Source organism: Lissotriton helveticus, chromosome 2_1, assembly GCF_964261635.1.
Source record: "Lissotriton helveticus chromosome 2_1, aLisHel1.1, whole genome shotgun sequence".
Lineage (NCBI taxonomy): Eukaryota > Metazoa > Chordata > Amphibia > Caudata > Salamandridae > Lissotriton > Lissotriton helveticus.
In genome coordinates, this window is record NC_136059.1 from 1,883,165,588 (window position 1) to 1,883,453,945 (window position 288,358).

Here is a 288,358-nt window from a genome sequence, read left to right on the forward strand (position 1 = left end):
TTTTTTTGCCGTCATTTTGTTAGCCTTAGGACTTTGAACGCTATACCATTGCTGACCAGTGCTAAAGTGCATGTGCTTCTCCCCTAAACATGGTAACATTGGTGTATACACAATTGGCATATTTAGTTTACTTGTAAGTCCCTTGTAAATGGTATACCATATACTCAGGGCCTTTAAATTACATGCTACTAGTGGTCCTGCAGTAGTGATTGTGCCACCCACACAAGTAGCCTTTCAAGCCTTTCTCAGGAATGCCACTGCAGGGCCTGTGTATGCAGTTTATGGACACTTCCACTTGGCATTTAAAACCCTTGGCCAAGCCTTACATTCCCTTATTATTACCCAGAAGTCACCCCTAAGTTATGCCTAAGATAGCCCATTGGGCAGGGTGCTGTGTAAGTAAAAGGTAGGACATGTACTGGTAAGTTTTGCATCACCCAAATTCATGTTTCATTACTGTGAAGCCTACTCCTGTCATAGGTTAGCATTGGGAAATCCTCAATACACTGTTTTGCTGTACTGCCTGATTAGAATGGTGTAGCTGCATCATGTTTAATATCTTTGAAATGGTAATGGTAAAGCATGTTTAATGGTAAAGTTGGGTTTCGGATTACTATTTTAGATATGTCCCTTTTAGGAAGTGGGCATTTCTCTGCTCTTACTGGTGTGTGTGCTTGCAGGTGCAACCTGAAATGCCTGTCTCCAATACACGTCTGGGGTGGGGAACCACTACACTTTTTACATTCCTCAAGATAGCCATAAATACAGGAAGAGTAGGTAGGACAGAGAACTCATCTGCATTCATCTGCATTCTGATTAGGGGTGGGTGGAACTGGTAGAGTAGCACAACGCAGAATTCCACGGAGTTGCATAAAACATCTATGAAATTCCGTGGAGTTCCACTCTGCCCTAGTTCTTCATGCCCACATACAACTTTAACAGACACACAAGTTTCCTGCTTGAAGTACACATCTTGACTGGAGTTTCTTTGTGCCCAGTGACCCATTGTATTTCTTTTCAGGGGCTCTGGTTGAAGGTGTCCTAGAGCTAAAGTGCACCTTTATTTGTATCGACTTACATTTTGTTTATTGCCACTCTCTCTATTACGGAGGATGCTGTTCACAGATATGTACGGACCTCACCCACACATCCCCGCTTAGGAGCTGCAGGTGCTGGTGCCAGTGGACAAAGCAGGGTGCCCAGGATGGCCACAGGGCTGCCACTCACCTACTCAGCATGAACAATTGGCACAGTTCTTGGCACCGGGTCCATGCCCCTGATACACTTCAGAACATAGACCCCAGTGGGAACATCAGACACGTTATGTCTCCCAGTAACCAATATGGACAGTTGTTCAACAAACCAGTTTTCAATGACAAACTCAGCCACTTGGGGAAAACTCCAGGATCGTATAGAAAGGGCAGCCAGACTGTCTAAGCGTTATGATGCTGCACACAAGAGCTATACAAATGCTGATGTATATATGTCACAAAACCACACAAATATATGCAACACAGCGGCTGCATTGAGATCCTAAATGCATTGTTCTTTTTTTCTCTCTTTCTCTTGTATGTTGAAACCTAAGACTCTTTGCACTATAGTGACAGCGCTCTGTGCAACCCTAGAACACTCAACACCCTTGCTCCTCACACAACTCTTTTAGGACCAATGAGCTGGGTCAGAAGACCCTGAACCCATGCACAATGATTTTTTGCAAAAACAGGAACTCCGTATCCTAGCCAGGCAGCACCGCCTTACCCCACTTTCCTACAAACACACAAGAAACACACACAGGACCCTCTTGTAAATATGCGGAGTAGAAACCCCTTGTTAAGCTGATCAATAGCAATGTGCAATCCAGGCACTGGGTTTTCAATTATCTTGCTCAAGGACGACTAACAAACCAACCTCCTTCTATTATTGCACCATTAAGTCCCCAGTGGAGCTCGAGTGATCAGGGCTGGAAGGGCCGTTGCTTCACACAAACGCAGGTGCACTCACCAGTACTCCTGCTGGCTCAGGGCAGCCTCAGTCCATTCTCTAGCTAGCAAGGCCCCTTCACCAGAAATAGCTGCTGCATCGCTGTTGGAAATGGGGTTCTCTAGTTGGCAGAGGTAGGTACCTTAGTCCAAATAGGGACCCCTGTGTTAAGTCAGGGTAAGGGGAAAACACACATTAGATAAGCCCTGCTCACCTCCTGGGTAGCTCCGCATGATCAGACAGACTTATCTCAAAGGCAATATGTAAAGTATTTGTACTCAAAACACACATTAATACAGTAATAACACAACAAATGGACACCACAGTAGTTTAGAAAAATAAAGTATCTTTATATAAACTCAACAAGACCAAAACAACAAAAATTCAACATACATTTAATTAGAATATGACTTTAAAAAGGTTTCAAACAACTGGGTCCATTGAAAACTACGGATGCATAATTTCTCACAAAGTACCTGTAGATGCACCGAAATTCATAAGGCCAAGCAGCCGCAGAGATGGGAAGTATAAATAAAAAAGGGATGCGTCAGTCCATGAGACCATGGGGGCACGAAGCAACAGTTCTGCTGCACGCAGAAAAAGTGATGCATCAGATCTGGTCTGTAAGGGGAAGTGATGCATCGATTCTGAAATGGTTCTGGTCCGCGGATGATGCATCTGCAAAACTTGCTGAACATGCATGATGCATGGAAATAAAGGATGCGTCGGCGATGGCGTTGAGTGGTGCTGCATCGATTTCTTCAGCCGCGATCCCTCAATGTGTCGGTTCAGCAGCAGCGCGACAATACATGGAGATTCTTCCTGCATAACGGTGCTGCATCGGAAAAACAGCTGCAAGAAGAGGGATGCGTTGATTTTCTTAGTTTTTCAGGTTTCTTCCAGCTCCCAACAGCAGGAACAACCTCCAGAGGCCCAGAACTGAAACAGGCACCTCCTGGTAGGTGAGAATTCACAGCAGCAGAGTTCAGGGGAGCCGGAGGTGAAGTCTTTGTGTCCCTGAGACTTCAGAACAGGATGCCAGCACACACAGGCCCTTGGAGATCTTCTTCAGGTAGGCTCAAAGCAAAGTTCCAGTCCTTTTCCTTTCCTTGGCAGAAACAGCAACTGCAGGCCAAGCCCACACAGCACACAGCTAAGGGGCAGTACTCCTCCTCACAGTTCTTCAGCTCTTCTCCTTGACAAAGGTTCCTCTTGAGTTCAGAAGTGATCTAAAGTTCTGGGTTTTTAGGTCTAATTCCTATACTCCAAAATATCTTTGTTCTCTTTGTGCAAGTGTCTCTGAGCCCCGGCCAAACCAGTTCTGTCCTCACTGCAAGGGGCGGAGACAGCATTGTGCAAGGGAGAGAGGCCCTATTTAGATGCAAGGAAATCTCCTCCCGCTACTATAAATTCAGCCAAACTCCATTCAGCTCAGATCAGACTCATCCAGGAAGGGCCAGACACAAATCCCCCCATGGCTGTCTACAGTGAATGGACATTCCCAACCCCTGTCACTCCAAAACTAGACAGTCAATACACAAACAGGCAAGGCATACAGAATGGTTAAACAAGAAAACGCATACTTTCTAAAGTGGCATTTTCAAACACACAATTGAAAAAACATCTTTACTAAAAGATGTCCCATTAAATTCTGAGTTCAGAGAGCCTAAACTTTATTCTCTATCTTGTCCCAATGGGACAATATACTTATAAGATGTTATAAAGCATTTCCTGTACTATCTTATAGGGCAAGATAGCCTTTTAGCCTCTTAATAGTGAAACACGAAATTGGCAGTATTTCACTATCAGGACATGTCACACACACCAGTACTTGTCCTACCTTTCTCATACACTGCACCGTGCCCAGGGGGGTATCTTGGGCCTACCATAGGGGTGCCTTACATGTAAGAAAGGGAAGGTGTGGGCCCGGCACGTGGGTGCACTTGCCAAGTCGACATGGCAGTTAACACCTGCGCACAGACACTGCAGTGGTAGGTCTGAGTTACCTTTTCAGGGCTACTCATGTGGGTGGCACAATCAGTGCTGCAGGCCTACTAGTAGCATTTGACTTACAGGCCCTGGCACACTTCAGTGCACTTTATTAGGGACTTATCAGTAAATCAAATGTGCTAATCAGGAAGAACCAATTGTAACAACAATTTACACAGGGAGTACTTGCACATTGACACTGATCAGCAGTGGCAAAGTGCCCAAATCATCTAAGCCAGCAAAAACGAAATTCAGCACAGCATCAAAAATACAGGGGGTAGAGGCAAAAAGTCAGGGGATACCATGCCAAAGATACCATGTCTAACAGTCACCCAATTCCTGACTCTGCATTGACGTCAATGCGCCTCACTCGCAACCTTAAAGGGGAAGCGTCTGGCCAACCTTTAGCCATGCTACAATTACATCCAGCTATGTAACCAACAAGAAGGCATTTTAAAAAGAAAAGCTTATAGCTCAATTCCTACTCCAAGGTCAGTATAAAAGAGTTTCACATGGTGCACAAGTGAGTTTAATGGATGTTAGTTGCATAACTCACACCAACCTACTGCTTCATACTAGTGGTGGCCAGGCACCGATAAACTCCACTGCACTGCTGCAGGAGGCAGAGTTTTTTGTGACCTCTGCGCTCCAGGTGGAGCACAGAGTGGAAATAAATTTGCAGGCTCCGCCGGTGGATCGGAGTCACGAACCACCACTAATTCTGATAGCTGTTCATGGAAAGGAAGAGAGGGGGGCTGACACCTACTCCTGAATAGGCAGTGTCCTCTTTCCCACAAAAAGGGTTGATTACCCCAACTGATAGCCTGGAGCCAGGCCTAGGAAGAAAGGTCCTGGGTGCACTTCAAAGACCCTTCTTTAAAGTCACCCCCACTTCAAAGGCATATTCGGGTGTAAGTGCTGGGTCTCTGACACTAATCACAAATTGACCCAGTCCTAAAAGCAAATAATCCATGTGGAACTGTGAACAACTATGGATTGTCGAGTGATCATTCCAATCATAACTATAATTTATAGAGATTATTACCCTGTTCCAGTCTATTGCCATAAATAAAAGATAGCCAGTCTCTGATAAACATATAACCAGACAACACAGTACAAGCATCCACTAGAAGGACAACATTTGAAAAAAGTGTTAATAGCTAGATGACACCTCACGGGCGCACCACCAATGGGACCCCTGGTTGGTACTCACCAGGATGGCCCTGTTCTCAACATCGGTGTCAAATAGCTTAACGTAAACGTGTCCAAAACCCAAAGGAAAAAGGAAGACAGTGAATGGTGCAGTGTACGCAAAAAACTTATATGAGACAAGGACTAACAACGTTCAACATATAACACACAAACTACTGTGCAACAAGATACAAAAACATTTTTACTCATATTTTCTTGTTGCCAACAGTAAACATATATATATAAAAAGGAGAGGTACGAATACTACCTATCGATTCGTACTCAGCTCACAGCCGACATGTTTCATTGCCTTAGGTATTTTATCAGGCAATTTCTTCAGGGCAAGCGAAATTTAGGGTGCCACTGCCAGCGGTACTGTGTTTTAAATGCTGTAAATCAAAATAAACATATGTGTATATGTAAAAGGCTGCCGGTAGTTTTACTGCGGGGTTAGCACTACATTGGATCCATGCATTGCACCTTGTAATAGACAATAATTATAATTACCTGGGAGGCACCTTTAGCTTTCATACCGTTACCAATATGGCTATGTAAAAATCCTGGACCCACTTCCAAGCGGTAAGTATGGTCTTTCCTCCCTTCTATTTTTATCTAGTAGAGACAAAGCGAAAAAAGAGGGGGGGGGCGCCGTACGGACGCACGTTAAAAACGGACATTCTAGTCTCACCGTATCTGAGTTCTACTCTCTGTGTATACCGCGTTTACCAGTGGAGGGAATTCGTTCGGCGTCTTCTCGGCACCGGAGCGCCGAGCAAGTGACGCGCGGTCTATTTACTTTTACCGGCGTCGACACCGGTCGGCTCTAATTGGCCCAAACAATCATGTGCTTTGCTCACCTCTGATCGGTCCAGCCAATCACGTAGCCAGTATAGCCATCGAATGCGGACTTGTACTCGTATTAACAAGTCGCATACTGTTTACTTTACAGACCAACAATTGTCACGTTTTTCTGTGTTGGGAGGGGCTCGTCTGGATCAGGCATACTCCTAATGACTAGAGACGTGCACGAAGTGTAACGGGCGTTCTCTTGAATAGGGAGGCGGCCATCTTGGAACAGTCTGGCAAAGCGTTTAGAGGGCACAAAACTATACTCTGTGTGAATGCAAACATGATGTCCCTTAATTATAATAGATGTTATATCATATTAATTGTCACACACCCAGCCCATTATATATTTCCAGATAACTCAATCAACAATTGTTTTCATGAGGTGAGCAAATTTATTAAGGGTTCAGGACATTCACAACTTTCACCACTCATGTCAGTTACTTCCAGCTGGTAGTATAGGGTGTATTAGTTCACATGGACGCCTTACAGCCTCTGGGGTAAAGGAAAACGTCAACTGAGTATATTTCATATGGTCAGTGTGTACTATCGGACCTTAGATCGCTAAGCCAGGGAACACCTATATCAGCGTAACTTGTTCCATTCCAGCAATTCATTTAATCCTTGCTGTTCGCTACGTTCCTGGTATATCCAGCGTGCTTCTTTTGTTACCAGGCGCTTTTCCATAGACTGAGCCTCACCCACCACTCTTTCCAGAACCACCCACGTAAAGGAATGTTTATTGCGATGACAATGTTGCACTAACTTTGTAGTCAATCTGCCCTGTCGTATTGTACTCAGGTGCTCTTGGATCCGGAGCTTGATTTTGCGTGTCGTTAGGCCGATGTACTCAAGGCCACACTCACAGCTCAATCTATATACTACATTCGTAGTGTTACAATTGCTGAAATGATTCAACGTCCATGTCTTTCCGGATTTTAGCACAACTGTGGTGCATTTGTTCGTGAGATGACACACCGAACAATTCCCACAGGGGTAGTGACCATTTGGTACCGTCGTTGTTTCTAATGGTTTTTTCTCTATCATCCTGGTATGGACCAATTTGTCCTTTAGGTTGGGGGCCCTTCGGAAAGCAAACCGGGGTGGGGGCATCTTGTGGTCTTGCGTATTCAGGATAGGCCAATGCTTTCTGATGGCTTGTCGAATCTTCGAGGCCAGCGGGTCAAAGGTCATGACCACTGGCAAGCATTCTGATTTTTCTTTCGTGTGTGATTCTAAGAGTGCTGTCCGAGGTGTATTCAAGGCTCTCTTGTTCGCTTGGTGAATTACTTTGCATGGATAGTCCCGGGCTTGTAACCTGCTGCTTAGATCTTTGGCTTGTTCTTTGTAGACTTCAGTCGTGGAGCAGTTCCTCCTGTACCGCATGAATTGGCCCACTGGGAGATTGTCCCTGAGTGCCCTGGGGTGATAAGATTGGTAGGTCAGTAGCGAGTTTCTATCTGTCGGTTTTTGGTGCACACTGGTAGCAAATTTTCCTTCGGATGCCTCGATATCCAAATCAAGGTAAACAGCACTTGTATGATGGTATTTCCACGTGAAACGCAGACTCGTGTCCTGTGTATTTAACCAGTTTAGAAACTGGAGAAGCGAATCCTCTTCTCCTGACCAGATGAGGAGCACGTCATCGATATAACGTCTCCACAGGCGTAGATGGTCTTTAAAGGGATTGTTGTCTGCTTCGATGACGTGCTCATCAAACTGACCCACATAAATACATGCCACACTCGGTGCCATCGTGGCCCCCATTGATGTTCCCGTCACTTGGAGGAAGAGTTCGTTTTTGTAGCCAAAGAAATTTCGTGTGAGAGCCAATTCGACACATTGTAGGACGAAACTTTGTGGCGCATCATAAAACCATTCTTGTTTTCTTAGCGCTTTAGCTGTTGCTACTAGGGCCGCTTCTTGTGGGATACATGAGTATAATGACTCGATGTCTATAGTTACAATATACTCAGTAGCCGGGTTATAAGTCATGGAATCAAGGACATTCAAAATATCCGTGGTGTCTTTCACGTAAGAGGCTTGGGTTATTACCGATTCGCGAAGATAATAATCAGCGAATTGGGACAAGGGTTCCAGAATCGACTGGATACCCAACACAATAGGCCTGCCAGGCGGAGGCCTGGCAAGCTTATGTATTTTTGGGAGGATATAAAAGGCCGGAGTCCTCGAGTTGGTGTTAATGAGGAACTCCGCCTCTTTTGCACTTATCCATTTCTTTTAAAGTCACCCCCACTTCAAAGGCATATTCGGGTGTAAGTGCTGGGTCTCTGACAACCAATCAGACACTTCTGTACCTATAACTGCACTGTGTCAGAAGGACTGCTGTACTGCTTAAAGGACTCAGTGCTGGACTGCTGACCTGGAAAGCCTGTTTTTCTCCTGTGTTGCCCAGCTGCTCCCTGATTCTGCTAAAAAGGATCTGGACCCTGCCTTTTTCTCCAATTTTGTTCGAGGGCTTGTTTGCTTGCCTCCTATTATTTGGGACTCAGGGATATCATAGTCTCTACCCCTGCTCCTGTGCCTTGCTCACTAGAAGTGGACCCAGATATTTGCAACACAAACATCGACGCATTTCATGTCTGCGTGTAGCAGAACTGGCTCATCAACCCAGTTGCAAGAGTAAAATCAGCGCTTTCCTCTCAGAATCTAAGCAGGGCCTCGAAAGCATGAGACACATGAACCGTGCATCACTGCTGTAGCACTACAGAAAGATCGATGCACCCCTCTACTGTGCAGAGAAACGTGGCATATCACTCTACAGAAAAAGTGCATCTCAGCCCAGCCGCTCACCTGCAGAACCGACGCATCACCATCACTGCATGGGATCGGCATCACGACCAGGACAGGTACTTTGTTCACTGGGGTCAGTGCTGCCTTGCCTCACTCTGTATCTATGAGGCCATCTAAAGCTGGGCATAGTGGCTTTGTGTTCCCTCATAGATATGATTTTGTAATCTGCGCTGCTGTAGCATCTCAAAAATGATCCTCCCGCAGGGAAGGGGGCTCCTAAATAAGCCCCATACCTTACAAGCCAAAATACTTTGTAAAATTGGCCAAAAGAACTTAAAATACAGCCTAATCTCCTAGCCAATGAAAACTCTATTTGACATATGAGGGGTTTCCTTACAAATTTCGCTCAGTAGACCTTTGCATGAATAACAGTGTTTCTAGATAAACGGGGCTTCCTTCTGCTTGATAGTATTAGAAGTACAGATTTGGTTATCCTAAATGGGAGGATGCCAGTTGATGAACCAGCTCAATTTACTTTTCTTTCTTCTCGTACACAAAGTTTACTGGATTACGTAGCCATTTCGTATCAAATGTTTGGGGCCTGTGAAAATCTAGAGGTTATCCCATCAGTATGGAGTGATCATAGTGTAATAGGCTTGACTTTGGCCTTCAACTTACCTGCACTGAATCAAGGGCACTTGTGCCAGGGCTCGATTGATTTTAATAAGTCTAATGGCAGTTTATTTTGGACACAAAAAAATACAGTCGAGGTAGGTGCGATAGTGAAAAAAACTTTCCAAGAACAGCACGGAAACTCTTACGCTAATATTATGCAATTTTTTGAGGCACAAATGAGGAAGATAAAAAACGTAAGCTCAGTATCCTCTGGCCGATGCAGAGTAAATCAGGTTTCCCCTATCCTGAAGGCCTTAAACCTTGAAATCAACAATTTAGTGCAGAAGCAATACAAACATTTTTCCACAGCCATGCAACAGGAAATTAATCGCCTAAAGCGAGTTAGAGGCCGCTATAAATTAAGAATAAGGAGAGATGAGATGGACGCTAAATGGATCGGGTTGAGAGAAGCAGCAAAAGCCAAAGATTCAAAAAGTATTGGCACCTGATCGCAGAGTATTGTGACTCCAGACAGAGGGCACTCCTGATCCCAGAAAGTGAGTGGGTGGACTATATTTCTTTATTATATAAACTGAATAGCTCAGTCCCATTTCAGATGCCTGTAATAGAGGAGGCTGGTTGTGGCGATTATGGTCCCCCATCAAGGGCTGAAGTGATGGGTTACATAAAGAACGCTAGAACCTCCGGTGCTCAAGGCCCTGATGGTATACCGATCATGCTATTTAAATGGGATCCAGTCGCATGGGGAGCTTTCCTGGTGCCACTGTTTAACTTTTGTTTTCAATCGATTAGCATTCCCTCATCTTGGAAAGGGAGTATCATAGTCCCGCTGTATATAAAAAGCGCTCAAAAAGGTCACCTACTAGCTTCAGACAGATCACGCTGCTGGACGCTGCGGGCAAATTATTTGCAAAAAGTATACTTCAGCATTTGCAGCAGTGGTCCCAAGACCAGAACATCTTACCGGCAGGACAGGCAGGCTTCAGAAAGAACCACGAAACGCTGGATAACATCGCGGTTGTTCAGACTATTGTGGAGAAATATGTTTTTTCAAAAGGCATGTTGGTCTACACAGCTTTTATTGATTTCTCCACGGCGTTTGACAAAGTGGATCGTCAGACGCTGTGGAGAAAGCTCTCTCATCTTGGTATGCCACACCATCTCCTGGGCCTCATAATAGAATTACACACAGACACTTGGTGTCAAGTGATGATGGGTGGCTCACAGGGGCTTTCCCGCAGGATTAATACACATAATGGCCTCAAGCAGGGTTGCCTGTTGGCCCCTCTTTTGTTCTCTTTCTATATCTATGACCTCCCCGAGAAAGTAAACTCAGCGAAGGGGGATGCCCCTAGAATTGGTACAATGTCTATTGGCACTCTACTATATGCAGATGACGTCGCAATTTTTGATCTAACCCCCATTGGTTTGCAACGTCGTCTGGATGCCTTGACTAATTATGTGGAGGAGCATTGTTTGAAAATCAACATTGCCAAAAGTAAAATTTTAGTCTTTCGCAAGAAAGGTCTTAGAATAAAGAAAGGGTATAAATGGCTGATGGGGCAGGAAGAACTTGAATTGGTCAATGCGTACCTGTATTTGGGGAAGGTTTTTTCAAAAAACGGGCGTGACTCAGAGCACATCAACCGGTGTGTTGGTAAGGCCGCCTCCCAGGCTGGAGCTCTAAATAGATTTTATAAGACCTGTGGGAGACGTCATTTTAATCATGTTCTGTCAGTGTTTAAGGTTAAAATTCCCCCGACTTTAACCTATGCTGCAGAAGTTTTGGATAGGAATTACTGGCTCTCTTTCGATAAGGCTGAAGGCCGGTTTTTCCGTCAAATTTGTAATTTAAATTCCATGGCAGCCCCACATGTTCTTCGTTTGGAATTCCATTTAGTTTCTTCTTACACTTCTTCCCTGGCAGCGGTTCTGAGGTGGGGGAACTCTCTCTACTGGGGGGTTGAGGGCACTTTAAGGGCCGCTCTGAAGCTGGAAATTTTTGTAAAATTAAAAGAGAAATCAGCTTTTTTTAGATCTTTTGCCCATGCAAATCATCTATTTGGGCTCATTTTAAATAGTGACTCACCCATGCCAAAGTCTGTACTGAAGTCGTTTTTAAAGAGGTCTGTAAGCACGATTAGTACAACAAGAGATATAGCTTTAAGTCATCCTAAAGTTCGTAACAAGGTGATCCGTGTGAGTGCGACGGGGAGCGGACCCCAGCCCTTTCTCTCATGGAATGTTCCACATGGTATCAGAAGATTAATACTTCTTTTAAGAAGTAACCTATTGCCCTTGAGAGACGTAATGGGCATTTGGGAAAAAACTCCTAGAGATGAGAGAATCTGTGAATTATGCCGATCCCAAATACAGGATCTCAATCATGTGCTATTTGTGTGTCCAGAACTTTTAAGGGCAAGGCGTATGTTTTTGAGACCCTCTTTTATTAAATTTAATGTTCGTTCCGATGAGGAGGCCCGATCTTTTGTGTTGTCACCTCCTAATGAAATGATCTGCCATAGAATATTTCAATTTTTTAAAACATTTCTGGATATTTATTAGAATTTCTGAATTGTAGTTTAGTTTGGATGTGCAATGTTTTGCTGATTGCTTAAGGTAGATTTTTGTATTTGTTATGAAGCATGCTTTTTTTTTTATTGTATTGGTGTATTTTTGTGGACCTCCGTTGGAGTTCCGTAACAAATAAACTAATTGAATTGAATTGAATTGTGTTTCTAAATGCAACATTTAGAAATAACCGTATGGAGGCCTTTTGGAACCAGTGATAGCTTACATAATGGTCTCCACCTTGGATTAGGAAACAGAATGGGAAATAGGATTTTCAAAAAGCACTGTAAGGGCCTAGTCACATTTTAATATGCTGCTGGGCTGGCAGAGAGGCATTAATATTTACTCTCAGGTTGTCATTTAGGTTCGTTCCAAATATGTGGTAATACCGCTGAAAATTTCATTCGTATAGTCAGGATTACCACAGGTTTAGCTTTTTCACACAGAAATGGGAATGACTTGTGACATATCATTTACAAGGGCATTTCCACATTTATTTTTGTTGTTTTATCACCAGTTTTTTACTCTGTTAAATGGGGATATTAAACCTGTGACCTGATGTAGCATCGAAGGGTTGGATACACGGCTTGAACCTGCAAAAAATGTGTTCATTATACACTCGGACTTTGGATTGTTTTCACAAGACTGTCTCTAGATATATATCCATGTGTTTCCAGAAAACGCAAATTACACAACCTGGGCTATATGTTTCAACATGTTGTTTTGCGATTATCAAATTGTGATTTTCAGCAAATCGCAATTTGAGGATCGCAAAATGCACTGTATGTGGGATTTGTTAATAATTTTGCGAATCACACATATGCCTCATTTGCGAATCGCAAATTGAGATTCACAAATAAGGAATACCTTCCCATTCATTCATATGGGTTAGGAGGCCCATAGGAATGAATGGGAAGGCATTCTCAATTTGCTATAAGCAATTAGAGAATCGCAAATTGAGAACGCAATTTCAAGGGTGGTAGGGTGTCAAAAGGACACCCTGTTGCACCCCTGAAATGTACATGTGTGCACAGGTTGCACACATACATGCCCTAGGGGCATGTATGTGCGCCGAATGGCACTTAAAAAAAATAGAAAATAGTGCATTTTTAAGTGAAATCACAATTTACCACCAACTTGAAGTTGGTGGTAATTTGCGAATCCTTAAGGCCAAATGGCACTTTCTTTTGTGCTTCTTACATTGCATTTAAGGAATCGCAATTTGCGATTCCTTAAATGCAATCGCAAAATAAGGAATTGCAAATTTTGCGATTCCTTATTTTGCGGGGGGGGGTTTGTGTACTACATTGCACACTGCTAATTTGCGATTGCAAACACTGAAATTCTGCGAAAGTCAACGTTTGCGATCGCAAATTGGCTTCATACACATGGCCCATGGTTCTTTCTAGATATGAAACTTTCTTTATGAAATATACGCTAAATGAATCCAGTATTATTATCAAAATTAATCTTTTGGCAACTACTGTATCGGTTTATGAAGCATGGAAGAGGCATATTGAGAACAGTAGGACAGCATTTATTATAGTGATACTAAAACTATAATATTTGTATTATGGGCCCTTTCTTAGACAGTGGAATATCCTGAATCCTTTTTTCAGCACAATAGAGCGATGCTGTATCTAAAGTCAACAAGCTCATTGTGCAGCTCAGTGACTTGACTCATGCTAGTTTTCTGAAGAAGCAAACCCGCTTTGGAATTTTTTTTTTCAAATGTTATTCTATTGTGCATCTATTATCGGAATACCGCAGTTCAGTAAAAGTCTCTCCCGCAGAAAGTACAGAACATTCATAAATTATGGAAAGCAAGCCCATTTGGAAAACCGACAACCTCGGCTCTTGGAAAATAAAGACTACTCGGGGACGCAGAGGTGGGTTGGAGCCAAATCCTCGGCAATGCTCTGGAAGCAAATTCTTCCACGCAGAGGGCGTTGAGAGACAACAGTCTCTGCTTGTTTGAAGCTTGGTTTTTGTGGGTTGCTGACATGTGGAAAACTTCGAAAATTCCAGACACTAGGTAGCTGGTCCAAATGGTGAGGTTTTCCTTTAGTATGTAACAGGTAGACTCTGCTACATAGAAATGTTAGACGGAGAATGAAAGTTACTGTTCTCCAGTGAAAAATGGTATCAAGCAGAGCTCTTCTGAAGGGGGACAATGCTTTATTATAATTACCATGTGTTGGAGCAAAGATGTCAGATTATCAAATAGGCCCACACCCCAATTTAACCCACGCATTTGAGACGGTCAACAAGCTCAAGCGGTACCATCAAAGTAGAACATCGATATTTTAAAGTTTAAAAACGCTTTGAGGAGAAAAAGAAACTGCAAAAGATCCAGCATCTTATGTCTTATAGCTGCCTTGTTTTTTTTAAAAAAAATGGTCGGGCGTGCTTTAAAATATGTTAATGTTGTAACACAAGCGTGGGGCCCACTTCTGACGGGCCTAGTACAGCTATAAATGGACGTGAAATGCGCGTGCTGTGAGCTGACCGGACCGAGCATGTTATTCTCAAAAGACCAATGTTTTCTACACGTGCTAACTGGATCAGCCGGCGCGTGAACAGCACACACAGCAGCGGTTCTTTAGCCATCCATGCCTGTGTGAATCCATCTTCTCCTAACCTTTGGCAGAGTCCTGACAACTGCCAAATGAGTTGATGCTCTTCAGTATGCCCTTCCCAGTCCCCTCAATGACAAGGACACACCGTGTCAATGCATCGGCTCCATTTTTAGCTCCTTCATAAAGGCTGGAGTCCGAGAACTCTCCTGAGTGGGTGACGGGTGAAAAATCTGACTTGAGGCTGGTCATACCCCCTCCTGGCCCCCCCCCCATGTCTTCTCTGAAATTGAAATTTCCAAGGAGAATTCCATAAATGTTTTCTTCCACCAGATGAATGCGTGTGCTTTATACCCCCACATCCTTAGGGACTTTTTGGGGCAGATTTACAAGCCCCTTGTGACATTTTTACGACACTGTTGCATCACTTCTGTGACGCAGCGGTGTGGTAAACAATGCGCCACTATGTGACATATTTACAACATGACACATCTAGTGAGATGCATCACGTTGTAAAGCCCTGCACTACATTATACCTGGTCAGGTATAATGAATGCAGGTTGGGCGTTACGACGTGGGAAAGCCTCGTAAAAGTGACGCAGTGAAATCTACAAGATTTCGCGGAGTCACTTTTATGATGCCACTGCGTCAAAACCCTATGCCTGCTTGAAGCAGGCGTAAGGAGTGATGCAGCATGTTAGGAATAGGCATTCCTAACCGTTGCCGGAGTTGCATCGTGCTTGCGACACAACTCCAGCAATGCGCTTCCTTTACGTCAGAAGATGCGTCACTCATCTTTCCATCCTTGTGGCGCATCCATGGTAGCGCAAGGCTATTTTTCTGTTGCTCAAAATAACTGGTGCATCTCTGCTATCATGCAGAGATGCGCCAGTTATTGTAAATCTGCCCCTTTGTACTCAAGCTCTGGTGATACGGAAGAAAGGCATGATCAAAGGGATTTGCCTTATTTCCATATCTTCCAAGAAATGAGAGAACACCCCATCTGAATACATATATGCTGTAAGTGTCACACATATTCCGTATGCGTCTTCTTCCCTTGAAGCAAAACGTGTAAAATCATTATTTCTCTATTTATTGATGATCTCAGATATGGTGACATGGTAGAAGAAGACTGGGGGTAGATTTACAAGAAAGTGACTCAGTGCGGAACGCAAGCCATGACGGTGCGCCGCACTGTGTCACTTTCAAAGCACAGGGATGCAACATATTTACAACAATATGTCGCATCTCTGTGCTTCCCCCTGCATTGGCGTACAAACTGCTTCCATTCGCCTGTGCAGACACCCTTGCACCATGGTGCAAAGATGCCTGCATTGTGGGGAGGTTGTTTATGTTCAGGAAGGGTCCCCTTCCTGCACACAAACAATCTGAAATGCAGTTTTTCAACTTCTATGGGTGCTGCATTAGCACACATAGAAGTTGAAAAACGTCATTGTTGCAATTATTGTTTATGTGCAGGAAGGGAACCCTTCCTGTACATTATCAGTCATTAGAGGTGATTTCCCCTTTCTATGTGTGCTGCAGAATGCAGCAGGCATAGAAAAAGAAAACAAGGAGAAATTCATAAATTTTTCCTCCCTACGCCTCCCCTGGGGAGGGTGGCTTTTCCTGTCCTTGTAAATATGGAGCAGTATAATGTGCCACCCCTATAACACTTAAAGTGACGCACCAGTGGCGCAAGGGGCTTGTAAATCTGCCTTGGGATTTGCTAGAGCTTCAACGCATTCAGTTTTGATATATGGTGTGTAGACACAGGACCACAATAAAGTTGCTGGGGAAAACTGGGACAAAAACCATGAGGGAAATAAAGTTACTGCATGGTATCAGGTCAGTTTTTATTATGCCTGGGCGGAGTTTGTGGCAGAAAGTTGCCACACTATTGGGAGTTCCGCAAGCGGCGGAATGCGTTAGCTAGCAGTGTTCGCACCTTTTGTGCTGATTTTTAGCTCCAAGTGTTTGTCCCATGCTGGAAAATAAGTGTGAATGGTACCATGAACAGCATAAGAGAGCACTGCTTCTTTCTGAAGCTCGAGAAGATTTTCTACTCGAGTGGCAGCTTCCTCAACGCTAACGGATGGTTTCTCAAAGCAAGCATTTGTGACAATCCGTGACTGCCTGCACTGAGAAATCTCGCTGGGAGATGGTCTACTGTTGGATTTTTCTCGCTCGCCAACTTAACATTGATGAGCGTGAGCAAGGTAAAAACTCCACTTCGTTGAGTAGAGTTTTTAGGAACTCTGCATGCTCCGTGGAGCACAGACTGTAGAAAACTCTGCAATCGCAGATGGAGCGAAGTTCACTGTCAAGGCTTAGTTTTTAAAGCAGATTATTAGATTGCCCCATGAAACTGAAATTAACAAGTAGGAATGGATTTTGTGGCCACAGTTACTGCATACAATTAATTTTACTGCACTGTTTTCGTCACAAAAGTTACTTCAGGTATGGGCAACATCGATGGCCTTTTTCACCACCTTTCTCCCACACTCATCCTGACAAATGAATGCACTGCTCACAGTAAAGTCTTGCAGAATAGTTTGCAGTATCTCTCATACTCTGAGGCACTAAAAAGGCACACATGTAAGGCACAGTTTGCTGTCTTTCTTCACTGTACCATCCCTAGATTACAGTTCGAAAATCCTATACCAACTCTCAGTGCACAAAACACGCAGAATGAGGTATGATGTCAAATCCTTTCCCTTTTCTCTTTAACCTATTACTCTCACACCATGGCCTTTGGCATGGATTCCTATTTAACCGTAGTTCTAAAACACCTAACCTTACAATGCACACTTTTTTCTTGTTTAGTAAAATGTATGCTCATACCTAATGGTTAAAGTCACAAAGCACTGCCTGTGAGCATTCACTGAACACTACCTTTAACCCTGTCATCCTCTTTCATTATCTGGTAGGAATTACAATCCAATTTGAATTACATCCTTATCATGCTGAGCCAGTCCCTGCATCATGTACAAACAAGCACCATTCCAGACTATGTGTACATTATGAAAATAAGATACCTTTCAAGGGAACGCTGTGGTCTCATCCCATCTATCCATTACATTCCTTACATAGCACACAGCAATGTTCAGACTTTTAGAGTGTGCTCCCACACCACAACCGGTGCTATCTTCTGCTATACTCACTGTGAATCACATATTATTCATGTTGAAACAATGAAGTCATCAATGATGTCATGGGTGACGTCAAAAGGTACATAGTGATGTTAATAGCGATGCCATTTATTACGTCATTTGAGATGCCATCAGTGATGTCATGTATGACGTTATGGGTAGCACATGCTGTGCAAGTTAATTATGGATTCTGCAATTTACCATGACTAGAGAACTGCAGTGGGTTTAGGTTAGCATTAAACAATAAGTTGACTTTACCTGTGGTGGTTTTTGAACTACTTTAGCAGTAAGGATGTGCTCAGCATGTCCTCAGTATTACTTCTGTGGTGCTAAACCCATAATGGTAATGTCCTAGTACCAGGGAGCAGAAAAGCCATTCCCCTTCTTTGTTTACCCACTTGTTAACCCACCAGGGGCTGGCACAGAAGTGCTTTTATGACAGTTCCGTTACTCTCCATCAATGGATTTGTGACATCTGTGGACCTTGATGCTCCAGTATCAATAATGGCTTTTGAAAATGCTGATGCTGAAGAATAACATCATTCTACAAGAAAGATGGGAGGGGGAATCATTCTATACGAACTTGAGCCAATTAAACATAACAAGAGAAAGGTGCTCTATAGGGATTGTTCATGTATACCTATATGGGGTTCAACAATAGTGGCATTGCTCATTATTGGAATGAACATTATTAATTCAATTTAATTCGCTTTTATTTGCCAGTACATGGTATCACCCCATTCCAAGTTATATGCAATGCATCAATAGAAAACATTGAAAAAGACACACAACACCAATTTCTCTATAAACAATGTTCGGCACTGCAAGCAATTGGATTAATGTTTTAGGAGGTGAAACCCTACTCAAGCAGCAACCACATTTCTTGAAAGGCTGACACATAAGCACACCCCTAATTAACCACTGCTTAACCCACTGGTAGCTTGGCAAAAAGGAAAAAAGAAGTAACTTAAAGGCAATGTGTGAAGTATTAATGCAGGATACAAACAATAATAAAGTGAGAACACAACAAAAGAAAAATCCCACAAAAACTGAGTAAAGTTTATAAAATAATTTGACACCAAAGCAACAAAAATCCAATTAGTGAACCAGAATGCAGATTTAGGTAAAAATAGAGCTTAAAAGCACATGCAAAAAGAACAATTGATGGACAGAATGCTGAACTATGTCAACCATTCACCCCAATACAGATATCTGGGCCTAAATCCATAGTGTTTTTGCTCCCCATGCTATTCCAGTTTAAACCCAGCCATATGTAAATCAGCCTTGACCCTGCTTGCTATGGGAACAGTCCAGCCTGAACTGCCAAGCCAGGTCCTTCCTGGATCGGAAACAAGCATCCTGGGACTAGTTTCTGGGTTTTACCCCTCATCAGCCAGACTAGCTTGACTCCAGTGGCATGAAAAGCACAGGACCCAAGTATGGGCATACCCGTCCCATGTGAATGTATAAAGTATTCATGCAGGATACAAACAATAGTTTTTTTTTATATTGTATTTATTGGCATTTCATAAGAAACAACAAGGACATATTATGTCCAACATTTTGGTACACATACTTCATACAACTGAACTGTATTACAACACTCCATAACCATTAGAATATTACATGGTAGACATACCACGCCAAAGTTATCACAATGCGACATCGCTTTCACTCTGATTGTTCATCTGAGCTCAGTAAATAGTCTGCCAAATAAGTCCAATAGTCTTTAGGTCGTGCACGTGGTGGCAGCTCCTCTTCGTACAACTTAAAATTATCTTTACAATATATCATATCCCTGATCGAAGTCTTAGTACGTGGCGTTTTCCTACCCCCCCAACAGATTGCTACAGTCCGTTTATCCAAAAGCAGTGCTAGTACACAGAATTTGCGTTTTCTTGCTTTAACATTTTGTAGTATATTCAGTAGGCAGGTCCGTACGTTACATTGAATCTCAATCCCCACCATCTTACTTAGCATTTCTGTAACCTCCAGCCAGAATTGAGCCACCACCCTGCAGTACCATGCCATGTGTATGAAATTTGCATCGTCTGTTCCACACCTTCGGCATCGTGAATCCTCACGCAATCCATATTTGTGTAGTCGATATGGCGTGTGGTATGTTTGGTGCAAGTATCTAACGTGTATCAATTTGAGGTTACCATTAGGTGGTAATATTCCAGTAATCATGCCAGCTGAGGCCCACTCTTCTTCTGACAGCGGCAGCTCTAAACATTCATTCCATTTTCGAAGTGCTTGTCCACAGTAGCACCTATTTCAGCCTGCAATGTAGCGTACAGTCTAGAAACCAAGTGTTTCGGATTAGGCGATGTTACTAGTAGTTGCAGTGTCAGTAGCGCATCAGGTTCAGCAGGGTAAGTCGGGTAGTGTCTTCTCAATGCTTGTTGCAGCCTATAGTACGTAAATTTAAATAACAATGTCTGGTTCTGTATATATGCCAGCTCTTCCATTTTCTTAATTGTCCCCGCCTGATATAGGTCACCTAATGTGTCGAAACCCACCTGTCTTAGCAAGTCCATTCCCACTGCTTCCTGCGTTACTGAGAGAGCCGAATGATAGTTAAGTGGCAGTTCTGGTGCATATAACGGTTGTTTACCGACCTTTTGCGCTATTGCTTGCCACGCCTGTGTCATAGCATCTACCGTATTGATATCTTGTTTATGCAATGCCGGCCGTTTGTGTGTTAGCACTGCAGTCAGTGGTATTGGGAGGGCGTCTCCCTCTTCCACAGCCACATGTGTGATGTATGGAGTGGGGTGAAACCAGTAGTGCGCATACTGTGCTTGCGCACATAAGTAATATAGTAGAAAATCAGGCACTTTAAATCCCCCCTTTGCATACGGTAGCGTCAGCGTATGAAGGTTTTTTCTCGCTATTTTACCCACCCATATCAATTTTAATGTGATCGCTTTAATCTCCTGGAACACAGGGGTAGGTGGCTTTATCGGAATGTTATTAAAGAGATAGAGAAGTTTTGGTAGTAGTACCATTTTCACTACAGCTATTCTGTCCACCATAGATAGTGGCAGATGTATCCACCGATCTATTTTTTGATCCAGCCCACTTATCACTCTGCCGTAATTCGTGCGGATCACCACTTCCGGGTACCTGTGGAACCAGACTCCCAGATAGCGCACTGGATCTGTCTGCCAGTCCAGGGGGTAATCTAGCTGGAAGGATGTAGTACTATCCGTGAGGGGTATAATCGTTGATTTCGCCCAGTTAATGTGCAGGCCAGAATGGTAACCAAATTTAACGAATTCTCTTAACAGCGGATTTAAATTCTCTTTTGGGTCTCTGACATACAGTAACACATCATCCGCATAGAGCGAGATGTGCAGTGGTCTTTGGGGGAACTGTAATGCTGAGTTTTTATATTCCTGTCGTATTTTACATGCTAAGGGCTCTATAGCTATGGCGAATAACAGGGGCGATAGCGGGCACCCTTGACGCGTGCCTCTTCCTATTTTTATTGGGTCCGATATATATTTGTTAACTTTAATCCTCGCTATTAGCTTAGTATAGAGGAGTGACACCCACTGCAGGAACATTGGGGGGAAACCCATTCCTCTCAATATGGTGTGTAAGTAAGTCCAAGCAATGGTGTCAAACGCTTTGGCTGCGTCCAGTAGCACCGCCGCTGCTTTTGTTTCTGGAGATAAGTAGGTTGCTAGTTCAAACAGGGTCCTCGTGTTGTGATGGGTCGATCTAGTGGGAATAAACCATGCCTGGTCAGGTAGTATCAGTCTTGTCATCAATACCTGCAGTCTCGCCGCCAATAGTTTAGACAGTATTTTTGAATCCACGTTTATGAGAGACAGTGGCCTATAGGAGTCGCACGTCTCTGGGTCCTTCTCCGGTTTCAACAACGCAATAATCATTGCTTCTCTCAAGGAGCCCAGTAGAACCCCTTTTTCATGTGCATCACCAAACATTTCCACTATATGTGGGGCCAGTAAATCCACAAAGGCTTTATAGAATTCCCCCGTGAATCCGTCTGGGCCCGGCGCCTTCCCGTTCGGCAGGGATTTTATTATTTCCGACACCTCTTCCACTGTCACCGGTTGAGCTAGGAATTGACATTGTGCATCCGACAACCATGCCAGCGCTATTGTGTCGCAGTATGTATGTATTTCCTCTGACTGGGCAGTGTTGTCAGTTTGGTACAGTGTGCCATATGCATGTCGGAACGCTTCCAGTATGCCTTTAGTGTCCTGTCTCATTTCCCCGTTATGATTCATTATCACCTCAACCATTTGTTGTGGTTTCTGCCCGCAAATTTTAGCAGCTTGTGTCGCCCCCGGTCTCCCTGCCTCACCATATTGCCTTGCTACTCTCCGTTTATGCACATATGTCAGCTCTATGTCTGCTTGTTTTTGAAACTCTGTGATTTCAATCCTAATTTGGCCCAGTATAGTTGGGTTTTGTGATCTAGTGTATTCCAACTCTAGCTTCCTGATCTCCGCTTCCTTGATTTCTAGTTGCTGGCGTAAGTCCTTGAGAATGCCTGCGGTGGTGAATATACAAACCCCTGTATTGTGGCTTTGAAGGCCTCCCATAATAACCCCGCATCTTTCGTTGTGGGCTTGTTATTCTCAAAGTATTCCGCTATGGCTGTGCCTATCGTAGTACGATAGACCTCGTCATGTAGGGCTTTACCATTAAAGCGCCAGCTGAAAGGAGGAGGCACTTAGTTGGGTAGTTTTATCGTTAGTAACACTGGGTTATGATCAGATAGTGTTCTCGGGAGGTGTTCTACGTCATCTAGCCATTGTATCACTTCCCGTGACTCAATCCAGTAATCTATTCTAGACCAGCTGTTATAGGCCACAGTGGTGTGGGTAGCTTCTCGTGATGCAGGATGTTGTGTGCGCCATAAATCTACTAGCTGCCTATCAGTCAGTACGTCACGTAGTGCATGTAATGCTCGTTTGTGTGTCTCCGTTGAGGTGTCAGATCTGTCCATCTCGCCATTCAGTGCCATGTTAAAATCACCCCCCCCACAGTAGTGGTACGTCTGGTAGGTCGGATATCTTCGTCCAGAGGGTCGTGAAGAATTGGGGGTCGTTAATATTGGGAGCGTAGATGTTCAGAAGGTTGATTCTGTGTCCCCTAAGCACCCCTGATGTATTGACATATCTCCCTTCACTATCAGTGTGTGTTTGTTCCACTTTGAAATGTAACCCTCGTCTCAGTAAGATCGTTACACCTCTGGAGTAGGAAGAGTAGGCAGCACTATATGAGGCTTCCGCCCATCTGTGTCCAACACGTGTGTGTGTGCGTGGGTCTAGGTGTGTCTCCTGGAGACATGCCACGTCTATCCGTAATCTAGTTAGGTATGCTAACACTTGTCTTATTTTTTTGGGGTTGTTTAAACCACGTACATTCCAGGAAATCAGTTTTAATGTCTGCACAGCCTCAACCATTAGTATACCTTGGCAGCTCTATTGTGAATCGCAGGTGACCAAGAGCAGTCTCGGTCCTATAGCGTCTCACACAGTGTCTACTCAGCACATATCGCACATTATGTGTCTCGCGGTATCTGGCAGTGTTTCTTAAATACAGTTTTGCTAACCAACCTTCCCCAACATTCCCCATCCTCCCCCCACCCACTTCAGCACCCCAATCATGCCAAAGACATACCCCGAGTACAACAAAAACTAACAATGCACCAATGTGGGGGGACACCCCGTGGGGGGGTCCGCTCGGGTCACACGTCTCCATCCAACATAGTGGATGTGGCCAGAGTGGCTATAAAATACAGGTGTTGCAGCACACATTATACATACAGTCCCCATTTTCGGAGATGTGCCCTCCCAGCATATATTCAGAGCAACATGGTGGTTATATAGCTAGTATTTTTTGCATATATACTGTGTCTGATGGCAGTTCGGCCGCATTCTATCTTCTACTACAGGCGCAGTCCTGGTCTATACCACTCCAGTGTTCCGACTGTAATCTGTAAAGTGGGTACTCTTACCTGTCCCCTCCAAACAAACAAGTTTTGCAGCGAGCTCCGCAGTCCGCATTACAGTCGACTCTAGCACTGCATATCAAGACATATATTAACAGGTATATAATGAACCATTCCATGGTCTTGTACCGACTTAACCCCAGGCTCTATCTCCGGTACACCATAACATGTTTGATCACATGTTATTTGTAGATTGTCCTGAGTAGTGACCGTGGCTGAATATGGCAACGTGCGTGGAAGTCCCCGGTCCGGTCGTTCTCCAGGTTTTGCTCTCTCCGTTTTCGTTTCCGACATCTTGGCCTAGTCAATGGCCGCGTATCTAATCCGAATCTTGGTTCTGCTCCAGTCTCCGCCGCTCCCGCCTTTGTTGATTTAGTTTTTTAATATACAAGTGTGCCTCCTGAGGAGTGTGACAGATTGTTGACTTGCCATCCTGAGTTATTTTTTATTGTGCCGGGTACAACATCGCATATGATATGTTCATTTCTCTCAGTTTCTGTTTCGCTGATGTGAACTCTTTTCGTGCCAGCTGTGCATTAACGGTAAAATCTGGGTAAAATTGAATCCTATTACCTTGATGTTCAATCTCTTGTTTTTCCCTCGCCAGCCTGAGGATCACATCGCGATCTCTGTAATTGAGTAGTCTCGCCACTATCGGCCGCGGAGGAGCTCCTGGCTTCGGTTTTGGTGCAAGGGTTCTATGTGCTCGCTCAATGATAAACACGGTGGATAGTTGGTCTTTTCCGAAGATCGACGTCAGCAGGTCTTCCACATATGTCTCCATCTTCCCAGTGTTGGTCGATTCAGGAACCCCCGCTATGCGTATGTTGTTTCTTCTGGACCTCGCTTCCAATTCTTCCGACTTGTTTTTGATAACTTCTAGGATCTTGTCCATTTCTGTGCACTTCTGCGTCGTCGCGTGCGATTCATCCTCCACCGCCGACAGTCGCGTCTCCGCTTCCTCCAGTCGCTCTCCGTGTTTATCAAGCTTCGCCGCCATGTTGTCAACACGTTGCGTGATGGAATCGAGTTTATTGTGGACATCTTGTAGGCTTTTATGTATGGCTCTGAGCGTCACTTACATGGTATTTTGTGGCTCAGCATCAGTTTCCATTTCCACATCAGGCAGTGCAGTGGCTCCTCTAGTGCCTTTCTTGTTGTCAAAGGGTAGTTTCGACTGCACCTTCTCCGGCTTACCCATTGTTCTCTTAGTAGTAGCCACAATCTTTTCTGCGTCTCCTTTGCCGTTCGTGGGGGGTACGCCCAGCCTGTATGAATATCCTCAGTTTACAAGTCTCTGTGCCAGTACTGTAGAGCCCCACCGCGTAGCCTCCTCGACCAGCCTACACAGGTGTGTGGAGGTGTTTTATCTTGATGTCGCGTGCATGGCTCGCATATCCAGAGTCTGCTAGGCACGCTCTTGCCAACACCGTTTTAGGTTCCCTTCTCTAGTATTGGCCTCGTCTGGAACGGTCTTTGCACCGGATTTGGCTCTGTAGTCACTGTTGCCAAGCCAGGCGCCGAGTACAGGCGCCTGCCCGTGGTCCCGTTGTTCCTGTGTGTGTTCGCGCCGATGCACCAACTCTCCTCCACAGCCTGCAGTCACACCAAGAGCGCCGAGGTACCACTGGAGCCAGTTCGCTAGTGGTGTATCTTGACACAGACCAAGAGAGTCCTCTGCTACGAGGTCTCGGGACTCGCGATATGTGCCGCGATTCAACTGCTTATGGGCGCCGCCATCTTGCGCGCTTTGCCAGACATTAGCAGTGTTGAGTTTCGCGCCCGTTATTTTTCCAATACGAATATTAGGGCACAGTGGCACTCAACGCACGTCGCATCAAATTTGACTGCTAGCGCTACACCAACGCTATTAGAGCCGGGCTTTTGCAGACCTTACTTGCCCTATAATGTCACACCACGCAGTTATCTCCATACGAGTTTGCTCAGTCCGCGCTACTGTGACAAATCAGCAGCCCGACATCTCCACGATCGTTGTCATCCCCTCCAGCGCTAAACTTTCCGCTTACCACCATTCACGTTGCTTTGTGGCACTTAATGGACAACTGGGCTCCTCGGCCGTAGACAGTGCGAGTCCGCTTTTCTTCCCGTCCTTCACGGAGCCGCCATCTTAACCTCCGCTGGACATTCACGCCGCTCCCTGGCAAAGCCTTTTTCGGAGGGATGATCGCGTCTAGAAGTAATCTGCTTAGTGTAGAATGCTCCTCACATCTTCCGATTCATTGCAGATATAGTCAATGCCTTGTGCGCACCATATACCCGCCGTTTAAGACCGTTATCGTCTCTGGCCGGCGGAGCTGTCTTAGCAGGCAGCCATTCCGCACTGCGCCCTCTAGCGCCCCCTCAGGATACAAACAATAGTTAAGTAGAAACACGAAAAATGAAAAATCCAACAAACAAATTGAATAAAATCTAAAAAATAATTTGACAGCAAAATAACAAAAACCCAATTAGTAGCACCGGATTACAGATTTAGGTAAAAATAGTGCTTAAAAGCACATAGCGTCAACAGTGGTTATCTGTTTATGTCAGACGGGGAAAAAGTCACAAGTTCAGGCTGACTATGATGGAGCATAGGTCAGATACAGGGATCATAAGGGCCTTCACAATTTAGGCCCAGCATACATCAGCTCACGCCTGACTATCCACCAAACAACCAGACACATTCAATCAGCCTCCATCTCCCTAACGGACACCCTGCGGATACGCCGAGCCAACAGCGGAGGATGGTCCTTCTCACACCTGGCAGCCAAGGCTTGGAACAACCTCCCCCTGCACCTCAGGACTGCTCCATCACTCCAGCAATTCAGAAGAAATTCAAAAACCTGTCTGTTTGACTGATCAGACTGCCATGCAGCAGAAAACAGCTCCAGTGCCTCGAGACCCTTGCAGTTATTTTGATGCGCTCTATAAAAAATGATTTGGTTTGGACTAAGTCAGTCCCACTGAAAATGCACCTTAAATCTTAGTTGTAGAGTGGTGCCTTCCGCAGGAGGGCAGTCCCTGGAAGCAGTGAGCTTCAAGAGCTGAGGGGAGTGCTTGCATTGAGGCTGCATCACACTGCGTTGATTCAAATGAGAAGCTGTGAGGTCCGCATCGAAGATACATCTCACAGCAGAGGTCCGGATGAAGTGGGCAGGCTGTGATGTGGGCTTGCATCTAAGCTACCCTGCACGGAATCTGTTCTGATGAGGCACTGCGAAGAATTGCATGGGGTTTGCATCACACTGTGTCAGTTCTGATGGAACACATAGATGGGACAGCCGAGCAACTTTATCCCCAGGACCAGGGTCTAGGACTGGAGGGTGACCATTTGAGGGGTTAGGATTCAGGGCAGGCAAAGTCTAGGTGCAGGATTCAAGATGAGGAGAGGCTTTTCTGCCCCTGAGGATCTGATCAGGAGGCCAGTCATCTAGCCCTCGCTTTGACTCTGGTGGTCCTGGATTCAAGGTGCCGGTCCAGTCCTTCTCACTCAGGCAGCAGACCAGCAGAGTAGCAGGACAGCAAAGCAGTTCTTCTTGCAGTACAGCAATACTTCTTCTGAGTCTTTCACAGGTGCAAAACTGTACTTAAGAGTTGGAACTCAGGGTGCACTATTTATAGCTTGTGCACACTTTGAATAGTGAGAAAATTCCTGAGTCATCCCCCTACATAGGTGTCTGTAAATTATTACAATCATGCTCTGGCCCCAGCTTTTCTGGGGGCACAGAATACTAGTGGGAAAATCTTTGTGAGTGTCTTGAGGGAGAACCTCTGTGATGTGCTAGTGTAAACAGGACCTAATGGAACTTAGTGCTTTCAGTCACTATGAGCGGTTGATCCTCAGCACAAAGAGGTTACTTTGTGGTTGCATGGAGCCCAAAGCTACAAGACTTTCATCTTTACTTCTGGAAAAGCTCTCACAGGATGGCTCTGGGAGGTGATGGTCTGCTGGTCAGTTGCAGGGAGGTATTTGGACGTTTGTTGTGTGCCTGTAGCTCACACACAGTGTCAGCCAACTGATCATTGGAGTCACTGTGGTTATCCTGGGATCAAGGTAAGCTTCTCCAATCCTCCTTTAGCAAAGCAGTCTTTTCGGCAAGAGAGCAGTCTTTCTGGCAGCAGAGGATTCCTTCTTCTTAATCTTCCACAGGCCCAGGAGTGTTCTAATGAGTGGTTTTGAAGGTCCTATCTTTTTACCTGGTACCAGCCTTTGTGTTTGAGAATTTCCTGACCTACCCCCAAATCTAGTTCTGGTCAGTTCTTCCCCTTTCCCTGGTCTCTGCTCCAAATAGTCTAGGGTGACAAATAGCATGGCAAGCCTGGTGGTGGTTTCCCTTGTGTGTGCTGCAGGCAGGTTCATTTGAAATGCAATCAGAGCAGTGGCAGCTCCTTTCCATCCTGTCAGGAATACAGCCTCATCTAACTTTCCATTGTCTCATGGTCTGGAAGCAATACACAACCCACAACAGCAGAACCATCTACTGGCATCTGACCCAGGACACTGGCAGAAAAGCACATTTGGTTAACATTTTAAGCTAAAATACCACTTTGCCATTAAGGAGTATTTAAAATTGCAATTCATTTGAGTGTAAACATCACTTCTCTACCTGCTCCCAGTGGTGAAGTTAGCACTTTTTATGTGTAATAAGGTAACCATTTGTTAGTTTGAGGGAGAGATAGGCCTTACAACATTGAAAAATGACTTTTGGAGATCTTCACTGCCAGGACATGTAAATTGTAAACACGCAAGTTCTACTTTATAAGAACCATACTCCCGGCCCTAGGGATGATTAGGACCTACCTTAGGGGTGACTTATACATTTTCAGAAGGAAGGTTCAGGCCGTGTTTTGACACCAAGTGGCCCCGACCAAAGGTCCTGTTCCATAGTCCCACTAGGAGAAAATAGCAAAAAGGACCAGCCACTAACAGTCCTCAGAGGGGCATGAAGTCACTCTGTCATGTGAACTGATCCAGAGGACACAGCATACCCTTAATTCTTAATACCAAGTCACTCCAACTGAAGCCTCCATCCTTCAGACTCGTTAAGAACAATGAGTAAAAAACATCGGCCAATGTCATTCCTTGGAGAAGCAAGGAGTCACCATGTAACGCCATCTAGCCCCGAGGATAATAATGGAAAAGTGGGCACTCCAATCCAGTGCAAAGCATATTCAGTGCATCCTCGAACCTGCTTCGATCAAAGGCCCCTTCCAACACCTTCACTCAGAACACTAAGTAAAAAATAAACTATGGGTCTGATCAAGGAGCTATTCAGTGATGCTGTTAAATGTCAAGGAAAACCACAGTGACAACAACAGAGTCGGCTCCCAGAAGCTAAGCCAAGTTCCGACTGATTGGGCAGGGCTACAGAGCATGCTGTGCTGCAGTCACAACCTAACAGTAATGAGAAATACTGGGAAACACAACAACCACGTGCTGTATCGCCAGGCACACTTCTAGCTATGTGCTCCTGGAACACTGAGGCCCTGCAAAGTATAATCGAGGAAGCACACTACTTAGCTCCTTTTATGTGAGAATACTCCAAGGGCCAGATGTTCGACCGTTTTTTGCTGTCGCAAATGGGATACCGGCCCGTTTGCGACCTCAACATTTGTCTGCCCCATGTACAAACCATATTTCGCTAGTTGGTTCCCATTACAGACTCCCAAAGTAATATTTACAACTTGCTATTAGGAAGGGTGTCCCTTCCTAATCGTGACTCGCAATTTAATATACGATTGTTTTGTGACCACATTTGTAGTTGCAAAACACTCGCAGTTTACCACCTACTTCAAGTAGGTGGTAAGCCACTCGCAAATGGGAAGGGGTCCCTATGGAACCCCATTGTGAGTGTGTGTGAAAATATTTTTTAAGAGCAGGCAGTGGTCTCAGGGACCAATGCCTACTCTTAAAAAATGAACAAAAACGTTTTATTTTTATTTTTTTAAATGCATCTCGTTTTCCTTCAAGGAAAATGGGCTGCATTTTAAAAAACTAAACTGCTTTATTTAAAAAGCAGTCACAGACACAGTGGTCTGCTGACCCCAGAAGGCCACCATCTCTGGGAGTGCTAGCCATTCGTAATGGGCTCGCAAACAACACCTGCCTCATGAATATTACTGAGGCAGACATTTTGCGACCCTATTAGGAATTACTAACAGATGCAATTTGTGAGTCGCAAAATGTAAGGGTAGTTCATCTGGCCCTAAGAAACTTGGGCATTGCTCCCCCTGGAAATTCCGGCTTCTGGAGCTTCATTAGGGGCCAGATGTACGACCATTTTTGCATGTGCAAACGGGCTTGCGAACCAGTTTGCGCATGGAAAAACAGCATGGGGAACGTACAAACCCTATTTTGCGACTCACAATTTTTTGTGACTCGCAGATAGGATTTTGCGACTTTCTGTTAGGAAGGGTAATTCCCTTCCTAATAGGTAACGCAACTCTATGTAAGATGTATATTTTGCGTCCTCAATTGCGGGCGCAAAAAGGAAGGGGTCCTCAGGGAACCCCTTCCCCTTTGCAAATGCAGGGGAAAATATTTTTTAAGGGCAGGCAGTAGTAACAAGGACTACTGCCTACCCTTAAAAAAATGAAACAAAAACGTTTCAAATATATATTTTTTTAAATGCATTCCATTTTCCTTTAAGGAAAACAGGCTGCATTAAAAAAAAAAAAGCTTCATTTAAAATCAGTCTCAGACATAGTGGTCTGCTGAGCCACCATACCTGGGAGGGACTGCCATTCCCAATGGGGTCGCAAATTGCGAGAGGCTCATTACTATTCATGAGTCTCTCAATTTGCAACCCCATTGGGAATCGCTAAAAGTTTAAATACACTGCAGTACATTGGAAATAGCGCCTTGTAAATTGTGAGTCACAAAAAACTCTCACATTACGAGGGGCTAATTGCACGGTCCTACGTCTGGCACTTACTCTGCTGAAAAACACACATGGTTGGGCACCCTGTTGAGGGCCTAACAATCTATGTATTTGCAGAAAATAAATGCAAAATTAGAAGAGCTCCAAAAGGATCACACCAATCTGCAAGCTGTGAAACTACAGAATGTCTCCACTGCTCTGCACAGACATTGTTAATAGTCAATACATACCAATCAATCAATCAATCAATCAAGCAATCAAAGACATTTGTACAGCGCACATATGCCTCAGCCACAGCATCCCGGTGCTCGAAAGTAAGACTGGCAGACTCTGCCACTCATATCTACACCTGATCAAATAGCCAGGTTTTTTAAATCCCTTCTGAAACAGTGTTCAGACTCAGCTATATGAAGATGGATAGGCAAGGTGTTCCAAAGCTTGGCCGTCAGTCCAGAGAAAGACCTCCCAACTTAGTGAGCCTTGGCAAACCTTGGGATACGCCAAAGTCGCAGGTGATTAGATCTCAAGACTCTCACCTGCTGGTAATGCCTGGTATGACCCTGAACTGCCTCCTGTTGCTCAGGTATCTTGGCTGTTTGCCTATTATGCCTCTAGATGCCAATGTCAGGGCTTTAAACTCAACTCTCTTAGCCACCAAAAGCCAATGAAGCTTCTTCAGAAGGGGGAGATATGATGATGAAAGGGTACCAGTCAAATCAACCTGGCTGCTGCTTTCTATATTATTTGGAGTTTATGAGTCAGGAATGCCAGAAGTTCCAAATATAAACTATTGGCGTAATCCAAGCACGATGTCACAAGCGCATGAACTACGATCCCTCATGTCTCTACCAGCAGCAGATGTAGTAGTCTCCTGACTGATCTTAACTTCAACCAGCATGACAATGAGATCTGCTGAGTTTGGGTATCGATAGAGAGGTCACAATCAAGCATAATCCCTAAGTTTCTAGCTGAAGAGGCCGATATAGGTGGAGGATTCAATTCAGTAGGTCCACCAGAGACTAGATGGAGGGGGTGTCATCTGACTGAAGAAAATCACCTCCACTTTGTCTGTATTCAATTTCAGAGGATTGATGCCCATCCATTTGGCAATGCTCATTAAGCACTCTTTGAAATTGAAAAAAGCAGCTTCAGACTATTCTTTAATTAAGAATACAAGGTGTGTATCATCTGCAGATGAAACAACCTTCACTCCCATGTCTCAATAAGGGTGGCCAAAGGGGCCAAGTAAAGGTTGAATAGCATGCGACTGAGGGAAGAGCCCTGTGGTACCTCACAAACCAAAGGTTTAAGCGAAGATGAGAAAAGGCGAAGGAAGTCCCAGTTGAGTTTGAGCTTCTAAAAAAGATCGAATCCATGACAGTACAGTGCCTTGAAAGCCAATATCAATCCCAAGCCAGCCAGGAAGAAGATAACACAAAATCTCCCACTATCATTTATTGCTGATCAAATGACTTCCAATCCAACACCACTTGCTTTGGTGAAAAGCGATTTCAAGCATGTTTCAGCCAGTCATGCACAACCACCAAACGGTTGACATTCAAAATCACAACTGGCAGATTTCATTGTTTCATCCATGGCTGCAAAAGAGAGATCACAGGGGTCTGGCCTTTGTCAAAGATCTGGAGCACCTGTCGCTGAATGTCTTAAATAGGCATCTAAATCCAGATGTACCTGCTCAGCCTACATTCCACTCGGCAACAGGGAACTCGATCTTAGGCTACACACTGGTACCCCTCCCTCTTTTCCATAGGACCCATCGCTATAAGATTGAAATTCACTTTAAAAGTGACCACCAACGCCAAAGGAGCCTATTAAATCTACATTGTAGGACCCACGATGATCTCAACAAAACTTGGACACAATCTCCACTACCAAATACAGGAGTTTAAACTGGACAACAAGATCTATTGCCCGTCTGGAAACCAAAAGCAAGACCTCAATGGGAGGCCATATTGGAGGCACCAAACCACTTGCTGGAGCTATGGTCTCAACTGCTGGCCCTCATCTGGGCTGACCAAGGACTTCGAGAAAATCAAATCTTTCACACGGTATTGTCCTAGGAGGCCTAACGACCTTCTTATTATACATATATTTTTTAATCATGCTCTCAGGTTCCTTTGAAACACCCGTAACTCCACAACTTGGAGGTTAGCATTACCCAAGCCAACATCTCTCTACAGAAAAACAACATGGGAGTCCACTAAATCTGATACAGGCCAATTTTGGCATAAGCTCCTTATAGCCGCAAAAGGAAAGGATGCCAGGGATCCATTCTACAGGAGCTAGGCCTCCCCCTGCATCCTCTAACATCTCAGACGATGCATGGATTTTTTCCCTTCAGGACCTGTTTGGTGGCAGTACCACCAGTTCGGCAAACCCTGAAAGCAACCCTATACTCTTGATGGAAAACAACTCCCATAGTTTCCATCCTGTTAGAGGACGTTATGAAAGCAATTACCTCAGGCCGGCATAATGGAGCCCCCAGCCCCAATGGCCTGCCATAGGCTATCTTCAAAGAATACCCCCTTTATTGGGCAAGTCATCTGTGCCACCTTTATAACTATTTCCTTATTCACCAGGCTTTACCTGACAGTTGCGAGGCTTGATTATCATCCATCTCTACAAAACAGGAAAGAAGTAACTGCCACCAAATTATTGGCTAGTTGTATTGTTCGAAGGAGAGGCAAAATACTTCGCCATAATGTTGTTCGTTGATGTGGTTTAATGGGCAGCTCCTGACTCGCTGGTCCTTGTGAAATTAACTGACTTTGTTAAAAACACGGGGACAGCTACAAATATCCTAAGGCTTTGCTTATTAATCGAAAAAGCCCGGTCACGCCGTCAAAATCTTCATCTCTACTGTGTGGATTTTCACTCCGCCTTTGATGCGGTCCAGCACAGCATTCTCTGGGAGAAGCTCTCGGGCTAGAGAATCCTCTGACTCTCCTCAGAGCCATTCAACCACTATATACCAACACATGCACATGGGTAAGACTGGGCACAGGGTAAACTGTCTCTAGGACAATGTACACAAACAATGGCTTGAAGCAAGGATGTGACCTTACCCTATTTTGTTTAACTTGTATCTGGCTGAGGTGACTTCAATTCTCAACAAAGTCAACTCAAATGCACCTACACTGGCTGGATTTAATATCTCACATATACTGTACCCCGCTTAAGTAGTTTGATCAGTGACAAGAAGGTTGGCCTGCAGAGGCTAATTAAAGCCATGGCAATTCATGTGCCAAAGCATGGGCTCCAAGTTAATCTTAATAAAAGAAAAACTTTGACAGTTACTACAAGAAGAATCCCTCCACCAACATTTCAACTAGTATATTCACCCTTGGAATCAGTGACAGAGTGCAGGTACTTGCGGGTCATCTTTGATTCAAGTGGCACATTTGCCAGCCACCGGAAAGGCAGTTCCCTAATGTTGGCCTTCTTCTCCCTGAGGAACATATTGAACGGCTTGTCTCTGCTACCTTTGCCGCAAGTCATGGCCGCAAAATATGTACCCTCAATAGCATATGAAGTGGAAACTCTGTGGTGGAGCACAGACCAAGTGATTAAAAATTAAACCTCTGGCACTTATCAGCGAGTGTTCAACCTCCACGGCATACCTCCCCAGCTCAAGTAATGCTTGACTTCAGACTACGGAGGCAGAATATAAACAGCCTTGGCCTGGTGAACAGCAATTTACAACTTTCCCACGTTGTGCCCACTTAGTGCCTTTACCATTCCTTTTGTTATCACACATGGTTTTACCACATATATGCCTTTATAACGCATGCATTTAAGGTGAGTCGGGAGGGTGGGTGGCCTCACTCCACAAATAATTATTTTTATATATAAAAATAATTATGAACAATGCATGGTAATGGCATGCATTGTAAAAGCATATGCATTCTAAAAACACTAGGGGGAAATAATGCATTGTGAAGGCATGCAAAGTATTTTCTTGAGTAGTTCCATCATACAACCGCCTTGGCTCATACTTAAAAACTTGCTTTAAACTGAAAAATGAGATGGGAGACACATTAGGCAGCTGTATGGAGAGCCATTAACGATCTTAACAACACCCAGGCACATAATTACATGACTTTTGCCTTAACAATATTACAGGCCAAGTCACTCTGGGCCTTATCCCTCAACCAAGCTGCTTTCAACAGAACAATCAACTCAGCAACTAAGGAATTGTACTCTCTCACTGACAAAGCCTTGTTGTCAAAAAGATCAAATGCATGCATGACAATTGGCTCAGACGGCCTCTCTACATCACAGACCTATCTAGGTGAACTGCTTGGATGGACGGTAAAGTTAAAGCTTTTATGCTACTGGCTGGGTTGCTTTACCACCTTATGTTACTCCACTGCTTGGCTGAGACAACCCATAGAGACCGCATACAGATTATGCCAATATCTAAAGACATCTTTCACATTGTTTGTCTCTGCCCGGTACTGAAGGCCGAGCAAAAGAGGCTTCTGAAACCACACTTCTTGAGGATCAGAATCCGTACATGTCGATCGGCAGTATTTGGCTACTTACAAGAAGAAGACAGGGGCTTATTTACAAGCCCCTTGCGCCACCGGTGCGTCACTTTTTCCCATATCAAAAAAGGGGCTTGTAAATATACCCATTAGTGCTTTGCTGGATATTTCTGAGGTTCATGCCATATGCAGAAAGAAAACTGACATTGCAAGCCTTACAGAGACAGGATATACGCTATTTTGTTAATATGCTGCCTGCCCGATGCTTTCTTTGGCCATTTCACCTGAGCTGTGGGGAAACAATAAGGGGCAGATTTATGAAGGCCTTGCGCCGCCGGTGCGTCACTTTTTCCCATGTTAAAAATGACGCACCGGCGGCGCAAGGCCTTCATAAATCTGCCCCTTAGTATTTTACCATCAATTCACTGATTCCACCTTGCACTTCTTAAGCTAATGCACTGACTGCACTTTGTTCATTTTCATCCATCTACTATTCAATCTGCAATAACAAATTAGTTCGTTCTCATATCACATGCATACTGACAGCATTTAGTGTAATTGCCTTTCTTTGTACGTAGGTGTAATTGTAATCTACACTTTATTTAGTTAGCCTCTGAGAAAGTGAGTGCAATAACACACTGTTAGTGCTAGCTCCCTGTCCACATTTGTCTTCTATTATTCTAGACATACACTAGGTACTTGTATGTAACAAATGGAAGGGCATCTTAAGACAAACATTGTTGGCGGGGCTACGAGGTCGGCCTGATGAGACAAAAGCCAACGGAAATTAGGGCCCACATGCATCATTGAGACATTTTGCACTTCTTAATTTGCGAAAAATAAGGAATCGCAAATTAAGAATTGCAAAATGCTATGCATCATTATTTTCGGTATTCATTTGTGATTCGGTAAAAATCGCAATTTTTACCGAATCCCAAATAAATACCGAATTCTTAAGTTAATTTTCGCAATTCCCATTGATTCCTATGGGCCAAAAGGCCCATAGGAGTCAATGGGAAGGCATTAGCAAATTGCGAGTGGCACTTTGAAAATTTCATGGGTGCAGGGGGGGGTCCAAAGGACCCCCCATGCACCCCTGAAATGTATTTTTCGCATCATGTTTCACACACACATGTCCTAAGGACATGTGTGTGTGAAACATGAATGTTGAAAAAAACCATTTTCAGCATTTTAAACACTTTTTCCAAATTTACCGAGTGGTTCAACCACTCGGTAAATTTGACACCCTAATTGCGATTTTGCACTTTTAAAAGTAATGATGCATTGCTTTTAAGAAATCGCACATCTGCGACTTCTTAAAAGCAATCGCAATTTTAGAACTCGCAAAAATGTTACGAATTCTAAAATTGCTTCATGCATCCCAAAAAGCACTTTTGGAATCGCAAACGGCCGATTTTAAGGAATCGCACCGTTTGCGACTCCAAAAATGCAAAATGCATGTGGGCCTTGGTTCTTTCTATCATGGTTTGCTTAACAATATAATTATAGTGTGCTTCCTTCCTTTTAAAGTGTTTTATTGCACGTTTTTGATCGAGGGTAGGTGAGGGGTCGATTCCTTATGACCATAGGGGAGGCGAGGCATCGGTTCCTTACGACCACAGGGGAGGTGAGGCGTTGGTTCCTTATTGTGATGAAGGGGAGGTGAGGCGTTGATTCCTTACTGATGCTGGGAAGGTGAGGCGTTGGTTACTTACTGTTTCTAGGGAGATGACATCGCGATGGCGACAAAGCATCAGTTCCTTACGACGGTGGGGTTCGATGTATTCGAAGGTCACCTATGTCAGGTATCGGCTACACGAGGGTGAAGCACCGATGTCGGTGAGGTTGGGGCTGCGGTCAGAGTTGGGGTGGTGCGTACCATTGAGTTGGGTAACAATAAACATCTGTTGTTCAGCGCCAAGATGCCTCTGGGTGAACGTGCGCTTTACAAATACACATGCTATGTTATGTTATGCATCGTGAGTGTCACTAGCGGTGCCCCCTTTTCCCGTGCCGGCAGCGGCCTCAGTGTCGGTGTCAGATGCGATATGTGCGGCAGCACCAGGTGACACGGGCTGCGGGACAAGATGGGGAGGTGTGTTGTGCACTTCACGAGCAGTGCCCATGACTTCGTCGTTGTTGCTTTTTCCCTCTGTGGCAGCTGAAACAGAAGTTCCAGTTGCAGGGTTACAGAGGAAGTGAAGTTGTTGTTTCCCTGAGACTTCAGAACAGGAGGCAAGCTCTACACAAAGCCCTTGGAAATCTTCTTCAAGCAGTATACACAGCACAGTATGGCCTTTATCCTCTCCTTAGCAGAAGCAGCCACTGTAGGCCAACCCAGCAAAGTATCCACACTGGGGCAATACTCCTCCTTACAACTTCTACAGCTCTTCTCCTTGGCAGTGGTTCCTCCTGAGTCCAGAAGTATTCTAAAGTTCTGAGGTCTGGGCCCAATATTTATACCACATTTTCCATTGTTCTCTTGTGGCAAAAAGTCTCTCAGCTCAGTCCAAACTAGTTCTGTCTTCTCTGGTCCAGCTTCTTGGTAAGAGGTGGAGACAGCATTGTGTACAGGAGACAGGGCCTATTCAGGTGCAAGGAAAACTCCTCCCCCTACTCTAAATGCAACCCAGCTCTGAGTCACCCAGGAAAGGCAGGACACACCTCAACCCCCCCAAGTGGCTGTCTGCAGTGAATGCACATCTCCTGCCCCTGTCACTCCAAAACCAGATAGTCAATACACAACTCAGCAGAGGAACAGAGGATGGCTAAACAAAAAAATGCCTTCTTTCTATAAGTGGCATTTTCCAACACTCATTTTAAAAACCATCTTTACTAAAAAGATGTGTTACTAAATTCTGTGTTCAGAGAACCAAAACTCAATTTGTTCATCTTGTCTCCATGGGAAGTTATAATTGTAAGATGTTACATAGCATCTCCCATGCTATCCTATGGGACAAATAGCCTTTCAATAGTAAAAAACGAAATACACAGTATGTCACTATCAGGACATGTCACACATCCAGTACATGTCATACCTTCATACACATTGCACCCTGCCCATGGGGTACCCTGTGCCTACCTTAGGGGTGACTCACATGTAAGAAAAGGGAAGTTTGGGGCATGGCAAGCGGGTGCCAGTTTGACATGGTAGTAGAAACTGAGCGCAGATACTGCAGTGGCAGGTCAGAGACACCTTTGAAAAGGTGCTGTGTGGGTGGCACAATCAGTACTTGAGGCCCACTAGCAGCATTTGATTTACAGGCTATGGGCACACACAGTGCCCTGTGATAGGGTTTAGCAGTAAATCAAATGAGCCAATCATGAAAATACCAATCCATAAACACAATCTCTATGGAGAGCATATGCACTCTAGCACTGAATAGCAGTGGTAAAGGGCACAGAGTGCTAAAACCATCAAAAACAAGGTCAAAAACAGGATGCCAAAAAGCAAAAAGTCTATGGGTGAACCCATTGAAAAAGCCAGGTCTAACAGGTTTCAATTCCAATCCACAAATGCAGTGCAACCCATTTGGATACTGTTAGAAATGGGATTTATGGTTGACTAGGGCATGCGCCAAAGCCAGCAGAAACCACCAGTCTAGTCAGGGCAAGGGAGTTACACGCTGAAGATAACCACTGCTCACCCCCTTGGTAGCTTGGCACGAGCAGTCAGGCTTATCCCAGAGGTAATGTATAAAGCGTTTGTGCAGCACACTCACAAAGAGGCAACACACTAGGCTCAGCACGAAAGAGACTCCACACCAGGTTATATAAAAAATATCCTTTGTATTACTCAAAACACATTAGAATCATAATCACACAATATACACTGTGCCAACTGACACTAGATAATATTCACAGGGGATTATATACATGACAGGGCCAATCAGGCCACTGACCATCAAGCACAAGTGGTAAACATATCACAACCAGTAACTACTGGCAAAATACTGTACTTAGCATTATCACATTAGCATTTGGGCACAATCATCAGCATAACCACCTTATGCAATCTCTGTAGGCAGCGCACTAAGTTTAAAATCTTGTGCACCATTCATAAATGCCTGATAGGTAAGGGCCCCAAATACCTTACAACTGCCTTTCAACCCTATGTCCCAGTTCGATCTCTACGGTCCAGTAATCTCCATCTACTACAGGTCCCCAAAATAAAAAGGTCCCGCCAGGGAGGGCGTGCCCTGGCACACTCTGGACCCGCTCTCTGGAATTCACTTCCCCCTACATTAAAATGTATTTCAAACCATCTAGCTTTCCGCAAAACGCTTAAGACCTTCCTATTCACCAGCGGCTAATTTTTCCATCTGCCTGAGTTACCTCTGGAATGACCTGGATAATTTTATGTTCCTTTCAGCTAGCAAAAGCGCGGAGATACCCCTTCGGGGGTCTATTCAGGTGCTATACAAGCACATAAAATAAAATAAATAAAATAAATAAACACATTATACACAAACATCCTAAGCATAAACACATTATGTCATAGGCATCACAGTAGGCATAAACACATTAGAAATAAACCACATTAGGAATAAACACATTATGCCTAAAACATGAGGACTGAACCCCAGTACCACAGATAAAGTGCACACAGCACCTTAGTATACACACTGAAATGACCTCAGGCCAACTGGCCTTCTGTGAGGCTCAAATGCCCTCTGTCTAAAATGTCAGGGTGCGATCCTAGGGTTTTCCAAGTGCCCTTTTGCTGCCAATGCCACCAAAGCACGGAGTGCAATGCACTAGGGGCCTGGTGTGCAACTCATCCCTTCCTTAGAGTGAAGCAACAAACAATATGCCCCCATGTTGCAGCTGTCCACTTTCTCTCGCGTTGCAGCTGGAAATTAGGCCTTGGCACCACTGTGCCTGGGGGAGCCCTACTCTGGGACTCTCAAAAACTATAGGGCCCCCGTTGCAGCTGCCAGCGCTTGTACTGGGAAGGGATCCGATCAGCACTCTCACCACTGTGCCTGGGGAGCCCTACTCTGGGACTCCAAACACACAATTGCCCCCAAAAGAACTCAGCCCAAGTGAGTTCTGTTCATGGGACTCCTCCCAGTGCACCTCTCTGTGCACCAACTGTGCTGCGCATGGATCCCTCGTGGCTCCAGGCGAACCCCTCCTCAGCAGGCTCACTCACCGAGAACTCGCCAGACTCCTCTGGTCTCCTCCTGTCACCAGCGATCTTTACGGGGCCTGCCTCCCCTTCTGCCAGGTATGGGGGAGGCTGGAATGTGGCAGATGGAGCCCGCGAGGCTCCATCGCCTCTCGCTCCTCTTTGGGCTCTGTCACCACTGGCAGGCACACAGGAGGATCCCTCAACACAGAGGTGTGTCTCCGTTGATCCCCGCCCTCTTCACGGCCATGGGTGCACAGGGCTTTCCCTTCTCCACACAGGGAGGTCCTGCCTCCAAACATGCCGTGGTTGGGCACGTCGAAGCTCCTTGGCCCCGCCTACAACCAGGCAGCAGCCTGTCTTCTGGTTCTTGCCGTGCTCCTCTTCTCTGTAAGGCACCGATGCGGGGTGGGCTGCCACTCGGTTTTTAAGCATACATGCAGGGTGGGCTCCCGCCATTAAACATAAAATGCGGGGTGGGCACCCGATCCACAAACAATGGCACCAGAATGCGGGGTGGGATCCCGCCTCTCCTGCAGACATGGGGGAATCCTCCCCACATTGCAGCCTCGCGCTGCAGGCCACCAGCCCTCCTCCAGCAGGGCAGCAGATCAGCCCTGCGCAAGCCCTCTCCTTGGGGCCCAGATTTCAGTAGCCCCAATATTTATATACCATTTGCTTTGTCTGGCACAGGGCTTGAGGGAACCAGCCTGAACTGGTTCAGGGGGATTTTGGCGCACTTTGTTGACAAGGCTCGTCTTCCCCTTTGTCAGGAGGGAGCTCGGGGATGAGACAAACCACAGGGGGGTGGAGCCAGGGTTCACCCAGGCAGGCACAGACCTATTCAGGGTCAGGGGACTACTCCTCCCTCTACTCCAAATGCACATCCCCTATTCAGCCTAGCACAGACTCACCCTGCCCTCCCTGGAGCCACACACACCTCACCAGCCCCTGTCACTCCAAAGCCAGACATGCAATACACATCAGGCAGGCACATAGCACAAAGAAATGCCAACTTCTAGAAGTGGCACTTCTAAAAAAGGAATAATAAATCTGCGCACACCATTGCGTAGTATTTATTATCACTATTCCAAAAATACCAAACTTGACCACACTGTTCCTCTCATTTCAGGAATTACCACTGAAACACTTATCAGGGAATCCCCAATGCATTCCTATGGGAGGGTAGCCTCAGCAGTGAGAAAACAAAATGGCTGTTTGTCACTACCAGGACATGTCACACACTTAAGGTACATGTCCTATCTTTCACCTACAATGCACCCTGCCCATAGGGCTAGCTAGAGCCTACCTTAGGGGTGACTGACATGCAGTAAAAGGGGGGGTCACAGACAGGGCACACATTTTAGGTGCCAAGTCACAGTGGCAGTAACACTGCGCGCACAGGCCCTGCAATGGCAGAGGCCTGAGACAGGTTTGAAAGGCTACTTTGGTGGGTAGCGCAATCAGCACTGCAAGCCCATCAGTAGCATTTAATTTACCAGCCCCGGGTATATGAGATACCACTTTACAAGGGACTGACAGGTGATTTAAATATTCCAAACAGGTGTAGACCAATCTTTACCATATTTACCACAGAGAGCACACGCACTTTACACTGGACAGCAGTGCTAAAGTGCTCAGAGTCCTAGACCCACCAACACCATGTCAGACAAAGGCTAGGAGGAAGGCAAAAAGTTCAGGGATGACCCTGCAAAAAGGGTCAAGTCCAACAGTGACACAGTGAAGCTTCATGTCGGGAAATCAGAGTAAACATAGATGTATTATAAATTCAAAACCAATGCAATATAAATAAATCTCAGAAACATTGCATAGCAATACAGAATTATCAAAGAACCTCCAACTCTGTGAACATTTTTTTATTCTCAATAACAAATAACCTATGAGAACCTCAGTAGCAATGGTACATAGTAAAAGGAGGGCTGTGGAATCAGCTTCACTGGGGTTTGAGTTACACTGAAAGTTTGAACTCACGATCTACAAGTTTATCTCCCAAATTCAGAAAATCAATTGTGAATGATGCACGATTGCTTCGACTCCTTGTTACTTGAACATAACCTTCACTAGGCACTTCTCTTGAAGGTAAATTCTTAACACATGTTCAACCATCTCTCGGAGGAGGCAGTCCTGGGCTTTTCTTCTTTGACCATCTCACTTCTCACTACTCCAATGTTCCCCAAATTTGAATACTTTGAATTAGTTCCCTAATTAGCATTTTCAAGCCTATCATCCTCATTTTCCCAAGTCCTGATAGAAAAACCAAAGTGATGACTTTTGTGTATAGCTTTAGGTCTTTCTAAATCTATTTTGTATTTCTGTGCCTATTTTGACAATTTCTCATGAGCCTGTCTCACCTTTTGAATAACATTATTGCTCATAATCAAAAGCTCATTTGTTTCAATCCGATTTAACTCCAAACTTCCACTTATAATTTCACCCAATTCAAGTTTTAATTTGCATACAACTACCAAATTCACCTTTGAAGCTGACTGAATCCCCTGACTTATTTCTGTACTCTGAGTCTCATTTGATGGACCATTACATTCCCTTAAAGAACCTTTGCGTTCCCTTAACTACTCATCTATATTCTCATTTGTCAGTAAGCATGTCATCTCAAGTGGCATGGATACTACCTTAACATTTGGCGTGCTTTTGGGTACATTCATGTGCTTCCCATACAAGGGAACCCAGTTCTGGCAATCCCACAAATGACCGTGAAGGTCTAAATCTCCCCTTACTCATATATGAAACTGTATTCGCAGCACAAGGAGAATCCTCATTTATGGGAACTAAGGGAACAAACTCTGCATTCGATCTAGTCAAAGCCTTTTCTGGGGCTCTTGTCTCACTTGGAATGGAAACATCACACATAACACTCTCTGTAGTAGTAGGGTTATATATCGGGATGACGGGAGAAATGATGACTGGAACTGTGAGGGTATCCAGTATATTTGGGACAGTAGAATTCGTCGGGGCTATCAGGGAACTAAGAATACAATTCTCTGAATTAGCTTGTCTCATATTCTCGTTCCAATTTGTGAAGGTATCTCCCACTGCTTGTATTGCATTAAGTGGCTCGAACTGTGCAGGTCTGGGCTTTGGCTTCATTCCATAGAAAAGTAATCTCAAATTTTCAATGATTCGTATATTAAATGTACATAGCAAGGAAATGCTAACGCCCCCTTCTTTTCAGTGATATTGTGCCTTTGCTTAAGCCAAACACAAGTAAGGAGCCCTATATTTATCACCACATAATGACCTGCTGTGTCCTCAGGCAGTGCCTCGTCTCCCTCTCTTATGGGAATAGATTCATCACCTCTACTTAAGTTCCGTGTCACTTTAAAACATTTAAATTTTATTACAATATATCAAAAACCACAATCAATATTATCCAATTGAACAGAAAAACAATGATTTTTGCACCATGTATTTTCGGAATCAGCAACCCATACCAGCGCGGCACAGTGTGACATCATCAACCAATAACAGCACAATTTAACACCAATTGACCAATGCCAGCGTGGCCCAGCGTGACGCTGATCTCACTCCTTACAGTGTTCACCCTCCTTTATAATTTTTCATGAATGCACTCTTTCAACCTCACACACATCCAAATGCAATACAACAATTGTCTGCTTTGCTAAAGAAATCAACAAAATTCTGTCACACTAGAAAATCTCCTCAAGCACACATTCAAGCGAAACCTCAACCTGCGAAGAATCACATTGATCAATACAGCATTCCCCTGAGCAAAGGGTCCACTGTACTAATCGTACTACTCAATTACACAAAAGAAAAGTCCCTATCCTAATTAGGCTTTCGCCGATGTCTCATGACAAATCCCACAAAATTCTAGCAGGCAATGCAATACAGTGTCTTCTACACCTTTTAATACTGTCCCGAGATTTTGCAAGATCTTAGGCCATGTCGGACCCATTAACAAATTTATCACATTAAACACCACATTCACACAACATACCCAACACATCTGCCAAACATCACACATCCATTACAACACTGTAAGCTAAGCCATACGCACGCAACCCTATTGATACTCATTCCTTCTGCTGCTGTTATACCAACTCCTGACACTAAAACTGCACTGATCTACCAAATCGAATCATGAACTTCAGGGCTGAAACTGACTTAACCTGGGGCAATAACTGTCTTCACCACAACCCACGTACTCCCTATTTCTAGACCATACCCATCCTTCTTCTGCTATCATCTGCTCCAGCGGATAGGATTTGGGCCCTTTTTGTCCCCTCCAACTCCGATCTTTTTAGGGAGCTTGAGGAATAAAAGAGTTAGGTTTCAATTCAAATTCACAAATACAGTACAACCCATTTGGCTGCACAGTAAAGTTCCAAGTTGGAAAGTCAGGTTAAACATATATTTATTACAAATTCATAGCCAACGTAATATAAATCAGCCTCAGAAACATTGCATATGAATACAGAAGTATCAAAGGACTTCCAACTCTGCAAAACAAATTAATTCTCAGTTGTAAATAACAAATGAGGGCCTCGGTAGCAATGGTACATAGTAAAAGGAACATGGCAGAATGAGAAGACTAAAATGTCCAATCCTCCTGTCTATGATGCATTCAGATTTCTAAAAGATTAAACTACACTAAAAATGCTAAACTAATTTTCAATTAGATCCATAAAATAAAGAGAAAGGTGTTACTGTGAAACTTCATTGCATAGCACAAAGCCACAGAATGAGAACAAAGTGTAGAATGTAAGGCACAGAGGTCTTAACCTCTCCTGTCTTAACCTCTCCTATCCTAAACAAATCTCAGCATGGTGTGCGTTCAAAGCTACAGAACATTGAATTGTTATGCCCTCATAGACCCTCCAAAATTATTGTCATGGACCCAATTAAAGACCACCTTCAAATAATACTCTCTTTAGCAAAACAGCCATGATTCCTTCTTCTTTGATGTATGTTTCGAAAACAATACCATAACTCTTTCTTCTTTGATCCACATATTACGAGACGACCATGAGTTTCTGCCTTCATTCCACACAGGTGGTAAGCCTCCCCTCTGGCTGTAATTTCTTTCACCATTGACTCCCTTCTCCTTCATTATCTGTTTCCCACAAAAGAGCCTTCTTTCCATACATTAGGTGATTATACCAGGCATCTGGAGAGGGGAGAAAAAAAGCTTCATCCAAGAAAACAACCACATTGAAATTCAGATGCTGCGAAACCCAAATGCTTAAGGCCTGTGGCTAAGTTAACAAACTCTAGACTTTAATACACGTTATAACTAAATAAATGCTAATACATGAACAGTCATGAATGCACATACCATTATATAGCAAACAGCAAAACATCTTCTTATAAATGCATATAAGCTATAACTTATTACTGAAAATAAAGCATTAGCAAGACATATTTTTATAAATGTCAAGATTACATAGCACATGCACCTCCTATGTGGCTTTAAGTGCACTTTTCTCTTGCGAGTTACCGTATATCTCATGAATACATAAGGCCTCAATATACATATGTGGCCTAATCAATAATAATTAGCGCAGAGCCAATTGTGGGCTGCTCCACATTCTTACCCCTCTCCTTGGGGGAAACCTATGGAGATTTTCCCTACAATCTGCTGAGGAAAGCCCACCGAACATCCTACATCTCAATAGCTTCTCTTTTTTGCCTAGCGGTAGAACAGAAATTTACACTGATTTGCCCACTTACGGAAAGGGAAAGTCCACTTGGTGCTATGGATTGTAAAATTAGGGATTCAAGATCCACCCTAGGCCAGGTCTGTGGCCAGGTCCCAGCATTGTGGTGGGCGGTGCTCTCAGCACCGTCCGCCACAATGCTGGGAATGCACTGCGTGCATTGTCATGCACAAGGTAACAGGCACCACGAGGTGCCTGCCACCATGTCCATGACCATGCAGTAGGGTACACCCCCCCAATACCATGGGGGCCCGGAAAGGGGCCCAAAAGCAGAATCTGCATGCCTTTCCGTGGCAGCGTTAGGCATGTTTCCGCACCCATACTAATATGGATGGTCTAGCAGACACCGCCACCATATTAAACCCTTTTCCGCCCAGTCGACTTGTTGACTGGGTGGAAAAGCGGCGGGCAGTCTTCCTGTCCGCCGTGGCAACCCTAGTCCTACTAATATGGCGGGGGGTAAATGGGTGGTGGGTGGGGATGGATGTAGGGTGGATCACCACCACCATGCGGTCGTGGTGTTCCGCCCTACATCCTAATGACCTCCTCAATGTCCCCTTGGTGCTGGAAATTATTTAATATCTAATATCTAATGGAAAAAAAAACACAGAATTATATTGGCACCTTGAAACAAGGTGTGTTTTGCTCTGTCCTCTACACACCACTTGCAGCCCATATCCCATAAGGAAAGAGATCAGAGGCATACCCGATCTGCTTCCTTTGCCCCTGGAAACATTAAATTATTATTTTTTTAAACTGAGAAGGAGCTGGGGCTACATTCCAAGGGTGTTCCTTTTTATGTCCTCTAACCTTTATCTGCACTTTATGCACCCCAATAACTCTGATCTGCTCCTATAGGAACAGATTCGAGTGTTTCTTTGGATGTGACCTCCTCGGGTTTATTTTTTATGTGCAGAGGGCCAAACATCTGGGCAAAAAACGTATCTCTCTCCAATCTCTATAAAATACCTATATTTCAGATTATTATTTTCGGTATGGGTTATTTAAGGGATATGTAATGGCCCCTAGGCACCGGAAATCAACTTCTGTACAATAAAATAAAAAAAGCGGAGCAGGGAGTCTAGTACCCTGCTACAATTAGATGTGATTACATTTCTTTCACAAATAGTGGAAATGCTTCATGAAAATGTCTTCTTTCACTTAACACACATTTTCCATAAAAGACAAAATAAAACATTGTTATTGCTCCCCATTTTAATATGGTCTGCTGAATGTGAATAGTATAAGAAACCTGTGTATTCCTACACATTTATATAAATGTGTTATAGCTTTCAAAATAGCTATAAAATGGCACTGTATATAATCCTACATAATTAGTATTTATCTGTGCAATACATCACATACTTTACCCCTCCTTGCCACTTTTTTCCTACTGCATAATTTAGTCAACCCTGCTGCTTAACTTCTGCCACCTTGGCACATAATTCAAGTGCCCCTGACATACCTGCCAACATTTTAGAAAAGGAAAGTGGGAGATTTAAAGAAATAGTCGAGATAACGTATTTCTCCCATTGATTTAAATTGAGGCCTGAATAGGGTCTTTTGGCATGTATGGGACTAGCAAGTGTGCTGCTTCAGGTTCGGCTAACTGATATGCAAACATACGTTTTTTGCCCGACCTGTCAGGAGCACAGGGTAAGCGCTATGGCAGGGAGAGAGAGTATATATAGTTTATTGTTTGATTTATTAAATCATTACAATCCACATGTAAAATGACGAAACGTAGTAAAACATTAAAAGATTTTTTTTCACTCGAGTGCACCTGTCACTCTCCATTGAAATAAAGCAATAAAATAGTTGAAATAAAATTTCTTCTAATAAAAGGTAACCATCGCTTACGTAAAATCACGTTTCAACAAAGTATTGTTAAAAACAATTAATGATAATAAAAAAGGAAAATAGAGGTTACTTCTAAAAACTACAGATGAAGCACCAAGTTGTACAAAAAGTGTTCCAAAGTTAATGTACAGGTCAGAGTGACAACAGTCAATTATCAGTAGTCGATGACAGGTCATTGAGTTCGACTTCCATATTATGGCAGGGGCAGAGTACGCAGATTTTGCTAGGATGCTGCTTTGTAGATATACCGTTATTTTAGTCACCTGTGCATGTTCCTTGGTTTTAGTACTGGGCAGGGAGAGAGAAGTTGACAAAAATGTTGTAGCACTGGCCTGTGCAGGAGGAGGTTACTGGCACTGCAGACTGCAAATAACACCAGTCCCTATGGGCAGAAGCCTGCAGAGGAATCCGGATTTTGCATGTAGGAATCGGGAGGCAGGAGACTAGCCTTGTAATCGGTAATCTCTCACCTGAATTTGGAGGATTGGCATGTATGTCCTGCATAAAAGGCACAACACCCAGAGGTTTAATATGGTGTTCATATGGTGAAAACATGAAAGTGTCTAGTCGTCTAAGTGTATGCCGGAGTAAGGAATCCATTCCTTCAGGAAAGTGTTAGCGCTCTTCTTCATGCAAATTTCAGAGCACATACAGGACTATGAGATGGAAATAATTTCACAACTGAGCTAGGCCAATAATACAATACATTCAATGAATGTGAAGCACATTAGGCTCCACAGAAATGACAGAGAGTACTTTAGTTTTTAAACCATGAAGGTTTACTAAAGATTAAGGAAAGCAAAAATCTGATGTGTATCGATTGTGATCAAAATATGAATACATCAAATAACATGAAGTTCAAATCAATTCAAATTCTTATAAAGTAGAGGACGAACAAATATGGGTTTGCCTCAAAGGGAAGGACAAAAGGAAGTCAGTTTTCTCACTTGCCAGAGCACTCTAACATTTCCTGCTTTTCTCTTTTCTAAGTCTAAGTCTGAATTCAAATCTGCACTATATTAAAAGCACCACTGTAACAGTTTTCACACCTACACACACAGGCACAAACACACACCCACACACAGTTCTCACAAGGCTGAGCGATCAGGTTATAGCAAGATGATACAATTACATGCTTGTTAATTGCTCAGGACACGTCACAATAAAGGCTTCTATCAGCCTCCTTCAGACTTACACTTATCTGTATCAGAATGAGGCACATGTACCATTCATTAAGACATTCCATGATTTCCACAAAGAACATTGCATTTGTTATTAGGACTCCAGCTTCACCAAGAAATAAAATGTTTACATGCCACGAACCAAGATGGCCACCAGTTATAACCATTTTAGATTTCAGGCATGCATTAACTACAGTCAATCTAAATGTGAATGAAACTGATGGAGCAGGGTTTTGGTGAAAGAAACCTGCTCGGATTGACACCCCCGTAATACATACTAACAGTGTGCAGTGGAAACTAACATCCAAATAACATGAAATACATGGGAAACCGCTTTGCGCATGCATGCACTAATGTGAACTAATGCATGAAAGAACTAAGCTGCATTTTACACCGCGCTTCGAAAGAAACAAGAAATAATTTATGACTAGGCTGCAGTTTGCATCTTGCATCTTGCTTTAAAAATAATAATAAATAATGCCGCTTTTGCTTAAAGCTTTGCTAAGAAAAATACTAATATGGGATAGTGCAAAGATGGGTGGTAAACTGTGAAAAGTGCATTTCTATGTAATGAATGAAAACGTATGTTTTATTTGTCATAGTGAGCCGAATGGGCCTGTATTTTCCTAAAATTGACATGATAGATGGGGGCTGAAGAGAGCATAAATAACCCGACAAATAGACAGAAAAGCTGGGTGCTGCAAAAGTGCCTGAAAAGTCAAGGTTGTTCAGCTACAGAGAACATTGTTTGTCTGCCAAAAGATGAGACTGGCCATTGGAACCAAGACTTCCTCCGCGGATGTAGCTGAGAGACACCGGTGAAATAATGAAAAAGTTACAAGTATTAAAATAAATGAACAAGTCAAGAATTATGTCCTCTGAAAGTATGTAAAACAAAAGACTGTAGTATATTGAATGTGATCATGGTGGTGTGACAGACCACCTCCCAACCTATCCAATAAAATGCCGAATTTTATGAATTGTTTCAACTAAAGTGTATTGGACATGTAGATTTTAGGGTTTAACTGAGGTGCCTTAAGGGGTGTGGTTTGGAGAGAGGGAGCTGATAGGAGAGGTTGGTCGTCTGGAGAGGAGAGTGGGGTGATTCGTCGTTGTCCATCAGTTTGTAGAGAGGCCTAGCTGTTCCTGTCCCAATCCTGAGTTATGAAATCTTTGTTCCCTGACTCTATTTCTATATGGCCAGGGGGTGGTATTTCACTGATCTTTGTGTTAGTATCATCCTTCTGACTCAAACTATGCATAATCATTTGCAAATGTATTTTTGTCTCTGAAACGTATGTCTCTTCATCTGTCTCCTCCGTCATATGTATATTGTTTCACATTATTTTGCTGAAACTTATGTCTCTTCATCTATCCCCTCCTTCATATGCATATAGTTCATTTGATGATGAGTATGACACTTTTTGCATTTTGCTGATGTTTTTCTCTCCCTCTTGTGTGATTCTTTGTTTGCATTTGTAACATGTGTGTGATGAGCATTAATTATTCACATTTATTTGAGATAAACTTCATTAATCTTACCAAGAGTCTGTGATTATTAAGCTAACTAGATAGATACATAGATAGATAATACTATTATTACCATCAACTACTCAACCAATTGGTCCATCGACCAGAGGAAAGAGAGTAGAAATACAGGCTTAGTTATGTATTTAGAAATGTTAAACATGAACCTGTGAAGAGCTATGGTGTCTGGTGGGCTGGTGGAAGTGGAGGAGAGAGTTGAATTAGGCTGGTCCAATGTTGTGCAGAGCCTTCATTGCAAGTGTGAGGATTTTGAATTTGCAATGTTTGTTTGTCTGTAGCCTTTGGAGACCTCAGAAGTCGAGTGTGATGTGGGTGATGATCCCCAGGTTGCATGCGTGGTTGGTGAGTAAGGAGTAGAGCCAAGCTCTGATGGCCACCAGGTGGAGTCCCAGGGAGAGTTTTTGTTCCCAAAGACCTGCACTTCTGTCTTATCCGTGTTGAGTTTCATGCAGTTGGTTCTCATCCATTTTGCTACCTGAATCATGCATTTGAGGAAGTAGGACCTGGTTGTGGGGAATTTTTCTGACATAGAAAGGATGAATTGTGGTCATCGGCATAGAAGATGATGGCGATGCCATGGGATCTAATGACGTCCATGAGTGATGTTATGTAAATATTCAACAGGGTGAGGCCGAGGGATGATCCTCAAGGGACTCCTCAGATCAGGTCCTTGGGCACTGATCTGTGAGGGGGATTTGACTTGCTGAGTTTTCTTTGTGAGGAAGGAGTGTATCCAGTTGAGGACTGGGCCTTGGATGCCTTTGTCGTGTTATCGTTTGATGAGGTTGGAGTGTGACATGGTGCCGAATGCTGCAGAGAGGTCTAGCAATATGAGGGCTGTGGTTTCTCCTTGGTGTAGGAAGTGCAGCAATAATGCTGTCTCTGTGCTGTGATTGCTGCACAATCTCGATTGGCAGTGGTCGAGAAGATTGTGGAGACTCAGGTGGTTGGTGAGTTGCTGATTGATTGCTTTCTCTATCACCTATGCTGGGTATGGTAGGAGGGAGATGGGCCTGAAGTTGCTTAGTTAGTTGGGGGTCAACCAATGTTTTTTTTAAGAGGGCTGTAACTGCAGCCTGCTTCCCCTCCTCTGGGAAAGTTGCAGACTCAGTGGAGGAGTTGATGATGTGGGTGAGGAATTTGCTGATCACAGGTCCTCCTAGGTTATAGAGATGGTGTGGACATGGGTTTGTGGAGGCCTGTAGTGAATGATCTTCATGATTGCTGTGGTGCCTTCCTCAGTGAGTGTTCTACAGTTGGTTAGGTGTCTGTCCGAGTGGTAGGTGTGCAGTTTTTTGATGACGTCCTCTGGGTTTGGTTGCTTATCAAAGTTATTGGAAATCTTCTCTATTTTATTGTTGAAATTATGTAATTGATCATGTCAAAGTGGTGGGGCTGTTGGGAAAGGGTTTCTTCTAGAGAAAAGAAATCTCTGCGGAGAAAAAAAAGAACTTAAAAAGTGCAATTGCACTTATGAAAGACAAGCTTCCAACTGTAAATATACATTTTCACTTACGCATGTGTAAATATCTTTTTATTGCATGAAATTGTAATTCACAGAAATGTCTCAAGAACTCTGCTGGGAACCTGTGTACACCCAGCTTTTGGAAAGCTTTTTATTTGCTATTAAAATTGAGTGTTTGGTCTAAAACTACGCCTGAATGTGTTTGGGAGGTGGGGTAGATTTGTACTTTTTATGTTATGCAGGTCATTGTATTCTGGTTGGCCTGATTTCATTTACGCAGAAGGATGAGCTGCTCCAGAAACAGAATGATCAGGGTTTATTCGACCCATTTCTGTTTGCAGGGCCAGTTCTAGGGGGTGGTGCAACGGTGCAGTGCTGACTGTGGATGGGGCCCTCGTGTTTGAAGCACCTGCTGACAAGTTCCTGGCCTCCAGCAATTCAAGCAACATTAAAAATGTCAAGATAACCCCTGATTAATGTTCTTCCAGGAGAGAGATCAGAGTTTTGCCTAGTGGAAGTTTTGACTCATCTTAAGGTTAATGTGCCTGCTGTAAAGAACACGTACCATTCAGATCACAAAGTACATATAATGTAAATACTGCTTTTGTCTGGGATGCTTTTGTCACTTGCAGTTTATAAGTTATAATCCTAACATAGAACAGTGAGCTATTTATTAACTGTCATCAAAAAGCTGCATGCAAATAGCAAAATATACATTAGACCCTTATGATTTTTTTCTCCAGTCTTACACTATCCTAATTTTGGGAAAGGGTTCATTTCGATAGAAATCAGTTCTGATTATTAAAGAGAACCACGAACCATGGTGTCACGTTTAAAATTATGAGTTTGTGTTTTTCCAGACCAAGACCTGATTAACTATAGTACCTACCTGTTTGGATGACATGTCGCTCCTATACCTTGTTGTCTTATATAACATTTCCTATACTCTGATTTACACACGTGTGATTGATTGTCTCTGTGTGGTGTGTGTGATGGAAAGTGCTCTGCTTACACCCTACAGTGGTATGAGTGGTGGCGCCGCTATAAAACGAATTAAATGCATCCGAGAGAGAGTGGGTATGGAGACTTGGGGGGCACTGTTAAAGGGTGGTAGTGAGGGAATCCGTGGCGGAGGTTGTCATTGGGGGGCACCAACAAACATTGTCGCACTGGGAGCCACCAACGCTAAAGCCAACCCTGTCTGTTTGTTATTGTCCAGGCACTGTGAATGTGAGGGCTGACTGCTTCTACCAGAGAATCTTCTGCCAGGAAATGAACGCATTCAGCCACTGGTGTTTTCATTTCCGCAATTAATGATGTTTAAGCGCCAGACAACAACCAGCTATGATCAACGTCGTTTAATTCAATAGTAACAAAGCCATGCCAAGTGTGATAAGGATCAAGAGATGCTGCTTGCACTCTTGAATAAACTGGATTTGAGTGAATCTTTCAACTTCCAATTTTTTTAACAAACTATTAGGGAATTATTCTCTAGCTGTAAGCAAAAGCTTAAGAAATTACAGGATCTTCCTTTCAGAAATGTCCCTTTTAATGTAACCCTCTGAACAATAACGTATGTTCTTGGACCAGGCCTTTATCCAAAATACTGCGGCTTGGCAAATAGCACGTCTCAGATTTCAACCACATGTATTTGGGGGAAAAAAACTAAAGATTTTTTATTTGGCAGGTTAGTCGCATATCTTTAAATGCACTGTTTGTGCGTGAGACGCAAAAATAATTCAAACCAGGACAGCAAGATGATTTCTTCTTTCAGGATGTTTCGACTTCGATCGATTCCAAAACACATCAAGACAAGACACGGAGAAGAAAAAATAACTAGAGCACACAACCCTATACTTGGGTTCTTATCTAAAGGTCACGGTTATGTACTGGCGCCCAGAGTGAAAAACAAATGCCGTTGCCTAAATGTATCCTTTAGTGTACAATTATTGCATTGCTGCGCATTTCTGCTTTTGTGGACTTAAACAGCAGCGACATGTGAATCATGTCTAAATCCTCTCTGTCTCCCGAATTCCCATAAACTACTTTTTTTCACACCTGCAGATCAAGAGCCAAGACTGTGCCGATAAAATGTAGGGCCATATTATAAAGAACAACGTTAAAATTATCGCCGCTTTAGCGGAAGGAAACTGCCGCTAAAGCGGCAATAATGGGCTTGATAATATGCCCTTGTGAATTCCCATAGAAGCCCAGGTTCACACCAGAACCTGGGCTTCTATGGGAATTCACAAGGGCGTATATGGTCAAGCACATTATCGCCGCTTTAGTGGCAATTTCCTGCCGCTAAAGCAGCGATAATTTTAACACCGTTCTTGATAATATGCCCGTAGGTTTTAGGGGCTATTGAGGTCAAGGTGCCTTTAGAAAGCACTACATGTAAGTTGTTTCCAGTATGTTGGTTCATTATCTCGGTGTCCAACGGGACATTTGCCACAGAAATTAAGTCAGTAGGTCTAGCCTGGGATGCTCTTGCAATGGTTATGTTTTTTAAACATTTTATTTATTGTAAACATATGTCGCAAAAACATTTTTAAAAGAGAAAAGACGATGGCATCCAAATATGGCCGACATATGGGCACACAAAATTTGTTTATAGAAAAAAAATCAGTGAGGTAGATTTTTTTAACGTTGCTGTAAAAAAATAAATACCGTTGCACTTGTGCCTTGATTGTTCTGTTATTTTAGCGAAGGTGCAAGAAGAAATTATCGCCCAAACAACCACTCAACTTGCAAGCTACTAAAATATCAAAATGTCAAGTAAACCGTATATAGCAATCATTTTTAGAAGGCAGAAGGACGTAATTTGCCATCAAACTGGACATCCACAGTACAGACAAAATAAATAGGTAGAGGCTGTAGCCTTACGGCTAGAGCGGTCGCCCTCAGAGCTGGGGAACTGGGTTCGAGTCTCTGCAACGATGCTCAACATCCTGTGATTCTCGGCAAATCATTTAAGGCCATATGTATCAAAAAGTCATTTTGTGATTCTCAAATAGCGATTTTTAGCATATCGCTATTTGAGAATCGCAAAATGCTATGTATGTAGGATTAGCAAATAATTTTGCGAATCCTACATATTCCTTAAATGCAAACCGCAAATTGCGATTCGCAATTAAGGAATACCTCCCCATTCATTCCTATGGGCCTAGAGAGTAAAAGTGTAATTTTACCCGTTTGCTGCTTCTGGCAGCTAATGGCCGTCGCGAGCACTGCCTTCGTAGTGCTGCGCACGTCCATTGGCCGACGCGGCCCCTGCCCGCTTAATAGAAAGCTCCGTACTGGGGCTGAATGTTCGAAGCAGCAAATGGGTAAAAGATAAAACACTAAAATAAAGGATTTGTCACTGAAAATAATAAACTATTTAAACGCATTTGAACAATATAATCAAGTCCTATGTAGCTACTCAAAGTGAAAGTAGCCAATAGATAAAGTGGGCTGTCCCACTACCACATACTGTATGTTGTGCTAAGGAGAAGCAGAAGCAAACTGTAAATGACAATTCAACAGACCAATGAATGAAACTTGCTGACCCTCTCTATGTAAGTGCATTATGTATGGATATTTTGGAAAACATTCATCTGGGGACACAACTAAAGCTGTTTCAAAGACCAGACTTAAACACGGGTCTCTCCCACTTCCACTGTTTTAAGCATAAAAGGCTAGAGGACTCACATAGTTACCTAGCTGCATCTGCTAAAATTCCCAGGCTACCAGAAGGTGTTGCTTCGTCATACTAATGGCACAGTGTGTGCTTTAAAAGTTTCAATCAACAATAAAATTAACCTACAACTGAGGATGCACATGACAAAAAACTTTTAGTGTGCATTATAACATGATCATTGAGTGAGGAGCACTTTGTGTTTTTTGCTGCTATTTATGAAATTCACAAAACACCAGCACACACTCAAAATGGTAATAAACAGCTTTGCATAGGACTTACCCCATGCAAACCATGATGTTCCCAGGTTCTCATAAAGCTACATACAATGAACTATACCATCACTGGAAAATATTGACCTGTCAGCAGCTGGGGACATTAAACGGGCCAAGGGACATTAAAATAGGTCCAAGGAGCCTCAAGGTCTCCTTCTTGGGAGGTGAGAGGGTTTATGCCATGCAGCAGAGGCTCCTCTACTATGGCGGAGGAGTGTCACCACCCCCCTGCTGAGAGCAAGCTGAGGTAAATGGGAAACATTTTATAATAATAAATTAGTATTATTATCATTTTATTTTCCCTGTTTCCTTCTAGAGCCAACTAAGTCTGGGCGGGGAGGGATAGGCTGTTGCCACAGCCAGCAGGGGGAGGAGTAGTGCACACTGTAAGTGCACATGATGGTTTGGTCGGCCGTCTTAACCTGGTCAAACCGTCATACGCCCTTAGGTTTCTCCAACCCAGATGTGTTTCACAACTGGGTTGGAGAAACAGCATAAATTCTGAGGCACTATCTGAGTGGCAAACTAAGATGCTCAGACCAATCCTGGCGCTGCTCTCATATTATTGAGAGCAGCACCGGGATTGGGTGAGGAGCCTGTGCTGGTGTCCCAGAGACTGCTGGGAAATCATCAGGAGAGAAGAGGAGAACAAAGGCGGCTGGTAGCGTAGGAACAGGAACTTAAAAACAATTATAAGTATTTCTCTAATCCCTGTCCCGTCCTCCTCCTCTGCTCCCCTACTTCAACTTTGCAGTGGCCGCCACTGATAACATGCAACTCAGAGGCCATGGTACCCTTGCAAGTTGTGCTAGAGGTTTCCTGCATAAAGTCAGGCAGATCAATCAGGAACATGAAAATGTATTCTAGTCAAATGAATTCTTGATTTGACCTTTGAAGGCCCGAAGGCAAAAGGCCCTCATAATGTTGGATTTACTTAGTTACCTCATGCATATTCATAGACTCTGTCAAAGAGAAAGGTTGTGGTCTGCACGCATTGAAAGAGTGTCTGAAAGGTGACTGCCTCTGCCACCCATCAAGTAGAGATGCATCGGTATGCCATTTGGGTGGTGAAGGCAGTAGGATATGCTTGCCTTGATCAGCATGTAGCGTCTTGATGGTTAGAGATGATGGGCCCTTTTGGTTCCTGACAGACTTCATCGAACAATGACTTAAGTGCTTGTGTGTGGTTGATAGTATTCATGAGGTAGAATGTTCCGTTAATGGTTGCACGCAGAGAACAAAACACGTGTAGCACCAAGCTACACATGTGTGGCTTAATCATTTAAATGCTCTGAGGCTGGGGAGGTTGGTACAATTGATGACAAGATAGGGCATGTGTAACCCAGAGAACTGACAGTGCTCTCCCAGAAGGTTTTCTGTGGTCCAGCAAACTGCTTCTGCATGCCACTCGCACCTCAATCAAAGCGAAGATTGACAGTTGGAGTATGTGGAGTAATCACTGCTCCAGCCAGTGCTAGGCTTTTGAAGAAGACAAAGGCCTTACAAAGGAATTTGCATACTATTGACCAGGAACCTGCTGTTGAGACCATGAAAGAGGTACTGCACCACAACGCAACTTGGGAATCATAGAACTAAAGGCAGCGACAACCTGATACAGAGAAGCACTAAAGGCAGCAATAGCAGGTACAAGGAAGCACTAAAAGAGAAATAACAGCTTCAGAGTAACATGAAAGACAGTGGAAAACAGAAGAAATGCAGAAGACCGAAAATGGGGATAGACACAAGCAAGAGACAAAACGAGTACTTACTGTATAAAAAGAAGAAGGTGCTGCACGTCTGATGAGTGGGCCAGATGACCAGAGTTCCAGTACAGAGCTAATACTTCCAGAAGGTGCAGAAGTAGGTGCTCATCAAGCACTGTCTGAACAGAACATACTCTTCACGTCAGTAAGTTCCACAGCTGGTCAAAGCACTGGTGCTTTCCTGAAACCACTGCTTCCATTATACAGCCAAAAAGCAGAGTATTGGTGCCAGATTGACTGCCTGGATGGAAACTTTTGATGATTTGATTGATGCATTGGAAGAAGCAGATAACATAAAGCTCATCAAATATCTCAAGGATCTTGCAGGTGAAGGAGTAAAGGAAGTAATTAAGAAAATACTACATGCTGATGAAGTTTTATTTCATCAAATCAAAGAGGTGCTAAATATCAAGTTCAATCCAATGCTGAATGTCGATTATGAAAGATACATTTTAAACCAAGAAAGGCCAATAATTGGTGAAATGATTGACGAGTTTTGTCGAAAGACTTGATACGCTCAACAAACATTGTATGATTAGTGAATTCAGTGATAAAGAAGCTGTTGGACTTTGGCCCTTAGGGCAGGTTCACCCCTAGACTTTTTGCGTGAAATGGTGACCTGGCAATGGTGATTTTTGGGATTCTGCGCACTTTCACTGTGTCCCAGTGGAAAGTGCGTGCGCACTCTGAGTGCATGTGCTGAGCTAGGCCTGCCCGCCCATAGGAATGCATGGGGAATGTATGTGTCCCTGGTAGTTCCTGATGCGTGGGGTGTACAGGCTTGAGTCTGGTATGTGTGAACTCGTGAGAGTGAATGCTGCGAGATGGTGTATGCAGCATGTATGTGTCTAGTAGGGAAGCGCCATTTCTAGACATGGCTGTATGTGTGCTGTGAGGGTGCTGGCGCGTGATTGGCTGGAGCTGGCTGGCATGCCAGGCTCCAGGAAGTCTGGATGGGTCTGCCCGGTGGTGAGTGTGAGATTAGCATGAGTGATGTGTGGGAGGAGTGTACCTGTGTCCTGGATGGGCTGGGTTTTCCCCACACAATGCTGGCTCCGCCCCCCTGTGGTGTGTCTAATGACCCAAGCCCTGCCAGTGAATAGAGAGGGTGGTTGAGGTAAACAGAGTACTCAAGAACCAGCTGTGACTGGTTCCGCCCCCACTCTGCACCCTCAGACAAAGGAAAAAACTGTATAAAAATGGGGCTGTGTCCCCACAGAAGTTGTTCTCTTCCAGGATCCTGAGGGGGGCTGCTGTTGCTGCTGCTGGGCCAGAGGACCGCCACTTGGGGTGTCTCCCTGCCTGGAGACCCAGTGAGCTGGCTCTGGGCTCAGCCTTGCCCCTCTGCCTACTTCCCTGAACTTTTGCTGGACTTTGGGCTGTCCTCTAGCACTGGGAGCGCTGGAATTGCCTCTTAGCGCTTGGAAGCGCTTTTGTTCTGCTATAGCGCTTTGGAGCGCTTTCTTGTGGCTTGTAGCGCTGGGGAGCGCTTTATTTGAAGAGGCCGGTGCCCACCCGGCATTGGCCGCCCCAAGCGAGTGCCACCTCGCCTTATTTTCGAGCGTTTTGTCGCCTGGCAGGTGCCCACCCTGCCAGGGACCTTGCCACCCGTTTTTCGTATTTTCCTTGAGGGTGCCGACCCCTCGGTTTATTGAGCCCCCGCCTAGAAGTGCCGGAGACGGGCCGCCGCGCTGCCCGCGACGACCCGGAAGTGTTCCTACCGGCCGGCCAATCCGAGAGCGGGCCGACTGGAAGTCCCGCCCCCGCAGCCGCGACCTGGAAGTCAGGCAGGCCGGGGGCAGGAGAGAGGCAGGCGGAAGCTGCTGCCTACAGGGAGAGCCCCGGGGAGAGAGGAGCCCCCGGACCTTCACCAGAGCCGGTGAGTGTTGCCCCACGGAAGCGAAGGGAGGGGCGCCGGGACACGTTGTCGGTGTCCGCCCCCCCCCCGCCCCCTCAGCAGCGCGACCTCGCGCCCTTGTGTGTAGAGCCTGAGAGGCTCGGGGGACATGGGTATTTGATTCCCTGCCCGCATCTTGGTTTGTTGGAGCCACGAGGCTCCAGGGGCAGCATCCAATTGTTTCAGAGCCCCGAGAGGCTCGTAAAGGCGGCATTTGTTTGTTGGAGCCTGCGAGGCTCAGGGGCAAGTTGTATTCACGAGCCCCAGAGGCTCAGAGGGCATTTGGTGTCTGTGGGGGAGTGGCCCCAGAAGGCCCCACCTTGCCCCCACCTGGTTGTGAGCCCGGAGAGAAGGCTCGAGGCGCCAGATTGTTTTGCGAGCCAGAGAGGCTCAGGGGCCATTTGTTTCACGAGCCCAGAGAGGCTCAGGAGACAGTCAGTTGGGCAGAGCCTAGAGAGGCTCCCACGTGGCCCCCTCAATTGCACCAGTTGCCCAGCACTTTGTGGGCAACTGCCACGTTTAGGACCCTGGACACTTTGGACACAGGGCGTCCTAGCCCCAACAAGGCCAGAGGGCCTAGGGACAGTCACAGGTGGTGACTTACGTGAGTTTGGCGCAATTGTACTTTCTATGCACCTCTGAATGTATTGTTTATGCGTCATGTGCCTTTACACCTCTGAATGAATGTTATGCATTGCATCATGTGTTTTCCTCTTACACCCCTACAGGTATTGTAATACATAGGTGGTTGTTTTCTCCCTAGTACAGGTGGTGCTAGTGAGGTCCTGTTACCAGTAGTGACTGGTTGTGTGCTCTATTTTTATTGTGTGCTACAGTGATTTTACATGCAAAAGTATTATTTCTGAAAGTGTTACTTCTGATTCCTGACAGTGGTCCAGGTGGCCCTGTCTTGTACATATCCCCTGTAAATTCTGCCCGTGCCCATGGCACATTGTAAAGTGTGTGTTTTATCTAATGTGTTTTGGTGTAATACAAAGGCTATTTTTATATAACCTTGTGTGGAGTTTCCTTTGTGGTGGGCCTTTGGTTGTTGTTGCTGGGGTGCATGCGCAAATACTTAACTTACATCGCCTCCAAGTTTAGCCTTGCTGCTCGCGCCACGTTACCTAGAGGGTGAGTAGGGGTTATCTTGGCGTGTAACTCCCTTGCCCTGACTTGGGGGTGGTGGTCTCTGACTGACTTTGGCGAAAGCCCTGGCCAGCCGGGGATCCCATTTCCAACATTGGTGGCAGCGGTGGGATAAAGATTTGTGTTTGCGTTGTACCACAGTGGTAACTGGCCACACCACAAAGCTCTGCATTTTAGATGACCACATTTTAGGGGATTGTTTTTTTTGGAAGTTTCATATTTTCTTCTCCTGAAGGTATCATTGTGCAATTGTGTCAGTACATTTGTCCCCCACCCCCCACCCCGCGCCCAGAGTCTGGTACCTGTGTCACATGTGGTCAGGTTGAGAAGTCAGGGGTGGTAGAAACTGCCTTACTAGTCCGAGGGGGGGGTTGTGTGTGGATGAATGGTGTGTGGCACTAGGCAAGTGAGTGTGAGTTCTCTGGGGTAGAGAGCTTGCTGATACCTTGTGTAATTGTGTACTCCTGTGTAAGCTCAGACCCCTAGGTTCCCTGTGTGATCTCTTCTCTAGAACGTCCGCCAGAATGGAGCCTGCTTTTGATTTCTGTGTTCTGTTTAGATACAGTATGGGAGAGTTGGTAAGGTTCTGTGAAGAGAGAGACATAGGGGTGGATGAGTCAGACACTCAGTCCGAACTTAGGAGCAGCCTGATCCTGTGGCAAAAGGGTCAGTGGGATCTTGAGCACAGTGAGGAAAGGGCCCGGGCTTCACACCAGGAGGGTGGTGGGTCTGTGGGGAGCCCTGAAGATTCAGAAGAGGAGGAAGAAGATGATAGCACAGGGACGCTAGTAGAGAGTAGAGACCCCATAGATAGGGAGTCCCTTGCTGGGTCCAGCGTAGGAGGCAGCGCCTCATCCCTTTACCTGTCCCCAGAGGAGCTGGAAGATAGGAGGAGAGAAAGGGAGCACCAGCTGGCTTTAGAAAAGCTCAAGTTCGAGCATGCCCAGGCTATGGCACAGCTGGGCATTAGAAAGCAACAGCTGGAGGTTAAGAAGCAACAGCTGGAGACCGAGAGGGTCTTAGCGCAGGACAGGATAGAGGAGGCTGAGAGGGCCGCCACCAGAGGCAAAGTAGCTCTGGAGGGTAGACTATCCCCTGAGCGCAGTGTTGAGTGTCTGGATCCCCCAGGGAGGGTTGGGTCCAGTGGTGGCAGCTATTTAAATCACAGTGTAGAAAGTCCCAGTTCCCAGAGTATGGTTCCTGTTTCCCCAGAGGAGGAGAATAGGTTGAGGTTTAGGAACCTTAGGAAACCGTCTCATCAGTCTTGGGAAGATTTTGTGGATGACTGTTGTGTAGCCCTGTGTGATTGGGTACGGGAGCCCACGAAATGTGATTGGGACATATTGTTCGACATGGTTCTCAGAGAGCAGTTCCTTGGTGTTTGTTGTCTAGAGTTGCGCCAGCACCTGTTGAGTTTGGAATGCGCTGATCCTGATGAGCTGGCGGAGGAAGCAGACCGCTGGGAAAGGGCCAGAGGTTCTGCAGAATCATTGGTGAGGGATTCCGAAAGTAGTGGTTCAGGGATCTTCCAGCCCAGCGTGGTGGAAGAGGCTCAGCGTAGCCCAGCTAGGTCCCAGTATAGTGAGAAGGGTGTAGGGGCTGACTACCTGGCTCAGTGGAGCAGGAGTCAGTGGGTGGCTGAGAGCCCCCAGAGGCCTGAATCCCTGTCTCAGAACCCGGGTGGTTTCTTGAGGGAACCCCAGGTTGGGGACCTAGGCTGTCCTGTTAGTCCATTTGAGGAGGATCTCCCAGTGAGTAGAGGACCTGGAGCGTCTGTAACCAGAGCTCCTATGGTTCTAGAGGCTGGCAGTACCGCTCCGGTAGGGAGGGTACAGGAGTCCAGAGTGAGGAGTGATTGGGGGAGTTCCCCAGTGGAAGGACCAGTGGGTCAGGGACTACCCAGTTGGGCTAGGTTCCCGTGTAGTGACCATGGTAACAACACTTCTGGTCTGGGGGATCGTCACGCACTGTCAGGTGGACAGAGGGCGGGAGATCTGCGCCAGACAGACAGTCACACAACAGATGTGTCATTTGTTAGCCTCAGGGGGATTGTGTGTGAATCCCCAGAAGTCCTGGAGTGCCAGGCAATTGTTCCACCAAAGGTTTTAGACCAGAGGTTGGAAGGCCAGGTTCAGGATCAGCCTGACCTGAAGGGTAGGACGACTGTAACCAGTGTCCTGACCGGTTCTTCTTCCAGAGGAACTTCTCCAGTTGGGAGAGGGCCGACCTCTGGAAGGGGGTGCAGAGGGTGGGAGAGCCCACCTCTGACCCCGGTGCAACCTGAGGGGTTAAACCCTGGGTTGGAGTGGCGTTGTAAGGGTACCCCTCGCAGAGGGAGGAGGAACCCTAGAAGAAGAGGTAGGGGAGGAGAGCCTTCCCCGAGACTCCTGGTCCGCCTGAGGGTGTAGACCCTAGGCTGGAGAACCAGTGGCAGTCTAGTCCTGTCTTGCAGACAGGAAGAGTGGAAAATGGCCGCTATGTGCCAGGGGTTACTACCCCCCGCTCTGCGAATTGGCAAGGACCAGTGGCACCTGGGTGGCCCAGGGCCTGTTCCTGGCCGCGGACAGCTCGGGAGTACCAGTGGGGTAGCCCAGTTGGTCCGGATTGTGGTTCTAGAAGGAATCCCATGGGTTCACCGTGGCGTAGAACAGGAGGGTGTCCCTGCAGTTGCGGGCCCGCGTCCGTGTTCTATCGCCCCAAGCAGGGAAGTCCATCACGGTGGTGATTGTTCTCCCCTGCGTTTTGGCTGGAAGGGGGTTGTGTTGGACTTTGGCCCGTAGGGCAGGTTCACCCCTAGACTTTTTGCGTGAAATGGTGACCTGGCAATGGTGATTTTTGGGATTCTGCGCACTTTCACTGTGTCCCAGTGGAAAGTGCGTGCGCACTCTGAGTGCATGTGCTGAGCTAGGCCTGCCCGCCCATAGGAATGCATGGGGAATGTATGTGTCCCTGGTAGTTCCTGATGCGTGGGGTGTACAGGCTTGAGTCTGGTATGTGTGAACTCGTGAGAGTGAATGCTGCGAAATGGTGTATGCAGCATGTATGTGTCTAGTAGGGAAGCGCCATTTCTAGACATGGCTGTATGTGTGCTGTGAGGGTGCTGGCGCGTGATTGGCTGGAGCTGGCTGGCATGCCAGGCTCCAGGAAGTCTGGATGGGTCTGCCCGGTGGTGAGTGTGAGATTAGCATGAGTGATGTGTGGGAGGAGTGTACCTGTGTCCTGGATGGGCTGGGTTTTCCCCACACAATGCTGGCTCCGCCCCCCTGTGGTGTGTCTAATGACCCAAGCCCTGCCAGTGAATAGAGAGGGTGGTTGAGGTAAACAGAGTACTCAAGAACCAGCTGCGACTGGTTCCGCCCCCACTCTGCACCCTCAGACAAAGGAAAATACTGTATAAAAATGGGGATGTGTCCCCACAGAAGTTGTTCTCTTCCAGGATCCTGAGGGGGGCTGCTGTTGCTGCTGCTGGGCCAGAGGACCGCTACTTGGGGTGTCTCCCTGCCTGGAGACCCAGTGAGCTGGCTCTGGGCCCAGCCTTGCCCCTCTGCCTACTTCCCTGAACTTTTGCTGGACTTTGGGCTGTCCTCTAGCACTGGGAGCGCTGGAATTGCCTCTTAGCGCTTGGAAGCCCTTTTGTTCTGCTATAGCGCTTTGGAGCGCTTTCTTGTGGCTTGTAGCGCTGGGGAGCGCTTTATTTGAAGAGGCCGGTGCCCACCCGGCATTGGCCGCCCCAAGCGAGTGCCACCTCGCTTATTTTCGAGAGTTTTGTCGCCTGGCAGGTGCCCACCCTGCCAGGGACCTTGCCACCCGTTTTTCGTATTTTCCTTGAGGGTGCCGACCCCTCGGTTTATTGAGCCCCCGCCTAGAAGTGCCGGAGACGGGCCGCCGCGCTGCCCGCGACGACCCGGAAGTGTTCCTACCGGCCGGCCAATCCGAGAGCGGGCCGACCGGAAGTCCCGCCCCCGCAGCCGCGACCTGGAAGTCAGGCAGGCCGGGGGCAGGAGAGAGGCAGGCGGAAGCTGCTGCCTACAGGGAGAGCCCCGGGGAGAGAGGAGCCCCCGGACCTTCACCAGAGCCGGTGAGTGTTGCCCCACGGAAGCGAAGGGAGGGGCGCCGGGACACGTTGTCGGTGTCCGCCCCCTCAGCAGCGCGACCTCGCGCCCTTGTGTGTAGAGCCTGAGAGGCTCGGGGGACATGGGTATTTGATTCCCTGCCCGCATCTTGGTTTGTTGGAGCCACGAGGCTCCAGGGGCAGCATCCAATTGTTTCAGAGCCCCGAGAGGCTCGTAAAGGCGGCATTTGTTTGTTGGAGCCTGCGAGGCTCAGGGGCAAGTTGTATTCACGAGCCCCAGAGGCTCAGAGGGCATTTGGTGTCTGTGGGGGAGTGGCCCCAGAAGGCCCCACCTTGCCCCCACCTGGTTGTGAGCCCGGAGAGAAGGCTCGAGGCGCCAGATTGTTTTGCGAGCCAGAGAGGCTCAGGGGCCATTTGTTTCACGAGCCCAGAGAGGCTCAGGAGACAGTCAGTTGGGCAGAGCCTAGAGAGGCTCCCACGTGGCCCCCTCAATTGCACCAGTTGCCCAGCACTTTGTGGGCAACTGCCACGTTTAGGACCCTGGACACTTTGGACACAGGGCGTCCTAGCCCCAACAAGGCCAGAGGGCCTAGGGACAGTCACAGGTGGTGACTTACGTGAGTTTGGCGCAATTGTACTTTCTATGCACCTCTGAATGTATTGTTTATGCGTCATGTGCCTTTACACCTCTGAATGAATGTTATGCATTGCATCATGTGTTTTCCTCTTACACCCCTACAGGTATTGTAATACATAGGTGGTTGTTTTCTCCCTAGTACATGTGGTGCTAGTGAGGTCCTGTTACCAGTAGTGACTGGTTGTGTGCTCTATTTTTATTGTGTGCTACAGTGATTTTACATGCAAAAGTATTATTTCTGAAAGTGTTACTTCTGATTCCTGACAGTGGTCCAGGTGGCCCTGTCTTGTACATATCCCCTGTAAATTCTGCCCGTGCCCATGGCACATTGTAAAGTGTGTGTTTTATCTAATGTGTTTTGGTGTAATACAAAGGCTATTTTTATATAACCTTGTGTGGAGTTTCCTTTGTGGTGGGCCTTTGGTTGTTGTTGCTGGGGTGCATGCGCAAATACTTAACTTACATCGCCTCCAAGTTTAGCCTTGCTGCTCGCGCCACGTTACCTAGAGGGTGAGTAGGGGTTATCTTGGCGTGTAACTCCCTTGCCCTGACTTGGGGGTGGTGGTCTCTGACTGACTTTGGTGAAAGACCTGGCCAGCCGGGGATCCCATTTCCAACAGAAGCCATCCATGTCAGAGTCATAGATGGTTGCCTTTCCAATTCATTCAGACGCGAATGCTGAGAAAAAGCCCAGGTTAACACCAGAACCTGGGCTTCTATGGGAATTCACAAGGGCATACTATCAAGTCCATTATCACCACTTTAGCGGCAGTTTCCTGCCGATAAAAGCGGTGATAATGTATCGCCCTTTCTTGATAATATGGCCCCATGTTTCAGATGCAACTTTTCTTTTAACATGAAGGTAAACGTCCCACCATTGGACACATAAGTAAGGTCTGACAGAAAGACTACCATTTTGTAATGGTAAAGCGAAGGAAAAACTAAATGCGTCACATCGAGAAAACAAAATGGACTACTCAACATTCGAGAAGCGACGTTCTACTCACACTCACAAGGCCAAGTGGCCACATCAATTGATGCAAATGGAAATTGAACGAAGTTGATTGTTGTCTAAATCTGACAGTAAAGAATATAGATGTGCGCTGTTGATGTTAACTAAAGAGAAATGTGCATCTGTTGGATTGGCAGCATTCAAAGAATAATGTTAGGTGAAGAAAGATTGAAATAAAGATTGAAGGCAACCTAGATGCACTCAGTTTAAACGAATAATCTATGTTGATACCAACGTAGAATCAAATACTTGACTTTGTGCATCAATTGCGTGCAACAAGGAAAAAGGTCCTGCCAACCCTTTGTCATGAAATATTTAAATATACTAGACGTGTGTCAAAGTAGCCTCATGCACAGCGTGAATCACTCCTGGGAGTGTGAACCAAAAATATTTAGTCAATTATTGTTTGTTACTTCTCTTCATGCATGCATGATGATAGCGATGCACCACTGTCTATGATAAAATGTATGGAAAAACCATTTACCTTTAGAGGGATTTTAGGACAGTGTCTAAATGAATTTTGTGACTTCACATGTCAATCTTTCTTCAACTATTTAAATATACTAGACGTGTGTCAAAGTAGCCTCGCGCACAGCGTGAATCACTCCTGGGAGTGTGAACCAAAAATATTTAGTCAATATCAATGTGTGTAGACCAATTTTTCGAAAAAAGTACACTCAGTATTCCATCAGAGAAACAAAACTGAATGAATGAGACATATTGCACTTGTTCTGTTCGGTGATTTCTTTTATGTTGTAACAAATTGTTTTATCCGTGGAAAATGTTCAAAGTCACAAAATCCAGGTTTTTTAGTGTACACTTCTTGAAGTACAAATCCCAATGCATTTCGGGCTTACCAATTAGCCCATCATCAGGGGAATCTAGAATGACAATAATACAATTTTAGTACTAAAAGGGGTTAAGCTGCAGGCTTTCTACCGCCCAAACGCGGAGGTGAGGAGGAGCGAGCTCAAACTGAGAAACATAATCAAAAAGAGTAGAAAGAAAGGAATGGAAGTTAATCCTAGGGCTGTGCAAAGAAATGGGTGCTACGGGTGATTGTGCAATGGTGAAAGTGCGATTTAGACAGGCAAAAATGTAGAGGTCAAGGGATAGTTTAAACACCCACACGAAGTGCAGGATGCGATGTGCGCAACGATGATTAGGAAAGAGGTGACAGTGACTGAAGACTCCACTAATTTGAAGATACCACTAGCGAACATGCAAAACAAACTGACATGCACTATCGGACACTTGCGATGTTGGAAAATTTATACTGCAGTGTGTCCCGTTAATGTCAAAGAACTGTGCTGTTGAAAATTAATCACAATGAGTGCGAGCGTGTGAAACATTGCTTACCGATGATATGGTAAATGCCATATTCAAAAGCGCGACAATGGCTGTAAAGCAATTGTATGAAAAAGAGAATCAGTTACTAAACATGCAGTTACATCATTAAACTCGTGCAGTGCTCGTGGGAGCGAGTAAAGTTTCTACCGGTGTTTGTGAAACCGCCGGCGTATCGGGTGCCCGGTGTAAACAAACAGGAAACGCTAGCATCGTAAAAGCGCCCGAAGTATACGTGTTAATTAGGAGCCGAGAGATGATAAAAATGGAAGTAGGACCAGCGTTAAAGTACGGGATTTATCAGCCATGTTGGAGTGTGGAGGTGTTCAATAAGTGGAAACCAGAAAGTAAATAGAAGCGAAGTTAAAGTGATCCAATGCGCAACGAAAGTAATATGTTTAAGAGAAATAGAGGTTGAAGAAACAATTATGGTTCCATGAGAAAAAAAGACAAAGAAAGTAAATAGTAAATGAAAACGAAGTTAAAGTGATGCAACAGGTCAATATCAGTGTGTTATGAGAAATTCAATTCAATATAGAAGTTATGGTTAAAGAACCACGACTCTATATAGGTTCAACAGATATCACAATAATACAATGTGAAGAACACAGCAGCAAATATATACACAAATCGTGTTTGTCAGGTGCAGAAGAGACTAAACCTGTTAAAGGAAACATGCCAGTTCTAACTTGTCATTAAGACCTAATGGGGTCAATGTCTGCATAAACCAAATCCAGTATGTTTCACGCTGAGACAGATACTTATTTGGATCTCTGTCCGGTCGTATGTCTATTGATTCAAGTACCCCACATTTCAGTTGCACTATGTTGCGTTTCATGTTGCGCCAATGTTCAGCGATAGGGGAACTGGTTGTTTGAGTCCTGATTCGACTTTTGTGTTCGGTAATTCGAATTTTTAGTGGTCTTTCAGTTTTGCCTATGTAAAATAAGCCACATGGGCATTTGATGAAATACACTACATGATGACTGTTGCATGTTGCATTGATCTTAAGATGAATAGGTTTGCCTGATCTTGGGTAGTTGATAGTGTGACCTTTGATCATATTACCACAGTTCGAACAATTTATGCAAGTTGACAATCCTTTGTATGTGACTTGAGGAGTTGGTTGTTTGTTAAGTATCTCTTTCAAATTGCGTGCTCTTTTATAAGCAAACATGGGTGTTTGATGAAACAAATCTTTAAAATCTGCTTCTGATTGCAGTAAAGACCATCTGTTGGTGATAATGCTTTTGAGCATTTTGGATTGAGTTGAATAAGTGGAGACGAAAACTTCTCTTTTAGAGGTATCTGCCTTTGCGGTTTTGATCAATAGTTGTTCTCTTCTCAGAGCATAAGTTCTGGTTTCTGCTTGTTGAATGACTGAGGGTGGGTACCCTCTTGCTCTGTATTTGTCTTTGAATCTCTCTATGGTCTGCATGCCAGTCTGTTCATCTGAGTGTATTCGCTTGATGCGTAAAAATTGACTGAATGGTAAGTGGCGTTTGAGTGACCAAGGGTGAAAGCTCTGGTAGGCCAGAGCGTTGTTGCGGTCAGTCTTTTTGGTGTACAGGGAAGTGATGATTTTCTGTTCTTGAAGCGTGATTAGTACATCTAGAAACGCTATGCTCTTTGCTTCAATTTGAGAGGTGAACTGTATACGTGGATGAATGTTATTCAATTGGAGAATGTTGTTTTCAAGTGTGGTGCGTGAGCCTCGCCAAATGATTAGAATGTCATCTATGTACCGTTTAAATAATAGTAGATGTTCTGCCCATTTTACCTGCGACAAGATGTGTTCAGTTTCAAATTTCATCATGAAGATGTTAGCGTAGCTGGGTGGTCCTGGAAAACCCATTGAGGTTCCATTAGACTGCAAAAAGAAAAGATCTTTCCATTGGAAATAACTGTTAAAGAGGCAAAATTGTAAAATTTCAAGTAAAAACACTCGATTAGCTCTAAGTTCATCTGTTTGCAATAGTGCCCACTCAATGGCCTCTATACCTTCTGAATGAGGGATGGAGGTGTACAGGGAAACGACATCTACTGTACTTAACCAAATTTCTTCATCAGGTGGAATGTTGATGGAACCAAGAATGTTGAGTAAATGTGTTGAGTCTTGTACATAGGTTTCACAAGCTTTCACAATGGGTTGAAGAAAAGTGTCTAAATATCTGCCAGGAGTGTCATGTATCGAATCGCATCCTGAGACGATTGGTCTCAGTGGGGGGTCAAGTAAAGATTTGTGAATTTTCTGGAGCATGTACAGGCGAGGTCTGCGTGGGTATCGGTTGAATAAGTAGTCTTTGGTTTTTGACGTGATCCATTTCATTTCTAGAGCCTTGTTGAGAATAATATCAAACACTTTCAGGAATTCATTGGTAGGGTCAGCAGTCAAGGGAAGATAAGTGGTTGCGTCATTAAGCATAGACTCAATTCTTTGTTCATATTGCTCTTGATCCATGACCACTAATGCACCACCTTTATCAGCCTGAGTAAAATGTAAATCCTTGTCATTTTGTAATGAACGCAGTGAATCCTTTTCTCTTTTTGAAAGATTTTGTTGAGAACGAGAAGTTGCAGGTAATTTCGAGATGTCTTGTTTCACTAGAGTCTCAAAGAGATCAATGGCCTTATGTGAAACTGGTGAAATGAAGGAGCTTTTAGGTTTGAATTCTTGTAACTCTGTGGGTTCTGGAGTGGATCCAGAGGAATCAAAAGTAGAGAAGAAGTAGCGTAGTCTTAATTTTCTGGTGAATCTAAACAGTTCAATCTGGGCATCTAGATTTCTTGCTTGATTAGCCGGTACGAAGGAGCAGCCTCTACTTAGAACCGCCATTTGAGTTTGAGTGAGCTGTTTAGACGAGATGTTGACTACTAGTGTTTCTTCTTTCTGGACGGTTTTCCCGAATCTGTGACCTCTACAAGTTTTTGAGGTGCAGTTTCTATGGGCGGTGCGTTGGCCGCTGGGCTGGTGGATAAAAAAGACTTTGATGTTGACGAAACACCTTTGGCTGGATCACTTGTAGATGCTGTCGAGACAGGTGGTCTGGACATTTGAGTGTCGGTGATGGAAACTACACTTTCATCTGATGACGCTGTGTCTGATTTCTTTTGCCATGTTCTTTTTCGTGCATACACTTCTGCCCAGGAGTAAACTTCGTCAAGTTTGTAGTCGATTGTGTCACGATGAAACTTTCTGATTTTTCTCTCGTGGAGATCTTTGGCATAAGAATCTAGCCTTTTGTTGATGTCTTCTAAAGTGGACTTTAAAGATTTGGTTTCCGAGCGTTGAGTGAGAGTGGCCTGTAGCTCTTTGATTTCGGTCTCTAGACCCACAAGAACTTGTGAGAGTTCTTCAACGATCAGTAGGATTAGGTCGAGGGAGCATTTGTTTAGGACGGCGTACCATCTTTCCATAAATTTCTTGTTTAATTTGAACAACATGGGTTTGATTGCTAGACGTAATCCACGAGGAATTCTACTAACTCGATGGTATTGGATGAGCGTTGTGGCATGCAAACGCTGATTGGTTTCACGTCGCATGAGGTATTCAAGTTGTTTGATCTGTTGTTGAATTTGACCTGAGGAAACATCAAACTTCCTCACTTCTTTGATGAGTTCGTAAATCTCTGCAGCTTCAGCTGAAGTATATGCTTTAGTTAGTGCTTTGTTGTCCGTGAGATGAGCTATGTCGTCAAGAGATGCCATTGTTCAAAATTGGAAAAATGCGGTTTTACAAAGGTGGTGCAAGTTGGTTGCAATGCAGAATATATTGAAATAAAGATTGAAGGCAACCTAGATACACTCAGTTTAAACGAATAATCTATGTTGATACCAACGTAGAATCAAATACTTGACTTTGTGCGTCAATTGCGTGCAACAAGGAAAAAGGTCCTGCAAACCATTTGTCATGAAATATTTAAATATACTAGACGTGTGTCAAAGTAGCCTCGTGCACAGCGTGAATCACTCCTGGGAGTGTGAACCAAAAATATTTAGTCAATATCAATGTGTGTAGACCAATTTTTCGAAAAAAGTACACTCAGTATTCCATCAGAGAAACAAAACTGAATGAATGAGACATATTGCACTTGTTCTGTTCGGTGATTTCTTTTATGTTGTAACAAATTGTTTTATCCGTGGAAAATGTTCAAAGTCACAAAATCCAGGTTTTTTAGTGTACACTTTTTGAAGTACAAATCACAATGCATTTGGGCTTACCAATTAACCCTTCATCAGGGGAATCTAGAATGACAATATTACAATTTTAGTACTTAAAGGGGTTAAGCTGCAGGATTTCTACCGCCCAAACGTGGAGGTGAGGAGGAGTGAGCTCAAACTGAGAAACATAATCAAAAAGAGTAGAAAGAAAGGAATGGAAGTTAATCCTAGGGCTGTGCAAAGAAATGGGTGCTGAACATTGGCGCAACATGAAACACAACATAGCTCAACTGAAATGTGGGGTACTTGAATCAATAGACATACGACCGGACAGAGATCCAAATAAGTATCTGTCTCAGCGTGAAACATACTGAATTTGGTTTATGCAGACATTGACCCCATTAGGTCTTAATGACAAGTTCGAACTGGCATGTTTCCTTTAACAGGTTTAGGGGCCAGATGTAGGAAGCCCTTTACCGGTCGGTAACGGCCGATTTCGGCCGTTACCGACCGGTAAATGGGTATTTGGTATGTAGGGGGACATTTTTACAGATTCGGTAAATTTACCGAATCGGTAAATTTACCGATTCTGTAAAATACCGAATCAGTATTTTTACCGATTCGGTAATAGCCAGATGTAGGTGGGACTCTTCCGAGTCCCTAAGGCCTTACAGATTCGGTATTTTACCACCCAATCCAATTGGGTGGTAAAATACCGAATCCAGGTGTGCATGCATATGTGTGCATGCACACCTAGCCATGTGACAGACAGACATGCCCTTAGGGCATGTCTGTGTGCCACATGGCACACATGCCCGTCTTTGGGGTGCTAGAGGGTGTCAAAGTGACACCCCCTGCACCCTTGCAAAAATCCGTATTTACCGAATAGGTAAATACCGATTCGGTATTGCCCATTGATTCCTATGGGCTTCAGGGCCTATAGGAATCAATGGGCATTACCGAATTGGTATTTACAGAATCGGTAAATACCGAATCTTAACGATTCGGTATTTACCGATTCTGAAATACCTACATCCCCCCCCCTCTATTTTACCACTTCTTAAATACCGAATCGGTAAAATTCGGTATTTAAGAAGTGGTAAATAAGAATTACCTACATCTAGCCCTTAGTCTCTTCTGCACCTGACAAACACGATTTGTGTATATATTTGCTGCTGTGTTCTTCACATTGTATTATTGTGATATCTGTTGAACCTATATAGAGTCGTGGTTCTTTAACCATAACTTTTATATTGAATTGAATTTCTCATAACACACTGATATTGACCTGTTGCATCACTTTAACTTCGTTTTCATTTACTATTTACTTTCTTTGTCTTTTTTTCTCATGGAACCATAATTGTTTCTTCAACCTCTATTTCTCTTAAACATATTACTTTCGTTGCGCATTGGATCACTTTAACTTCGCTTCTATTTACTTTCTGGTTTCCACTTATTGAACACCTCCACACTCCAAAATGGCTGATAAATCCCGCACTTTAACGCTGGTCCTACTTTCATTTTTATCATCTCTCGGCTCCTAATTAACACGTATACTTTGGGCGCTTTTACGATGCTAGCGTTTCCTGTTTGTTTACACCGGGCACCCGATACGCCGGCGCTTTCACAAACACCGATAAGAAACTTTACTCGCTCCCACGAGCACTGCACGAGTTTAATGATGTAACTGCATGTTTAGGAACTGATTCTCTTTTTCATACAATTGTTTTACAGCCATTGTCGCGCTTTTGAATATGGCATTTACCATATCATCGGTAAACAATGTTTCACACGCTCGCACTCATTGTGATTCATTTTCAACAGCAAAGTTCTTTGACATTAACGGGACACACTGCAGTATAAATTTTCCAACATCGCAAGTGTCCGATAGTGCATGTCAGTTTGTTTTGCACGTTTGCTAGTGGAATCTTCAAATTAGTGGAGTCTTCAGTCACTGTCACCTCTTTCCTAATCATCGTTGCGCACATCGCATCCTGCACTTCGTGTGGGTGTTTAAACTATCCCTTGACCTCTACATTTTTGCCTGTCTAAATCGCACTTTCACCATTGCACAATCACCCGTAGCACCCATTTCTTTGCACAGCCCTAGGATTAACTTCCATTCCTTTCTGTCTACTCTTTTTGATTATGTTTCTCAGTTTGAGCTCGCTTCTCCTCACCTCCGCGTTTGGGCAGTAGAAAGCCTGCAGCTTAACCCCTTTTAGTACTAAAATTGTATTATTGTCATTCTAGATTCCCCTGATGAAGGGCTAATTGGTAAGCCCGAAATGCATTGGGATTTGTACTTCAAGAAGTGTACACTAAAAAACCTGGATTTTGTGACTTTGAACATTTTCCACGGATAAAACAATTTGTTACAACATAAAAGAAATCACCGAACAGAACAAGTGTAATATGTCTCATTCATTCAGTTTTGTTTCTCTGATGGAATACTGAGTGTACTTTTTTCGAAAAATTGGTCTACACACATTGATATTGACTAAATATTTTTGGTTCACACTCCCAGGAGTGATTCACGCTGTGCACGAGGCTACTTTGACACACGTCTAGTATATTTGAATAGTTGAAGAAAGATTGACATGTGAAGTCACAAAATTCATTTAGACACTGTCCTAAAATCCCTCTAAAGGTAAATGGTTTTTCCATACATTTTATCATAGACAGTGGTGCATCGCTATCATCATGCATGAAGAGAAGTAACAAACTGTCTCCAGTCCCCCGCCTCTCACTGTTGAAGAATAAAGTGCAAACATGGGCTGCATTGATGCCATTAAAAAGTCAAGGTTCATTTGTGACCTTCATGAGGCACAAAAACGGAAATATAAACATCAATTCAAGTACTTCAAGGTACTTCATCAAGTCAATGTTTACTCAGTGTCAGTACTCTTGCTGAAATGGGACTGATATCTGTAAATTGCAACATAAATGTTCATCACAAAATAGTGAGTCAGTTTCCTTCATTATTTGTGGACTAGGAAAACTGAAGACAATGAAAGTGCAACTACATATTAATGAGGACATTCGTCTTATTGCTCAGCGACATCGTAAAATTGCATTTCTTTTACAGGAAGCTGTTGAAAAAGCACTTGAGACATTACTAAACCATGATATCATTGAGCGATCTACTGGTCCAAAACCATGGGTTTCACCCGTAGTGGTAGTGCCTAAAAAGGACAGTGAAGGATCAGTGTGCATCTGGGTTGATATGCATCACACCAACAAGGCAATTGAAAGAAAATAACATTCAGGTTTCCACATTGCAGATATGATCACACAGCTGAATGGTGCCAAAGTCTTCTCTTGCCTTGATTCGAACAAAGAAAATCATCAGTTGAAACTAGAAGAAAATTCCAGGTACATTACTACCTTTTCTACCCATATAGGTTTGTTCAGATATAAAAGGTTAAGTTTCAGCATGTTATCAGTTACAGAACAGTTTGAAGATGTCATGCTCTGCCTGAAACAGCCTGTCAGGCATGCTTTCCATTACGGTGATCATGTATTGGTCTTTGGGGCGACACAAAAGGAACATGATAAAGCTCCTACACAAGTGTGCTGCTTACTTGCTGATGCAGGTCTCACTTTGAGTGCAGCGAAGAGTAGTTCCACAAAACACAACTCAAGCTCTTTAGCCATATTATCTCTGATGGGGGAATGACTCTAGATCTGGCTAAAGTGCAGGCTTTGTCAGTCACCTGTACCCCATAAGATGTTACCATGTTACACTCTTTCTTGGCATGGCCAGCTACTATTCTAGGCAAATCTGTGATTTTGCCAGAATAAATGCCCCATTAAGAGAAATGCTTCATTTAAATGGTCACTTGAATGTAAACAAAGCTTCAAGAAAATCAAACATGCAATTGAGAATGCCACTGAAATGGACTACTTTGATTCAAAGCTAACTACAGAAGTGATTGTTGACACAATCCCAAAAAATGGTTAGGCGCAATTCTTGCCCAACACAATGGACATCCAAATGCTAAAAGGAATATTGTGGCTCATGTTTTCGTATATGGAAAGCAATTCACTCTTGTCTTAGATCACCAAGCATTGTTTACCATCTTTGGCAATCTCAAAACCAAGATGCCCCCTCTCATTAAAAGGTGAGGTTTGTGGCTGTAGGACTATGACTACACTATTGTGCACCCACCCAGGAAAGAACAAAACTCAGCTGACTAATTTTCATGAGTGCCAGTACAATGTCATACTATCACTTCCAAAACGGCTGGAGTTTACACTAACTCAATCATAAAATTCAGTACACCTGCTGCTGTATCAGTGGAACAAATCATTGCTGCCCGGCAAAAACAGTGAAATGCTAATACTCAAAGACATTATTACCCATCAATCCTAGAAACAGCACACTTGACCTCTTACAAATTACAGCGAAGATCAGAGGTTCACAAATGTGAACGATGAAGTTTCTGTTACCCAGGAAGATATCGTCTTATGAGGCTTGAGATTTGTCATACCAGAGAGTCTAAGACAGCAAGTCATTGAAGTGGCACATGAGGGACATTGTGGAATTGTCTCCACTAAGCAAGCTCTCTGAGCCCGAGTTTGGTGTCCTCATCTTGATGAAAGGGTTGAAAGGGAAATAAAGGCCTGTCATTTGTGCAACTGTTTTTCTCTCAAAACAACCCAGCGTCCACTGAAAATGTCTGATCTTTCATAGCATGTGTGGGAGAAAATCACTATTATCTTCTTAGGGGCCCTTAACAATGGACATCATTTAATGGTAGTCCTTGATGAGTATTCTTGTTTTCCCTTGGTTGGAGACCTCTTACCAATCACTCCGGAAAAATTAATCGAGAACTGAGATGGTATTTTTGCTACATGGGTTGTTCCTTCAATTCTGAAGTGTGACAATGACCCACCTTTTAATAGTTGAAAATTCAAAGACGTTCTTACTCATTTGAACGTTAAGCATCAGAAAAGCACAACTCTTTGGCCACAAGCAAACAGCGTTGTTGAGCATTTTATAAGCAACATAAAAAGACTATTCAGATTGCTATACTAGAAAAGCTGGAAATCAAAGCAGCTCTTAATTCTGCTCTCCATTCATATCGTTCAAATACCCAATAAACCACATGTGAAAGTCGTGTAAAGTTGATGTTTGGGAGAGCAATGAAGACCAAGTTGTCACAATGAATCACTACAAGATTGATTGGTGATGGTGAATGTTGACAATCAGATTAATGTCATTAACACAAAATGTAGACCTACGCAGACAAATGCTGATTTGTGAGGAACAGTGTCTTTACAGAAGGAGACCACATACTTGCCAGACAGAAACAAAAATACACTTCTGATTCTCCTTTTGATGCTAACCCACTGAGGGTTATGACTACTAAAGGACGAATGGTGGCTGCTCAACGTCCTGGAAAGTCATTAGGCCAAATTCTTTGCATTTCAAGCACCTGTCTTGACATTCGCCAACTCCAGATGTCAGAAGTGAGACTTTCCACCTGAGAGCCCAATGACTGCGCTTGTGTTTCTGTCACCAGTGCCATTCATTGATTCTTCTCCTCTATCTCTGCAGCCTCACATAACAAGATCTGGGAGATTGATCTGAGCACCAAAATGACTTATTGAAGAGTTGTGATGAATATATGTATTATTTGTACTTTCTATTTAACAAAAGAGGAGATGCAGTGTCTTGTGGATTAGAGATGAGGGGATCCATTTGGTTCTTGATGGCCTCTGTATAACAGTGACGTTAGTGCTTGGTTCTGGTTGATAGAATTCATGATGTAGAATGTTCAGTAAATGGTTACAAACTGAGGAATAGAGACATGTAGTACCAAGCTCTGTGTGTTGTTTTTTTTTTTAAACAAAGTTTTATTAGCATTTTTCCAGAACTTACAATGCATCACAATATCATCCAACATAGACTTACATACTGGATGAATCCTCAATCCCGTGGCCGTAGCAATTACACATATACAGGCAAGGTAGAATGCCATATCCCACATACTAGCATACACAACAATATTATGCAGGCCTATCAGTACGGGCATGTATATGGATGGATGGATGGATGGATGCAGATTTATAAAGCGTGTGGTTACCCTGGAGCGTCCCAGCGCTGCAGAACCCAGACTATTGAAAACAGAAAGTGAAGTTAAAGGCCCTGAGGGAACAGAAAAGTTTTTAGGAGCTTTCGAAAATGAAGAAGGCTAGGTTTAGCTCAGAGCTTAAGCGGTAAAGAATTCCACAAGGTTGCTGCATTGATGGAAAACCGCCGTCCACCTGATCGCACCCTTTTCGCTCTGTGGACTTTGGCTCTACACTCATGGTCTGAGCGAAGGGGCCTATTAGCTTTGTAGGGGAGCACTAAGTCCTTCAAAATAGGAGGACCCTTGCCTTGTAATGATTTGTGAGCAATACAGAGAGATTTAAACTTTATCCTTTCGCGGACAGGCAGCCAGTGCAGCATTCTAAGGGCTGGTTTGGCTGATGACCTTGCTCGAGTACCTGTTAGCAGCCTGGCTGCTGAATTCTGTATGTATTGTAGCTTATTGATAGTCACTTCAGGAGCGCCCAGATATAAGGCGTTGCTGAAGTCCAACCTTGAAAGGATCAGTCCCTGAATCAAAAGTTTCTTTGAGGGGGAGGGAAGAAGGGGGAGAACCTAACGAGCTGAACGAAGCAAGCCAAAGCAGATGCCAGCAGTTTTCTTGGCTTGAACTTTAAATGAGAGGTCCTGATCAATCCACACTCCCAAACTTTTGATTTCACTTTTAGGAAGCGGGCGGTCACCCATACAGGCCGGCCAAATGGCATTAGGCAATGTTGTCATCTTATGCCCCAAGAGCATTAGCTCGGTTTTTGAGCCATTAAGTTTGAGTGCGGACTTACTCATCCACGTATGTATTTTGGCAAGGCATGAGTGAAGGGTTCCAGAACTTTGGTCCCGTTGGGTAAGTGAGACGACAAGTTGAGTGTCGTCAGCGTAACTCACTATTTCTATCCCGAATGGAGCGACCACCTCCTCCAGTGGGGACATGTACACGTTGAATAAGGTAGGGCTCAATGAGGAGCCCTGCGGTACACCACACTGGAGGGGGATCAGACTAGATCGTGCATTTCCTTCCCAGACTTGATAGGTCCAATTGTTAAGGAAGGAAGTTAACCATGCCAATGCCATGCCTGAGCCTCCGATGTTAGATAGGCGCTGAATTAAGATACGGTGGTTAACCGTATCAGAGGCTGCACTCAGATCAAGAGGATCACCGCCACTGATCCTCCTGAGTCCAGAATGCACCTCGCCTCTTCTATAACTGCAATCAGGGCCGTTTCTGCTCCCTGACCAGGTCGGAAGCCTGTCTGCGAGCTCCCAAGTAGCTCGTTAGATTCCAGAAAAGAGGATATGGTAACATATATTGACTTTGTCCGTATTAAGAAAAAACAAAACTTCCCCAACAATACTAACATTTCCTCCCCCCACCCACCAGTCCTTTTAGTATATGTAAAGAGCCCAGTAAAGTAGTCTTCTGCACTGAGGCAACAGATGTATACAGCCTTATACCAACAGTACCATAAGCCATCTAAGATAAATATCCCTTGCAGTGTTTAGTAGCATACTGATTAGGCAATGAGACAAGAGACACACATATTGATCTGTAACGTGTACTATATAGGTTTATGGAGTCCGTGGGTTTTACTGTGAGTCGTTACGAGGTTCAACCACATCCACCTCTTGTGTTTTTAAGGCTTCTAGGATTGTGTCCCACTTCAATGCTATCGGGGTTTTACGTAGGCCTCTGGCTTCCTCGCACCTAAACGCTGCACTTTCTGCGCCTCCCCATCTGATCACTTCACCATGCCACATATGTAGAAGGGGTGGTTTTGTGGACTTCCAGCGCATGGTAATGGCCCTTTTTGCTAGGATCAATGACAGGTTGGCAAATCGGTACTGTACTTTGTACTTCGAGGGAGATTTATGTAAGCCTAGAATACATTCCTCTATAGTATTTGTGAGTTCCCTTTGTATCGCTGCAGAAATGAACCTTCTCACTGAGTCCCAGAACCACCGCAGGTGAGGGCAAGACCACAACATGTGTGTTATTCCCACCCCTTCCGCATAGCATCTAGGGCAGTGGTGCTGAGCTTGTGGGAACATTTTGTCCAAGCGTTGTGGGGTGAGATAGGCCCTGTGGAGGACCATGGCCTGGATAAATTTAAATTTTGCATTTCTAGTGCTTTTTTTCAGGTGTTCTATGATTTTTCCCCACTCCTTCTCTCGCAGGACCCGTCCTATGTCATTTGACCAAGCTTCACACAATCGGGTAAGGGGAACACAAGCATGTGTGTGAATCCCCCTGTACAGCCATCTCACCAAGTGTCTGCCCCGACCCATGTAGTGTAGCATTTTGACCAGTTCATGTGTATCCGGTTCCCGTCTCAGAGGGGCCCAGTGTGTTTTCACATACCGCATTACGGCCGCTTGCAGGCAGTATAAATGGTCTGGTACCCCTGTGTTCCTGACAGAGTGCTCTGTGTGTGGTTAATCATTTACATTCTATGGCGCAGGGAAGGATGTTACACAGTATTGTTCTGGTAGGGCAGTAGTTTACCATTGGTTTTGAGCCTCTCCCTGGAATGTGCAGGATTCCACTTTGGCTGCTACTACATTACTCTTCTACTCTTCACACAGACACTCACACACACACAAACATTAAACACCCACACATACACAATAGACAGGGCCGAACATATAAGTGCAGAGCAGTAGCGATCTGACAGAAGCTTGCATGTGACTCTCCAGGCAATAGCACCTTTCAATAGGAAACAATATACAATAACCAAAACAAGACTGTAAATAGAGCACTGAGGACACCTCCAGCAGAGCTCAAATACTTTATATAGCTGACTATTACTGGGCTCACAATAGTGCCAACTACAATAAATAAACAGTCACAATATCCAACAGTATGCATTAGTCAAAGCAACTCATACATATCCAACACAGCTAGAAGTCACCGTATGGTTGTACAACATACTGCTTCTGAAAAAACTTGACACACTGAATGCACAACAACTCAATACCGCACATGTATTCTGGTATGAAAGGGAATTGTGAACCCTAACAAGATACCATATGTACTATTACCTCAGACACATACTTAAAAGTGGGCAATGAATATACAAATCTTCCATGGTAGAAGGTACTGAAATTTATGAAGATCTCTGTTGGACTTGGCCCTTTTGGCAGGTTCACCCCTAAACGTTTTGCTTTTAATTTTGACCTGATACTAGTTGTTTTTGGCTTCTGCGCACTTTAGCACTGTGTCCCAGTGTAAAATGCGTGCGCAGTCTGAGTGCGTGTTGTGAGATTGGCCTGCCCTCCCAAAGGAATCCATGGGGAATGTGTGTGTCCATGGTAGATCCTGATGTGTAGGGAGTGCAGGGGCGAGTTTGGCATGTGCAAACTCGTGAGATTAAATGTGTGCGCAGATTTAATGTGTCTGGTGTGGAGAGTGCCACTTCTAGAAGTTGGCATGTCTGTGCAGTGAATATGCATTGACTGTCTGGCTTGTGATTGGCTGGAGCTGGCTGGTGTGCCTGGCTCCAGGAGTCAGGATGGGTTTGCCCCAGTGGTGAATGGGGGGATCTGCATGTTGATGGCACGGAGGAGTGCACCTGGGACCTGAATAGGGCTGGGCCTTCCCTACAGAATGCTGGCTCCACCCCTTGTGGTGCGACTGATGTCCCTAGCCTGTCCTCTGAATGGGGAGAGGGGCTGAGCACAACAAAGTGCTCCAGAACCTGTTGCGTCTGGTTTTCCCCTGCCCTGCACCCTTGAGACAAAAGGGGCTGTGACCCCATGTTTCTGTTCTCTCTTTGGATCCTATCTTGAGGGGGGGCCTGCTGCTGCTGGGCACCAGGAAGAACCACCACTGGGGACTGCCTCCCTGCTGGAGGGCCCTGTGAGCTGGCCCCTGGGCCTAGCCTTTGCCCCCCTTACCTTCCTAAAGGACTTTCCCTGGATCTGGTGACTGCAGTACCTGAAAGCGCTTTATGCACTTGAGGAGCACTTCTATTTTCCAGTTCTTAAGGAGCGCTTTGGCTCCCAGAAGAAGCGGAGCGTGTGAGGCCTTCGCAGCGCTGAGCTGCAGAAGGGAATCCCTGGCGTAGGGATTCCCCTGTGCTTAATTGCCTGGGGGTTGCCCCGTGTTCCGCGCGATAGCGGGTGCCCACCCCGCGTCTCAGCCTTGGTGGAGTGTTATTGACTTAGCGGTGCTCACCCTGCGTTATGGCCACAAACACTTTCATTTAATTTGCGCGGGTGCCCACCCCGCGACTTTGCCCATATTTCTATTTTGTAATTACGCGGGTGCCCACCCCGCTTTCTATTTTCAATTCAGAGGGAGCCTACCCCTCACCTGGCCCGTTTTCACCGCCACGGCCCGGGAGAAAAGCGGAAGTCAGGCCTGTCCGTCTGACTCAGGTCAGAGCTAACCCCGGAAGAGGAGCGCCGGTCGGAACACCAGCGGAGCCGTGCCGGTGTCCCAGGGGGCTAAGTAGCCGTCCCGTGCCTTGCTTTGACAGACTGAGCCAACCTTTTTTAATGAGCTGTGAAGTGGCCTGGGCTGAGACGAAGAGACCATCTGGTGGGAGGAGATCTACAGCTGCAGATGCCTGGACAGGAAGGGGGCTGGGTAGTCAAATTGGTTTTCAAAGAGAGAAAGTTAGGACCGGAACCAGGTCCACCTCCACTTCCTGCACCCCCAGCTAAATTAGGAGAGAGGCTGGAAAGGGAGTGTGAGGGAAAAGTTAGCCACACCTATGTGTTGGGTTAGCCAGACCAGAACCTCCAGGATTTTCTCAATTTTTTTTTTTGAGAAATGCTTTCTGGGACAAAAGTATGCCATACGTCTAAGGAAGTTGTCATCATAGAGGGTGGCACCCTGCACCCCATTGGTCAGGGGTGCCCCCCTCTTGCCAGCCCAGAAACTGGAATAAATATATTTCAAGAATTTCCATTCTCATTTGTAGTGTTGACTAAGAATATCTATGCATAGACTTGGGTGCTCCACAAATGTACCCATTTAGTTAAGAGGACTTGACAATTGTGCAGTGACTACGAATTCTGACTCACCTGACAATCAGACAACAAATTAGTATACAATAGCCGGATTATCACTTATCTAATGGTTATTCACTGACATCACAATTTTTCTGCCTTTCTGGATATGTTTTCACATCTTTTAAAGTTGCGCAAAACTATTGCAATTCTTATCTCATGTATCAATCAATTTAAGAATGAGCAGCGCACTGTCAAAGGGGAAGAGACCTGTTTCTGATGGCAGCTGTTCGATAATTGTCCATCTTAGGTCATTGACACAGTGTTGGGCATTGAGGTAATCTGTCGCCATCTTAGTTGTGCTCTTTTTGCAACGTACATTACTCTTGTGCTCGTTCATGCGTGTTTTCATAGCTCTAGTGGTCATCCCCACGTATTCGAGCCCGCACGGACAAGTAATTAGATATACCACGTTCTTGGTGTTACAATTCGTCATTTTACGTTGTTCCCACGTTGTGCCATTCCTGAATGTTAAAGTGGTACTTTTTTGTGTCAAATGGCAACTGCTGCAGTTACCACATGGGAAATGGCCTTGTATTCCCAGGGTGGTTTGTCTTGTCTCTTGGGTGGGTTTGGGACGTGTGTGTACCAAAATGTCCTTAAGGTTTCTTCCTCTACGATGTGCGTACATCGGTTTCTCCAGCTTGAGAGTGCCACATGAGAGGATACCCCAATGTTTATTAATGATCTTGGAGATCTCATTGGACATGGTATTCTAGGTAGTGACGCATATTGGTCGTCTGGCTTCTGGTGTCTCCTGTGGTCTATCCTCCAATAGTGCTTCTCTGTGGTTGTTCCTTGCTCGTTTCATAGCTTTGTCGATGATTTTAACAGGGTACTGCCTCTGTTTTAATTTCTCTTTCAGGTCACGGGCCTGTGTTTTGAATTGTGAAATCTCAGTGCAGTTACGCCTCAGGCGTAAAAATTGACCATAAGGTAGGTTCTCTCTGAGGTGTAACGGGTGGAAGCTGTCATATCTCAGCAGATAGTTCCTTGCTGTAGGTTTAAAGTAGGTTGTTGTTTTGAGCCCACCACCTTCTGTATAGATGTTTAGATCAAGGAACACCAGGGATTCGTTGGAGACTGTGCTGGTGAATTTCAGGAATGTATTCTGGTTGTTTAACCAGATAAGGAAGTTGTCTGCCGATTGTTGGTCTCCGTCCCAGATGACTAGGACGTCATCAATGTACCTTTTCCAGGTGTTGATGTTCTGTCTGAAGGGGTTCTGTGTGTGAAGGATTTTTGTCGCTTCTAAATGATGCACATATAGCCCAGCCAGACTTGGAGCAAAAGTACTGTCCATGCTGGTACCGTGGCTCTGAAGGTAGATGTTTGATTTGTATTGGAAGAAGTTCTTCTGTAATGCCAGTGAGATACATTCCAGGACCCGACCCCTGGGTGTTTTGTATTCCCACTGTGTCGTGAAAAGGACCTCCTCGATGATTAGCAGTGTCTCATCATGTGGTAAGCTTGTGTACAAGCTTTCCACATCCAAACTCATTAATAGTTGGTTCGTGGGATCGAAGGGTCTGTCCTGTAGTAGTTGGAGGACTGATTTTGTGTCCTTTAGATAAGTATCGGTGGACTGTACCAATGGGCGTAAAAAGGCGTCAGCGACCTTTGATAGAGGCTCAAGGATTGAGCCGATGCCCAATACTATTGGTCTTCCTGGTGGGTTTGTGATGTTTTTGTGGATTTTTGGAATGCAGTAGAAATAGGGGATGCGTGGTGCTGTCTGTGTTAAGAACTCGGCTTCCTTTTTGCTTAGCCAGTCATGAGCAAGCCCTTCTTCAATCATACCTCCTATTTTGATACAGAGGTTCTCAGTGGGGTCTTCCTGTAGGATAGTATAATTGCGTCTGTCTGCCAACAATCTCATACACTCTGTGTCACAATGCTACCGAAATTCGACCTCCTCCCCTCAACGTGGCTCCGATGATACTGTATCATCGGAGCCACGTTGAGGGGAGGAGGTCGAATTTCGGTAGCATACGACACTGAAACTGATACTGTATCATCGGAGCCACGTTGAGGGGAGGAGGTTGAATTTCGTCCAAATAACCATCGTCCAATTGTGCCTGATGGAATCCTCCAAAAACGTAAAAGGCTCATGAGGCACTCTACCCTTGTACATTGAGTCTTCACTACTCGCCGATTTGGCTAAGAAAGACTACGTTAATGATTCAGTGACTAGGTACATTACACCTATAGTTCACTCTTTTCTATTTTTTGTATAATACACTTTGATACATAAATACATGTGAGTAAGGTGGGTCTATGTGCAATTCCCGTCCAGAAGAAGGAAGCTTTGAACTCCGAAACATGTCCATGTAGACGCAAAAAACGAGGTTGGTGTACTTAACTATACACTCACAAACCTCTCTCTGCACCCCTCTTAACAATACCAGCCGGGAGATTAATAAAGATTTTTATTTTTCTACCCCACGAGTCAGGTATTTTGTAACTCTCACTCATTTTAAACTCACCACTCACATACGTCCTTTACCCCACACACATTTACACATAGTCCAATAGAAAGTGCTCCCACGTAGTTGTCGGTCGCAGCACGCTGCATCCCGTAGAGGGGTGCGAAGACCCCGATGATGAAACATGACACCAAGGGGCCTGTTGGTGTGTGAGGGGTATTTAAACAACACTGAGTGTTCCCCACCACAATAGGGACCATCTCAAACTGTCCGAGTGGATTCCACTTTGTTTTTGTACTATACCTTGAGATGTACCACATGAGGGTGCAGATTGTGCCCCGTTGCACCATGCACGTCTTACTAACAGTTTACAATTGGACACACACCACATTTTTAATCATTTTAGAAGTGCAAATATCTCTGTGGAGACATTACATTATGGCGATATACAATGAAGTTTCTGAGGACTTCCCTAACAGATGTATTTTACCATTGTTAACCCTTTAACAATATGAAATACATTTCTTTACGGCATGTTGCTATGCAGCCGTAAAGACTTTACGGCCTTGCCACGTGTGTTCCTTGTTACAGAACCTTAGAATGCCAGCTAGCAGTCCTCAGCGGAATAGTAAGACCACATAGGCTTAATTCTTTTCAAGTCTCCCCTCCCTCGGTGACCTGGGTTCACTGCTGCTTTTAGCTAGAAATAGGATGCAAGCTGTGATGTGGTGTAGTGCCTTAATTCTGAATTCAGAACAGAGTCAGATTTCTAATTCTTGACCCCTTCTTCACTAAAACTTGGCAATTCTGGGCTAAACACCTCATCACGCTTGCTTCTAGTTCCTTTGCTGCAAAACTTGAAAAGGTTTCTTAAAAGCAGCTTGATTCTGTTTGACAAGTTGGTCCAAAATATGCTTCCTTTTTTAATCATTCATAAAAAAGCAGTAAGAAAAACTAGACTTCCCAACACTTACAGATCCCACAGAATGAAGAGTACCCATGGGTAACAATACGCTAGCACAAATTCGCAGTTAGAAGAACCCATGGTAGACTTGTATCCTTTCATTTTCAGTTAGTACATATTACATATTTTCTCCTATATACTAATATTTTAAAGACTTCCATCTTTTCCTTGTTCTCCCCATTTTCTTGATCAGTGGATTTGGTCATTTTTCTCCTCTGAAGTGGCTGAGTTTGCTCTTTAGGCCAGCTACATGAGCTCTGTTTTAAAGATAGGCGGTCTTATTTACAAATTGCCATAACTGTTACTCCCATAAGACGTTTGCTGCGGAGACGGTAGTCCCTGTTGTCCCTGCAGTGCAGGGAGGCCTCCATCATCATTTTGCGTCACACCACTGATGTGCAGGTGCTCTGGATATCTACACATATTAAGAAAGTATGAGCGAATGATAGGCCTGATTCACAAAGGTAAACTGAGATGAAAGTCTTATTTTATGACTTTCGGTATTCACATAGGGCATTTACAAGTAGTTAAGTTAGACTTTTGTCTCGGTTTTGGTCTCAGTTAAAGTTAAGACCACAACTGAAGTTCGACTGAAACAAAAGTCTAACTTCACTAATTTCTGTATTCACAAAGGGCATTTACTACTCGTAAGTGCTGTTTGTGAATACCTAAACTAGTCAAGTTCGACTTTTGGTATTTACAAAGGGGGATCAAGTTCAAGATTAGCTGTGTATAATTGCTGCTATCGGACAGGCTACTTTCAATTGCTAGATATTTTTTTTATCTTTTGTATCATGTATGTATCTCAGGCCTATTTGAGAATTCATTTTTAACTCTATGGCCTATCATTGTGCTGACACCTGTTGTTTTTACACTTGCTATACGCTATACTTCTAGTTTGAACTTATGGTTTTTAATCATCGCTCCACGTCTCCTCTTTCCTGCGCTGCACCCACATAGCTATCGCTTTCCGGTCTGCCGCAGATTGTGCTGATTGTTCAGAGAAAGCTCTTGGACTCACTTCCGGAGGGACCGTAGTTAGCATTCAAGGGCTCTACTGCACGCAGCCATAAAACAGATGTTAGCCGGACGCATGCAGCAAACGCGCCATTGGTGCACCGCTGGTGCTCCAAAGGCAAGCCTGTCTACACCCGTCCACGCCTGGACTACGCCAGGATCCCAGGCTCCTATAGGGTAAGAAAGAACAGCCCCCACCACTATTATTAGTACTCATTGGATGCCTTGCACCCACTGAGACCACCTAATACTATCAGGGTCTCTCAACAACTATTATGCATTAACGGCTTCCCCACACCCTTAAGGGCCCTATGGCTTGTTCCAAATGCCACCTACGATGCAACGTCAAATCAGGGAGCCTTAAGGAGAATTATTCCAGTCCCTTACTCATGAAGAACAGCATAAAAAGCCTCCTTTGCACTGTAATGTCTCTAGCTAAACACGCAACAGAGATTTGGGATCTAATCACTTCTCAGTCTCCGGATATCTGTTTTATGATGGAATCCCTCCAACCTCCCAGCCATTGTGTAGACTTTTCAGGACAACTATAAACTAACTAATCTTGAAAGAGGATTAAAAAGGGGGGAGGCATAGCCATGGTTTTTAGAAAATACAATCAATGTCACATGGATCACGACTTTCCTTTCTGAATGTATGGAACTTGATTTATTTAGGATAATGTGACAAATAGTTGGAATGGAGCCCTAATCCATAGCCCCTGAGGATATATGGCCAATTTCAATCATCAGCTGGTGGAAGAAATTGCCACCCATGTCCTAGCCTCAAATATATTCCTTCTTCTAGGCGACTTCAATTACCACAGGGAAGACCACACTAACCCCGAAGTGATGAAGCTATTAACGGACCTGGAGCCTCTAGGATTCTTCCAAAAAGTCTTAGGCCCTTGGCATATAGTGGGCCACTCACTTGACCTGCTGTTTTCTAATACCAAATTGCTTGAATGATAAGAACCAATTTTTCTCACATGGACAGACCATTTCTTAATTTACTATTGGTTTCAGTCTTCTTACCTTTCCACCACAAAAAGAAACAGCAGAATACAGCTAGCGACAAAGTAATCCTGAGTTCATTAAGCTACTGAAGTCCTTCAAAGCTGCCCTAACTGCAGCGTTGGATGCAATAGTACCCTATAAAAACTTCTGTCCCATTAATCATCAAACTTCGTCCCCCTGGTTTTTTCCCCAGCTAAAACTAGAAAAATCAAAATGCAGGAACCTAGAGAGGCGCTGGCTTAGAAGTAAAAAGCCTCAAGACAAATATTGGTACAAAGAAGTCCTGTCCTGCTCCCATCACAATATCAAAACCGCCAGGCATAGTATTATCATCACCTAAATTGAACTGGCATGCAACTCCATAAAAACTCGTTTTAATACAGTCCATGAGTTTACCGCCTCTCAGGCATATATTCAGTCTCTCCCTGAAACCCAGAACTTCTGTGATTCACAAGCCAACTTTTATCAGGAGAAAATTTTCCTCATCTATGCAAAACTTAACTTCTTCCCCTCTTCCGGAGCAGCGACTACTCCTTCCAATTCAGATCAGCCAAAGGACACTCCCTACACCTTAGATAGCTTAGTACCCCTTTCTATGGAGGATATTCGTAGCTCCTTGGCATCCACTACGTCAAGCTCGCTGTTGGACATCTTCCCTCTCAAACCAATGTCTTTGTTGGCCAGCTATGGTGCACTGGTAATTTTATAGATTTCTAATTGCTTGATTAAAACAGGTACCATCCTGCCCCAATGGAAGGCGGCATGTGTACGGCCAATCCTAAAAGATAACACCCTGGACCAAACATCTTTGGCTAATTATCTCCCAATATTGTTACTTCCACTCCTTGGCAATCAGATCGAAAGTCTAATTAATAAACAACTAGTTTCCTAGCTTGAATCCAATCAAATCTTGGATCCCTTCCAATCCGGCTTCCATCTGGGTCAAAGCACAGAAACGGCTCCCCCGGCTGTAACAGATTCCCTGTGCCTATGCCTGGACGCAGGCAATTTAGTTGTGCTTGTGTTTTATTAGATCTCTCTTCAGCCTTTGATACAATCTCTCACTCAAGGATGTTGGAAAGACTGCAAGAGAAAAGTATACAAGGCATTGCCCTTAAATGGCTACAATACTTTCTGACTGATAGACATCAAACTGTCATTCTTGGCCCTCATTCCTCCTGTAAGGCAATCCTAGACAAGGGTGCTCCACAGAGCTCGTGTCTGAGCCCCACCTTGTTCAAAATGTATCTGGCTTCCCTTGCCGGGATTGCAGAACATTTTGGTTTCAAACTAATCACATACACAGATGACACCCAGCTGATAATTACTTTTGGCCCTGATTTAACAGCATCAAAAAAGCAGTTTGCCCTTGGCATGTTAGCCAACACCAATTGGATGAATAAGAACTATCTAAAACTGAATGGAGATAAGATGGGGATCATGCTGTTTGGAAAAGCCTCCTCTATCTGGACCGACAATTGGTGGTCCCATCAACTGGACCACACTCCTGTGTCCAAAACAAGCGGTAAATAATCTTGGCATGGAAATAGATCTAGCCTTAATGATGAAAGAGCACATCTTGGCTACCATTGGAATATGCTACCACAATATGCACCTTCTGCACAGGATATTCCCTTACCTTCCAATGCCTGCCCAAAGAACTTTTGTCCAAGCCGTAGTAATTAGCTGGATAGACTATGGCAAAGCTCTTTTGGCAGATGCCAATAAAAATGTAGTTGCCAAACTCCAGGTTGTTCAAAATTGCAGCCAGGCTTGTTCTCAATTGTAGGAGAGTAGGATCTGCTTCCTATGGTTACCCCCACTTTTTGCTGTGTTTCACTGGTTTATCGACTTCGGACTGGCTGTGGCCCTGTTAATCAGGACCACAGACTAGCTGTTCTCTCTCTAAATTGGTTACCTGTACATTAGGTACACTCTAGATTGGTTACTGGGTTACCCTTGTGAGTCCCTAGTATATGGTACCTTAGGTACAAAGGGCATAGGTGCTCCAGAGGCCTACCAGGGGTTGAAGCATGTATTATGCCACCCCTGGGAAGCCTTCCAAAATGGCACCACAGGTCTGCACTTGCAGCCTGGGCAAGGTGGTGTAAGCACCCCTTACTTAGATATGGTATACCTATATCTACCTTTTAAAATAGACACATATAAACCTATAAGTCACTCCTATGGCAGGCCTTGACAATCCTGAAAGCAGAGTGTTTGTTTTTGTGTGAGAGGGTGCCCTAGCATGAGCTGAGCCCCTCTGCAGCTTTCGAAATCCCTTCCTTATAGCTGTTCTATGATATAGCCATACCATATACTCTTAAGTGCATTACATTATAATCCTTGCGGTTAATGCTAACAATGGAATGGCTATATTAAAACATGTCGTGTTTGGTGTCAAACACTTTGGAATACTACCCCCCCCGCCAGTTCTGGCGGTGGGGGTAGCATTCCACCCTTCTAGAAGGAGAAGACATGTACACACTGGTAAACCTGGTAGAAGTTAAACAGAGCCCCAGCATCACAAAATGGATGCTGCTGCCACAGACACGAGACTGACCTCCTGCTGCTGGACCTATTTTCCAGGCCTCCCGGCAGGGGAGGCCTGGAAAATAGGTTCCTGTCCAGGGAGGTGTCAGGACCTCCCCAGCTAGGCTTTAGTGTATTGGGGCAGGGTGGGTTGCATTCAGTGAATGCTTTTCAGACACTGCCTGGGGCACACAAGGTGTCCCCATGCATTTCCCAGTTCAAACCGTTTGCTGGGGCACTCAGCCCAGCTCTGGCACGAAACTGGACAAAGGGGAAGGGGTGTAACCAGCCCCTCTCCAGGTCTTCCCAAAGGTGGGACCTTTAAGTTAGTCCAGCCCCTAAATTTAGAATAAGTATAGGAACCCAGTCACTAGGACTTTAGATTACCCTGGACGAAACTCTGAAACAAAAATCTTGGACCTTCGACATTCCATATCGACTGGAAGATGGAAAAAATCTCCCTTGGGGTCAAGGAGTGACTCCCCTGTTCAAACAGGCACCAAAGAAGCATCTTGCTGGTCTGCATTTTCGAGGCTCCCGCCGGATCCCAAAGAATCTGTGACACAGAGCATGGACTTCCAGACATCTCCGAGGCTGACACGAGCCCCCAGCAGAGCTGAGACCTGTAGCTATCACGAGAGACGTGGGAACAAAACTTCTGGACATCCTGCACATTTGCTAGTGCATCAACTTCCCGAGCTTTCCCAAAGTTGTGCATTGGGCGACTCGTAGTCCAAGCCCTGAGCACCTTTTGCACTGAAGCTTAGAGGCCTACACTCCTCGAGTGTTCCGTGGGCCCGCTTCTTGCTTTCCTCTTCGAGGCCCCTTTGCGATCCCTGGTCCGTCAACTGGTGGGTCCCCATGAAGGAATTTACTTTGTTTCTTGGGCTTTCCTGGTTGCTTCAGACATGCCCTGACTCCCCTCCAAAGGGTGAGTCCCTCAGACCTTGCTGGTCTGCACCAAAGCCAATCTTGTCATCTTGGGTTGCTGTTGACAAGGCTTGTTGGGTCCAATCCGGATACCGACGCTGCAGCACTCGACATCCGACGTGGGACAGCTCGAATCCAGCTCCTGGTTGTCATCGATGCCTCCTGGACCTCGTGGCTAAAGAGTCAAGCTTCACCTACATAAACTTAAAGCGCCTGACATCGGCTAGCATCTTCTTGTCACCTTCCTGGTCACTGGCTAGTGAGCCAGACTCTGTCTCCTCTGCTTTCAGCTTCTTCAGATCTCCGATCCACCCTTGGATCCATCCGGACACTTTTCTCCTGGTCGCCTGCAGCACTTCTTTGCAGCTCTCCATTGGAAGCGACAACGAAAACCGACACGAAAAGACCCTTATGCACCCGGCTTCCCTGGGTGAGGTAAGACGAGTACTTCGGTGCTCCCGTGGGTCTTGACTCTCGAAGTGTCTAGTTCTACAGGGGTTTTACCGTAGTCCACTCCTAAGTGTCCTTAAACTCTAAAACTGTAACTTTAACTTTCTCCATGAAAGTCAATGGTGATTCGCGTCTGTGTTTAGGCACTGCACGCGTCCCCCGTGGGTCTTCATCGTCCCTACCTTGGGTGGTTCCTGGTTGCCCCAGCGGTTCTACAGGCCCTAGGCCTTGTCTCTATGTTCACAGTGGTACTTATACCACTTTCTTAGTATATGGTTTGTAAGGCCCCTAGGGCAAAACGTATACTGTGCTAATTTACTGTGTGCGATTTAAGTTCCTGTATTGTACTTTTGCCTCTAGCCTCATAAAGAGACTAGAGGGGTGTGTTTAGAATAAATACATATATTTTATATATACCTGGTGTGGTTCTGCTTTCATTTGGTCATTCAGGAGATTATAGACTGGTAAAACAAGCTGCTTTACATTCCTTCAAGACTTAGCCAGAAGGCTGCTCTCCACAGCTACCACTAGGATAGCTTTCTATAAAGCTTGTCTAAACCTACCATCAATAAGGGTAATTTGGACTAGTGCAAGGTGCCCACTAGAATAGTGGACATCACATGCCAGGCCAACTTCTCACAGCAATTGCCCATCCGGCACCCCTTCGGCCCCTTTGCTGAAGGAAGTACACTGGTTGCGGGAAGAAATGCTCTAAAAGGGAATGGCCCAATTTATCTACATAAATAAAAATAAAAGCATACTTACCAGATCGTAACCTAAAGATCTGCGGATAAAGCCCTACTGTGAATCCCTTGCATTCGCCTGACCCGCAGCAGGGCAAAGGCCTTCTCGTACCTCTCCCCCTTTTACTGGAACAAGCTCCCGCTTTATGTTTGCACCTGTGCAAATTACGGAAAATTCAGAAAGCAACTTAAAGCTTATCTTTTCTGAATCCTTTCCCCTCCCTTCTGTACCTGTTTCCATAACAGCACCAAAATGCCCCCTGGTGATTTGTGCCCCTTATCAAGTATCCAAAACATAACATACCATAACATTTATGAGTAGTAAATGACCTTTGTGAATACCAAAAGTCATAAAGTTGGACTTTCGTCTCAGTTTACCTTTGTGAATCGGGCCCACTGTGATTCCAGATAGAATGCATTCCCATAAGACTCTGCTGCAAGGCATACTCTTGCTTTGTAAAGCATAATGGTGTATTCAATTAGTAGGTTTTGATTGTAAAGTGCTCTCAAAAACAAATTTACAGAGTACAGATAACCAACCCTAAAACAGTGGTGAACCTAAATTACTGCTATCTATCAAATATTAGCAGAGTTGAAAAATGAAAAGTTATGTGTTTGAGCTCAGCTGTAGTGCATTTACTTCTCTATGGGAGTGAACCACATTTGCACCTTTTAATGGCTCTACTACCCTGTTTCAACAGTTTGGGAGGGAGGACAACTCTGAAGCTCTCTCCTGAAGTCCATCAGGTTTTTCTTATATTTGTATAGGTCGCAAAATCTGTGAGCGATACATGTAGCAAATACAAAAAATAATGGTTTCTCAAAGTTCGTAAAGGTAGACTTAGCTTGATTTACTCCAACATAAAATGTAATTTCATTTCACCACATTGAATAGGCGACCCATAAAATGTTGTCATTTTGAGGACACTAACAAATATGCTAAGCAACCTCCAGCCATCTGCAGTCATCAACCTACACGTCTTCAATACCATTCTGTGATGGTAACAAATTTCACATTGTTTTCATGCCAAATGTGCCATATTAAAAAAATGTCATTATTTATTAGCTATCATGATTTGCAATTGAGTTGTGAACGTAATGGCACGATTTTCCTAAAAGATTTAGGGCCAGATATTAGTAATTCTAGTTTACCGACTCTTAAATACCGATCCATACCGAATTGGTATTTCAGAATCGGAAAACGGGATGTAGGAAAAAAATCGGTAAAATGTACCCATTTACCCATTCGGTAACAGTTGGAATTTCACATAGGTATTTACTGAATCAGTAAATACCAAATCGGTAAAATCCGAATCGGTAATACCCATTCAATCCTATGGGCCTCTAGGCCCATAGGAATGAATGGGAATTACCGATTCGGTATTTACCGATTCGGTATTTACTGAATCGGTAAATACCGAATCGGTAAATTCAAAAAGACCCATGTGAGCCTGTCAACCTATCAGGAACACCCACCACACCCCATAGCAAAGCAACAGAGGAACCAACCAATCAGAAGCAACCACCCCACCCCAGTACCTGGAAGTGGCCACACCCATTCAGGTGCAGAGCAACTGAACTGTTTGGAGAGCTGGAGGAAACACAGAGGAGCAGACAGTCCTGAGCATATCTGAGCAGCAGAATGGAGTCCCAGGATGTCCAGAAGGATGCAGCTGAGCGCAAGAGAAAAGTGAAATTCAGCCCAGCAGAACTGCAGCAGCTGGTTGAGGAGGTCGTCAAACACCACACCCAGCTCTTTGGCAAGCATTCTCTGCATGTAGCAGAGTCAGTCAAAAGGAACACCAGGCTGGAGATCCAGTTCAAGGTCAATGCCATTGGGGTCATACACAGGGACATAGATGACCTCAAAAGAAGGTGGTATGATCTGCGGATCATTACCAAAAAAAAATTGCAGCACAGAGGAAAGAAGCCGGAGCCACAGGTGGAGGGAGGAACAGAGCACCAAGACTGACAGACCTGGAGCAGCTGGTGGAACCTACCCTGGAGCCTGAAAGTATCCATGGGATCGGGATGCTGACAGCTCAGCCAGAGCTGGGAAAAAAAGGTAAGATGCATGGACTTGAATCCCCACCCTTTTCCCTGATTCCCTTCCCCAATGTGGTTGTCTGCATCACACTCCAGAACTGGTATTAGACATTTCCAGCAATGCATCATGGGAGACGTAGTCATAGGAACATACATCAATGCAGTCAACATAGAAATCAGCAAGGCATGCCACACACTACATTCAAAAGCTGTTGAGGACTAGGCAATTGTGTGATAGGTATGTGATTTAATAATGACACACAGGTGAACAACACCACTGACCCAATTTTCATATCTGTCCACAGGAGAGTCATCGCGCAGTACAGCGCTGGAAAGGGAGGAGAGGGCACCGGCAACGGAGAGGAGTGATAAAACAACCAATAGAGCTGGTCCAAGCACTGTTCTGCAAAACACACCCACAGCACAGGCAGCCACTACACCGGAGCGACCCACCACACCACAGCCTCTGTCACCTCTGATGTTTAGGTCACACCAGTTTGAACCACCAGCACTCTCCCCCACACCAACCTCAGAGTCATCTGTGCTGAGATGGCCAAGGAGGCATGATGTGCCCCCTCTCAGGATTCTTGAGACATCAGATGAGGAAGATGTTGAGGGTGGCACACTAACAAATCCACCTCAGGCTGACAACGCTGGGCAGCAGACTTCATCTGGAGCAGTGCGGGCCGGTGTCCGGGGCTGAAGGGCAAGGGAGAGGGCGAAGGCGAGGATGGAGAGGGGGTCTTCTGTGGTCTTGAGGCCACCATGGTTAAAGTCCAGCGCCTACAAGCAAAGGGCATTTTAGCTGTTCATAGAAAGGTGCGCACTTTAAATAGCAGGATGTCCAACATAGACCGGGGGATTGGCACAATGAGTCCATGGCAAAGGGAATGAGGGACATGACACAGACCATGAGTGCTCTCTGCGACAAACTAGACAGTGACCACTCCGAGAGGCGCAGGGATCTTCAGTGCATGCAGCAACAGACCAAAGCCATGAACCGGCTTTCTGCAGCAACCTCCCTGCTATACCTGCACTCCATCAACATGCAGGATGGCATTGTGCACTGCTGCACTGATTTGTCGAGGGGGATGGGGAGAGTCACCTCTGCCATGGAGCTTTTGCTCACACATCAGGCAGCCACTGCTGGAGACACAGGTGTCGGGGACACAGAAGACTCCACCAGCAGGAGTGGCTCTAGCACTCCTGTTCCTGACATTCGAAGAAGCAGCAGGCGGCAATCTGCTGATCCAGGCACCACTGCTACCGGTTTTGGAAAAAAGGGGTGCTGATGGGCAGAGTTTCTGAATGATGCAGAATACTCTTACCAAGTCAAGAGATCATGGTTTTAATCCATCACCTGTTTTTTAGCTCATTGCACCATCCCAGCTCAGAACCTGGGTATATGCAAATTAGTCTGTTCCTGTCCCAGTGCATGATGGGAACACGGCAAACCAAACTACCAAGCCAATTCTTATACTGGGAAGGAAACAAGCTCCCGGGGACCGGTTTCTGGCATCACAGCCTTCGTCGGCCCGGTTTGCTTGAATCCTAATGGTGCAATGAGCAAGGGACTCACGTCTGAGTATACCCTCCCACACATAGCTACCGGTGGCACCCAGCCTCGTGCATCCTGCACTGTAGTGCGTGTGCGCAAACATTGATGATGCCCTCAACCCACAGGACAGGTCACGGTGAGGGAAACTGTGACCACCCAGTGTGGAATACAGACATTGTAGTACCATGTTGTGGTATAAGTGAAGTGCGGAAGTGACTATTAAACTACGTACTTCAAATACTAAGCCTGTCTGTGTCTATTTACTTACTTAGAAATATCTGCGTGTGATCTCTGCCCGTCTCAGTCTCCCATCTGTTGCTGGTGCTGCTCCTGTTGCATAGGGCTCTGCCTGTTCTGTGTCATCATCAATGACCTCATGATGTGTGATCTCCACCTCTGTGCGTTCCTTGGTGGCAAGATTGTGCAGCATGTCATAGGTCGCTATCATTTTACAGCAGATGATTGGAGTGTACTGCCATGCACCTCCGCTCTTGTGGAGGCAGCGGTACCTGCTTTTCAGGAGTCCAAATGTGCATTCTACGACGTTGCGAGTTGCTCTGTGTGCCACATTGTAACGCCGCTCTCTCCTGGTAGATGGATTGAGGTAGGGGGTAAGCACAAAGGACCGCAGGGCATAAGCGCTATCGCCTAGGTGGAAAAGAGAGTGTCATTAGTTACATACTCATGATACATTCATCTGCTACAACTATCAGGGTGTGTCACAGTTATTTACCTAGCAGGTATCCGTCCCCAAAATCTCCAGCAACAAGGCTTGTGTATATCCCACTGTTCTGGAATATGTACGAGTTGTGGGTACCCCCAGGGAATTAGGCCACAATGTCTGTTATGATGTTGCCAGCGTTGCATATCACCTGCACATTGATTGAGTGCGTTGATTTCCGGTCCCTGTAAATGTGTTCTGTGGCTGCATGTGGGCAGAGTCGAATGTGGGTGCCATCTATGCAGCCTATGACGTGAGGGAAGTGTGCCAGTTGATATAAATCTGTTTTGGTCTTCGCAAGTTCCGCAGGTGTGTCAGGGAACCTAATATAATGATGTATTCTCTGCATTATGGCCTCAAGGAACTTCCTAAAGAAACAGGATAGGCAGCTCTGGGACAAACTACCTACTGCGGCAATCACAATCTGGTAACTCCCAGAGGCAAGCAGGTGTAGGCTACACAGCACCTGCACATGGGGTGGGATGGCATGCACCCTTGGTGTTGGGTGCTCCAGGAGTGGGTGCAGGTCCCTTATCAAGTCCAGGATGGTGTGGGGGGTATAGCCTGTACCTTTGCAATATCTCTGGCTCAGGAAGTTGGAAGAGTGTTATCCTCTGCCCGTAGACTTGCTCCTCCCTTCTCCATACCCTCTCTCCTGCTGCCTGTAGCCGTAGCCGCCTTGCTATGACGTAGAATGCCGCCATTCTGGTTACACTGTTGCATTTTGGGGCCTTATTTTATAGCCTGCACCTGGTTACCACAGGAAATTCGGTATTTTTTAGGTTTCCTACATCTCGATAGACATTTTTTACCATTTCTTATTTACCGAATCGGTAAATAAGAATTTGGTAAATAAGGATTCGGTAAATTCCGAATCGGTAGAATACCGACTCATATTTACCGAATCGGTAGATTTTTGACTCCTACATCTAATTTTCAAAATACCGGTCGGTAACGACCGAAATTACCGAATTTCGGCCGTTACCGACTGGTATTTGGCTACCTACATCCGGCCCTTAGACTCTTATGAGTGATGTATTGTACAAATTCCTTGTTAAAGTGGCTCCAAATTCTCAAAAACAACATAGCCAAACCGCAGTGAATGGGTGAGTTTCAGCTATGCTAATCATATTTTGAAGAGTCTTCACTGAATGCTAGTTTAACTGGGGGTTGTTCAAAGTTCTGTATATAGTACAAGAATCCCTCTTCAGCCAATACCTCCAAATTTCTGCAAAAATGTGTCACCTGGCAAATCCTACCCCCACTTTAGTATTGACCCAATGACTTTTTGATGATGATTCCTCACTTTAAAAATGCAGAACTAGGTGGTGATATTTTTCAGTGTTGCCTTACCTTTGAGGAAATCAGTTGTTCTTCATTGTAGGAAAAAGCCCACCTACTTCCTTCAGAAAACAATTAAGCACAGCTGTTTTATTTATTACTAAGCATTAACTAAGGGCCTGTGTTTCATTCCATCAAGAAACACTAACGGTGGGTGAACACGCTGTAAATATTGTTTACCATAACATCTAAAATCGATCTTCGTTCACCAGCACATGCTTGAACACTATCAGTGTGGTAATGAGTAAGGTACATGAAAGCCCAAAAATATGTGCACTATAAAGCATTATATCCATTCCGGAAGCATTTGTTGTATAATGTAAAGATTCTCATACTGCTGACACACACAACACTTGTGTACAGATTTACTAATGCTTTGCACCAAGGTTGCATTACTTTTGTAATGCAAATCTACACAAAGTGTCATGCTGGGATTTCACTATCCAAAGAAAAAGAGGATTTGGGTTAGGCAGTTTCACACATAACACAAAGTAGCACTATGCGATGCTTTGCATTATTTTCCATCAGGGAATGGCCCATTGGTGGAACATTGGTGTCCCCATATAACCACTCAATGTTTCTGATGCAACTCTCTGTCTTCAACATTCATGATCGTCAAAACGTACACCTCCTCGAAGCAAGAATAGTGAAATTAGGGGCCAGATGTAGGTCGGTCGGTAACGGCCGAAAATCGGTATTTTCGGCCGTTACCAAGCGGTATGTAAGAATTGGTATGTAGGGGCATTATTTTACAGAAGCGGTAAATTTACCGATTCGGTAAATTTACCGATTCTGTAAAATACCGAATCGGTATTTTTACCGATTCGGTAAATCCCAGATGTAGGTTGGACTCTTCTGAGTCCCAAAGGCCCTCCAAATTCGGTATTTTACCACCCAGTCCAATTGGGTGTTAAAATACCGAATTCAGGTGTGCATGCACATGTGTGCATGCACACCTAGCCATGTGACAGACAGACATGCCCTTAGGGCATGTCTGTGTGCCACATGGCGCACATGCCTATTTTTGGGGTGTCAGAGGGTGTCAAAGTGACACCCCCTGCACCTTTGCAAAATTCGGTATTTACCGATTCGGTAATTACCGAATCGGTATTTCCCATTGATTCCTATGGGCTTCACAGCCCATAGGAATCAATAGGGAATACCGATTCGGTATTTACCGAATCGGTAAATACCGAATTCTAAAGATTCGGTATTTCAACATCTGGAAATACCTACATCTCCCCCCTTCATATTTACCGACTCTTAAATACCGAATCGGTAAAATTCGGTATTTAAGAGTCGGTAAATATGAATTACCTACATCTGGCCCTAAATCTTTTAATTTGTCCTTGTTTTTACCACTTCACATGTGTGCTGCTGTATACAGCTTACATACAAAGCTGGAAAGTGTTAAAGGATAGTTTGTGTGCTGGAAGAGTCCTCTTCATGTACAAACACTAGTCCGCACACCATTGTACAATGGCACAATGATGTGTGCATTGGCAGATGGCAGCCTAAAGGGTGCCAGCATTGGGAGAGAAGAAAACAGCACCATATGTTAGTAAATATGGCACTGTTCTCCTTGCTCCCTTTCATGCATCACAGCATTGAACTTCATTACGTTAGTTTTCTGTAAATATGGGCCTTGGGTTCTACTTCTGACCAGTCAATGTTATTCTATACCCAGTGCAGATATGTTTGGGAAAAAGAGGGAATGCCAGACACTAATCACAGACTTCCAAAAACAAACTATTAAACAGTGGCGGCTGTTGACATCTGAAAGTGGTGATGCGGAAACTGATAATCATACAGCACCGTAGCGAGCAAGCGTAGCGAGCGATCCCGAACCCTCTATGGAGGGTTCGGGGTGATTTCCCTCCAAGAAAATTTTGAAAAAATAGTGGAAAAAATGTGCATTTTCAAGCAAATTTGAGAAAGCAGGAAGATTAATAAAGCAATTGTGAAAGTGCAGGTGTTACATTATTAAAGAGCTGTCATATAACATAGGCGTGAGTCAGCCAAGCTTTAGCTCGTTAGGATTGGCTGATGAGTGGATCCCTCTTTATGGGTATTCTTGCAAGCATGTGTCAGCCAGCTTTAGCTCATTGGGATTGGCTGATGAGCGGATCCCTCCTTATTGGTATTCATGCAAGCGTGAGTAAGCAATGCTTTGCTCATACTATAGGGATTGGCTGAAGGTGTTTAGACATTGCCAGCATTGCATGTCAGCTCCTGATCCCAAGTAAACAGCCACTCCTTGTGGTGAACGGTGTAGACATTGAGCCGCAGTGTACAACATAAATTAAGGAGAGCCAGATACATGACATGGTTAGGTTAGCCAATAGCCATGTGATCTAAACATGCATTTCCTGGATTGAAATGGAAATAACTGATTACGTCTGGGGCTATTCAGAAAATCTAGCATGGATCCGGCCCTCCTGGACCGACGCTGGACAGGCCTGAGCTGGAGGCTGTGCCCACCAGCAATATTTACATGAAGCTGGCAGAGACAACAATTTACCAGAGATCAGGAATGACAAACACGGTATATAGAATGTCAAACAAATGCAGCGACCCTCTCAGGGTGTAAGTTTGCAAGTAGATGAGTGTCCTAGGGAACATACTACAGCACAGCCATCCACTCTGTAACCATCACAGCTCTAGCGCCTGGTAGAACTGGTGGCGCTTACACACAGATCACTTGATTAGGACCCAGCACAAGACTAATCCGAGAAAATTAAACGTACACAGGGTGAAACCTCCTCAGAAACCACAGCACAGCTGTGCAAACACCCACAGACCACTGTACCGCTGCACTAGTGAACATCTGAAAACACGTGCCTGAAAACGGGCACAAGTTTATCACTCCGAAACACGCTACACTAAACTATGGCACACGTGCGTAAATCATCCGAGACTAGTGAACGCAATGGCACTCTTTACCCATGCCAGACAAGTTAAATGCACAACTGACCAAATATCCGGTCACCCCGTGAAGAGCCAATACAAATCATACCAGAGCTCACCGCAGACCAGCTCTTGCCATCACAAACCAGTGCAGAGCAAAATTATTCTGTAACATTATTACACAGCATTGCAGACTATTATGTGGAAATCCCAAACACAGCACATTACTGTAAAGCATTACACACAGCACAAGTATTATTAGTGCAGCAGTGCAAAAAAAACACATAGCAGCACAAAACATGCTGCATAATTTCCAGCTATTATGTTTGTACACCAGAAGAAACCATTATATGCCTGTGCAAACAATTGCACACCTTTATAAACCATTACACTCAGCATACCACCATACAGCAGTGCAAACCACAGCACACCAGTGCAATTCCTAATAAGCAGATTATTAGACGTCATGCTTTTATTTCATAATTGTGTTGGCTAGGGTTTAAAAGTTTGATCTAATTATTTTGTAGCATGACATACTTGATGCATGTTTAAATCGTGGTGTGTTATAACTAATACATATATGGACAGTTAAAGCATGCATTGACTCGTCACGAGATAGGAGCATATTGTGTAACTGGCGAATATGCATGTTATTAGGAGTTGTGTATTAATGTGTATTATTAGGTTAGTCAGTCTACACCATGCCAGTTTCCTGGGAGGTGTAGAATCCAGAGTGATTGGTCATAGCGGCAGGGGAGCAGCTACTTTAAGGCAGTTGACTTCAGTGCAGCCGGCTCTTTCGCAGGGGCGACTGGGGTTTGCCCACATACATTAGAGTAGCAGATGAGGAGGACTTTAGCAGATTGGTCTACTCCACTCCTATTCTCGACCATCACCCCATCCTCCCCAGTCTTACACATACATACCTGCACGTGCAACTACAATCACGCACAAATACATGCAAAAAGAAACTACTCCTGACCACACCCCTCTACACCCCTCTTCGGCACTTAATAATGTACAGCTTCCCGATACTGTGCAGTCGGGCTCGCGGGCGCGGCTCGGGATAAGTAGTATGCCCGAGGTAGGTTTTCAAACTGTACCAATCATCCGCCCGCTTCCGCTTCCTCCCTTGGGTATTTACATGCATTGACCCAGTTTGAATCTTCCATATAGCCCACGTCTCACTCATACCTATCTTTAACGTTACTAAATGGGCCTCTACAGTGCGACAGGAGGGTGTAAAGAATAAAGAGCATAACAACATAACGTTAAGTCCATCTCAATCAGGGCACCCAAACTTCCTATGATCCCTCTTTCAAAGCGCAGCCTGATACAATTATATCTGTGGATTTACACCCCGGCATGGTGATTACATTAAACGTAGGCCCGCCGGTAAATATTCATGATCGGCGTGGTTCGAGAAAGATTATTGCCAGAAAAGACAGCGTGAACCGCGTTTATTAACACAGAAAAGACGGGGGAGGCGGGAGGGGTTTGGAAACAAAACAAATATATGTATATAAAATAAAATAAAGTAAACTAAACTTACTGTGCGGAGACTCCGTCCCGACTCCCGCCGTCCTCGTTTTCAAGTCCTGCAGCACGTGATCAGGAAGGCGGCGCGGCAGGCAGCCTCCCTCTCCACCGCCGCGTTTTTGATTGGTGCGGCCGGCTGCCCCACCTACGTCATTTTCTCTCTGTATGCTGCTGCTGCAGCATACAGAGAGAACAGGGAGAGTGAGTGGGTGGTGTTACTCGAGGGCAGGGGGAGTGGCTTTCCCACTGTTGTTAATAGTGTCTGTTGGGGAGGCCTCAAGCTGCCCAAACAGTCAGTATTAGCAACGGTGGGCAAGCCACTCCCCCAAGACACTCCCCCTGCCCTGAAGTAACACACCGCCCACTCTAAACCAGGAAGTTCTGCTTTCTTGCGTTGCAAGAAGGCAGAAACAAATCACAAATGGTAGTTATATTACGGCAATAACTACCATTTGTTTCTGCCTTCTCGCACGGCGAGAAAGCAGGGGAGGCGGCGCCCAAACGCCCCCATGGAGGAACCGCCACTGCTATTAAACATTCATATGATCCAATGAAATGTTGATTCTCCATTGATATGCAGAGAGATTCTTGATTTCATTAAAGACATCAGAAGCTAACATTATGCAAAGGACTTTATTGCCGCTTCCAACTGCAGCCCTTTTAACAACGTTAACACATCACATAGATAAGAATGTTCAGGGAGAGTATAAGTATCTGGTGCACAATTACATCTTCCTCTTTTAGCTGCTAACACAAGAAGATGACGATCCACTTTGAAAGTTATTGTATCATCCTAGAAGGCGGTATCTAAAAAGGGAAAAAAGAGTCCTTAAGTAAATGTAATTAACATCATTTAAAATCTTAAACGTTTTGTTAAGACAATTTATTTAAGTTTTAAATACAGACTTAAGGTAAATCTCACACATATATGTATACCACTCCTCAAAGGAGAGGAGGGTGGGATAATGTTAGCCTTCGCTGTCTTTAATGAATTTGAGATTCTCTCTGCATATCAGTTGGAGAATCGACATTTCATTACAAGACCGGAGGCTACCATTATGCATGTTTAAACGCCCCTCAAGGCGACATTACTAACATGTTCTATTGGTTTCCGATAAAACTTAACAAACAGGTTTGTGTTTGACCAATCAGCTGTTTTGCTAATTTCTTGCAGATATCCACCTGACCAAAAGATCTTACTAGACGCTTCTCCTCTTGAAGAGGGAGCTCTAAACCTTGAAATGTCATCTCCTGCCTCACTCATAACTCTACGTACCCATCTGGCAGGTGTTGCTGTAGAAACAGGCTTATGAGGTTTCACATAAGACAAAAGAAGTTGGTCAACTCCATGCTCTCGAAAATCTAAAATCTTACTTTCATACTCTTTCATACAACTTACCACACATAACTTTTTGCAATCATGAAAGAAAAGGGTGAAAAACAGAATCAGACATGGTCTTGATTCTTTTCCAGACATCGAAGTATACACCTTCACTCAAAAAAAATCTGTTGGATATTTCTAGAGATTGATGTTGGATACTGTCACAAAAGATATCAAACAAAGTAAGGTAGCAAGTTTAATAGAAATGTGTTTAAGGGAGAGATGTGTATAGTTTGGCCAAGAACTACAGAGTTTAAAAATCAAGTTGACATCCGACATGGATTCATAGCATGTCTTTGGTGGTCTTTTTAGTTTCACACCCTTTATTACCCTTTTAATTAATGCACTACTCCCAATTGCCAAATTATTGAGTAAAGCATGACCTGAGGAGATAGCAGATCTATAGCAGTTGATCGTTCTATAGGAAAGTCCAGATTCAAAAAGACTTGCTAAGAAATTGGCTATGAGTGGTAATGGGGCATCCACAGGATCCAAATTACTTTCCATTCACCAACTGCACCATTTACTCCATACCCTTTATATCTTGTTCTTGTTCCTCTGGCTCAAGATTCAGCCAAAAGGCTTTTAGCTTCCTATGAAAGATTTGGGTATTTATTTGATCTCCTGAAATCTTTCAAACAAGAAGGTTAATTTTCCACCCTAAGGGGCCGATTCCGATCCAGAAAAAAAATCCGCCATACGATTCGTATTCGTAGCCGAATCCGTACGAATGGGAAACTACCGTCCGACCCCCGAATTCCGATCCATTTGCGTCGATTTCCGTACGATTATCAGTGAACCGTACGAACCACAGTCGTTGACCCGTACGAATAAGCCTCGTCAATACTACCGTACGATTCGTTACCAGGCCGTACAAATTCACAATTACGATTCGGTACGAAAAGCCTGACCGACATTCGTACGGCCCAAAGTATTTGCGCATTAACATTGATTCGTACGGAACATTCGCCTCACAGCAAGCGCCATCAATACATACTACACGTATACCACTCGCCCTAGCCTACGCGACCCTCCCACCCGCCAACGGCCCGTCCAAATCAATCGCACGCACAAGTACCGCACGCACACCACACCCAACAAGCCTACGTGACCCCCCCACCCGCCAACGGCCCGTCCAAATCAATCCCACGCACAAGTACCGCACACACACCCCCCCACCAAGCCTACGCGAACCCCCCCACCCGCCAACGGCCCGTACAAGTCAATCGCACGCACAAGAACCGCACGCACACCCCCCCACCAAGCGTACGCGAACCCCCCCACCCGCCAACGGCCCGTACAAGTCAATCGCATGCAGAAATACCGCACGCACAGCCCCCCACCAAGCCTACGCGAACCTCCCCACCCACCAACGACCCGTACAAGTCAATCGCACGCACAAGTACCGCACGCACACCCCCCCACCAAGCCTACGCGAACCCCCCCACCTGCCAACAGCCCATACAAGTCAATCGCACGCACAAGTACCGCACGCACACCCCCCAACAAGCCTACGCGAACCCCCGTACCCGCCAACGGCCCGTACAAGTCAATCGCACGCACAAGTACCGCACGCACCCCCCCCCACCAAGCGTACGCGAATCCCCCCACCCGCCAACGGCCCATACAAGTCAATCGCACGCACAAGTACCGCACGCACCCCCCCAACAAGCCTACGCGAACCCCCCCACCCGCCAACGGCCCGTCCAAATCAATCGCACGCACAAGTACCGCACGCACACCCCCCCACCAAGCGTACGCGAACCCCCCCACCCGCCACTGGCCCGTACAAGTCAATCGCACGCACAAGTACCGCACGCACACCCCCCCAACAAGCCTACGCGAACCCCCCCACCCGCCAACGGCCCATCCAAATCTATCGCACGCACAAGTACCGCACGCACACCACACCCAACAAGCCAACGCGACCCCCCACCCGCCAACTGCCCGTCCAAATCAATCGCACGCACAAGTACCGCACGCACCCCCATCCACCAAGCCTACGCGAACCCCCCCACCCGCCAACGGCCCGTACAAGTCAATCGCACGCACAAGTACCACACGCACACCCCCCCACCAAGCCTACGCGAACCCCCCCACCCGCCAACGGCCCGTACAAGTCAATCGCACGCACAAGTACCGCACGCACACCGCCCCAACAAGCCTACGCAAACCCCCCTACCCGCCAAAGGCCCGTACAAGTCAATCGCACGCACAAGTACCGCACGCACACCCCCCCACCAAGCGTACGCGAACCCCCCCACCTGCCAATGGCCCGTACAAGTCAATCGCACGCACAAGTACCGCACGCACACCCCCCCACCAAGCCTACGCGAACCCCCCCACCCGCCAACGGCCCGTACAAGTCAATCGCACGCACAAGTACCGTACGCACACATAACGCCAACACCCAAACGACAACAAGGACCTTGCTAACGAGTCGCACTACAACACTGAACATGTCTCCTGTGTACACACCTTTGACAATCAATGTCCTGGTCACAGCCAAACAGCCAAACAGAGGTCAACACCAACACCCACCCCATATAACACACATACCACCAATTCAAAATAAGCCACACCCACCATTTGACCAATAAAAGGGTCCACACATACAACCCATCATCCCTTGCAACATACCCATTCTTGTGATGAAACAGAGAGCACACAAACAATTGCAGCCACATACCTTCACACATACACCCTATCTCATCTACACCCACACCACCCCTTCACAATCAGACCCACACACCCTCATTCATACACACCATCAACCCCTCAATCACATACACCCCACACCATGAACACACCGAAGAATCCAAAGTTCACTAACCCGGAGAATGAGATACTTACAGATGAAGTAATCAGAGTCAAGCCGCAGCTGTTTGGCGCATTGGTCAGACAGACCAGCATGGCAGAAAGAACACGCCTGTGGGAGAGGATCGTAGACCGGGTCAATGCTGTTGCACCCATCAGGCACACCAGGGAGGAATGCCAGTCCAGGTGGTACGGTCTGCGGAGGATGGTCAAGAAGAAAATGGACCAGGACTACGCCTCTGCACACCACACTGGAGGCGGTGGTCCCCGCAGACCTCCTGTATACCATCCCTGGGAGGAGAAGGTCATGGCCCTGCTGCCACCGGTGGGAGTACATGGAATAGAAGGAGCCGTTGAGTCTGGTGAGTGTACAAAAAACACAAGTTACATGGGTAGACTAACAACAGTGCCCAGCAGCATGGGGTGGGTGGGCATGAGTCCCAGCAGTACACAACCAAATGGGGGTAGTTGCAAGGGGGAGGCACAAAGGGTGGAATGTGTAGGGTAGGAGGCTGCTCTCATCCCATATGTCCCAGGGACACACACAAGCATAATGCCCAATGCACAGGGATAGGGAAATATCACACAAGATAGTAGACCACAGCTTCTAAACATTTAAATTTAGCTGACAAACCTTTCAGAGATGCATCATTTTGTGACACAGTAAGGCAGGGTAGGAAGAGAGCAAGCACAAACTACCTGTCTCCATCCCTGTCTCGCCCTCTCCCACAGTCGTCCTCTCCCACAGTCACCCTCTCCCTCTGTCTCCCTCTCCCTCTGTCTCCCTCTCCCTCTGTCTCCCTCTCTCTCTGTCTACCTCTCCCTCTGTCTCCCTCTCCCTCTGTCTCCCTCTGTCTCTGTCTCTGTCTCTGTCTCTGTCTCTGTCTCCCTCTCCCTCTGTCTCCCTCTCCCTCTCTCTCCCTCTCTCTCCCTCTGTCTCCCTCTGTCTCTGTCTCTGTCTCCCTCTCCCTCTGTCTCCCTCTCCCACAGTCTCCCTCTCCCTCTGTCTCCCTCTGTATCCATCAGTCAGTGTTCCTCCCTCTGTCACCTCAATGCACCTCTCTGGGGCACACACACAGTTGCACACAAGCACTGCACAGGCCTCACAAACACCATAGAGCAGAATGTTAAGGGATGTCTCACAAGTACTAGCAGTCATCTGGTATGTGCCTGCAAGACACCCACCACTTGCAGTCAACACTGTACTGTGTCAGGACACACATCTCGGAAAGATCTGTAGTACACAATGGGCACAGGTGTAGGCAGCACAAGTCCCTCCTGTGATCATTGCCAACACAAAGACCAGGACAAGGTCACGCATCCTGTGCGCCAACACAAATCCACGAATATGGCAGCATGCCACATGAAGGGACAGCCAAATCATGAACGATGGACGCATGCAATTCACAAGCAAAGTAATAGCATGGCCTGTTGTACACACCCCTTACAGAAACTCATCCCCTGGGGACAGGCATTGGATTGCAACACTGTCCCAATTGTCATGTACCACAACAAAACACTCACTCATATGAATATGCATACAACTCATACATGCACATAGCAGAAGCTCCAGTCCATTGTGCCTCTCAAACAATGCACGTGCCCCATCTCATGAACTTTGTGGATGCACTTAAGTACCAACATGGACATGGGTATTGAGAAGGTGATGCGTCTTACAGAAGCGGCAAGTTCTAAAGCCATGATCTAGAAGTGTGTGTACAGGTCCAGGGGTGTTGGCATTGTTTGGCCAGCATGGAACAGCAAAGGACATCCAAAGTAGTAGATGACATGCTAAATAATGATGCTCTGTCTCTTACATCAACATGCTGCATCTAAACTCTGTGCATGCTTGACGCACACATAAGGATTTACACCGTATCCTGGATGTAGCGTGAAACTGAGCAATGCTTTACACGTGTGGTGCCGGCAACACAAGACACAGCAATGGCTGTGTCAGTCATTGTCAAGAGATTTGAAGAATGTAAATATCACATCGTACATTTCATTTTTCTACCACTACATACACAACTGAACAATGTCAACAATGTCAAGCTTGTGGAACTGTGATGCTGATAATGGATAACTAAACAAGATGTCACTTGATAGTGCCTTAACAGTGTCTGTCTCTCCCACACACAGGGGAACGTGCGGAGCGCCCCCCCCAGCCAGGGGGGAGAAGGATCCCAGTCCCAGGCTCAGCAGGACCCAGACCCCACCGCCAGCGCCGTCCCTCAACGCACTGTGGATGACCCCAACCAACCTGGCTCCTCTGGATCCCAAACCCCTGCAGCAACTGTACCAGCTACATCTCAGCCAACCACCGGACCCATTCCCACCACATCCCAGCAGACAGGTCAGAGCCCTGCCCATGATTCACAAGAGAGCCAGTCTGAAAATGAGGGACACCCTTTGTCGGGCGCCCCTGAGGTTGGTGACAACCTCCACCCTGCCAGCACTCGGGGGGCCCGTTGATCGGATGTGCCCACAAGCGCAGGCCGTGCTCATGTGGGTCAGCGTGGTGGGAGTGGCGGAAGGCGGAGGCGAGAATCTGGACAGTCAGCTGCAGCACCCGGTATGCTTGAACTCGCTAACATCCTGGAGGCATACCGGCGGGACACCAGTGAGGTAAGCCAGCTTGCGGAGGCCCTCAACCAGGTCAGACAACAGCAGGCAGAGCAAATAGCCAGGCAAGACCTGCATTATGTACGGGTGGAGGCACACCAGGCTCAGCTCTTGATGGTGAATCGGGACATTTGCCATATGCTACGTCAGATGGCTGCCAACATGCAGCCCCCTCCCTTTTTCACAAGGCCAGCAACATCACGGCAAAGTGCAACACCAGCCACAGGGAGGGAGGAGGAGGAGGAGGAGGAGGAACCCTCTGAATTAGCGTCCCATGCACCGTCCATGCCTGCACCTGCACATGAGGGTCCCCTAAGGAAGGTGGGTCGTTCACGGCGAAGAAGTTGAGGGCCAGTGGGCCATGGACATCTCCCAGGACACTGGACCTGGCATATTGCCCCTGGGTGCAACAGCATCCCCTATGAGACTCTCCCACGTGGACTTGCTGGTCACAGTCTGCCCAATGATGTCAGGCACTGTGGCCTGGACTCTGTTTACTGAAACTGTAAGGCATCTCATCTCCAGCAGTGAACTTTGGATTCCACCCCTTTCTATACAGCACCTATTCACGTTTCCTGCACAAGATCACCCAATAAATATTCTAAACCTCATACGCATTTGGTGAGTAATCTTTGAAACAGCATAAATTGATATGTGTGTGCATATGTAAAAAATGCAAGGGTATACAACAAACAGCAGTCATCCACACACTTGGATCAGAATCTGAGTGAGGACACACATTGGTCAGAAATTACCAAAACCACATACATGGATGGTAAGACACACCTGTGTGGGACAGTAAATGCTGAAGGGGGGTTTGAATCACAAAATTACTATCACTGGCAGGCCCAGGAGAGTCACTTTGAGGTGTACATATCAGTGTCACAAAAGTAGTAGTCCACGTAGGGAGTACCTACAACTGTGTCCTCAGGTATGTGAGCTACCATCAGCATGATGCATTACTGTGTATGTGATGAATGGCGCACAGGATAAGGGTGGCAGGACAGACTGTGGGCAATGGGCTGGAGCACTCTACACAAGCACACCTGATTAGGTGACCTACGCCTATGGAGCTACAAGTACTATACTACTGTAATGGGAGCAACGCATACAGAACAACTACACATGTCTGACAAATACCTACACCAGAACGGGGAAATCACACCACACCCAAGAGACAGGGTCATGGTGTGTGTCACATGTGGCAACTTGACTGACTGTGACTGCAATGTTGAAGTGGTGTGAGCAGGTTGTGTACTGGCACGTGACTGTAAGCTAGCAGTTTTTTGCTCTAGTGGTGTTGACAAGGTAACACTGTACAATATTGTGCCTATGGAAGGTGTGTGTGTGGTGGACACGGCACATGACCTGGTGGTACGTAGACCCAATGTCATGTGAATCTGCATAGTCGTGCCAGTATGTGTTGCACACACAGGCATAGCAGCAGCAATGGCTGAGTTCCAAGCATTGTGATAGCAGGAGGGTGATTGTCTGGTGTTGTTTGTGTGTAGGGTGGCAGGAGCCTGCTCTATTAATGGATGGAAGGAGTGTCATCCTGTAGGTGTCTGTGTTCCTGGATAGTGTGCGCTGCATGGTGGCTGTGTATGCAGCAGCAGCAATGAGTGAAGACATGACGGCAGGAGGGGTGTGACAAATTGCTAAACAAACACATAACACAAGGGCATTGGCAAGGCACAAAGTGACATGTGGATGTGAAGGCAGGAGTGTCTGCCTCACTCAGGGTCACTGACAATAAAATGGCACAGTAATCACCACAGATCACAGTCACTGGATCAGGGCCCTTAAGGACAAGTGGGGCACAAGACACACAGCGTCAGCAGGTGTAGACAACAGCCACTGTGTTCAAAGCCAAACAGCAGCGACAAAGCCTCACCTCACACACACAACATAGTATTCTAGCCTTCCCAAACCCCATGCGTGTGGTCACTATACAGGTAAACACATAACAAGCATGAGCTAACTTCATGCCAAATAGTATAGATGCACATTAGAAGGACATGTGTGTTGACCCCAAGGCGGCACTAAATTCTGTAGGAGTCAGACGTCATGCACAACATGATTATTTACATTGTGAGCCCATGGAGCATTAACAAACATACATGTGCATTGTCAAGGAGTCCAAATTACACTATTCATGATGTCACCTGTAATGCCGAATTACTATTACCTACAAGGCTGTCAAGGACTGGCCGTACCTTTCTTCATCAGAGTGGTGTGATGCTGAAAGGGTTCCACCTCCAAATAGCCCCTTGGTCTGAGTACAAACGACAGACACAAAAGGGTGATCAGGCGAGGGAAGGAGAGGATGGGAACTGCTGGGAGGGAGACCTGAAACAGAGGCAAATAACCATTAGGAGTACATTCTCATGTCACTGACACTTCAAAAACCTCATTTGCTACACTGTACCAGTCACACCTGTGAAGTGTACTGACTGGAGAAAATTCATGATGAGAAATCATGCCATCACATGAGATCCGATGCTGTGACACGGACGCATAAAAACTAGGACAGTCTGTCATACATTAGAGTCATGTATAACGCTCACAAGTGAGCTACCATACTAATAGATCAATGTTGTTAAAACTCATTCACTGGCTCAGATGAGGTGGACCTTACAAACAAATGGAAACATATGGAAATGCAACTTACGCTAACTGTGATGTCTGTATCTGAAATTGGTTACCCATAAGGGCCATGTAGGCAAACTTGACCTCATCCACAACAGCTGTAATTATCACATATGATGAGGAAGCTAATGACCGACATGCAATGAAGGCACTCTGTAGCCAGTCTTTTGATCTGTCAAGTATGCATTACTATGCCAAACATGATATGCAGGTAGAAGAAATATTAAGTGCAAGTGATGACCATCCAAGCTACATAATCAGACCCTACCATTGCACAGTAATGCTGCAGGGGACCAGAGATTCATGTGAATGACCGCACTCCACTGGTGCAACACAATAAATCACATATGCATCATCCCAACATTTTATTTTGTCATGCTAAACATACATGGCATCATGTGAATCAAAACAGAACTGCTACTCACTGTGAAGGCTGGCGTAGCAGTATTCTCAACCTGCACTGAGGTAACGACATGACAGTGACATGATATATTGCTACAAGGGGCAATGCATCCATGTAAACTGATTCACAGGACAGTTGTCTTAACATGTGGGACATACACTGGGCCACACCCACACCACATGGTTTCATGGTAATCAAACTGGACTGGCCCACAAGCTGGAGGTGAGGATCCAGTCACATTCTAATGCACACAGTGAGGCTGCAATCCCCCACAGAGTCCGTGGTTGTGACCTCTGACACAATGTCAAGCCATGGTATGTGCAATGTTGCAGTGGCAATGTCTACACACATTGATGCATTCACCAAAGTCTCAAAGTACAACAGATGACAGTCAGATGGGGTGACTCTCCTGTCATGGGAGTGGCCATACATGTCATAAGTAACATAATGGAGTTGCATGTATGCAAGGTCTCACTACATGCACATGAACATGTACCACACATTTCTACACATACCAACGCTAAACAACCTCATATGAGTCCTTACCTAAATTGACTTCTCCACCTGTCCAAGCATGCTCCGTTGACGTTGATGTGGCTGACGTTGCAATCATAATGAGCAATAGCAGGATGACCACGATGACCCCAACGGACAACAGGCAGGGCGAGCTGTGGATGAGAGTGGCACACGAGGGGTCAAGTTCTGTATAATGTAATTTTGGCAATGTCTGTTGAATAGCCAGATGTGGTATGACACCTGTACATTCCAAGTGCACACATAGCACGCATGTGTGTTGCATTACAACTGCACATGTGTGACACTGCAAAACACACATCCAAGTGACCTTGCATACAGTCTGTTGCATACACAGCATGCTACCCATGCAACTCTATAGTCCATCTTTTACATAAAAGATGATATGACTCACCATCATGAAAAGAAGTTGTGGATGAGGTGACCGCGGATATCATCTTCACCCTCCTCGTCACTGGCATCCTGGCCAAGGCCTTCATCCTCAACGGGCGGATGTTCCAGCTCATCAGGATCAAGGTAGAGTGGCACGGCCTTCTCCACTGCCATGTTGTGTAGCATGCAGCACACGGTGAAGATGTCACACACCTTGCGTGGGCTGTATTGGAGGGCTCCGCCTGTCTTGTCCAGGCACCTGAACCGGCTCTTCAGGAGTCCAAATGTTCGTTCGATCACCCGCCTGGTCTTCCCATGAGCATTGTTGTAACGCTGGTCTGCAGCTGTCCTGGGGTTGCGTAGCGGAGTCATTAGCCATGGCATGTTTGGATATCCAGCGTCTCCTGCAAATTGACATCATGTACAAGAGTGATTCATATGATGCAGATCATGAAGTTGTGACATACTGACATACATAGCTGACAGTGTATACTCACCAACTAGACATGCCCGGTGGTTGTGCAGCTGCAGCATCATCTGTGGTACCCTGCTACGCCTCATGATGAAAGCATCGTGGCACGATCCTGGAAAACGTGCACAAACATGTGAGATAATCATGTTGGCAAGACACACCACCAGGGCATTTATCGAGTGGTAGTGTTTCCTGTTGCGATACGCTTGCTCCTGAGCCTGTGGTGGCACCAGAGTAACATGTGTACCATCAATTGCACCAATTACATGTGGCATGCGGCCCAGGGCATAGAATTCCCCCTTGACATCTGTCAACTCTTCTGGAGTAGGGAATGTAATGAATTCATCAAGGTGGAGCAACATTGCTCCCAAAACATCACCCAATACCCGGCTAAACATAGTCTGAGACATCCCTCCCACATCAGCTATGGTAAATTGGAACGTACCTGTGACAAAGAAATGGAGGGCTGCCATCACCTTTACCTTGGGTGTCAATGCAGTTGGATACCTGTGGCGTGGTTGTAGGTGAGCCTCAAGCCTGCCCGTCAGGTCCTTGATCAACTGTCTGGTGAAGGGATATCGACGAATGCAATTGCGCTCCCTCATGGCTTCCAAGTCAGGCAACGGCCTATCCAGAGGGGGTGCCCTGCAAAACACAAGTAATCCAAAATGTCTTAAACTGTCTGACTAAGACAATAACAATGTACATGGCACAAGCAACACTGCCTCAAATAATCTAGACAATTTGGAGTGTGGCGTGGGATACACACTGATGTAACGTGTGCCAGCTCCCAGCCACTCCTCCGTGGAAAATAAAATACCTGTGGTGTGTGGAATGGATATGACATGCATACAAACGATCTGATGGAAAGGTCTTAGTGAGCATGACAATGTATCATGTCAGTGACACACGTCATGTCAATGTCAGTCGGAGGTTGTCTGCACATCCAGACGGATGACTGCAATACACACACACACACCACATGTGCCATCATTTGCACTGTTCTGCCTTAGTCATGTTGCGGTGTGTACATTCAGTTACAATTACATAACCATCATCATACAGCATAAATGTTTGATTTGTCACTAATGGTCTGTGATGCCATCACACATATGAACGGGTCAGTAACACACGTGGCATGGTGTGCGAACATTAGTAACCCTGCCATCACAGCAAGGACACAACATAGATGCTCCTACAGCAGATGTACAGAACTGTATGGACTAGTTACTAACCTTTTCTAACCAAATATCTGTAAGGAACAGTAGTCAGTAGAATATTGCCAACTTTCAATACATACCAAGCTATGGACAAATTAGCCTCCCTGGGTGCCATCGATCTGACCAGTGAGTCGGGGCTATCCAGGCCACACCGGAACAAAACCAGTGTCGCGGATTGGCATCCGACAAGGGTGTGGCCAAATATTGCCCGTACCTACAATGCACACTCTGGCAGCAGTTACACAACCATATCCCACAGAGAGTGTGGGTAGCGGGCAAAGATGCATGTGATGTTGGAAGACATCACTCCCAGACTCAGGGAGGATGATGACATCTTTGCGTAGTGCTTGTACCTCTTGGATACCCTCTACAGCGGAGCAAACGGGAATGTGGTCTGTGATTTTGAGGCCTGGATGCACATGCTCTCTGGGGTGGGGTGGGAGGACAGGGAACATGGTCAGTCCAGGGAGGGGTGTGGGGGTCTGACAACGTGCCTATCTACAGCCAAACATGCTGCATGGCCGTACATGCTTGCCAATATACATACAGTACATTCATCAAGATAGGCCTGCAGAGGCTCAGCGTAGCGTTAGTGTAGTTTAAGGACCTCAGTGACGAGTTGGTCCTCACGGCAGCAACGGGGAGATGAAGGGCCAAGGTTCCGGCCGCCCACATAAACACAACACTGTACGTTGCCCACTCATCCAAAAACACGTTTGGAGTAGAGACATCACCAGTGTCTGGCTAGGTGTCCAGACCACTCGCATCCCCCAGTCCACCTGTCCTGTTGTCTTGGGACTGACACTCACGTGCCAGTGGGTCTTCATGACCCTCCCAATACTCATTAACACCCATTGTAATGAGGTGTGCCCGGATCATTGAATTTTAACTTCCCATGCAGCATTAACAGCGGTGTTCTGCCACACAGTTACCACGGCGGAGCCGTACAGTCTGTGGTATCGGGGCCAGCACCACCCGAGAACGGCGCCACGGCTGACACCTGGGGTATATTTGCCAGTGAGGTTGTGAGTTGAACCAGCGGGGACCAGGATGAACATTCCGATCCTGTCTGTCACAGCGGTTCTGGGACGTATGCGCCGCCTGCGTCCGTGACTCAGCGAGTGATGGCGTCAGGGGCAAATCAACAGAGGCGCTACTGCCCCCAGACGGGTACGCTGGGCCAGAAGCTGACGCTTAGTCCGTTGGTGGGGTGAGGGACATCATGGACATGAGGAAGTGCACTTACTCCCCCTGTGTCACATGCAGGGCAGGGACCGGAGGTCGTGGTGCTGGCTACGACGGCTGTAATTCTGACGGAGCCGTGTGGTCGGGGTCACCCTAATCCCATGCAGCATTGCACTTGCATCGTGGTGATTTGTTATTGCAATTACATATCTCTGACTTCTTTGGGTTACCTGACGAGTTTGCCCTGGAGGACTGATGTCAAAATAAGGGGCTCTGATGTCTCCACAACCACGCACATGCACTCGTCCTACGTCCGGACCATGAGCTCTTGTGGTGCAGTGCCAACTGCTGGAGTCTGAGTGGCTTGTGGGACCAATCACACCTGGATTCATACGTCTGGTCCCGCCAGTCGGAGCAGCTCTTGTTGTTGTGCCTGACGTGAAAACCGTGGAGACACAGACGGTGTGGGTCAGTCACCAACATGAGTTGTTTGCATTCCTCACAGGCTTTGAAAATGACATCCCTATTGGCACCGTCCTGAGTCTGACAATCAAAGCTAAATGGTCAGAAGTGTTTGTACTATGATTTTGGGTACAAAATGTGTAAGCTTACACTTTTACCGGACCTGCGCTGGTGTTGTGAAACAAGAGGACCTGACGTGTGCACGCAGAGGTGACGTATGACTTCTCAGACAACGTCATCACGGCACACACAACGCCAATGACACTTGCAGAGCCGCAGGATATGCCTACCAACACACAAGTGTACAGCATAACGGAAATTGCCATATCCAGGATGACATGTGGGGATATTCTGAGGTGAGTAATACGTTACTGACCTGTTCATTGCATATGCAAACAGCATGCACAATGACGCACATGGCACACACATGACGTGGTCACACAGGGTCATGCTGTGCGGCTATGACACCTCTGTGACAGTGGGCATGTTGCTATCATCATGTGCCAGTTCCCTGTACTGAATTGTGGGCCATTCCAGTGTTCATGTGCCTCGCAACATGTTGCTGACGTTACTCCGGTGGAAATTGTTGAATGCATGTGATGCACATGTGCAGTATGATTGATGACATGTTGCGCAAGCTCTTCACACATCAACTGAGGCACAAGGTCACAATCCCTGTGCTTCTTCAATGTCTGCCACACCTGGGGCATCCTGATGTATGTATGCCATGCTGATGTATGCATCCACATCGTTGATATGAGTGTAGACTACATCCCTGCTATGTGATTTCCTGGTGTAACTCTCCCAATGGTGACATGAAGGTGGACAGGGACGCAGCCTACACAAACGTTCACTTGACCATGTCTGACGCACTGTACCCCAATGGTACGTGCGTGTGTACGCCCCGTTCCCCTATTGCATTTCAGCTATACGCGAGCGAAGTGTACCCCAATGGTACGTGCGTGTGTCGGCCTCGTTTCCCTATTGCATTTCAGCTATACGCAAGCGAAGTGTACCCCAATGGTACGTGCGTGTGTACGCCCCGTTCCCCTATTGCATTTCAGCTATACGCGAGCGAAGTGTACCCCAATTGTACGTGCGTGTGTACGCCCCGTTTCCCTGTTGCATTTCAGCTATACGCGAGCAAAGCGTACCCCAATGCTACGTGCGTGTGTACGCCTCGTTACACCATTAAATGGGTTGCATTGGCAACGGCAATGTCACCATACTTGGGTGAGTATTTGAATAAATACATAGGGAACAACTAGGGGAACAGTGTACTGTTCAAAATGCAACCAGGTTGTCATGGATACAGAGTTTTTTTAAGCTCCTACAGGTGTTCTAGAAAATTCAGTTTGGAAAAAGTATACAATGTTGCTAAAGTTGTTGTTCAGCTCAGGCTCTATTTTCAAACCATATATATTTGTGTCATGGGCTTATGTGTGATGTGATTGGATGGAACATAGGATGCTAAAAATGGTGGCCTATCACACACTACTCCTTGGACTCACAGACCCTCTGCAGCACAGATATAAGGCAGCATGTGGCTGTGGGAGGGCACTTGCCTGCACAACATTGGTGTGGTAACCACAGCTGCTGTCTCTGAATCCTCTGGACCCTGATTAGCTGAGCATGGAGAGGGCACCTGCATTCACTGATGGTGAGAACAAGGCCCTGCTGGTGATGTGTGCAATACCTTGGACTGTGCACCTGTTGTGTGTGTGACATTATAGCCACTGTGTATGTATAGTGGATAGATGCAATGTTGTTGTGAGTGAGTGCCAGGGTGTACAGTGTTGTTACAAGAGAGTTCTTTGTTGTAGTGTGGTGTGTGACAGCATGTCACGTGCTTCAGTGCACCCAGATGTAGCATATATTGCTCAGTGAGTGCCATGCTCAAAGAGTGTTTTGCACCCCTCATGTCATCTGTAGACTTTTAATGTGATGCAATGCAGTTGTGTTTGCACACAGGCCACATACTCCTGGACAATGATGCAAATGTGTGTGGCATACGATGCCCTGTTGTCCTCATGTATTTTGTGCACATATGTGTGTCTTTGGAACATGGACCAAGTGTACTGATGTTCTTTTACTTTACATTTGTGACAGGTATCTACCTATGAGAAGGGTGAAATTTGGCTGTCAGGAGAGAGGGGGGGCCTCGCAGGAGGCTCCGAAACATCAAGAAGAGGTGGCAGGACATCCGGTGCTAGACCCGCCGCATCGCCAGAGTCCAGCTGAAGCTGGAAGCTCCACGCCGGCATGGCGGCACCCGCCACCTCACCCCCCACATGCTCCGGGTCCTGGAAGTGGTGTTCCCAGACCTCCATAGGCAGTTGCAGGAGGGACAGCAGCAAGAAGGGGGTAGGTACATGTCTGTTTGTTGTCATGTGTGTGTTAAATGCTACCTGAAGTGCTCCAAGGCATGGTAACACTCCCATAGTTTGAGTGGTGTGGTCAGACAGCACTTCATGCATTGGCATTTGAATGTCCCAGTGTCGGCAGCTGCTTCTTTACATGCCTTGCCCTACTCCATATTTGAGCTTTGCTTTGGCTAATGCTTGTTTTTTACATGTACTCCTATGGTGCAATGTCTCAGTATGCATCTTCCTTTGCACATCATCATGTTGTAGGGGGGTCTGTGACACCTGTTGGTACCTTACATGTAGCACCACATGTGCACTGTGTCTGCCCTTCTTCATATTTTGGCACTGTTCTTGAGTCTCAACATGTGTTTTCTGCACAAGTCAGCCTCAGTGGCCTTTGTCCATGGTACACTTTCTAATTGTCATGTGTTAGCTACAGGTGCACAATGTACATGTGCAATATTTTGGGCTTATGCATACTCACACTGGGCAGTGCGTGTGTGCATATTCTCAAAATATGTTGCATGTTGTTTGTAAATAGTATTGATGGTCAGCCACACAATGTGACTTTGGGTGTAGACAGCTGTGATGCCAGTGTGAGGTGATGGAACACTTGTTTCAGGTCCCAGGATGGCATCACATGGCAGTTCGGCCAGGACTTTTCCCATGTGGCACAGAGTCAAAGCAATTCAAACATGACCAGGTCTTGATTTGGGTGGCAGGATTGGCAAATGAACTGTGATGCATCATCAGCTATCCTGTTGTCAGGCAGTGGATCATGATTGTGTCTCTCATACAAGTATTTGCCTTGCCTGTACCTTGTATCCTACCATACATTGAGCGTTGTGTCTCTGACAATTGTCCACAAGTAGACTTGTCATTGTGCAGAGTTCAGTGTCATGTGACTCATGATGCATGCCATGTTGAGAAATGAGGCCAAATGATTTGTAGCTGATATGTCTGAAGTGTACAGGTGACTGATATGTTTTCATTCTTCTCCTTGCTCACAGCATCATCATCTGAATCTGGAGGAGACACAGGCGCGGACCAGGCAGAGGGACACACCGACAGTGCCACCGGCTTTGAGGTGTCAGAGGGAGGCAGTGGCACAGAGTGTGAGGAGAGTCTGTAGGCCGGACGACATGTGACTGACACATCTTACCATGCAGACGACTCCGAGTCAGACTCTCAGGAGGGGGGGAATATGCATTAATGGTCACTTCTTCATCTTTGGCTGCCCTCCCCTCCTCCAGTCCCATCTCCACACTCCCAGTCCTTGGTGTGCCTAGGGTCCGTGCTAGCCCCCGTGTCTCCTTTGTTCCCGGCACCGCAGCCCCTGCCCCTGTGTCCCCTGCTGCCCTCAGTGCTGAGACTGTGGACCTACTCCGGCAGATTGCAGTAGGTCAGACACCCATGCTGACTGTCCTCCATGGACATACACAACTGATTACACAGGTGGTGTCGTTCATGGAGGGCATGTCATCAGCCATGTCTGATCTGCGTCGGAGTGTGGCTGCTATAGAGTCAACACTGACGGCAGCTATGTACACCCAGCAGCATCTGCCCCCCCATCCTTCAGAGCCATCCACCTCTGCCTCTCACATACCTACACAGCATACACGCACACGCCACAGGTCAGACACACCCAGCGCACGCACACACACAGCATAAGAAGCTCAAAGCTCCACGCACCCAATCTCAAGGGGAAGTAGGCACACCCACAGGGAGAGGGGAGACAACTCACACACGCATCCACACACCCAGTAGAACAGACTCACAGCCCTGTACCTCCACCCCCAATGTGTCCCCGGGTTTAGGTGGTAGTTTTTCCGCACTGGCTGAGGTGTGCAGCCAGGTTTTTGAATCTACTTTCGGCGATGCCCCAACCAGTGTGGATGAATCCACTTCACCTGCACCCATTCCACCTGTCCTTCCCTCTCCTGTCCATTCGGTGCCGTAGGATTCCACAGATGGTACCCCCGTAGTCACCACAGCAGATTAAACGCCATGTGCAGGCAGGTTTGGGTGTGATGACACCCATGGAGGCACAAACTGTTGCAGAGACTTTTTTGGACTGGCCATTGGCCTTTAATGAGCGAGGACTCTCATTTGCTTTTCTATTTGGAATCAGCTGAATAAAGCTAATATTTTGCTTTTCTGATTTGTTGTTAGTCTGTGACTGCTGTGTGCCTGGGAGCTGGTGTGATGTTCACATTTAGGTATGCTAGCCTAAAATGTGTCTATCTCCTGAGGGTAATGAGGTTAACAATGGTATGTTTTTGATGTAACAGCTGGGCAGTGGTGGGGGTGTTAGCCACACACACACACACACTCTGATGCTGGGCAGTGGTGGGCACTCTGATGCTGGGTAGTGGTGGGCAGTGGTGGGTACTCTGATGCTGGGTAGTGGTGGGCAGTGGTGGGCACTCTGATGCTGGGTAGTGGTGGGCAGTGGTGGGCACTCTGATGCTGGGTAGTGGTGGGCAGTGGTGGGCAGTGGTGGGGGTGTTAGCCACACACACACACACTCTGATGCTGGCCAGTGGTGGGCACTCTGATGCTGGGCAGTGGTGGGCAGTGGTGGGCAGTGGTGGGGGTGTTAGCCACACACACACTCTGATGCTGGGCAGTGGTGGGCAGTGGTGGGGGTGTTAGCCACACACACACACACTCTGATGCTGGCCAGTGGTGGGCACTCTGATGCTGGGTAGTGGTGGGCAGTGGTGGGCACTCTGATGCTGGGTAGTGGTGGGCAGTGGTGGGCAGTGGTGGGGGTGTTAGCCACACACACACACACACTGATGCTGGCCAGTGATGGGCACTCTGATGCTGGGTAGTGGTGGGCAGTGGTGGGCAGTGGTGGGCAGTGGTGGGGGTGTTTGACACACACACACACACTCTAATGCTGGGCAGTGGTGGGCAGTGGTGGGCAGTGGTGGGAGTGTTTGTCACACACACACACACTCTGATGCTGGGCGGTGGTGGGCACTCTGATGCTGGGTAGTGGTGGGCAGTGGTGGGGGTGTTAGCCACACACAAACACACACTCTGATGCTGGGCAGTGGTGGGCAGTGGTGGGGGTGTTAGCCACACACACACTCTGATGCTGGGCAGTGGTGGGCAGTGGTGGGCAGTGGTGGGGGTGTTAGCCACACACACACACTCTGATGCTGGGCAGTGGTGGGCACTCTGATGCTGGGTAGTGGTGGGCAGTGGTGGGCAGTGGTGGGCAGTGGTGGGGGTGTTTGCCACACACACACACACACTATGATGCTGGGCGGTGGTGGGCACTCTGATGCTGGGTAGTGGTGGGCAGTGGTGGGGGTGTTAGCCACACACACACACACACACTCTGATGCTGGGCAGTGGTGGGCAGTGGTGGGGGTGTTAGCCACACACACACACACACACTCTGATGCTGGGCAGTGGTGGGCACTCTGATGCTGGGTAGTGGTGGGCAGTGGTGGGCAGTGGTGGGCAGTGGTGGATGTGTTTACTATACACCACTTAGACTTACGTTGACATAGTAGACGTATGTCCCACACGTCTATTGCACTGGTGATGTGCAATGATGTTCCGTACCACGTGGTCGATTACGTAGGTGCGCCCTGTCACCGTATTACACTAGTGATGTGCGGTGACGTACCGTACCCCGTGGTCGTTGACGTAGGTGCAGCCTGTCACCGTATTACTCTACTGATGTGCGGTGACGTTCCGTACCACGTGGTCGATTACGTAGGTGCGCCCTGTCACCGTATTACACTAGTGATGTGCGGTGACGTACCGTACCCCGTGGTCGATGACGTAGGTGCGGCTTGTCACCGTATTACTCTACTGATGTGCGGTGACATTCCGTACCATGTGGTCGATGACGTAGGTGCGCCCTGTCACCGTATTACACTAGTGATGTGCGGTGACGTACCGTACCCCGTGGTCGTTGACGTATGTGCGGCCTGTCACCGTATTACTCTACTGATGTGCGGTGACGTTCCGTACCACGTGGTCGATTACGTAGGTGCGCCCTGTCACCGTATTACACTAGTGATGTGCGGTGACGTACCGTACCCCGTGGTCGATGACGTAGGTGCGGCCTGTCACCGTATTACTCTACTGATGTGCGGTGACGTTCCGTACCACGTGGTCGATGACGTAGGTGCGCCCTGTCACCGTATTACACTAGTGATGTGCGGTGACGTACCGTACCCCGTGGTCGTTGACGTAGGTGCGGCCTGTCACCGTATTACTCTACTGATGTGCGGTGACGTTTCGTACCACGTGGTCGATTACGTAGGTGGGCCCGTCCACGTATTACAATGTTGTTGTGCGGTGATGTACCGTACCCCGTGGTCGATGACGAAGATACGGCCTCTCTCCGTATTACACTAGTGATGTGCGGGAGTGTGTGGCGCTACATACCCAGACATTACAATCGTGCAATGGCGATGTGCCCGTCTGGCAACACGTACAGGTATGTTGGACTTCGTTGTGCTCACCTTCTGCGCCGTCGTCGGTTTCTAAGTACAAGGTGGTGGCCGTACAGGATAGGGATGAGACGGACGATGGCGTTCATGTCCTGCTTGTCGTGTACCGGGTGCGGGTCTTGCCGGAGCGTGGTTTTACGGTAGTTTTGAGCTCTCGTAGAAAAAGAGCCGTACGGAGTGTGTTCAACACGGATCGTACTTCCTGGTTCGGAAGGTGCGGTCTATTTACGTACGGACGTGGCGTGGTGCGTCAGCCGACTGCAATTCGTATGGACTTTCGAGTTGTACGGCCTTTTTTACGAGTCGTACGGAGTGACGCTTTACATTGTGATCGTACTTGCAGATTCATACGGGGACGCCTACAGGTACGATTCGTACGGGGAAAAACGCTCCGAACCGCAATTCGGAGCGCTTTTTACCAGATCGGAATCGATCCTAAAGTGTTCCTCTCCGTCCTGGTCTTGTAAAAGGCCGAAGGACACTGGGACCAGGCGTGGATTATCCATGGCCAGTTCCATCACCCCTGGAAACCAGACTTTGGACTTCCAGAAGGGGTCACTAGAATAATACTGCTACAGTCTTGTCTCACTTTCCACAGGACCCTTTGAATCATGGAGAAGGGGGGAAGGCACAACCTTTGCTCTTGTCCCATGATTGAAGAAAGGCATCTATAGCAGTTGCTTTTGGGTCTGGTCTCCAACCGAAGTAAGTTGGAACTTGGAAGGTTAGTCTGCTTGCAAATAAGTCTATTTGGATTAGTCCCCATAGATCTTGTATCCATGCAAAAACATCAGAATGTAACCTCCAATCGCTGGAATCTCTGAGGAACCAGGAGTTCTATTCTGCCCTTGTGTTCTGAAGCCCTGGAATGAATTCTGCTCTTAGCACTATCTTGTGTTCCCAGCAGAAACACCAATTTTGTTTAGCTAGAGTCGAAAGCATTTGTGAATTTGTACCCCCCCCCAGTCAATTTACATATGATACTGCTGAGAAGCTGTCTAGTTGAATCAGTGTGAGGAATTTTGCAGTAAAGTCTTGAAGCTCATGAGAGCATTCAGGCCAGCTAACATTTCTAAAGTATTTATGTGGAGTGATTGTTTCTCTATGGACCATCTTCCCCCTGTTTCCTGATTGCCTATCCGAGCTCCCCAATCCCAGTTGCTCGCGTCTGATTCCGGGACAAAGTCTAAGACTTTTCCGAGGATGGCTTTGCCATTCCATGCTTCCAGATTCTTCAGCCACCAGATTAAGTCCTCCTAAGCCTCTGGAGATAGGGAAATGGAATCTCCATACCACAAATCTTTTAGACTCTGAGCTTTTAGTCTCCATAACACCCTGTAGTGGAAGGGGCCTGGAGAGATTGCTTGAATAGAAAATGATAGTAGACCCAAGACTCTTGCAAGGTTTCTCAATAGTACTGAACCTCTGTTTAGGACTGTGCTCACGTCATTTTTTATTTTTAACACTTTCTTTTGTGGTAGCACTAACTGGGATAGAATGGAATCAAATTGAAAACCCAGGAACTCTAATTTCTGTGCTGGGACCATGACAGACTTTTCCGTATTCACTATGAAACCTAGGCTTTCTAAGAGTTCTGTTGTCCTTGATAGATGTTTTAAAAATTGTGATCTGTGCTACAGCATGATGAGAATGTTGTCTAGCTATGTAATGAGGCAACCCCATCTTTCTCTGAGATGGCTGACTATTGGGCAAAGTACTTTGGTGAAGCACCATGGGGCCAAGGATAGCCCGAAGGGTAGGCAGCGCAATTTGCAATTTACGCCTCTCCATGTAAATTGTAGGTACTTCTGACTGTACTCGTCCTTGGGTATTGTGAAATAGGCATCCTTGAGGTCTAGTTTTACCAGCCAATCTTTGGCTTGTAAAATGTCTCTCAAGAGGTGGATCCCTTCCATTTTGAAGTGTCTGTAGATTAAGACCTTGTATATTTCCTTCAGGTTTATGACACGTTGCCAACACTTGTCTTACTTTTTGACCCCATACAAAGTGTTTACAAAACAACTTATTTGTTTCTGTTCTGATTTCACTCGAATTAAAGCACCTTTTCCTAACAGCTGGGTCCCTTCCTTGTCTATTAGACTTATATTTTCCTTGTCTAAGGACAATTCCTTGGGTCTTATCGATTGTACAGGGTACTTCCAAAAGTCTATTTTGAAACCTACAACAGTCTGCAGCACCCAATGGCAGCGGTGGATTGTAGTGGGAGTGCTGCAGGGTGGTGGGGTGGGGCAGGGGAGGGGCAGGGTGGGAGGGCAGTGCAGCTGGACATGCGACGTCCACGAGTAAAGCAAGTACATAAATAAATAAAAGTATCTACCTTGCGCTCAATACATCGCCGAGTTGGCGAAAAGGGATATCTTGAATTGTGTGTAATTTTCTCCCATTCTTTCTTATATTTTAATATTACTACTATATATATTATATTGTTAAGAAGGTATCAGGGGAGACCGAAATGCGTAGATGCTGCTTTCCTCTTGGAAATGAATTTGTTAAAATAAACAAGGACTTTGCTTCATAACCTTCCGTGAGTGCGCCCTTATTTCTCTTGTGAGAGGACGTATGGATATATATATAAATATAGCTGTGTAACTTTACTTTACTCACGGTTTTCTTTGCTCTATATATGTTACTCATGGTTTTCTAAGTTAACATATATATTTTTGGGTGAACGAGTCACACAGGCCTTTTTGCTCTTTTCAATGTAATTCCTTAATAAGAAAAAATCATATACCTGTTGTTTTTACGCTTTCTGCCCATTGGGTGGTAACCGCATACTGTTTAATTATTCCTTTTTAGGTTTTGCTGGCAATGCGTACGAAGTACGCATGCGCTAGCAAAATCCTTATGTTTCTCTGTTTGGGTCGGGTATCCCGCCCCCTCCTCGCCCCCTCCTCCCATTGGCTAGCTCCATAAATGGAGGCTAGCCATTGGGAGCCGGATCTGTCCGTCAAAGGCCGGACCAGATTCGGGGGCGTTCCCGTGATTTTTTCCCTCTCCGCCCCTCTGTGCGCTCATCTCGGCGGTGGGCGTGTTCTTTTTTTTTTTTTGTTGTCAGGGCGTGTTCTCTCATTCCGCCGAAGATGGCGCCGGGGGCCCGTCGACTTCTCTTTGCTCCACGAAGTCCAGGTCAGTGCTCTGCATTTTTATTTGATATCCCGCCCCCCTCCCGCTGCCCGTGTGTGCCCCGTTCCTGCCCCTCCCCCCCGTGTTTCCGGCCGTAAATGCTTCAGCTGCCCGTGGCCAGGTCCCGCTGTATGCACTCGTCACTCCTCTACCCGTTTTTGTTGCTTTTTACCGCTGCCTCGGCTCCCGTTCCCGCCCCCCTACCACTGCCTCGCTCTCTGTGTCTCCCCGTTCCCGCCCCCCTACCGCTGCCTCGCTCTCTGTCTCCCGGCCCCGTTCCCGCCCCCCTACCGCTGCCTCGGCTCCCGTTCCCGCCCCCGTACCGCTAAGGCTAGAGGACCCACCATTCGAGGTGCCTTCTCTCTAATCTCATATCTGTAGAACATTTGTAAATCAACATTCAAACTTTTGGTTAAATGTGTTACCAGTGACACGTCAATTCATCACCATTCTGCCCCAGCCTCTCTTCAAATTAAAGCCATCCTATACTACAAGAAGCTCCAAGACTCATCTCTTCTGAGCAACTGTCGAACCAAGAAGATTAATTACCACATATCGAAGTCTCAAGTTCAGAAGAAGCTTGAAAAATGTTGCTGATTATTCATTCCTTTGCGTGCTCGGTAATGGGTCGCACGGTCAACGGGAGGAGGGGGGGCGAGGACACGGACGGCGGGAGGGAGGCGGAAAACGTGTACAGGACAGCGAGGGGTGCAATGATGCACCATATTGCCACTACGCATGTTCAGGTTGAAAGTGTTACACTGAGCATGCGCTCTAGAGCATCATCTCTGCTCCGAAAGTGCCCTGTTAATTCCAGACTGAATGAGGTGCAGGAGATGCACAATAGGTCGGAGCTGGCAGGTGTAAGAGCCCGTTACATTCCGGATAATTATAGAGGCGGAGTTTTTCGAGTTTGTCTGCCTAGCCTAGTTGTTTACTTTCTCCGTGTTCGTTCTAGGTGATTTCTCCTCCTAATCCGTTATACGGTTTCAGGGGACGCTCTGAAATTCGTCTTGAAAATTCCAATAAACAGAGAAATGAACGGCCAAGATTCAGATGAGGTAAGTGTGATTGATGTGCGTAGAAGCTTTAACATAATAACTTCAGAAACGACGTGCCAAGCGCTGTCCTCTGTACTCCTAAAACACCGGGGAAGGCGATGGGCTAGTGAGTCGATATTTATGTAACGCAAAACAAGCAAATAAAACGCCTTCCAGACGACTGCCAAAAATGCTGAAAAGCAGAAAAAAAGATCCTAACTGTAACTATTTTCGTCTCTTTTTAAAAAAAAAAAAACAAGGACTTTTATACGTATGGCCACATCTCGTTGTGTTACAACCACGGTAGTGCATTGCATACATATATGATTGTAGCGTGCTTTCCACTGGTCGCGTACCTTTGGTTTGTAGCTGTCTGTCCTTCTTCATGAATTAAATAATCTAATTTCGGGGGGGGGGGGGGGGGAATAAAACTTGCTTTACACATATATCAAATAAACATCAGAAAGTCTGCAAAAAAACTATTTCGAGTCGCTCTCTGTGTCTCCCGGCCCCGTTCCCGCCCCCCTACCGCTGCCTCGGCTCCCGTTCCCGCCCCAGTACCGCTAAGGCTAGAGGACCCACCATTCGAGGTGCCTTCTCTGTGGACTCTCAACTATTGAACTTTTTTTGTTAGCACTTTGCTCCTTAATAGCGTGCTTGGAGCCAGCGTTTCTTTCAGTCATTTGTCTCCCGCCGTCCGTGTCCTCTCACGCCCCCCTCCCCCTGTCCGTGTCCTCTCACGCCCCCCTCCCCCCGTCCGTGTCCTCTCCCGCCCCCCCTCCCCCCATTCGTGTCCTCGTAATTTAAGTACACAATGATTGACAGCAAAGCCACAGCAAGTGGATAGTTGAAGCAATACAGTCCCATCTGCACAGAAACCCACCCCCATAAAAATACACAGCAAGATTGGTAATTAACATGCCTACAGTGAGTGAACTATTAGACAGCAGGTCCCACCCCTCCAATTACATACACATCAGCCCCATCACTCAATGCCGCAACCAAAGGACTAGAAGGAAGGGCAACCTCGGAGGACCAGAGAAAGAGGGACGGTGCTCCCCAGATGCATCCGCCACTGAATCAATAGCATAATTCCCCATACACCACTGAATCAACAGCATCATCCCCCATAGAGTAAACTAACTTGCTGTCCCTGGGGTATGCTGATGTAACATTGTGTCCCTTAGACGTAAGTGTTCCCACTGAAGGGCACAAGTCCTAAAAAAAAAAAAGAAGCAAGTTCGGCAGTTTAAAAGTGACATCATGGCGTGTGACATAGCACATGGCTTCGCAGGATGTGACATCACAGGAAGTGGCATCACAACTCATGACCTCACAGTCAGTGACCTCACAAGTGGCATCAGATCTTGAGCCCTCACACATATGTTTAGCAGATCTCAGTTTTATCTAGTCCCAGTTTTGAATGAAAGTAGCAAAGAGGGACGATTGGTGGCATACCACACAGGATGACGCAGCATACGCGGGAAGATAAGAAATTCCCTTCCCCTCACGTGCCCCACCAGTATCCATCGCTGCCGGCCTCCATCTGTGCAGCTTCCAGTGAGGGACCGCGTGCAGACACCCTAAGGAAGTGTTTCCAAACTGGAGATCCATGCAGGAGGCTCTCTGCAGGGGCGGTGGGAAGGGATACCTTGCAGGGGGTAGTGTGAGAGCACTTTGTGAGAGGGCATAGCCATATTGCACTTGTGTGAGAGGACATGTTGCATTGGCTCTGCATCGAGGCCTGTTGATGAGGCATTGTTGTGTTCTTTTTGTATAAAACCATTGGGCTGAAGATTAATGTACAGGGCAGTGTTATGTAGAGCAGCACTGTACGAGTTCGACGTCCTAGGGACATTTACAGATCTATCGTGCACAGGGCTATTATGCATGGGTGTGGTGTAAAAGGTCTAATGAAGGAGTAATGTACATAAGACTTTTTGTATAGGCATAGACAGCAGCATCGATCCACGAGTTTTGTGCAGTGGTCATTGTGAAGAAGCGCCAAATAGTAAACTTAGCGCAGCTGCAATGTGTTGGTTTCTTGCAATGAAGCATGATGCAGGAGCATCATGCAGGGGTATTTTTATGGATTTTTGATGTGCAACATGATGAATGGGCAATTTGTTTCCTTTGAAAACTGAATTGTTTGCAAGAAATATTTTCACATTCGACATATGCCTCCATGCATTCCACAAATGTAAAAAGTAGTTTACGACTCATGTTCATCCTGAGCTCCGAGTTTATGGCCTGACAAATGGCTTTGGGGAAAGCAGCCTTTCCAGCCCCTCCCAAATGTAAGCAATACATTGAAGTAATTTTTTGGGGCATGAACACGGGGCCTGGTAAGGTGGACAACAGAGCAGATTGGCAATGGAATGAAGCATGTCTAGCCTTAGGTTGCAGTCTGTGTAAGTGTCAACATTTGGAAAGGAAAATCCCCCAAGAGGGCCTAGCCTAGTGTTTGATGCAACCCTTGTGACCAGGCCAGGGAGTTTGCAGTTGTCATCTGAACTGTATACTATAATTTATGCGTTACCATTATAAGATGCAGAACTGAAGTGGCTTTTTACTTGCAGGAAGTCATAGAATATCTTCGGAAAAATAGTTGTACATTTTATTTTTGTTGGACTGGAATGAATGGCAGCGACTGTGTTGCATGTCATTATGTGTTAATTAGTACTTACTGCAATATATCTAAAGGCTTTACATATTGCAATAACATGTTTATTTTTCAGTTTTATATAGTGATTTATTAACCTACTTGCTTCCTCAAATTTGCTTGAAAACTCACCATTTGCCGACTCTTTTTTCAAACTTTTCGCAAGGGGCATCCCCCCGAATACCCCTTATGACGGTTGAGATCGCTCGCTACCAGCAACTCATCCGCCACACCACTTTCAAATGTCACCAGCCGCCACTGCCGGCCATAATAATTTGAATTATAACTAAAGCCCCTGCCTGCCTTGCTAGCCTTGACCTGCCCCTGCCTGTCTCGCGCATGCCTCTGAAGCTGCAGGTCAGGCCTCAGCCCTTCAGGTGAGTCAGAGTCTGTCCGAGTTCTAGGTGCTTCCATTATCTTTTTGCTGCACTATTCACTTTGGTCTGGTAGATTTAATGTTTCTTACCTCGCTGTGTTTTTTCCCTTGTTATGCCGTCTTATATTTCTTGTTTCCCTCAGTGTTGGCTTTTTGGTCCTGTACTCCGAGCGTTCAAGTACCTTTGCAGCAGATTACTTTCGGCCAACTTAGATTGATTTCCAGAATTAGCCATCGAGAAATTTTGATCTGGGATTTAGGAAGCATGGATTAACAAACTAGGCCTTGTTGAATTTCCTACCTTATTTTTTTTTCTCTAAAGTTCTTCTGTTGGGTTAATTGTAAAGTCGACAGTCAGGCATGTTTGTTTCTGTTACATCCCCTCCACCCCCCCAACGTTCCATGTTATTTTGCTGGCCTTACCACAAGAGATCTCCTGGTTATCTGCAGTGAAATAATGGAGTTCTGATAGGCAGAGCTCTTGACGGTGTGCCTGAAAAGCATCTGAATAGTCCATTATTTTCATCTCCATTGAATAACCTACCGATTGTGACAAAGAGACGATTACTGCATTAGTAGTGACCACGTGTCGAGTCTACTAGCTACACCGAATGTTAAAAAAGAAAAAAATCTTATTTTAAAAGTGCGAGACAGAGTTTAACATTTGCTTTGTGTGTTGTCTTAAATTACCTGTGAGCGTTGCTCAAAGCGTTCACAAATGTAATATTGCTATGTATTTGCTTGGTGGTGTTTGGGTGTCATGCCCTCTGATCACCTGTCGAGTTAATTCCAATAGAATACATTAGACTAAGACCAGGTCGCGCCTGCATTAGCCTAGCCGGAGCTCTCTGATGGCTGCAGAAATCAGCCAAGGAAAGCGTTTTCCTTTAGAGCCACGGTCCCTGGTTCGATCCGGGGTATTTGCTAACAGATAACACCTCCGTGGCATCTTTCTGGAAGGGGGGGGGGAGTTGGTGTTGTTTACTCATTGCACAGGCCCTATGTATTTTACTCTCTAGGGGCTCGCAGTGTGTGGATGGGGGCTCGCAGTGTGTGGATGGGGGCTCGCAGTGTGTGGATGGGGGCTCGCAGTGTGAGGGGGTGCTCTGTGTGTGGGGGGGGGCTCCCAGTGTGTGGGGGGGCTCCCAGTGTGGGGGGGGGGGCTCCCAGTGTGTGGGGGGGCTCTGTGTGGGTGTGTGTGGGGGGGGCCCTGTGTGGGTGTGTGTGGGGGGGGCCCTGTGTGTGTGTGTGTGTGTGGGGAGGCTCTGTGTGGAGGGGCTCTGTGTGGGGGGGGCTCTCTGTGGGTGGGTGTGTGTGGCATTTGCGAGAGATTAGGCTATTGCCATTGTAAATGACAATGCCATTTATTTATCTGTTTTCAAAACGAACACATAAATAAAAAATTTGTCATTTACAATGCCAATAGCTCTAACTTTTACAAAGGCAAAACCGTTGCATTGTAAATGCTTGTTTATATTCTTTCAGGTAATCGTGCAGTAATCGTGCCCCGTGCGTTATCCTCCGATCCAGACGGTCATTGCAGCTCACAGAAGGGAGCTGTTGCTGGGGTTACGTGGGTACGCCCTGGGTGTCAATAAAAAGGAAGGACTACCGCCATTCCACTGTTGACGCCCAAGGCGGAGTAGGCGTCTGGCAGCATGAGACAATGAGAGACATGCTACTCACCACCTCTGCCCGCCTGCGATGCACTCTCTTACGGGTGATTTGAGAGATGCGCCAAGGGGAGACCGTTCCTCCGTGCTCTTTCGTGCCCCTATGGACACAAGTATGCAATCAGCAGTATCGGCAGAAAAACCTAGAGTCAGCGGTATGCATTTGCGCTTGTTCTTTCTTTTGGTTTTAAACTTAATTTGCACCACAAATGGCATAAACCTTCCCCCTTGAGGGGGGAAGGTTGCTCGAGTTGTGTCGCTGACAATGACCTTGTAGCTGGGGACGGATTACAGGGCATACACGTTGCGACTAACTGCTGTTATCTTAGTTTGAGTATTGGTTCTTTGTCTACAACTTGATGCTCGTCTGTTTGTATATTTCTGCATAGTGAATCAACCCAAAAGGCAGTGTACGTCAAATGTATTTTAAACTGATATATGGAAAAAACAAAATCCATCTTTTAAAGGTAGTCAATCACCTAACCATTTTAAGAGAACTCGGTAAAAAAACACCACAACCATTTTTGCGTGAGAGATTCTGAATATTTAATAAGTCACTAGACAAACACAGCAGAATTGTAAGGGTAACTCCTTAGGTGAGCTCGCATTTTGATTATGGCTTGCTTTTGTGACCATCGTTTTCACTTTCTTGGCTTGGCAGGCAGCATTGGAGAGAGCCGTCCGGCCTCTGTAATAACATTTTGCACTTCGGGCCGGGCACGGCCTGAGGTGAAAAATAAAGGGTAGTACAACCATACGGGGTCTTCACCAGCTTTGTGCACACTATGCGTGCAAGCAGGGGCACAACTAGGTCTTAAGTTCGGGGGGGGGGGCTAACATGGCATAAAAAGGGGCGTGGTTAACATGTTAATGGGGCGGGGCTAAAATGACAGACAATCAGGATTACATAATGCTCAGGCCAAGCTAAGAAAAAGAAGTGGCAAATTCTGCATTCAAAACTGGACAACAATCAGTTTTATGAGAAGTAAATTGGAGAACAGAGGGTAATGTGAACCATTTATATAACAGACAAGGGGTTTGTTCATCTTGCAATAAAGTGTCACTCAAATACATTATATTGTCTCAAAACGATATTATGTAGAAGGTTAAATTTACACCCTTTTTTCTAATGGAATGCCCATGAAACTGGGTCAAAAGAGCCCAGAACAACATGCTACTCTCTGAAAAACCTAGACTGTTCACAGATATAATTCACACAAAAAAGGGGACTCTGTCCACCCCCCAAAGACAAAGAAGGAATTTGAGATTTTGCTCTGTGTCCATTTGCAGTGTTGTTACAAACTATAGCCCCAACAAACATTAATGTATTGGCAGTACAGACATTAAAGCATGGTGCTTTAATGTATAGGCAGTGGAAGTAGGGGCGGGTGGGGTGCTGTGCAGCAGCACCCCCATAATAACCATGCTGGAATTCAGAGGGTGCATGAGAAATAATAAAGCATTTACATTTTGATAATACCATGTTACATTTGCTTTAGAAAGGCTTGTTTGGGCGATCTGAATACTAAAAGAGGTATGAGATGATGGAAGGAGGGGTGGAGGAGTATGGGGTTTAGGATGAATGAAAGAGTGTAGGTAGAGAATATACAGATAGAGGTATAGGGTTAGAAATAGGGCAGTGCATTGGAGAGAGTAGTAGAGTGAGGTTTGAGATGAGTCGGGTGGAGGTAGGGAATATATTGGGAGAGATATATGGTGAGATCTAGGGTAGTGCAAAGTAATAAATATAAAGATACTTAAGTACATGAAAGGTATCTAAATGCATAAGGAAGGGAATCTATGTAGAATAAAGTTGCATTTAATAAACTAAGACTTTCAAATGTTGTTGTACTTGTGTGTTTGTGTAAGGTGTTAGATCAATCTATACCATTACAGACCACTATCCCGCCTGAAATAAAGTACAAAGCTAAAAACCTGTATTTTCACGGTATAGTTCCTTCCACCAAGCTGAATCTGTTATGCGTTTCATATCTATAGCACCAAGAGGCTCCTAGCGTACATGTTTAACAAATGGCCAAATAATACTAAAGAATGAAGAAAATAACAAAATGAGACCACACACAAGCCAATTTATCTAGTAAACAAAATATGAAATGAAACTAAGAAAAAGTAATTATCCTAGTCTAGACTCATGGCCTGGGAACAAGCCTGGTGTTATATATCAGCTTAACACATTGGGCCTGGCTTCAGATGGAGGAAATTCTTACAAAGAACCAGTAGCGGTCGGTGGTGGGAGTGCTGCCGGGCGGTGATGTGGGGTGGGGGAGGGGCAGGGTGAGGGGTAGAAAACTATGGAATACGGCCAAATACAGGTAAGTAAACATAAAAATAAATACAACGAATTTCGTTGCATGCACTGCATCGCCAAATGCGATGCAGTGCGCGCAACGTAATTTGTTTTATTTATTTGTATGTTCTTAAAATGTGTATTTTGATGATGTAACAATTGAATTACTGCACAGTGAATGTTTAAGATTGGCAGGTATTATCGGTCTTTTTTGAGATAGAGGGTGAATCGAAGAAAAACATGAAAATAAACTAAAAATCCACAAATAAACTTACGAACCTGTCTACAATACACATACTCCCAATCCAAACCTAGGACATGGTAGACATTTTCCGCCATCATCTATTGTTACAGTACTGCAGACTACTTTAGAAAGGCCAACCTACTCCTTGATTGGATGTATTAGAAATGGGCCCCATACGCTTCAAACAACAGCCCAGACAGGGGCCCCCCGCCTGTGGCACCACTAGCCGGGGCCACTCAGCAGATAAGGGGGAGTGTTCTGCTTCACATCGGCATCTCATCTTTTGCATGGACATGCCAGGGGCACCACTGCCTCAAGGCCACTTGCTGAAAATGCGGCCACAATCTTCTTGGCAACAGCATCACCTGCAAGTACCACCCATCCATAGTACCACTGTCCAGCCCACTTAGCAGACATGGGGGCAGGTATCTTAGGCATCACTGCCCCAATCCCACACAGCTGAACTGAGGCCTAGCACGCGCCCCTGACCACCACCTCCATCACACTTGTGGTGTAAGGTGAGGACACACCAGGTGTCGCACAACTTCACAGCCATCATTCTCAATGCAGGATCTCTGCTCTCACTTCGCCATGTTACCCTACAGCGCACACAGGAGTGCAGAAACCGAATCCAAGCACCTACATCCATCGATGCACAAGTATTGTGCGGAACCAGGGCCTAACATGTTATTTCCAACCAAGTAACACCCTTCAGTGGCAGGATTTGTTAAAAATAATCAAATCGGATTGATCATAGAACGGACCAGTCAAGCATTAAATTAAAGAGTTGCTTTCCCCTCAGCTGCTAGCGCCTTCCTATTAGAAGTTGGGCCAATGTTGACAGCCTTGGTGACAGCTCCACCCCAGGCACCAACTGTAGGTGCTTCCATTCTCCCTACCTCAATGTGCCGCTTTCATAGCCAGCACGAGCACTGAAACCAGTGCCAAAACCCACTAGGTGCTATATCCGTGCTTACACACATTCACAGCTCCTCTCCACCCCAACAATCCCTTCCAACCAATGAAGGGGCCATAGGACGCAATGAGCAGCACTATCGTGCACTCCTATTCACAGTGTTCAGTCAGGAAACTGATAATGCGTGTAAACCTGGGATGTACTGTGCGCACAGCGGCGGGTCACATGAAGTATGCCCGTACAGTACCCACAGGACGCGAGTGTGGGGCTCTTCACACAGCCCTCTAACATTTACCATTACAATGTGTCTCCCTTCTCATGTAGATCTGCGTTTTGAGCAACGCTCCAAGTACAGACTGGACACAAGTAAAGACAGCTCCTGAGAAAAAAAAATCAGTTGAGGTGTTCCTCGAAAAGCTGTGTCCAAAATGCCCAGGGCAGACGGGCCTCACTTGAGAGGTATGTCATGACACTCAAGCTCACATGACAGGAATCTTGGAGCAGAGAGTGGGAAGATGTGCACAGCAGGGGTAAAGGGATGGCCAGTGTAGGTGACGCTTTTCCTTTGTAAAAGAATTCCTGCTGGTGTCATATCCCCCTGCTGTGCACATCTTCACACTCCATGCTGCACCGCACATCAAACGTGCTTAGGTGAAATCCTTGCTTAAGGCAAGGAAATCACCTCGGTAGCACCCCTCTGAAAGAAAGCAAAAGGTAGGAAGCTGGGAGGGTTGCTGAAACTGTCAGAGGACGGCTGTCTCCAGCTGGTTCTGGGCCTCTCTGAAGGGGTCACTGAAATCACAATCTTGGATTCTAGACCATCCGAGAGTAAGATTGGAGCCTTAATACAAATGAAAGTAGGAAAACGGTTTTTATACTTTCAATATTTTACATCATTGTAAATCAGGAAAGTATGTTGTGCTGTCATTGTTCTGCATTCTGTCCATCAATTGTTGTTTTTGCATTTGACACCCCGAGTGGGATGGGTATGCTCAGACGTGAGTCCCATGCTCTCCACACCACTGGAGTCAAGCTATCCAGGCTGATGAAGGCTGATAGCCAGAAACCGGTCCTTGGATGCTTGATTCCGGTCCAGGAAAGACATGGCTTGGCAGTTCGGGATGGACTGTTCACATGAGGCACAGGGTCAAGGCTGATTTGCATATGGCCATGTCTGACCTGGGGTGGTGTGGAGTGCAAAAAAACAATGGATTTAGGCCCAGATCTCTGTACTGGGGTTAATGTATTACATTGGTCTGCATTCTGTCCCTCAATTGATGTTTTTGCATTTGTCACCCCGAGAGGGATTGGGTATGCTCAGACGTGAGTCCCATGCTCTCCACACCACTGGAGTCAAGCTATCCAGGCTGATGAAGGCTGATAGCCAGAAACCGGTCCTTGGATGCTTGATTCCGGTCCAGGAAAGGCATGGCTTGGCAGTTCGGGCTAGACTGTTCCCATGAGGCACAGGGTCAAGGCTGATTTGCATATGGCCATGTCTGACCTGGGGTGGTGTGGAGAGCAAAAAACGATGGATTTAGGCCCAGATCTCTGTACTGGGGTGAATGTATGACATTGTTCTGCATTCTGTCCATCAATTGTTGTTTTTGCGTTTGTCACCCCGAGTGGGATGGGTATGCTCAGACGTGAGTCCCATGCTCTCCACACCACTGGGGTCAAGCTATCCAGGCTGATGAAGGCTGATAGCCAGAAACCGGTCCTTGGATGCTTGATTCCGGTCCAGGAAAGACATGGCTTGGCAGTTCGGGCTGGACTGTTCCCATGAGGCACAGGGTCAAGGCAGATTTGCATATGGCCATGTCTGACCTGGGGTGGTGTGGAGTACAAAAAACGATGGATTTAGGCCCAGATCTCTGTACTGGGGTGAATATATGACATTGTTCTGTATTCTGTCCATCAATTGTTGTTTTTGCATTTGTCACCCCGAGTGGGATGGGTATGCTCAGACGTGAGTCCCATGCTCTCCACACCACTGGAGTCAAGCTATCCAGGCTGATGAAGGCTGATAGACAGAAACCGGTCCTTGGATGCTTTATTCCGGTCCAGGGAAGCCATGGCTTGGCAGTTCGGGCTGGACGGTTCCCATGAGGCACAGGGTCAAGGCTGATTTGCATATGGCCATGTCCGACCTGGGGTGGTGTGGAGTGCAAAAAAACGATGGATTTAGGCCTAGATCTCTGTACTGGGGTGAATGTATGACATTGTTCTGCATTCTGTCCATCAATTGTTGTTTTTGCATTTCTCACCCCGAGTGGGATGGGTATGCTCAGACGTGAGTCCCATGCTCTCCACACCACTGGAGTCAAGCTATCCAGGCTGATGAAGGCTGATAGCCAGAAACCGGTCCTTGGATGCGTGATTCCGATCCAGGAAGGACATGGCTTGGCAGTTCGGGCTGGACTGTTCCCATGAGGCACAGGGTCAAGGCTGATTTGCATATTGCCATGTCTGACCTGGGGTGGTGTGGAGTGCAAAATAACGATGGATTTAGGCCCAGATCTCTGTACTGGGGTGAATGTATGACATTGTTCTGCATTCTGTCCATCAATTGTTTTTGCATTTGTCACCCCGAGTGGGATGGGTATGCTCAGACCTGAGTCCCATGCTCTCCACACCACTGGAGTCAAGCTATCCAGGCTGATGAAGGCTGATAGCCAGAAACCGGTCCTTGGATGCTTGATTCCGGTCCAGGAACGCCATGGCTTGGCAGTTCAGGCTGGACTGTTCCCATGAGGCACAGGGTCAAGGCTGATTTGCATATTGCCATGTCTGACCTGGGGTGGTGTGGAGTGCAAAAAAACGATGGATTTAGGCCCAGATCTCTGTACTGGGGTGAATGTATGGCATTGTTCTGCATTCTGTCCATCAATTGTTGTTTTTGCATTCATCTGAACCTTGGCAGCCTGCGCTGAAGATGACGACGGGGGGGCTGAAGCCCGTTCAGCCCAATGGGTGTTGCGCGCCTGCGTGCAAGTAATATATTCAGCACCACTGCTAGTGATCGCCTGAGCGGGAGCAGAGTACCACCTCCCCCATCACACTGGCGACGAGACTGATACCATCCCATGCCACCTCAGTGACAGTTCCCATGTCCAGGGCAGGGTGACCCGGCTCATCCGGCACAACCTCCATGCTCACCTGACATCCCACAGCCCGCATGGTTTCCTGCATTAGGTCCTGCAGCCTCGTGGACATCAGCAGCTGAGGTAGAAGGCGTCTGAAAGCCTGCCCAACATCACAGTCTATCACCTCCCTGGGCACACAGCCTACTTGCCCCCCACAGCTGCAAGCCTAGCGGCTGAGCGGCAGCCTGGCATGCACGTCTACATCCTCTTGCCTACGGAGGTAAGTGGAGCACCAGAAGGCCAGAGGAAAGAATCTCCGTCACGAGGCCCGCCCACATGGGTGCTCCTGACTCTGCACTGACCGGGTAAACGGCAGTCACTCCTCGATGGAGCATGAAGGTTAGCAGATGGGTGCTGTGCATGCATGCACAGAAAGTGGACTACTCAAATTACCCAAAGAAAAGAAAAGAAAGAGGGTTAAAGTGTAAATCTGAAAGGTAATAAAACAAAGTCACCGCTCACATACAGATGAGGGGAATGTCCATAGAAGTCACTGTACATACTGTAAAAGTGTCACGCCATGAGCATTCAGCAGCAGGGTGGAGCAGCTGGTCCCCCGAGAGATGCACCACATGTTCTGCAACACCATAACTACGCAGCAGTTTCACCACTCCCTCGATTCAGTGAACTAACAGATCGCCCAACTGCTGCACCGTGGTTGCGGTCATGAATAGGACACTTCAATTAACATTTCAAAGGCACAAGGGAGACAGATGGTGCCATGAAGAGGTTCCTGGCCATGCATTATGGGGTGCTGAAATATTTGAACTGTTCAAAACGCTACCAGACACGGGTGAAGAGGACGACTTCAAAGCAGCAGTAAGAGCCCTCAATGAACAATTTGATCTCAAAATTCCCCTGGATTTTGAGCACTTCAAGCTGCACCAAGCAAAGCAGTCTGTCAGAGAGTCCATGGACATGTTATATGTGTGGCTGAGTAAGGGGGCAAGCACATGGACCTTCCACAATCAATGGGAGGAAACCCAAGTGCAGGTGATCCAAGGGTGTCATCTGCAGTGCTCCACCAGCTAATTTTAAGACATAAGACAACCAGCAATATCCCTAGATGACATTCTCATACTGGCCTCGTCCCATGATCTGTCAAACTCCAGTGCAGATGAAATGGAAGTAGCCCTCAATAAGCACTCATCCATCCCGTGTCCCTCCAGGCCCATCGCCCTTAAAGCTGTAAGGGTCAAGGCCATACAGAGACGACCAGGACCAATGCGCCCCCTAATGGAAACAGCCCCCGTGCACCCTGCAGCTACTATGGGCTGGAAAATTCCAAGCCAGGTGTATGGTTCGGCAAACATCCTTCACAACGCGGTCAAAACACCGCGGTGCCATTACGATGCACCTTTTACAACGCAAGTCGTTACCCCGACTTGCGCTGGAGGGCGCTCTAGACTAAGGAATAGTAGATTTACTATTCCAACACCTCCCCTACTGTACGTAGGCTGGAGTTGGAATAGTAAATCTTACTATTCCTAAGTCCAGCACCCTACAGCGCAAGTCGTGGTAGATCACTCGAGTTACTGTTAGTAAAAGCACATAGGAAAGCTTCCCCTAGATACTAGAAATGTCGTGTGGTGCATTATTAGTAATACAAAACATGTTTATTAATGCATTATGTGTTATTTTGAAAGGATTGAATCCGAGCAAGTCTCTTTACGTGCGAAACCTTGCTCCATCACAGGCGAAACTCCCAGAACCCCCCAGAATCCCCCAACCCAAGCCTGCTTCTTGCCTGACCAGAGTAGTTGTTTTTGTTTGCTCCCACCAAGCAAGAGCAGTGTGTGTTCTCTGCTCGCAGGATCACAGGTAGGGAAACAGAAGTTTGTTCCCACCTGGCAGGAACAATTGTAAAGCTCTCACTGAGTGAGAGTGGACATGCCTTCTCTGCCAATGCTCCTGCAGGCAGGTATGGCATCTCTGCACCCACCCACGAGATCTTTAAAAATGCCCCAGCAGCATGGGAGCAAACGTATGTTTACCTGCCCATGCTAATGGGGACCCCAACCAACATAAACCAGGTCTTGGGCTGCTTGGGTTTTGGATTAGAGAGTACCTGGCTTGGCAGTTTGGGGTGAACTGTTCCTATTGGAGTAGGACCAAGACTGAGTTGCATATAGCTGTGCCAAGTCTGAGCATAAAATGATGGACTTGGACGCAGCCCTTAGAAAGTAATAATTCAAGCATTTCACCCATTGTTCTTTTGTATACTGCAGTGCAATGCCCTAAGTGCAATGGGTAGCTCAGACAGGGGTCCTATTCTCGCTGTGCAATTGGAGACAAGCTGCTCTCGACTGACGAGTCCCAATCAGAGCAAAAATGGTTTTGGGTTGCTTGTGTTTCTGGCTTGGTAATTTGGGCTGCACTGTTCCTATTGGAGCAGGACCAAGGCTGGTTTTCATACAGCTGGATCCAATCTGAGGCTGCAGGGTGAGCAAAATAATGATAGATTGGGATGCAGCTCCAAGTTATTACCAGTGACTGAGATTAATTTGAGCGTTCTACCCATCGCTGTTTTGTTTATTTTAAAGTGTTGACTATGGCACCAGTATTATTGGTGCTGAGAAGGCTGATCAGATAAACCATTCCCAGAAGCTACATGAAATAGAATGATCTTGACAGTGGAATCTTACTGGGCACTCATGAATTGTGTCTCATCAATGTAGAAAACCACACTTTTTACTTTATGTTTTGCTGGTGACTACTTGATCAAAGAGACAGTTCAAGAAGTAGTGTATTAGGCCTGGCTCTGACACTAGTAAGTACTGTCATGGCCTTTCCAACTTTATGCTGGAGCCAACTGTGACTCATCCTCAACTCAATGTTCTTGAAGTATGCCAAAAAGGAATCACAGAATCTGGCATGTTTGCATATCTTTACCACAAGCCTTGTTTCATTGGCATTATACTAAAAAAGAGCTTTAATTTTCTGATGAGATCTATAATTGGATTTAGACAGACATTAAACAAGTCAGTAAACAGGGAAGATCTTCAATTGGCCCCACAAATGAGGTCAGGAGAGCTACAAAAGAATTGACCTTTGTTAGTTTCTCTGACAATGTTAATGGGGAAAAGTGGCATAACAGTCAAGGAAATGCTAAAGGCACCTGCCACAGTGCTCACCTGGTGGATAAGTAGTGAATTATTCACCATTTCAAACATTATTTAGAGGTCCAGCAGGACCGCCATCCCAAAATGTTGCTGTCTTAAATGATACAGGGCAGATTGTACTGTACAGCCAGAAGTAAGATCTCCATACCATGCCTGGCCAACAGTCTGATGCCTGAAAGCAGTAGTACTAAAACAGTTTTTGGAGTTGGGACTGTCATCAATGTTACATCACTGAAGTAATGGGGATTGTGAAAAATCAAAGTGTCACCCAAAGAAAAAGTGTAGTAAATAAGCCACGCCATTCAGCAGGAGAATGATAAACTTGTGGTTGATAGCCGATAATGCACTTTGCAGGACACTATCAAAAATATTTTACTAAAGCATGGTGTGGTGGTACACTAATTTACCGACAGCTCATTTTCCATTGCAATAGCAACAAAATTCACACTGACATGCACTAATATGGAATGTGGGAAGTGACAAATCGTGGGCCTTATAAAAACAGTCAGCTTTAAGTTCCTTTTTAAATTGGGTCTAATAAGTAATTGATTTTATAGCTAAGGGCAACGCGGTAGAGAGGGTGAGGCGAAGTACAGAAAAAAAGGGACCTCCAGGTTGTGCTCTACAATATTTGCGTTTGAGATCAGGAACTCTTCAGCAGAGCAAATAGTTTGATTATGAGAGTGCTTGCTAGGTGAGAGGCAATAATACCAGTAGAAGAAAACATACTTTCTTCATAACAAAGCTGCATGACAAAACAACAAAGTAGACCTGATAGTGTATTTGAAGAAAATTGCCAACCATGACACCCAACCTCGTCACAGAATATGGGCCTGATTATGAGTCAGTCATTTTTTCCAAGCCGTGCATAACGTGCATAAACCACTATTTATGCACAAGTCAGATTACGAGTTGCCACTATGCAACACCGAGATATAAATCATACAAAATGATAACGCTAACGGCTGGAACAACCAGGTACCGAAAAGAAGGGCTGAAGGATCTGATAGTCAAACCATAGAAGTGCTAGCTAACATAAGACTAAAAAATAAAACATATCAATGGACTTACCGCAACCTGAGTAAAGAGAGTCATCAGACCACCGCTGTGAGGCAAGTGACCCAAGTGAAATCTTGCAGGGTTGTTGTTACAGACCTGTTGCTCCTGGAAGAAACCACAATGAAAGGCTTCAATGGCCACACGACATCAAAGCAGTTGCGATGACCCAAAGGTTAGTGCTCAGCTAGGGCTAGACAAAAATGTCGATTCATGTGGACAGTGAACAGCACTGGAGAAAACTCCACTCTCAAGGTCAGTAGGTTCCATTAAAGGGTATACAGCAGCTGCCTGAAACCACTACTTCCATTCGATACTGCTAAAAAGCTAAATATTTGTGACAGATGGACTGCCTGGATAGTAACGTTTATTGGTTTTATTGATGCACTGAAAGAAACATATAGCAAAAGAATTATCAAATTTATCAAAAATCTTGCCAGTGAAGGAATAAAAGAGGTAATAAAGAAACTACCAGGAAACTGAAAAAGTCACATAGCACCAAATCAAAGAAGCGTTAAATCTCAGGTTCAATCCAATTCCGAATGTCGATAACGAAATATGTATTTTTAGGCAGGAAAGACAGAAAGCCAGTAAAACAATTGAAAAATGTGTTGAGAGACTTGATAGGCCCATCAAATACTGTAAATTTAATGAATACGTTGATGAAGAGGCTACACATCTCCGAGTTATCGAAGTATGTCTGTCAGATTCATTCAGACAGTGAATGCTGGGAGAAACCCTTAGTCTCAAGCAAGTTATCATGGCTGCCAGAGTTGAGGAACATGCTGATCGACAAGCTAATCACATGGAACCCAGAGGTGCCCAGAATGAGTCAGTCATGAACATGAAAAATAAGCCAAAACACAAATCTGAAGAATGCAAAGTGATGTCTTCAAAGAAAAAGAAACTGTGCTTTAGATGTGGATTTTCATTTCCTCACAAAGGTAAATGTCCTGTCATTGGACAAGCTTGCAAAGGCTGTGGGAAGGAGAACCACTTTGTAATGGTTTGCAAGGAAAAGCTAAGTGTGGCATGACGAGAAAACAAAATGTTCCAGAAGCGACATCATACGTGTGAGCACAAGGCCAAGACGCAACATAAACTGAGGCAAAGCGACACTAAATGAAGTTCATCATCGTCTAAATCTTCGTCCAAGAAAACTTTCACTTATCGTCAATTGACAGTGAGGAATACCGGTGTGTGATGTTGATGTCTACCTCAGAAAAATGTGCGTGTGTCAAACTAGCCGCATACAAAGAAGAATACGAGTCAAAGAAAAGTTGACGAGTAAAATAAAAAAAGTCCTACAAACTTTGTACAAAGATTACACTAAAGATAAACGGTTGCTCCATACCTCTTATTTTTAACTATGGTTTAACTGCATTGCCCCGTCTCACACCATCAAAGGCTAAAGAGCCCGATTCACAAAAGTAATCTGAGACAAAATCCTAACTTTACGACTTTCAGTATTCACAAAAGGCATTTAGGAATAGTAAAGTTAGGATTCCTAACTATACTACTCCTAAACTGAGACAAAATCCTAACTTTATGACTTTCGGTATTCACAGAAGGCATTTGGGAGTATTAAAGTAAGGATTCCTAACTTTACTACTCCTAAACTGAGACAACATCCTAACTTTATCACTTTCGGTATTCACAAAAGGCATTTAGAAGTAGTAAAGTTAGAAATACCTAAAAGGAACATGATAAAGCTCTTATACAAGTGTGTTATTTACTTGCTGATGCAGGTTTAACTTTGAATGCTGAAAAATGTAAATTCCACAAAACAAAACTCAACTTCTTTGGCCACATCTCTTCCTATGGTGGTATGATGCCAGATCTAGCTAAAGTACAAGCTTTGTCAGCCAACAATCCCCCACAAGATGTTACCATGTTATGTTAGTTCCTTGGCATGGGCAGTTGCTGTTCCAGATACATATGTGACTTTGCCACAGCAAGTGCTGCCTTAAGGGAATTTACCCAAACAAATCTTAATTTTACTGGTCACACAAATGTGAATAAAGTTATAAAAAAGTTAAACATGCAATTAGGAACGCTACAAAAAAATGGCCTAATTTGATCTGAAACTTCATACCGAGTTTGTTTTTGATGCAAGCCCGGTCAGGTTGGGCGCAATCCTTGCCCAACATAATGGACACACAAATGCTCAAAGGCATATTGTGGCATATGCAAGCAATAGTTTGTCACAAACTGAAAGTGCATATTCACAATGTGAGATCGAATGTTTAGCAGTGGTGAGGTTTGTGAACATTTCCACATATTCAGACATAGGAAACCTTTCATTCTTCTAACAGATCATCAAGCATTGCTTACCATCTTTGGCAACCCAAAAGCCAAGATGCCGTCTAGAATCGAACATTGGGGTTTGCGACCCCAGGAATATGAATACACTAGTGTACACTGCCCAGGAAAAGATCAAAACCCTGCTGACTACTTTTCATGAGTGCCAGTACAGTGATATGGTATTTATTTATTTATAAGTTTTATATAGCGCTTGAATCACCCCCGAAGGGGTCTCCTAGCGCTTTGGACTCTGAGACTAGACAGGTTTGATGGCAAATATTAGAACAGAACGATCTTAAGAAGTTTCCTGAAGTGCACATAGTCGGAGCATTGATTAAGGTGAATGGAGAGCTGGTTTCAGTGGAGGGGAGCAAGGTAGGAAAATGATTTCCCACCTAGCCTAGTTTTTCTAATCCAGGGTACGAAGACGAGCTCTTCATTTCCTGACCTAAGGGTCCTGGATGGAGCATAAGGCTCGAGTTTTGAAGAGATGTAAATCGGGCCTTTGTTATGCAAATCCTTGTGTACGATACAGCAAACTTTGAAAATCACATGTTTGCAGACAGGAAGCCAATTAAGATGTTGAAGAAGTGGGAGGGAGGCAGTTCTCAGATGGGGATTCTTGACGAGACATGCTGCAGTGTTCTGGACCACCTGCAATCTGCTGAATGAGGACTCATTGGCGGAGACTAGGAGAGCATTGCAGTAGTCCAGCCGACTTATAACCATAGCGTGAATAAGGGTTTTATGAGTAGAATCTAGGAGAAGGCCGAAAACTCGTTGTAACAGGCCCAGCATATAGAAGCAGGTCCCGGAGGTTCAAGCCGCATGCTCCTTCAAGGACAGGGTGCAATCAAAGTGGATGCCCAGGTTTTAACTAGGGCTTTAGGGCCAGGGGGAGTACCAAGAGAAGCCGGCCACCAATCTGGTGACCAGAGCGATGGTGCATCTCCGAATAGCATAAGCTCTGTCTTTCCTGCGTACAGCTGGAGAAAATTGCTCTTCATCCAATTCACGATGGCTGTCATTCCCGTAGAGAATGTGGACTGGACCGATAAATTGATTTGTTAAATGAAAAGAGGAGATGGGTGTCATCAGCATATGAAATGGGCATAACGCCACAGGATCTATGGAGGTTAGCCAAGGGAAAAATGTAGATATTAAACAGAGTGGGGCTCAAACATGAGTCCTGGGGGTCTCCCTTACTCCAACGGGAGGATGGAAAGCTCGTCATCCACTGGAGTTCAGGCCCTCTTAGTCCAATCTCTTCCTATCTCCTGAGCTAGATCAGGACAGATAACATGTCAAAAGCGGCAGCGAGGTCCCCCTTCCAAAGCGGCTGAACCTTACATTATTGTCATCATAAAGCCTAGTACACCTGCCCTTATTTCATTGGAACAAATCATTGCTGAAACGAAGCAATATGTCAATCCTGGACACAGCACACTCTACATACCACACGTGACAGCAAATATCAGAACTTAAAAAATGTGAAAGATGAACTGTCCATTACTCAAGAAAGTATCATCTTACAAGAATCAAGAATTGTCATACCAGAGAGTCTGCAACAACAAGTAATTGAAGTGCCCATGAAGGACATTGTGGAATCGTTGCCACTAAGCAAGCTCTCCCATACTTAGTATAGTTTCCTCATCTTGAGGGAGCTGAAAGAGAGTTGATGGCCTGTAATTTGTGCAATTGCTTATCGCCCAAAACCATTCATCCTACCTTGAACATGTCTGATTTACCAAAACCTGTATGGGAGAAAACTGCTGTTAATTTATTTGGTCCTCTTGACAATGGACAGCACCTGGTGGTTATCAGTGAATGCTTCCGTTTCCATTGGTACAAGATCTCACAACGATCACTCAAGAAAGTGTCATTGAGAGGTTAGATAGCATTTTTGCAACATGCAATTCAGAGACTTTCTTAATCATCTCTATGCGAAGCATTAAACAAGCACACCTCTTTGGCCACAAGCAAATAGTGTTGTTGAACACTTTATGGGCACACGTAAAAAGAGTTAGAGCATGCTACTTTGGAGATGCTTGATCTGAAGTCAGCTCTCCAATCTCCATGCTGTTTTTCGAGCTTACTGGTTGACTCCTCATTCAACGACAGGTGAAAGTCCTGCCACCCTGATGTTCAGAAGAGCCATGATGACCAAGTTACCACAATGGACCAACAGAATATCTACAACAGATGGTGAACTTTGTCAAACAGACTTATGTTGTGAACAAAAGATGAACATATATACACTGACAAGTGTTGATGTGCCAAGAACACTACTTTTAATGAAGGATACCGAGCATTGGTACAACAACAAAGAAAATGCAAATCTCATGCTCCCTTTGATGCTGTACCCTTCAAAGTTGTGACTTGTGAAGGACTCATGATGACTGCTCACAGTCCTGGAAAATTCATTACACAAGATTCTTTGTACTTCAAGCATCTGCCTCATCATTCACAAGTTGCTGATGCCAGAGATAAGACTAGTTTGATTGATATTGCAGAGAGCCCCCTGACTGCAAATGTCCCTACATCACCAGTGCCAGTCATGGATGCTTCTCTTTTCTGTTCCAAGCCTCAGAAGGCATGATCAGTGCATTTGGTCAGAGCACCATTATGACTTATAGAAGAGTTGTAATGTATATATCGTGCATCATGGATGCACCCGGACCGGGTGGAGAGGTCAACGCAAACCCCACAAGCCACACAGAAGACCAGCATGGAACCTCGGGGTCGGGGAAGGCCAAGGAGAAGAGGAAGAGGAAGACTGGGTGCAGTCTGCAGGAAAACTGGATCAGTGTCTCGGAGGTGACAGTACACTACCATCAACTGAACTTCAATTTGACAAACGTTTATGCAGTCGGAGTGTGGAGGAGGTCAATGGAGGAGGCCAAGAGGCGCTGGCATGATGTGAAAAACGTAACCATGCACAAACCCACTGCCAACAGGAAGGCAGCAAGGGTGACTGGAGGTGGGAGTCCTGCGCCACAGGAGGAGCTGGAGGAAATGGTGGCCACAGTCATCAGTGTGGAGACGGAGTTGGGAGTCCGGACACAGCTCGATAGGACCTGACACAACATCAATAGGGTGAGTAATGGCCAGAGACTGGTGGGACGGCGGGAAATGGGCACAATGGCAGACATGCACAATGATGTGTAGCACACTGCACACCCACAATGGCCCTGGATCATGTCCATGATCCCCGTGGCACACTGCAGCACACATAAAAACACCAAGTCAGCCCCTGTCCACCAAGTGCCCAAAAGGGTCCCACCCCACATATCAACAATTCCACAACCAACACATGCACATGTGCGAAACTCTGCACAGATGCGTATTTGTGACCCACACTGACAATGCAACTGACACTATATGACGATCAGCATGACTGCAGTACAATTATCATGACATCATGAGTGTAGACCACATCCGGAAAGGAGCAGGTCACACTCTGACACATCCATGCGCACAAATAACCCCTGACGTCAACAGCACATCTGCAGACAAACAATGCACAAGAGTACAATAACCGTCCAAGAGCACAAATGACCCAAGTATCCAACATCTCAGCACTGTAAAAGCACATAAGTCAAAAGCACACTGCCTCAAAGGGATAAGGGACAGCAAAATCACAGGTGCAGGGGTGACTCCCCTCCAATGCTGGACAGTCACATAGCAATCACAGCACATCCACATTGATGACAATGTGATACAAAGTGCAACACTTACACTGCAGAACAGCGGACACAACTGGTTCCGTTCATGCGTAGAAACTGGCCAATCAGATCTGACATAGCAGGAAACTGTCAGATGAAAATGTATGTGTACAACCTCACATCCGTCATGTGGTCCAAATGTCCCATGTCACTCATTAAACATTCTGCACCTCCCAAACTGTCACAATGTACATTGTCATACAGTCTGCAAGTAAACTTGAACAATGCGCCACCATACATGTCAACACAATGTCAAAATGCATCTCCCCTTCACGTTGCAGAGGGACAAACGACACCTCCAGCGCAGAGCAGACCAGACAACTCATCACTGATGCTGAAGAGGACCTCCACATCTTCGACACCGACACCCTACAACATCTCATGGACATCTTAGGCTAACTAGCCCCAGGAGCAGGGCAGCCCAGCTACATATAAGAGACTCCATCCCCTGCACAGACCACCATGGATGGCTCCCAACACTTCACCAAAGCACACATTGCATTCCAATGCCAGGTGTCAGAATGCCAGAAGGAGGTGGCCACACAGGTGCGGGTGGTGTCCGACCTCATGAAGGCTGAACTAGATCACATATGTGGGTGTCTAAGTCCCATCAGGGACCACCTACACTCCCCAATGGAGACCCCCACTGTGACAGAGACACATCAGTTGCACATTTCCAGTACTGAACCACGCCTAGAGCCCCGGAATAATCATTCACAACCCCACGCTGGACCTTCATACAATGGACCACTCCACTCCTCTTACATATTGAATGGGTGACGGCAAAGCTACATGTCCAAGGCCTTATGCGCTGCTCGCAGTGACATGGTTGCGTCCAATATACACAGTACCATATAATGTTTTAAGGCCCGGGACCCCCATGCATACATTATGACCACATGGACACACTCAGATAGTATGTTGAACTGGCTACGGGCACATGCACCCAGCACCCTTATTGCCAGGGGCACATGTACAATGACGCCTGTGTTGGATGTGTGTGGGGTGAGTGTAAACCAGAGCTCATAGAGATGTTGGTGCTGGCAACAACTTGAACAGTAATCACTATTGAAACGGAAACAGAATACAACAGCATGATAGAAACAACTGCGTAGCATCATGGTGGTAGCCGGAGCAAGAACAGGACTCACCCAATATGCTAACAGAAGTGTCTGTGAGTTGCAGTGCACTGAGGTTTGGGCACTAGAGTTGAGCGTGCTCATGTAAAGAGATTGTCTAGGATTGTGTCCCTTCGGGATAGTCCTGGTGCAGCTGCTGTGGGGTGTGTTACACCTGCATCATCTTCCTCATCATCGTCCCCGCTCTCCCACACTGCGTGGGGTGACATTGCTGCATGAGCTCTCCACAGCACAAAACTCCATCAGAAATGGCCCATGAGTTGTGGTGCACTGTTAGTGGCACGCGGAGAGCTGAGCAGCGTATCAAGCATATGATGGCATCCACGTCAGGTGTGAGCAACTTTGATAGTCTGGCAGTAAAACTGTTTCGACTTAGGTAGTTGTTGGTTGGAGCTGGTCCTGGCTGCGGTGGCGTGTGCCTCCTGTGGTGATGCGGTGTCTGGGAAGGTCAGGACTCGATTTGATGTGTGAGACCTGGTGGACCGCAGTTGAGGTCGGAGGCAGTGGACAGCGCAGGGCCACAGACACATGGCGTTGATTACCCCAAGGACATCGACCCAGAGGCCATCCAATATTCTATCAGACATGGCCCCTGCCTGAAGTTGCACAGAGTTAGTGGCCCCGGATGCACTGGAGCCGGCACAGGCACAACGTCACAGGATGGTAACTTGTGGTGCACTGAGGTAGGGCCATGCGAACTGAGCGGGTCCTCGCCAATGTCGAAGGTGAATATAGCGGAGGGTTGCGGGGGACAGTGGAAGGAGTCCTCCAGGGCATGTTGCAGAGTGTAGAAGCCGGCAGGAAGCAGCAAATGGAGGGGTGGAATGCTACAGCCTCGTTTTTACTACCAAGTCAGTATCAGCTACATGATGATGAAGACAACCCTCAGGTCATAGACTCATACGCCACCAAAGTTCAACCAGAGAGTGTCTATGAATGTCGGGGAACAGACTTAGTGGCACAGGAGCTGAAAGGGTATGCAGTCTGTGATGAGGCCTATACAGTGATATAAACTCTACCATAAATAAATCAAGGCTCAGTTCCAAATGTGTGACCTACTCGACCGCAGTGTAGGATGAAGGCAGCGGTAAGCAGGGGCCCACAGCCATGTAACGTTGGCTTGCGATGCAAAGAGTTAGTAACACCAGAGCAGTTGTTGGTAGTGTTCGATCACCTCCGTAACGATGATCTTTTTTCCCTCCGGACTGAACTACGTCTTCCTCTTACACCTCTCCTTGCGTGCAATGATATGAACTCTGCCATTGGCAAATCAAGACTCAGTTCCAAATGTGTGGCCTACTCACCGCAGTGTGGGCCGAAGGCAGTAGTCAACGAGGGACCACAGACATGTGTGGTCGGAATGCTATACACAGACTTGGTGGCACCACATCAAAGGGAGTACAGTGACATCAAACGTCCCATGAACATATGAACTCGGCCATCAGGATATCAAGACTCAGTTCCAAATGTGTGACCTACTTGACCGTAGTGTAGGCCGGAGGCAGCGATGGAGTACATCAACGAGAAAGGAGTACTGCGGGCCTGTGTTCCGGAGGCCGTGATGGTCATAGGAGGCTGCCAAGGTCGTGGGCCTCAGGCTTGGAGCTTGCACCGCCACATGGTGGGCCCTCTTTGACACACTCCGGTGTCAGCAGCTGAGCAGTGAGGCCTGGATGTGCACGGGCGTGCAGGGCGGGTTCGGGGACCAGCAGCCTGGGAAGCAGCAGGCGCACAGGATCACAGACAACACCGCTCACAGCGACGGCCTCGTGGCAGGGTGAGAGGCTCCACCCTAGCAGAGACGTTGGACATTCCAGAAGAGAACCACGCCCAGAACTACATGCTTTTTATCCACACCCCTACGCTGGCCTGGCATACGCCGGGCCAGCCCACTCCGCTTACGCTTACAAGTGGGTGATGTCACAAGCTACATTTCCACGATCTTTCCCACTGGCTGGGGTGACATGGTTGCGTCCACTGTCCACTACACTCCAAACACCAGCAATATATGTCGACATGGATATGTGTGTGGTCTGCATATTGCCATTTGGCCAGCACATCCACGCCAAGTTTGGCATTGTACATTCTCCTTCATGGGTCAGTTGTCTCCTTCGCACATGCCTGGTACCCAACTCTCCCCACATTCTGCTATTGTGTGACTGCGGTGCCATGCCATTGATGGCTCATGTACATGGCTAGCCCAGGTTACCACAGTAAGTTGTGCTGTTGTGTCTGGTGGGTGGTCGTGTTGTTTGGCATGTTGTATGGGAGTTCGTAACTTGTGCATTCCCAGAGTTGTGAGTTGCATGTTTGTGGAGTTGTGGTGTGTGGTGTGGTCATTTGATACTCAACAGTCAGCGCATTTCCATCGGTGCCATCCTGGAAGTGCCGGTTGATGATGGACTGTTGGAAGATGTAGGAATCATTAAGCATGGGCCAAAAATCCGTTCCGCTCGTGAAATGTGCGGATTTACGGCAATTTCGCGATCCGCTAATCTCGCCAAATTGCCGCAAAATTCGCTCGCGGGCGGATTTTTTTTTTTTTGATGGCCAGCTCACTCAAGGGACCAAAGTTACAGGCACACACGGTCAATGGAGGCAAATCTCTGGCCCTTTACGCAGCTGCAGTGTAGGAAAAGCACTATACATTTACCCAACGAGGTAGCACTTACTGATTAGCCAGTAGAAAGTACTCCAGTTGAGTAGAGGTATTGCACAAAACGGTGGCATCTTCGTGGATAACTATGCAGGGCAGGATTCATTCTGGCACGAGGCTCCTGTCACAAAAATTAAACATTAACCGGAAGCACTTACAGATATAAATAAAGCAGGTGCCCGAGTTGAAGCTCAAATTCAGTAACGTTTTAATCATCCCAAAACATTAGTGAGCACGGTCGAGGCTGGGCAAGTGTGCTTTAACCCCATATCTGCCGTTGAAAATTTGCTGTAATACTCGAGGGAGGTCTTTGCATCCATGAGTTTCTCGAGCGCAATCCCCATGTAGTTCCTGTGACCAAGAGGCTGCTTTCTCCTCACCTGCTGCCCTGCTCGTTCTCTGACCCTTTATACACAAGAGGCATGTTGACACGCATAGAAGTCCCTCTCTTTTGGCCCCGCACCACACTCTAGCGGTATCAAACGTCTTCCCGCCATTTCCCAACTATGATGGACAGCTCACTCAAGGGACCTCGGCGCCTTTTGGTGCGTGGCAAAGTTACAGGGACACATGGCCAGTGAAGACAAATCTTGTGGCCCTTTACGCAGCTGCAGTGTAGGAAAAGCACTATACATTTACCCAACGAGGTAGCACTTACTGGATTTGCCAGTAGAAAGTACTCCAGTGCAAATCGCAAACAAATCAGCGAGTTCGCGGGAAAATCCACTAATTCACAGATTGTTTTGCGATTTCGCATGAATTCGCGGACCGCAGATCTACAAAATTCACCCATAGTTAGGAATCATGCACACTGCCTGGGTAGTTGGCGACGACAATGGTGAAGAGTCACCGGTCCATTGCTGCCTGCACATTGATGGAATGCGTGTGCTTTCTGTTGCGGTAATTGTGTGCAGTGTCGGCAGGGGGCACAATTAGGACATGTGTGCAGTCAATGGCCCCCAACACGTGCGGGAAGCCAGCTATGGCGTAGAAGCCTTGATTAGTCTCCAGCTGTTTCGGCACAGTGTTGGGGGAGTGAAGGTACTGGGCTACAATGCTGATGATGGCATCCAAGACAGTTGTGATGAACTTTGATAGGGCTGGCTGGAGACTCCTCCGACTCTGTCAGTTGTTGGTTGGAAGGTACCAGAGGTCAACAGATGCAACACAACCAGCAGCTTTGTCTGCGGAGGGATGTTGGCTGTCAGCTGTGTGGGTACCATCAGCCTCTGGGCAATGATGTTCAGGATGTGGAGGATGGTTGTACGTCTGAGCCTGTGTTGGGCAATGACATCCTCTGGTGTTAGGTCTGTGAGGCTGTTGCGTTTTCCGAAGGTTCGCTGTCTTTGTCTTTACTGCCTCTGTAGTATTCCGGAGGGGGTGCGGAGGGTTTGGGGGGTATTGCGGGCCTGGGTGTAGTGGTGGTGGGTGTTGTGGCCCTCTTGGGTCTCCCAGCTGCATGATCATTAGCTCCATGCCATCTGTTGTTATTCAGGTGTAGCTCTTAGATGGGTTCCCTTTTCTGGTGCAGGTTGTTGTCTGGCTTTACACCAGGTTGGAGCAGGTGTTAGATTCCTGCTACTAACGCGCATTATCGCCAGTTTTGTGTTCTTATCGCCATTCTGGCTGGTTGTCGAGAATGTTGCAGAGTGGTGTTGTCTCAGCTTTTTGCACTGGAATGCCTACACTGCATCTCATTAGCGTCAGTTGCCGGGGTCATCGGTGGCGGTTTTTTGGTGGCTGCTATTGAAAGTAAACTGGTGATATGGGCTGTTAGCACCAGCTTGTGAATGGGGCGAGAAATTTATCGGCAATTTGGCTGTGATAAAGTGCTGATAGCTCGGTGATGAGTCCTTGAGAATATGCCTCGAAGTGTATTGTGAGTTAGAGATGATGAGGCCCTTTTGATTTCTGGTGGACTTCATAGAACTGTGACGTAAGTGTTCGGTGTGGTGAATAGAGTTCAAGTGTAGAATGTTGAGTTCACAGTTACACACAGAGGAATAAATACATGTAATATCTAGCTCAGTGTGTGGTGTATTCACTTATGAATGCCCAGGCTGGAGAAGACACTACAGATAGACATCTAATAGAAATTGTGCCAGAGCAAGATTCCAAATTAGAAGTGAGTATGGCATGGAGTCCTGTGGTTTAACATGGTTTGAGCTCAAATCCTATAGCAACCAGAGGCGTCAGAGGTGCCAGAAAGTTTGATGCCAAATTCCCTCCGCTGCGGTGTCACTAATAGCACTGGTATGTATTAAAAATAAATTTGCTAACTGTTCACTGAAGAACTGAAAGACATTGTTGGAACTGATGGCGGCTTCACTGGACAGTTAGTAGTACAACAAATAAAATTAAAAAATTATGAATATTAAAAACAATATAAAATATATATTATATTTCTTCTGAAAACATGTACACATGCAAAATCAAATAACAGTTATATCTTTAAGAAACAATACACATTAGTTTAACAAATAATACTATTGGAATAATTAAAGGAAAAATCATTCAAATAAATTAAATAATTAATAAAATTCTAATTGCAATCAACAAAATAAAAATTACACCAATTAATTATTATTTTATTTCAAATTATCTAGTAAGTAATTTACAACTAAAATAATGTACATAATTGTTAGACCTGGCATCCTTGGCGTGGGTTTCCCATGCATTTTGCCTTTGCCTCCTGTTATTTTGCTGTGTGTTGGACTTTGTTTTTGCTGGTCTAGATGCTTTGGGCACTCTGCCACTGCGGTTCAGTGCCAAAGTGCAAGTGCTCCCTCCGTAAATTGCAGTTATGGAATGGTGTTCCAGGATTGGCAAATTTGATTTACTGGCAAGTCCCTAGTACAGTGCACTGTATGTGCCCAGGGCCTGTAAATCAAATGCTGATTTTGGCCTGCAGCAATGATTGTGCCACCCGCATAATCAGCCTGTAAATGAAAGTCAGACCTGCCACTGCAGTGTCTGTGCGCAGTTTGGTACTGCCATGTCGACTTGGCAAGTGCACCCACTTGCCAGGCCCTAACCTTCCCTTGTCTTACATGTGAGTCACCCCTAAGGTAGGCCCAAGGTACCCCTTTGGGTAGGGTTTGGTGTATGTGAAAGGTAGGACATGCCCTGATGTATGTGCCATGTCCTGATATTGAAATACTGCCAATTTCGTTTTTCACTAGTGAAAGGATATCTGTCCCATAGGATAGAACAGGAGTTTATGTATAACATCTTATAAATGTAACTTCCGAGTGGGACAAGATTGGGAAATTAAGTTTAGTATGCCTGAACTCACAATATGAGGATGCAGCTTTTAGGAAGGATGATATTTGTATTCTTGGTTTATAAATAGCACTTTTAGAAAGTAGATATTTTCTTGTTTAGCCATCTATGGTGCCTCTGCTAGGTTTGTGTATTGACTGTCTGGCATTGGAGTGACAGGGGCTGGGATATGCATGTGGTTCAGACATCCACTTGGGGGGCGAGGTGTGTCCTGCCTTTCCAGGGTCAGGGCTTGGCTGAAAAGACCTGGGCTGCATTCAGAGTAGTGGTAGGAGATTTCTTTCACACCTGAATGGGCCTGGCCTGCCTTAGACAATGCTGTCGCCACCCACCTTCTGCCGGGCAGCTGCACCAGAGAGGACAGAACTGGTTTTGGCTGGGCAAAGAGCTTCTCTGCCACCAGAGAACAAAGGAATTTGTGCTATAAAAAGTGGGGCCCAGACTCCAGACTTTTAGATCACTTTTGTACTTCAAGAATGAACCACTGCCAAGGAGGAGAGCTGTAAGTAACTGGAGGAGGAGTACTGCCCCTTTTCTGTGTGCTGTCAGGGGTTGGAATCGAGCAGCTATTTCTGGCAGAGAGAGGAACTGTGTGTGTATCCTGCTTGAGAAAGTATCACCGAGGGCTTGAAAGTGGAGCTTGACCCCTGTTCAAGAGGTCTCAGGAACACCAAAGACCTCACCATCCTTCTGGGCAACATTTCTAAAACCGCTGGTTTCAGCTGCTGCAGAAGAAAGGAGCAGCTGACTCTGTCACTGAGTCCATTGCAGGGTTCCATGTCCTGAAGGAACCACTGAAGGCCCGCCACACTTCGCACCACATCCTTGGTCTCACTGACGCCATCTGGACGATCGTCACCGAGCCGTTGCTTGCACTAGTGCCCTGTGGGCATCGTACTCTGCACCACCTCGCCTCACCCTCCCTGGACATCACTGACACCATTGGTGCAGTACCAAAAGATCGACCAGCTCCATCCCCTGTACCGCAACCTGCAAGTACTGCATCGAGCACCGCCTCATCCTGCACCATAAGCCTTAGTCTCACTAACGCTGCCTCGATGATCACCACTGAGCCACTGCCTGCACTGCGTCATAAGGGCACCGCACCCTGCACCGCTTCCATTTTGCAACGCAACCGCAATGGTTGCCCCCGACCAACTTGCACTAATGTGTCAGCCGCAATGAGAAAGATACTTTTCATGAGTATGTCAAGACTTTAGCTGGCCCGTACTTTGTGGTAGCCCCGGACAGAGCTACTGACGCAGAGGAACTGTGATTTTCAGCTATTTCATGCAAGGGCACAACACGTTTTGAGGCAACATCAACATTGCCTATCAAAAAATGTTTTGGGCCCTTGCCTGTCGCAGGTACTTGCGCCTTCCACACAAGTGAGGCACCATTTTAATCGGGAGACGTGGGGGAATGCTGGGTGTTAGGAAATGTGTGTGAGCTCGGTGATGCCACACTTTCCCACATAAAAATGTGTGAAAAAACAGATTTTTCCAGCTAAAATTGAGGTTTGCAAGGTACTCTGGGTAAGGAAACGTTGGGGGATCCACGCAAGCCATACCTCCTTGGAAGCCCCCGGGTGTCTTGTTTTCAGAAATGTGTGGTTTTGGTAGGTTTCCCTAGATGGCCGCTGAGCAGGGGGCCAAAACGCCAGGTGACCCCCCTTGCAAAAGCCGGTGGTTTTGAGATGGGCAACTTTGATGTCGCCTCACTACGTTTGAGACCCTTGCCTGTCGCGGGTACTTGCACCTCCCACACAAGTGAACAGCAAAACACACAAGATGATGGACAGAATGTTGCACAATGGCAAAACATTCACCTCCAGTCACAGATCTGGGTTTAATCCATCGTTATTTTGCTCACCAAGCCACCCCAGTTCAGACATGGCCATATGCAAATCAGTCTTGACCCTGTGACTCATGGGAACCGTCCAGACCGAACTGCCAAGCCATGCCTTCCCTGGACCAGAATCAAGCATCCTAGGACTGGTTTCTGGCTATCAGCCGTCTTCAGCCAGGATAGCTTGACTCCAGTGGCGTAGTGAGCACAGGACCCACGTCTGGGCATACTCTTCCCACATAGGGTGAACAGCAAAACACACAAGATGATGGACAGAATGTTGCACAATGGCAAAACATTCACCCCCAGTCACAGATCTGGGTTTAATCCATTGTTATTTTGCTCACCAAGCCACCCCAGTTCAGATATGGCCATATGCAAATAGGTCTTGACCCTGTGCCTCATGGGAACAGTCCAGTTCGAACTGCCAAGCCATGTCTTCCCTGGACCAGAATCAGGCATCCTAGGACCGGTTTCTGGCTATCAGCCGTCTTCTGCCAGGATAGCTTGATTCCAGTGGCGTAGTGAGCACGGGACCCACGTCTGGGCATACCCTTTCCACATAGGGTGAACAGAAAAACACACAAGATGATGGAAAGAATGTTGCACAATGGCAAAACATTCACCCCCAGTCACAGATCTGGGTCTAATCATCATTATTGCTCACCAAGCCACCCCAGTTCAGACATGGCCATATGCAAAACAGTCTTGACCCTGTGCCTCATGGCAACAGTCCAGACCGAACTGCCAAGCCATGTCTTCCCTGGACCGGAAACAAGCATCCTAGGATCGGTTTCTGGCTATCAGCCGTCTTCAGACAGGATAGCTTGACTCCAGGGGCGTAGTGAGCATGGGATCCACGTCTGGGCATACCCTTCCCACATAGGGTGAACAGCAAAACACACAAGATGATGGACAGAATGTTGCACAATGGCAAAACATTCAGCCCCAGTCACAGATCTGGGTTTAATCCATCGTTATTTTGCTCACCAAGCCACCCCAGTTCAGACATGGCCATATGCAAATCAGTCTTGACCCGGTGCCTCATGGGAACAGCCCAGACCGAACTGCCAAGCAATGTCTTCCCTGGACCAGAATCAAGCATCCTAGGACCGGTACTGGCTATCAGCCGTCTTCAGCCAGGATAGCTTGACTCCAGTGGCGTAGTGAGCACGGGACCCACGTCTGGGCATACCCTTCCCACAGAGGGTGAACAGCAAAACACACAAGATGATGGACAGAATGTTGCACAATGGCAAAACATTCAGCCCCAATCACAGATCTGGGTTTAATCCTTTGTTATTTTGCTCACCAAGCCACCCCAGTTCAGACATGGCCATATGCAAATCAGTCTTGACCCTGTGCCTCATGGGAACAGTCCAGACCGAACTGCCAAGCCATGTCTTCCCTGGACCAGAATCAAGCATCCAAGGACTGGTTTCTGGCTATCAGCCGTCTTCAGCCAGGATTGCTTGACTCCAGTGGCTTAGTGAGCACGGGACCCACGTCTGGGCATACCCTTCCCAAATAGGGTGAACAGCAAAACACACAAGATGATGGACGGAATGTTGCACAATGGCAAAACATTCACCCCAGTCACAGATCTGGGTTTAATCCATCATTATTTTGCTCACCAAGCCACCCCAGTTCAATAGCCAGAAACTGGTCCTAGGATGCTTATTTCCAGTCCAGGGAGGACAGGGTCTGGTGGTTTGTGCTGGACTGTTCCCATTGGGCGCAGGGTCAAGACAGATTTGCATATGGCTGGTTCCAAACTCGAATGGCATGGGGAGTGTTAGACCTGGCACCATTGGCGTGGGTCTTGCTTCCATTTTTGCTGTTGCTTAATGTGTTTTTGCTGGTGTTAGATGCTTTGGACACTGTGCCACTGCTGTCCAGTGCCACAGTGGAAGTGCTCCCTACTGTAAATTAATATGTTAATCTGTGGTTCCATGATTGTCTGTTTTGGTTTACCGGTCAGATCCTAGTAGAGTGCACCAGGAGTGCCCAGGGCTTGTAAACAAAATACTGCTGGTGGGCTTCCAGCACTGGTTGTGCCACCCACAGAAGCAGCCTGTAAAAGTGTGTCTAAAGTCTGCCATTGCAGAGCCTGCGTGCAGTCTGGTACTGTCATGCTGACTGGGCAAGTGTTCCCACTTGCCAGTCCCTAAACCTTCCCTTTTCTTCATATCTGACACCCCTATGGCAAGCCCAAGGGCAGGGTGCATTGTAAGTATAAGGTAGGACATACCCTGGTGTGTGTGGCATGTCCTAATAGTGAATTACAGTCATTTTCATTTTTTCACTATGGCAAGGCTTCCTGTTCCCCATAGGCCAGAATGGGCAGTTAGATTATTACATTCTCAAAATCCCTATTGGCTCAAGGAACATGGTAGAAAATCGAGTTTAGTATGCCTGAACTCAAAATGATAAAATACATCTTTTAGTTAAGTTGGTTTTAACATTCTTTGTTTGGAAATACCACTTTTAGAATGTTGGAATTTTCTTGTCTAACCTTCCTGCCTGCCTCTGCTAGGTTGTGTATTCCTTGTCTGGAGTTTGTGAGTGACAGGGCTGGGGGTTTCCAGGAGACAGAATGAGTCAGCCCAGTGGTGAATAGAGAGACCTGCATCTAGATGGGTGGGAGGAGTAGTACCTGGGACCTGAATAGGGCTGTGCCTGCCTTCCATAATGCTGGCTCCAGCTCCTGTGGTGCGTCTGATGTCTCTGCCCTGCACAGTGAAAGAAGGGAAGAAATCCTGTCAACAAAGTGCTCCAAGGCTGTGCTTTCCCTCCACAATGCTGGCTCCACCTCCTGGGGGGCGTCTGATGTTTCTGCCCTGTACTGTGAAAAGAAAGAAGAAGTCATGTAAACAGAGTGCTCCAGAACTGGTTTGGACTGGGCAAAGGCCCCTCTGCACTCAGAGGACAAAGGATTTTGGGGTATAAATATTGGGATCCTGATCCCTAGAAATTAGATCACTTTTGGACTACAGGAAGAAACCTTTGCTGAGGAGAGGAACCTGACGAAACTGAGGAGAGACTATCCCTAAGCTGAAGTGCTGCTTGGGGGATAGGCTTGCAGTGGTTGCCTGACTGCCAAAGGAAGGAGAAAGGAACTTTGTGTACCTTATTTTCAACTTGTGAAGGATCTCGAAGGGCTTGGTAAAGAGCTTTCCTCCTGCTGAAGTCTCAAGGACAACAGACTTCAAACCCCAGCTCCCCAGAGTTCTTTTGGAAGTGGCTGCTGCTGTTTTGGGCCTTCTGAGGGACTGCGTGTTGCAAGGAGCTGAAAGGGCGATGCAAGGAAAGGAAGTGTGTCACCATCGCTGCTGCTGCCGTCCCAACTCTGAAGGAGGGTGACGCCGCTGTAGCTGTCGTATTGCTCCACATTGAGAGAAGCGTCTCGCAACGAAGATGAAGTGTGTTGCTGTCGCTGCTGCTGCCATCGCATCGTGAATGCCGGCGTTGTAGCTGTCATATTGCACCGTATCAGGAGAAGAGTCTTGCAACGAAGGAAAAGCATGTCGCCGTCGCTTCTGCTGCTGTTGCATTGTGAATGTCGGCGCTGTAGCTGTCGTTTTGCACCGCATCAGGAGAAGAGTCTCGCAACGAAAGAGAAGTGTTTTGCCGTCGCTGTTGCTGCCATCGCATCGTGGATGTCGGCGCTGTAGCTGTCGTATTGCACCGCATCGAGAAAAGTGCCTCAAATCCCTGGAGAAGCGCGCCGCAGTTGAAGCTGCTGCCCTCGCATCTTGGTTGTCGCCGCTGTAGTTGTAGTATTGTGCGGTAGTCTCTCACAACGTCGGAGAAGAGTGCCGTAGCCAAGGCTGTTGCCGCCGCATCGCTGAACAAGGGTGTCGCCGCTGCAGCCAACGCATCGAACCGAGACTTCTCGCTTCCTCGGAGAGGCGTGCCGCATCTGGAAGATCTTCATGTCTTTATTTCTTTGCACCGGAGCTTTGCTGCATTTCCATCGCTGCAACATTACTTGTTGTGGAAGCGCAACGCATCGTAATGTACATTGACGCAAGTGTTGCATCTTAAGAACTGAACTGAACTAAGCTAAAATTACCATTCTTAAGTATAGTATTGTACGATGCATTTGAATGCATTTGAATGCATTGGGATAGGATTCGGTTGGACTCCCATTGATTTCAATGGGAGCCTTGTACCGAACGCGTACACATGCTCCCATTGACAAAAGGGGTGGTTGGAGATCATCTTGCACCCTGTGGCCGGCACCCCTTGGTGCCTGTCACACTGTGCATGGTCTGAAAGGGGGAGCCATGGGGGACCCCACGGGCACAAGTCGGAGGGCCCCTGGTGTAGGGGGCCTGCTATCGGCCGCTAAAGACCGATTCCGGTGGCCTTTACGATCCGGGCAAAAGGAATTGTAAAGGCTGTCCAAATCGTTCTTCGTACTTTCTCGCTTGGAAAACCTACTCCATAGAGCTGTACAATTTGCTCCGGAGGGCTCTATCTCTCTATATGCCTTCCAGAAAATATTTGGTCAGTGCTAAGGTTTCCAGGCATCATACTTGGTTGTCGGAAATTTGAATGAGTCAGTCGGATACAAGGGCTCGATATCAGCTTAGCTAAAACCAAATCCGATTTGGCACCCTTCCGACTGAGATCGGAATCGGGCCCTAAGAGTTACACTTTCTTGTGATCAAAACTAATCAGTGAAGTCCATTGCACATCCTCCGCACATCATAGCACCTGATTTTACACCTCCTTTGACCACTACAGCTAAGCTGCTTGCAGTACCATGGGCATTTTATAACATTCATTGGTTTTTCCGAACAGACACTTTAAAATTGCCAGGCCATTGTAACTTTCCCACATAAACACCTTTAATCACAATTTAGAAGTTAGAAATCTAACTTCTGTCCTTTATCTATAAAGTACTACCACTTTTGAAGCTATCAATCTCAAACAGCACAATGACAGACTTCACTGACTCACTCTCTCAGGGCCAGCATTAGCGGTGCCTGGTGCCACAATTACCACCTTTTCCACAGATTCCCTTACTATCACGCTCCACCAGTGCCCCATATCTGTCCACATCCCCTCTCTCACATTCATTGAATTTGTTTTATAGCCTTAATCAAACCAGTGTTGGGTGTCAGAGAACTTTACTTCACACAGAGATTATGCAGAGATAATGAATCATATATGTGTAACTCAGTCTAGGAAACAAAACATAACACGAAGAGGATTATAAGGTTTAGGAATCACATCGTCCATACTAGTAGGCCATATATTAAGTGTTTGACTAGAGAAGCACAAATGCAGGATTTAATACCAACCACAACTGGTTGGGATTGGCTTTGCTAATAGGAATGCATTTCTACCCACACATACCCCTTTTAGCAACATTAGGATAATGAAAAACTGGGGAAAAACATAACATTCTAATCTATACCATGCAGTTTACCTGCAGCTGAACTCTTTGATGATAGTTTAAAGGTCACTGTTTTATTAGGTGACTGCAACTAATGAACTGTAAGAATCAAAAGGATCTCTGTGACAGAAGCGGTAACCCATTGCCATTAACCACATAAAACACAGTTCTATCTATATGGTGCACATTCTGCAGCAGGCATTTAATAAACTTGTCTGTGCTAATTTATCGTGAATCAAAACTGCCACTAAAACTAGGACCAGTAGAAACATTAATCACAACAGTTATCTCCGGCCACAAAGTTTGAAAGTGTGTTGCTTGTAGTGAAATCGGTAACCAGTGAAAACATAACTATTACTGTCTAGCACCAATTAGAACCAACTTTCCAATTTAAGACATCATCATTCTTTCAGATGCACTGGGTTCACAAGGCACTCACCACGGGCTGCTCCTGGCTGAGTCATCTGGTGGCTCACAGTGACCTGTCCGATCCTGCTATCCTAAGGGTCCCTTGCTGGCAGGGGTGCAGAAGGTCATAGTCCAACACCCTCAATTAGCAGTCACACTTGCGCTGGAAGATCCAGCAGCCACAAGTGGGTCTCAGAAAGGCTGGGCCGGCAAGGCTGACAGGGGGGAGCAGGGGTTATTTTAAACGTGTATCCCCCCTACCCTGACTAGGGAGAAGGGTCCCTACTTGGGCAATGGTGCAAAACCTTTTGCCATCTCGAGACCCCCATTTCTAGCAATCAGCATTGATAAGGAGTAGCCCAATACAGGCGATATATCTGGAACATTTGAGTAGAAAAGAAATAGCACATTGTCTGTGTCAGATTAGATCAAATAGGCCCCTGGCCCTAATGGACTACTAGTGCTATATTTCTAGACAATCCTGCTATGTGGGTCGAAGTCCTGACCCCTTTGTATAACGAGGTTTTAACAATGAACATGGCTCCTGTGTCCTGGCAAGGAAGCATAGTGCAGCCAATTCATAAAAGCATCCCAGCAGATAATCCCTCAAATGATCGGTTAATTGGTCTAGCTGATGTAGTGGCAAAGGTCTTTGTCTCCTTTTTATTGACGGATCTGGAAGAATGGGCAACATCACAGGGAATAATCCCAACTAATCAACCTGGATTTCGTAAAGGTCAATCTACAATCACTAACCTATAATCACTTATCATACTGACTAAGTGTGCTGTTTTAAAAAACTAAATATACATTTGTTTTATTGACCTAAAAGCTGCATTCGACTCTGTTTCAATATCCATACTATGGCGAAAACTTGCTGAATGGGGTATTCCTCAAAAGCTACTTAATGCTATCATACTCTTGTAAACAAACACTTGGATTTGTCGTGTAGGTCCACTAATCTGTAGGATTTGCACGTTTGTTGGACAACATAAACTAGGGGCCTGGTGCCTACAGTGTTTCTGGACACCCTTGCAGGATATGTTGGCCTAGAGACCAGATAGCTCACAGTGCCATCGTAAGTCCTCCTAGAGTTACTAGGGAGCAAATGGTTTCTGGCAACCAATGAACATGACAACCCTGACCCCTCTGGGATCATGGAAACAGTACAGAGTATTTTGCTCAATCACTCGTGCTCACTTATCCTAAGATAGGTATACAGAGAATACAGTGGGATGTTTTCAATATATTTATTGGACCAATGTTATTCTTGTATAAAATATGTGTGCTGCAATGATTAATGGACAGAAACAGATAAAGGTGATTACAAACTTCAAAATCGTAAATAGTAGATATAGTTTTACCATGGTGCTAAAACAGTGTATGTATGCAGGAATGTACAACAAGGCAGTAATCAAGCAATCTCCTACTATGCAAACCCTACTCTGAGTGCACCTAGGGTGTGTGTAGGTGTAGAGCCAAGAATACCCCCAAGGGATGATCCAACTGTATTACATGATGGAAGAGAATGAAGGACCCAGTCACGATCATGAACTGGACACCCCTCCTGAGATGTCACACCGCTGTGTGGTGAATTCTCAGCATGAAAGGACACTTGGTGTCAGCTGAAGGGCCTCCTCGACTAATCTATTGGGATGCTCATCTTTTAAATTAGCAAGCAGCCTGTCGATGTGCCTATAGATTAGTGATGCTATGGATATGTAGATAGCCCTGTCACCCCATGGATGAAGATAGAGATGATATTTGCACATGGTGCGAAAAGAGTCCTTGTACATGATGTTTAGGGCATTGTGATAACATTGAATCTAATCCAACATTGTTACGCATGCAAATATGTGCCAAAGGTCACTGCTGAAAAGTAGGACAATGTAAGAAATAAACTGCTTCGCTACATGGGCCTAACCTGGGACATAACAGGCTCAGGTTAAGTTAGGTGATGAATCCAGGCTGTCTCGGAAAATTAAAACCCACAATGGCCCCAAACAAGACTGAGTATTGGCTCCATGCCTTTTTAACCTTTTTATGTCAAATCTGCTACAGCATTTTGAAATTATTAATGCCCACCCTCCCAAAAGAACACCTTAAATATCTCCAGAAGGCGGATGATACGATTTTACTTAGCCAATCCCTGATAGCCCTACAACGACTATTCACTGCTTTTGATGAATACAATACAGTCAACTGTTTGGAAATAATTGTCAAGAAAACTAAGATTATGAAAATTGTCTCAGTGAATTCTATGACTCGACCCTGGAAAGCGAGAGGAGGGCCAATTGAGGTTGTGATGACTTACAAGTACCTGGGCATTTTATTTGATAATAAAGTTTTGTTTGAAAGTCATTTTAATGTCTTAAGAGCAAAAACATTGTAGTGTAGTTCCTCTATTCCCAATAGGCTCTGCGCATTGGAATAATATATCCTGCAGCTTAGACGTAGGGCTTAAGTCAACTAGGTCTCTGCCGAATATATTAGACTTAATTGTGAGTGCCAGCTAGCTCAGAGGTCACTAGAAGCTTTCTCGAAAGTACAAGAAGGGATTAGTCTCTGACAACCATATAATATGACAACTTTGTTTCCCCAGAATAAAACGTATCTCTAGAGTCTCGGAAACAATAGATGGCTATTTCACTCAGTCAGATGTGCATGCTTCGTTTCACCAGAGTTGCTCAGAAATAGAGAGACGGGTGTTTTCAATAAAAAGTATTTATTGAATAGTCTTATTTCTTAAGCATAAGAAATGTACTGCTACAATTGAAATGCTAGTTAAGAAGTACAATGCGTATAATACGAATAGTATTATAAAATAGTACTGTCAGAGCATGATATGGTTTCTAAGCCATAAACATAGAATACATAAAATGTATTAAAAACATACAGTGATAAAATAGTGGCTAAAAGTACTCAACTTGTGCTTCTAAAATACGCCTACCCCAGTGCACCTAACCTAAATCTAGTACGAGGGAGGAGTACGTGTGGTGTAGCTTAAGTCTAGTAATTTTCTGCCAAGAATCTGTTCTAAGAATTCTCTAAGGCTCTGTATCTTGGTTTTAGAATGATAGATGTCTTCTATCTCTCTCTCTCTCAGGACTTGATCTCCCAGCAACCCGCAAGGGTAGCTTGGAAACACCGGAGCTGGATTTCTCGGCAAGAGAAAAGACAGCGTCTTCTCAGTGCATCAGTTGGGGGGTCGGCTTCCTTCGGCACTTGCAGGAACAGGGCGTCGGGCAAGTAGTTAGTCGATCTGCTCCTAAACCACTGTGTGTTTGACTGAGCAAATGTAGGCATATTTATACTTTGAAGGTGCCCAGTTTGACGTAAGATAGGACATAACATGGTCACTAGTGCCTCAGTTCCTTGAAAACTCCTGAAGTTCTTGGATAAATTAGTATTCAAGCAGGGGGAAGTCCCTGACTGCTGAAGGCTGGTTTTTCCAAGAAATCGTTGTGGATTCTCGGAGTTTAGTTGAAGTAGCCATCCCGTATTTGGGCTGCACAGGCTAAGACTAAATACGGTAATGATTCCTATGCCTATATAAGGATTGGGTGAATTATACCTGTATATGGGCATGGATCGGGAAATTTACACTAGGGTCCTAGATTCCTACATAACAACATGATCTCTAATATAAGCTTTTAAGTCATTACGTAATTCATTAACATGTCAGTCATATGATCATCTTCTTAAATCATAAGTGCCAAGTTACTACCAACTATTACATATGGCTTCACCAACACCAGGAGGAAAGTCTCTAAATTATTAGATCTATTGGTAATTAAGGCTTGCAAGGCTGTCTTTGGAATTCCTAAATAAATCAGCCAAGCAGATATCCACTTGGAGTTTGGACTTCAAAGATAGTCCTTGGTAGCACAAGGGCAATTTTTTGAATGCATACATTTACTGTCCCTATCTGAGCCTGGCTCCTTAGCAAATAACTATTGATACGAAACAAATCACTCTGAATATACTGGAGCTTGAAGATCCTACATGTTAACATTATTTCAAAGCTTTGATCTGCATTCAGGGTCTCTGGAAATGAATAAGCTCAGTTTTAAACAGCTTTTGAACAAAATGATAAAAATAATTAATTTATTGCGGATAAAGTGGCTTTATCTCTGCAAAGAAACACGCCTGGACGGTGATCGACTCACATCGGAGCATGGGAATTCAGCCTTATTTCACTACTCTCTTTTCATCACGTATAATGGACAAATAGTTAAAGGTACAACTTGGAAGGTATCCCACTAAAAATGGCACGCCAAAATGGATTCAGAAATGGACAACTAGTGATTGTAGACTGTGTGGGCTTTCGCAAGAAACTCTATTGTACATTGTTTGTGTCTACCCAATACTGCTTAATGCACAACATATTCTTTTAAAACGCTCCTTTCCTAATGTATGGGTGAACCCACTCGTCAGACTCTTATTTTAGGTTTATTTGGTGCTTCAATCTCATTAACTTGGCAATTGATAACGTTTTTGACTATTGCGGAAAGAGTGCTTGCATCAGCATTTTAAACACTGGTATGTTTCTTGTTTTTATAACATTGAGTGATTATTGTCTTACTATGTGACATAAATGTCTTTTCACATATAAGTTTATGCACTTGGCACTTTCCTGGCTATAGCCTGAATAAATTATATATCTGGATAGTTACAGTGCTATATTGTACCGAGGAACATGGCACTTTTTTATCAGTACTAAAGTATTCTTAGGTCTAAAGTTGTAGTATTATGTTTATTGCATAAGTTCTTTTGTTTGTAGTGTAAAACATCAACTTGATGTGGGGGTTTTTGACTCAAGATTAAGTAGACTATTTGTTCTTAAGCACGTGGCACTTTAGAATATTTTAAAACATTATTATGTGGTGTTTACATTGGCAGCACTTTAAAGTTTGTACGGTTTAATGCTGGTAGCATTCACTTTAATGTGGTTGAATGTCTATAAATAGGGAATTTATGACTAATAGTGTGCTCTCTGTTTCAAGCTCTTGCCATTTTTTTGAATCCTGTTTGATTTTTTTCAAAAGGATAAATTAATTCATGTTTAATTGAGTTATTTTACTTATTTAAGTTTGTGATTAGTTTTTTATGTGTATTGTAAAACATCATTTTGTGAGGATTGTTATTAATCAGACAATAAATACATATTTACAATCAGATACAGCACATTCCTGTCCTTTCCTCCTGCGCTGACGCACCAATGCAGGCACCCTTTAGCCATGGTGCAAGGTTGTCTTCGTTTATGGGGTGATTGTTTTTGTGCAGGAAGGGGTATCTTCCTGCACAAAAACAATCAATGGTGGTGATTTCTTCTTTCTATGTGTGCTGCAGAATGCAACACACATAGAAAGAGGAAAAAACAAGGAGAAATAATATTACTTCTCCTCCTTTCTCTCCCCTTATGCCACCCCTAGTGAGGCTTAGGCTTTTGATGCATTCTCAGCTTTACAAATCTTGTAAATCTGTGAATGTGTCAAATGCCATGGGTACTTCACGGGAACAGCCACCGTAATGCCCATGGCACACTTCCCTATTGCAGGGTGAGGCAATGCAGCTACTTGCTCTGCGTTGCCACAGCGTGGCTTTACGTGGCCTTATAGATATTGCCCGGCAGCGTGCGCCAGCGGACTGGCACTAAAAGTGACATCACCTGCAGCGCACAGGACTTGTAAATAAGGCCCTCAGTGTTCATGCACGTTTTGGTGCATTAAATACCAACACCTGCATGTTATTACCCACCAACTTGTAATAGGTGTTATTTATAGTGGTCAATAAATAACATTGCCTGTGGTATCGTCAGCTGCGTTAAATAACACCTAAACTCATAATCAGGCCTGATTAATTCATCTATAAATATGAATAAGTCACTACATTGGAGCATTGATACGATAGAATCTTATCTTTTCACAGTTAGATGATCTGCTATCACAATATGCCAACGCTTTGTGTACTGCTTTTCAATGGATTTCCCTGACGATTGGGTTCAATATATTAACAAAAGCAGTGTGAAGACAGCACTAGGAGCTAGATTGTGACAAATTCTTGGTATCATGAACCAGATGGATAGGGATGCAGCCTATGTTACTGTAAAAGGGTCACAAAACAGATATTTAGACCGGGCAAGAAAGACCAGTTGTAAATAAAAGGGAAAACTGATGTTTGGAAAAGTACCTTTACTCAAGAGGAGAGTAACTAATGAATTACTTTATCAATGGTATTTTGTTTTATGGACTGCTATTGCATAACAAAGGTCCTAACAGATAAGCAGGACACATCCCTGTAGTTCAGTGCTAGATTAATCCGGTTTTGGGGATATAGTCGGAAGAATTGTGCAGGAGAGATAATTAACTTCCATTCTTGCTTCGCAGAATCCCTGTTGATACAGTCTCATTATAAACATGTCTCTCTTAATATAAACCATTTTGCCTGGATGCAAACATCTCTGTTTCTTGATTGCTGGGCTGAGGCAGAGCACAATACATACTTCCTTGTGGCAGGCGTCAGTTTTGTTGTGGTAGCATTCTGCATTCAAAAAAGTAAATTGAGACTGCCGTAGGCAATGTTCCTCTTGTTTAGAATTCGGAAATATATTGACTACAGTACTATATTTTATGAAAACCGTGCCTTGGTGACTGATGCAATTTTTGGAGAGTATTCATTATTTGCCAGGAGGTTAACCGCAGACTTAAAAAAAATCATGAAAACTCACAGCTCCAACATATGTCTGGAAATATATTTTACAGTCCCATTATAACAATTTTTTATGATTTCTCAAACACAACTTAAAAGATCTAAATGTCCCTTTCGGGTATGCTTATCGATTTTTCTAAAATAATTGATCCATCCCCGGTAGCAATTGCAACTTTATATTTGTTCTTTACACTTGCCCTGGTCCTACAGTCTCTAGAGAATGTAGATTCATCATATGATTAACTCTTGTCACGGAAAATGTATTCTCCTGCTTAACCACTCAGTTTCAAGAAGGAAGCATTGAAATGTAAATGCTGGGTTGCCGCATTCACAGAAGCTGACATGATGACATCCCACGTGTAAACTACTGCAGCCCCTCCACGGAGATTGCTGTGGTTAGCATTTATTTTGAGATTACCTACTCCAATGCTGACCACTTGAAAGAGTGCTGATGTGCAAAACTACTAGCTTTCAGAGCAAATCGTCGAGTACCCTGATCACATAGTTATTATGTTTTCAAGAGAATGCAAAGGATGTCAATTATGAATGAATGTATTGCTCTGAAGTGCTCCCTGGATTCAATGTATGCAGGACTTGACATCAACTATGGGGAACATTAATGGGATTTGTGGTGCAGGGCTGCACAGCAAGTTACCTTGCTGCACTGCCCTGCATCACAGGGAAAGGGCAGGAATGTACAGTATTTATCCAATATGGTACATGCCTGTGCTTTCCCCCAGCGCTGGTACAGTTTTGGGGGCCTAGCGCCAACGCAGGCACCCTTGCACCATGGTGCTAAGGTGCCTGTGTTGTAGGCAGGATTGTTTTTGTTCAAGAAGGAACACCTTCCTGTATAAAAACAATCCATTGTGCTCCCCTTTGTATGTGTGCTGCAGAATTCAGCACACATAGCGAGAGGAAAAAATGAGGAGAAATAAAGATATTTGTCCTCACTACACCTCACCTGGGGAGGTATATCTTTTTGGCACTTTCCCAGGTTGATCAGGTTTGGTAAATCTGGGAATGTGTCTAAAACCATGGGATTTGCGTGGTAACACCAACTGCAATGCCCATAGGACGCCTTCCTTGCACAAAGGAATGCAATCAACAATTTGCACTGCGCTGCACTGGTCCATATTTATGAAGCCATTCAAAGCAATGCAAAGTGACTTTGCGTGACTTTATAAATATTACTTGGAGCTTTGCATTGTACATGTCCCAAATTGCGCGGTGCAAACATGATGCACGGCCCTCATACATATACCCCTATGTGTGCATTCTGTGCAGAGGTGCCACAATTCAAGTGGATTGTACAGTTGTACATCTGTCAGATATTTGGAGAGGGAAACATCCTTTACCGTGCAACTTTTACCACGCAGTGCTTTTACAACGCAGGATTTACAACGAAAACCATTACAACGCATTGCACTGGGGGGCGCTCTAGGATAGGGAATAGTTTTAATTTACTATCCAACACCTTCCCTACTATCCACGGGGACTGGAGTTGGAAGAGTAAATTAAACTGTTCGCTATCCAGCACCCCTAAGCGCTATGCGTTGTAACAGCATGCATTGTAAAAACTGCGATGTAAAGGCATGCGTGGTAAAAGCATGCGTTGTAATGTCATACATCCATTTGGAGAAGCATTGGAGGGAGGAGGTGGTGAAACAACAACTGGCTAAAAAGGAGTAGGAGGTAGGATAAGAAGTTTTAGCCTTTTACTAAATGTAGAACTGTGTTTATTTGTCACGAGTGACTACCTACCTCCATCAATAATGTCAGGGTTAACTCTCAAAGGGGCCGATTCACAGAACTAGTCTGAGATAAAATCCTAAACTTACTACTTTTGGTATTCACAGAAGGCATTTAGTAGTAGTAAAGTTAGGATTCTTAACTTTACTACTACTAAATGCCTTTTGTGAATACTGAAAGTCATGAAGTTAGGACTTTGTCTCAGTTTAGTAGTAGTAAAGTTAGGAACCCTAACTTTACTAGTACTAAATGCCTTCTATGAATACCAAAAGTAGTACGTTTAGGATTTTATCTCAGATTAGTTCTGTGAATCGGCCCCATGGTCACTACATTAACCTGAGCTCAACCTCGTGGTAGCTATGGCATGAAGCAGACAGGCTTAACTTAAGGCAATTTGTAAAGTATTGATGCAGTACTAAAACAGTAAAAATGTAGAAATGCAAAACAATAAAAATCCCAAACTGAATTCGAAAAATAGAGTACATTTTAATAAACAAAAGGGCATGGCAAGCCCAACCAAGATGCTGGATGCACGTTGAAAGTGCTCCTGGACCATCTCCAAAAATCCTTCGGCTCCCTGCTTGTTTAACACCCCTCACGCAATGACTGCTGGAGGAGGTACCCAGGTGGTGGCTGCACTACCGCCGGAGTCAGGAGTTGATTTCTTTTGCCCTGAAGTTGTGGCCGGCCCAGCGACCTTGCGGTGTCTAATCCCTAGGGCAAGTGACATGGCTTACCCTGGGGGAGCCTGCTGCTCCTCCTGCATGACAAAGCAAGAAGTGGAAGCTGCCTCATGTCCACTTACCTCAGAGGGATAACAAGGAGAGGCTAGCAGAGGGCAGGAGTGGCTATGCTGCCTCTGTGCTGCAACCCAGAAGATCCTGTGGCCCCTCCCCCACGGCAGACCCACATTTAGGAGAAGGTGCTGGGTGGGTACATCCAAGGGAATCACCCCGGTGTAAGGCAGGGGCAAAGAAAACCAGAGAGGAATGCAGCCCCACTTACAATGCTGGCCTGTGCTTCTGGCCAGGGATGAAAAATGTTCAGCAAGGCCTCTTGAAAGGAAGGGACACCCGGGACAGCTACACAGGTGAATGCCTCTCGTGGACCGTACGGTTGACTCTCCATGGAAAACTAGGCCCTCAACTCTCAACTGCATCTGCTGCTACCATTGGGCCAATGGGGCAAGCGGGCTGAGGCACCAATCAACGCCTTGGGCCTTTTCCAAGGGTCACCTTTCTGGGGTCGAATGGGCAGTAGATAGTGGCAGAGGGAGGCTCAGAAATTCACCCTTAGGAGGGAAGCACCTGGAAGGGAACAAACCCCCATCACCCCGACACCATCACAAGAACACAGGAATGTTCCTGTGGCTCCCTGGCCAGGGTCTCCTGGTCCATTCTTGGCTGCTCGTGCCACTCCCTCCTTGCTTTGGGGGTAGGAGGGCTGGGAGATGGTGGATATCCATGAACCACTAAGACTTTGATGCATAGACTGTATCCCCACCTCGCTCACCTGTGCCAAGAAATGTGAAACAAGAATAGGCTGCTGCTAGAAATGGTGTTTCTGGTTGGCTAGGGTATGCAACTAAGCCAGGCAGAACCCGCCACTCTAGTCAGGGAAAGGCAGTTACACACTAAGGATAACCTGTGCTCACCCTTGGCTAGCTTGGCGCAGAGCAGGAAGGCTCAGAGACTATGTGTAATTAATTTGTGCAACACACTCACATAGCAACACAATGAAAACACCACAAAAGAGACTCCATACAAGATTATGTAAAAATAGACTTCTATATTATACATCCAATCAGACAAAAACTGACATGAATCATACGTTCTGGCAATAAATGTAGGATTAAAACGCCACATTAGGTGCAGAGAGCAAACACTGCATATCCATCACTTTACGTGTATGTAAAACACAGATACTTTCCAAAGGAATGCAGTATGTTTAGAGACAGTCCCCTATATTGAAAGATCACGAATCACAGTAGGCAAACATAGGCACAGAAACACCAGGGCACCTTCTCGCATCATTGTGTTAATATCAGTGAGCCCTATTACATTGATTACATTCAGGCACAAAATGTAGGCAACAGAGGCACCCATATGGTAATTTCTGTGAAATGTCCCGGAGGCACCTTAGGAATTACCCCAGAAAAAGCAAACCGGGGCCTCAAAATCACCTTCAAGGTAATCACATGAATTAATGCCCATCCCGGGGGCAATCTCTGGCTCCTCTCATGGTTTATCCCATTATGTGGAGCTGGCACAGTGCCCAGTGGTCTGGCGAGCCCAGCCCCCTTCACTGAGCTTCACTGGTCACCACCAATGTCCCCAAGAGACGGATTGATTAGGGCACCACTCCTGAAAAAGAACGGAGGAGTGCAGGGCGGATTCACGGCTTTCCCTGACACCACTCACCCTCAGTATGCTTCGGGGCATGAGAGTAGCTGAGCAGGCCACTAGGCACTCCTGCTTGGCCGCTCAGTGTTTGGCGGGCCTCAGGATCAGAGTGCAAACAGGACTCCTCTGGCCACAGGAGACCTCCTGAACAGCGCTGCTGGAGTGACAGCCTCAAAGTGAGGGTCAGTGCCCAGAGACTTACTACCACCGGAGCCCTCACTCACAGGGCTTTTGCTCCTGGGGACTGCGGGTTAGGGACCCGTGTCCCTCGAGGTTTCCCCAGTAGGGAGAAGTAGCAGTGATGGCCGTGCTACTCTGTCTTGGGCTGGATGGGGTCTCAAATGCCGGGGTCTCCTTTCGAGACTGCGGCGGCCTCTCGCAGGCAACGCTGGGGGTCGGGCTAGCTATTACCAAGGCAACACACTATGCTCTTTCCTCTGGCAGAGTGCTCTGTAGGCATGCAAAGCACTTTTACTATTGCAGCGTGAAGTGCTGCTTGTTCACCCACGACTTTCGACTTCCGTGTAGAAGGGAGCACTGGCGTCCTTCTCCTCTTCGGAAGGTTCGCACTGCCCCGGGGACAAATTAAATACTCCGTCCACACATCAGGAAGCATAGGGGTGCCTGACTCAGAATCCCACGTCAAGGGATTGATGAGGCAGAGTCTTTTGTGTTCTTGAAACTCTGGGAAAACAGAGGGAAAGCCAACAAGTCTTTGAAGAGCACTTGGGGGCACAAAGGGTGCGGCAGGCAGGCCATCACATAAAGTCACTTTGCAAAGTGACATCCCTCCAGCAGCCCAGCAGGCAGCAGGCCAGTACAACAAAGCAAGTGGTCCAAATGGTGGTTTCTACTGTGAGCACAGCATTCTTCATGGCAATGTGCAGAATGTAGAGCCAGCAGCATCTGATTACAAGTCCCACGCAGTGTATAAAAACATGGGATCAGTGCCCCAGTAACTCCTTAGGACTCTGTGACATATGACGAACCTGGCACCCACGGCATAATGTATAAAAACACACCTCACCCTCACATAAAACACTCTCTCATCTAGGTCACCCTTTGGCCCCCACCACTGATGTTCAGCAAGTATGCATTGCTGATATACTTCCCTGGGGCATCTCGAACCACGCACCAATTGAAGTTAATTTCAGGAGCCATGGAACAACAGTGTGACCTCACTGGCAATTTAACTCCTTTTTAGTTCAAGATGACAGTTGCATGGATCTCTTGGCTGTCTAGTTACAGGCCTATTTCGAAACCAATATAGGGACAGTACACTCAGCAGGCATGTTTAGTGCCATGGGCATAGCCACCATACATGGAGTGGCCATACATTGCAGACAACGGGCCAAAAAAGACCGTCTGTGAGTGGTGACATACCTGGAAGCCCATATTCCTACACTGGATCATCAATATACCTGCTATGCCACTGAGGCCAGAGAGCACCACTTTGCGCTCACCAGGTCTACCCTTAAATGGACAGTTTTGGAAGAGGAATGCCAATGTTGAAGGGCCTCCACACAGAGAGTGTAGGAATACAAGGATACATCTAGTACACTTCTCTACTGGCTTGCCACCAGAGATACAGCCTCTAGGTCAAATTCCTGAAATCCTGGACTCAACTGTCTCTCTTAAATATACTTCCTGTGAGATAGCAGCAGTGTTTGCTGAATATTACCGCAATCTATAATCGACCAGACCACTGCCCAGTCGCAAACAATAGAACCTATTCTGGCAGACATACCACTCCCGCGACTAAGCCTTGTGGAGAAGAAGAAATCCCCAAAGCAATATCACACCTGAACTCGGAATGGCATCCGGAGAGGACCAATACCCTCTAGCATATTATCATAAGTTCTGCATTGTCCTCTCCAATCACTTCTTTAACCTATACACAGAAGTGGCCCAGTAAGTTCTACCGGAATTAGATATGGCCCGATAGTGGTTCTTCCCAATGCCAGACAGCCCGCCACACTGCAGCTCCTAAAGACCTATATCCCTTATCAACACAGAGGTCAAAATCTTTGTGAAGATTATCGCCACTAGACTCCAACAAGTTCTACTCAGCCTGGTCCACCCTGAACAGTGTGTGTTTATACCCAACCGGCATATCGAACTGTCCCGAGCCCATTAACAGACCGATCGTTGAGCAATCTTACTCCTCGACTTCGAGAAGTTCTTTGACTCGGTGGTATAAAAATGTCTTAGAGTGGTTCGGATGCAAATAGGTCTGTGCCCTCACATACAAGGGTATATTGACCAGTTGCACTAAAGCCCATGGGCTGAGATGTTGGTCAATGGAGAACTGGAATACTTTTGGATCCCTTCCCCATCGGTATGGGAACCAAACAGGCCTCTCTCCCTCCTCCCTCCTCTTTGATTATAACCACTTGCCCATCTGTTGAGATGTGATTTCCAAAAACCAGGGTGGAAATGAGTGAGCGGTATGGAAGAAAGAATGTTGCCTTATGCGAACAACATCCTGCTCTTACTAGCAAACCTAAGCCTTATGGGGCTGTGATTCCTCAAACTCTGGCCCCTATGGCCATGAAAGGGGCCTTCCTGTGGGTGGATCATCCAGCCTGCATAGCCTGGGCCTAATGCCGACTGTCAGTATGTGACGGGGTTGGGGATGGAGGACCTTCAACTGTATTATTGACCAACTCAACTACTGGTGGTCAACAAATGGCTGACAGGGGGTTGGACGACCCCACATACCAGGTGGAACTCTCCCTTCTTGGACTCAACATAGCAATGGGGCTATTATATGGATCCCTTGCACCTCCCTGAAGTCACCTAGGTAATTTTCCTGTACATGGAAGGGGCACTAAGATGTATGTGTTGGCAACACACTCACTTAACAGACCTCATTGTGGAGAGGAAGCCTGCTCCATTATACCTCCAGCCTTCAAGGCTTCCAGGCATGGACAAAATATGCATGATGGCCCTGGGAGATATCTAGGCCATTCCAGGACCTTTAGGTCCAACTGCATTCTCTCAGACCCAGTAACATAAATACCTGCAACTCAGACACACACTTGAAATGTATGAAGATAGTCTTGAAGACCTGCATGAAAAAGGTCTTTGAAAGCCAATATGCTAGTGGGTAAACTGGGCAGGAGTAGAGTCTCATGCATATACCATTTCCTGATTGACAATGCCCCTGATGTCTTTACCCTCCGTAATGCAGAAAAGGGAGGGTTGGTTGTCCCCCTGGATGACCTTGACTGGCAACTTACTCACATGGTTCCACATGAAATTACCATATCCTCCCAACTAAGACTAATTCAACTGAGTTAATTACACAGCACCTACCTCACTCCCCAGAAACTATGGCACTGGAAGAAACAACCAAGCCACACCTGCTTCCGCTTCTCTATCACAGAAAACAATTTTGCCCGAATGACATAGCACTGCCACATGATCGAGAAGTATTGGTGGCATATAGCTTACTCCCTGACTCCAGTCCTGGACTACCTCCTTGAGCTGACACCTAAACACACTCTCCTGGGAATACCGGATGGCCTAGGACATACCGTTTGGGAAAGATACTTCACTGGCATGGCCATTATGATAGCTAAAAGAGACATAGCTTGTAAATGTAACACACTTGGCCTGGCTACAATAGCTGAATGGGTATCAGGCATGGACTGGTAAATGAAACTGGAAGGACCCATTTACAAAGCAAGATGGCAGCCTTCCCCACAAACACAAATGGATTTGGGGGAATTGTTGAGATATTTACAGATTGGGGTCTCTGTCACTTGATGTTTGATTATATGACCCTTTAGTGAAACTGGGGCGATCCCTCGAGCGTCTCAGTAAGAAGTGTTCCTTGTATTTGCAAAACCCATTAAAAATAGCCTATTACAAAATATTGCTAAACAAAATGACACCAAAATGACAAAGTCCTATACAGGGAGTTGGAAATATGAATTTTAAATGTTATAAGTAGGAATAGCTCCATGAAACATGAAGTTCCAATGATAGTCAATGGCCATGGTAGACAGAAACCTAGGTGTAATCTGAAGCTCACCACACTGGAGCATGCGTTAGATGCACAAATCAGATTCATTCTTGTCAAAGATTTTACCTTCTGACTTCAGTTCTTCAAGTCACAATCCACCATAGGAGTACACATCTAAAGCCTCCCCACCTCCAGGCAGAGGCCAACAGTATGGTCCAGTCAAGGTCCAGCTGCCCCTGATCAGCTGGGCAGTTACAGGAAAGATCTCCTATAGCTTGTTTTATCCCTGTAGCTTGAACAGGAGGTACGTCATGTGACCACTGGAGGCTACTTCTTTGTCCTGGTTGCAAGAGAAAGCAAGTGAAGTCTTTCAGGGATCTTCTCACATTACACACAGCAAGTCCAGGCCTCGTCTAGTCTTCCTCAGGTCTAGCAGTGTTCAGAAGCAGATGCCTAGAGATGGCTAATTTATGTCTGGCATTAACTACTGGGTGAGAATGACTCATGGACATAATGGGGTAACAGCTCCCAGGGTCCACCTTACCCTCTTTGGCATTTTTAAGATGGCAAAAAACTGTGCCCACCCTAAACCTGGGCTCTGAGGACTATGGGGATGTGGGGGGTGTACTATGATAATTCTAGTGTCCTCCCACATCTATCACTAAAATCCAGTGTGGTATAGTACTCAGAGACAGAAGACTTGTAGAACAAAATTAGGGTTTTCAAGCAACCAGATGGTGGATAAACATGTTTTTGGCATCCTATTTCCTTTCCTTTCAAGTGCACCCCCAGTGTTATTTCTAAAACTCAGAAACAGAAGTCTGGTAGAACGAAATTGGGTTTTCAGCAATGAGACAGTGGATACATAAGAGTTTTTGTGGCATCCATACCCCAAAGTATTTTTTGTAAATGTAGCAGACATGTCATGCAGGAAATGACATTCACATATGATTTTACATTGTATGTAAAAAAGGATGCTTATAGCCCCACAAACAATCTGTCAGGTTCAGAAAAGTCATCTCTGCCCATTCAAGTCAACCTATTGTTTGCTTCTGGTAGGCAATTCGCACCTTTTTCACACCTGTTCAAATGCTAATTACTGGCTGGCAGAAGTGAGAGAACAAATGCAAATTTAGACTCCAGGAACTTCAGCCAAAGAAAAGGTAACTTTTTAAATGTTAGTTTTCCTTAAAATTAATTAAAAAATCAACTTCAGTATTGAATTGGATTTTTAATAACTATTAAAAATAGTTGTATAATAATTGCTTTACCTAGTCCTAAAATACAGTATTAGGATTTTTTATCTGCACTATGATCTGCAACATAGGACAGAATAGGTAAGCATGCAACAGCGAAGAACAGATTTTGGATGCTGTGAGGGGGCAGGGTCAGGGGACGCAGTGGTTGGTGAGCCAGATACAGGGGGAACAGTATCCAAAGAAACAGAGTCAGGAAATAATGCTCTAAGTGAAGGTTTTATTTTTAGATAAGCTTTCCTTCGTTTGGTAGTCACTCTCAGTTTTGCAAATTCAGAGGGTTCCGTCCTGACGCCTCTTGTGAATGCTGAGCTAGCCAGAATGAAGCAGGTGCGTAGAACAGCGGATCCGCTCTCTCAGGTCGGGAGGGGAGAGGTTGGTAGGACGCCGGTGCCCTGGCTCGAGTCTCCGTCCGGAGGTTCCCGGGAAGGAAAGGAAAGAAAAGGACACAGTCACTGGGGCGTCCGTGACGGACTTGCAAGGGCCCGGGGTGTGTGGGAAACCAAGTGCTCAATTTTATACAATCGTCCGATGTGCTCGTGAGGGGAAGGGTTCTCAGACTATACAAATTTACACTGGTTCTCTGGGGTTCGACTGGCCGCTCCGTCCCACCCAGCCCGCAACTGCACCCCGTACCTTGTCCAGCCACGCTCCTCCCGTGGGACCGTGGCAGGGCGAAGCGCCGAACCGTTGGCCTCCTGGCTTGACGAACTCAGCTGGGCTCTCCTCGTACCCTTCTCCTCCGCTGCACTGCTTCACCGCTCTCCGTCTCCACTCCAAAACACCTTCCGCCTCCAGGGAAACGCCGTCCGTCGTCTCTCTCGTTCTTCCTGCTTTTGGCTCCCCCTCGCTCTCAGGGGGCGGGGCCTCGTCGTCTTGCAGACCCGGGTTAAAGGGACCCTGTACATTTACCGGAGGGTTGTTCCATGCACTGTTGACGTTCGCTGAGAACCAGTCCCCTTGTTCGGACGCCTCAGTCTGTGCAGGGACGATAGAAAGGGGGGTCAGTGGCACAGCGGACCACCAGTCCGCGGAAACATCAGCATCGACATCCCCAGGGCCCAGCACCCCGTCACAGATGCTAATAACTTTTACAAAATGTTATTATTACATTTCTACTTGCCCTACTTTTATATACCATGCAACCATGCTGTGTAATCGACAAGACTACATAGGGGTCACTTATTACCAGATATGTTTTGACACTGCTACAGTCAGGCTACACTAGTAGGCCTGAAACCATATTTTACTCTGTCACTGTAGTGAGTTGCACATTAGGTTCTGCAGTCCTTTAAAGACATTTAGGGGCAGATTTATGAGTTCTGGCGCATCTCTGCAAATCAGAAGGGATGCGCCAGAACTGATGCGCCACGCAATTCCCTCCTTGCGGCACCACAGATGCGCCGCATTTACAATGAGGCGCACCATGGTGCAAGGAAGGGCAGATGCGTGACGCATCTTGTGGTGTACGGGCGGCGCATTGCTGGAGTAGCGTCGCAAGTGCGACGCAACTCCTGCAATGTACAGAGGCCACCCATACATAACGTGGTGCATCACTCCTTACCCCTGCTTCAAGCAGGCGTAAGGATTTGACCCAGCAGCGTCGTAAAACTGACTCAGTGAAATCTTGTAGATTTCACTGCGTCAGTTTTACGGGGCTTTCCTACGAGGGAACGCCCACCCTGCGACAGAACGCCCACATGAAACCTGACGCAGGTTTCATGTGGCGCAGGGCTTTACAACGTGACGCATCTGCCTAGATGCGTCACGTTGTAAATAGGTCGCAGGGATGCGCCACGTTTCCGCGCTGTTGCGTGACGCAACGGCGGCGTAAACGTGGCGCAAGTCCGACATAAATCTGCCCTTTAATGTATAGACTTTGGGGACATTTTGTATCACATACTAAGGACTTATCTGTAAGTTAAATATACAAATGTTACAGTGGCAGCATAGGGCACCTACCACTGGATAGCAAGAGTAAAGTGTTCAGAGTTCTAAAACCATCAAAAATATAAGGTCCTGCACAAGGCCAAAAATCAATCCAGCATGATGATGCAAAAAAAGGCATATTTCCAACAGTAAACAAATTATTCTACAAATCGAGATTACACAATGCATTTTCAGAACTTTAACTGTCCCAAAGGAATATTTGGGAACGTTGTTTGCTAATGGCGCTTCTTACAAATAAAATCGGACTGAAGCATTGAGTACAAATTGTATACTACCAGAATATTGACTCCTTCTCAGGCCTTGGGGCCCACATCCTCCGTGGCCATCTATATTTTTGACTGGAGAGGGGGGGGCACATGCCCCCCCCCAACAGCCTGTTTTGGCCCTGGGGACCCCACCCCACAGGACCAACCATTTTAAATAGGTGAGTGCCCCGTGCCCACCAACGGTGCCACCAAGCACTCTGGGGGGAATGTGTTGGGAGCCCCAGCAGGCTCCTCACATGGTGTGTGTTATTTATGCTGCTACGTCCAGGCTGGGGTAATATGTTGTTGTATTTCCCTGCCTGCACAAGTATGCTCCTGGCTACCGGGAGCAGACTTTGTGTTTGCTCCTGTTTGGCGGGAGGTTTGAAAATGCTTCCAAAAGATGGGAGCAAACACATGTTTCCCTGCCCCTGCCGAAGCTGGCATGAGTTCTCCAGGACACAGCAAGTGAGCCGGCCCCAGGGGCTAGGGTCTCCAGGGCCATTAATGGCTCAGGGTGGGGGTTCGTGCAGCACCGCTCCCTTTTGTATAAAATGACAGCCTTGGAGATGGGGTCCCTAGGGCCTTTTTAAAAGACTCAGGAAGGAGGACAGCGTGGTCTTCAGCCAGGGATTCAGCTACTTGAGGAATTCAAGAAATGAGAAGGAAGACCTAATGTGTTGGGGAGGTTGTTCCATGATTTAACGGCTTGGTAAGAGAATGATTGAACTGTTGTTCTGCTTCTGTGGAAGTGACGTGTGTGTGCGAGTAAGAGTGATGCTGAGTGAAGTGGTCTGGTGGGTTGGAGGAAGTGAATGCAGTGATTGAGGTATGCAGGTCCTGTTTGTGCAGTGATTTGAATGTGTGTGTGAGACGTTTTAGCTGGCAGGGCTTCTGAATGGGGAGCCAATGGAGCTCTCTGAGGATGGGGGGTTGGTGCAGGAGGTAAAGGACTAGTCTTGGGGTGGAATTGTGGATGGTTTGAAGTCTGTGAAGGAGATGGGTTGGTATGCCATCCAGAGTTTGCTGTTATAGTCCAATCAGCTAGTAATTAAGGTGTGCATGATGGTATGTCTGGTGTCCAATTGGAGCCACTTGAAGATTTGTCATATCATGTGGAGGATGTGGAAGCATGAGAAATTGATAGTGTTGACCTGGGACTTCATAGTGAGGTTGGTGTCTATAATTAGGCCTAGGTTCATAGCCGGGTTGGTTGGGATTGGAGCGGGCACAAGATCAACGGGCCACCTTTTGCTGTCCCAAAGTGGCTTTTATTCCTGAAGTTCACAATTTGTTCGAGTGTTGAGTTTGTGGCAGATTTCGATCATCCAACTGGCCATGCTGGTTATGCATTCTTTGAAGTTTGTCTTGGTAGTAACGGTGTCATCGGAGAGGGAAAACATTAGCTGGGTTACATGGTGTAGGAGATGATGTGGATTCCATGGGATCAGATGATGTTTGCCAGAGGAGTCATGTATATGGTGAACAGTGTGGGGCGTAGCGATGGTCCCTGTAGGACTTCACAGAGGAGGTCTTTGGGTTCTGATGTGAACGAAAAGAGCCGGACTCATTGTGTTATTCCAGAGAGGAAGGAAGCTATCCATTTGAGTGCTGGTGTTTGTATCCCCACTGTGTGTAGTCTGGTCATGAGTGTGTGATGGGAGATTGTGTCAAAAGCTGTGTAGAGGTTAAAGGGGATGACGGTGGTGGTCTGTTTGTGGATGAAGATAGTGTGTATTTCATTTGTGGAAGAAATGTTGGCTGTTTCGATGCAGTGGTTGTTTCAGAATCCTGTTTGCAAGTAGTCCAGGAGTTTTTGACATTCTAGGTGATCTGAGAGTTTTCTGTGGATGGTCTTCTCAATTACTTTGGCCAGGAAGGGAAGCAGCTAGATGGTTCTGTAGTAGCTGAGTACTTCAGATTGGCTGAGGGTTTTTTGAGGAGGGCAGTGATTTCAGCTATAACCTTGTCTTTAGCGGAGAAGTTGTGGTCAAGGGTGTCTGACGATGTGGGTAGTCCCTTGTATGAGCTGAGTGAGGTAAATGTTCTGGAAACTTTTGAACATGTCTGCAGAGTTGGAGTCCTTGGGGTTGTCGAGATGATATTTGAGATCGTCTAGGTATGAAATCTTTGGTGCCCATGGGAAAGCATGTGGTGAAAAAACATATATGGGGTAGGGAGGGTAGGGATACCCTGCCCCCTAGCCCTAGTGGCACCCCAGTGCCAATAAAGTATATATTTTTTTACCGGCACCATGGATCTATGGAAGATCTGCGATCTGCGGTGCCAATTAAAACTAATGGGCAGTATATTAATAAATTGAGAGGGGGCATAGGACCTCCCTCCAGAGCGACTGGAGGCCCTAGGGACCCCATCCCCTGTGTCTAGTATAATTAGTTATGGGGAGAGGGTGTACAGCCTCCCTCCCCAAGCCATTGGAGGCTGATGGGATCCCATTCCTTGGGGCTGGTGTAATTTGTGATGGGGAGGTGGGGGTGCATCCCCCTCCCTGAGCCTGGGAGATTCCTCAGAAACTCCTTCCCAGGGGACACATTTTTGATTTAGTATAAAAGTCATGTGGTTCCCCTTGTATTATTCTGGACGGGTCGGGGGAGTCGGGACTGGAACCTTTCCCCAAGCCATTGATCGGCACCAGGGACCCCATCCTGGGCCCATCCCCCTGGGAATTGCTTTGTTTTCTGCACAAGAGAGTGTTGGAAGGAAATCAAATCTTAATTCCCTGCTTCCACTCTTCCAGGCAGGTAGCAAAACATTACTCCAGCCTGGAGGGAGCAGAGAAAGAAGCTGTTACTGCCCGGGTGAGAGCAAAGTCAGAGAGCTGGCTCCTGCCAACACCGCAATGGGTGCTGGCTGGGTGCTGGCTGGCAAACCAGCTGGAGCCACGGGACTCCACCTGTGCCCCCATGATTTGGAATGCCGTGGGTCCCCTGGATGGGAACTTTCTCAGAAATATAAATAGTCACTCATGCTGGCTCCACCATGGGTGCTGGATGGGTATCCTACTGAGGCTGCTAGGACATGGTGCTCCTTTTGCAGTTCCCAATGATTTGATTTGCCATGAGTGCCCTTGGTGGGTACATGGACACCCACTTTGAAAAAAGTATCCAGGTACCGGTAGCAGCACCATAGCCATCTTCCACATATATAATATACACATCCCCGACTGGATAAAGGACAACTGTTTCAAACTCAACACAGACAAGACAGGAGTGATCATCTTTAGAAAGAATACCTCGCCTTTGAATGACATATAGTGGCCTGCTGAACTCAGCCCATCCCCCACCCTGACAGACCGAGCCTGCATTCTCGGCATCAAATTGGACAGCAACTATCTATGAAGGAACAGATAAACGCTGTTGCATCCGCCTGTTTCCACACTGGGTGCATGCTCCACAATATCTTTAGATGGCTCCCATCAAACACCAGAAGGAGCTTCACACAGGCCCTCTTCACCATTAGGCTAGACTACTGTAACACACTCTATGAAGGAATGACCTCAGACAATACAAAACTCTTCAGCAAGACACGTCCTTGACCTCCCTTGATGGATTCACATCACACTGCACCTCAAGAAGCTACATTGGCTTCCAATTCAGGAGAGGTGCCAGTTTAAGATGTTGTCCCACGCATACAAAGCCCTACATGACGAAGGACCAGAATACATCGACAGACGCATGACCTTCCACCAACTTACCAGACACCTACAATCTGCCTCCCTGTCCATCGCAGTCATCTCCAGATCTGCTGAGGTAGCACGATCTAACCCTGCACCTCAGGACAGCCTCATCACTCTGGGAATTCAGGAAAAGACTCAAGACATGGCTGTTCAAAGGAGCACCATGAAGCAGTTAGCAACTCCAGTGCCTTGAGACCGTCAGGTGTGCTTTGCAGTGCTTTATAAGTCCTTGATTGATTGAAAGTGAAGGTCAAAAGTTTAATGTACACAGGATGAGGTGCTGAGGATTAAATCGTAAAAATTAGCTAAGCCTAAGAATGACAAGGAAATGGTAAACAAGAAGAATGGCGATACGGGTTGGTAGAAATAAAAAGTAGGTGAGTACTTAATAAGTATCAATTTAAAGGACTGAGCAATGCTTTTAAAAGTATTGTCAGCCATCTCCAAAGCTGAGGAGACCGGGCACTAATAAATATCTCTGCAAGACACAGTCTTGCTTCAAGTGGTAGGAAAAGCTCGGGTGAAAAAAATTACCTGGTGAAATACTATTACTGCATGGTATTGGGCTGTTTTTGTGCAGGATTTAAAATGACCTAGCAAAATACTTTCACTGTATGATGTTGGTCTGTTTTTGTGCAGGAATTTAGGTTTTCCCTATGAAAAGGGTCCTTGTTTGTAACTGATATTACCCCAGAGTACACTGTTCTCTGGGCATTGCTCTGGGCACTGCCCGGTCCACGTGATGTCCTCCAGGTGTTGCCTGGATGAATATGCGCTAGTAAAAAATGCAGAACAAATTCAATTTTAACAAAATCCTCAATTTAACATTTGGCACAAACACGTTTAGCGCCCTTTTTCAAAGAAATGACAACATTCATAATGAGATTGTCAACAGCTCGTTTTGGAGGCTGACTGTGAAGGGACGTTACTGAGCAGTGAGGGTGATGTTGGTTTTGGAAAGCACGTAAGCGTTATCACATGAGTAACACACAATAAAAGGGAATGTCATGCCAGAGCTATGCATTTGAAAAAGAATGCCTTTATTTACAGCATGGATTATTAGATAAGCAAAAATTAAGGGCAATGCAAAATTAAACAGAATTGATTAATTTCTTCTCGAACCACAATATAACCTCAACCAATATTCATAAAGCCAATCCCTTCTGTTTTTTAAAAATAATTATTTATTTGTATATTTGTCCAGACGAAGTGCAATTGCAGCAAAAAGCCAAAATACACATGAGTACATTTCGAAAAACAAATTTCACTTAAATGTATCATTATTATACAACCAATGTAATTCACTGACCGATGAATGCGGTAGTGAAAAGGTTAACAGGTTATAAAGTTATACAGACTATAAACAGAGAGCTGACTTCATTTGGGTTGCATCAATCATTAAATCCAATACATCTAGAAAAACAACAGCAGCATACCAATGGTCATAAATACAATACAGAGGATGGCAGATGTATCAACAATTTGTCATAAAAAAAATCATTGGTCGATACCTCAACCTTCATTCTGCCTAGGTGAGTAGGTTAGCCCAAGCAGTTAATGCCCCCAGATCCTTGTCCCTGTAATCCTTCTCTTTCTGCCTCTTCGTTCATAAAGTGCTCTTTCTGAACTATATATATGCAAAATTCGACCTTTCCACTGCTGGAAAGTCGTGGTGAAGGATCTAGCCAGGCTGAGGCTACACAGAGTCTGAGGACTGACATTACTATAAAAATAAGCTCTTCTCCAGTATTTCTATCATGTTCAGTTTCGCCTAGTAACATAAGCCGAGGTGATAAAGGGACATCCTCTTTCAATACGAGCAGCAGAAAGCCAGATATTTCTCAGCCGATCAGTTCTATACTAGAGCATGTGGAGAAGATAAGGCAATCCCTTCTGACTGGCAAATAAACCCTAGATTGAAAACATTTGGTTGTATTTTTCTATTGCTTGGGCCTTAAGGGTATCAGTGATACTCAGTCAAGGATCCTTATAGCAGTGTCTTTCAATCCAGTCAAGGAATCTATACCTGCCCATGTTAATGAAGCAAGGGCCACACATTGTCTGGCCGACCCACTTATTTTTCTCATGTATCGCCAAGTTGGGTCGAATCAGCTTTGCAGCTGATAGGACCATTTTAGGTTCTTCAGATAGTACCAAAGCCAGCAGTCATGATGCAGACCCCTGGAATTTTGAGCTCAAAATCTTTAAATTAAAAGCATCACAAAATGAAGTCAATAAAATCGAAGTCTCAGTGTACATACAAATGTAGATAAACCATGTAGAGCGGGCATGAATCCCAATATAAATATTTCCAATTTTATATTTCAGTTGCCATTGTTTTGGAACAGTTGTGCTGTATTACAGCATGTATATAGCACTTACTACCCCTATTTGATGTGCTTAAGCGCTTGCCTACATGATACACCATGGAGGGTGTGTGGTTGGAATAATGCTGCTTATTTCTGATCCTGTGTGGGAAGTGTTTCCATGTTGTGCAGAATGGCCTCGAGGTGTGGTTATCGTGTTATGAGAAACAGCATATCGTAGTTTGTTGAATGATAAAGTGTGGGAGACAGATATCCAGTTTCATGGTTTTCAGTATGCTGTTAGCTTAGAACAGCCCTGCAGGCCCCTTAGTGATATTTCATGTGATATAGTAAGCTTAGCTGGTTACTACATTGGGTTGCCCAACCTGAGATTTTCTGTATAATTGTAGTCCTGAGCTACCATGGGTAGAGGGAGAGAGAAGTGGAGAGATCTGTCGGGATGGACATTTTTATTATCATCCCATATCTGAGTTTCTTTATGAGATGTAAAGAAGTGGACAGATTGTATAGATATTTTTGGGGCCTGAGTGGTGGCCTATATAAATGTTGTCCAAATTATCCAACACTGTGTTACAGATCTCTTCAGTTATTCCATGCCTGTTAATTTGGTGATGGATTTTGGTGCTGGTGATGGACACCCATCAAAGCAGCTATGTATTGTGTGTTGTCATTCCCAGTAGAGATAATAAAGAGGGTTGAGGATAGTCCTCTGCATCTTGGCCCCAACAGGATAGAAGAAGAGGGCTGCTCATTAATCTTTTATTTGGTCTCGGGTAATTATGACATCCTGTATCAAGTGTGACTGTCTTGATAAGCTCTCCTAGCCTTGACAGGGGCATATTAGGCAAAGGTTCCCACACGAGTAGTGGTCTGTTAAGGTAAACTACACCAAGGTTCATCAACCTACCAGTAATCATGTCAGGGCAGTGTGTGGGGTCTGCTCTGCAGTCCTAAGGCCAGGCCCATGCCTTTGCACAAAATCTATTCATGATTCTGTTCTTACTCTGGCAGGGCACATAGCTACTTTGAAAACATTTAACTGAAAGTATTAAACCAAGGAAGGTGTGGATATTATTACATATTCTGAGCTGTTTGTTGGAATCAACTGTCACCCCTGCACCTGTGTGGCAGTCTGCTTACTTAGTTGTTAGAAAGTTCCACTTTGACAGAGACAAAACAGGCTTTTGTTCAGAAGAGCTGCCTATTACTCTTCACAGAGTTTCTCATCTGCGACATTTTAACATGATATGGCTGCACAAAAAGCAGGAAAGCACCACCTTTTTGAGTCCTGGGAGACTGTCAAACCAATCATCATCATAAATAACTGAGATTATGGCTTCAAGTTTCAGATCCGTGATAGGAAGGGACACATTCCTGCAAATATACAATCATTCATGGTGTTTTGCTGTTTCTAGGTGTGCAAAATGCACCATATATAGATACAGCAAAAATTAGAAGAAATAAAGTATTTCCAGCCGCGGTTCGTGCATGTAACAGCGGTGGGGCGGTTTGGCCGAGTACGGGGGATTTGAAGGGACGATGCAGAGGGAAAATTAAATAAATAAATAATTCTTCTACTGCATCATTCCTCAAAATCCCCACTAATCCGTATCCACCGCTGTTACCTGCACGGACCACAGCTGAATATTTCGCTATGTTGAGACCACCGCAACACCCACTGTCCACCCCTTTCATACAAAGTATAGTGTGGCGGTGCCCTATTTACAAGGCGCCATTAAGTCACGTTAATTGGATTAACGCTGCCCTGTAAATAATGCAAAGTCTCTAATGCCACAGGAACGTCCTAAAACTGACATTCCTGTGGCGATAGGGACTTGTAAATACGCCCCTAAGTTTTCTCCTGCAGCTCGACCAAGCTGAAATATCTTGCATTTTATAAAGACTGAAAAATTTAGAAATTTTGTAAACCTTGATAGTGGAAAAAAATCAGTAAAAAAGACTTTTAGCACAGATTTTTCCACAAAAATATTTCCCGTTTAAAGTGAGTTTTGTTGGGGTTGTTTCCCACAAAATCTAATTTTGAGGAATTGGATGAAAACCAATGATTTTTTTAAATATTTGCATCCATGGAAAGCTCTCTGCTTTTGGAATAAGAATAAATCCACTGCCTTGGACTGGTGGCCCAAACATTTCGTCAACCCCCTTCTGCAAACTGACATAGCAAGGAGTCTTGGAATCAATTTTGACCATGATTTATCTTTCTGTCAACAAGTTAACACTGCCTTATGGGTCTGTTTCTCTTTGATAAAGTCCTTGAAAAAGTTCTTTGATTTCCTTTCCCAGTCAGCAAGAATAACAGTTGTTCATGCCCTGATCACGGCCTTGATTCATTTATCAATTTTTACCTGGGTTTGCCAAAGTACCTGATCTAGAAGCTTCAGGTAGTTCAAAATGCGGCAGTTAGACTGCCCATTAAACGTCCTTGCAAAAGTTCCACTGCTGAGGGCCTACAAGAAGTCCACTGGCTTCCTGTTGAAAAATGGATTTTATTGAAATCCTTAACTATATTTTACAGGACTTTCTATCAAATTGGTTGCAAATTTCTCTCAGTCCGACTTGCCCCTTACTCTCCTCAGAGAGTTTGAAGATCTTCCAACAACAAACTACTACTGATCCTTAAATTTCTACTGCAAACCATGGGAGGCAGACTCATATCTGTACTCGGGGTTAAGGCATGAAAACTATCCATCAATATTTTTACTTTCAGGAAACTTCTCAAAACCTGGCTTTTTTCCAGTCTTAAAGTGTTACTTTTTCTTATTAGACAGAGGGTGACAAGTTCTTAGTTCACTGATTTCAGCACCGAGATGCCCATCCAAAGTTACTTTTGCACTTTGCAAATGTTTATTTCATTCATTCATTTGCAAAACATTCAGAATTTTGAAAAAGCCTGCAGACTTTGCAGGCAGAAACTTTATACATCCAGGAATCATGTCAACATAGAAGTTGCAGAAACACACTGTCACCTCATCATTGAGTGTTTCTCTAAAGATGAACCTTCATAATAACTGAAACCTCAGCTGAACATGGAGAAAAACCTGATCTTGTACGAGAATGACAATGAGAGAAGGAGATCACATTTGCATCTGCCGCAGGCTGTACTAATCTTTTTGACAGTGTCCTCTGTTCCTTGTTTTACTCCTGTTGAAAGCATAATGCTGGATTCCAATGCTGCAAATATGTAGCTTTTTGGATAGCACTAAGGACCTAATTTAGGTATCAGTGGAAAAGTTAATCCAACACAAACGTGACGGATATCCTGTCCACCTTATTACAAGTGCATTATAACACATGGAAATTATCATGAGGCAGATGGGACATCTGTCACATTTGTGATGGAGTATTAGTCAGCCAAAGTCTAAGACAAGCCCTAAGGTTTCATTTAGTTTTAGGCTCTAATGCTAATTCCGCAGATTTCTCAACATAACCTTTGTATGCGGGGACTCCACTGGTAGAATATCCACCCAATACTATCCCTGCAATAGGGCAAATCAGCTAGTGGATTAGTATCCCTAACAAGCACTCCCTCAAGAAAATTAGGGACTAAATTTGCATTTGGGGCGTGACTGCCTCATGTACAATATTCTTCCGTGATTTTTGAGGAAGCACTGTGTTTGACCCGCTGGTTGATTCTTTGCAATCAAAGGGTTAGTTTTTGGTTGCTGGCACTTCTGCACTTACTTACCAGTGTGGGTCCATGCTTCTACTGCTCAATTCTTTGAGAAGTTGAGAATGCCAAGGCAAGATGGCCTCCTTGCAGCATGCTGGAATACAGTGTATGGGTCCAACTTCACTGTAGTGGATGCTCTAGTACTCCTTCCTGGTTCAGGAGAAGGTGTTTATCTGCAGATCAGACGTTATAAATATATGTCTTCCCAATCCATAGTTGCTACACATCACTTCGGTGTCATGTCTTAAAAAAGTAATGCAGTAACACTACATAAAGCTTAAATCTGTTTTCATTCACTGCAGAGTAAAGCTTCAGGGTGTTCAGTTTTTGTCATGTTCTAGCCCCACCTACCTTTGCATTCACCTTTTCTTCTTTTATGTAGTTGGATTTTTTTATTCTTGTTTTATTCGCTCTTATTTTGCCTTACGTTTTTAAGCATGGGTGCCTGCTGTGACTTTGTGTTGAAAGACGAGCTTCTAGCACCTTCCCTTGTCCTCATCTGTCAATCCTCTGTTTAAAGGTGGTCTCTCTGTGAGGTTCTCCAGCACTACTTCACAACTCTCCTAGTTCTGTTGCCTCTTGGCTGTCATGTGCCCAACTTGTCCCCATGGTCCATGTTGAGGGCTCCTGTTTAGGTGTGGTCCCCTCTACTGTCTATTGGTTGGCACTTTTCTTGGTCGGTATCCTCTTGTTAGGGTTTGTGGCAGCATCTCTCTTGCTAACGGCCTGATAGCAATACATTTGATGTGCTTCTCTTTCTTAGCAACCTGCTGGTTTGCTGCTTACCCTGGATTGTTTGCTGGGTCTGGTGCCCTTATCCCTTGTGAATTTTTTCCCATCTGTGGGAAAATTAGTGTTGTTCAGTCTGTCCCTTCCTGAAGTTCTTTTCGATCCCTTTTAGATCGATCTTCAGTTCATGTTGCATTTTGGGATGATCTGCTTCTGTTCTTCCCTGTCTTAGGCTTGGCTTATTTCTTGGGCAGCTTTCCCTGTTGGTCTTCAGCTCCTTTTTGGCCGTGGGTGGTTGTGGGTCTATGACCTATCACTTCCTTGGTCGTGTATCTGTTCTGTCTGGGTCTGTTGCCTCCAATGCTACTCTTTATTCTCAGGGTATCTCTCATGTTTTGGGGGTTTTGTTTCCTTTTTGGGTGATTGGGTAATGGGTAATGGGTTCTCTGCTCAGGTGTAATCTCATATCGTAAGGACTAGGAAAAGGAAGGATTGCGTAGGAAAGGAGCCGATTACTTACCAATATTCTTCAGTTTTCTGATTACCTTTCCTTGTCTGAGTACATACATCCCAACCTCCTTTCACTGGCACAGCCTCATTTTGTGGTGCTTGATGATCACTGCCAGTGCTTAAGTTGAGCTGGTGGTTACAGGCAGGTCTCACAGGCACTCATTATTAGGGACAGGCACTTATTTGTAGTTGCCCAAAGCAAGCAAGAGAGGTTTAAACACACAGGGGATTAATAAGGAGAAAGGTGTAAAATAGGGGACAAAGGTAGAAAGCAGGAACCTGCCAGAGTGAGATAAAAAGGCAGGGAGTGTCTGTTGTTGAATTAGAGGCATGAAGTGGAATCATGGCTATGTAGCCTTGGTATGCGGCATGTCGACATTCAATATCAGCAGATTGTTGCTGAATTCAATATGCGATATGGAGGCTCTTTATGACCATAGGTTTTATATACTTTTTGCCGAATGGTATTTTTCCAGCTACTGAGACAAGGCTTCCTCAATTGCATTAAACAACAATTTGTTCTGTAAAGAGCACATTTACGATTTGGAAGAACTGTGAATAACAGGCATCAATTCGAACAATTTACCTGGTTTACTAACTTTGGAAAGATGGAACACAGAGTAGGCCTTGGCTTGTTTCAAACTTCTTACCTGATGATCACTGCTTTTATTTTTTTAGTACCATGAGATACCACCAAATATAGCATTAAGGAGGATAAACATTGAATGTGATTGATTTGTGCTAGGTCTATTCTGTTGTTAATGAGAAGAAAGCTATCCTTATATTGCAATGTTTAAATTTGTCTTGTACACTATATCATCGGAGGTAGATTAGCTGGCTACCTTTGAAACTAGGGGTCCAGGGTTCCAATTCTCCTCGAGGCAGTCCGCTTAAAATAGTGGACCTCATTTGCAATTTTTGACGTAGGGCAGCACTGCAACCCTTCCTGCTGCACTAACCTACGTCAAAAGAAAAGGTAGGAATCTGCCATATCTATAAGATACTACGCATTTCAGTCCTCTTTTACTGCACTGGCGCTCAAAGGGCTGCCATGCTCCATTGCAGGCACCCTTGCACCATGGTGCAGACACATAGCTGAATGCAGCACACATTGAAAGATGAAAAAACAAGGAGAAATAATACAATTTTGCCTCGTTGTGCCTCCGCTCGGCTTTTGATGCATTCCCAGGTTTACAGCATGTTGTAAATCAAGGAATGTGGCAAATGCCATTGGTGTTACATGGGAACAGCCACAGTCTCCCCATCGCAGTGTGAGACAATGCAGCGACTTGCACTGTGTTTTATCACACCATATCTACGAGGCTATGTAAAGCCACACAGGGTGGCTTTACGTGGCCTCATAGATATGGGTAAGCCAAGTGTGCCGCCGGAACACAGTGACATTCCGGTGGCGTACTGGGCTTGTAAATAAGCTGCAGTGTGATTAACACGCCCGATCATCTAAATCTGTGGATAAGAGAAATCTAATTGCCCAGTTCAAAGATGCAAATGCTCACTTGAATGTACTGAACTTTGTTGCTCCCCAGTGAGTGCTATATAAACATCAACATATTCAATACAGTCTGTGAAAACTCCACATACAGAGCAATGATTGGATGTGTATATAGGACTTGACTTCAGAATTTAGTTAAGCTACTGTAGGCTGAATAAACTTACACTGAGTGAGCTGTGACGTATAGGCTATACCTTATCCACTCATCCATATGTCCTTGATAGGTCAATGGCCAGTTTTCCTTTGGAATGTACCTATAGATTTTTCATACAAAGAGGTCTAAGAGCTGGAAAGCAAGTTGACTGCACATAGGGGGTCAAAGTTCCTCTAATGAAAAAATAGTAAACCACATTTTGGGTTACACAAGAGAGAGGTGATAGAAAGGTCAGTTTGCTCATTAGTCAGAACCTTGGTTGGTTGGTATCTAGAAGTGTGTTGTAGGCACTTGTCCTTTGGTATCTAGTGCCCTCAGACACCCTTGTGAATGTCCTTTGTCATCATAGGGCGTTGCTCCTCGTGTGGGTGGCACTGCAGTCCCTCATGGGCCCCTAAGGGGGCTTTTTGGCGGAGTTGTTTTGTAGGAGTAGCTGCAGTTGTGCATGAGGGTGTGAGGGCCTAAGTAAAAAGGTGTAGGTGAAAAGATAAAATGACCAAACAGTGCCCAGAATACATTTTATTCGAGGGTAGGGGTGCTCAGTTAAAAGGGGTGTGGATCCTGGAGCGTCCCTGCAAAGCAAATATAAGAGGCGGTTGAATAACTAGCTGCTGCTCCCAGGATAAAAAATAGGGTCAACATGTTTCGCGCTCACGGTGGTCCCTAGAGGATCCAATAGCGCTTCGTCAGGACCAATTGTACATCTGTAGAAAAAATAAGGAAGGCTACCAGGTACCGGGCCTAGAGCCGGTGGACCTGTGGTACCTTGTTCTTCAAGGTGTAGCGTGTTTTGGCGTAACAGGTACTTCTGTTGTAGTACCTATCCCCAACCTGTTAAGACATAAAGGTGTAACACAAGAGACAAACTGAAAATTAAAAACACACTTGTCTAGAAAGGTGTAGTTCTTTATACATGGAACGCATTTTCTTTCACATCCTTTAACTCATGTGTGTAAAAATTATTGATCAGCTCAACATAACCAGTCTTATGCCACACTTCTGTTATTAGTGTGTGCTGGAGGTGCACTTGTTGTGTCAACAAGTTGTCAGAGTAGTTAACTTAAAAAAGGCAACTAGCATGCTGAGTGACCTGAAAGCTCAAAGACAGTCCTTTCTAATCATCCCCTGTTAAAAGCCGTGTTGAGTAAAAGAAGTTACCGCCAAAGTACATTAACAATATACCGTGCCCCAAGGCATGGACCATATTGGTGAGTTACGCAGTGGACCCACGCCACCCCCTACTCTATTTTATTTATCAAAAACGGAGTGCCAGTACCATGCTCTCCCCTCGTGTTCACAATGAGCCGGGGATGTGTTGTACACCTAGGTTACATGAGACAAAACAAAAGTTCTCACCCCAAATTTTGAAGGATCGGGCTCCGTCGACTTCCGCTTAGTAGGAGCAGCAGTACTAGGTAAATTAAAACAAAAAGGTGCTGGCTGTTATCACGGAGTTGTGTGCTCACTAGCGGGTGCCAAGAAGCAGCTGTTAACAAGGAATAATAACAAAGGGTCTGTGCTCAGTAACGGGTGTCAAGAGGCAGATTTAGAAAAAGGGGGATTATTTGTACTCACGGATGTCTGTCTCCTCGGTGGTCGGTAACCTACCCCAACTGATGCGGAGGTCGGAATAGTGAGGGGGGCTACCTTACGGCTCTTTAAATCCAGACTAGCGGGAAAAAGTGAACAGGAACACCTGGGAAGACCGACCATGTCATGGTGTGATGTGTCGGTTTGTCGTCAGTACGTGGCGCGTAGGTCTCGTGCCACCCCCAGATCACGTGAAAACTTGGCTTAACGAGGCGGCCATTTTACAAAGCGTTTTGGGTGCATAAGGACCTCTAGTAATTCTTGACAAATAGTGCCACCACTGAATCTAGCTTGTGATAGTAAAATTATACAATCAATTACACTGACATTGGACGTAAATATTGCTTATAGTTCGCTTGGCCCTGATGTTAAACAGGACTCTGCGCGAACAAATGACAAAGTGGCTGCCATATTGCATTAGGTAGAGCGATAATAGAACTTACATGGACTGGTAGGGAGAGATGGATACTCGAGAACTATTTTAAGAAGAGGAGTTAAAAAAATATATATAGATATAGAGGTGGGGCAATTAGTTGCAAAGGTCGTTGCCTAGGAATGCTGGATGTCTCTCAAAAGTTTGTATGTATTGTAACCGACAAATGGTCCCAGATCACAGGTTCAATATGATTCCCTGATGTGGTGAGTTGAATCTGGTTACAAGGGGCACTGTCTAGGAATGCAGAGTGTCTCTCAAAAGTATAATTCCACCCACGGTATCTCATCATTAAGGCCTTCCATGTCACATTTCAATCTGTGGACCCATCTTTGTTAATGCCTAAACAGGGTTTTAGTAGTCCAATCCGGATTGGAGTCGATCACTGACCATCTCATACTCGTGGCTGCATGTTGCATCTCTGCGAAATGATCCAGCATCTTGGTGTTTGTTTTACCTCTCCTAATCATGCTCTTGTGCTCTCCTATCATGATTTTAACCTGTCGTGTCATCATTCCTATATATCTTTTGGCAGATGGACAAAGAATGGTGTAAATGCAGTTTTTAGTGTTGCAGTTGGTATGGCGCCATGGTGTATTAAGTCCTAGGTCTATCTCCTTAGATGCCGTCGTCTCTGGACAGGTGGGACACGAGCCGCAGGGATAGTGTCCTATGACCGGAGGTAATGCCCAAAGGGTTGGTCTTTTCTCCTGGGTAGGTTTGGGTCGGGTGTGAACGAGGAGGGCCCTCATGGTTTGTGTGCGCTTAAATGCAAATAACGGGGGGGGCTGGTGTGAATGTCCCAGTCTTTAATATGTCCCAATGTTTTCTCACAATCATTTGTATTGAATTGGAGTTGGGTGTAAATGTGGTAACACAAGTGATGGTATCTGTTCTGGGGTTTTCATTCACTTCCGGGAAGGCCATCCGTGGGGTTTTCCTGGCTCTCTTTCGTGCCTGATGTACTTAGTTGTTGTGATAAGTGCATATGTTCAGGTTAGCTGTTAGAATCTCCGCTTGCTTCTCAAATTCTTTAATGGTGTTGCAATTTCTTCTTAGGCGTAAGTTGCCCCACCTCTTTATATATATATATTTTTTTTAACTCCTCTTCTTAAAAAAGTTCTCGAGTATCCATCTCTCCTTACCAGTCCATGTAAGTTCTATTTTCCCTCTACCCAATGCAATATGGCAGCCACATTGTCATTTGTTCGCGCAGAGTCCCGTTTAACATCAGGGACAAGCGAAATATATGCAATATTTACATCCAATGTCAGTGTAATTGATTGTATAATTTTACTATCACAAGCTAGATTCAGTGGTGGCACTATTCGTCACGAATTACTGGAGGTCCTTATGCACCCAAAACCCTTTGTAAAATGGCTGCCACGTTTAGCCGTGTTTTCACGTGATCTGGGGGTGGTGCGAAACCTACGTGCCACATACTGACGACAAACCGACACATCACACCATGACGTGGTCGGTCTTCCCAGGTGTTCCTGATCACTTTTTCCCGCGAGTCTGGATTTAAAGAGCCGTAAGGTAGCCCCCCTTCACCATTCCGATCTCCGCATCGGTTGGGGTAGGTTACGGACCACCGAGGAGACAGATACCTGTGAGTACAAATAATCCCCCCTTTTTCTAAATCGGCCTCTTGACACCAGTTACGGAGCACAGTCCTTTTGTTCTTATTCCTTGTTAACAGCTGCTTCTGGGCACCCGCTAGGGAGCACCCAACTCCGTGATAACAGCCAGCACCTTTTTGTTTTAATTTACCTGGTACTGCTTCTCCTACTAAGCGGAAGTCGACAGCGCTCTCTCCTTCAAAATCTGGGGTAAGCTCGTTTGTTTTGCCTCATGTAACATAGGTGTACAACACAGTCCCGGCTCATTGTGAACACGACGGGAGAGCCCGGTACTGGCACACCGTTTTTGATCAATAAAATAGAGTAGGGGATGGCGTGGGTCCACTGCGTAACTCACCAATATGGCCCATGCCTTGGGGCACGATATATTGTTAATGTACTTTGGTGGTAACTTCTTTTACTCAACACGGCTTTTTACAGGGGATGATTAGCAAGGACTGTCTTTGAGCTTTCAGGTCACTCAGCATGCGAGTTGACTTTTTTAAGTTACCTACTCTGACAACTTGTAGACACAACAAGTGCACCTCCAGCACACACTCATTTCAGAAATGTAGCATAAGAATGGTTATGTTGAGCTGATCAATAATTTTCACACACATGAGTTAAAGGATGTGAAAGAAAATGCGTTCCATGTATAAAGAACTACACCTTTCTAGACAAGTGTGTTTTTAATTTTCAGTTTGTCTCTTGTGTTACACCTTTATGTCTTAACAGGTTGGGGATAGGTACAACAACAGAAAGTACCTGTCAGCGCCAAGACACTCTACACCTTGAAGAACAAGGTACCACAGGTCCACGGGCTCTACACCTGGTACCAGGTAGCCTTCCTTATTTTCTCTACACATGTACAATTAGTCCTGACGAAGAGCTGTTGGATCCTCTAGGGACCACCGTGAGCGTGAAACATGTTGACCTTATTTTTCCCTCACTAGAATACTTATCCTGAGAGCAGCGGCCAGTCATTCAACCGCCCCTTATATTTGCTTTTCAGTGACGCTCCAGGATCCACACCCCTTTTAACTGACCACCCGGATCCTCGAATAAAGTGTATTCTTGGCACTGTTTGCTCATTTTATCTTTTCACCTACACCTTTTTACTTAGGCCCTCAGACCCTCATGCACAACTGCGGCTACTCCTACAAAAGAACTCCGACAAAGAGCCCCCTTAGGGGCCCGTGAGGGACTGCAGCACCCCCCACACGAGGAGCAAAACTCTATGATGACAAAGGACACTCGCAAGGGTGTCTGAGGGCACTAGATACCAAAGGAGAAATGCCTACACCACACTTCTAGATACCAACCAACCAAGGTTCTGACTAACGAGCAAACTGACCTTTCTATCACCTCTCTCTTGTGTAACCCAAAATTAGGTTTACTATTTTTTCATTAGAGGAACTCTTACCCCCTATGTGCAGTCAATTTGATTTGTGGGAGCATGGATACTGGACCTCGCTTTTGCTAGAATTTAGCTCCCTGTCCCCCCTCTTTGTCTTGTGTTAAGCTGGAAAGCAAGTTGCCTGCGCTGACTGACTTGGGGTTTGTAGTTGCTAATGTTTGAGGCGCCAGGAAAGATGTGTTACGCAAGTTTACCCTTGCGCCACCACAGATGCACCGCATTTACAATGCAGCGCATCATGGCGCAAAGCTAAATAGATGCGTGTCGCATCTGCCAGCGTAAGGTTGGTTCAGTGCTCGAGTTGTGGCGCGGGGGCGACGCAACTCCTGCACTGTTCCAACCTGGCCTATACTCAACATGGTGCGTCACGCCTTATGCCTGCTTCAAGCAGGCGCAAGGTTTTGGCGGAGCAGCGTCGGAAAAGTGACTGAGTGAAACCTTGAAGATTTCACTCAGGCACTTTTCCGAGGTGTTCCTGTGACAGAAGGCCCCCCCCTCCCCCGCGCCGGAACGCCCACATGAAACCTAATGCAGGTTTCATGTGGCACAGGGCTGTACAACGTGACGCATCTCCCTAGATGTGTCACGTAGCAAATAGGGCGTGGCGCATTGTTTACGCCGCCGCTGCATCAGAGAAGTGACGCAACGGCAGCGCAAAAGTGCCCCTTGGTTTTCTGTAAGATGGGAAGAACCCGCTGTTGAAACCACTCATACTGTTATCGAAGATGTCATACACAATGACACAGATGATGTGATGTGTTATCAGTTCATATGTGTCAGTGATAGCAAGTGGCAACATCATCACATTCATCACTAACACAGCTCCAGGCGTCCTCTCCATGGAGTGGTTCTTCTTATTCCATGTTTACTTAATGGAGAGTGCTGGGTGATAGCTGCGGGGCAGAAGGACACATTATCCACATACTCTTTTTATTTCAAGGAGTGTCTTAGTACCCTTTTACCTGTACAGTCAAATATTATCAAGTCTCTATTTTAGACTAATTCCCCTATCCCGTTGATTGTTCCTGCGCTTATATACTAACAGAACATTTAATCTGAGTTTACTGTTCAAACAATTTTCTCTTGTTAACAATATGATGCATATGCGTCATCATATGCTGTTCTAGTTTCATAATATCCTGTTAATTACTTCTTATTTACCATTGTATAAATGTAGTTTGGTCATTTTAAACTGCTATTTTACATTTTACCATTTTTTAAGTGTCGTTATGTTCATTCTGAAATAGAAGTTATGTAATTTTACTGATTATATGCATGAGGTAACACTATAGTAAATGTGTTGTATAATAAAACAAATAAATGATCAAAAAGATTTATGTGAAATGCAACAGATGAAAACATCATGTCACAAGACATAAAAAATGGAAATGTTTGACATCAGAACATCAGCATGGATAAAATAATGGTAATCGTTATAGTACATATTATATAAATCAACATTTAATGCACAATACATATTGAGCATGGATTGGATGATGAATTCAGCCCCAGAAAAATACAAGCAAATTAAATCATGATTTACACAGCACATAGAGGTCACAAGTATAAAGAGTATATATTACCAATAATAAACATGGACATAATTAAATTAGGTATATCATTGAATCACTTGTCAAGGATGAATATGTAGTAACCTTCAGATATTGTTATCCCAGATCAAAGTCTGCCATGGGGTGTTTCATGAGAGTACAGATCTCACAGCCTTCCATCTTGTGGGCCCATCAGCTCTTTTACTCAGGTCCAAGTCATTTATTTTTACGGACATAGTATAATACATTTCAATTATGCAACAGACATTACTTTGAAATACACAATCTAGAGATCAAAAAATAATTTTCAGTAAGTGAGAAGTGTAATGTAATTCTTTATTGCTTGATTATCAAAAAGCATTGCAATAAAAAAAATCATGAATAAAAACAAATCCCTTATTCACCAATTAATATACAACTGTACACACATAAAAAGAAGGTTGTTTCTATTGTTACATGCCGCACTAAAACATTGATACCACAATTGCACTCCTTTTATAACAGCTGTTAAAAATTCATAAATCAAATAAGTGAGAGGTGTTAGACATGTATTCAATAAATTAGAATAAAAATCTAAAACAGCAGCATCAGGAATCACAGCAGGGATTAATTTGAGGGGGTGGCGCGGGACAGAACTTAATTGCCAACACTGGCGCTTTTGACAGTCTGCCACTAGGAGGTGATGTCTGAATAATTCAGAGATGACTACAATAACATTGAATTATTACCTAATTATACATTAAAAATGACTGTTACCTGCAGCCCAAGCCATTCTTGTAGCTTTGGGGACCTGGAATAGTCCGAATTGTCACATTTGTAGGAGTGTGATGGTTAGTAGTTGGGTTGCTACTACCATTGGCAGCATGGCAGGGGAAGCTGCAGTGGCCTCCTGACGAGAGCCCTGGCACTTAATTTTTCACAAATTAAGCACTGAATCACAGGAACTAAAAATCACACTTGATAATTTACTCACAGGCAGGGTTCCCTCAGAAAAGGGACGGATACGTCAAAATGATTGTTTAGTGATAAGACAACATCAACTAGCGCCAAATCACAGAGCACATACAATATGGTGCATATCAGGTTGGGCACATCACATAAAGGGAGCACTGTAAGCCCTAAGTTAAGACCCATGGCCTGATTTAGAGTTTGATGGACAGGATACTCGATCGCAAATGTGACTGAGAGCCCTCTCTGCATATTACACATGCATTAAATCCTATGTCATATGCAATATGGTGGACTCGATGTCCCTCAAGTTTTGATGGAGTGTCCTGTCTGCCAAACTCTAAATGTGGCCCTCAGTCTCTGCCACAGTTGTGAATGAAATGAATTCGTACTTGTATAGCGCACTTATACCCTGAGGTGTCTTGGCGCTGTACGCATACCGCTGTGGAACGCTTCCTGGATTTTCCCTGGGAAATGCCCACTCCTGGGAACCCCCAAGGTGAAGCCAGGCATCCCAGCACTGTGGGAGACGTTGTGGAGATTAAGCAAGCTATTTCCCAAAGTTGCACCCATGATTAGAATAGGCACCGAGGCGAGAATTACTGCAGCATTTGTTGAAATATCTGAAGTAAACAACAGAACATAATAACTACACAAAGCAACATAACATAACAGTACGCATAAAACAAACAGAATTCAAACAATAAAATAGTCAACACATAATGCAAGTCAGCAGCAGCAGTATATCACAATAAAATCACATGGCAATAATGCAGCTCAAAAACCATTCGAATACATTACTACCTCAACAAAATTCCCCACAATAAACAAGCAAAAACATTTTGTCTCACAGGCCTATGGTAAAGGCTGTTAGGACTAAGAACTGACTTAACCTACCACCAAGGACATGAAGTAGGGCCAAGCAGAATTGTTTTGTGATACAGAACTGGGCGTGGGTCTGTTCCATTTACCGTTAAACGGGTACTTTGGCTTTAAAAACACAATTTGCTGCGATCCACTCACACCAAGGAGTGCTTAACTAGTTCAACAAGCACATTCACTGGATGGAGCTAAGGAAAAAGCAAAATAACATATATTCTTGGAAAATGTTTGTGTTCAGTCCTACAGAAACATATTAAAACACTGCACGCAAATATAAAGCTGCAAATATATTATTGTGTAATAATTAAATGCATGCTGACAGGTAAGATAAAATACGGTACTCTTAAAACACTCTACTCATACCTAACATTACATCTGCTTTGCGCTTTAGGCTGGATGTCTGACAATGTGATGTGCGTGAAAGCATATTGAAAGTGCACTCAGAGGTTCACATAAGGTACTGGAATGGATCACTCTTTAAATCATTGTGTACATGAACACTAGACATGCGAGAGGCTGGAGGCAATATAACGTGCATCCTGAAAAATACGTGAAGTCAGCCAATGGGTAGCACTGGGCTGGAACAGCATGTTTTCACTCTGCGGCTAGGATGCTTACAGAAGGAGCTGTTTCCCTTCAAGGCTCCATTTTGCTTCCGCATAGGAGCAAGGAGGAATGGCCACAGAAGCACACATGGGCCCTGATTCAGAAACAGTGGCGTCACTGGGGTTGGTGTCACCCGGTGCGGGTAACTCATGGTGTCACCCCCTCACGACTTACCGCATGGACCACCTCTGTCGGAAATGTACCGCGCTAGGTACTGTCTTACTCCCTCTAGCTCCCTCTCTCTGTCTAGCTCCCTCTAGCTCCCTCTCTCTGTTTTACTCCCTCTAGCTCCCTCTGTCTCACTCGCTCTCTGTCTTACCCCCTCTAGCTCCCTCTCTCTCTCGCTTACTCCCTCTAGCTCCCTCTCCCTCTGTCTTACTCCCTCAAGCTCCCTCTCTCTGTCTTGCTCCCTCTAGCTCCCTCTCTCGCTCTCTTACTGCTTCTAGCTCCCTCTCTCTCTGTCTTACTCCCTCTAACTCCTCTCTCTCTGTCTTACTCCCTCTAGCTCCCTCTCTCTGTCTTACTCCCTCTAGCTCCCGCTCTCTCTCTCTTACCCCCTCTAGCTCCCGCTCTTTCTCTTACTCACTCTAGCTCCTACTCTCTCTCTTACTCCCTCTAGCTCCCTCTCTCTCAGTCTTACTCCCTCTAACACCCTCTCTCTGTTTTATTCCCTCTAGCTCCCTCTCTCTCTCTGTCTTGCTCCCTCTAGCTCCCCCTCTCTGTCTTACTCCTTCTAGCTTCCTCTCTCTCTGTCTTACTCCTTCTAGCCCCCTCTCTCTTACTCCCTCTAGCCCCCTCTCTCTTACTCCCTCTAGCTCCCTCTCTCTCTCTTACTCCCTCTAGCCCCTCTCACTCTGTCTTGCTCCCTCTATCTCTCTCTCTCTGTCTTACTCCCTCTAGCTCCCTCTCACTCTGTCTTGCTCCGTCTAGCTCCCCCTCTCTCTCTTACTCCCTCTAGCTCCCTCTCTCTGTCTAGCTCCCTCTCTCTCTGTCTTGCTCTCTCTAGCCCCCTCTGTCTCCCTCTCTCTGTCTTACTCGCTCTAGCTCCCTCTCTCTCTGTCTTACTCCCTCTAGCTCTCTCTCTCTCTGTCTTACTCCCTCTAGCTCCCTCTCACTCTGTCTTGCTCCGTCTAGCTCCCCCTCTCTCTCTTACTCCCTCTAGCTCCCTCTCTCTGTCTAGCTCCCTCTCTCTCTGTCTTGCCCTCTCTAGCCCCCTCTGTCTCCCTCTCTCTGTCTTACTCCCTCTAGCTCCCTCTCTCTCTGTCTTACTCCCTCTAGCTCCCTCTCTCTCTGTCTTGCTCCCTCTAGCTCCCTCTCTCTGTCTAGCACGTTCCAGCTCCCTCTCTCTCTCTCTTACTCCCTCTCCCTCTGTCTTGCTCCCTCTAGCTCCCTCTCTATCTTAATCCCTTTAGCTCGATCTCTCTCTCTCTCTAGCTCCCTCTCTCCCTGTCGTACTCCCTCTAGCTCCCTCTCTCTCTGTCTTACTCCCTGCACCGTCTCTCTCTGTCTGTCAATTCCCTCTAGCTCCCTCTAGCTCCCTCTCTCTAGCTCCCTCTAGCTCCCTCTCAGTCTTGCTCCCTCTAGCTCCCTCTCTCTCTGTCTTTCTCCGCCTAGCTCCCTCTCTCTCTGTCTTACTCCCTCTAGCTCCCTCTCTCTCTCCGTCTTAGTCCCTGTAGCTCCCTCTCACTGTCTTGCTCCCTCTAGCTCCCTCTCTCTCTTACTCCCTCTAGCTCCCTCTCCCTCTGTCTTGCTCGCTCTATCTCCCTCTAGCTCCCTCTCTCTCTATCTTACTCCCTCTAGCTCCCTCTCTCTGTCTAGCTCCCTCTCTCGCTGTCTTACTCCCTCTAGCTCCCTCTGTCTCCCTCTCTCTCTGTCTTACTCTCTCTAGCTCCCTCTCTCTCTGTCTTACTCCCTCTAGCTCCCTCTCTCTGTCTAGCTCCCTCTAGCTCCCTCTCTCTTGCTCCCTCTAGCACCCTCTGTCTCCCTCTCTCTCTGTCTTACTCCCTCTAGCTCCCTCCCTCTCTGTCTTGCTCCCTCTAGCTCCCTCTCACTCTGTCTTGCTCCCTCTAGCTCCCTCTCTCTCTCTTACTCCCTCTAGCTCCATCTCTCTGTCTAGCTCCCTCTCTCTCTGTCTTGCTCCCTCTATCCCCCTCTGTATCCCTCTCTCTGTCTTACTCCCTCTAGCTCCCTCTCTCTCTGTCTTACTCCCTCTAGCTCCCTCTCTCTTTGTCTTACTCCCTCTAGCTCCCTCTCTCTGTCTAGCTCCCTCTAGCTCCCTCTCTCTCTCTTACTCCCTCTAGCTCCCTCTCCCTCTGGCTTGCTCCCTCTAGCTCCCTCTCTATCTTAATCCTCTAGCTCCCTCTCTCTGTCTAGCTCCCTCTCTCCCTGCCTTACTCCCTCTAGCTCCCTCTCTCTCTGTCTTACTCCCTCTAGCTCCCTCTCTCTCTGTCTTACTCCCTCTAGCTCCCTCTCTCTTACTCCCTCTAGCTCCCTCTCTGTCTTGCTCCCTCTAGCTCCCTCTCTCTGTCTTTCTCCGTCTAGCTCCCTCTCTCTCTGTCTTACTCCCTCTAGCTCCCTCTCTCTCTCCGTCTTAGTCCCTGTAGCTCCCTCTCACTGTCTTGCTCCCTCTAGCTCCCTCTCTCTCTTACTCCCTCTAGCTCCCTCTCCCTCTGTCTTGCTCGCTCTATCTCCCTCTAGCTCCCTCTCTCTCTATCTTACTCCCTCTAGCTCCCTCTCTCTGTCTGGCTCCCTCTCTCGCTGTCTTACTCCAGCTGGCTCCCTCTGTCTCCCTCTCTCTCTGTCTTACTCTCTCTAGCTCCCTCGCTCTCTGTCTTACTCCCTCTAGCTCCCTCTCTCTGTCTAGCTCCCTCTAGCTCCCTCTCTCTTGCTCCCTCTAGCACCCTCTGTCTCCCTCTCTCTCTGTCTTACTCCCTCTAGCTCCCTCTCTCTCTGTCTTGCTCCCTCTAGCTCCCTCTCACTCTGTCTTGCTCCCTCTAGCTCCCTCTCTCTCTCTTACTCCCTCTAGCTCCATCTCTCTGTCTAGCTCCCTCTCTCTCTGTCTTGCTCCCTCTAGCCCCCTCTGTCTCCCTCTCTCTGTCTTACTCCCTCTAGCTCCCTCTCTCTCTGTCTTACTCCCTCTAGCTCCCTCTCTCTTTGTCTTACTCCCTCTAGCTCCCTCTCTCTGTCTAGCTCCCTCTAGCTCCCTCTAGCTCCCTCTCTCTCTCTTACTCCCTCTAGCTCCCTCTCCCTCTGTCTTGCTCCCTCTAGCTCCCTCTCTATCTTAATCCTCTAGCTCCCTCTCTCTGTCTAGCTCCCTCTCTCCCTGCCTTACTCCCTCTAGCTCCCTCTCTCTCTGTCTTACTCCCTCTAGCTCCCTCTCTCTCTGTCTTACTCCCTCTAGCTCCCTCTCTCTTACTCCCTCTAGCTCCCTCTCTGTCTTGCTCCCTCTAGCTCCCTCTCTCTCTGTCTTGCTCCGTCTAGCACCCTCTCTCTCTGTCTTACTCCCTCTAGCTCCGTCTCCCTCCGTCTTAGTCCCTCTAGCTCCCTCTCTCTGTCTTGCTCCCTCTAACACCCTCTCTTTCTCTTACTCCCTCTAGCTCCCTCTCTCTCTGTCTTGCTCGCTCTAGCTCCCTCTAGCTCCCTCTAGCTCCCTCTATCTCTATCTTACTCTCTCTCGCTCCCTCTCTCTGTCTAGCTCCCTCTCTCACTGTCTTACTCCCTCTTGCTCCCTCTGTCTCCCTCTCTCTCTGTCTTACTCTCTCTAGCTCCCACTCTCTCTGTCTTACTCCCTCGAGCTCCCTCTCTCTGTCTAGCTCCCTCCAGCACCCTCTGTCTCCCTCTCTCTCTGTCTTACTCCCTCTAGCTCCCTCTCTCTGTGTCTTACTCCCTCTAGCTCCCTCTCTCTCTGTCGTACTCCCTATAGCTACCTGTCTCTCTGTCTTCCTCCCTCTAGCTCCCTCTCTCTCTCTTACTCCCTCTAGCTCCCTCTCTCTCTGTCTTCCTCCCTCTAGCTCCCCCTCTCTTTATCTTACTCCCTCTAGCTCCCTCTCTCTGTCTAGCTCCTTCTCTCTCTGGCTTGCTCCCTTTAGCTCCCTCCCTCTGTCTCCCTCTCTCTCTGTCTTACTCCCTCTAGCTCCCTCTCTCTCTGTCTAGCTCCCTCTCACTCTCTGTCTTACTCCCTCTAGCTCCCTCTGTCTCCCTCTCTCTCTGTCTTACTCCCTCTAGCTCCCTCTCTCTGTGTCTTACTCTCTCCAGCTCCCTCTCTCTCTATCTTGTTCCCTCTAGCTCCCTCTCTCGTATTCCCTCTAGCTCCCTCTCTCTCTGTCTTGCTCCCTCTAGCCCCCTTTCTCTCTATCTTACTCCCTCTAGCTCCCTCCCTCTGTCCAGCTCCCTCTCTCTCTGTCTTACTGCCTCTAGCTCCCTCTGTCTCCCTCTCTCTGTCTTACTCCCTCTAGCTCCTTCTCTCTCTGTCTTTCTCACTCTAGCTCCCTCTCTCTCCGTCTTTCTCACTCTAGCTCTCTCTCTCTCTCTGTCTTACTCCCTAGCTCCCTCTCTCTCTCTGTCTTACTCTCTCTAGCTCCCTCTCTCTCTTTGTTACTCCCTCTTGCTCCCTCTCTCTCTGTCTTGCTCTCTCTAGCTCCCTCTCTCTGTCTTACTCCCTCTAGCTCCCTCTCTCTGTGTCTTACTTCCTCTAGCTCCCTCTCTCTATGTCTTGCTCCCTTTAGCTCCCTCTCTCTCTGTCTTACTCCCTCTAGCCCCCACTCTCTGTCTAGCTCCCTCTCTCTCTGTCTTACTCCCTCTAGCTCCCTCTGTCTCCCTCTCTCTCTGTCTTACTCCCTCTGTCTCCCTCTCTCTCTGTATTACTCCCTCTAGCTCCCTCTGTCTCCCTCTCTCTCTTACTCCATCTGTCTTCCCTGGATTTGTATAAACAAGAGTGCGAGCAACAGGTGGCACTGCAGTGAAGAGCAAGCTGAAATTTGGAACTGGTTCACTGGAAAACTGAAGACTGTGCAAGATACTGAAAAATAGGAAACCATGCACCCTCCGATGAGCTAGGCTGCTATAGAGTTGCCTTGTGAGCAAAGAAAATTGCAGTCAAGCATTGCAGATCTCCTGCGAGACGCTGGCGAGGGTGAACAGCATGAGGAACAAGCTTGCACAGGGAGCGACAGTAAAGGTGAGAGCAGAGGCGAGGCTGCAGTGCAGATTGGTGTCACCCCATGTGTTGGTGTCACCCGGTGCGGTCCGCACCCCCGCACCCCCTAGTGACGCCACTGTTCAGAAAGAACCTCCGGACACGGGGGGATTCTCCACAGTCATGGCGGGATCTACGCAGTCGTGGTGGGAATCTCTGCAATGGGAAACTGCAGTGCGGAGATCCCGCCATGAGTGTGGGGATGCCGCCATGAGTGCGGAGCCCCCACCCCGAGCGCAGAGGCTCTTTCTGAATCAGGGACATGATGTTCTGGCTCACTCATTGGTACCAGTGATGGAGGGAGTTCCATTGGTGGTGCATGGGGATTCCCATGCAACCCTCATGTGTTTTGACGCAAGTCCATAGATAGGGATCTGCAACAAAATTCTGTGTCTCCCTAAAGCAGAATTATTTTTCTCGTTGCATGTGTTCTGTGTTCTGGAACACACACACAAAGACCAAAATAGCTCAAAGCATAGCTTTTGTGCAGGACGGGACCACTTCCTGCACAAAAACTGTGCTGACTACAACGCAGATAACTTTGCACTATGGTACATTGGCACATGGCAGCCCCATGTGAGCTGACGCTGGGAGAAAGTAGAATTGCACAGTGGTGGCAGCCAGGCAATGGGAGTGGCGAGAAGCTCGGAGGGGGTGGGTAAAAAAAACTTATTTTAAAAAAACACCTTTTGATGGCCACCAACTCTTCTCTTCCTCGTAAGTCCCGGAAGGAGGAAGGACACAGCCTCCCAGAATCCCCTAAGCCAATCACTATGCTGCAATGCAGTGTTGTAAATTCTCCGAGCGCCATGGTTCTGCGCTCAGACAGGGGCTGGGAGTCTGTGCATCTTCCCCGTCAGGCTGTGCATTACAACCTGGTTGGTAACATGCAAAGTCGCATGACTGTTTGGCCTGCCCAAGATGGCCGGCCAAACAGTCATGCACACTTAGAGTGCACCACCACTCCTCTCCCAGTGACCCAAGCCCTGCCACGCCCTAACACAGCCCTTCAGCCACAAAAAAATCACTTTATAACTTTATTATTATCATTTTTTTTCTTCATTTTTTCACTGTTCTTAAAGCAGTGGAGAGACGCTCCTCCGCCTTAGTGGAGGAGCTGCCCCTGGAATTGCCCCATTTCTAAGTAGATATGCTACAGTTCTGTTCTCTCCCGTTCACTCAAGGCAACTCAGTAACTTGATGTGCTGCGTTGCAGGAACTCTTCGTGAATATGCCCCTTGGCATGTCTGAAATATGTACTTGCTTACTTCAGGGGTGTACCACAGGTGCCTGAAGCCTGTGTGCTAAGGGGGGCAACTTTCCTGTAGGCCCCAACCACTCAATGGAGCCCCATTCAGCCCCAGACCAATAAATATATGTGCAATGGGGGACACCTCAGGACCAGTCATCATGTACTGCAGGGGGCATAATTTTGCATTATGCCACTGTCTTCTCTTGTGATACACCACTGTCTTTCCTTAGCTGAGATATAAAGTGACCTTATTTCTGAACATCATCTACATGCATTCATAGACCCAGAAATAGTCACTTGCACTATATACTTATCATCATATCTTTCAAACCGCTGCAAATTACAGATGTCACTATAAAACAATGCTATGGTGCTCAGTTTGTCAACTTGGAAGACTAAGACCTCCCTGACAGAATTCAAACCTAATACACACAGGCCAAGCAGAATATCAGCAGCGAGCATGAAAATCACCGAGCAAACTGGCTGGATGTTCTCTCTTTCACCGTTGCCCCAGGGCAGCATACTAGTGAGGGAGAGAGGAGCCGCACCCCGTCATCTGTGGTCTTCACAGTGGAGATGAACAGCTGAGAAAACTTGAATGAATTAAATAATATTGTAAAGCACACAATACCTGCGGGCATGTTAGCGCTAAGCGAATCAAGACCCGGGAGGAGGAACATCAGCCGTGGGGATCTAAGGTGTCACACAGTGGAGTAAATATACCAGGGACCATGATCATGTGCACATAGCTTGATCTAAGGTTCCTGCTGGGCGAGTACCAGGAGAATTGAGCTTGAAAAAAGATGGACGGGCTCTATAAAGGGCCTTATGGATTAGGCACAGAGCCTTGAAGGAGATCCTTCTCTCTACCGGGAACCAGTGAATGCCATACATTAGGTGAGAAATTGGTTGGAACTTGGGGACCAGCAGTAGTATTCTTGTTACAGCATTCTGTAAGGACTGCAGTGTTTTTATCCAAAATTTGGAGGTACCTAAATAGAGGGCATTACAATACTTCATTTTAGAGGCGATGAGTGCCATCATCTGCATTCATTTGAGCAGAGAAACATAGTTTGGTGTCAAAAATAACTCCCAAGTATCTTGCCTTTTCCATGGCTAAGGTAATGAGCCCAACTCTGAGGGCCACCAGGATGCATCCCAAAAAGAGGTCTCTTTCCCAAAAAGCAGAACCTCTGTTTTGTCCGAGTTTAGCTTCAGACAGTTTCTCTGCATCCAACCTACGACTGTGGCCATGCACCTGCAAAAGTTGTTTGCATCTTTTTCCACCTGTGATGAGATGGATACTACTATCTGTGTGTCATCCGCATTGGATAATTTGGCGAGGCCAAAACTATGAATGAGCTTTGCCAAGGGAGTGACATACTCATTAAAAAGGGTGGGACTGAGCGTAGAGCCCTGAGGCACCCCACAGGGGAGATAGAATGGTTTAGACTTTGCATCTCCCACCTCGCACCCTCTGTTGTCTACCTTCAAGGAACAAGCTCAACAATGTTAATGCAGTATTCTTAAAGCCAAGAGAATGAAGAAGTTTGATAAGAAGTGTGTGGTGAACCGTGTCAAAGGCAGCGGAGAGATCGAATAGGATTGATGCAGCTCTGCCGCCCTTATCCACTATGGGCCAGTTGTAGGAAGGCAAATACCGGTCGGTAACGGCCGATTTCGGCTGTTACCGACCGGTATTTGCAGATGGAGATGTAGGGGCCTGAATATGTGACAAATCGGTATATTTACCGATTCTGTAAATTTACAGATTCGGTAAAATACCAAATCGGTATATTTACCGAATCGGTAAATCTACATGTAGGTGGCACTGTAATCAGTGCCACAGGCCCTTACCGATTCGTTATTGACCACCAAATACTATTTGGTGGTAAATACCGAATTCCTGTGTACATGCACATCTGTGCATGTACACCTGTGCCATGTGGCACACATACATGCCCTAAGGGCATGTATGTGTGTCACATGGCACACAAGCCAGAATCAGGGGTGCAACAGGGTGTCAAAGTGACACCCTGTCCCCCTTGAAAATTCGGTATTTTTACTGTAATTGACATTGATTCCTATGGGCCTCACGGCCCATAGGAATCAATGACAATTACAGAATCGGTAAATACCGATTCGGTAATTCCCGAATCCTACAGATTCGGTAAAAAATACAGATTGTTTAACTACATCTCATTTACCGGGTCCAGAATACCGAATCGGTAAAATTTGGTAATCTAGAGTCGGTAAATTACCTACATCTAGCCCTATGTCTTTTATTTCCTGAGATGCAGCCATCAGTGCTGACTCCGTACAATGGCTTGCTCTAAAACCGTATTGAGAGGGGTCGAGCAAATGATTGGCGTCCAGAAAGGTTAGTATTTCTTCATTCATTGCCTACTCAAAAATATTGCCAGGAAACGGAAGATGGGAAATGGGTCTGTAGCTTTCCACCAGCTTGGGGGTCCAGGGAAGGTTTTTTCACCAAGGGCAAAATTGAGGCTTTTTTCCAAATATTTGTGTAAAACCCTGAGCTCAGAGCCACATTTAGACGGAAGTCCTCATCCTGGGATCCTCACCCTCCGCCTGGGACGACTCCTGGTGGCCCCCCGCCCTAGGCAGCGCATCCAAACCAACAGACCACGCACGTAACCTGGGCTTCATCCTGGACTCCTCCCTCTCCATGACCAGACAAGTCAACGCCGTCTCCTCGTCGTGCTTCAACATCCTACGCATGCTACGCAAGATCTTCCGGTGGATCCCCACCGAGACCAGGAAGACGGTCACCCAGGCCCTCGTCACCAGCCGACTGGACTACGGCAACGCCCTCTACGCCGGAACCACCGCCAAACTCCAGAAGAGACTCCAGCGGATCCAGAACGCCTCAGCACGACTCATCCTGGACATCCCCCGTCGCAACCACATCTCCGGACACCTGAGAGACCTACACTGGCTCCCGGTCAACAAGAGAATCACCTTCCGTCTCCTCACCCACGCACACAAAGCCCTGCACAACCAAGGCCCAGGATACCTCAACAGCCGCCTCAACTTCTACGCTCCCAAACGCCAGCTTCGATCGACCGGCCACGCCCTCGCCGCCGTCCCCCGCATCCGAAGAGCCACCACAGGGGGAAGGTCCTTCTCCTACCTCGCCGCCAAGACTTGGAACTCCCTCCTGACCCACCTCCGCCTGACCCAGGACCACCTCGCCTTCAGGAAGCAGCTCAAGACCTGGCTGTTCGAGCAGTAGCGGACACCCCCTCCCCTAGCGCCTTGAGACCCTCCGGGTGAGTAGTGCGCTATACAAATGCTTTGATTGATTGATTGATTGATTTAGTAGTTTCTTGAGAGGGCCAGCCACCTGGTTCCTGGTTGGCCACCAAATTGATGACCAGTGGAGGACAGGGGTCCGAGGGGGCTCCGGATTTGATGGAGTTCATGAGATTGAGTATTTTTTCCCACGTGAGAGGTGAGAACTTCTCAAAAATGGGAGATTCACAGGGCCCCGGGACTAATCTGGGGTACAGAGCCTCTGCCTGATATGGGGTGGGGTCAATGCTCAGTGTATTCAGAGAGAACACTTGACAAATAGAGTTGACCTTGAATTGGAAAAAATCTACCAATTTATTACTGAAGGATTCATCAGGAACAAAGATGTTATTGTTGTTCCATTTAGACAAATCTTTGACTATTTTAAAAAGTTCCCTAGTAGAGTTTGCAGCTAGATTGATTTTCCCCGAGAAATATTTGGTCTTTTCTGCTTTGATTAGCTATTTATACTCAAAAAGACCTTTTTCATATTTAATTTTTTCATCTGGAAGATAATCTTTACTCCATTTGAGCTCCTGATGTCTGCACTTAAACTGCGCAGCTTTTAGAACCTGCGAACACCAAGGGGCTGATGGACTTTTCCTGTGGCTCTTCAGTGTTTTCTGTGGTACCACTTTGTGACATACTAGCAAGTGTAGATAATTGCTACATTATCAATATTATTGTCGGGTGCAGGAGCTGATATAGAGAGAGCATCCTGCAAAGCCTCTGCTTCAAGAGTTCAGCGGCAGAAGATAACAGTACAGGAAGGCATATGTATATGAGTAGCACTTCTTAGCAATCACTTGAACAGCTCCTCCCTTTCCCCCATATTCTACCCCTAAATCTCCACACTGAATTCGTCCTTCTTTCCATTGTTTCCTCCTTTATTGCCTGGTCTCTACAGCCTCTTTTCTTCATCAGCCCACACGAGGTGCTATCTTCATTGTTTTATTGCCTTTTCTTTCCGAGTGCGTATTTTTAACTTTTTATCTCCATTCTTATACATTTCTTTTCTTTCTTTTGTCTGTTCTGTGCGGCACATCTGTACAGAGGAGTTTCCAATATGTCTTCCCCTGGAGCTAACTCATCCACCCAGATTTGCAGTACAGCCGCAGCCCATTAACTCCTATTGTTTAGATCACCGGTGTACGGCAGCTATAGCATAAGATGCAATAGGAGACCGTGTTTTAAATAGTTCCACTGATGTCAGCTCTGCAGTTGAATGATGTGAAGACTGACAGTCAAAATACGGATTGCACCATCTGAACTGAAAGTGAGCCCTGTTCTTCTTGGGAATGGCAGAAGTCAACGAAGCCACCGTGGATGCTGCATCTACTCAAGTCAGTAAACCATTCAAAGCGATACAAAAGGGGATGATGGACGGAGCGTTTGAGCAAATCGAACACTCACCCCCAGTCAACTGATCTGGGTTTAATCCATCACCATTCTTTAGCCCACTCAGCCACCCCAGTTCAGACATGGCTATATGCAAATCAGTCTGACCCTGTGCCTCATGGGAACAGTCCAGCCCGAACTGCCAAGCCATGTCTTCCCTGGACCGGAAACAAGCATCCTGGGACCGGTTTCGGATTCATAATCCTCATCAGCCAGGCTATCTTGAATCCAGTGGCCAAGTGAGCAAGGGACTCACATCTGTGCATACCCTGCCACACTTAGGGCGAACAAAGCGATACAAAAGGGGATGATGGACGGAGCGTTTGAGCAAATCAAACACTCACCCCCAGTCAACTGATCTGCGTTTAATCCATCACCATTCTTTAGCCCACTCAGCCACCCCAGTTCAGACATGGCTATATGCAAATCAGTCTGACCCTGTGCCTCATGGGAACAGTCCAGCCCGAACTGCCATGCCATGTCTTCCCTGGACCGGAAACAAGCATCCTGGGACCGGTTTCTGATTCATAATCCTCATCAGCCAGGCTATCTTGAATCCAGTGGCCAAGTAAGCAAGGGACTCATGTCTGAGCATACCCTGCCACACTTAGGGCGAACAAAGCGATACAAAAGGGGATGATGGACGGAGCGTTTGAGCAAATCAAATACTCACCCCCAGTCAAATGATCTGGGTTTAATCGATCACCATTCTTTAGCCCACTCAGCCACCCCAGTTCAGACATGGCTATATGCAAATCAGTCTGACCCTGTGCCTCATGGGAACAGTCCAGCCCGAATTGCCAAGCCATGTCTTCCCTGGACCGGAAACAAGCATCCTGGGACCGGTTTCGGATTCATAATCCTCATCAGCCTGGCTATCTTGAATCCAGTGGCCAAGTGAGCAAGGGACTCACGTCTGAGCATACCCTGCCACACTTAGGGCAAACGAAGCGATACAAAAGGGGATGATGGACGGAGCGTTTGAGCAAATCAAACACTCACCCCCAGTAAACTGATCTGGGTTTAATCCATCACCATTCTTTAGCCCATTCAGCCACCCCAGTTCAGACATGGCTATATGCAAATCAGTCTGACCCTGTGCCTCATGGGAACAGTCCAGCCCGAACTGCCAAGCCATGTCTTCCCTGGACCGGAAACAAGCATCCTGGGACCGGTTTCGGATTCATAATCCTCATCAGCCAGGCTATCTTGAATCCAGTGGCCAAGTGAGCAAGGGACTCACGTCTGAGCATACCCTGCCACACTTAGGGCGAACAAAGCGATACAAAAGGGGATGATGGACGGAGCGTTTGAGCAAATCAAACACTCATCCCCAGTCAACTGATCTGGGTTTAATCCATCACCATTTTTTAGCCCACTCAGCCACCCCAGTTCAGACATGGCTATATGCAAATCAGTCTGACCCTGTGCCTCATGGGAACAGTCCAGCCCGAACTGCCAAGCCATGTCTTCCCTGGACCGGAAACAAGCATCCCTGGACCGGTTTCGGATTCATAATCCTCATCAGCCAGGCTATCTTGAATCCAGTGGCCAAGTGAGCAAGGGACTCACGTCTGAGCATACCCTGCCACACTTACGGCAAACGAAGCGATACAAAAGGGGATGATGGACGGAGCGTTTGTGCAAATCAAACACTCACCCCCAGTCAACTGATCTGGGTTTAATCCATCACCATTCTTTAGCCCACTCAGCCACCCCAGTTCAGACATGGCTATATGCAAATCAGTCTGACCCTGTGCCTCATGGGAACAGTCCAGCCCGAACTGCCAAGCCATGTCTTCCCTGGACCGGAAACAAGCATCCTGGGACCGGTTTCGGATTCATAATCCTCATCAGCCAGGCTATCTTGAATCCAGTGGCCAAGTGAGCAAGGGACTCACGTCTGAGCATACCCTGCCACACTTAGGGCGAACAAAGCGATACAAAAGGGGATGATGGACGGAGCGTTTGAGCAAATCAAACACTCACCCCCAGTCAAATGATCTGGGTTTAATCCATCACCATTCTTTAGCCCACTCAGCCACCACAGTTCAGACATGGCTATATGCAAATCAGTCTGACCCTGTGCCTCATGGGAACAGTCCAGCCTGAACTGCCAAGCCATGTCTTCCCTGGACCGGAAACAAGCATCCTGGGACCGGTTTCGGATTCATAATCCTCATCAGCCAGGCTATCTTGAATCCAGTGGCCAAGTGAGCAAGGGACTCATGTCTGAGCATACCCTGCCACACTTAGGGCGAACAAAGCGATACAGAAGGGGATGATGGACGGAGCGTTTGAGCAAATCAAACACTCACCCCCAGTCAAATGATCTGGGTTTAATCCCTCACCATTCTTTAGCCCACCCAGCCACCCCAGTTCAGACATGGCTATATGCAAATCAGTCTGACCCTGTGCCTCATGGGAACAGTTCAGCCCGAACTGCCAAGCCATGTCTTCCCTGGACTGGAAACAAGCATCCTGGGACCGGTTTCGGATTCATAATCCTCATCAGCCAGGCTATCTTGAATCCAGTGGCCAAGTGAGCAAGGGACTCATGTCTGAGCATACCCTGCCACACTTAGGGCGAACAAAGCGATACAAAAGGGGATGATGGACGGAGCGTTTGAGCAAATCAAACACTCACCCCCAGTCAACTGATCTGGGTTTAATCCATCACCATTCTTTAGCCCACTCAGCCGCCCCAGTTCAGACATGGCTATATGCAAATCAGTCTGACCCTGTGCCTCATGGGAACAGTCCAACCCGAACTGCCAAGCCATGTCTTCCCTGGACCGGAAACAAGCATCCTGGGACCGGTTTCGGATTTATAATCCTCATCAGCCAGGCTATCTTGAATCCAGTGGCCAAGTGAGTAAGGGACTCATGTCTGAGCATACCCTGCCACACTTAGGGCGAACAAAGCGATACAAAAGGGGATGATGGAGGGAGCGTTTGAGCAAATCAAACACTCACCCCCAGTCAACTGATCTGGGTTTAATCGATCACCATTCTTTAGCCCACTCAGCCACCCCAGTTCAGACATGGCTATATGCAAATCAGTCTGACCCTGTGCCTCATGGGAACAGTCCAGCCCGAATTGCCAAGCCATGTCTTCCCTGGACCGGAAACAAGCATCCTGGGACCGGTTTCGGATTCATAATCCTCATCAGCCTGGCTATCTTGAATCCAGTGGCCAAGTGAGCAAGGGACTCACGTCTGAGCATACCCTGCCACACTTAGGGCGAACAAAGCGATACAAAAGGGGATGATGGACGGAGCGTTTGAGCAAATCAAACACTCATCCCCAGTCAACTGATCTGGGTTTAATCCATCACCATTCTTTAGCCCACTCAGCCACCCCAGTTCAGACATGGCTATATGCAAATCAGTCTGACCCTGTGCCTCATGGGAACAGTCCAGCCCGAACTGCCAAGCCATGTCTTCCCTGGACCGGAAACAAGCATCCTGGGACCGGTTTCGGATTCATAATCCTCATCAGCCAGGCTATCTTGAATCCAGTGGCCAAGTGAGCAAGGGACTCACATCTGAGCATACCCTGCCACACTTAGGGCGAACAAAGCGATACAAAAGGGGATGATGGACGGAGCGTTTGAGCAAATCAAACACTCATCCCCAGTCAACTGATCTGGGTTTAATCCATCACCATTCTTTAGCCCACTCAGCCACCCCAGTTCAGACATGGCTATATGCAAATCAGTCTGACCCTGTGCCTCATGGGAACAGTCCAGCCCGAACTGCCAAGCCATGTCTTCCCTGGACCGGAAACAAGCATCCCTGGACCGGTTTCGGATTCATAATCCTCATCAGCCAGGCTATCTTGAATCCAGTGGCCAAGTGAGCAAGGGACTCACGTCTGAGCATACCCTGCCACACTTAGGGCGAACAAAGCGATACAAAAGGGGATGATGGACGGAGCGTTTGAGCAAATCAAACACTCACCCCCAGTCAACTGATCTGGGTTTAATTCATTACCATTCTTTAGCCCACTCAGCCACCCCAGTTCAGACATGGCTATATGCAAATCAGTCTGACCCTGTGCCTCATAAGAACAGTCCAGCCCGAACTGCGAAGCCATGTCTTCCCTGGACCAGAAACAAGCATCCTGGGACCGGTTTCGGATTCATAATCCTCATCAGCCAGACTATCTTGAATCCAGTGGCCAAGTGAGCAAGGGACTCACGTCTGAGCATACCCTGCCACACTTAGGGCGAACAAAGCGATACAAAAGGGGATGATGGACGGAGCGTTTGAGCAAATCAAACACTCACCCCCAGTCAACTGATCTGGGTTTAATCCATCACCATTCTTTAGCCCACTCAGCCACCCCGGTTCAGACATGGCTATATGCAAATCAGTCTGACCCTGTGCCTCATGGGAACAGTCCAGCCCGAACTGCCAAGCCATGTCTTCCCTGGACCGGAAACAAGCATCCTGGGACCGGTTTCGGATTCATAATCCTCATCAGCCACGCAATCTTGAATCCAGTGGCCAAGTGAGCAAGGGACTCACGTCTGAGCATACCCTGACACACTTAGGGCGAACAAAGCGATACAAAAGGGGACCATTCAACACACGTCTAAGGTTTGAGCCGTGGTCTTCTGCTCAAACTTCATCTGGTTCATCTAAAACAATTCTTTCAAAATAACACAAACTTGATGTATTTAAATATGTGGAGGTGCCAGGCCCTGCGCAATAATAATAGGAGTGGTATGCCATTAGATTCACACAAACCTCTATGCTTGTCTCTCTCTTTATATTACTCTTTCATTGTCTTTCTCTGTATCTCTCTGTGTCACTTTCTTCTTTATTGCCTCCTCTCTCTCCCTTGCCACTTCTTTTGCACTTGTCGTCCAGTCTCTATCTATAGTCGATGTCCTCTCTCTCTACTTTTGCTGCTCCCAGGAGATCCTGAAAGAAGAGGATCCATGAGGAATTTGTTGGAAGACCTTTAAGCAGCAGCATATTCGTCCTGCAGAGAACACTGTCAGTGTTTGGGGGCAGAATATAGAATTAAATTGTTGGGAGTTAGGAACAGTACCGGGGAGACCGCACTCAGACCTGGTTAGTATAGGAAATGGTGTTTTTTGATTTCCACCTGAGATCATGTTTATCTTTACAAACCTCAGTTGGTGTGACTCTTGGATTAATAGCAGGGAAAGCTTTCTGAACACCTATCACTGCATGGGTGTTTCCCCGACAATATGGTGCCTAATTGGAAAACACTTAGGGGGTCATTAGGATGAGGGGGGGACTTTGTCCGCCCATCATCCTAGCGGGGTTTGGGACCGCCCGCCATAAGTGCGGGGGTCCCGGGGGTGGCATTAGGATGTGCCCGCCACTGTGGCGGGCACATCCTGCATTTCTAGCATTTAGGCGGGCGGTGCAGAGAGCACCGCCCGAGTAAATTCTAGAAATGCTTTTCAGCATTTGCATAAACAAAGCGGCAGGCACCACGCGGTGCCTGCCGCTTTGTTCATGCAAATGAAGGGGGGTACCACAGGTACCCCCCATGTGCAATCCCACCCCTCCTTCACTCTGGGGGCCCACAGGGGGCCCCCAGAGAGAAGACCGCATGCCTTTCCGTGGCGGCATCGCCGCCACGGAAAAGCATCTACCAAAGCCCATTGTAATTTGCTATTTGTAATTTACTAATGTCTGTAGCAATGCAAGGCAGCAAGAAAAGTTTCTCTGCTGCATTCTGTGAACATGAAGAGAAGAAATGCACCATATCTACTAAGATATGGCACACTTCTCCTCCCTCCTAGCCCTGGCATACTGTGTGCTGCCTAGCGCCAAAGTAGGAACCCTTGCACCATGCTGCAAGGGTGCCTGCGTTATGGGCTGGATTGTTTTTGTGCAGGAAGGAATACCAGGGCCGGACTGGCCATAGGGCTATTCCCCGGTGTGCCACACAGGTGGGGGCCGATTTTGGGCCCATGGAGGCCGTTTTTGTTACAGGGCCGTTTTTGCAGCATAGCTGCAAAATCGGCCTTGTACCAAAATCGGCCGAAAACCGGCCCGGCAAAGAGCTCGGTGGCACCTCCAACCCCCCCGAGTGGGGAGGGGAGGAGGGGTGGCCGGCCGAGCACTTTGCCAGGGTCGGTTGTGGTTTCCAGTCTGACCCAGAGGAATACCAACCTTCACATGCACAATACAAAGAATCATTTTCCTTTTTCTATGTGTAATTCCTAATGCAACATAATAGAAAAAGAAATACTTAGAAAAATAAAAATCTCTTCATTACACCATCCTCTGGCAGGCATACATATAAATGTGGAATTGCATCAAATCCTTGGGTGCATATACAGGAATGCTCATGCTCGATACAGGGAAAGCCTACCTGGTCAAAAAGTAACATAACTTATTGCATGTCACTGCATTGCGTTATATTTCTTTACAAAGTTACACAAGGTGGCACAAATCGCTCCTCACATGGCTATGTAAATCTTAATAGAACGGCTGCATTGTTTTCGCATCACCTTGCGCGATGCAAGGACAACACAAATGCTTAAGAAGTCTGGGCTTTAATATCGGATGCAGCAAAACGTCCTGAATATGGAACTAACAAGATTGAAAAGTGGTTGCCAGAGCCCAGTAACAGATGATAAAACCTCAGTGTTAAAATGTCAGATGTAATCTGTTTCATCATTTAAAACATGAATGAATGCTGAAAATATGTTTGTATTTGTCACAATAAAGACTTTTATAAAAGTGATTCAATTTGCCTTTCTATAAACTTGAGTCAGCTCCAGTTTGCCAAGGTACCGGCCTCTTGCACTGACCTTCAAATCGTTTTCTCTCCAACTCCAGGGCACTTGATTAGGTGTCAACTTCCTGAACAATTATTGGTCTGCCAGAAACAAAAGTAGTTCTGACTCCCTCCACTTGTGCAATCCCAAAGAGAGCATGGGACCTTTCTTCAGGGGGGTCAGACAGGAGTGTTTTTCACCTTTATGAGGAGCTGACTCCACAAAAGCAGTATAAAGGAACACAAAGGTGGTCAGAGGAAACCCAGGGAGAGACGCCTGTACAATCTTAGAAACCTAGAAATAGTCTTCTTGACATTGCTTATACCATGCAATACAAGAAGTCCTGAAAGATCTAGCTGAAGAAATGGCAGAACTTTACAATCATAGAGTGAAGGAAGAATAGTCACTAGTAAATGTGAATTATAAAATAAGTCTCCCACCACCGAGAATCCGAAATGGTGCCTGACCGGACACATAAAGATATCTGCATACAAGAACTGTTCTCCCCCTAAAGAGGAATGCTCGGAAGGCATACAAAAGTATAGTGAAGCAGGGGAAAGAAGAACTGAGGCGGTCAGCATGGGATGACCTGGAAAGAGGTAGTTCCCTTAAGGACTCGAAAAGCTTCTGGGAAGTTATAAATCGCCCATTATTCAATGGGGAGATGGGTAGGATGGATTGCCAGATATTGGGGGATGTTTGGGAAGCCCACTATGCGGCCATTTTTAATCCCAAAGGCTGCCAATATAAGGTCCCCAGTGAGGATTTGTCCTAAGATCTAACGTCTGCCTTTCACCTAAGTGTGTCATTCTCAGTAGCTGTGAGGAATGAGTATGAAAGCTCATGGCCGGGATGGAGTGCCATTAGATCTTTTTAAACTAATCCTAAACTCTGGGCCCCATTATTGACAAATGTGTTCAAAGCAATGGTAATCAGCTCTATCCCGCCATCTTGGAAGGAGGCTATAGTCGTCCCTGTGTTTAAAAAAGGTAACAGACATGACCCTTCTCTTACAGGCCAATCTCCCTTATTAATGCCATAACGAAGTTGCTGGGAAGGGTTGTCCTTGCTCAACTTGAAACGTGGGCGACAGACACTGTGGTAGTTGCTAGATCACAGTATGGTTTTAGGAGGGGGATGGGCACTACTGAACAGTGCCTCAACTTGTCCCTGATTATGGACAGGTACATGAGGGCCAGGAAGGGTTGTACTCATCTGGACTTCATGGACCTGTCTAGTGCTTTTGATACTGTAAATCAGGATAAGCTGTGGACACTGATGGGGAAAATGGGAGTTGAGGAATCTTTAATTTCTATTCTCCACAAGCTCCACGCCTCTACACCTGTAACAATCAGATATGGTGCTAACGGCGAGAAAAAACTAGGCTTATTGCATTGGCGGAGGGCGTCCTGCAGGGATGGATCTTCGCTCCATTTCTCTTTCTAATATACACCAATGGCCTTGATGCTTTCTTGTCAGATAAAGATCTTGACTGTCCATACATTGGGGGCATTCAGGTTCCACTTTTTTCTTAAGCGCATGATACTGTTTTAATGCCCCTAACAGCAAATGGCATCCAAAAATCTCTTAATGCATTTTCTGATTATATGTTGTCACTTGATCTTAAAGTTAATTTTACAAAATCTTATGCTATGGTCTGTTGGCCTAAAAAGACTAAAACTATAAATTATGCTGTGGGTGCGAAGAAGATTGACAAAATGAATAAATGTAATAATCCAGAAAACCTTTTTAACAATAAGCTGAATTTAGATTTGCTTGTTACTACAATGTTGCACAACGTAGGTAGGGTGGTTGAGGGACTTTTTCGTTTTGCCAGCAAATTGGGACATAAACCGGTGACTGAGCTAGTTACACTCTATAAAGTCAAAAGTGTACCTGTGGTAACATAAGGAGCAAGCGTATGGGGTATCATAACAGCTGTCAGTTGTAAATTATGTAAAATACATTTATAAAAAGGCTACTGATGATTCCAAATCGTTCCCCCACAAGCTTTTTTCATTATGAGTTGGGGCTTGACTTTGTAAAAGACTGTGTAAATATTGCCCCCTTACTCCTATGGGCTAAAATGTGGTTATCGGAAGAGCTGGCGTTCTCCAGAGAGATTATCAAAGATTGTCTTAACCTCGATGGTGCCCTTACTATCCCTGGCTCTGATTTGTCAGGGATTGCTTTTATAAGTTAGGCCTAGGACATTATTTTGATTGCCCAACCAGTATCCATGAGAATGCGAAAAAGATCATAAAAGAGGTGCATTCCACAGGGGCAAACACTCGCGGCTCTCAACATGAGGTAGCAGGCCCTCTTTGTTTATTCCCTGTTCAGCAGCAATTTTATTTAACGCTCACTACAAATATTCAGAAACGTTTTTACATAACAAGATTCCGTTTCCTTACCCTGAATTTCCTAGTGGCATTTCTGAAACAAACTGGGTGGGCTGACAATCTGGTGCCCCGCCCTTGTGATAATTTGGCAGCCCAAAGCACTCAGCACCATATGCTATTTTGCACTCTTTACAAAGAACCTAGACGAAAATATGTAGTCCCTATTTTAAAAGAAATTAAGCCATGTTCTTATATTGATGGTTTTAACTACCTGCATTCTCTGGCTACACATGGGGGTCGATTCCGATTCGGGAAAAAAAACGTCCGTACGATTTGTATCTGGAGCCCTCTCCGTACGAATCGTACCCGTCCGTCCGAGTCGCGAAGTACGATCCGTATTTCGTGAATCCGTCCGAATCGTCGCGATCCGTATGTATTGCAAGGCTGAAACCGTGAACCGTACGACTCGTACACATACCGTACGACTTGTACACATACCGTACGACTCGTACACATGCCATACGACCCGACGAGTACGATCCGGACCGGGGTATGAGGACGCAATTCGTACGGTCTACGTCAGGTAAGGGCGAGTCGTACGGAAAAGCAAACAAACACATACACACCTTACGGTCCATACCCCCAATGATCGCAGGGGTAGGCACCGTACCCCTGCGATCATGGGGTGTACGAGCTGTACCCCCATTGTACGATCGGTGTACGAGCCGTACCCCCATTGTATGATCGGTGTATGAGCCGTACACCCATCGTACATGGGGTACGGCTGGTACACCCATCGTACATGGGGTACGGCTCGTACACCCATCGTACAATGGGGGTACGGCTCGTACACCCACCGTACATGGGGTACGGCTCGTACACCCATCGTACAATGGGGGTACGGCTCGTACACCGATCATACAATGGGGGTTCGGCTCGTACACCGATCGTACAATGGGGGTACAGCTCGTACACCCCATGATCGCAGGGGTACGGTGCGTACCCCTGTGATCATGGGGGGTACGCACCGTACCCGGGGGGGCCGTTCCGTACCTGTTTCGGCGCAAACTCTGCTTTTATGGCTGTTTTTAGCTCCCGTAGAAAAAGGGTCCTACGGTGCGTACCCAACACGTATCGTACTTGCTGGGTCATAAAATCCAGTCGCGAACCGTACAGATGTCGCGTACAGTGAGTTCCGAGGGAGAATCGTACGGAGATTAGAGTCGTACGGTGTCTTGTACGACCTGTACGGAGTACGGCTCCTGGTACGAATCGTAATTCGGCGTACGTACGGGGGACGTTGCAGGGTACGATTCATACGGGAAAAACGCTCCGAACGGCTATTCGGAGCGGTTTTTCCCGAATCGGAATCGACCCCTGGATGTATGTACTGGGGTCTCCAACTTAATTTAAGTTGCAATTGCTATTAGGAAACAGTATTAGTAGTTGTAGCTGAAATGGATTAGCTTGATTCATCATCATACATTTTAGGTGTCTCATGAACTATAAGGTGTGATTACTTTAAGATTGAATTTTAAGGATTGTATTCTTTTAATCCCACTTTTATCTCCCTTTTAATAACTGAATTGTATGAATTGCCATTCACGTTGTTTTGTAAATAGGCCATCACAATTATAAATTGTATTGCTGATTTTTTGCACTTTTATGGTTCTCTTTTTTAAACCAAATAAAGTTACTTTGACTTTGAGTATTGTTTGCTTTTTCTACAGAAAATCATAACCGGTGATCCATTTTATCAATGCTCGTCATTTTAGTGTCATTTTTAATCACTATTTGATAATACTTTAATGTTTTTTTGTGCTGGTAAATACGAAACATGCATTTTCTCTGATGGTTAGTCTGTCACTTCTGCTAATCTACCAATAGTAAGTCTAGAATTCATCAGAGCAGCTTAGATTGTTCAAAACTATAGTATCTCAGCCACAGCATACATCAAGATACAGGCATAGAAACATTTGAAAATAAGAATGAACATCAGTTTCAGAAATGCAAATACAAAAATGTATTAAAAATCAAAAGGCCAAATTCTGTCATAACAGAATTTTGACATCTATTTCCCAAATAATGAACTTAGCCGTTTCTGCAGAGCCATCCCTAAACTTTTTGTCTTCAACCTCCTGGTTTCTGAACCCGCTTTTGTGTGCTCTGTGCACCTTACCACTGCTAACCAGTGCTAACACCCTTGTTCTCTCTCCTTTAAAACATGGTAAGTTTGGCTTATACCCAAACTGGCATATTTCATTTACTTGTAAGTCCCTAGTAAGGTGGCACTACCTGTGCTCGGGGCAAGTTGGCCTGCTGCACAGATTGTGCCACCCACTTAAGCAGTACTTTAAACATTTCTTAGGCATACCACTACAGCCTGTGTGTGCACTTTTAAACTGCCATTTTGATTGGGAAAATTAAACCTTTTGCCAGGCCCAAAGGGTCATTTTTAATATGTATAAGTAAATTATACAGAAGGCCCTGGAAAGCCCAGAACGCAGGGTACAGAGTATTTAAAAAGTTGGACGTATACAGTTCAATTTTACCAGTCCTAGTAGTAAAAAAACTCTTAAACTACTTTTTTTTATTACTGCATGGCATTCATCTCCCACAGAATAACATTGGAATTACCTTATTACATTTAATAAAATGTAATTGACAAATAAGAATAGGTATAAATGTTACCGTCCATATTCAACAGAGATATAGGGCGGTATGATGCCGCCCGCTTCACAGGTTTATCCTTTTTTTTAAACACCACAATGCTGGCCTCATGCCATGACTTAGGATAAGCGCCAGTCTGAGCTCGCCTAAATACAACTAACATATCCTCCTTTAAAACATAGAAAAAACTTTTATAAATCTCCAGCGGGAGTTTATCAGGCCCCGGTGCCTTACCAGCTGCTAACCCATTTATAGCCTGCTCTAATTCGGAAATCGTAATAGGAACCTCCAGTCTCGCTGCGTCCTCCTAACCAAGATCCTGCTCACAATACAACTGTAATAGTATTGCACCTTTTTGACTGTCGTAATATTCGCCAGCATATAATGTTTCATAAAACTGCTTAAATACATCCAGTATTTCAGTCTCATTCTCTACCAAGCGCCCGCTGGAGTCGACAAGAGAGTTGATTCTTTGGGCTGCTTCCTTAGATCTGAGTTTTTTGGCCAGGCGCCTGCCACTTGCCTCCCCATACTCATAATTCAACTGCCGCTTGCTAACATATTTTTTAGCCGCCTCTTGGCTCCATTGGAGATTTATTTTTGCCTTACAACGGGCCACTTCCGTTGTTAAGTCTCCAATGTCAGTGCCTGCCTGTATACCCTGCACAAGCATCTCTTCAGCCAATATGAGGCCCTGATATCATTCCTGTAGTTTTAGACCCAGCTGTTTTTGAGTATACAGCCCAAAACTAAGAACCTCCCCCCTAAAAGCGGCTTTAAAAGCATCCCATACATAACTCATCTCAGTACTCCCCCTATTGTTCCGAAAAAATTCAGTAATCCAATCCTTCATATAGGCATGACATTTTGGATCAAGCAACAGTTTACGATCGAAAGAAAAACCCCTAGGCTTAATAGCTACCCCAAATCCGGCTAAGGTTAAAACAACCGGGCCATGGTCCGATGTGACCCTTGGGTAGACCTGAATACACGCATCAATCAGAAAATGTTGCGGAGCAAAAAAATAATCCAGCCTCTCCAGCTTCTGGTGAGGAGAGGAAAAAAAAGTGTATTCTGGATCACTACCCCTAAGTGAGGCCCATGAATCTATCAACCCATGTGCAGAAATAAGTGATTGAAGTGACTTAAAAACTTTTGGTTTCCTGCCAATATACTTATAACTTGCATTGCCCAATGAAATTGGTTGTAGGTTTATATTTAGGTCGCCACATATAATTACAGGAGTTGGCCATGCCGCTAATTCAACATTAAGAATGTCTAAAATTGGGGCCTCGTCTAAGTTAGAGCCATATATAAATGCATCGGAGTGTCGGATGACCTTAACTACTCACCCTGGTACAGGAAACACTTGAGGCACTGTATTGGTGGACCACAGACTCTCATGGACCTCCTCACTTTTCCTGCCCGCCATTTTGCTGCTGCTCTTGGCCGTTTTTCTCTTGTCCCCGGCTTGTCTTCTTGCCCATTCCTTCGTCTTTTACCCTTTTCCCTCATTTCCCCCTTGATGTTCCTCAAATGTTTCCTCCCTTTTATGCATTGCCTTCTCTCCCTACCCTTGATTACCTCCCACCCTAGCTTGGTGTTGTGACTTCGTCCCCCCTACAACCCTACTTAAGGGAACTCTGCCTGAGGATCTCTACTATATGTGCTTATTTTTGTTTATAGGGATAACTCTTATCACTAGTATTTGCAGTAGATCTTTGTACCATCTACCGTTCCTATGTGACCCTTGAGTATATCCAGTCATATCCCTTCCCTATGTATATAGAGATAACTCTAATCACTAGTATATGCAGTAGACCGGTGTGCTCTCTTCCATTTCTATGTGACTCTTAGAGTATATCCATGTGTATCCCTTCCCTATGTATATAGAGATAACTCTAATCACTAGTATATGCAGTAGACCGTTGTGCTCTCTTCCATTTCTATGTGACTCTTAGAGTATATCCATGTGTATCCCCTCCCTATGTATATAGAGATAACTCTAATCACTAGTATATGCAGTAGACCGCTGTGCTCTCTTCCATTTCTATAAGACTCCTAGAGTATATCCATGTCTATCCCTTCCCTATGTATATAGAGTAATCACTAGTATATGCAGTAGACCTTTATACCATCTTAGAGTATATCAACGTGTATCGCCTCCTTGTGTGACTTTACATCTTGTACATTTGCAATTTTTTTCCGTGTGTATCCTTTTTGTAACGCATGTAATCCTAAGTCCTTATGTTTCTCAACTGGTGCTTATGTAAAGCGCTCTGACACCTTCGGGTAAAGTTTGCGCTATAGAAAATCGCATAAATAAAATAAAATAAAATAAAATAAATATATAGAGCATAACGTAAATTTTGACAACCCTACAACACACTCAGCTATTGCCCATCTACCAAGTCCGTCCGTCAATATCCGGCCTGTATTCCCAATATTTTTTTTACCAGAATTGCAACACCACGAGATGTGCAGGCTTGTTTAGTACATGCCACTACATTATAGCCCAATTCAGTTAACAGTTTCCGTTTAGCCCATACTATATGCGTCTCCTGCAAACAAATGACGTCACAGCGAAGCATCTGAAGCTCCCTTGCAACCCCCTGCCTTTTATTAAGAAGATTCAATCCCCTGACATTTAATGTACCCAATCCGATACTCTTAACCGACATCAGTCTCTACCATAGCAGCATAAACAAAAGGCCTGCGCCTAACATAGCGAAGTTTCATACAATAAAAAAATGTACTCATGTATTAATTTTATTTTTAACCCCTGCCCCCTACCACCTCCTACCCCAAATCCCCCACCCACCCAACCCTTCCCCCCCACCACCTACACCAGGGCGTAAGGACCATGTCCTCAGTGATGAAAGTGATTGTGCATTGCCCCCCCCCCCCGAGGCCCTCAACCAGACCGTCACCCATCGTCCGTCACCTCAGGTCTTTTCAATTAGAACACAATCCTCTTCCGGAAATGGATAGGAAAACATAATGTGTACAATCGGTTATATGCTCAAAGCATTTTATAGTCAAATACCTTCAAGACTAATTAAGTCATTACCCTTACGATCAAATATTATATGCATATTATGCTCGCAATCAATCTAGTAACAATCCATAAGAGGGAGAAGAGAGGAAAAAAATGAGACCACAAAGATAAAATAAGAAAAAGAAAAAAAACAGAAAGCCTGAAAGTTAACTGTTATAGAGTAAGAAAGCAAATACAATGTATTATTGACTGCCAAGTGACTTCAAAAAGTCTTGTGCCAAAATTTCGGATGTAAAATACTGTGTTTGTTCTTTGTAAATCACTTTTAATTTGGCAGGATTTAGGAGAAATGTCTGTCCACCTTTAGCTTGAAAGGGCGAAATTAGCTGTCTCAATTGGCACCTTTGCTGTACAGTGGAGGGACAAAAATCAGGACGAACAAAAAATTCACATCCTTTACCAGAGCGACGTCTGTCTGGGCGTGCCAGATCATAGATTGCCTCGCGAAGTAGATAATTATTGAGACAGATTAAAATTGCTCTAGGCTGTGCATTCGCCCCTCCACTGGAATCACCACTTCTCCTGCATTGTACAAACGGAAATCTATGCGTCCTAATAACCTCTGTTTCCCAATGCCAGTCTTTTAAGTCAGGGAAGGCCTCCTTGAACACTTCAACAATAAACTTTCTTACATCCTGTCCTTCTTTAAACTCCGGTATACCCAGGACGCGTAAATTATTGCGCCTCGCATGATTTTCCAAGTCTGTGAGCTTCCACTCAACGTCCGCTTTAGTCTTTTGCAAAATTTCAATAGCCGATTGTTGCTTAGTCAAAGAGTCCTCTGCACCAGAAATACGCTCTTCTGCTTCCACTACCCTGGTGGTTATCTCTGCATAGGATTTTGCCATCCGACGTACCGTATTCTGCAGTTTCCGTACTGCTCCTTGTGTGCGTATGCTTTCTGCCTTTGTCTCTGCCCGATGGGCCAATATACTCTTATAGATAATATTCAGGGTAACCGCATCATCATCATCGGGATTATTTAGACATAGTGCTGGTTTCTGACCAAGTGTCTCAGGTGATGTGCCGTCCCATCTGGGCTGATCGAGAGGCAACATAAGGGGGGAACTTTCATCAAACTCTTGCACTTTTCTCACAGTATCTTGATTCAAAGACTGCACTAGATCATCACAAGTATTTCATCTTCATCCCCCCAGTCACGAACAGTGCTAGCATTATCATTTTCAGAAACCATTGATAAGTCGGACATAGAATAAAATTTGCCCTCTGAGACAGCGGATTTAGCATTGTTTCCTTCATCATTTACTTTATCCGCAGCGGAGCCCATCCCATCGTTGTCTACGCTAACGGATGTGAGTACGACCATGGTAGCTGGAGAACTGCTCGGTGCCATCAAGCTATCAACAGCCACATCTGCACCAGGATTTACCACATTGCCTTTATCTGTCAAAGCGGCTGATGTTGAATTGTCCACTGAGAGAACATTTAGAAAAGAGGGGTTTTGAGTGGCGGCTCCCACCTCTATAACTGATTTAACTTTTGGGCCGGATTTTTTTATAAAGATTGCGGACACGTCTGGCTGTGTACTTGCTTGCTCACCTGGTGCCAAGGAATTGCAAGGCTGCTCACTTTGCTGGCGTCTAGCACCGCCGTTTACACTCCCTCTGCCTCTCGGTACTGACGGGGCATTATCCAAGTCCGTATTTACAGCACCAAGTGCCGCACCGGCACAACCGACATCCATTGCATCTGACCAGGTTGCTTCCCCACCTGAACTTGCAGCAGTAGCAGCGCCGCGGGTTCTGGCTCCTCTCCCTTTTGGAGCCATAGCTTATGCTGGTGTGAGAGTCAGCCTTAACAGCTAATCGCTACAGCTGCTGCAATCCACTCTAGGCGCCGGACGGTAAAATGTATTAAAAAATTCTGGCGACTAGGTTGGCGGAAGTGATTACTCCATTGGTGTCTATACGACAACACGGATTAATTCCCAATCGTGGAACAACAAACCACGTTAATCGGGTAATAACTTTACTCGATCATGCTAATGGTACTGGCGAAGCCCTCAGCTTTATATTACTAGATGCCGAGAAAGCTTTTGATCAAGTTTCTTGGGGCTTTTTATTGGCTGTGAGGAGATGCCGTGGATTTGGGCCACAATTTATTATAGCCTTGCAGACACTAGATCATCAACCAGTAGCTAGGATTTGTACCATGGGACTCCAATCAGAATCAGTGTCTATATGGCGGGGATCAAGACAGCGGTGTCCCTGCTCCTCACTTTTATTTTCATTATACATTGACCCATTTTTAAAGATGATCAAAAACAGTCCTCAGAGACAATCAGTAATAATACAACAACAAGAGTACCGCGTCTTTGCATATGCTGATGATGTGGCTGTGGATTCCCCTAAACCAGCAGCAGCAATGCAGGAGATTGAACATCTGGCGGACGAATTCGGGGCAGTATCGGGCTATAAATTAAATACTGCCAAAACACAAATCTTATCTGTCAATGTTGGTTCTGATACAGATCAAAGGGTTTTGCAAGAGGTGACGTATCTGGGGGTGCGGATAAGGGCTTCGGCGTCCGCAATGGTTGAGTCTAATTGGGGTAAGCTGATGACTGGGATTCGTAATCAATTAGAGCTATGTGAATGTTTACATCTATCGTTGGTAGGTAGATGTAATGTCTTAAAAATGATGATCTTACCAAAAATACTATATTTTTTTAGATGTGTGCCCCTGGAGATACCTCGTGCTAATTTTGCACAACTCCAGTTTTTGTGTATGAGATTCATATGGGCACACGGAAAAGCTCGCAGAGCAAAGCGGTATATGGTCTTACCCAGGGCTGTAGGTGGGTGGGCTGTCCCTGATTTCACTCTGTATTACTACGCGTGTATGCTTCAACACATGAAAATACTGCTCACTGGGGTAGGGCCGATATACATAGCCGAATCGCTCTCCATATATTATATGCTTTTAGGCACTGAAGTAAAAAAAACGTTGTTTCTGAATTTGGACTGGAGCTATTATAAGCGCACAAGATTTAAGGTTCTCATAGCTGCATATAAAGTATTGAAAGCCATTAAAAAGATATACATGGTAGAAAAAGTTTCTTGGTATACGCCATTAATAGCTCCGATCTTTTTTCCCAGTGTATTCTGGGATCAGGTTGTGTATAACTGGCGGGCCAAAGGCATTACTATGGTTGGCGACTTATATATGGCATGTGGACTAAAATCGTTTTATCAGCTGAGGGAGCAATATCAGCTTTCTCGATCTGATTTTTTTAAATACTTGCAAATTAGGGATTATCTGTTGAAAGCCCGCTTGAATATACAACCTAACCCCCTCGTTGAAGCAAATAAGAAAGTGGCACGGATTGGTACGCTTAATAATCTCATGCTTGATATAATGCCTAACGATTTGGAAGCTCATACTTGCAAATGGGAGAATAGATCAGGATGTCAAGGCATACTGCTTGAGACTACTATTGAGTTAGCCGGATGATTATTTATGTCTGCAAACTTAGCTGCTCAACACTACAAGACCATTTTCTATTTGTACGTGACACCTGATAAAATAGCAAAATGGGGTGGGGATCAGGAGGGAAAATGCTTTCGCTGTGGGGCTCCAGCTGCTGACGTGGTACATATTTTCTACTCATGTGTGCAGTTGAGGAGCTTATTTGAACAGGTGGGCAAGTTTTTGACTGTGATTTTGGGAGCACCCATACAGTTGTCACCTATGCAGATTTTGTTGGGGGTAGAGATGGGTGTACTTGCGGATACTATACCCAGCAATGCTGTTTATCTGATCTTTGTAGCTAAAGCTGTGGTTAGGCTTTGTATAGCCTCCTGCTGGCTGCAAAAAGATGCTCCATCATTTGATGCCTGGCGGGCGAGGTTTTTTGCTATGTTTAATATCGAGTACAGTCTATATGCTCTGAAAGGCAGTCGGAAAAGGAAATTGGGGCAGCAAATCTGGGGTGCAGTTATGTCTCATTTGGATATGGATGTGTAAATCCCTCTGATTTCCTTTGTATTAATCTGCTTGTCCTCTGATTCTTACCCTGACTGGTTCATCTTATTCTTTGTTTAGCTAATTTGTGTTGTCTTATTCTACTTCATATTATTATATATGCCTCGCCTTCTGTTTGTTTGTTACTCATGTATTCTCAATAAAAATGTTAAATAAAAAAAAATACAAATAAGAATAGGTGACCAATTCATGTTTGGTGCTTTTGGAATTGTAAAGAAAAATCCTAACTTATGGTGAAGTTGGATTTTAAATATTAATTTTGAAAATGTCACTTTTAGAAAATTGCCGTTTTCCTGTCTGAGGCATTTGGAGCCTGCAACCTGTGTCTGGGTCACATGACTGTGTGTAACTGACAGTTGGGCTTTGTGTATTCCTCCTCGAAGCCACACACAATAGGGAGATTTGATGCGCCTGAGTGGGCCATCATTGCCAGGATGGGAGGAAGGAGCTGGGCACAGCCCCCTTACACTTGAATAGACTGTTTCCTGCCTCCACACAAAGGGCTGCATACCCTCTGTAGTTAGTCTGGAGCCAGGGAAAGGAAGGCATGCCTCTAGAAGCCTTGCCTTACTTCAAAGGCACAACTGGGTATAAATAATGGACCACAGATACCAACTCTTCAGTACACTTCTGATCCTGTGGATATTCGGTCAGGAAGAAGGACTGCCATGCTGCTGAAAGGACTGCCAATCTGCTAGACTGCTGCTCTGAAGGACTACTGCCCTGCAGTGCTGACCTGCTGACTGTTGCCCTCTTACCTGGGTGGGAAGGACTGGATCTGCAACTCTGACCACATGATCCCAGAGTGACTCCAAGGGACGGTTGGCTGGCCTCCTTATCAGAAGCCTTAGGGACGAAACAGGCTATCAACAAACTTGAACCCAGCACCTGGACTCTGCCATCTGTCAGTCCTGCCTTCCAAGAGGTGCCATCCCAGTCCTGGACTCTTGGAAGTGGTCCTGAAGGTGCTCTGCCAATTCCAGCTTTGGTCCTCATCAGAACTGACGCGAAGCCCTGCAAAGACTTTCGACACAACTGCCAGTTTCATTGCAACTGATGCAAATCCCCGCAAAGCTACATCACACAGCTAGGTTTGTTCATATACTGCCGAAATCAACATTTTGAACAGGTGCAACACCAAGGCTGGAATTGCTGTGATGCTCACACATTCCAAACCGTACTGAAGAGGTTGGCAATTGTGTGACTGTCCAAAGCAAAGGTATTAGGCTGTGGTGGGATTGCTCGAAGTAACACTGACTTACTAGATTACTGCAATAGTCTAGAACATGGAAAACTAAACAATGAACGCAAACAGCAGATAACTGAGTAGCGGCAGCAGGATTTTCAGGGTGCTGCCATGGAATGTTACCTAAGTGAGAATGGTGTTCGAACTCGCATATCCACTGACTCATCATCCTATATATTCCTCTAAGTGATTAAGCACCCGCTCTGGACACCTGTCTTAAAGCTATATATCACTCACACCTTAATTGAACATGTTCTGTTGGTGATGAACGCTTGTACAACTCTGCTCTGCTAGATCTGCTCTGCAGAAAATTGGAGGATTGCACATACTGCTTTCTGAGTGAGAAGGAAGCTTGCTTTGATACTGTCTCTATTCTGTGAGTCTGTCAAGCTTTCACAGCTGCTGTCCGATTTGTTCCTGTCCTGTGATGAAACAAGCTTGTGCTGATGAGACTTCGAATCCGTCCCAAGATGTTTGTTATCAGTCTAGGAAGGACCTGGCCCGGCAGTTCGGGCTAAACTGTTTCCATGGGAAGCAGGGTAAAGACTGATTTGCATATTTCTGGGCCCAGTAGCATGGTGGGCATAGAAATGATGAATTCGGATGTGACCTGAGCGATTACCAGAGGCTGAGATTAATTTAAGCATTCCATCGATCCCCCTATTGTTTTTGCATTTGCCCCTCTAAGTGCACGGGGTATTCCAAGACAAGTGTCCCAGGATCACTGTGCCACTGGATTCAAGATAGCCTGGCAGATGAGGGACGATACCCCAAAACCAGTCCCAGGATGCTTGTTTCCAGACCAGGGAGGACTTGGCCTGGCACTTCGGGCTGAACTGTTTCCATGGGGAGAAAGGCCAAGATAGATTTGCATATGGCTGGGTCGAAACTGGGGTGACTGTGGGAAAAAACAATGGAATGGGATGTGGCCCTAAGCGACTGCCAATGGCTGAGATAAATTCAAGGATTCCATCCATCGCCTTTTTTTTTTGCATTTGCCGCCCTAAGAGCGCCGGGTATGCCCAAACATGGGTCTTGGGCTCACTGTGTCACTGGATTCAAGCTAGCCTTGCTGACGAAAGGTGAAACCCCAAAACCGGTCCCACAATGCTTGTTTAGGGTCCAGGGAGGACATGACCTGGCAGTTCAAGTTGGACTGTTTCCACGGGGAGCAGGTCAAGACTGATTTGCATAACGCTGAGTCAACCTGGGGTGGCATGGTGGGCAAAAACATGAATTAGGATGTGGCGCAAGTTATTGCGAGTGGTTGAGGTGAAATCCAGAATTCTGTCTATCATCTTGCTGTTTTATCACTTGCTGCCCTTAGTGCGCTGGATATGCCCAAACATGGGTCCCAGGCTCACTGTGCCACTGGATTCAAGCTAGCTTGGCTGATAAGAGTCTCGCCCCAAAACCAGACCCAGGATGCTTGTTTCCGGTCCATGGGGACCTGGCCTGGCAGTTCAGGTTGGACTGTTTCAATGGGGAGCAGGGTCAAGACTGATTTGCATATTACTTGGTCCAAACTGGGGTGGCATGGTGTGCCAAAAACTGATGGCTTGGGATTTGGCCCCCAGCAATTGCCACAGTCTGATATTAGTTCAAGCATTCCATCCCTCACCTTGTTATTTTTGCATTTGTTGCCTCTAGTTATACCTGAAGAATGGAAACTAGCACTGTTTCTGCCCAAGTTGTAGCTGTTGTGTGAAGAGGCATGTTTAAACTGCTGTTGCTCCAATTCATAAAAAATGCAAAGGATATTTTGAATGCATTTACATTACCTGCCCAGGACTGTTAGGAGCTTTTTGTGGACCCAGGGCAAAACTAGAAGCGGGGCCCTGACAAAGCGACATTGGTTTTAATTGCAACTTCCCAGCTTGACAAAACAGTGTGATCACAGGCAAGTACTTTTCTTCCCTCTGCCTCCTTTTCAGTCATTATCACAACTGAAAGCACCTTGAAAGCATGCATAAGACACATCTTGCAACGAGGAGTAATTGGCAGCCACTATTGAACTTCTTAGTTCATGTTGAATTGTTCTTCCTAACCAACAACACACTGCAATGGGGAAAAAGGAATCTTTAAATTTTGTTGTTGTGTTTTTTGTTAGCTTTTTTTTTATAGAATTCCTTATCGACAAACTAAGGGGCTTAGTTATGAGAGAGCTGTGCATCACTTTTGCACCGCTTCAAGTGGTTTATGCATGAAGCAGGACTCTCATTCAAAGTATGAAGCCATGCAAAACTACCCTGCATGGCTTTGAGTGGTCTCATAAATCATGAGTGAGGTGATGCAATGCAAATCGCTGCATTTCCTTACTCAGCCCCAGGGAGGCATTCCACTAGATTTGCAGTGGGTTTTCCCTCTCAACACAGATGGAAATTGACACTGCCCTAGATTTACAAAGTAATGTTAATCTGGGGAAGTACCAAATCCTTACACATCCTGAGGTGAGGTTTAACGAGGAGAAATATGGTTACGTTTTTTCCTCTTTCTATGTGTGCTGCACTCTACACCACCCCACTCTAGACCAGTCCATTCTACGCCACTCCACTCTGCCCCAAACTGCAACATGCCACTACACTCTATGCCACTCCATTTTATGCTGTTCTACTCTAAGCCACTCCACTCTATGCCACTCCTCTTTATGCCACTCCATTCTATGCAATTCCACTCTACATTATTCCACTCCATGCCACTCTACTGTACACCACTTCACTCTATGCAACTCCATCTATGCCACTCCATTCTACCTCACTACACTATACTTCACTCCAATTTATGTAACTCGACTCTAAACCACTCAACTCCACTCTATGCCACTCAACTTCATGCCACTCCACTCAACCCTACTCTACTCCATGCCATTTCACTTGAGGTTCCGTAAAAATTATTACGACGTTTTGGGCATTACAGAATATGGACGAGTTTGGTATCTACGAACCGTAAATGGCGAGTTCGATAAGTGTACGCATTTTTCGCTACACTACCTGATAGGGTTCGCCTAATATTACGTGTTCTTCATCTGAACCCTCGGGTTCCATTTTAGATACGGCATCCATTTTGTTTCTTGCCCTCACGTAGTCAGCGAGCAGGTAACTGTTCGCCCCCTGACCCTCTAGTTCCCAAGCCTTGCGGAAGACGCATATTCCTTTCATGCGTCTTTATGGCCGGAGGAATGACACAGCGAAGGCAGATGGCTCAGCTTGAGGGTAATCTGGTCGTGCCGGTCTATTGTGACAGCCGTGCAGGCGATGGGATCCAGCTCTTTGATCCTACGATCATGCTTCCGATATTACCCCCACACTCTTTTCTCTACACGTGTCTGACTTCCTTGCAGCTGCTCTTGTCTCTTTTTCTTGGTCATTTACAACTCTAATGGGTGTGCCTAATGGTGGGAAGATGTACTTTTACAGTTGGGAACCGGCATTGCTACTGTAATTATGTTCCGGGATTCTGAACACATGAAAGCGACCCTTTTGAAGTTTACTGTGGGAACTGAATTGTAATCTTTTGTTCGCATGTTGTGCGATGGCAACATTTTGTATAAAAGAGAGCGACCTACATATGCAATTTGAAGCAGACTCGCAGAACCTACATGCCGATGTACTTCTAATGACTCTTGTTTCCCTGCAGTAAATAAACGCAGATCTTTGACGCCGAAGGAAGTGTCCCGTGTCTCTGTCATTGTGCGCCGAAACAGGTATCCCATGAAGGTTATAGGTGTTGTTCCCTGGCACCGCTGGTTCTGTTAAAAGTCCAGTCCTTCAGTTGGCGCCCAACGTGGGGCGACATCAGCGGTACCGGTCCAAAGCCTGACGATCGTGAGGAACTTCGTGTGAAATCTCCGAGGGAAGGTGCACCCCGCTTCATCGATCCTGTTGTCGAAATAAGTGGCCCGAAGATTTTCCCTGCGAAGATTCCCGCCTCCTGACGGCTACGACGGACCGATGCCCTGACTGTCGACCTGTCTTCGACGCCCGGCGCAGACCTTACGTACAAGCGAGACGATAGACGGGCCTTCCTGGTGACGCCATTGAAGTTCTGAGTTAAGTATTTGTGGGTCGCTCCCAGTCCTTAGTGGTTGTTCTAGCTTCTTGAAGCTTTGTTGTAGCTTGTTAAAGCTTTGTTGTTCTAGCTCATTGAGCTTTGTTGTAGCCTTTTAAGTCTTTGTTGTATTGCATGGTTCCATTGCATTTGTGGTTCTTAGTTGTGGTTCTTAGTATTTTATTTGACAGTTGCAATTGCCAAAAACCGAGGGTTTTGTCTTACACGAAGATTTAGCACTTCGGTAACCCTTGAAGTTTGATACTAGGTTAGTGTGCACGATGCCTAGCCATAGTGGTTTGTTTGGTATCTTCAAATGTTGCGCAATGGATTCCCGGTTGGAGGACTCGTGTCCGATATCTCCAGTTGGAACTCCGATATATGAGCTCTACAGTCGACATGGTGTGGGTCCTATTATATATAATGAATACTGGGTCCGTTACACGAAGAAAGACGGTGTCCTTAGTTGGCCACCGCATGGAAGTTTTGAACTTACGATTTTAGATAATCTTGAAGCTAAATTATTTCAAAAGAAAGCTAGGCCAGCTATGTTTGATTCTTTTCGGCTGTGGCGTAAAGAGGCCAAGCAGAAAGAAATCAAACAGCTTAAAAAGGATCGAAGAGAAGGGTTTGTTCCGATAATGCAAGTTGTACAACAATGTAAGCGAGAAAAAGAAGAAAAAGAAATGGAAGTTTCCACTAGATTACATCATATGAGTGTAGATAAATGTTATCCGGTTTTACCGACTGGTCTAGATAAGAAAGAAGAAGATTCGAAGGAGGATTCCTTGTTAGCGTATTTAATGAAATCGCCACCTCCTTATGCACAGGGTGCTACGGCTCCTGTAGCTCCTCCTGTAGCTCCTCCTGTAGTTCCTCCTGTTGTTCCAGCGGCTGCGGGTCAGCCCGTTATTAATCCTACGTTTGTCCCACCACCTGTCCTTGTTCCTACTGCCCCTGTACCTGTACCTCCTCAATCTGTTATTTCTGTTACCCCGACTACCTTGTCTGTTTCTACTATGCCTTCCTTCGCTTCTAATGTTGTTGCTCCTGCTCTTTTTTCTTCTTCTCCTTCTGTTCGTAATCGTATCCCTAACACTGTTGCTACCCTTTATTCACCGCTTTCTGGTCAGTTATTCCTGTCTGATCTTTCCGAAATTCCTCAGAGACGGAGTCAGATCCCTAGTGGAAGGGAGAAAGAGACGTTAGTGACTCTGGCACATAGATGGATAAGACACCCTGCTAACTACACTCCACGTGTGGTCTTCGACACGTTTTCTCAGTTTAATGAGCCTACGCAGAGATTCGTGTTCGAAGAAATGTGTAACTTTTTGAGGGAAGAATGGTATAACGATGATCTAGATAACGTACCGCCCGATATAACTGAACTCCAGAGTCACTTTTCGAACGGTATGATTGTAGGTGGAGATGTACGACGTGCCTTGGAACGTTTGTTAGCGTCCAGATCCACAGTGCATTCTCGAGTGTCATTTGATGATGCCACTGAGAATTGGAAAGCGGCTCCTGGTCAGTATCCTATGAGAGAGGTTCCGCCACTTTGGGTGCCTGGTGATCCGCAAGCTAACCCTGCGGTTTTACCGCATTTTCGAAGAGTGTGGATACACCTCCCATGGAAACGATCGGAAGTTTTGCAAGTGAAGCAATCCTTGCCTGATCCGCGTAAGAATCCAGCTGGTTATTATAAGGAGCTATCCCAATTGGTGGAAGCTTCTGTTATGAAACTTGCCGACATCGACATGTTGTTCGGTAATGTTGTACCACAACCAGTTTGGGCGAAAATTCGTCAAGCAAACCACGCAAATGAGTTAGGTGGTGATTGGGCTGCACTGATAGCGGCTGATGCATTGCAAGTCGGTGGGGCTAAGCCTGAGCAGTTGATCTTGGATTTACCTCAGAAAATCATTACGCTCATGAAAACTCTCATGCCAGCGATGAAGGTGAACTGGGATAAGTTATCAGCTTGTAAGCAGAAGAAAGACGAGAGTGTCTCGGATTTCTTCACAAGGTTTGAGGAAGCGTTTGTCGACCACAGCGGTCAGGACATGGGCGCTGAGGGAGGCCAGCGGTTATTTGTCGACAAGTTCGTGTCGAATTTGTTGCCTGAACTATGCAACAAATTGAAGAATTCAGAAAGTGCATGGGCGGTTTCAACCACTGCACAGATATTAGCAACGGCTCATTACTATGAGAATAGGGAAAAGGAAGAAAGTGATCGTGTAGATAAGAAAACGAAGGAGCTCAAAACGAAGGTTTTGTTGCAGCAAGCGTATCCTCCACGATCAAACCAAAATGATTCACAACAGCAGTATCGACCGCGAGCACAGCCCGATAGGATGCAGCCGCGTTCTGACAATTCTGACTATAGATCTTCACTTGGGTATAATCAGTGCGCATATTGTAGAAGAGAGGGACACATAAAATATGATTGTCCTGCTTTACGGGACCGTCTAAATGGTGTGTCGACACGAGGAAACCGTGGTGGTGGTCCTCAACAGGCATCACGAGGTAGAGGTCGTGGTTCACCCCAAAATCAGATTGATCGCCATCAAAATCAATTAGACACGAATAATTGTTTTGACCAGCGAAATGCGGGGTCAGTTCGATCTGCACAATATAATGTGGACGATTATTACGTAGAACATGAGACTGTTGCAAACGACCATTACTAGGACAGCCACCGACGAAGAGAGGGAGTAGTATCAGTTCCGGTTGATCAGAGTGGACCTTACGTTGCAGTGGCTACATCGGGCGTAGTTGAGCCTTTTCTGTTAGACACTGGTGCGACGAAAAGTTCCATCATGCATTCGAAACTCCCTGGCGCACCTTTGTCTGGCTTAACAAACATTTCCGTTGGATTCTCCGGCGCCCCTGTTAGCAACCCCGTCTCTAGTCCTTTGCCCCTTACGATTGGCCCTCGTGAGCTGAAGGCTCCGCTGATTCTATCTACCGGCTGTGGTGAGAATCTTTTGGGTCTGGATTTGTTGAAACGACTATATGCGACTTTGTATTGCTCTCCTGAAGGAGTGGAGCTTACATTAGGTCGGAGAGTGATCTCTCCTATGTACTTGTCGATCGATAAATTCCCACCGGAATTGAGTTCCCTTCCTGCGTCTCTATGGGCCACTGGTCCCAATGATGTGGGTCTGTTAGACATTCCACCTTATGTGATTCAATTGAAACCAAATGTGCGATTACCACGTTTACCTCAATATCGCATCTCTCTTGATGGTGAGCGAGCGCTGTTAGCAATCGTTCATGATCTAATTAAGAAAGGTGTTGTTGAAGAAACTCGTGGAAACGTGTGTAATAGCCCTGTATTGCCTATTTTGAAACGAACTGACCCATCCAAACCTCCTGTGTATCGTTTCGTAATAGATTTGAGAGAAGTAAATAAAATAGTGATTCCACAATTTCCCGTGGTCCCTGATATCACGGCCTTACTAACAATGATTCCGGCCTCTGCCTCCTGGTTCACGGTGATCGATCTAAAGAATGCTTTCTTTAGTATCCCGATTGCTGAGGAAAGCAGAGACCTATTCGGATTCGCATTAGGTGGTCGCAGTTTTAGGCTAAGACGCGCTCCACAGGGCTACTGTGAGAGTCCGTCAATCTACAGTCAAGCACTTAAAAGTCAGCTTGATGCCTTTGTTTTACCGACGGGTGCGGCTTTGATTCAATACGTTGACGACCTTCTAGTGGCAGCTGATACAGAAGCTATTTGCAAAACGGCTACAGTATCATTATTGCATTATCTGCATGACTTACATCACAAAGTATCACCTTCTAAGCTACAATATTGTTGTCAAGAAGTTACCTATTTAGGTCACTTATTGTCAAGAGAAGGGAGAAGGTTGACCCCAGAGAGAATCGCAGCGATTTCCCGAATGACTGTGCCAAAAACCCAGAGAGATGTTCGTGCCTTTTTAGGTATTACGTCCTACTGCAGACAATGGATTCCAAATTTTTCATTGTTGGCGAAACCATTGATAGCCCTTACGTGCAAGGATGTTTCATCTCCTTTGCCTTGGACTGAAGAGTGTCAGAAAGGTTTTTCTGAATTGCGTGATGCGTTGTGTTCGGCTCCTGTGTTGGGTACTCCTGACTACAGTAAGCCGTTTGCACTATACGTTCACGAGAGGGATGGTTGTGCATTGAGTGTTCTGACACAACCTTTTGGTGGCAAACAACGCCCATGCGCCTATTTTTCTTCGACTTTAGACCCAGTAGCTAGAGCCTTGCCGAGTTGTTTAAGAGCAACAGCGGCAGCTGCGGCGTCCATTCGACAGTCCGCAGGTCTGGTCATGGATAATATGCTTACGGTGATGGTCCCGCATGCAGTAGACACTCTTTTGAACCGAACGAAGACTCAACATTTGACGAGCGCAAGATTGTCTGGATATGAGTTAACGTTACTGGCCAGTCATATACGGATAAAACGATGTAATGTGTTGAATCCAGCGACATTGCTGCCGATCGACACAGAGTCAAGTGGTGAAGCACTACATGACTGTTATCTAAAAACTGAGGAGGAAACAAAGGGTCGTATTGACCTAAAAGATACTCCATTGGTAGATCCCGATGGTACTTTGTATGTGGATGGTTCCTGTTTTAAGTTGCCGAATGGTGATGTGACGACTGCGTATGCTGTAGTAACATTGAGTACGGTTGTAGAAAGCGCAAGATTGAGTCAGAATTCGGCTCAGGCTGCTGAGCTGATCGCATTGACAAGAGCGTGTGTGTTGTCTAAAGATAAACGGGTGAATGTGTTTACAGATAGCCAGTATGCGTTTGGTGTGGCGCATAGTTTTGGGCGATTGTGGAGAGAAAGAGGATTCCTTACGTCGCATGGCACAAAGATTCAGCATGGTCAGCTTGTGAATGACCTTTTAGATGCACTCACATTGCCTAAACAGGTGGCCGTAATCAAATGTAGTGCACATCAGAAAGTAACGGATGACGTGGGTCGTGGTAATGCGTTTGCGGATGAGACGGCTAAAGAGACAGCTAAAGATTTGACGAATCGAATGTATGTTACGAGTTCAGTGAGATGGCCAACAGAGACTAGTATGTGTGAAGACACGATTGAGAGTGTGAAGGGAATACAGAATGAAGCCACTGAGACGGAAAGGTCTAAATGGAAAGAGAGTATGGGAAGGCTGAATGAGAACGGATGTTGGGTTGATTTGTCAGAGAAACAGAGATGGATGTTACCGGATGCATATGTGCTCGCTGTCGTTACAATGGCTCATAGTACAGCACACATAAGCACGAAAGGCATATGCAAGTTGTTGTCTCATGTATGGAAGAATGATGGGATTACTAAGTGTGCAGAGAGAGTGGTTAAGAATTGTATGGTGTGTTTGATGCACAATCCCGGTAAGGGCACTCCCACTCCACCTGGCCATTTTGCCCCTCCTACTTACCCTTTCGAAGTTATCCAGTTGGACTTCATCCACATGGAGAGATGTAAGAACTTGAAATACGTGTTGGTTGTGGTATGTGCATTCTCCAGATGGATTGAGGCTTACCCCCTTAAGGATAATACTGCTTTATCCACGGCAAAAATTTTGCTCAAGGAGTATTTTCCCCGATATGGAATGCCTCGGGTTGTATGGTCGGACAACGGAAGTGAGTTCGTGGGAAGTGTGATGAAGAGTGTGTGTCGTGGCCTCGGTATAAATCAAAAATTTCATAGTGCAAATCATCCACAATCAGCGGGCTTGGTGGAAGGATACAATGGCACCCTAAAACTAAAATTGGCTAAAATTCAGGCAACAACTGGTTTATCATGGCCCGACGCTTTGCCTCTAGCTCTCCTATCGACCAGGGCAACTGTACACTCACGAGTAGGGTTTAGCCCATACGAGATTGTGTTTGGTCGTCCTGCTAATATATGGGGAGTCCCAAGGCCTAAGGAGTTTGATAGAATCAAATATCCAATGTTGATTGATTATCTTCATGATCTGACTGCTAAATTGAGTTTGATTCATCAACAGGTCTTTGAGGCTCTGCCGTCACGAACAGAGGGTCCTGGTCATCGGCTCCAACCAGGGGACTGGCTCCTTGTCCGCAATTTCGGACGAAAACGGAACCTTGAGCCGAGATACGTGGGACCATACCAGGTGCAACTAGCAACGAGGACGGCAGTTCGACTGGAAGGACGGAAGCACTGGGTACACGCTACCCACACCAAAAGAGTCCCGCTTCCTTTGCTGTCGGACACCTGGATGAGAAGAGGTTTTACTTCATCTGAAACCGACGTTCCACAACGTTTTGTCCCATTCAGCGAAGCTCAGCTTGTATCTGACACCCTTGTTGATCCCCCTCAAACAATTCCCTTTCCGTCAACCCTGGAAAATTCGAGTGCTGAACAATCATCTGAACAATCGAACACTCGTTTGCCATCCAATCCACTATTTGAAGACCAGACTCGCCCTGGGAGCAGCCGATACTTTCTTCGTCCACGTACAAGCCACGAATAAAAAGATTTTTGTTTTTTCGTTTCACATTTGCCCTGAACATAGTGGACATTGTATATTGTGTACCTTTTTCCTTTTCGTACAGCCAAGAACATTATAATAAATTGAATGTTCAATTTAGCTAAAACCTATCATCCAGGTTGGCCGTAGGGCCGTGCGGGTACTTCCTTCTGTTTAGCAGCTATCGACACTAGGTCGGTTTCTTTTGTCGATTTCTGGGAACTCCTGGGAATTGATAATCGCTACTCAGAACGAAGTGCGTCAAGAACGTCGCGGACGGTCGTTAGGGGATGGAATCGTCATTATCTGAGCTGTCGAAGAGAGATAAAATGTTGGCGCAAAGATTTGCATTAGATAAAATGTTTCGTACAAAATGGTTTTTGCTACAGGTTTTCATATTGTTCCTGACTGTATCTATGTTACTGGTGGGGGGAGTATATTTTGGGTCCCAATTCTTACTGCTTTCTACTATACCTACTCTTCCATTTCATGATCTAAATTTCGTTCCAACTGTCTCTCCACATTCCTTTCATCTTCTGCCTCAGCACGAACAAGCCAGACGTGCGGAATTTAGAAACAACTCCTTTATTCAACTCTTGCATCAGCATCAGTTGGTGGTAAACACTACCAATTGTTGGGTGTGTGGGTTAATGCCACATACCATGGATAAGGGTATTCCGTACTTGGTGCTGCCTTATAGTTCCCAAGGGTCAGCTCGAGCATTGCAAACTATGTTCCGTAGCGCACTAGATTCCTACCCCCATCGAGAACCACGCTCAGCAAACTTTGGTCCTGGCCCGTACCACAAGACTCTGGCGAGAGCTATTGCTGATTTAGATAGAGATATTTTTGACTCATCGCTTATCTCAGAGGAGGAGGTGCGAGCATATAAGGAACTAAGTGAGGCTGAGTATAGTGTATCAGTGGGTGATAGGCAGCTTAAAAACTCATCACCGATATGGATTGTACCTCACCTTGGTAACTTCTGCCTGAAAGGGCTCGGTCGAAATCCGAGAGCTCAGTTTGGGGAGAGTGCGTGTACTGAGACATATGTCTTACCAACGCTCTCATCCCCTGTCTTCCTAACTGCCAAGGGTACCTATTTTGTATGTTATGATCGAGCCTATACGTGGTTACCTCATGACTTCTCGGGTACCTGCTACATTGCAAATCTTTTGCCTCCGACTTTCACTGTGGCCTCAGATTATCACAGAACTAGAGTTGTGAGAGGTGTTGTCAACAAAGAAGATACTGCCGGTCAAGAAGCAGGAGACTTCTTTAAGGGTTTCCTACCGTTTTGGGGCCCTATGGTCAATAGCAGGAACCTGAGACAGTTAACTCGTGTAGTAGAATCAACTGCAAACATAACTGCAAGTGCCCTTGGTAATTTGACAGCTGAGCTTCAGGCGGATAGACTGATGACGTTACAGAACCGTATGGTTCTAGACGTTGTTCTAGCAGATAGAGGTGGTGTTTGTAAGGTCATCCATTCGAGCTGCTGCATATTCATACCTGATAACGCTCCAACGGTTTATCAAGCCATCTCTAAGTTGCACAAAATTTCGGAGTCCATACACGTGGACGAAGGAAATTGGACGCTTCTGGGATGGTTTTGGGGCCTGATGTCGACTTGGGGTTGGAAAATTCTGATGATCATAGGGGTTGTTGTGACGTTTCTATTTACATGTTGTCTTTGTGTGCAATGTGGTCCTGCCTTATGTGGCCTTTGTGTTACAACGTGTATAAGACAGCCAGTTGTCACCAAAGAGGCATTGATGGATAGAATAATGTATCAGCAACATCTAAATGATCTGATGAATATCGAAATCGATTATGATTCCGACTAGTGCTTGCCTACATGAGGGCAAAAGGAGCGTCTGAGGTTCCGTAAAAATTATTACGACGTTTTGGGCATTACCGAATATGGACGAGTTTGGTATCTACGAACCGTAAATGGCGAGTTCGATAAGTGTACGCATTTTTCGCTACACTACCTGATAGGGTTCGCCTAATATTACGTGTTCTTCATCTGAACCCTCGGGTTCCATTTTAGATACGGCATCCATTTTGTTTCTTGCCCTCACGTAGTCAGCGAGCAGGTAACTGTTCGCCCCCTGACCCTCTAGTTCCCAAGCCTTGCGGAAGACGCATATTCCTTTCATGCGTCTTTATGGCCGGAGGAATGACACAGCGAAGGCAGATGGCTCAGCTTGAGGGTAATCTGGTCGTGCCGGTCTATTGTGACAGCCGTGCAGGCGATGGGATCCAGCTCTTTGATCCTACGATCATGCTTCCGATATTACCCCCACACTCTTTTCTCTACACGTGTCTGACTTCCTTGCAGCTGCTCTTGTCTCTTTTTCTTGGTCATTTACAACTCTAATGGGTGTGCCTAATGGTGGGAAGATGTACTTTTACAGTTGGGAACCGGCATTGCTACTGTAATTATGTTCCGGGATTCTGAACACATGAAAGCGACCCTTTTGAAGTTTACTGTGGGAACTGAATTGTAATCTTTTGTTCGCATGTTGTGCGATGGCAACATTTTGTATAAAAGAGAGCGACCTACATATGCAATTTGAAGCAGACTCGCAGAACCTACATGCCGATGTACTTCTAATGACTCTTGTTTCCCTGCAGTAAATAAACGCAGATCTTTGATGCCGAAGGAAGTGTCCCGTGTCTCTGTCATTGTGCGCCGAAACAGGTATCCCATGAAGGTTATAGGTGTTGTTCCCTGGCACCGCTGGTTCTGTTAAAAGTCCAGTCCTTCACACTCTATGCTACTCTTTGCTCTTCCACTCTATGCCGCTCTACTCAATGCCACTCCACTTTACACCACTCCACACTTTGCCACTCAAATTACACCACTCAAATTACACCACTCCACTATATGCCACCCCATTCTATTTTATTCCACTCTATGCCACTCCACTTTATGCACCTCCACTCCAGGCCACTCCACTCTATGCCACTCCACTTTACAATATTCCAATCTACGCTACTCCACTCTACACCAATTGACACCACTCCACACCACTCCACTCTATTCCACTCCACTCTATGCCAATCTTCTCTACAACACTCCACTCAACATTATTCCAATCTACCGCACTCCACTTTATGCCAACCCATTATACGCTTCTGCACTCTACACTATTCCACTCTACCCCACTCCACTCTACACCACTTAACTTAATGCCACTCCTCTTTACGTCACTCCACTCTGCACCACCCCACTCTGCGCGGCTCCACTCTACACTATTTCACTCTACACCACTTCAGGGTACGTCACTCCACTCTACGCCCTTCAACTCACTGACACTCCTCCCTGTGCCACTCCACTCTACACTACTTCACTTTAGACTATTCCACTGTATGCCTCTCCAGTATACGCCACTCAACTCAATGCCACTCCACTCTACAACACTACACTCTACATCACTCCACTGTACGCTGTTCTGCTCTACACCAGTCCACTCTATGCTCATGTGCTCCACTAAAAAGTGCATGTTAAATGATTTAAGAATGCATGCACTGACATGATTCCAATAACTAAGGTTGCAATCGCTTACCGTGGCATAACCTGGAAATGCAAAATTTTCAAAGCATCTTAGATCCTACACTGAAACTAGAGGATGGCAGGTATTTTTGGGTTAACTACACAGAGAACTAATTATTTACTATAAAAAATGAACTAAGAATGTCGAAACACAATGTATGCTGGGCTTGTGATGCATGGCTATGCAACCATCTGTTCAATGTGATGGACACGAAAGTTGGCTTAAATTGCAGTGGCCAAGTTTGCTGAAATTCTTTTCAGTCATAGTTTCTGTCTTGTAGTGCAAATATGACTACGCATATTAAAATGGGAAATGGCTCCCCCCCCCCGCCCTTCCTACTACTGGGAACATCTTGATAGCTCTGCATGGATATTGCCATTTAAACCCCAAACTGGATGAACTTTGCTAATGGAAAGCTTTAGATGGATCGAATGGAGATAGAGGTATTCACAAAACATCCCATATCAGATCACCAACAGGTATTTGTAGCTTTGGAGTACAAACTCCACCCCATTCTGAGGGATATAACATGCATAAGGACAAATAAAGAGAGATAGGGAGGACAGAGAAGAAAGACGACAAAAGCAGTCAGGCTAACTGAAGTCACTTTGTTGTAAAGGGACTAGGGACTAGAACCTGAGGGCCTTATTTATGAGAATGATGCATTGCTGCGTGAAAGCAGCGATGCATCACTTCTCAGTGCGCCCTCCTTACGACATGATGGATGCGTCATATTTTCTGTATGATGCATCATGTCACAAGGAGTTACAGATACGTCAGTATTTCTGACGTATCTGTGGACGCAAAAGTGACGCATTGCTGGAGTGGGTCACAAAAGTCCCATGTGAAAGGGCCTGCATCAGTCTTACGCCTGCTGTGAGGTAGGCGTAAGATATTGACGCATTTACGTCCTAGAAGTGGCACCGTGAAATATCATAGATTTCACTGCGTCACTTCTACGAGGCTTACATGCGTGGGAACAGCCCCCCTGCATACATTATACCTGCCGCAAGTATAATGTAGCCCAGGGGTTTACAAAGTGACACATGTTTTACACCGTCGATGCATCACAAAAAGTGATGCAACTGAAGCACAAAACTGTTGCAAGGCCTCATAAATAGGGCCCTGAATGTTTCCCGAGTAAGCAAATAAAAGTACCTATTGAATGCTAAGGATGCATCCTGATTGATTCGTTTGTCTTAAATGTTTCAATCTTAGTGCTAATGCTGTTTTCTAAATGCACTACTCTTTTTGACGTACAAAGTTAACAACGTTAAATATTTGCAGCATTTTCACTTTATCCAATTGTGGCATTCAACAATGAAATCGTAAGGATTTCAGGTAAGTCAAAATATTGATGGTGTTCTATGTTTATTCATGGTGAATGTAGTGTTTAATGACCATCTATACCGACAAATGTAAACATGTTATTCAAATAATTAAATTGCGTTACTTTGCTGTAATATTTGTTGGTGGCGCACTTCTGGCTCTACCTATTGAAATGTAATCTTCCAATAACCCTAGCGAGCTAAATTGGTTGGCATGATGTCAGACATGCCGACACTAATTACAATCATATGTAAGCACTAGTACTTACCCAATGTGCACCATTGCATACAATTTTCATCCAATATATCAATCTCAACATGTGGACAATTTCTTCAACTTTGATTCATTTCAATTATTCACACATCTTTAACAAATACAAGTGCAATTTTTCAAAAATATATATTAACGCTTTTTTTTATTAATATTCTGTTCACATCACAGCAATAAAACTTCCAATAATTCATATAAAAATATTCTGTTCAATGTCCATGCCCAATGCTTTTCGGGACATGTGTCCCTTCCCCAGGGGCCCAAATCTAAAAATAACAAAACAGTCTTAAATGACAATGTGCAGGGTTTCATGTCTTTCTATACACGCACACATGGATATTTTATACATGATATCGGTGTGACAGTCTAACTCAGGGGTACTCACAGTACGGCCCGCGGGCCGCCAGCGGCCCAGCAAGCCTTTCTTGGCAGACCGCGGACCTTGCAGACATTGTACCTGTGTTGATCTACAAAAAATTCAAACTGTCAGCAAACACCGCCACAGAAGCGCAGACTCCGAGACGCTCCGCTCTATGGGGGCCAGGCGATTCACAACAAAGCCTCATTAACAAGTAAATGGTCTTTTAAAGACCTGTGAAGTACTCTGGTGCAGCTGTGTCTGCGCCTGGAAAGCTGGGGTGAGGTGACACAGAGACAGAGGTAGGAAGACAGAGTGAGGGAGACAGAGGGAGGGAGACAGGGTGGGAGACAGAGGGAGGGAAACCGAGGCAGGGAGACAGAGGGAGGGAGACAAAGGGAGGGAGCAGACAGAGGGAGAGAGTGGGGGAGGGAGACAGAGGGGCGGAGACAGAGAGGGAAACAGAGGGCGACAGATAGATGGAGACAGACAGAGGGTGGAGGGCGACAGAGGGAGGGAGACAGCTAGAAGGAGACAGAGGGGGGAGACAGACAGAGGGAGACAGAGGGAGGGAGAGGGAGGGAAACAGAGAGAGAGAGAGGGAAACAGAGGGAGACACAGAGAGAGGGAGGGAGACAGATGGAGGGATACAGAGGAAGGCAGAGGGAGACAGAGGAAGGGAGACAGGAGGAGGGAGACAGAGGGAGGGAGACAGGGAGGGAGACAGAGAGAGAGGGAGACAGAGAGGGAGACAGACAGAGGGAGAGGCAGAGGGAGGGAGACAGAGGGAGGGCGACAGAGACAGACAGAGGGAGACAGAGAGAAAGGGAGACAGAGAGGGAGACAGACAGAAGGAGAGAGAGAGGGAGGGAGACAGAGGAAGGGAGACAGAGGGAGGGAGACAGAGGGAGGGATACAGAGGTCAACAGACAGAGGGAGACAGAGAGAGGGGTGGGGCAACGGAGGGAGGGAGACAGAGGGTGGAAGATAGAGACAGAGGGAGGGAGGGAGACAGAGGGAAACAGAGGGAGGGAGGGAGACAGAAGGAGGGAGACAGAGGTGAGAGACAAAGGGACGGGAAACAGGGAGGGAAACAGGGGTAGGGAGACAGAGACAGACAGAGGCAGAGATAGAGAAAGACAGATAGAGGTAGAGACAGGGGAAGACAGAGGCAGAGACAGGCAGAGATAGAGAGAGGGAGACAGGGACAGACAGAGACAGGGACAGACAGGCAGATACAGGCAGAGACAGGGACAGACAGATAGAGGCAGAGACAGGGACAGACAGATAGAGGCAGAGACGGAGATAGACAGACAGAGAGGCAAAGAGACACAGAGGGAGAGGGAGAGAGACATAGGGCCTTATTTATGAAGGCCTTGCGCCACCGGTGCGGCACTTTTAAAATAGAAAAAAGTGACGCACCAGCGGCGCAAGGCCTTCATAAATAAGGCCCATAGAGAGGAAGACAGAGGGAGGGAGAGGGAGGGAGACAGAGAGAGAGGGAGACAGAGGGAGACAGAGAGGGAGGGAGACAGAGAGGGAGGGAGACAGAGAAAGGGAGGGAGACAGGGGGTGACAGACAGAGGGATACAGACAGAGCAAGGGAGACAGACAGATAGAGGGAGACAAAGGGAGGTAGACAGACAGAGGGAGACAGAGGGAGACAGGGAGGGAGACAAAGGGAGAGAGACAGAAGGAGAGAGAGGGAGAGAGACAGAGAGAGGGAGACATAGTGAGTGAGACAGAGTGAGACAGAGGAGAGAGAGAGGGACGGAGAGAGGGAGACAGATAGAGAGATAGAGAGAGGGAGGGTGACAGAGAGAGAGAGAGGGAGGGAGACAGAGAGAGTGAGGGAAAGATAGAGAGAGGGAGGGAGACAGAGAGAGAGAGAAAGATGTGTGTATGCCGGGTCTGGTGGCTCAGTGGATGAAGGTGCCCGCTTCAGGGGCTTGTGTTCAACCTCATGGTCACAGTTTTTTTTGCTCTAATGTAGCCCCACCTCCCCCATTGACCCCGCCCCCACCGGTGCAGCCATCGGCCACAAACCACACTGTATATTTGGCCCCCGAGAGAAAGTTTGTGAGTACCCATGGTCTAACTAATGATAGAATCTACATCCAGAAAAATCACAGACGGATTTTGACCCGTCAGCGTTCACCTCAGTGTGCTCTACGCCTCGTGTCGAGGCCTAGAAACTCTTGTGGAATCTCGATGTAGATTCTATCATTAGTTGGACTCACACCAATATCATGTACAAGATATCCATTGTCATATTTTCGTGATTTCAGAAATCGGAGTCATTGCAGCATCGGGACGGGTTACTTTTTATCCCAGGTAATTGGGCATTGAGCATGGACAATGAACAGAATATTTCTACATGAATTATTGGAAGTGTAAATGTCTGTGATGTGAACAAAATAATAATTATTTTAAAAGCGTTAATGTATATTTTTGAAAAATTGCACTTTATTTTTTAAGGATGTGTGATTAATTGAAATGAATCAAAGTTGAAGAAATTGTCCATATGTTGAAATTGTTACTTTGCTATAAAGCTATATTGCAAGTACAAGCCTCTTGTCTTTTTGTTACACTGCATCATGCTTTTAATATATTCTGTATTACCTTTTCTGGCTTATTTATATGTCTTCTTTTGGCGTGTTTAAATAACAGGGAAAGTCAGTTGCCGATTGAACACGTTACCACTGTGTGTTTTAGCCCATAGCTTTCTAATTTTCCCCACATGTTTATTACCATTTGCATTAAATTATTTTGTCTAAACCTTTTTTGCTTCTCGTTTCCTTTTTACGTTGTTTATGTCCTCTGGTTGCATATGTTCTTTGCCAGTTTTTGTATTAGCGGGTTTAACCTCGTTTTTTAAATTAGTTTGTCTAATATGATCACTCTACAGTCTCCTCTCTTTAATTGAAACGAGCTTTTGTTTGCTAATGGTATTCCTCGGTTTCCTTTTGGACCTTAAAACATCCAGAAAATATTTGCCAGTGCTGCATGAGTTTTTCACTTCAGAAATGAATTCTGGTATTTGATAAGATGTGCCAGTTCATAAGAGATCATTACATGCCCTCTAGGTCGAATTTAGCTTTTTAACTCCTTGCACTTTACACAGCGGCAAGTGATGTTCTGGAGAATTTCACTAAAGCAGGAAAAGTGTGATTGGAGCTCAAAATAAATCAGTGCTAGAGCAAGAATGTCAGGCACAATGATGCAAGAAAAGAAATAAGGACCTGGCTCTGGCTGGGTAGTAAAGGACAATCATGTTAGGGATGGAAATGGCCCCTCATAACCCTGCACCTGCTGCACCAGTGATAGGAACGCTACTGACACCAAGGGCAAATGTATGAGTGGGCACTTGAGTGAATGGGCGTGTTTCGACAGTGTCACCCTGCCACATATAGAAGATCTCTTAATGGTCTATGGTTTTCGGTCACTTAAAGCCTGATTTAGAGTTTGGACGAAGTGAAGTATAGACCGTCTTCCTTATTACAAGTACCATAGGACATAATGCGCTTGTAACTATTTGATCTTTACTACAGATTCTCCAGTACATGCAACAAACCTCCTAGTTAAGACACACTGGGCAATTAGAAGATGGGTAATTCAGGGAGGATAAAGAGGTATTGTATTTTAAATTGTTATACATTCAGGATGGACGACTTCATTACGTTCAAACTTCATGAAACATTATGCCTTACGGTACTTTAATCCTCCAGTCATTTCCCCTTAAGTAGAAAGGCTGCCTCCATGCCTGCGTTCCCAATAGGTGTCCCTGTTGTATCCATCATAGTAAAAATTTAACCCTTGCAGGGAAATGGACCGCCACAGATTCTTGAGTTTTACTACCTTCATAGCCGTCAGCCACTTACATGTTTTGCGGTCATCGGTTTATTCTTTACCCTGTGAGTTGTGCCAAGACTGCTCCAACACCTTTGTTTAAAGCATCTTCTTGAACTGTGAATGGCTGAGAATAGCCTGACATTTTTATGACTGTTATTTTGCACATCTGATACAGAGCCTCAATGAGCAACTGACACTTAGCAGTTGAAATGATCTATATACTTCATCAAGGGCAGTGCAGGCAAGGTTCACTATGGTGAAGTGGGCTTCAAATGTTGGGTAGTATACAGTTAGAATGAGGGACTCATTTAGAGGTGATCGGTAATGAGGCATCTGCCAAAATCAGTGGATGCTCTGTTCGCCCACCTCTTGGTTCCTCTAACTCATTCTGAGAAGATGGATCTGGTGGGTTTTAGATGGTGGAGACTAAGGGGCATATTATCTAGTACGGCGTTAAAATTATCGCTGCTTTAGCAGCAGGAAACTGCTGTTAAAGCGGCGATAATGGGCTTGATAATATGCCCTTGTGTTTTCCCATAGAAGCCCATGTTCTGGTGTGAACCTGGGCTTCTATGGGAGTTCACAAGGGCATATTATCATGCCCTTTATCGCCGCTTTAGCGGCACTTTCCTGCCACTAAAGCCGCGATAATTTTAACACAGTTTTTGTTAATATGCCCCCTAATTGTTTCTGTCAGCAGAAACTCTGTTTGGTGGACCTGTCTCAACAGAATGACCAACTCCAATGCATAATAATGCCTGCCCTACGGAAAGTTGGCTTTCTTCCTCTCAACTAACCAATAAAATGTATTTTTGTTCAAGGTAACCAGGTCTCAATTGAAACTAACGAGTTAAAAAAAATATATTTTGTTATTGTGTTGAAACATTCTCAACAAAGCATCCTTTGTTTCCTCAATATAACCCAGCTGGAGAATTGCTCAATTCCCACTGAAGGCATGACGTTTCAGTAGAACCACCGCCTTCTCCTCCATGCTCAATTTCTGCATGGGATGTACCAAACCAAAAGTAGATAGTTCCAAAAATTGAGAGCCTACAACATTGTTGTTCACATTCTCATTATCTATATTGACGTGCGGTGAAAAGTTATCTGCAGGGAAAGCTACAATGGAGCAATTGGAAATGTAAGCTCCGTCTTACTCTAACTGTGTCGAGGACATGAGGATATTGGCAAACATACCTCCTCTAGCACAGTGCCCCTTTTAACCACAGCGCTCCCTTTTTCTCTTCCTCATAGTGTTTCTCTTCTCATCATTCTGTTTGCTTGACCCTGAACATTTCCTGTTCAGTGTCTCTGTACTCGAGTCTCATCTAAAGTTTCACCCATTTGAGCGCTTTGAGGTCAGCGAGGAATCTAGTATGGACTGATACTCCTGGAAAGCGGAGTTGGTCTAGGCATATGTTATGCTTTCTCACGTAGTCAAGCGAGTTCAAGATACTTCACCTTAGCAAGTGCAAGTGATGTTTATGAACTTTGCCCAAATTTTCCCAAGGCCAATTCAAATTTGTCAAGTCCTCCTGCATACTACATTTTTGGATCAGGAAGTCTCATTGACTGGAAATCCTGTAACACAAGATCTTTATGTAGCTGGTAGCAGCCACTCCCTGTGCAGTTAGGAAGTATAGGGCGATGGAGGAGATGGGAGAGCCAACAGAGTTGGGGAACTTGTGTAAGAGTGGGTGGAACTTGAGGAATTTTGCTTGCCGGAATTCTACTAGGTTACATAAAAACTCTGTGAGATTCTGTGGATTTGTGTTAACGCTTGCAAATATGGATGTTGCACTGCAATTTAACACTGATAGCACGTTCTGCGCTGAAACATTAGCAAGAATGGCATCATGCAATACACAAGAGTGCCAAGCCATTTGAGTTCATTTTGCTGCAGCTCGAGTAGAAAATCTTCATCAGAAGCAGCACTCTGACTCAGTCCTGCAACCGGTTGTGACTGCTAGCATTAGAATATTTTGCTGGAAGTCTTCCTAACAACCGAATATCTCTCTAGGGGACTTGAAATTTCGCTGGTACTCGCCAACTAGAATGTCTGGAGCCTTGTCGGATAAACAATTCTGCCACGCAGAATTTGACGAGAACTCCACATAACAGGAGTACTGTAGATTCACCCAAATTCTGCCAATTCTGCTAGTGGAATGACATTTTCCACCTGGGACCAAAAGTAGGGTCTTTGCAAAAGCAATCAATAGCTTGATGAAGGGACAGGGCTGTAGAGAACTGGGTGAAGTTGTCAATTGAGATTTAGCTCTGGGGTGAAGGCATGGACGCATGGAGGTTGACAAGAGACCTCCTGAAGCCCTGTATGGCCATTGACCTCTGTCAGAACAATTTCCAGCTGCAGCAAAGAGCAGCTGACGCTGCCCTTTAAAAAAGAAAAATGTTGCAAGCTTTGCACTTTGAAAAGCATGTGAAGTGGTTGCGGCAAAGACCCAAAGGCATGTCTCTCTTTTAGGCTCCAAGTACCAATCTCATTCACTTAGAAAATCACCATCCAGTTCTTCCCCAAATGTGATGACAGATTAGTGGCCACCCTGTGAACAAATCGAATAAGCAGCCAATAAAGAACACACAGCCTTTGCAATGAAGTCCTTATCGGTCCAAGATGGTGGCCTCTTTGTAATGAATTCAGAGCAAACCTTTAAACAAGATGTGACCTCCTGATAGCATCAGAGAGGAAGGATGAGGAACATGGAAAAGGGCAAAAGACTTGGGCACTGCACTCCGCAACTCAGCAGTGGATGGGCTCTGGACCAGAAATGAGGAGCTCCAACACAAGTAGATGGCTGTCATGTGGAAATCCAGGTAACAGTTGAGGCCGACCTGCTTTGAGTGAATAGATTGAGGGATAAGGGTCAATTTACCTTTGGCAGGGTGTGTTTTTCTCAGTCTCAAGATCAATTATCTTGTCTCTGTATCACCTGTTGTGCCCTCACAGTCACTTAACGGACAGACTGTGGTCTTTTGCAGAGTCTTGCAGACCTTATATTGGGCAGCCCCCCTCTTGAGGTTGCAAGGGACAATTTGCCCTAGGAGCGAGCATATTTATTTCTTCAGGAAAGTGTGGTATTATGTAGTGAGGCTGGTTAGACTTCTCTATGCAATACCTTCACATTAACCCAAACAGGTCCTTTGGATTCACACTAATAAATCCCTAGCTCAGTCCTGGTACTGTGGCACAGAGCAGTCAGGCTTTACTAGAGGAACATGTGTTAAGCATTTCAGAGTACCAACATAGACGATAAGTAATTGACACACTCAAAAGAAATCCAACACCAATTTATTTTAAAAAAGCAAATATTTATACAAATTTAGACCCCAAAACAAAAACAATAGGATGACTATCACTGGAGGTATGGGTTTTGAAAGGAAAAATAAATCAGTGCATTTAACTCTTGTAAAAGGAGTCCATTGTGGTCAATGGGAAAAGATGCTAGTGACACTCGATCAATTGCAAGTGGAGTCCAGTCAAAACCACATGGGTAAGGTGATGAGCGTCCCAGGCCCAAGCTCCAAAAGCCAGTTGAATCTTGTGTGGCTTGTAGGGCCTGGTTATAGAGCAGGCCTGGTTATAGAGCAGTGCTGCCTGTCCCTGGTGATGAACGTGGGAGCCATGGGTGATGGTTTTGCTGCTTGTAGGATGCTGGTAAGGAAAGGGTTGCAAATGCTCAACAACAGGGCCACTGGGGCATTGGGTCAAAGATATTGTGGAGTTCTCTCAATGTGCAGCCCACCAACAAGCCTTGGTAGTAGCAAACACAGAGTTTGTTACTTGGACATCCTGAAGTCCGTGGGAAAACAGAAGTCACCTAAAACTTGCTGGATGTCAAGACTACGTGTCCCACAATGCATTAGACTATTTACTTTTGTATAATCTACTCAGCGGGCCCGATGGCCAGTGATTGTTTGGTTGTGGGAGTGTGCTTTTCCTGTGGCTGTTGGTGACTAGTACACCTAGTCCAAGGGAGTTCTGGTGTTGCCGTTGGCTCTCAGAGAGATTGGTACAAAAGGGGGTGGTGATGGACGGAGCATCAGAACCAATCAAACACTCACACCCAGTCAAAAGATCTGGGTTTGATCCATCACCGTTCTTTAGCCCACTCTGCCACCCCAGTTCAGACATGGCTAAATGCAAATCAGTCTGACCCTGTGCCTCATGGGAACAGTCCAGCCCAAACTGCCAAGCCATGCCTTCCCTGGACCGGAAACAAGCTTCCGAGGACCGGTTTCTGGCATTCCAGCCGTCTTCAGCCCGGCTTGCTTGAATACGACGGGATAGGGAAAATAAAATAAAGAAAGAAAGAAAACCACTTACCTTGCGCTCGCCGCATCGCAGAGTCGGTGATGCCCCGAGCGCAAGGTAAGTGGTTTTATTTTCCCTATCCCGTCATGTCGACTCCCCACCCCACGCAGCCACTCCACCCCGCCCACCACACCACCAGTACCTCCGCACCTGCATTTAATCTAATCCTCCTCTTCTCTACACCCCAAGTCTCTTCCACCCTAGATGGATCATTAGGGAGTAATCAAATGTAAAACAACCACAGTACTGGCCTAACCAGCCCCTCCCTTGCTGCACCCCAGTGGGGCATGAAGTAACTGGTGTGAAATCACGTGAGGAGGTAGACACTTCCTATGGCTGCCAATTCACTAACATGTTGGGGGTAGAGGAAGTGGCATCACATAACTTCCCTTTGACCCAATGACATCACAAGAAGTGACGTGATATGATCTGACACTGAATGATGTCACATGACCCTTAATCCCGATGGCATCACAATTACTAATAATGTTGGAGCTAAGAGACTTAAGTGCAGAGTTGAATAACAGCACAATTTACTACCATAGAAAAATGTACAGTTTATATACCATTTATATTTTAACTCAGTTACTGGCATGATTGGAACATTACACATTTCTATTTTTGTATTGTATAAAAATGATGTGTTTGTTACAAAAAAATATTGCACCATTAAAACACAAAATAACGTTGGAAAGCCCCCTCAAACTCCTGATGTAATTGTTTCCTTAATGTAAAGCTTAACCTTAAAATGTGTTGGAAAGTTACAGAAAGAAGCCCAAAAAGATTTAAAGTCATTATTGGTTTGGCCCACCTGTATTTCTTTATGTAGACCAATGTCTCCAACATTATTACATGAATTGTTCCTTGGCATTGTTAATGCATTTTATTTAGCCTCACTTGTATGGCATTGTGATTCACGACACCACATAGGTGAGGTTTTTATTTAAAAACATAATTTTCTCAATATTTTATATATTCACAATCAGCCGCGGCCCGTGCAGGGTGTTTCGGTGGGGCAGAGAGGCGGGGTTGGGGGTGCTAAAAACCGGAGTATGGATAATTGAAGGTAAGTAAACAATGTAATTAATAAAAGAAATTTCGTAGCGCGCCCTGCATCGCAAAATGTGATGCAGGTTGCGCTACGAAATTCGTTTTATTTATTAAATTTTTAATTACCTTCAATTATCCATACTCCGGTTTTTAGCACCACCCACCCTGCCCCTCCCCCGCCCGCCTCTCCGCCCCACCGAAACTCCCTCCACGGGCCGTGACTGGTCACAATATTAAAAATATGCATACTCTTGATTTAAATGTATCTTTTTATTTAAAAAAAATAAATAAATTTATTCAGCCGAGTATACACTACTGCTGAATTTGTATTTGTTTTAAAACGGAATGCCTCAGTTCACAAACGGAGCCGCTGAAAGTATACAGTGCACTGTTTATCTTCTCTCCTTTTTAGGTCGAGCCTTCACAGCGCGCAAGCGCTGCGAAGGAAAACAACCTTTTCCAAGCGCTTTGGCTTTTCAGCCAAGCACGTGCATACGTTCCATTGTCTTCAATGGCAACGCATGCAGGTCAGGAGATTCACTCGCGGGAGCGTGCACCCCCATCTGGTAACAATTATCACTCCCGCGAGTGAATCGCGCCCGCCCCCTTCCTCTCTCTCCCCCCACCTCCCACGCACGAGGCGCTTGTGTTTGTTACTTGTTTTTCTGGTTCGGGTCTAACAGTTCCTTGTCATTTGTATTACCATGTGGGAGGCTGGGAGCGCTTGGATAACACTAACTGTGTCACTGTTTCCTGGCGCTCATGCAGACCATACTTTTGTCGTTACATCTGTGCCAGCTTACGAACTGCGCAGCAAAGCTGTCATTTCCATAAACAGTGCAGTGAGTACACCATGCCCTTAATGCCAGGACGTGCTTTGGTAAAGCACTGCAGTGCTCTGTGGGCGCCCAGCATGACTGCATCATCCTTTGTTGGAGCAGTTCAGTGCCCACTTCAGCCCTGGAATGTCCGGGTGAATGATCATGTGTGGTCTAGCGCTGGCATGGCAAAGCCATGTTTTGGTCAGGAAGTGCAGTGCACGTTTTGGCACAAATCCTCGTTTCTTGAAACAGTGCGTCCCGCACAGCAAGGCCATACGTTAGCCAGGCAGAGATACGTCACACATGAAATTGCACCGCATTGTTTGGACAGTCTGTGCCGTGTGCTCAGCTTGCCCCATATGACAGAAACACGCGTTAGCACCCTTCCTTGCCGTCCCTGGACCCCTGCTGGCACACATCTACAAAACCATCCTAACCACAGGCAGCTATTGGTGAACTGGGGCAGGTCCGGGAAAGTTTGTGTTCAGGGGCTGTCCCTGCTCATCCAGGAACTGACCACCAGTGGACATGGACACAAAAAGGACCCTCTGTAGCCTCATTTAATTCACTGCCATCAGCTAGGGCGCCAAGTTTCTCTCCGCCCGGGGCGCTATCTTAGCCGAGGCCGGCTCTGGCTGCATGCTTGCACCTGTGTGCTCGTGTTCCTTCCGACACTTGGACGAGTGCTGCCTGCGGCCGTGGATTCCTTGTAGAGAGCGCAGGCGTACAGCCTCCTCCAGGCACGTCTGACACGAGAATCAAAGAGGCTTCAAGACTGATTTTTATCGCCAGCTTAATCACTGTTTCCGAGTTTCTTGGAGAGAAGCCCCACAGGTTCTTGATTGGCAATAAAGTTGGCGAAGCTTCTTTTGATTATACAATTTTCATACAGTACCTTTGTGATAGCACAGCCTTGCAGACCAGTTACACATAGTGGACAGAGGAGCCATTATCCAGATTAAGGGCTTGCCACAACTACTCCATTTATTTAGCTATTGTACACCAAGGCTGCTCTTCGTTTTCCTGCCTGCAGATAGAGTACACGCTGTAATTATGCATTAGAGGCGAATGGTCCGCATTTCAAGTCCTAGTGAGGGATTGGCTGCCAAATATTGGTCCTCCTTTCAACTTCTATTTGTTTTTTAGATCTCTCCTAGCTATGAGGATTAGCAGAAGCCACAATAGAAACAAGCATTGGCATAGCCAACAGGTCTCACCTTTGGGACCTTATAAGTGTTTAGCCACGCAACAGTTGTTGTTGCACCAAGGATATTGTGCTGCATAACTAAACACTTATAAGGTCCCAAAGGCGAGACCTATGGGCTATGCCAATGCTTGTTAATTCTTGACATTGCCTTTGCCACCTCGGAAGCCCGGGATTGCAAAAGCAGTGCCAGGGGTCGCAAGGGGCAAGGCAGGGGTTGCAGCTGCGATCCCTGGTGACCCCTGCATGCAGGGCCGGACTGGCTACTGGGCAGTTGTGTTTGTTGCCCAGCTAGGGGCTAATTTCTCTGTGGTGAGGGCTTATTTCGTTGATGGGAACCTGCGTGCGATTTGAAATAAAAAAAGCAAAACGAATTTCGTTTTGCACACACAGGTCCCCATCAACGAAATTAGCCCCCAGCATGGCAGCACACACAACTGCCCGGCAGCCAGTCCGGCCCTGTCTGCAGACACTCCGCACACGTAACCAGCAGGGCCACCAGAGGGGAGCATTCAATTTCACCATCCATTAACAGGGCCATGACATCGAAAATTCGTTCCCTGTTTCGGGCATTCCCAGTCCAGGTGCAGGAAAGAGACCTCCAGGGCTCGGCAATGCGCACATCACGAATCCTCACTCAGCCCAGCTCTATGCAGCCAGACAGATGTCCTGTACAGCCTGGGAATGAACTTGAAATGATTATGACATTCCCTTAATTTGCATGCAGCAATAAGCCCACGTGCCCTCTTTAAAGGGGCCTCCCTAGATCTTCTCCCATCTGCGCTGCACAGGGGGGACACATACCGGCGACGCACGCTGCATTCCAGAATACAGTCGGGTGATAAGCTTCTGTGGCGAGGGATTCACTAGAAACTCCTCCAGCACCTGAAATGTTGGTGGCGCCACTGGGAAGGATACAAAAAGAGTGTGTAATGCTGCTCTTAGATGATAGTATGTCAGCCTGTCCAGCATCCCAGTGTGGTTTTCTCTGAGTGCATCTTCTATGGTAACGAATACCCCACTGGGGAACGCCTGCCCCATCGTGTGAAGCTAGAGTTTCTGCAGTCTTTCGCCCACCCCCATCTCTGCAGTGAAGGGTAACTCTGGATGTCTGATGAGTGGTATTGAGAGGACAAATACTGTCTCCAATTGCACTCTATGCCTAAGCTCCCACCATGCCCACACTGTGCAGCCTACATGATCAACCTTGGCTCGCGGTCTATTTTAGGGTCCAAACAGCGCCATGTGTAGTGATATTGGGTCCACCCCGTCACTCTCCAGGGTGGTGTGTCATGAAGAGGGTCGGGTACATCCAGTGATATTAATTGGGCCTGAGCACAGTTATAATACAATTCCATATCTGGGGCACCCATCCCCCTCTGCTCAAACGGCAGTATCAGGATCTCCCACGCAACATGGGATTTCTGCCCGCCCATGCCAGAGATATTGCATACAAGCGGAACAGCCTTTTTAATGCAGCTGTGAGGGGGAGCAGCAGGTTAACATGTTCCGGCTGAGCCAGATCCCCAAATATTTCACCAGGGAGTCCGCCCATTAAAGTGGGTACTCCAGCTGAAATGGTCTCAGTGGCAGGAGTGAGCAGGAAGATGGTGGACTTCCCCCAGTTTATGGAGATGCCCAGTAGGCTTCCAAAGCTGATAATTTCCAGGATGGGCGGGTCCAGGTTTGCGGCTTTATGTTAGACATATGGGGTCCTATCCTCAGCGTACATAGACACTAGAATCACCCTAGGGGAGAAATCTAGCCCACGCCATGCATAGTGCTGCCTGAGCTTAGCCGCGAGCGGCTCCGTCACCACCACGAACAGGAGGGGGGAGAGTGGGCACCCCTGGCGTTTACCCCGGGCCACCCGGATGTGGGGACACCATACCATTAATCTTCAGTCTTGCTGTCGGCCCGAAAACAACAGGGCAATTTTTTTAAGAAAAAAGGAGCTGATGCCGATGCAACAAAGCAGTGTGAATAGGTACAGCCACTTCAAGGTATCGAAGGCCTTGGTTGCGTCTAAGGAAATGGCAGCAGTGGGGAGGAAGCAATACACCTCCTGCATGGTCACGAAGAAGGTGCAGAGGTTGTGAGAGGTTCTCCGCCCAGGGACAAAGCCACACTGATCATGCCTAAGCACCGCAGGCAGTTGGGGAAGCAAGCGATTCGCTAGCAGTTTTGCTAGTATTTTATTATCCAGATTAATCATTGACAGTGGCCTGTAGGAGTTGCATAACTGTGGGTCCTTGTCGGGTTTGAGAATGGTGACCATTAGCGCCTCCCCGAGAGAGGGGGGCAGTGTGCCCCACTCCAGTGATTCCTCATACACATTAAGGAGGTGACGAACAAGGAGCGGCGTATATTCCTTATACAACAAAGCTGTGAGTCCGTCCGGCCCCGTAGCCTTGTCGCCAGGCATAGCCCGAATCTCCCTGCTCACTTCCTCCTCGGAGAATGGCTGATCCAGATATCTGCGCTGCCAGTCACTCAACCACGCGAGTTCGATCGAATCAAGTAGGGGAAGCAGATCATGAGTGCTCCTCTGTCTGCCGTGCCGAATACAGAGAGGTATAGCGATCACTTCATCATCGCCATTGCGTAATTCACATATGTATTCACGAGCCCAGGACTTTTTCAGGAGGCCCGCCAGCTTCTTCCCGGCTCAGTACCTCTCTCCACCTCTTTACCCAGGTAGTGGGTCTCTCTATGCGCAGCCTCGTCGAATTCCATTATTTTCCCTTTGATGAGCCCCAAGGTTGCTAGATTGTTAGATTCAAAGAATTCCGAGTCGAGCACTCGGATTTCCCATTCAAAGCGCCGGAGGTCTCCGATGAGTGAGCGCAGCACACCTGCCTGCTTGGGGATGAACTTACCCGGACTACCACTTTGAAAGCCTGCCACAATACCGAGGGAGAGTCCACGGTCCCTCTATTTACCTCAAAGTACTCTATTATGTCGGCACATTGTCTCTCGGAATGCCTGATCCCATAGTGCCCTAGAGAGGAGCTTCCAACTGAAGGGCCTATGCACCACGTCCGGCATTGTATGTTCCAGCAGTACTGGGGTGTTATCAGAGAGAGACCTGGCCAAGTGAGCAACCGTAAGTACCCACGTGTGCACGTCGCGCAACTCAAGCCAATAGCCAATACTGAACCAAGTGGGGCCCGCTGCAGAGATGCAAGTGCCCTCCTGACTTAGTGAGTGTCACCGTCGCCAGACGTCTACCAGCTAGTGGTCTTCCATAATGGCCTGCGATGACGGGAGCCGCCAGACTGGTCCATGTTCAAATCCAAAATCACATTGAATCCCCCCCCAAAATGGCCCCAGGGTCGAGCGATTCTGTTAGCCTCCAAATCTCACTGAAAAAATTCGGGTCATCTTCATTTGGCCCATAATCCAATACAAGCCTGACCAATTGCCTCCCCAACTCCCCAGCAACTATTACTTACCTCCCCTATGGATCACAGAGTGCAGCACACGTTTGCCAAGGAATCCCCTTCCTGAGAATGATAGCTGTGCCTCTGGCATTATTGTACTTGGCTCTTTTTGCAGGGTCATCCCTGAACTTTTTGCCTTCGTGATGTATTTTTTTGACCTGTTGTTGGTGGTTTAATTAATCTGGGCACTTTGCCACTGCTAACCAGTGCCAAAGTGCAAGCTCTACCTATTGTAAAATGATGTAATGGATTAGTGATTCAATATTTGGTTATTTGATTTACCTGTCCGACCCTAGGACAGTGCACCATGTGTGCCCAGGGCCTGTAAATCAAATGCTGCTGGTGGGCTTGCAGCACTGATTGTGCCACCCACAGAAGCAGCTTGCAAATTGTGGCTCAGGCCTGCCATTGCAGAGCCTGTGTGTAGTCTGCCATGTGACATAATAAGAGTAGCATGCCATCCATCCCACCCTTAGTCGCGCGCAGTTGTTGCTAGTTAAGTGTAACTCTTGCAAAAAGCAGATGTCTGCCCCGTGTCTGTGGAGGTATGCTGCTATCACTCTCACCTTTTGGCAGTCATTCAGACCACGCACATTCCATGTCACTGCTTTGATTGCATTCACTCATTTAGTGGTCTCACCCATCCCTTAGCTCATGCCAGTCCTGATGCGCTGGGCATCCTGCTGTCTCAAGTTGTTGTTGCAGAAGGGCCAGATAGAGAAGGGGGGGGGGTGAGAGAAAAAGAATACAGAACATGTTGCAGCGCGCCTGGTATGTCCCACACCCAACAAACCCACTACAGTCCCCCAACATGGCTGAAAGACGAAACCCCTAACCCAAACAGGCCACCTGTGGCCAACTAGTAGAACTTCCATGGGACTCATCCCCGAGGGTGGCACTAGGTGCTCGTGGTTCCCAGCAGTTGTGCGCTGGGTGGCTGGACAGGAAACGTTAGAGAGGAGAATCTTCTCCATCGTTCAGGCAAGCAGGGCAAACCTCCAGACCATTGTTTCAAAAGAAACAGCTAGTCTGGAAAAGATAAGGTGTGTCACGGGGAAGTGTCCCCGCTCAGCCAGTTATGCCATCTCCTTGCCAGCCTGTTGCAAACTACTCGGGCCTTAGTCATTCTCATCGAGAGGGTCTCCACCCGCAGGATCTTTGTTCGCCCGCGCGGATGATGTGTATTGTTTGAGTAAGCGGACAAATTTGGTAGCGAGCTTGGGGTCAGTGAAAAATTTAGTCTTGCACTGGTTAAAAATGAGGAGTTTTGCCGGATAGAGAAGAGAATACTTAATGTCTTGCTGCCACAATATTCTTTTCACTGGCACAAACTCCCTCCTTGTAAAAATCTCATTGCTTTCCCGCTTTGAATTATCTGTCTTCCTCTCTTTATCCTCCCCTATGCACCCCTTTTTCCTCTCTGATACCCCTCTGGCTCCCTGAATCCACCTCCAATTTATGGCTTCTGCTCCCTTTGTCTGCTCTGCTTTCCTCACGTTGCAGCCTCTGTCTTCCACTCTTTATCCTCCACTCTACACCCCTTTTGCCTCTCTGATCAAGCTCTACCCAACTCCATTTTAGGGGTTCTGCTCCCATGTCTTTGATCTGCATTCCCTCTTTGCAGCTTTTGTCTTTCTCTCCTTATCATCCGCTCTGAGCCTCTTTTTCCTCTCTGATCCCACTCTTCTTCCCTGACATTCCCTCCATTTTAAGGGTTCTGCTCCCCTTTGTTTACTCTCTACTTTTCCTCTATGCAGCCTCTGTTTTCTACTCTTTATCCTCCACCCAACACCCCTTTTGCCTCTCTGATCCAGCTGTGCCCACTTCCATTTTAGGGGTTCTGCTCCCATATCTTTGATCTGCATTCCCTCTTTGCAGCTTTTGTCTTCCTCTCCTTATCATCCGCTCTGAGCCCCATTTTCCTCTCTGATCCCACTCTTCTTCCCTGACATTCCTTCCATTTTAAGGGTTCTCCTCCCCTTTGTTTACTCTCTACTATTCCTCTATGCAGCCTCTGGCTTCCTCTCTTTATCCTCTGCTCTGAACCTCTATTACCTCTCTGATCCCACTCTACCCCCTGATCTCCCTCAATTTTAGAGGTTCTTTCTCCTTTATTTGTTCTGCGGTTCCTGTTTGCAGTCTCTGTCTTCCTCTGTCTCCTACTCACCCTCTCTGGCCCTTGACACTCCACACAGAGGGCCCTGCGGACTCCTTGATAGCTGTGTACTCCTTGTGCTTGTGTAGAGATATACTTTAGAATTTTGGCTTTAACCGGTGCTCCTGTTGATTTCTAAAAGTGATATTGTAAATGTTTGTGTTTTTCGTGCAATTCCTCCAGCCATTAACACAACTTTACTGCATATAAAGCCAGTTTCCCTATGCAGTTCCCCTCTTACCTTCTCTCCAGACACAGCTTGTTGATTAGAGAGTAGCACAAGCTTCTCCTCCAGGTGCACCACTTATCCGTTGTTGGGTGACCTCTTGACTGGGCCTGCAGGACAGCCTAAGAGGCTGAGAGAAAATCAGCTGAACTCAGTCACCACCAGCTTTTACATGCACCAGCCTTTACTCGCAGGGCAGCTTAGTCCGGGCGTATAGGCTAAGAGTGAAGAGGACAAAGGTGTTGCCTGTTTGGTCCTCTTAGAGCCTATGGCCAGAAATGCTGCTCTTTTTCAAATTGCCAGCCACCACCTCAAGCCATCCACGTCCTCAAACATACAAACAGTCTCAGCAAAGGCACACTACTCATAAGCAACAAACTAACAATTCAACGTCCCAACAAACAGTACAAAACTCCACATTAATATACTCTTCTTCCCCTACTGCCAAACAATAGAACCTTCACTGTCACACAAACTGCTTCTCTGTCCTATACCACTATCAAACCCGCACATCACCAACACAGTACAAACCCTCATTATACATAACCTTAATCCCTTCAAACATACACTCCATTTTCATACAAATAATAATGCTACCCTCAACATACTACTAACAGACACCGTTCCAGCACCACCAACCCTTTACTCAACCGTCTCTCATATCATCCTTCAACAAGCTTATAGTGTTGTATGTTGATTTAAATTCCGAATGAATTTCCCGATTCATGTCCTTATATAGGTACAATTCACATTGCCCTTATATAGGCATAGAAAACCCAGTCCTTATTTAGGCATAGCCCATGCTACTCAAATACAGGCATGGCTACTTCCATCCGTTCATCTATGTCACAACGATTTCTTGGAAAACCAGACTCTTAAGCAGAAGGGACTTCCCCTAGCCTGAATATTGATTTCTCCAAGAAACTAATTAAAGCAGGTTAAATTCCATAAAGAATCATAAAGGGCCATACGCGGTCTTTTAAGCCTTATTTCTTTCATCACCCTATAGACCAAAGGATCGTTACCTATAGCAAAGTTATTCACCAAGGCATATCCAGCTGACACGCCTGATCTGTAACAATTATTTGCTCTATAGGACAGACGAGAATTGAGCAGCTCAGCCAGATAATACCTCTGCTACAGAGGCCTCCACGGGATCCAAATTCCTCTCCATGCACCAAAAACACAATTTTTCCAAACTCCTCTGACCCTTTCCTGGTACCTAGTGTCCAAGATTCATCCAATAAGTTATTAGCTTCTTCTGAAAAGCCTGAGTACCTAATCCACTGACAGTTCTAAATGATTATCATAAAAATATTCACTTTTTTTACAGACGTTTTTCCATGTTTTTTGCCAGTAAGGACGCTCTTTCTATCTGTGTTGTGTCAGACACCTTTTCCAATTGTAGCACCAATATGGTCACTTCTGCTTGTTGTGCCACTAAGGACACCATGGTCTGCTGTAGCACTGAGACTACCATGTATCAAGTCTTTCTCAACAGTAGACTCCTCCCTCACATGATGTTTTGCCTTTTTTGATACCTTACCTCCCTTTTTTTATATAATTACAGGGGAATCATCTTCTGAAGCTGAGTCTTAGTTCGCCTCTGAAGGAGTATCCCTCTTCCGTTTAGAAAATAATGCTCCTACTGCCTCCTGAAGGGAAGATTTTAACTTCCTGTGAATGTACCTGTTAAATAAGTCCTCACTGAGGCCGGAGGAAGGGAGACCCTGGGAGGGTAAATCACCTGTTATCATGAAGGGTAAAGCTAAATAAGCATGTTTATGTCAGTTGGTGACCACTATCCTTAGATCCTCTCTAGGTGTCTTGATATAACTTGGCCTGCAAAAGCTAACATCTCATAAATTGCTATTAGGAGAGATCTCCTTTTGATTAAAACAAACTTGACTGCTTTACAAACTGTACTGGCTGTCAAAAGGAAAATAAAATCATTATTTATCAAAAACCCCACAGATTTTAAGTGTGCAGTATCAATATCAGATAATTTAGGTCATTGACTTAACAAGGAAAGAAGCTTTGCTCTGTTTAAAAGTCACAGTTTTCTTGCTTTTTTCCCTTTGCCAAGATTGTTGAGCACCAAGGGATAATTGCCATGGTCCTCCAGGTGCTGTAGAAATGGCTTTGGGCACTGAACATGAGTCATATCTACCACTGATTCCAGTTTTAATTTCATACCTTCCTTTTTAATTCTTCCGGGCACCTTGGTTTACAGCTTTCAAGATACTCATTTTACAGGAAGGTTTAGGGGCATCCAGAACTTTACCTTTCCCTTTTGCTGATGCCCCATCACGAGGGTAATTTACGTACATAGATTGCTCTGATAGTAGTCTGTTTGTCCTCTATATTTTTTATTATATGTATATACTTGCCAATGCCACACTTGTCTGGTCAGCAATGCTTTCCTTTGGTCTTCTTCTCTTCCTTTGCTGTAATTCCATGTGTTTCTTCCACGATTGCCTCCTGATATAGCTCAAACAATTTTGATATCTAATCAGTAGAAGCTGGTAACAAATATAAACAGACACGTTTCCGTCTCCATTAGTATCAGGAATTCCTTTTTGAGATCTGTTGGCTTCTAATGTTTAATCTTCACTCATGGATTTTGGCACTTCCACTCGAATAACCTCCAATGATTCATTTACCGGCCTTAAAAGCAAAGGAAGTGTAAAAAGAACAGATGATGGACGGATGCTGATTTTTTTTTTAATAACGCTTTTTATTAACAAACATCGGCAAATTGTACAGTGCAGAGGATCGGGCACATTTGACATCACAATACATATGAATGAAAGGACATACACAAATTACAATAGATATGAACATTATGGGGAGCTAGGGTGCTCCTGTTTGATACTGTGAGGTGGGGTACAGATTTCACCTCTGTAACTATTCCATAGGGCGCCAGACATGTGAACACTTCCTGGGGCACCCCCTTGCAAGATATACTGTTTTTTCTCTAAACATACACCAATCGAGATTCATTTCCCAGGCCTCTAGGGTGGGTGGATCCACTGCCCCACATAACTGAGCTATGTTTCATTTGGCCAACATGAACCCCAAAGTGGCCCACTGAGTCTGTGAGGCGTTCAAATCAGTGGGTTCCCATATACTTAGAAGGTATCTCCTTGCCTCTGGATGGAGTGTGATGCATAACACCTTTTTTTTTTTTTGCAGAGTTTTATATAGCGCGAACTAGACCCGAACCGAATCAGGTATCAGAGCGCTTTACATAGCACCAGTTACGTTACATGAGGACACACTCATTTTTTTAGGCACGGGGAGATTAAGTGATTTGCCCAGAATCACAGGAGGTTTTTGGCGTCGTTTACGAGACTCGAACCCAGATCCCCAGGTCCGAGGTTGAGCGCCTTAGCCATTAGGCCAACTCCTCCATCACCTTGCTGATTATCTCATGGATTTGAAGCCAATAAGAGTTGATATGTGTACACTCCCAGATAGTGTGCATGAATGTGCCAGAGAGTCCACAATGCCTTTTACATTCTCCCATGTCAGCCCACCCCATGCTCACTAATCGAGGTCCCGTCATGTAAATTCTGTGGAGGATTTTTAATTGAACCAGTCTTAAGCGTGCTGGAATAGTGACGACTCTGGGGGAGGATACCACTGACTGCCAGTCCTCATCATCCAATTCTATCCCGTCATATGCCCATTTGTCCCTCAGCGTTTGAAGAGGGTCTGTTATGTGGTTAATTAGCTTTTTATATATTAGTGAGATTGTCTTTTCAGGAAGATGACCAACTAAAACTCTGTCTTCTAACAGGTAAGCCTCCGGGGGATGAGTTCCCTTGGGAAGCAAGGACAGGAGTGAGTGTCAGACCTGCATATAACGGAAGTACTAAGAGTCCAAATTTCGTATTCAGTTTGAAGCTCCTTCAAGGTCTTGACCCCTCCCCTCCCGCACATATCCTTAATAACTGAAATTCCTATAAGATCCCACCTGTCGAAGCCCTTCGTTTTCCTGAGATCGCCCAGCTTCTGTGAGTCCCAAAGGGCGGTGGCTAATGTAAACTTATGTCTCCAACCCAGAGAGCTGGTGGTATTGTACCAAATTTGCTTCGTGGGGCCAGTTAACAAGAAACACTTGGGTCTGGAGTAGAGAGCTCTGTTATAGATCCTGCCCGGAAGGAGCCACCTATCCATGGTGTAGCCCGGGTCGTCTGCACGACCGAACGTGCCATGATTTATAAAGCTGGGAGGCCCAATGATACTTCCTGATGTCCAGAGACTGATGCCTCAGTCGTACCAGTTCAGTGTTAGTTTGTTTAATGCAATTCGAGGTCTACGTTCCATAAAAGCTCTCTTTGCAGGCCCTCAATAAAGTAAGATGCCGGAACTAAATCTAAAGTGTTTTGCAGGACATAGAGGAATCTTGGCAAGGCCATCATTTTAAAGAGGGCAGCCCCACCCAGAAGTGAGATAGGGAGCTTTTTCCAATTGTTAATGTCACTTTTGAGTTTCTGGAGAGGGGGAAGAAGATTCTGGGTATACCTGAATGAGAGCTTAAGGGAGGTGAAGATCCCCAAGTATGTAAATCCATCATTCTTAATTTATATTTGGCAATCCCTGGGAGGAGTAGGAGGGCTCCCCCTCAGAAAAAACAGCAGTGATTTCCCCCAATTAATGGTGAGCCCCGAAAACCTTCCAAAGACCATCAGGATGTCTAGAACGACTATGAGGGACTTCTGGGGAGAGGCCATATAGAGCAAGATATCGTCGGCGTACAGTGATATGCGGTCCTCCCATCCGGGGGACCACCTCAGACCTCTTATCATTGGATCCCAGCAAATCCAGGCAGCCAGGGCTTCCAAGGCCAGGGAAAAAAGGAGGGGGGACAATGGGCATCCCTGACATGTACCACGACTAAGCTGGAATGAGGCTGACACCTTATTGTAATACCACCACTTGTGCCAGAGGTGCCGTGTATAGTAGATGTACCCACTGGATGAACTCTGGACCAAATCCAAACTTAGACAGAACTGCCCGCAAATAGGGACACTCAATAGTATCAAAAGCCATAGTTGCATCCAATGACACAACTACGGCTGATTCTCGAAGGGTGTGTGCCCTATCTATTACCCCATGTACCCTAGCAGATTAAGGTCTGTATTCCTATGGGGCATGAAGCCAGATTGATCGGGATGTATTAGGTCAGTGATCACTTTTATCAAACGGTTAACTAGGAGCTTGGCTAAGATTTTAGGCTCTGCGTTCAGAAGCGAGATGGGCCTGTAGGAGGCACAATTAGTCTTGGCCTTTCCCTCCTTGTGGATAGTGACAATAGTAGCTACCCTTTGCTCTGGGGGCAATATCCCTGCTTCTCTAGCTTCCTCATACATTGTCTTCAAGTGGGGGGCGAGTTTATCAGGCCAGGGTTTGTAGAGCTTGATGGGGAGTCCATTTGGGCCTAGCGCTTTCCCTGAATTTAACGAGTGAATTGCTTGGGCAATTTCCTCCGATGTGAGGGGACTATCAACGTAATTCCGGTCTTCAAGGGAGAGACAAGGAAGTTTGCTGTTGCGAAGCAGTTCCTGTGAATCTTCCTCCGAGTGGGAGGATTTTGTCGTATAGACTGCTTGAAGCTGTCTACAATTTCTTGTGGGTCTATGATTGGGACATCCCTTTTTGTTCTGAGCTCAGGTACCAGGCGGCTTGCCAACTCCTTTCTGTCCAGCCACGCGATGAGTTTCCCGGCCTTGTCTCCCAAATCAAAAAGCCTACCCTGTTGCTCCCTGCTAAGGGCCTTGGCCCTATCAGTGACTAATGTTTTATAGTTTTGCTGCTTCAGGCTTATTAGATTAAGCTTGTCCGGCATCACCCCCATCTCCAGGTTGCCCTCCAGTCTATAAATTTCAGACTGAAGCTCAAGAACCTCTTTTTGCTTGTCCTTCTTAGTGCCAGCTATTAACGATTAGGCCTGCCCAGGACTACCGTCTTGAACGCTTCCCACAGAGATTGGGAGGAGGACAATGATCCCACATTATTAGTAAATTATTCGTCTATGGTCTTAATTAGATCTTTGCGGATCTTTGTATTACACAGATACCAGGGGTTGATTGGGGCCAGTCTCCTAGCTGTTCCCCAGCCCAAGAGTAGGTGGATCCAGAGTGGTGAGTGATCAGAAATACCGCTGGCTAAATGTTTAATTTCACTTATATAGGTGGCTTGTGCAGCTGGTACCAGGCAGTAGTCTAGTCTAGGGAGGCTGTGGTGGGCTCCCGAGTGAAAGGTGTGTTGTATCTGGTCTCGATGATAGAGCCACCAACTATCGACCAGGCCCATAGCTTCCAAGAAATCGGGTAGTTATGCCATCAATTGAAATAATAGTTTAAAACAGTATGAAATCCGCCAGTCCCTTTCAGTGAAGTGCAGGTGCCTCTCCCCCCCTTCCCACCGCCTTACTGTTCCATTTACTCCATAGAAAGTTGCCTGCATGGAGATTCCTTTATTAGAGCGGCTGAATGTCTGTAATGTCCCCGGTTCCACAATCTGCTGGGCCCTTTGCACCCCTATACTCAAACCATTCTGCCACTGCCTCCGGTTGGTCGAAGAACCACGCTTTTCCATCTGCCTCAACCTGGAGGCCCGCCGGGAACAACATTGAATATTTTAGGCCTTTGTCCCTCAAGTCGCGCTTCACCGATAGGAGTGACCACCTTTGCTTCTGTACTCTTTGAGTAAAGTCCGGGAAGAAGGAAATGTCGGCATTTTCATAGCGGAGGGGGCACCAGCTCTGGAGTTTTAGAGAATAACGTCCCTATCTCAGAAGTTTACGACCTGAGCCAGCATGGGTCGCGGGGGAGCGCCCGGTTTGGGTCGGCCACCCGGGACCCTGTGAGCTTGCTCAATCGCAAAAAATGTACTGAGGCCTTTGGGTTGCAATTGGTTGAGAATGAGGTCCTCAACAAATAGGTCTGGGGTTTGCCCCTCCAATTTTTCTAGAACTCCTAGGATGGGAAGGTTGTTTCGGCGAAGTCGGCCTTCATAGTCATCCAGGTTAAGGTCTGTAGAGTTACGGGAGTCCTGGAGTTCACGGACCTTCCTTTGAAGCTGCGCAACGTCTCTCACCAGGCTGGTAGCTGTAATTTCCACCTGTTTGACTTTTTCATTGAGTTTTCCCATATCTGCCCTGATGAGGTTGATGTCAATGGCCATGGTGTCCATTTTGTGTTCCAAGGAGGTCTTAACACCAGAGATGGCCTCCATGACGTCTTTGAGGGAAAGTTCCTGTTCCTCTTCCACGGGCTCCCACGTGCCATCTCTTCCGACAATTGGCCCTCTGCGCCTCTTTGGAGACCGTGTAGCGGTCCAGCTTATTGGTTTGAATTGGTTTTGGCCCCCGGGATCCAAATCCCTTAACGCGCTCCATTGTAACGTTCAAGGCGAGTGTTGGGCAAGATGAAGGCAAAGGGTGGGGAGAGGGGGTCCCACAGCACAACACCGCTCCCCACTCCGGCCCCACCCTGACGCGTGGATAACCGCGGGTCCTGAGCTCCGGTCTGTTCCCTGCAGATGTAGGATTCTTTGCGTCCATATCTCACCACTCTAGGGCCGTCTCAGAAAGGGCAGGCTGGAGAGTTATTGCCAAGAGGTGGTTATTAGCCTCAAGCGGCAAGGCACTTTGGGCCCTAGGATCGCAGAAGTCAGCCTCCCCAGCTTCGGGTCCTCTAACTGGTGAGACTCCACAGGGGGCGCCAAGTGTTCAGGGTGGGGGGTTCCCTTGAGCCCCAGGGAATCTGCTTTGCACATTTAATATGGCCTCCCGCTGCTGTCAAGCGATATCAGGGTTCAAGCCGATGCAGAACTCCACAGGGGGCACCAAAGTGTTCAGGGTGGGGTGTTCCCTAGAGCCCCAGGGAATCTGCTGTGTGCATTGAATATGGCCTTCCACTGCTGGCAACTGATATCAGGACTCGAGCAGATGCAGAAACTAGTGGGAGAGTTCTCACCCTTGAGGACGTGCCATCGCTCTCATCTGTCTCGAGGCCGGCGCGTCTACCACAATTCAGTGCATCCCTCTCCGGTTCACCTTTGGGCTTCAGGAGTGCCACTGTTTCGGATTGATGCGCAACTTCACACAGCCGAGGGTTCACAATTACCCCTTTGGTGTAGCAGTCAGAGGGATAGATCGCTGCATTAGAGGCGCGCCTCTGCCATTTTATTGCCTCGCGGCCAGCGCGTTGAACTTGCCTCGATGTGTGTCTCAGATGGGGCGGGATGCTCAAGAACGCCAGTGGATTCACCCATTTGGCTGCCGCCGCAGGTCTCAGAAGAGGATCTCGGAAGCACCTCGGGCTGCAGCACCACCGCCTAGCAACTTTGAGGCGGCCGAGGAGCTCTTACGGCGAGCTGATGCACTGTGGGTCCCGGCTTCAGGCTCTGGTGAAGGCTGCAACTTTCTGAAGGCAGGATCTCAGGTGTCCGGCGCAATCTCGGCACTTGAGCAGGCAGGTTGGGCTCCGCTGGTGCTCCGGTGTTGGGAACAGGCAATTGGTGTGATGGATGGTCACTCAGGATAGACAGGGGTTAAGAAGGGTGGCGGATCTCACTCACTACACGGCCATCTTCTCTCTGCGCTTGGACACGCCCCCGACAGAATGCTGAATTAATCAAACAAAAGACTGATTTGAATATAGCTGCGTCTAAACTGGGGTGGCATGGTGAGCATACAAATAATGGATTTAACCCAGGTATCTGGACTGGAGGTGAATGTTTTGATTTGATCTGCATTCTGTCCATAATTTGTGTGCCTTTCGCTTAAAATTAGAGAAAGACATAAATTCACCTTTTGAAGTTCTATTTTTATATTTTACAACAAAAAGATGCATGACCGTTTATTTTTATTAAGCACAACCAGGGCTTTTAAGATGTCTTTTATGGTCCCTTGCATAAGCAGGATTACATCCAAACGGGCAGAGGACTTTGTTGGGATTGTACTTTTGCCTATGGTCAATTGAGATGACGGGATTGACTTCAATTTCACTTCGCTTATCATGACACGGCTCCATCTCTACTAAGTTTTCTGGCAACCCCAGCAACGTCAAAGCTATGCTCTCTATGTATGATTTTGTTTTTTAGCAAAGGATACAGAGTTATCCCTTGTAAGTATGGTGAGGTAGATAATCTTGGAACAGGGGAGCCTTCACATAAGCCAAATGATCCTGCTAAATTTATACTTTTCTTAGCCCCCCAAATCAACACATATTTTATCTGATGGCGACATGTGTGGATCTTGTTATTCCATCTGTTACTGCAATAAAGTGTTTTGATGCAAACTTTCCTATAGACTCCAATAACGGTGATCTGGGTTCCTTGTCTTTTAAGGGCAAGCACATTAAGACCAACTCTGTACTCTTATTTTTATGAATCAAATCGGAGTCACACTTTATTTTCTTGGAGGAGTTACATTTTCCCGTTGCTTTATAGACTGAACGGATCTTATTGGATCTTAAAATATGTGTAGAGGTTCCAGGATTCTCCATATCTTCCTTGACTGTCATGATTTAAAATCACCACCACACATGGGCTGCTGACACGCAGGCCATAGCTGTAAGCCCTTCCATCTAAGCCACACTGGCAAGCTGCCCCAGGACCTCTTCAGTCAATACACAATCTTCAGGATGATGGATCTTAGTAATTGTCAAAATTGTTCAAATTTTTTTTTCTAAATTGAGCTATCCCTATCCAACAGTGTAATACTGCAAGCAATGTAAGTCTGTGCCAGGAGGCAGAGAGGCAGACTGATCTGCTTAAAAACCAAACACCTCAGGCGTGGCCTGGAGTCTGCCAAGATGGCAGCCAAGAGCCCGAGCTCCGCCGGGCCCACAATAAAATCCCGGAATATCAGTTTTTTATCCTGCCGTTGCAGCACTTCACAGTAGTGCGGGATGATGCGGCACTGAGCGCTGTGCTTATGTGTCCGGAGACGGGCGCCACGTCTCAGGATGGAGGAGCTAGAAGGCGGCGGGCCTGCATGGCCGGAAGATGCAGTGGCCTAAGGAGGTGCTGGGCATCACGCCTGTGAGACTGGGGTGCAGCCAGGTGGCACCATGAGCCATCCGGGCGGGCTCTGGAGATCCTGCACTACGCCGTCGCTCCCATCTGGTAAGAGCTGGGACGCTGGATGGAGACGAGCGGCGGCTGGGGGACAAAGGTAGCAGCCAGAGGGTGTGGAATCAGCGGGGGCGGCTGCCCAACTGATCGGTCTGAGCTGACGGGGCAGTGGTGATGCCCTCACACCCCAACAATCCTAAACTCCTTCGGACTTCAAACCTGGGGCACCCAAGGCAGGCAGGCCTGGATTGATTCTAGGAAATAACCGGAAGCCTCCTTGCTTGAATTGGGATGATCTTGGCTGCTGGCCGGGGGCTGATGAGCATCTGGCTGGGGCTGCGATTGTACATTGAGACTGCTGGGGCAAGGGGAGCCGGGGCACATATATCGATATTCCCAGATTGTGACAAGGTGTCATTCGGCTCTAGAGGTGAAGTGAGGTGCCGGAGGCCCCAGTGAGGCCTGGTCTAGGGAGCCACGCTGCATTTACTGTGAAGCAAGGAGTACATCCTGCTGAAGCACTCCAGCATGAGTATTGCATGTATTGCCAGCCCCAATTGCGACCAGTGGTATGCCAGGAACCTGGGGTAGGCGTGCACGATCTCACCACGGGCCCACTCCTGAGTGGTCGCAAGGACTAGTATACAGACTGGTGGTGTGATTGAATTTGAGGTGCCGGGGAAGATGGGAGAGCATAGGCAGTCCACCTTTAATTGACCCTCTGGATCCGGCCATAATGAAGCCCAAACTGGCCCTGCCCGTGCAGTCCAATAAGTTAGACAAATATGCAATCCCGAAGAAGCCGCAACTGGAGGAAGGAGCCATTGGTGATCGTGAGGAGACGTCTGAACCGTTCCCGGTTCAATAATGGCAGCTATTTAAGTTTTGGGAACGATGATGGAGACAAAAATTGACAAGGTTTCAATAGAAATGAATCTGCTGAGGGCCGACATGTAAGAGGGTTACAGTTGCGGAGACGAGCATAACAGAACTTCCTTTCACTATGTGCAAATTGGAGGAGAGGGTCCAGCAATTAGTCCACCAACATAAACAAGTGGCCTTGAAGCTGGAGGACCTGAAAGGAAGGGCCCACCGAAATAACATAAGGGTGGTTGGGGTCCCAGAGGGGACGGAGGGCCCCAATATGGAACTTTTCCTTGAGGACATAATACTGAATCATCTCAAACCCAAACGCTTGTCCAACTTCATTATCGTGGAATGGGCCCACAGGACACCGGTCCCTCTGCCGAGACCTGGGGTGCCCCCCAGAACCATCATCGCTAGGATCCTGAACTACAGGGAGTGGGACGCCATCCTGCAGGCGGCCAGATTGCATGGCGATCTCCGCTATGAGAACACGACCGTTAGGTTTTTCCAGACTTTACATTAAAGGTTCAAGAGGAACAACGCACCTTTGATAGAGTAAAGCCCGCCCTCCGAGAGAGGGTCATTAAGTATATGATGTTTATTCTGGCAAAACTCAAGGTGATCGATGATGGCAGGTCCTGGTTCTTCACAACTCCCTCGGAAGTGCAGGAATGACTAGACCAGGGACACTCCCAGAAATGCAGTCAGAGCCAGGAGGGTGGCTGGAGAGACAACCATGGTCATCAGTCTGGATCTCTGGGCAGACGTGCAGGAATTGACATTTGGGAGAAACGAGCCAGAAGGTCACGATTGATGAGCCCAGCGGTCTCAGAGACTCAAAGGTAGTAATTCCAGCTCCACAAATGCAGGGTTACTGGAACTCGCAGATGCTGTATGTAACATATTTGAATGTTTCCAGTCAGTGGGTAACTGCACATATTATGGTGGATGGTCCAGTCAGATGGTACGCCGGATCACTGACAGAACATCGACAGACAAAATATCGAGATGCCAAAATATCGAAGATAAAATATCGACTGACAGAATATCGACTTCCTATCTTCAAACAGGTAAGTACAAAAATATCGACTCCAAAATATTGAGTGTAAAAAATATAGAATGTCAAAATATCGATTTTTTTTAAATATGTTAAAAGTAACTTAAAAGTAATATAACAATAAATTAAATTAATATAAACATATTTAAAATACTTAAATAAACGTAAAATTAAGAAATAATTAATGTAACTTAAAAAAAAATGTTTTTGATACATATATATATCTACATATTATTAACAAATCATATACAATATTTTTACCGTACAATAGCGAGAGGGTTACATTTACTGTAACGACTCCAGTGAGTGCAAGAGTAGGTAAAGCGTTGGATAGCGTAGAGGTAAAAATTACTATTCCCACTCCAGTGAGTGCAACAGTAGGGAAAGCGTTGGATAGCGTAGGGGTAAAAATTACTATTCCAACTCCAGAGAGTGTAACAGTAGGGAAAGCGTTGGATAGCGTAGGGGTTTAAATTACTATTCCAACTCCAGAGAGTGTAGCAGTAGGGAAAGCGTTGGATAGCGTAGGGGTTAAAATTACTATTCCAACTCCAGAGAGTGTAACAGTAGGGAAAGCGTTGGATGGCGTAGGGGTAAAAATTACTATTCCAACTCAAGTGAGTGCAATAGTAGGGAAAGCGTTCGATAGCGTAGGGGTTTAAATTACTATTTCAACTCCAGTAAGTGTAACAGTAGGTAAACTTTGGATAGAGTAGGGGTAAAATTTACTATTCCAACTCCAGAGAGTATAACAGTAGGGAAAGCATTGGATAGCGTAGGTGTTTAAATTACTATTCCAACTCCAGAGAGTGTAACAGTAGGGAAAGCGCTGGATAGCGTAGGGATTAATATTACTATTCCAACTCCAGTGAGGGCAACAGTAGGGAAAGCGTTGGATAGCGTAGGGGTTTAAATTACTATTCCAACTCCAGAGAGTGTAACAGTAGGGAGGGCGTTGGATGGCATAGGGGTAAAAATTACTATTCCAACTCCAGTGAGTGCAACAGTAGGGAAAGCGTTGGATAGCGTAGGAGTTTAAATTACTATTCCAACTCCATTGAGTGTAACAGTAGGTAAACATTGGATAGCGTAGGGGTAAAATTTACTATTCCAACTCCAGTGAGTGTAACAGTGGGAAAAGCGTTGGATAGCGTAGGGGTTAAAATTACTATTTCAACTCCAGTGAGTGCAACAGTAGGGAAAGCATTGGATAGCGTAGGGGTTTAAATTACTATTCCAACTCCAGAGAGTGTAACAGTAGGGAAAACGTTGGATAGCGTAGGAGTTTAAATTACTATTTCAACTCCAGAGAGTGCAGCAGTAGGGAAAGCGTTGGAGAGCGTAGGGGTAAAAATTACTATTACCACTCCAGAGAGTGCAACAGTACGGTAAGCATTGGATAGCGTAATGAGTAAAATTTACTATTCCCACTCAAGTGAGTGTAACAGTAGGGTAAGCGTTGGATAGCGTAAGGGTTTAAATTACTATTCCAACTCCAGTGAGTGTAACAGTAGGTAAACATTGGATAGCGTAGGGGTAAAATTTACTATTCCAACTCCAGAGAGTGCAACAGTAGGAAAAGCGTTGGAGAGCGTAGGGGTAAAAATTACTATTACCACTCCAGAGAGTGCAACAGTACGGTAAGCATTGGATAGCGTAATGAGTAAAATTTACTATTCCCAATCCAGTGAGTGTAACAGTAGGGTAGGCATTGGATTGAGTAGGGGTAAAATTTACTATTCCAACTCCAGAGAGTGTAACAGTAAGGTAAGCATTGGATAGCGTAGGGGTAAACTTTACAATTCCAACTGCAGGTAGTGTAACAGTAGGGTAATCGTTGGATAGCGTAGGGGTAAAATTTACTATTCCAACTCCAGAGAGTGTAACAGTAGGGAAAGCGTTGGATAGCGTAGGGGTTTAAATTACTATTCCAACTCCAGTGAGTGTAACAGTAGGTAAACATTGGATAGCGTAGGGGTAACATTTACTATTCCAACTCCAGAGAGTGTAACAGTAGGGAAAGCGTTGGATAGCGTAGGTGTTTAAATTACTATTCCAACTCCAGTTAGTGTAACAGTAGGGTAGGCATTGGATAGCGTAGGGGTAAAATGTACTATTCCAACTCCAGAGAGTGTAACAGTAAGGTAAGCATTGGATAGCGTAGGGGTAAAATTTACTATTCCAACTCCAGAGAGTGCAACAGTAGGGAAAGCGTTGGAGAGCGTAGGGGTAAAATTTACTATTACCACTCCAGAGAGTGCAACAGTACGGTAAGCATTGGATAGCGTAATGAGTAAAATTTGCTATTCCCACTCCAGTGAGTGTAACAGTAGGGTAAGCGTTGGATAGCGTAAGGGTTTAAATTACTATTCCAACTCCAGTGAGTGTAACAGTAGGTAAACATTGGATAGCGTAGGGGTAAAATTTACTATTCCAACTCCAGAGAGTGTAACAGTAGGGAAAGCGTTGGATAGCGTAGGTGTTTAAATTACTATTCCAACTCCAGTGAGTGTAACAGTAGGGTAGGCATTGGATAGCGTAGGGGTAAAATTTACTATTCCAACTCCAGAGAGTGTAACAGTAAGGTAAGCATTGGATAGCGTAGGGGTAAAATTTACTATTCCAACTCCAGAGAGTGTAACAGTAGGGTAATCGTTGGATAGCGTAGGGGTAAAATTTACTATTCCAACTCCAGAGAGTGTAACAGAAGGGAAAGCGTTGGATAGCGTAGGGGTTTAAATTACTATTCCAACTCCAGTGAGTGTAACAGTAGGTAAACATTGGATAGCGTAGGGGTAAAATTTACTATTCCAACTCCAGAGAGTGTAACAGTAGGGAAAGCGTTGGATAGCGTAGGTGTTTAAATTACTATTCCAACTCCAGTGAGTGTAACAGTAGGGTAGGCATTGGATAGCGTAGGGGTAAAAGTTACTATTCCAACTCCAGAGAGTGTAACAGTAGGGAAAGCGTTGGATAGCGTAGGGGTTTAAATTACTATTCTAACTCCAGTGAGTGTAACAATAGGGTAAGCATTGAATAGCATAGGGGTAAAATGTACTATTCCAACTCCAGAGAATGTAACAGTAGGGAAAGCGTTGGATAGCGTAGGGGTTTAAATTACTATTCTAACTCCAGTGAGTGTAACAATAGGGTAAGCATTGGATAGCGTAGGGGTAAAATGTACTATTCCTACTCCAGAGAGTGTAACAGTACGGTAAGCGTTGGATAGCGTAGGGGTAAAATTTACTATTCCAACTCCAGAGAGTGTAACAGTAGGGAAAGCGTTGGATAGCGTAGGGGTTAAAATTACTATTCCAACTCCAGTGAATGCAACAGTAGGGAAAGTAAATACTTCTTCTACAAATATAAATAACATAAATAGTAAAATCTATTACAAAATAATTTAATTATTTTAGAATTGTGTAAATTATATTAAATAATATATTAAAATGAGAAATAAAAATTATTTAATCATATAAATTACCTACTAATACTAATAATTTACCTATTAACAATCAATTAATTTATAATTTATAAATATTTTATAAAATAAACTCTATATATTTATTTAAACAAAGTAATTACTTACAAATAAATTACTTCCAAAACTATTCCTCTATAAACACACAACCCACTACAGAAATTAAATTAATTAAATTAACATATTTATTAATTAAGCATTTAAATGTATTTGCCAATTATATTGTAATTAATTACCAATTAATAAATAATTAACAATTAATTCTAAATAAATAACATTAAATTAAATAACATATTTAATTAATTATATTTAAAATACTTCCCACCCTATTCCACTATCACCCCACAACCCGCTACAGAATATAAATTACTAAAAATACAATATTTATCAATTAATCAATTAAATTAATTACCAATTATATTTTAATTAATTCCCAATTAATAATTAATTAACACTTATTTATAAATAAATACCAGTAATTAAATAACATATTTAATTAATTATTATTAAATTACTTCCCACCCTAATCCCCTATAAACCCACAACCCGCTACAGAAAATAAATTACTAAAAATAATATATTTATCAATTAATCATTTTTAATTAATTACCAATTATATTTTAATTAATTACCAAATAATAATTAATTAACAATTAATTTTAAATAAATACCAATTAATTAAACAACATATTTAATTAATTATAATTCAATTACTTCCCACCCTATTCCCCTATAAACCCACAACCCGCTACAGAAAATAAATTACTAAAAATAAAATATTTATCAATTAATCAATTAAAATTTATTACCAATAACATTTTAATTATTTACCAATTATTAATTAATTAACAATTAATTTGAAATAAATAACAATTAATTAAATAACATATTTAATTAATTATAATTCAATTACTTCCCACCCTATTCCCCTATAAACCCACAACCCGCTACAGAAAATAAATTACTAAAAATAAAATATTTATCAATTAATCAATTAAAATTTATTACCAATAACATTTTAATTATTTACCAATTAATAATTAATTAACAATTAATTTGAAATACATAACAATTAATTAAATAACATATTTAATTAATTATTATTAAATTACTTCCCACCCTATTCCCCTATAAACCCACAACCCGCTACAGAATTATATTACACAAAAATTAAACATTAATATTAACTTACCTTAAATTCGATTTATTTGTCGTCTATATTCTGTCTAGTCGATATTATGTCCATTCTATATTTTTGAATCGATATTATTGCTATTCTAGTCGATATTACATTTTTCTAGTCGATATTTTTGTAGTCTATATTATGTCTAGTCGATATTATGTCTAGTCGAAATTAAAAACTCGATATTATGTCTAGTCAAAATTAAAAACTCGATATTATGTCTACTTACCGGTACGCCATAGTATGCTATGGGCTCTGTACTGCAACAGACTTTGAAGGACTTGGGCTGAGTTGGGTCTTCTGGGATCTCAAGGAAGACGGGGACGGCAACCCCTCGTTTACTTGTTTGTTTATTGGGCGACAGGCTCGCTGCTAGTTTTGGATGTGGGTAGTGTTAGACCTACAATAAAGGGTAGCAGGGTGGGGGGGATTAGTTAGTGGGTTCTATTTCCAAATGTTTTTGTTTATAATGTTTCTGAATGTGTGCCAATGTGGGATGAGTGTGGGGGTTTGAAGGGGTGGTACGAGGGAGGTTGGGAACTGATTTATTCCTTGATGGCCGTACAACAAGTTGGATGACTCAAGATGTTATAGTGGAATGTGAATGGTCTGCGAGCAAAAATTAGGTGAACTAATGTGCTTCAATATCTGCATAGACACTCCCCGGATATAGTGCTCCTCCAGGAGGCACACCTAAAAGGCAATACTTATCTAGCCCTCGGTTCGGTTACACTCTCCTGGACCACGCTGGGTTCACTTCTGGTTCACGGTGAAGGGCGATCTTGGGAAAAAAACTCGTTGCCACTAGTCCCGAACCGCACAATGTGCAATCACTTGGGCCGCTATGTGGCACTCACAGGAATGTGTAAGGGCCTCACCAGGAATATATATGCTCAGTATACATAGCTCCGAGGATGCATGGGGTTACGTTTCCAGATCTTAGCAACTTACTGCTCGACATGCCTCTTGGTACCCTGATTCTGGGAGGGGATATGAATGAGACAATGTTGCAGGACCTACACCATGACTCATAATCGCGCAGGATTACAGGGCAGCAGCCGTTAAAGGTATTTGTGAGTGCAATGGGGCTGGTAGAACTTTGGAGACCACATAACCCTGGCGTAAGACATTACACCCATATTTCAGTGGCACATGGTAGCTGTTCACAGTTAGATTACATTTTCACTCACACTGTATCATCCGGCCTGTTCCGGGCTGGATGCCGCAGGGCCCGAGGGATATCGTATCATTACCCCATCGAGGTGTGGATGTGGGGCCCTGTGAGAGACTGGTCTGCTCCTCCGTGCCTGGATATTTATTCAGAGACCACGAGTTCCAGGACAAGTTTAGGGAATGAACAGAGCAATACTTTGCAGAGAACTCCGGGACTGTGCAATCCCACTGTGTGTTGTGGGAAGCATATAAGGCGGTGTCAAGGGATTTCGTGCAAGCAGAAGCTGGGGTTAAACATAAAAAGACCAGAGCGCAGGGTGACAATCTTGAACAAGAGATAATGGCACTTGAATCGACGAGGGGGTTAGATCCCGGGGGTGAGGCTGGACTGAACACACGATTCAGCTTAAACAAAAGGAGATAAGAGACCTAGGAGAAAACCTGGCCCGTGTGCATGCGATAGCGACACAAAGGCGTATTAATGACCTGTGGGACAAAGCCAATAAGCTTACGCATGGCTAGAAAGGAGAGACAATAGTCATAATTGGGTCTCTGTAATCTGGACAACCAAGGGGGCATCGCGTGTTGTGGGTGCTGACATTGCATAGGCCTTTGCCCAATACTATTGGTAGCTTTACCAGTCACAAACCGGGTGTGGGGAAGAGGACTGTAAAGAGTTTCTGAAGGATATAGTGTTGCCGACGCTTAGTCTGGAAGAGCAGGAAGCGGCGTACTGGGATTTAACTATTAAAAAAATTGAAGGGGCCATGAGGGATTTTCAGTCCTGAAAGGAGGCGGGCCCCAATGGGTTCCCTGACGAATAATTCAAATGTGTGGCGGAAACTATAGCACCTTACATGCTAGACATATTCCAAGATGCAAAGGAAGCAGGCCGTCTACAGACAGACCTGAGAATGGCAGCCATAGTTGTGATTCCCAAAAAAGGAAAGCCTCACGAGCTTTGCATCTCCTACAGACCTATCGCGCTTCTTAACTGTGAGGCCAAGGTACTGGCAAAGGTTCTAGCGAACAGGATATGCCCGGTCATTCAATCCCTGATTCATCCAAATCAATCTGGCTTCTTGCCCCACAGGAGCATCAGGCTCAATCTCCGACGTCTTCATGGCGTGATGCATGTGGTTTCGGAACACCCGGAGACACCAGCGGCACTCCTGTTGCTCGATGCACATATGGCATTCAACAGTATCGAATGACCATACCTACTCGCACTTTTGGCTAAACTTTGATTGGTCCGAGCTTTCATGCCTGGATTAGGCTCCTATATTCAGAACTGTTGGCGCGGGTCAGGGTGAATGGGGCCATGTCTAGGGTTTTCCAACTGCACAGGGGTAAGCGGCAGGGCTGCCCGCTTTTGGCGATCCTCTTCGTGCTTGAACCGCTGGCCTCGGGGTACGAAGGGATCCGTTGGTGAGCAGCATTGATACAAGAGGAGGCTGGG